This window comes from Rhinoraja longicauda, chromosome 25 (genome assembly GCF_053455715.1).
Source record: "Rhinoraja longicauda isolate Sanriku21f chromosome 25, sRhiLon1.1, whole genome shotgun sequence".
Lineage (NCBI taxonomy): Eukaryota > Metazoa > Chordata > Chondrichthyes > Rajiformes > Arhynchobatidae > Rhinoraja > Rhinoraja longicauda.
In genome coordinates, this window is record NC_135977.1 from 22805348 (window position 1) to 23093705 (window position 288358).

The following is a 288358-nucleotide window of genomic DNA, read 5'->3' on the forward strand; positions in this document are numbered from 1 at the left end:
TTGGATGACAAACATATCTTTATACACTTCCCTAAACTGTTTACACCATGGCCTGGTCACGTGCAGAATAATTCAGAACAATTCTATATCCCGGGTGTCCGAACAACACAATATAAAATTTAGGGATCAGAAACAAATTATAATAAAGATGTGGAATGGGAACACAAGGAAAGGTGCAAGCCATTTAACTCTCCATTGTGGCGGCGCCCGGGGGCTAGGCCACTCCCTTGGTCATTCCACTCGGCACTCAGTGGACGGGAGGGATTAGGTCACTTCCTGGGTCAGTTCCCTTGGGTCAGGTGGTCTGGGACTATAAAAGGTTTTGGGTGTGTCGACTCACGAGTTCTTGAGTGCGGTGTTTGTGTGCCTTGCGAAATAAAGTATAGCTATTACTCACCTGGCGTCTGGCCTGATTTCCGCGGTGACCGCACCCACTACACTGGTGACCCCGATTTTCCTTTGCAAGTCGCGATGGACCCGAACGCTCTACTACCCGACTCTTCCGCTCTACTGGCCCGCCCTTGTACGCCCGGGAGCGGCGTCTTCCACCGGACAAGCTCCGTCTCGCTCGGGAGGAGTTCCGCCTTATGGAGTCACTGGGGATCGTGCGCCGCTCAGACAGCCCGTGGGCGTCCCCGCTCCATATGGTCCCCAAGGCAGACGGTGGTTGGCGTCCTTGCGGGGATTACCGCCGGCTTAACGATGCCACAATCGCCGACAGGTATCCGGTCCCTCACGTTCAGGACTTTAATGCACACCTGGCTGGCGCCACGGTATTTTCCAAGGTCGACCTGGTGCGTGGCTATAACCAGATTCCAGTCCACCCCGACGACGTCCCCAAGACGGCAATCATGACGCCATTTGGCCTTTTCGAATTCCTCCACATGCCGTTTGGACTCAAGAACGCTGCGCAAGCCTTTCAGCGGCTTATGGACTGTGTGTGCCGTGGCCTGGAATTCGTGTTCGTGTACCTTGACGACATTTTGGTGGCGAGCCTCTCGAGACAGGAGCAACGCCTTAACGATCATGGGCTTGCCATCAACATCACCAAATGCCGTTTCGGGGTGTCATCCATCGAGTTCCTGGGCTACCACGTGACCCCGCACGGGGCGCTGCCGCTCCCTAACAAGGTGGACGCGGTGCGCCAGTTTCCACGCCCGACCACCGTGCGGGGCCTCCAGGAGTTCGTGGGGATGGTGGCCTTTTACCACCGATTTGTGCCGTCTGCAGCCCGGATCATGCGCCCGCTGTTCCACCTCATGGCGGGCAAGCGCAGGGAGGTCGAAATGGCCCGACGATGCGGTGGCGGCGTTCCAACACGCCAAGGAAGCCTTGGCTGCGGCCACGATGCTCGTGCATCCACGGGCTGATGCACCAACCAGCCTGACGGTCGACGCTTCAGAAGTAGCGGTTGGGGCGGTGCTCGAACAGCACACGGATGGGTGTTGGAAGCCTCTCGTTTTTTTCAGTAGGCACTTCAGCGGCGCACAGCGGCACTACAGTGCTTTTGACCGCGAGCTCCTTGCCCTTTACCTTGCGGTCCGCCACTTCCGCTATTTTCTCGAGGGGCGGACTTTCACCGCGTACACGGACCACAAGCCCCTCACCTTTGCGTTCGCCAAGGTGTCCGACCCGTGGTCAGCTCGCCAGCAGCGGCAGCTGGCTTTCGTCTCGGAATACACTACCTCCATCCGTTTCATCGGGGGTAAAGACAACCGGGTGGCCGACGCCTTGTCTCGACCCGCGGTCCACGGCGTCCGGCAAGTGGCCGATGGCATCGACTACTCAGCCCTGGCGGCGGCCCAGTTGTCCGATAATGAGATGTCCGCCTACCGTACTGCCGTTTCGGGCCTGAGGTTGGAGGACGTTCCCTGTGGCACTGGGGGCGCGACGCTGCTTTGCGATGTGTCCACGGGGCAGCCACCCCCAATCGTGCCTGTTGCCTGGCGGCGCCGGGTATTCGAGGTGCTCCACAGGCTGTCCCACCCTTCCATTCGGGCGATGACGACCCTCGTGGCTTCCCATTTCGTTTGGCACGGGTTACACAAGCAGGTTGGACATTGGGCGCGCACCTGCATCCCGTGCCAAACTGCAAAAGTACAGCGGCATGTGCGTGCGCCGCTCCAGGAGTTCCCCATCCCTCGCCACCGTTTTGACCACATCCATGTGGACATCGTGGGGCCGCTGCCGCCTTCTCGGGGTTTCACATACCTCCTGACAATGGTGGACCGTTTCACGCGGTGGCCGGAGGCAGTTCCACTGCCGGACACGTGTGCCTCTACTTGTGCCCGTGCCTTGGCGGCAAATTGGATTGCCAGGTTTGGGGTTCCGCTCGACATTACGTCCGACAGGGGGCCGCAATTCACCTCTGAGCTGTGGTCATCCATGGCCCAACTGCTGGGGGTTAACCTGCACCGCACCACACCACAGCGTACCATCCGCAGGCGAACGGCCTGGTGGAGCGTTTCCACCGCCAGCTCAAGGCCGCTCTGAAGGCCCGGCTCGTTGGCCCGGACTGGGTTGACGCGTTGCCGTGGGTTTTACTGGGTGTCCGCACCGCCCCCAAGGAGGACTTGGCCACCTCCTTGGCGGAATTGGTGTACGGGGCTCCGCTGACGTGCCCGGGGAGTTCGTTCCCTCCGCCCAGGGTCAGGCAGAACAGCCCTCGGCCGCCCTGCAACGCCTTCGGGAGACGATGGGCTCGCTGGCGCCAGTGCCGACGTCTCGCCACGGTTTGGTGCGGTCACATGTCCCTTCCGCCCTGCAGGATTGTCCTTTTGTTTTCCTGCGTCGGGATGCCCACCGGACACCCCTTCAGCGGCCTTATGAGGGACCGTTCAAAGTGCTTGAGCGGGGATCTACCACCTTCGTGTTGGACATGGGGGGGTCGTCCTGAGACGGTCTCTCTTTCGCGGCTGAAGCCGGCGCACGTGGACGTTAGCCAGCCGGTTCTATTGGTGCAGCCTCGCCCTCGGGGTCGTCCCGCGTCCCGGCCCTTACCCCTGGAGTTCCTGCGGGTGCCTTCCCCTGGCGGGGTGTTTCCGGTTCCTGCGCCCGCCGTGGCGCACACGCGGGCTGGCCGTTTCGTCCGTCCCCTTGTCCGTTTCGTGCCTTCGGTTCTTGGGGGGGGGGGGTCCTGTGGCGGCGCCCGGGGGCTAGGCCACTCCCTTGGTCATTCCACTCGGCACTCAGTGGACGGGAGGGATCAGGTCACTTCCTGGGTCAGTTCCCTTGGGTCAGGTGGTCTGGGACTATAAAAGGTTTTGGGTGTGTCGACTCACGAGTTCTTGAGTGCGGTGTTTGTGTGCCTTGCGAAATAAAGTATAGTTACTACTCACCTGGCGTCTGGCCTGATTTCCGCGGTGACCGCACCCACTACACCATAACCTATTTTGTCATTAAACAGCACTGTGCCTGGTCAGCATTCTAACTTCATTTGAACTCTTTGGCTCCATAAATCTTTTTTATAGTTTTGGAATTTAAGTATTGTTTTGTTGTCAGAGATAGTCTTCTTCCTACAACCTTTTGTACGAAGTATTCTTAACTTCATCATTGAAAAGCGAGCCTTTGACTTGATATATTTTCCAATATATAGAAAAGATTCTCTACTCATTTCCATTCAAGCTACTAAATATCACGTTCAACTAGAGCCTTAACTTTCAACGTTTCAGTGAATACAAAATTAATGTAATCTCAATCCATTGTTCAATATTTGAAGCACTGGCAACATTCTGGTAAACTTGCATTGTTTCTAAAATATTATTTTCCAAGTTACAGTAGCCAGAACCAAAGATGTGGTCTCACCAGGATTTTGCAGTTCTAGCAAAATCTATTCCCTTTTTCATTTCAACTGTTTACTATATGTCGTGTTGTTACTTGCGAGCAAAGCACCAAGGCAAATTCCTTGTCCATATACATAGTTGGCTAATAAAATGTGTTCAATTTGTTCAATTCAATAGTTACAAAGTGCAACATCCAATTTATACAGTTTTTATTATTTTTAGCCATGGCTCCTACATTTTAGTGATCTGTCTAGGCAGACATCAATTCTCTGCTCCTTTATTGTTTTGGGCATTATACCAGTTGGAAACTCACTTATCCACCTTTTTCATCCTGTGCAATATCTCACATTTACCTGCAGTTAACATGCTTGTGTCCACAATTAATATGCCACCTTTCTGTTTGTCATGAACAAGTCTGAATACAATGTCCTTCTCCTCCTCACCAGTGCTTCCGGGTTGAGGATGACTTGCTTTGATACCAACACATTGACGACAATGTAGGATCCGCAGTCGGGCCAGGATGGGAGAGGCATATGGGTAGTTTGGGAAATTGTGCGCTCCTTCCACCATCTTTGGTAGGTTTCCTCATACTCCTTACAGTGCAATAAAAGGTTAACAGCGCCATTCCAGATGCTCCATCTCCATTTTGAGTGAGCAGGGGCCATGTATGCAGACTAGATGGTGGGAACGTTATTCTTTTTTTCCAAGAGTGGCTTTGAAACTAACTTCTGTCCTCCTGGTATTCTCTTTTCAGAATGCGGAGTAAAGTGTCTGTTTTGGTGGCCTTGCTGACTGAGATGTTGGCCTGTGAGAGCTGACATTGGTTCAGTTATCTTGCTGGTGGATTTGGGAGATTTTGCAGAGACTGCACAAATCATACTTCTCCAGGCACCCGTGCTAGATAGTTTAGGTTTCTAATGTACACAGGTATGTGGGTGTTATTGCTTCCCAGTTGACCATGAACTTTGTGCCAGGCTTCAGGTCGTGACCTTCAAACATTTTTTCTTCAACGCCTAAGGAATGGCTGAAGGCATTGCTGAATTTCATCATTAATATTTGCTTTTTGCTGAGAAGTAACGTTGAAATCATTGTGCATGCACAGTATATAAACTGATTGGGAAATACACAAGGATTAAATTATGTATCACAAAATGTTGGAGTAATTCAGCGGGTCAGGCAGCATCTCAGGAGAGAAGGAATGGGTGACGTTTTGGGTCGAGACCCTTCTTCAGACGAAGGATCTGACTAATCTGTCTGATCTATCAGTCTGAAGAAGGGTCTCGATCTGAAACATCACCCATCCCTTCTCTCCAGAGATGCTGCCTGTCCCGCTGAGTTGCTCCAGCATTTTGTATCTACCTTCGATTTAGACCAGCATCTGTAGTTCTTTCCTACACAGAATAATAGAGTGCATGATTTCTCTAATCTTGCCAACTTGTGAAAGACAAGCTTTTACAAAATACCCTGAAATAAATTTAATCCGTATTGAGGACAGTTTCATGACCAAAGTCATTATATTTGAATTAAATGGAGGATAGTAAATATTCCATTGCCCCATCTTATCTTTTTTTCAGAAATACAAATGGAACAAATCAATCAGTACTTGGAAAAACAGGTTTAAATACCAATCACAGAAGTTTTCAACACAGGAGACCATCTAATCCATTCCATTAAACCATCTAATCCATTCCATTAAAGCATTCTTTTCAACCTTGAGTTAGACCTTATCCAGATTAACCATGATATTTTTTTAAACTTTACTCCAACCCCTGTGATTGCTGTCCATTTTTGATTTACAGCATAATGCTGCATAAAAGGAGTTCTAAACAAGGATAGGGCAGTTCTATAGGGCATAGTTCTATACATGGATAGGACAGGTTTGCTGGGATATGGGCGTGGGTGGGAATAGTGTAGCTGGGACATGTTGGTCGATGTAGGCAGGTTGGGCTGAAGGGCCTGTTTTCACACTTATTCTATGACTACCATAAGGAGCTCGACATAGTTTTTATTCCTCCCCAAAGCTGTAATCCCGAAGGTTATAATGGAGTCTCTCAACAAACTGTCTTTACCAAATTCAAGAGTGTATCCTGCAATGTGTATATATCACTTAGATGGAATCCAGGCTTATTTAACAGTTAAATATTAATGAAATAGATCATTTTTTGAAATAGTAGCCTGGGTTCCATTGCATTGCTATGTAGATTAGAGAAGCACTCAGAAATTTGATAAAGAAAATGTGTTGAGAAATTGCATTTTAAATTTTAAGATCACAGCTTATCAAAAGCAGCACAAACTACTCTGTGTATAACTCCTTTGATGCAACATCATGTTGTGAATTGAAAAGCAACAACCCTGGGTTTCAAGTGTGCATGAAAGCTTTGACTAAAGTCCATAAATAACTTCAACTGGCATGGACTGCATAACTTCTTCCTGTGCTGCAAATGTCAATGATTGGAATTTAAATACTCGTCACAATGTGGAGATTGAATTTGCTCCCATTCATATCGGCTGCCATTATCAGAAAATTAGACCATACGTTAGGCACCTCCATCCCGAAAAGAAATGGAAGTGGCCAGAATCAGGGAAATCACTTTTGTATATTTTTACTAACTATTGTGCTCTGGCAGTAAAATTGGAAAATGTCAGGGAGAATCAACCCACATCAACTGTGCAAGAAATTGTTACATTCTAATCACAGATCCAACAAGGAAGGAAGCAAAACAGAAATAAAATCATGGAAGTGAACGTTGGGGGTTGGGTGAGTGACAAGTGACATACAAAAATATGCATTAAAATATAGAATTTGCTCAAAGTAATCAAGTGAGCTACAAGAATAACATTTCCATATTAGGCAACCATATGATGGACTGACATGCAGAAAACAGAAACGCTGAAATCTGAAACAAAAAACAGAATGCTGTTTAGTCTTAGCAGATCGGGCAGCATCCGTGCAGATAGATGTCCTCTCAATAAAACAATAATTTTTAACTGATGACATGTTTAGAGCAGTACCCAAGTATTTACTTCCTTGAAGATGAAAAAAAAAATCATCAGAACCATATTTTAACCAGATGTCCAAAATCAGGCAAATTACACTATTTATTTAAACCTATATCACTTGAGTGGAGCAACAATTGTCTGGCCAAAATTGGATCTTACTTAATGAAACCATAGTCTATTGACTTAATCATACATTTATTTCAAATATCATAATTAAATTCAAACCAAAAGACGGCTTCAACAAAACCAAAATATTGCCAAAAATTTAAATCTAAATAAAAAGTTTAAAAAGTGAATACACAGCAATCGGAATGCACAGTCCATTACTGGAAGATGTGGTGGAATATGGTGCATAAATAAAATTAAATATCAGCAGCCCTCAAGTTATTTTATTTTACAAAACAAATGTCTAAATCTGCATTCAAGAAATAAAAATGTAAATATGCTCTTCTCAACTGAAAATGCACAGAAAACCTCATGACATTATTCAGAGTTATTTAATGAGCCGCTTCATTGTCCCAAAATAGTTGTGTTGCTCTTAGAGACTTTTATAAAACTACTCTTCAGATGCAAATGTTAATTGAAAGAGCAACTCTATGCAAGTCAGTCAATATAGAATCCATAATTGCCTCACATTTTAATGAAAACCAACCATAAACATTTTGTACATAAGGAGATACTCACTCAATCTCAATAGACTAAGTTTAATACAGTCATAGATTCAAAGAGTCATACAGCTCAGAAACAGGCCCTTCAGCACAACTTGCCCACCCTGCTCTCCCACACACCCAGGACCCTAACTGTTCAATATGAAGGTCCTGCTCTGGTTTAACTTTGCATGAAGCAAACATCTCATACTTAACTGAATTAAATTAATTTGCCATTCCTCAGCCCACTTGTCCAGCTGATCAAGCTCTCCCTATAAATCTTCATAACCATCTTCACTGTCTACAATATCTTCTCTTTTAGTGTCATCTGCAAACTTACTACTCATGCCTTGTATATTCTCATCCAAATTGTTGATATAGAAATAGCAATCGACCCAGCAACTATCCCCAAGGCACAGCACTGGTCACATGCATCCAGTGTGAAAAACAACCTTCCACCACCACCCTGTTTCCTACCATGAAGCCTAATCTCAGGCATGTGAGCGAGGTCAAAAAAAGAAGAAAAGATCCGAGCGCTTGCGCGAGGCATACAACGGGGGTCAAAAATTTACACGTAAAATTACTAGTTTCAAGCCTCTTTCAAAGTAAAAACAGACATTACAAAATAATGTGAATATGTCACTGTACACATTTTGAAGTAAATTCGCACATTAATTGATAATCAGCCCAAAAAGGTGGTAATTGGCTTTTCTGCAGTGTTTTATATTTTAACCCTGTAATTAATTTAGTTATATAATCATGGACTTAAATTTAAAATTTACTCATTACAGTTCCACCACTGATTTTCTTGCACACTTCGTTCCAGAGCTTTGCTGGTTTATCCAGCAGGCCAAGGAAGTCGTCTATGGGGATAGATTTGCTGGCTCCAGCTGGGCTGGAGTTCCAGAGCCCCAGCCGCAGGTTGCAAATTCAACCCACCGATCGGCCGTGGAAGTCCCGATGAGGTCGAGATTGGCTGCCTTGCCCAGCCTAGGTGCCACATTTTCAGGTAGATTTCCATGGTGCGGGGGATTTCTCACAGAACCCCTAGCGACGTCTAGCGGCAGAATTGACAAATTGGCCGTGGAAGACCCGATGAGGTCGAGATTGGCTGCCTTGCCCAGCCTTGGTGCCACATTTTCAGGGAGACTTCCAGGGTGCCGGGGATTTCTCGAGGAACACCTAGCTACCTCTAGCGGAACCTAGTGTTCATTACAAGTCTATACATCGGGTTTTTTTCTTTCTTTTTTTTTAATCCAATTTTTCCATTTATTTGGCAAATTGAAAAACGCAGAAACCGTGCAAAAAGTGCATAAAATGGATTTAAAAAACGCGGAATTTCACGGAAACACTGAAAATTCACATGCCTGCAATCTGTATCCAGGCAGTTGGGTCTCCCTGAATCCCATGCAAACCAATCTTCCAGGGCAGCCTACCATGCAGAACCTTAGTGGCCTCACTAAAGTCCATCTAGATTACATCTATGGCCCTGCCTTCATCAACATTCTTAGTTACTTTTAAAAAACTTGATCAAATTGATGAGACACGATATTCCATGCACAAAACCATGCTGATCTCCTTAATATTTCCAAATAAGGGATACCATATCCCTCAAAATCATCTCTTGTAACTTTCCTACCACAGTTGCTTATTGGTCTGTAATTCACAGGTTTTTCTTTGCAGCCCTTCTTAAATAAAAGCAATATTAGCCAGCCTCTAGTCTTCCGGCATCTCACAGTGTCCAACAATGATTCATATTGCTTCTCTCACTTCCCACAGTTGCTTTGTATGTATCTGATCAGGCCTGGGAGATTTATCTACCTTCAAATATATAAGGACGTCCAGCACCTCCTTGGCTGTATTATGGACTATCCTCAAGATATTCCATTAACTTTCCCAAGTTCCCTAGTTTTCATACCTTTCTGTGGTAAAAAACAGCAACAAAAATTCATTGAGGTCCTTGTCCATCACCTGCGGTTCCTCATATAGATAACCACTTGGGTTTCTTAGCGGCCCCAATCACTAATCTTTCCCCTTAATTTACATATAAAATCTCTTTAGACTCTCCTTAATCTTATCTGCCAGAGCAACCTCGCTTCCATTTTTTGCCCTCCATTTTTCCTCCTAAAATACGATCCTCAATTGCCTGCACTCCTCCAGGGATCACTTGATCTCAGTTGCCTATATCTGACCCATGCCTCCTTGTTCCTGAACCGTGCCTCAATTTTCCCGTTATCTCGGGTTCCTCACTCCTACCTGACTTGCCCTTCACTCTAGCAAGAACGTGCACATCTTAAACTCTTACTATTGCATTTTTTTAAAAAGCATTCTGCAATATGGATGGCCCCAAGCCCGTAAACAGCCTATTCTAATCAAGGTTTGTACACTCGTGTCAAATGCCATGAAGTTTGACCATGCCTCAATTTCGAACTTAAAGTTGTGGACCAGCCCTGTCCTTATCTATAACTATTTAAAAACTAATAGAACTGTGATCACTGATCCCAAACAGGCTCGCCCTGCCCAATTCTCTAAAAGTAGGTCTTAAGCCTCAACAGAAATAAAAATCAGTTAATATGAATTGCCAGTATATTTTAATTTTCAAAAGTATATTATAAACTGATAAAGATACAATAAAACTATTTTTCTACAATTACTATAAATTGTGCTTTGGATATATTTCTTATGCTTTGTAGATAACCACTGTAACAACAAAATTATTTAAAGTCCAAAAATAAAGTTCACTCCCAATTCTATAATGTTATTAATATTCATTGCAGGTTGCTCGATTCCAGATATTTAAAATAGTAAAAGAAAAAAAATTACAAGATGTTGGAAATATGAAATGAGAGAAAATGCCTGAAATATTTACTAAATTGGGGATCATCTGTAGAGAGAGAAATAGTTAACTTGGTGGTCCTTTCAATGGAACTAGAAAGAATTAGAAAGCAAACATGATTTAAATTGCAGAGAAGGGGGAAGAGAGAGAACAAAGTGATTGTCTGTGATTGGGCAAGACCAAGGAAGATTAAGTGGCATAAATGATGGCTGCAAGACAATGGTGAAAGCAAATTAATTGCAGCTGATCTGCTGGAAGAAGTTTTTAAAATGAGAAAATAAACAAGGAGAGAAGAAAAACATATGTAGAACTCAATGCTGCAACCATCCAGTATGCTAGGCAGTAACAATGGAAACAAAGTTAATTCATGTAACGGATTTAGAGTTAGATTTTAGCGCTCCATTTTGTAGAATGATCTTTACATGGCATTCAAACAGCAAAACATAAAAAAGATACAAAGTGCTGGGTGTCAGGCAGCATCTCTGGAGAACATGGATAGGTGACATTTTAGGTTGTGACTCTTCTCCCTTTGAGATCTTTTGTCTGTTCAGTTTGATACCAAGTATATCATTATAACAAAAGATAGACACAAAAAGCTGGAATAACTCGGCGGGACAGGCAGCATCTCTGGAGAGAAGGAATGAGTGACGTTTCGGGTCGAGACCCTTCTTCAAACGCGCTCACACCAATGCAATCCCATGCCTGGAGATCCATAACATCCTTTAACATTGAAGACAAAGGCAAAGATACACAAAGGCGTGGAACTCAAAAACAAAAAGACAGTCAGACTTTGATTAAAAAGTAGATGTTAGATGTGTAGGACAATTGTGAGCTTTTTCAACATGATCTGGTCAATGAAATGGTCTAGATTTGGTTTGTTTTCTATCGTGACAATAAACTAGTTTGTAACATGTAAAAGTGATCTGATGCTAACTTTTGTTCGATACACTTATATACTCTGAAAAAGAACAAATGGAAAATCTGTATCCTGCTTTGTCCCAAGTGAAAAATCAAAAAGGAAACCACAGGAACCAAAGGAAATAAGAAATAAAATAGAAAATACTGAAAACATTCAGGTCAGCATCAGTGGAAAAACTGAAAACTTTGAACTGAAATATTAACTGCCTTATCTGCTCAGTATTTCCAGCATCTTCTGTTTCTATTTGTCCTATTAAATGTTTTTTTAAATCAATGATTGCAGCTTGAAGTTTGAGCACCAAAGGAAGCCTGAGATCTGGGAAGGGCAATACTCTGGGATTCAGCAAGCTTAAGGAATGCTTTTTGTAACACGATAGCATATTGGACACTAATAAATTGTATTTTGTGTGAGCGTAACATAAATTAATCAAGTAGATTATAAAATAACATTAAATATCCAATACCTACCAGAACCCGGTCTCCAATCTTTAACTCACGTTCCCCTTTCTTAACTGAACCAGCTTCTGAGAGGTTTGACACCGATTCACTTCCTGTTTTTAAAAGGTTGGACATGGCTGCAGGTTCCTGAGGTCCACCTGGTGCAGCTTTTTGAACAGCTGGTGTAGATGGAGCAGTTGCAACACTGGTTGATGTAGATGTTGGTGATGTGGCTCTGGAAACAGACTCTGCATGAGTTTGTGAATCACCAGCTTCACCATCTATCACTGGGCTTCGAGACAACTTTGAAGGTCTTGTAAATATCCCACACAATGCTTCACATTGGAAATATCGAACACCAGCAACTGAACCATCATTTTTACCAATTGGTTCATCCAAAACAATTCCAGCCCACTGTCCTGGGGCAAACTGACTCTCGCCAAGGAACTGGATGTATCCAGGTTTACTGCCATTTACCCAGATACGCTCTCCAATTTTGAAGTCAGCCACATGTTCTTCCTGTTCCTCCGTGGTGGATCCACTTGAAGATTTCTCTCCAGGTGATGTTTTTTGTGTGGTAGCAACGGATGCTGTGTACAAGAAAAAAAAGATGGCAATTATTTGAAAAGTGTTATTTTCTTTGAAAAGTTGCTTTTCCTTTGATAATCGCTCATCTAGGCAAAGGTTTCTTGTCACGACGTGGTTCTAACCTCTGTACAGAATCACATATGTTTTCCTTTATGATTATTACACCATAATAATGGGTAATCCCAATCTCAAGTTGGATTGATGTATCAACATCTTTGCCCATTTTTCAATTTCTAAGCACAGGAACACAAATAAATAGTAGTCCACCTGGCCTCTCAAGACTAGTCTACATTCAATATCATAAACAAAGCGGCATTGGTTTAAGGTGAGAAAGGGATTGAGCCAATAGTTTTGTCTGTACTCAGTGTTAATATCTGGGACGTGCTGCCAGGGGAGGTGGCGTAGTCAGATATAATCATTATATTTAAGAGACAGTTGGACAAGAGAGCATAGAATTTGGAACCAGTGTGAGCAAATTTGATTAGTGTGGATGGGAAAATGGTCAGTATGGGTATGGTGAGTCAAAGGGGCTGTATCTGTGCTACACAGCTCTCTGACACCATTATCATGGTTGATATATACAAGACTCAAGTCCTGTGCCAGTTATTCAGACTTCAAAGCTCTGATCTTTCAGTTTAGTTTAGAGGTACAGCATGGAAATAGGCCCTTTGGCTACATTCTATCTTTGTCCCGCCCACTCCACTGACATCAGTCTGAAGGGTCTTGACCGGAAACGTCACCCATTCCTTCTCTCCAGACATGCTGCCTGTCCCGCTGAGTTACTGCAGCATTTTATGTCTACCTTTGATTTAAACCAGCATCCGCAGTTCCTTCCTACAAACATCCATGCAAACCATCGAACACCCATTCGCATTAGTTATGTTATTCAATCTTCTTATCCACACAATAGAGGCAAATTGCAGAAGCCAATTAACCTACAAATCCGCACGTCTTTGGATTGCAGGAGGAAACCGGAGCTCCTTCAGGAAACCAATACTGTCATGGGGGACATGCAACCTTAACACAGACAGCCCAAGGTCAGTATCGAACTCTGGCGCTGTGAGGCAGCAGCTCTGTGCCTCCCATTTATTTTTAAAAAATCTACCTTCATGCAAATACTTTAAATCGACTGGCCTGCACAACCCTGCAGGGTAGAGAAAGTCGCCATCCAATAGTTTCCACAGGGGAAAAAAAATCTCAATGGATTTTTGAAAAGCATATTCCCCCTCCCTAATGTACAACAACAATCTCATCAGCTGGGCTCAGCTAGTAAGACAACAGCCTTGCAGTCAGAAAGTTATGGCGTCAAGCTATGCACACACAATTTATCTATAATATCTAGATTCCATTGAGATCCTAGTTTCAACAAAAAAAAATGCATTTGTCTAGTACCTTTTAAAAAAAGCAAATTGCTGCACATGGACATCCAATCAAAACTGACCACGAGAGACAATGTAGTGTAGGAAAATAACTGCAGATGCTGGTACAAATCGAAGATATTTATTTTCACAAAATGCTGGAGTAACTCAGCAGGTCAGGCAGCATCTCAGGAGAGAAGGAATGGGCGACGTTTCAGGTCGAGACCCTTCTTCAGACTGATGTTTCTTCAGAGAGACAATGATGTTTGAAAAAGTGACTAAATGTCTGAGTAAAGAAGCAAGTTTTTTGAAGGACAGCGTGGAAATTAGGTTTCAAAGGTTTCCAGAGAATGGGACACAGACAGCTGAAATCTACATTGAGAAAATGCGGCATATTCAAAGATCTTTCAGATCTTAAACAGACCATTCATTCGCCTATTCAAATGCAAAATAATTCATGAGAAACCAGCAATTCTTCAGCACCATTTATCCCTCCACTAACACCACTAAAACTAATTATTAATCTCATCCGTTATTGTAGGACTTTGTTATGCATACATTTGGTGCCACTATACAAAACAATGTGACTATTTTTAAATCCTTCAGTTAAAATTAAAAGAATTGAAAGGTAATAAATAAACTCGTTTTGATCATTAATAAATTGTTTGATTTACTGTTTTTGAAAAGCATTTTACAATGTTATAATCAATTTGCCTACAATTATTCGTTGAAAATCAATTATCGGAATAGCCTCTCTACACAGATAATACCAGACCTCAGCCGTTTCAGTAATTATTTCAGATTTCCACTTGTGACATATTCAGGATCTCAATCTTTTCCCACAAATCCGACACAGACCATCCCTGGGTTATGAACACCCAACTTATAGACATCCTTCCACAATATTAAACTCTAATATTACACAATCTCTCAAAATATTACTAAATACAAAAGTCGCATGTACATACATACGTTTGTTCCTACGAGCGGCAGAACTTTCTCCCCACATTTAACAATTGTTCTTCCTAATCTATGTACTTTTGATGCCATACATTACAATACTATGGAGGAATGCAACCATATCAAGTGATTGTGCATTTCCAACTTATGGATAAAATAAACTGTAGAAACAGAATCCGTTCATTAAGCTAACAGCAATTTCTGCAGTTTAACATTTGCTGTTAAATCGAGATTATTAATCTCCACCATTGCCATTCCTGATGCTTTACTAAAATGGTATTGCTACTATGCATGGCCATAGAGTCACAGTACTTACAACATACATAGTAAGCATAACAGAAGTTAAAAATTTATCTACTCAAATGTAAATTCAATTACTAAAAACTAGTTTTAATTATTGCCAAATAACATCTCTGGCACCAAAATTTGACAAGAGCAGTCTCAGTCAGTCCTTCAAATTTTAATTATCTTTTTTTGAAACCTCTCATTCTTTCAATCCATTTTTCTTTCCCATGTTTTATTTTGCCTCTGTGCCTACGACGTAAATGTTTTAATTGATTTTTCTTCATTTTGATTCTGAACTTCTCATTAAGAATTTTCAAAATTATAGTCAAAGAGTTACAACTTTTACTTGCACATTTCCCACTGGCATCAGTTATCCTATGGAGGGCTCAAGCAAAAGCAGTCCTACAGATCTATCCTTTTCATCTTTATAATTTTCCATTATTGCCAAGAACCTGCAGTAATGTAACCAAATGATAAACATCTAGTTCTTTATTATATATCAATTAAGGAACTAATTAAATTCATCTTTGAAAACTTCTTCCCCATTCCAATAATTTAAAAATATAGTTCAAATTCCTCTTCATTATTTTTTAATCTAGACTTACTGGATCTGATAGCTTCCTTTATTTGTGTTTATCCAGTTTTCTGAACTCGTTGACCCTTATTCATGGTGGTTAACCCATTCTAATATTCTGAGGAATCCCATGGACCTCTCGTTCACGTGGACATTTTCTGTGTACATTTAAACTGCTAGCATCAGTAAACTTTTGAAAAGTTGGGATATCTAAATGTCCATCAAGCATGACCTCCAATTTTGAATAGGACACAAACCTTGGTCTTTTTTCCTATTCATCAACTGAAAGTTAGAATTTCTAGTTTCTCCATGCACAAATTAGTTCTGAACGGCTAAGCAGTTCTCAACACAAAGCAGAATCAACTATGCCTCAGTTCCATGTTAATATCACTGTCACCCCATGAAATACTATACTTTCCTGGTTATGAAATTCACTATGTTCTCTTTTTCTCTCAAATCTATTTTTTTAATGCATTTGTTATTTTTGCTTACTAGTAAATAAGTGTGGCTCTTTAACAATCTTTTAAAATAATTTTTGATAAGATGTTCAGCATCAAAAGAAGGAAATATCAGTTAAAACATGTAAAGCATAAATACCCAGAAGCAAAATAAAGCAGACGGAAAAAATGAGAGAAGTTACAAAAAAGAAAAAAATGTCAAACCTCAAATAATAAAGGAGACTATAAAAAAAAGTCCGATTTTGGTGCCACAAACATTATTTGGCAATAATTAAGACAAAGGAATGTCCGTGCATAAGACAATGTCAAGTAAAACTAAACTCCTCTGCCTGCCCATTATCCATATCCCTCTAATCCCTGTGCCTAACCAAAAGCCTTTATTGTAAATGCTACTATTGTATCTGCCTCCACCACCTCCACTCCTAGTAAGGAATTGCTTAAATTCCTGGCCATCAATACCCTGGAGTTCACCACTGACCAGGACATTAATTAAAATATTATGTTCCAAGAATGGCCAAAGGCATCTGCAGTGACCAACTTCCAAAAAACCCTTTTAAACATATGCAATACACAAGTCAAGCTTCTAATAGAATTCATATTCATGCCCGGATGAGAATAGTTTCAGTGGCATTAAAAAAAACTTGACAAACCCCTCAGACAAAGAACGCCATATAAATTCACTGATTCTAAAATCAACAGACAATGGTTGTAATATATACACAATCCATAAAGCACTCTGCCATAATTAGTAAGACAACTCCAACAGCTTCTCTCAAACTTCCGACTGATTGAGAATGAACAGCCATGATCACATTGAATGGCGGTGCTGGCTCGAACGGCCGAATGGCCTACTCCTGCACCTATTGTCTATTGTCTACCAGCAAGAAGCGTACTACACCAAAGGAACAGCAGACTCTTAAAGTTGTCTCCAAATCAAAAATTCAAAACATAATTTTTCCTCATTTCCATGTTAGAAAAATCCATGGAACGTAATGAATAATACTGGGCAAGAACCTTTATGCAATGGTTCAGATGATTGCTCACCAATAACGTTTCAAGTGAACGGGTATTAAGTACGGCCTTGACAGCAACACCCATGTTACATAAGAGGATAGAAAGTTCTAAAATCCAAAACCTTATGAGAGTCAAAAAGGCTTTTGGTACATTGGCCTTCATCAGTCAAAGTATTGAGTATAAGAAGTTGGGAGGTCATGTTGCAGTTGTTTAAGATGTTGATGAGACCGCATTTTGAGTATTGTGTTCAGTTCTGGGCACCATGTTATAGGAAAGATGTCAAGATGGAAAGGGCACAGAGAAGCTTTATGAGGATTTTGCCAGAACTAGAGGGTCTGAGCTATAGGGAGAGGTTGAGTAGGCTGCGACTCTATTCCCTGAAGCACAGGAGGATGAGGGGTGATCTTATAGAGGTGTATAAAATCACGAGAGGAATAGATCCGGTATATGTACAGAGTCTCTTGCCCAGAATAGGATTAATTGGGGACCAGAGGATATAGGTTTAAGGTGAAGGGGAAAGATTTAATAGGAATCTGGGGTAACTTTTTCACACAAAGGGTGGTGTGTGTATATGGAACAAGCTGCCAGAGGAGGTAGTTGAGGCTGGGACTATCGCAACTTTTAAGAAGCAGTTAGACTCAAAAAGCTGGATTAACTCAGCGGGGCAGGCAGCATCTCTGAAGAGAAGGAATGGGTGACATTTCGGACAGGTACATGGATAGGACAGGTTTGGAGGGATATGGACCAAATGCAGGCAGGTGGGACTAGTTTAGCTGGGACATGTTGGCCAGTGTGGGCAAGTTGGGCCTGTTTCCATACTGTATCACTCTATGACTCCATGATGGTCTGTTTTTGTCCTTTAATTTTCAGGAGTTGTAAAAATATAGGAAAGAGCAAGGAGACACGTAGATTGGCTCCGATATAAAAGGGATTATATACTTTACTTTTTATTCTTTCCCTGCGTTTACTTCAACTTTAGTAATTTATTTTGCATCCTGTCTATAGTTGCATTTTTTAACCAGCAATCATCGAGAAAAACAATTGAATGTAGACAAAAAAGTAATAAAAAATTTATTAAAACATAAAGGCAGATAAAAAAATGTCACATGGCCATTGAGTTTGTCCCATGATAAATTTTTGCTTCAATATAGAGATGACACAGCACTAAAAGTAGTATTATTTTTAGGCACCCGTTTTAGAAACAAGACCTGAAACAACAGGTACACAATTTAGTTACATTAAAAATGCTTTAGTATTTTTTTTAAATAATAATTACTGTTCAGAATTATTTAGAACAGAGAAACAGAAGCCATAAGAAAAACATGTTTAAGTGCTGTCTGACATTTTTCAGTTAATTATAATCAAATTTGGTTATACCTAGTTAATATTTGGTTAACGTTGCAGATCCAATCCGATCCTTTCCCTGTAATAGAATTGCTATTTCCCTTTCTCTCTCTCACCACACCCACTATCACATAGAAAGATTACATTGAAAATTGTAATTAATTAAATATATGTTCATTGTGCCAGCACAATGGGTAGCCTACACAAGGCCACATTAAGTATTAAAGTCTGCTCGACATGGAATCGTGCCAGTGTTTAAAAATGAATACTAAGATTTTTGCATATGTCAATGTTAAATACAAAGGGAATGCATAGAAAATATTCAATTTACTACTCACAATTCCCAACACCAAAAATATATTGTTGGTTTATAACTCAGAACTGGCTATTCCTCTATTCTCCATTGTGTGCAATAATAAGCACACGCAAGCATACTATAAAGCAATTCAATCAAAAGGCAACTAAAACGGTTGATGCATCTTTTTTTTTTTTTAATTGATTACCCAAGGTGTTCAAATTAGTGTTCATATCAATAGCAAAACCTAAAACAATACCTTTGTCTTTTATATAGCATTTAACTGGTTCAGTTGAAGATTACAATCAAACAGACCTTAAGAAGACGGCAGTAAGAACTGTGCAATGAATCTCATTACACATTTCCATCAAACACATTTAACAAAGCACAGTTCTGGGATGTGAAGCACTGCAGAATCTTCCACAAATAAATTAAAGAATGGTAAGCACAGCCTTCATTTACAAAATACATATAGTCTAGACAGGAGATTCTAATGACTTACTTGCTGATTGTGAAGAAGCTGCTTGCTTCACTGCAGTAGTTGCTGGCTTGGCAATCTTGCTGGGCGCTTTCAGCCCACTAGGTTTTAGCAGACTCATCCTTCTCTGCTTGCTTATTCCAGCCTTTGTTTCAATAAAAAGTATTTCCAAATCATCGAATCATCTGCACGGTTTTTAGATAATGTCATTTAAAACCTGCAGAGAGAACATTACTAGAGTGAAAAAATATTTTAGCTGCCATGAAATGGGTTTGAAGTGTTGCAGGAAGCAGTAGATAAAACAGCTTCCTCCTGACAAAGCACAATGCTCTTTTCCACATGCCTGAGCTCCTATGAATGACTTCAATTAGGTCCTTTCCTGTGCTTGTAGTTTTTATAAAAATGTTTGAAAAATAACATTTCCCATTTTTAATTTTATTAATCACTCAATATTTGAACATGCAGTTTAAAAAATTTCACTAATGTGTCAAAGATAATTTCAATATTTTGTAACAACTTCCAAGCTGGAATATTGTTAAATCACTAAAAATATTTTGTGCCTTTGTTTCTTACAAAGAACATATGAGTTTTGATTATATTCCCATTTACACATTACCTTGTCAAACTAAGGGTAACATGTTATATTAAAACAAAGCAGTAACCAAAATATAATTATACATTTTTAGAACATCAAATGCAATAACATATGATTAAACCATGAATCTCATGTATTATTAATGACCATACTCCACAGAAGCCAGTGATTAATTCTGTCTGAAAAGGAAAACAGTGTCCTGGTGTTGCATGCTCAGTGAATCAACACATCATTTGTTTAAGGTCTCTTGCAACTCTCACCATGGTATATTGTGTTCACTTTCAATATGGAATAAACTGCACGTTATCCAAACACAGGAGGGAGCTAACATCCTGCAGGTAGAGGAGTTCAGCACATTCCTGCGGTGCTTTAACAATTATTGCATCCACAATTATCCCTAGATTTCAGTTACATAGAAAATACAGGAGGTCGTCATTTGGCCCCAAGCCAGCACCACCATTCATTGTGATCATGGCTGATCATCCACAATCAGTAACCCGTGCCTGTCTTCTCCCCATATCCCTTGATTCCACTAGCCCCCTAGAGCTTTATCTAACTCTCTTTTAAATTAATCCAGTGAATTGGCCTCTACTGTGGCAGAGAATTCCACAAATTCACAACTCTCTGGGTGAATTTTTTTTTTCTCATCTCAGTTTTAAATGGCCTCCCCTTTATTCTTAGACTGTGGCTCCTGGTTCTGGACTTCCCCAACATTCGGAACATTTTTCCTGCATCCAGCTCGTCCAGTCCTTTTATAATTTTATATGTTTCTATAAGATCCCTTCTCATCCATCTAAATTCCAGTGAAGTCAAGCACAGTCTTTCCAATATTTCCTCATATGACAGCCCCGCCATCCTGGGGATTAAACTCGTGAACTTATGCTGCACTGCCTCAATAGCAACGTTGTCCTTCCTCAAATTAGGAGGCCAAAACTGCACACAATACTCCAGATGTGGTCTCACCAGGGCCCTGTACAATTGCAGAAGGACCTCTTTACTCCAATACTCTTACACTGGGTCAGGTCCCTTCTTTAGAGCAAAGAGCACTCAAACATCATCTATCCATGTTCTTCAGAGATGCTGCCTGACCCGCTGAGTTACTCCAGCATTTTGTGGTGCATTAATATATTGGATTTAAATGATGTCTGGAATTTCCTAAAGTTGAGACTTGCAATCTGTTACTCTGCTCATGTGACAATTGAACATAAGCTACCAATGAATCAAGGAGATAGGTCTTGGCTAGTTTTTAAAGGGATCATTTCCTCGTCGTCATAAGCCTTTCTCACCATGAAGAAATAGAAATCAGTTTGATTGATATATGCAATTGGATTGGCGAATGTTGTTCTTTTGCTTGGGTGCCAAGTCTCTGTTTCTCTCCCAATACTCTATCAACTTCAACAATAAGATAACACAAAATGCTGGAGTAACTCAGCAGGTTAGGCAGCATCTAGGAGAGAAGGAATGGGTGACGTTTCAGGTCAAGACCCTTCTTCCGTCTGATGTCAGGGGGGGGGCGGGACAAAGAAAGGATATAGGTGGAGACAGGAAGACAGTGGGAGAACTGGGAAGGGGAGGGGAAGAGAGGGACAGAGGAACTATCTAAAGTTAGAGAAGTCAATGTTCATACTACTGGGCTGTAAGCTGCCCAAGCGAAATATGAGGTGCTGTTCCTCCAATTTTCGGTGGGCCTCACTATGGCAGTGGAGGAGGCCGATGACAGAAAGGTCAGACTGGGAGTGGGAGTTGAAGTGCTCAGCCACTGGGAGATCAGGTTGGTTACTGAATAAATAAGATAATATCTTTACTACCTCATATCATATCATATCATATATATACAGCCGGAAACAGGCCTTTTCGGCCCTCCATGTCCGTGCCGCCCAGTGATCCCCGTACATTAACACTATCCTACACCCACTAGGGACAATTTTTACATTTACCCAGCCAATTAACCTACATACCTGTACCTGTACCTCATTAAATATTATTCTGCACTATTGCAGGAATGAATGAACACTCCAGCCTTTTTGCAATAAGGCCATCGTTTAACCTCAGTGTAGGAAGGAACGAGATGCTGGTTTACACTGAAGATCGGCACAATATGCTGGAGTAACTCAGCGGACAGGCAGCATCTCTGGGTAGAAGGAATGGGTGGCGTTTTGGGTCGAGACCCTTCTTCTGTCCGAGAGTCAGTGGAGAGGGAGACGCTGAGATATGGAAGGGCAAGGTGTGAAAACAAGAGATCAAAGGGCACAAAATTCAAGGAAAATGTAGAATGGATCATTGTTAGCTAGGGGAAGGTGACAATGAAGCATAGATAAAATTGAATAGAACTTAATATTTCCACTACTCGTCCACAATGATGACAAACAAATATATACTATAAATTAGAATATTAAACAAGCAGCGAGAGTAGTGATTGAATATGATGAGCTATCACAATCTGACATATAATCTTGCTTTAAGATCACAAAACTAATTCAACAGATTCACTTGTCAAAATAGTGAAGTTCACTGGAGATCTAATGTAAAGAGCCTTCTAGAATATTATCTTATTCATAACATTTTCAACTACATAACAAGGCGCATTCTTACTTCCTTGGTAACATTAGGATGATCATTTTCATGTTCATGAGACAAAGGAGCGGAATTAGGCCACTTAACGCAGTCGATTTTGCTATTCAATCATGACTGATCTATCATTACCTCTGAACCCCATTCTCCTGCCTTCTCCCCATAACCTTTGATGCTCTTCCTAATAAAGAACCTATCAATCTCCGCTTTAAAAATACCCAAAGGCGGCCTCCACAGCAATCTGTAACAATGAATTCCACAAATTCACCACCGAATGGCTAAAGAAATGTCTCCTCATGTCCTTTCTATAGGTATGTCCTTTTATTCTGATAGTGTGCCCTCTGGTCCTAGACTCTCCCACTAGTGAAAACATCCTCTCCTCATTCACTCTATCTAGGCCTTTTAATATTTGGTAAGTTTCAATAACATCCCTCCTCATACTTAAATTTCTTTCCCCCTTTACATTCAAGTCTTCGAACAGTCTGAATGCTTTAAAAAAAAGTTCCAGCCTATCTCTATAGAATGGCAGAAAGGGTTTAAACTGTAATAAAAAAGAATTCAGATGCTGGTTTATACTGAAGATAGACACAAAATGCTGGAGTAACTCAGCAAGTCAGGCAACATCTCTGGAGAAAATGGATAGGCGATGTTTTGGGTTGGGACCCTTCTTCAGTCTGAAGAGTCCTGACCCGGAACGTCATCTATCTATTTTCTCCAGGGTTTAAACTGTGTCTACTTCCTGAAGATAACTTGGAAAATGACTCGAGGCTTCTGCACTGTAAGTGCAAGATATGGGTCACATCCGCACTATTCAGCAAACCCAGTGGCACCTTCCACCCGATAGCCTGGTGGGGGTATTTTTTGTTTTACTAGTCTTTGACACAATCGCAGTTGCCACTTCATCTTAGCTACATCCTACACCCAGCTTTTGATGCATGCTGCAGCTCCTCCACACCATATTCCCAGTACCTTCCAATGCAAGGCAAGGTGCACCATGCTCTCTATGCTGATTGTCAAAACTCTCACCTCTGCTTTTTAGAACTTGGTGGTTCTTTCGCTATCTACAATACCTCTAATTTTCTCAATGTTAGATTAGGTTAATCTGCCTATTAGATTAGTTTGATTTATAATTGTTGAATAATTGGGATTGTAAACCAATATATTTTCCGTGATCTCTTATTTGTTTCTACGAAATTGGCAATTAAAATTCCAGTCAATTAGAAATGAACTGTGCTCCTGCTGACTAGTCCAAAGGCTAAGCATGAGTAATTGGAATTGGAGTTGGCAAAAAAAAAATCACAGCCAAGGTCTCATAAGCAAAATTACATTACACCATACATAACTATCACAAAAGTTTGTGAATTTAGGGCTTCCAATGTAATGTTATTTAAAAGAATAACTACAATATGCTTTGTGGTGACAAAAGCTTAAGATCACACACTGACATAACATTAGTCAAGAAGTATCATGGTATGAAGGAAAAGTGAGATTATTTCAACATCAGAAAAGCAAGTTCAAACAGGAACTCACGATTTTATTTACAATGGGTGTTAGTATCGAAAAGTCCAAAAGGATTTAAATGTGTCTAAAACGAAACTTTGACTCATTGGTTGCAATCCTAATGACAGCCATGTATTAAAATAACTCTTTCTTAGTCAAAATGACGTGATTTATTAAATTGCAATTTCATGCATTTAATAGAAACAGGGCAGGCCTAAAAGAATCCTACCAGGTTAGCGTGCACATAATGGAGGAGTAGGAACCTTGTACGGTGGGAGTGCCTTACACCCAGTCAATTTCAAGAAGGAAGCTTAAACCTTGATAGTTAATAAGCAAGGGGAAAGGTTACTGCAACTATTCGGGAATGTGGAAATGAAATTACAGAGCGGCCATCATTGTATTGTGTGGCAGATTAAACTTGAGATGCTAAGTGGCTTATTTCTGCTCCAGATTTGTATCTTCTTATGTATGAGAACAACTCATGACCATTTCCTTGTCTGGGGATGGTACTGAAGAATGGCACCTCTGAAGGTTTAGGATTTTCTTGAAATTAGTTGAGTGCAAGGCTGACTTAAGACTAACTAGGAGAACAAACCTTGTACGGTGTGTAAAATACATCTATAAAACACTTCCAGATGAAGCAGCTGCATTCCATCATCTCAAATAATTTAGCTGGATAAAGGATATGTTTCACGGCATTCTAAAAACAGCTGCTGCGGCAATTCTATAGGCCAGTCAGGCTGACTTTGGTGGTTGGCAAGATTTTAGTCAATTATGAAGGATGAGGTTACGCAGTACCTGGAAGCTCACGATAAAATAGGCCGAAGTCAGCATGGTTTTGTGAAGGGAAGATCTTGCCTGACAAATTTGCTGGAGTTCTTTGAGGAAGTTAGTAGCTGGACAGACAGAGGGGAGGCCGTAGATGTTGTTGACCTAGATTTTCAGAAGGCCGATAAGGTGCTGCACGTCAGGCTGTTAAGGAAGATGAGAGCCCATGGTGTTAAAGGGAAGATACTAGCATGGATAGTAGGTTGGCTGGATGGCAGAAAGCAAAGAGTTGCAATAAAAGGCGCTTTTTCAGGTTGGTTGCCAGTGACTAGTGGAGTTCCGCAAGGGTCCGTGCTGGGACCGCTTCTCTTCACATTGTATATTAATGATTTGGATAAAGGGATTGAAGGTTTGTGGTCAAGTTTGCAGATGATGCTAAGATAGGTGGAGGGGCAAGCAGCGTAGAGGAAGCAAGGACTCTGGAGAAGGACGGACAGGTTAGGAGAGTGGGCAGAGAAGTGGCAGATGAAATTCAGTGTAGCAAATTGCGGAGTCATGCATTTTGGTAATAAGAATAAAGACACAGATTATTTTCTAAATAGAGAGAGAATCCAGAAATCAGAGGTGCAAAGGGACTGGTGCAGGATTCCCAAAATGTTAACTTGCAAGTCGAAAATGGTAGTAAGGAAGGCAAATTCAATGCTAGCATTTATATCAAGTGGACTGGAATACGAAAACAGAGATGTAATGCCGAGGCTCTATAAGGCTCTGGTCAGGCCGCATTTGGAGTACTGTGACCAAATTTGGGCCCCATATCTGAGGAAGGACATGCTGGCTCTGGAGAGGTCCAGAGGAGGTTTACAAGAATGATTCCAGGAATGAGTGGGTTAGCATATGAGAACTGTTTGACAGCACTGGGTCTCGACTCACTGCGTTTTGAAGGTTGAGGGGGGACCTCATTGAAACTTACAGAATAATGAAAGGCACAGATATAGTGGATGTGGAAAGGGTGTTTCTACTGGTGGGAGAGACTAGTACTATCAGATTAAAGGGTGGTCTTTTTGAAAGGAGGTGAGGAGGAACTTCTTTAGACAGAGGGTAGTTAATCTGTGGAACTCATTGCCACAGGGGGCTGTGGAGGTCAAGTCAGTGGATATTTTTAAGGCAAGAGATAGACAAATTCTAGATTAGAACGGGTGCCAAGGGTTATGGGGAGAAGGCAGGAAAATGGGATTAGGAGGCAGAGATCAGCCATGATTGAATTGCCTAATTCTACTCTTATAACTTGAGAACACAAGAGTGTAAAAAAATGGTTCTTCAATTGAATTAATCAACAGACATACTGGAGTTAATGGCATTTGTGAAATTTATGTGATACCGAGGTTCAAGAGGAATTTAAGCAAGAGTACCAAATAGAGAGGACATTTTCACCGCAATGTGTTTGAACTTGAACAACCAGCTTTGGAATGGACAGACTGTGTAGGAATCGCTGTACGGGTAGTGCCAGGGATAATGTGTAGGAAAGAACTGCAGATGCTGGTTTACACCAAAGATAGACCAAAATGCTGGAGTAACTCAGCGGGACAGGCAGCATCTCTGGATAGAAGGCATTACTTCTCCAGCATTTTGTGCCTATTTTTAGTGCCAAGGATAAAATGGACTGCAAGGCAAGTGTTATTTTTCATGTCCAAAAACAATGTAAAAGCAATGCAATTTGCACAGCAAGGGCTGACATCCAAATATCTATATATCACTAACAAACGTGTGTGTGTGTGCGCGCGTGTGTGTGTATTTCTGAGATTTGGTTGTGGACATGTGGACCTACAGCCAAAACGGTAAACGATAACGCAACAATTTTAGCACCACCTTAATCACCATTGTCCTGGCAACTGTTAATGAAAAGTTTTATTTAAATTGGTCTTATATTTTTAAAGTTAGAGATTTTCAAGTTTAAAAATTACCTTTCTAACCAACTTCTTAAAGGTACTCAGCGTGTGGCGGTACAATGGGCCACGTACGACTTTAATTGCGCTTCCCTCCCCTCTCCCCAAACAAGATGGCCGCTGGCAGGAGGGGGGGTGGGGTGGGGGAGTAGGGGCGGGGAAAGGGGTGGGGGAGGAGGCAGTGGGGGTGGGGGGAGGGGAGGGCAGGGGGGAATAGGGGAGAGGGAATGGGGGGGGATGGAGTGGGTCAGTGGGGGGAGGAGGGGGGGATAAGGGGGATTGAGTGGGGTGGGGTGTGAGGGTGCTCGACCAATACAGGAGGCTACGGGTCCACGGCTCGCTCTGGCTGCAGCGCTGCCGCCACAGGGCCCACGTCAGTAACACCCTCTCCCCTTCCCTGTCCCCCCTCTACGAGGAATGGGCCCCAACGGGTCCACTTGGTCTAGTATATATATATATATATATAATATTTCTAAAACTCTCATCTTGTATATATGTAGGTTTGTGGATAGATTTGTTCCCGAAATATAGCCAAAACGGTACACAATAGCGCAACAATTTTAGGTCCACCTTACTCACCTATTTGAGCCTGCGGTTCAAATGATTGTTATATATTTAAAGCTTTTCACTTTTTAAACTTTAAAAGTCACCTCTTTAAACTTCAATAAGTCCTTTTTTTCACTTTTCCTGGCTGCCAGCCGCGTTCGACGTCACAATGGAACACGCCCAAGTGACGGGAGTGGCGGCCAAGGCCGGGGGGGTGCCCAGGATGCCGCTACAGGAGAGGTTTCCACCCAACGGGTCCACGGTTTGCTCTGGCCGACGCGATGGCCTCCCGGGGCTGAGGTCAGTGGCTCCCTCTCCCCTTTCCTCTCCCCCCTCGCCCACCCACAGCCCCGGGGGACACTCCCTGGCCGGCAACAGGTCCACAGATCGTCAGTTGGGGGACGGTTGCCAGGCCCACAGGAGAGGTTTGCAACCAACAGGGGTTGCCGCGCCCGCAGGAGAAATTTGGACCCAACAGGTCCACGCCCGTCTAGTTACAGTTTAAATGGTTGCAGAGATATATTCAGTGTGTTCTCTCTAAAGGGTCTCAAGGGCTTTTGCACCTATCCTCCTCAAGGCCCAGTGCAAGCAGAATTTTGTTATTATCTTTCAGGCAAGGTTGATTGATACTTGATAAGGGGATGAAAGGTTACAGCATCTATTTGGGAACATGGAGATAAAGTTACAAACAGATCAGCTGCCAACATTGCATTGTGTGGCGGATTAGACTTGATATGCTAAGTGGCCTACTCCTGTACCTTATTTGTTTACGTATGCATGGCAACAGCCCATGAGCATTCCCTTGTCTGGGGAAGGGTACTGCAGAATGGTACCTCCAACGATTTGGGCTTCTTTCTTGCAGCTGGCTAGGTGTCAAAGTTTGCTTGTTTGCTGGTCATATTCAACAAATTGAAGTATATAAACTGGCACTGGGGGAAGACAGCATGTTCCCTGTATTTTCCTGCCTTTGGTAATTGTCCCACAGAGAATCTAAAAAGTGACATACGAACCATATGGTTGGTCTGTAAGAAAATGTTTGGAATTACCTTTCTGAATACATGACAAAAGCCATTAATGGGAAAAGTTCCCCTTGCTGTCATCAACAAACTTAAGTTGCTGCAAATTGTTGAGAAGTCTAGCTGAGCTGGAACTATCACAGAGTCTATGACTCATTGAGGCCAATGCAAACGAATGGAAGCTTTGAAACAAACACAGTCATGGAGTTTTACATTTCCCATCTCCAGCAGGAACATTTTTCATGCTTGGCAAAAAAAAGTTGTTAATATCCCAGAGACATAAATCAAACAGGAGGCCATGGCCTCAGATTGGCCTTGTCAGAGACTGAGCAGAGAATAGAAAGCTGGTTTCATATTTTAAGAGCGTGTCTACTGTCACAGAGGCATTTTTATATACTTTTCATTAAGTATAATTATATTTCTTCTACTTTTTATTGTCATGGTCCAGTTTTTTAAAATCCTGGTCCTTGCCATAATCATGTTTTCATTCATCTCTCGAACTAATCTGAATTACTGTAAAAGGTCTTCAATATTGGGAAACCTTTTCAGAGTCAAACATAAGATAGGGTCTTGAGGTGGTAACGAGTTATTGCTTGGATCCAGACACATACAAAGGTTAAAAACACTAATACTACGATAAATCTATTTCTACTACCACCCTGATCTAAATGACAACTCTGATAGCCCATATATCAGCATTTACTTTTTGTTTTAAAAGATCTCATTGCTTAATAACTGTCCTATTAATAAATTAAGTGAAAATGAAAAGCATTTTCTTCAGCTGGTAAATCATTTAGCACAATAAAAGTGAAAAATAGCAATAGATCATTCAGAAACAGTTCAGTGATAGTGAAATTAACTGATTCTAATAAACTACAAAATTTGTTCAGACAACATTGTGTTATGTTCTTGGATACACAATTGCCTTTAGTAAATACCTGTGCATAACTTTACTTTCCAAAGAGGTTGTTAGTCCAAACCAATTGGAAGTTGCAGCATTTTGTATTGGATCATATCATATCATATCATATATATACAGCCGGAAACAGGCCTTTTCGGCCCTCCAAGTCTGTGCCGCCCAGTGATCCCCGTACATTAACACTATCCTACACCCACTAGGGACAATTTTTACATTTTACCCAGCCAATTAACCTACATACCTGTACGTCTTTGGATATTCGACTAGTTAAGACGACGTTTGTTCAAAATGTGGTGAATAAGACATAATGGATGCTTGCCATTATTAGCTGTGGGACAGAATACAAGAGATGGAATGACACATTACAGCTTTATAAAACAATGGTTAGGCACGCTTGGAGTATTGAGTGCAGTTTGGGTCACAACTACAGGAAGGACGATTGCACTGGAGAAAATGTAGAGCAGATTCATCAGGATGTTGCCAGGATTGGAGCATTTTGGTTCCTCAGAGAGACTGGATTGATTGGGAATATTTGCCTTGGGACAAAGGAGTCTGAGGGGTGACCCTACGGAGGAATATGAAATTATGGAGGGGGATAGATAGGGTAGAAAATAAAATCAATTTTGCCTTTTGCAGATCTGTCCCAGACAAGAGGGCATGGATTTAAGGTAAGGGATTGGAGATTTAGAGGGATTTTGAGGGGGAGATTTTTTTCCATATAAAGGGTGGCTGGAGTGTGGAATGCACTGCCTTAAATAGTGGTGGAGACAGATACTGTCATGACATTTAAGAAGCATCTAAGAAAGTATCTGAATCATCAATGCGCATGTCTAACATGGTTAAGTGGGATTACTATATAGGTACAATAGGCATGGACCCGCGATGGACACAAAATGCTGGAGTAACTCAGTGGGACAGGCAGCATCTCTGGATAGAAGGAATGGGTGACATTTCGGGTTGAGACCCTACTTCAAATGTCTCGACCAGAAATGACGCCCATTCCTATCCAGAGATGCTGCCTGTCCCACTGAGTTACACCAGTATTTTGTGTCCATCTTCGGTTTAAACCAGCATCTGCAGTTCCTTACTACAATGTAGGTCATGCTCTGACTCTTTAGGTTTCCTCCTGTGCTGTACATCAACTCTGAGTCACTAACATCGAAATTATTAAAATACATTGCATATTTAATTCAATTCAAATACACTAACTATGTTTCCAGTATTAATGATATTTCTTTCTTTTTTTTTATTGCATCTTGGCCTAGAACTAACAATCTAGAATAATTGACAAAATGCTTGCAAGTTATATCCTTCATTTACTTATACGGGAGTCAGAGGCATTTTACATGTTTATACTAAACACGTTCAGGCAAACACAATTTGCCTGCTACATACAATGGTCTACATAATGCGGTGATATAATTTATGTTCAGGATTACAAGTAAATAAAATAAATAAATCTCAGTGCAATGTGTGCAAGCTTTATTTAAACAGTAGCCAATGTTTAATGCAAACACTGTTCAGAAGGGATTAGAAAAGCATAGTATACAAAAGGTAATTGCACTTTAACAAGATGTTGTTAACTTAAAAAGACAAAGTGTTGTAGTAACTCAGCTGGTCAGGTAGCATCTCTAGAGAACACGGATAGGTGACATTTTGGTTCGGGACCCTACTGCAGACATAGCGGTGAGGGGAGAAAGCTGGAAGAAAGGTGGGGGCTGGACAAAGTCTGGCACGTGATAGTAGATACAGCTCAGGGTTTTGTTTTCTAATTGTGTTTTGCATTAATGCCTTATTTTGCTTAAACCTTTTTTTAAATTGAGTACTTTAAAATTAATTTATATTTAATTTGTATTCTGTCTGAGTCTATGTTACCGTGATGCTGCGGTAAGATCTTTCATTGTACCTGTACCTCACTGTACTTGTACATACATGGGCCAAGGTCAGTGACACCCTCTCCCCTTCCCTGTCCCCCCTCTACGAGGAATGGGCCCAACGGGTCCACTTGGTCTAGTACACCAATAAACGTGACTACTTTCAATTCCAGTCTGAGAGTTCCAAGGTGAATGACGAGGGACCTGCAGGCTCCATTACAGATTGACAAGTGTCATCTGATAGAGTAGCTGGGTGTGTAGGTTTTCGGGTAATGCACTTCTTCCACTGTTTGCCACAGGCTTCTGTCAGCTGCCAACACATGAACTTGAGGGTCTCAGAACCAAATGCTCCATCTCCACTTTGAACAGTGGGAACAAAAATGTTATAAATTTTCAAGTGACATTTCCCGCTGTCTGCATGGTATTCTTTTCTCATGACAAAGCTGGGAATGTTGCGTTGGTTTCAGGAGGTTGGTGTCTCATGCAAATTATAAAGCCTATTCAATAGAGATGACTCGATTCAGTTTGGACTGGAAATTTTGACTTGAGAGAGTTCAATTAAACTGATCTGCTTTCCTACCAGTGGATTGGGAGGATTTTGGTGCCAGCTGTAGGTAGTCAAGTGTCAGAAACAGAAAGGACGGTAGTGGTCATTGCAGAGCAGACCACTGGTTTTATAAAAGTTTGAGGTCATAATCTTCAAACTGCTTTTATTTCAGTTAGCCAGGGGCTGTGCACATGCATTGAAGGCAATGGCAAACCATTACCAGCATCTTTTCAACCACATCCTCTCAGTGGGCAAGGAACTGCTCTCTGAGTCAGTCTGGATTCTATCCATCTACAGATACATGGACATGACTTTTACTGCGAGACAATTCCATAAGAGATGTAGAGATATAATACTGTAATACTGGCTTTTTTCATCTCACAAAAGGTTATTAACTCCTACTGGGAGGGACATTGGAGCACCTTCCTCAAATTTGGCTGCTGACTGAAATGCATCACCAACTTATGTTCGCTTCATGTTGGCATGTGTGCCGTGATCCTATCCAAAACAGTCCAATCTCAGTGAAGACTACCGGTAAGCATGGCTGCCTCATTGCCCCAAATCTTCTCTCAATCTATTGGACTGTACCTGACCCCCAACAAAGCTCCTGCAAGAGTGGAACTGATTTATAGGACAAAATGGAAAATGTTCAATCTATTGGACCTAATCCCAAAATCAAGGTTACCCCTATCTCAGTAGTTAAGATGTTAAGATGCAATATGCAGATGATGCTTGATTGCCGACACATATAAATACAATAATACATTTGCACAAAGAAAATTGAGTCGTTCTGTACTGTCTTCCCCATCCCTGAAGGGATCTATAGGAAACTCTGCCTCAAGGAAGCAGCTAATATAAAAAACCCACATCACTCTGGTCATGCTCTCTTCTCACTGCTACCATCACGAAGATGATGCAGAAGCCCCAAAACAGTTATCTCCAGGTTCTAGAACAGCATCTTCCCATCAACCATTAGGTTCTTGAATCACCCTGCTCAACTCGAACCACAATTATACCTTTGCACTGAACCACTATGAAATTTGCACTACTAAAGTTGCTTTACGTATTTTGGTTTTTGCAATCTCATGGTCGTATTTACATGGGAGGTATGTTTGGATGACCCTAAAATTGGTGGTGCTGTGGACAGTGATGAGGGATATAATAAATGATTAATTACTCTATCTAGTTCATTATTATTGCATCTCATATGCCTGTACAAACTACAGTACGAATTTCATTGTTGTATTTCATTGTCATATGAGAAATAAACACTTTTGAATCTTGAAGACCTCTAAAATGTAAATTGGCCAACACCAATAGATCAGGTTGCCCAGGAAGTTGTCATCTGATACAAACATATCTGAAGAGCAACTGCTTAAAACTTGTACTATTCTGGGAGTCTAGTTGCTTGGGTTGATCAAACAAATTATTAGTATTAAAAATTCTTTAAGCTCTACCCTTATTTGAAAATATGCTGTTAAAAAGTTATATATTCATAATTTTACAACAGAAATTGTGGCCCAAATTTTGCAATGATAGTGATGTAAAAATTTTTGCTGCCCTCTATCATTACAACATAAGATTAATAGTAACATTTGAATTCCCACAAAAGCATAATTTAACACAGCAACCTTAAAATTGCTGACAATTATTCTGCCCTCCTGTAAAGTTGTCACCAAAGAGATTATGGAAAATTCACTTGAATTGATATGAAGTAATTAGAGAATAGTCTCACAGTTAAATATCCTGTATATATTGTATTTAAGCCTTAATTTTTTTCAATATTTAAGTTTTAAAAACATAAACAAATTTTGTTTTTCTCTTTATGGCTTGCTGCAAGGAAAATGTTTAGCGCAATTGTTTGCTCTACCAACTTGGTGACAGTTTAGTCGCTAGATGTCAGAGATCCTGTTGAAGAGATGTTTTATAGGAGCTGAAAAGGATGAAGTTATCAATGTCACTAAATTATTATGGGCATCTTTATTCAAGGTCAGAGAAGGGTACTATTATTTTGTGATTGGTGAGAGAGTAAATTCAAGACCTGTTAGTCCGATGTGTGAGAGAGTTATACAGCACTTAACAGGCCCTTTAGTCCAACTGGTCCGTGCCGACCAAGAAGTCTTTCTGAGCTAGTCCCATATGTGCATTTGGCCCATATCCCTCAAACCCATTCTAACCATTTACCTGTCCAAATGTCTTTTAAACAATGCAATTGTTCCACCTTAAAGTTTCCTCTTGCAGCATATTCTATCTCTGAGAAAAAAAGATCCCCCTTTGGTCCCTTTTAAATCTTTTCTCTCTCACCTTAAATCTATCCCCTCTAGTTTTATGTTCCCCTACCCGAGACATCAACTTCGTCTATGCCCCTAATGGTTTTATACATCTCTAAAAGGTCATTTCTCAATCTTCTATGCTCTAGGAACAGATGAAGGCAAGCATGCCAAATACCTTATACCCCATCCTGCTTCACCTGCTTCAGGGAATCATATACCTGTATTTCTTGGTCTGTTTTACAACATTCTCCACGTTCCTACCATTTACTGTGCAAGACCGGCAGTTATTTATCTTACCAAAATGTAACACCTTGCACTCGTCAGAGTTAAATTCCATCTGCCATTCCTCAGCCCAATTTCTCAATTTATCCAAATCCCTCATCACTGTCCACAGCACCACCAATTTTAGGGTCATCCAAACATACCTCCCATGTTAACAACAGTCATCTGTATTGTAGATTTAGATGAGAAACTCCAACACCAACCCCTACAGCACACCACCAGCAACAGGTCTTCAATCTGATAAACAACCCTTCACTACACTCTCCTACTTCTTTTAACAAGCCAATTTAGTATCCAATTGGGTAGATTACCCTGGTTGATATGTGATACAACCTTCCTGATTCATCGTTGATGTGGGACCTTTTCCAAATGCCTTCCTAAGGTATATGTAAATAGCATCCACTGTCCTGCCATCATCAATCCTCTTCGAAGATAGACACAAAAAGCTGGAGTAACTCAGCGCGTCAGGCAGCATCTCGAGAGAAAAGGAATGGGTGACGTTTCTGGTCGAGACCCTTATTCAGACTCTTTGGCAACTTTTCAAAAAGATTTAGTTACCCCATTGGTGCAAAATGATTTCCCATGAAGAAAGCCGTACTAACAATCCCTAATCAATCCTTGCCATTCCAAATAACGATTGATTCTGTCTCCCTGAATCCCCACCAGTAACTTTCCCACCACTGATGCTAGACTCACCAGCCTGTAGTTCACTGGCTTGAGCTTTCAGCTCTTCTTAAATAGAAGCACAAAATTAGTCACTCTTGGCACCTCACCGATGACTAACAAAGGTACAAATATCCCCACAATTTCTTCCCTAGATTCCCACAATGTCCAAGCATACATTTGATCAGGACCTGGTGATTTATCCACCTTAATATGCTTTATGACTATGGGGAAATGTTTCAATACATCACTCTTAATTCCTTAGCTTCCATTACATTATCCATGTAAATACAGATGAGGCCTTGCCTGATAACACCTTGCCCATTTCCAGTGGCTCTACGCATGGGCATCCACATCGATCCTTAAAAAAAAAGCTCTTCGCTCCCTAGTTTGTTCTTAATATACTTGTACAATCTCTTGGGATTCTCATACATCTTATCTGCCTAAATTATCTTGTCCGCTTTTTGACTTTGATGTCCCTCTTAAGGTAACACCAACATCTCTCATGCTCTTCAAGGGATTTTCTTGATCCCAGTTAATTATACTTGACATAGGCCACATGCTTTCTCCAAACCAGTGCCTCAATGTCCCTCGTCAACCATGATCCTCAAATCCTGCCAGCCTTGCCTTTCATTCTAACAGAAATATACTGTCCTTGAACTCTCTCCACTTCATTTTTTTTAAATCTCCCACTTGCCAGAAATCCCCCTGGCAGTCAGAGATATGAAAAAAAAACTCTAAATGTCTTCAAAATGTTCTCACCCAATTTAGGACTTTAATTTGTGGAACAGTCCAACCTTTAAAAATTAATGGAATTATAATCTCTGGTGGTGGCAAGTTATCAGAAATCATGATGAGGTCTAAGTGATTCAACAGTTAAAGAAATCCAAGCCCATTAGAAGAAGTCAATGTGGATTTTTGAAGGGAAAGTTATTGATTTTTTTACTTGAAGTAATCCAAATAGTAGACAACAGAATGTCAATAAGTGCAGATTTCATGGACTCAGAAAAGGCATTCAATTGTATTTTGTTTACAAAAACGACCATGATAATTAAAATTCATGGAATGGATGGCAAGATAGTCAGTTAATTAGGAGGTCTACTATATTGCATAGTGAGCATTAATTTGCTGTAGTCCTTGAAAGAAACCAAATCAATTTCTGGTTTCATAAAACAATAAAAATCTGAATGAATGGAATCTCCTGGATTAGTTTTAATCCACTAAAATTACAAACAAGATTTTCCAATAATTGTTTGCTCCTCACTAGTCTTGAGTTTAATCCAGTATTATCTGTCAACTACATGGAATGGGGTAGACAGACGAATAGGTCATTTCCTGTACATTCATAAGATTAGTTAAATTTATCCATTTTAAACTGCATTGTTAAGAACATGGCAATCATAATTGTTGGTAATAAATCCATTTTCTGAAACTGAACATAGCTTTTTCCCCAAACTCAAGAAATAATGCAAGCTATATACTGTGTAAATATTCTAAATATACATTTTAATACACCCATGCAACATGGTACCAGAACAATCACCTTGGCCTCAACGTCAGAAAGACCAAGGAACTGATTGTTAACTTTAGAAGAGAAAGGCCGAGGATCCATGAACCTGTCCTCATCAATGGGTCGGTGGTGGCGTGAGTCAACACTTCAAGTTCCTGGGCGTGCAATTCTCTGAAGGTCTATTCTGGATCAAGCACATTGATGCAATCATATAGAAAACACATTCACGCCTCCACTTCCTTAGAGGATTGAGAAGATTCTGTATGTCGCCGAATACTCTCCTGAACTTCCACAGATGTATGATGGAGAGCATTTTGACTGTTTGCATCATGGCCTAATTTGGCAACTTGAACAGCCAGGAACAAAGGAGATCACAAAAAATAGTGGACACTGCTTGGTCCATCACGGGTACTGAGCTCCCCACCATTGAAGGGATCTATAGAAGGCACTGTATTAAAAAGATCAGTCAGCATCATCAAGGACAAACACCACTCTGGCCACACTCTTTATTTCACACCTGCCATCAGGAAAATGGTATAGGAGTCTGACTACCAGGGTCAGGAACAGCTTCTTCCCAACAACCATCAGGCTTAGGAATACTACAAACTATCTTGGTTGGACTAGAAACTTCAGGCATTTGTTTGGCACCAATTGTTTTTTTTAAATTTATTGTACTTTTTATATATTTATTATGTTAAATACAAGTAGTGTTTACAGATCCGTTATGCTGCTGTAGGTAAGAATTTCATTTATTTTGTTTCGGTGCAAACACTCTTGGCTTCTAATTAATTATAGAATTTATTTTTTATTCAGTATCAGTTGCAACACATATCTCATAGGTAGAAACAGTGGTACATGGCATACACAATTTCTCAATGATACTGTGTAGAAAGGAACAGCATATGCTGGTTTAAACCGAAGATAGACCCTCTCAACCCAAAACGTCACCCATTTCTTCTCTCCAGAGATGCTGCATGTCCCGCTGTTATTCCAGCATTTTTGTGTTTCTCTTCTCAATGATACCTTCGGCTCAGGAGAAAAGTCTTAAAACTAAAAATGTTTTCCAAATCTTTATTGGAAACAACTTTCGTCTTGAATCACCTAACTGATGAAGTATTTTGACAGAACACAAGGCATTAACATGAATGCTAAATGCTTGAGAAGTAATAACATCTACATCAAGCAGTATCTGACTATGACAACAAATAGTCCTGACAAAAATAGCTAGTGGATCATGCAAGTCAAAAACGAAAATAAACTTGAGTGGGTGAGGTCATATTTGGCAGACCATTAGGTAGCTTGATTGTCAGTGGCAATCTTCATAATCTCAGCATATCAGAAAAATTCCTCATGATAGCACATTCAGTCAAACTATTTCCAGCTGCATTCCAATGACCTCAACTCAAATACTTGTTTGCTCGCAATGACTGCAGAAGGATCTAGACAACATTCAGGATTTAGATTAGAAATGGCACAATAACGGTAACATAAACACCCATGCAATGAACAGTTCCAATTACAGAAAAATACATGCATCCAATTAATGTCACATAATCACAATCACACTAACCAAACAATGTGTCCAGAAAAAACATACTGGGTACAAGTGATTTAGCTTTAGGAGATACGTGGCTCCTAATACTGATGCATGGCTCCTGAAAGCCTCTTCACCACCTATATTGCTTGTACAAAAATGTGAGCCAATATAACCAGCAGTGAACACAACTGTAATACTGAGATAGGTCCACATCAATCAGAATAATTCACCTGATGCATGTGCTTCCATTGCCAGCACATTTACTTTCAAATCATACACATGACATTTTGATAAATGCCAACTTTTGTTCATCATTCATCACCCAATCCGGCCTGAATGTTCACTTTAACAATTCAAGATGGCTCATCTTCATCATATTACGCCAACTAAAACTGAGTAATAATAGCCTTTTCACATCCTAAATATCCCAACTAAAAAAGTTTAAAACTTGGCAGCCCACTAACATCAAAACAGGCTGATGTTAATTTTTAACTGAAGGCAAAATTTAAATGTAAAAATTCATGCATTTGTTGGAAAAATTATAAAAGTCAATAAAAAAGCGGCAAAAGGCCACTTCCAATTCTTTTTACCAGGCCAAACAGCATGTTTAATAAAAAAGCTTATTTATTGTTTAAAATCACTCAATTCTTTATCATGTTGCAAAGCAATATATCTATATATTTCTAATGCAACATCTGAGAAAAATTACAAAGAATTAGAATATAGTCTTCTTCAGAATGATCTTCAACCATTGAGAAAGCACATCACTCCTACTTCATAACCCTTCTTCTAAAATTTACATATTCTGAGGTAAGAAATGTAGATTAATGTATATTTTACATGTTCCAATAATAAGAATAGCAGATTTAGCTTTTATAACCCTATATTGTAATATAAAACTTATCATGTGATCATATTATCATGCTATACTTTTGGACGTCATCAAACTACAATAACACTACTTTGAACCAATATGAGATAATCTCTTTCATTTCAGACACTGGCCCATTGTCATAAGCTTTTTTGAGTACGCAGATATTGCAATGCCCTGCATATAATCAAAAAGGAAAATAACCATTGGAAATTACGTGCGAAAATTTACATATTCTGACAAAGACTTTCCTAATTTCTGGTTGATCACCATCCCAAATTAAAATAGAATACTTATTTTTACAAGCAGCTAAGTATGTTTGCTGTTAAACTACAACACAACTTTGATAGTGTTTGGGAGTACTGGGTTTGCAAAGAGATTTTAACCCCTGAGATCCTCACATGTTGGATATTTTAAAGGTTAATACAATCACTATCTGTATTTGCTTCTATATATTTTGTTAGAGTTAATTGACAAAACATCACAGGGTAAAATTTGTTTTATTTTTAAATGCAACATATTAATTACCAAGGATTGGTGTCTAAATAAATCTAAAGATATATTAATATTTATCCATCCTTTCACCAGTTGCATCGCATACAAAATAAAATTAAAATAATGATTTTGAACCATTTGCCATACCTGTCCATTAGCTTTATAGACAATTAATGTGATATAGGATGGATACCCTTTCAAAACCTGCAGGTTTTGTTCTCCCTTCCTCCTCCACTTCACTTAAAGAATTTTCTAATACAAAATTGAAATTGGATTGTGCAGCATTTCAGTTATGATACAATAAATGTGACTGGGCAGTTGGATAGCTTCATGTTTCATGACAACTGGTAAGTTCTTTAAAATAAAGAGTTTTTATTCTATCATATAGCAAGTGATTAGAACTTGCCAGATAGAATCTTGGTTTATCTAGTTATAAAACATTCAACAGCGAACACATTCATTTTAATACCTTTGTAAAACGTTAAGCTGATGGATACTTACTTTTATGTTGTGATGGATTACTTATAATACATTGTCGTCAATGTGCTGGTAATGCGAGAGCTATAAATTATATCGGTGTTGTTTTCACGAAAGCACAATACCATGCAAAACATCCAGCTTTCAGATTAATGATTCAGAAGGCAAGTGAGGGACACAGATAGGGCATAGCTGTAGTTGAATGCCCTTTTGGGTACGATGATATGTTCATAAAATCTTGATGAAAGCATTCTAATTAAGTATGCAGTGATATTTGGTAGAATTGACATATCTTCAGTTCAGAGGACAAATAAAACATCTATATACTAAAACTCTCGTTTGTTTGTTTGTTCCTGAACTACAGTCAAATGGGAGGGGGGGGGGGGGGGGGAGGGGCTGCACCAATGCAGGTTTGAGCCCAGCGGGTCCACTTGGTCTAGTCTCCTTTAAAATTCCAATTTACTGACAAAATTTAGACAATGCTTAAAATTGACTGCATTTAATATTACAATCCCTTCAGCTTTTGGAGTATAAACTGGTGTTGAATGCGATACTCACATTAATATAAATTACTGGGTTAAACAAAAAGTGTTTTTGTTTATTAACTATCATTTATAAAATCAATTAAAACAGATTTTAATTTTGCACTGCACCAAATTTTGATGTGACTTCCTTTTGGAAATCAATTTTATGTTATTTGCGCATGAAATGTCCTTTGGTATAACTTTCAGTTAATTTACAATTTAACCACCTCAGCGACAGCCTTTTGGATGAGGTAATGCAGAACCACACCTAAATAATACATTAATACCAATAACATAAAGTATTAGAGTAAAATACATGCACACAAAACACACATTTGCTAAAAGGGGTTCTATAACTTTTCCCATTGAACAAGTCTTCATGTGGTTTAGTTAATAAATATTCTATTCACAATAAATTAATTTTTCTTCAGTGGGAGTGTAAAAGTATCAGTCAATAAACAATACGAAGTTGACGATTGGCAAGATACGTTAAGTCCCATTGTATTTGGATCATAAATTAAAAAAGGCAAATTGATGTAACTTTCTGCTGGTAATCAGATGTGGCAAAGGTATAGAAGCTATTATTTGTAAATGTAAATATAACCATAAAAGCAGATTATGGAAATAAAGAGAAATCAACAATTGCAAAAACAAGGATGGATTGTCTTATGAGGAAATGTTGGATTTGTTTACACTACAGTTTAGAGTAAGAAGGCACTCAATTGAAGCATTTACAATCTGAAGGCTCATGACATGGTGGATGTGGAGAGAATGTTTCTCCTTTGGTTGAATTTAGTAGGGGCCACTCTTTAAAGATTAAGGGGTCACCAAATTAAGAGATGAGGCAATCTGTCCCCCACCCTTCAGATAATCAGATCATCCGTGATTTTATTGAGTGGCAGAATAGGTTTGATAGGCTGAGTGGTCGACGTGCGCCTAATTCATGTGATCTTAGAATTATGAATGAAGACCTTTTACATCCACCAAACAAGTTCAAGTGGTCCGGATTAACATTTCATCCAAAAAGCAATATTTCCAACAATACATCAGTGAACTCAATAGAAATTGCATGCCAAATACTGTCATAGGACTTGAAATGATTTCAGTCCAGGACCCATATTATTCTATTTGTAGTAGCTCAACCTAGATTATGCTTCAATGGAGTTAATAATTTTCTTTTATTTATATTGGAATTAATATATTTAAAAAAAGATGTGCAAGTCAAGTTTATTGCACATGCACAAGTATAGGGAGGCATAGGTACCATGGAATTCCTGCTGCAGCAGCATCACAAGCACATAGACTCAGACAACATACTTAACATTAATTATACAAGACGGTTAAAAATATATGATTGTGCAAAGAGATGATGTTAGTGCAAAACATAATTAGAAAACAAGTCTTTCGCAGTGCAAGAAGTGGTCCATAATGGTCTGTTTCTGAGGTAGGATTAGGGTTGTGCATGTCTGTCAAGAACTTACATTGCTTGCAGGAAAGTAGCTGTCCATGAACCTGGTGATGAGAGACTGCTTAAAGTATTTGGTGACATGCCAAATCTCTTCCAGTTCTAAGTAAAGTGCTGGCTCATAAGATCATAAAACATAGGAGCAGAAGTAGGCCATTCAGCCCCATCGAGTCAGCCTCACCTTCTTTGTGATTACTTCTATTATGCTGGGCCCAAGAAATGTCATCCAAGATGTTAAAACCTGGGAATTTGAAGCTGTTTACACATTCCATGCTGACACACCAATAAAAAATTAGGAGATACGTGGCTCCTAATACTGATGCATGGCTCCTGAAAGCCTCTTCACCACCTATATAGGTGTTCTATCTCACTGTGAGTCACCCAACAGTTACTTCTTTTTCCAATTTTATTTCAAATTAAAAATGCATGGTAATATCATTCATTCTTCATCTCAGTTTTCTACCCATCCAACTTTCTTTACCCTCCATTAGAATCAGAACAACCATTTAGCCCACAGTAAACATGATAGTTCACTGATAAAGAACTTGTGCTTCATTCGACATCTCTGCTAATGTTTAGTTTAGAGATAAAGCACGGAAACAGGTCCTTAGGCCCACCAAATCCACAACGACCAGCAATCCCCGCACATTAACCCTACACACTAGAGACAATTATAGATTTATACCAAGCCAATTAACCTACGTCTTTGGAGTATGAAGATCTCGGAGAAAACCCATGCAGGTCACATATTAACTCCGTCAGCCAAGCCCCCTTAATCAGAATCGAACCCAGGTCTCTGGCACTGCAAAGCAGTGATTCTACTGCTACACCACTGTGTCACATGAATTGGTCCATAACCATCAAGCCCTTCAGATATTTGTTCAACTCTCTTTCTAGACTTTGGAATTAACACAGTTTTTCAGATACAGCTTTTGAAAGGCCAATAATCCTTCCATTTCTTTATCTCCTGGTAGATTTTTCATCCATGTGCATGACCTCTAGTTACCAATTACTCGCCAGATTAATACATTTTCTCTATCTATTGAAGGAAAATATCTTCACTTTGAAAACCTCCAGGTTCAACTATGCTTCAAGAAAAAAAAGTCCAACTTTCTTCAAGAGTATTTTTTTGTCGTATGTCCCAGATACAATAACATTTTTACTTGCAGCAGCACAACAGAATGTGTAAACAAAGTACTCTGTAAACAATATAATAAACAAGAAAAGAAATGTTCAGCGTATCACTTTGATGGCGGGGAGGTCAGAACCCGTGATGGACAGGGCAGTGTTCACCACATTTTGCAGTTCAAATTCCATTATATTAACTTTCTCTGTTCCCCCTTCTGAGATTTTTATATCTTTCCTGAAGAGTGGTATCCAGAAGGGATAATAATGCATCTGAAGTCAAACTTGAAACTTCACAAAGTTCAATATGATCTCTTTACTGCTATTTATAAAACATGGGTAGCTCATATGCTTTTTTCATCAACCTTACTGCAACCTTTTAAGGATTTGTATAAACGGGAATTGAAGTTTCTATGTTCATCTGCAATTTTTACTATGCAATTTGGTATTCTTTCATTCTTCATTGAACCTCCCAAAGTGCACTTGTCCACTATTCAGTCCACCTCATCCTGAAATCTTAATTATTTACATCAGAACAACAATGTTCCCAACCATCGTCATAAAGTGAAAACTTTACAATGCTACTCCTCTACACCCAAATTTAGGCTATTTATAAAGATATTTTTTATCTATCAGTGATAATTACTTTCAAATACTCTATTACTGTAGATCATCAGTATTGGTCCTCAAGTTTCATCCACATGCTCCCTTAATGCAGACATATTAACACTCAAACTTAATGGACATATTAACACTCAAACCAGAGAAAATAAATTCATACAGTATACTTCCTCTTCAGATAATAGGCCATAGCTATGAAACAATTACTATTTTCTCTAAATAAGCACAATCTATTTCCATCATTTCTATTTTCTTTACATGTATTACTCATTTCAATGCTTTCCTCCACTTTTAACCTTCTGAGAAGAACAGGTGGTATTTTATTCATTTTATTTTCATCATGTAGGAAGGCAGTTCAAATTAATGACCTATTTTACTGGTCTCTCTCAAAAGGAGCTCGAATTTCCAGTTTGGCAGCTTCTTTGCATACACCCACCAATTCAGGAATTCCATAAGAATCCAATTTGCTATTCTTATTCGAAGATATTTTCTTTTGTCCCATTTTTACAGTTTAAGATCGGCAGAAAAAAAATGTTTTAAAAGGTTATGTTGCTTCAGACAATAATTCTAAATGTATTGAATCCTATTAACTCCGTATATGTAATTTTACAAAAAAAGTTTAAAAGTTTTGCAAAAAAAAGACTTCTACAATTTATATATTTAAATAACTAACTGAAGAAAATCCAAAACTAGATACAAATAGACCAGTTGGTTAAAAGCCCAGCAGATCACATGAACCACATGCGTGATACTCTTAATCCTCATTATTTTCCATATTGTGTAATCTCAACTGTAATAATACTGATCTAAAATGTCAAAAGAATTCAACGGTTTCACGGCCACATGAAAAATTAAAGAACAGAAGGGGATCGTTGTTTCAAGAATGCTCGGATTGTTTTTTTCTCTGTGGATATGTTTCTGACACAGTCTGCAGTGGATTCGAATTGAAATAACTATGCTCTGAACTTCAAAAGCTCCACAGGGAAAGTGCGGGAGCAGAAGCTGCCAGAAACTGGTCAGAGTGTGGGTGTGTGAAGTGGCACAGCCGGGGTCATCTGACAGACATCTCAGTTCAGATATTAAAACATTGTAAACTTTGAAAAAAATAAACTCTCTCGAAGGAGTAACATATCTCGTAAGTAACTACAGGAAGTTCAAGTGACTGTGGGCGAGCACGGTAACGTTTGGTACTGGACGCCTGGGTCAGGGTGTGGAAGGAAGAGCGAGAGACAGTCAGAGAGACTCTTCCACGAACATTTTGCCCTGGCTTTTTGCTCAAATATTAAGACAATAACTGTGTTAGTCCGCACCCAGCATCAGGTGTCAGCGACACTTACTTTCCCAGTTACTATCCCTCTTGAAAGGCCTCAACAACGAACAGAGGCCCATCACCGTTCGTTCCCCTTCCCCCCCGCGGCCCTATTCCCGACCAGACGCCGGCTCGCCAGCCCGGGACCGGCGACGCTCGGCGCACCGAGCTCATGGACAGGGTCCAACTTACCTCAGACTCACGGCGACTTCTACGGGCCGCCGCCGCGCTCGCGAACCCGGCAGAACACAGCCCCCGCGCAGCAGGGAGGGAGGGCGGCCTGACGTCAGAGCCGGCCCGGCGCCAGGCGGCAGCGCGAGGGAGAGGCCGCTCTCAACCCGCGCCTCACGGGGCAACGGCGCCTCACGGGGTAACGGCGCCGGCCGCTCTCAGCCCCCCGCCTCACGGAGTAGCAGCTCCGGCCGCAGGCTGTGCTTTCAGTGCAAGGCAAAGAGGATAAATACTGGATGTGAGCGCCAGCTGAGAAGTAGAGGGCTGGAGGCGGTTCTTAATGCGTATTTTATAGAATCACACAGCAGGGAAACACGCCCTTCGGCCCAACTCGTTCGTGCCCCCAAAATATTGGAGTAACTCAGCGGGTCTGGCAGCATCTCTAGATAGAAAGAATGGGTGACGTTTCGAGTCGAGACCCTTCTTCAGACTCGACCCGAAACGTCATTCATTCCAATCCAGAGATGCTGCCTGACCAGCTGAGTTATTCCAGCATGTTGTGTCTATCTTCGGTGTAAACTAGCATCTGCAGTTCTTACCCACACACATCATTCATGCCCCATCCAAGCTAGTCCCGTTTACCCGCGTTTGGTCTCTGTCCCTCCAAACCTTTCCTCTCCATGTACCTGTACAAGTGTCTTCTAACTGTTATCAAGTGAACCGTCCTCTCACCAGCTAGAACGCGGTCCTGACCTCTCATCTACCACACTGGAGACCTTTGAACTATGTAGATCGGACTTCAACTTGCACTAAATGTTGTATCCTTTATCTGTACTTCGGACGGCTTGATTATAATCATGTATAGTATTTTCTTTGACTGGATAGTACACTAAAGAAGCTTTTCATTGTAACTCGGTACACGTGGCAATCATAAACTAAATACTCTTATAGTACCTGCCTCAACTACCTCCTCTGGGCTCTGGCAGTTATTCCATTTACTGACCAGCCTGGACAGCACAGTGGCGCAACTGGTAAAGCTATTGCCTCACAACACCAAAAATCCCGAATTCGATGCTGGCATGTTTTCCTTGACCACGTGGTTTTTGTGTGGGTGCTCCGGTTTCTCCCACATCGGAAAGACTTGTAAGTCAATTGGCCTCTGTAAATTGTCCTAGTATGTAAGAAGTGGATGAGAAAGTATGATAACATAGAACGAGTGTGAATGGGTGACATATCCTCGCAAGCTGCCTGAGAATTTGTGAACTTAAAAACCTGTTATGTGGTATTGCTCTGTGTAACAATTTCCACATTTGGTCCCTGAGACGTTGGCCCCAGAAATGTGTGACTCAGGGGAGCTTTACCTGTTTGTTTTACTTTTAACCTTTTGTTGCAATTTTCACACAAAATCCAACTCAGTTTGATATATCCAAACTGTGTCCAAGCCCTGGGACTGTGTGGCAATCTGTGAATGGCTACTTTGACTAGACTCAGCAATAGACTAGTGACGGACATTTACTATAAACCCACCGACTCGCACAGCTATCTGGACTACACTTCTTCCCACCCGGTCCCCTGCAAAAAGTCTATCCCATACTCCCAATTCCTCCATCTACGCCGCATCTGCGCCCGGGATGAGGTGTTTCACACTAGGGCTTCAGAGATGTCCTCGTTCTTCAGGAAACGGGGCTTCCCCTCCACCATTATAGATGAGGCTCTCACTAGGGTCTCTTCTACATCCCGCAGCTCCACTCTTGCTCCCCCTCCCCCCACTCGCAACAAGGACAGAATCCCCCTCGTTCTCACCTTCCACCCCACCAGCCAGCGGATCCAACGAATCATCCACCAACATTTCCGTCACCTACAACGGGACCCCACCACTGGTCATATCTTCCCATCCCTTCCCCTCTCTGCATTCCACAGAGACCGTTCCCTCTAACTCCCTGGTCCACTCGTTCCTTCCTACCCAAACCACCCCAACCCCGGGCACTTTCCCCTGCAACCGCACGAGATGCAACACCTGTCCCTTTACCTCCCCCCTCAACTCCATCCAAGAACCCAAACAGTCTTTCCAGGTGAGACAAAGATTCACCTGCACCTCCTCCAACCTCATCTATTGCATCCGCCGCTCGAGATGTCAACTTATTTACATTGGCGAAACCAAGCGCAGGCTCGACGATCGCTTCGCTGAACAGCTGCGCTCGGTCCGCATTAACCAAACTGATCTCCCGATGGCCGAGCACTTCAACTCCCCCTCCCATTCCCAGTCTGACCTTTCTGTCATGGGCCTCCTCCAGTGCTATAGTGAGGCCCACCGGAAATTGGAGGAACAGCACCTCATATTTCGCCTGGGCAGTTTGCTGCCCAGTGGTATGAACATCGACTTCTCCAACTTTAGATAGTTCCTCTGTCCCTCCCGTCCCCTCCTCCTTCCCAGATCTCCCTCTATCTTCCTGTCTCTACCTATATCCTTCCTTTGTCCCGCCCCCCTGACATCAGTCTGAAAAAGGGTCTCGACCCGAAACGTCACCCATTCCTTCTCTCCCGAGATGCTGCCTGACCTGCTGAGTTACTCCAGCATTTTGTGAATAAAAACCTTCGATTTGTACCAGCATCTGCAGTTATCTTCTTATATAACAGACTCACCCCTCCTGGTTGGCTAAAGATCAGGCGTGTGGGGCTGAAGTGCAATCAGATCTTGAGGATCAGTTCCATCAGATGAAAATGAATAACACCCATTTTCTCACAATTTAATACATAATTCTGTTTTCTGTTATGTGCACCAGTGGTTAACTTCCCACGTTTCTGCCTTGTTTTCCATGTCATTTTCTCTCTCACTCATTTACCACGGACTGTAAAAGCTGGGGCCCACACACTAGTCCCTATGGTCCCCACTGATCAGTTTGCAAACTTCAGTTCCATTTAACCCAACTCCTTGTTTTCTGTGCGATGACCAGTGGTAATCCACAATTCGCCCCAATTCCACATGCCCAAACCTTGCTGATCAACCTCATGCACAAACTCATCGAATCCCTTCCCAAAATCCAATTACAGCACCTTTTTAGGACTCTCCCCAAATTTTTCTAGCAGTCGTATTCTCAAAAAACTAAATTTCCATGTTCCTCCATAGACAGTGATCGAAATGTACTACTGAAGACACTCCTTTGGATTAAAACATGCACTTTCTGATTTTATTCTATTAAACTATTAATTTACATTGCTTAACGTTGATATTTACCTTGGATTTTAAATTAAAGACCCTTTAGATATTTCTAAAAGATGCATAAACATTGAAACTGTCTTTATAGGGCACTGAGTTATACTACCCTTAATATCAACCCAGCTTTTAAAAAATTAATTTCTGTATCCAAACCAGGATAATTTTCCACACCAGTCAGATCAATAATTGACTAAGCAGCTTCAACATCCATTTCAAGAGTTTATTTGTGGATACAATGATAACGCAACATCATGGATGATTAAAGGCGCCTTTTCAAAACTGGATACAATACTTAGATTGTTTACAAACCAGTATTGATTCAGGCCTGAAAAACAGGATGTATTAAAATAAATAAAATTGCTGTAGGTGGAATGACTGGGCATGTTTTTGGTGAGTGAGATTACAATATGTAAAGCATTCTCTTGCTACAGAAAGAGCCCAATATATTATATCTCAGATGACCATTTCCTAGAGTTAATGGAACTGTAGTAAATTGTAACTAACCATTAATTCCTTTCACTAGTCCTGAATAAATCATGTCCTCTTTTACATTGCAATCTTTCAATGATTCTTTTACATTAAATGAAAAACGCTTATATCATTACTGCTCTGAAGTCGTTAAATCACCTTAGTTTAATCTTAGCCAAAATAAGTTTTAAAACAGGAGTGTAGATCTGTTCTTGCACAAAAAAAAATCAATCGCATTGTTAAAGTTGTGACAGATTGTGATGCTGTCATAGAAATCTTTGTTGAACTAGATTTTCTGTCTCAATCTATAGGACTTTTTGGGCAGCGTTTGTTACAGAGTACAGTAAGGAGATTGAGTACCTTGTGTCCTGGTGTCAAGACAACAACCTTTCTCTCAACGTCAGCAAGGCAAAGGAGATAGTGATCGACGTCAGAAAGCGAAGCGGTACACATACCCCAGTTTGCATTGACGGTGCCGAAGTAGAGATGGTTGAAAACTTCAAATTCCTAGGAGTCAATATCACCAACAACCTCGACTAGATCCCCCATTTTGAAGCAACGACCAAGAAAGCACACCAACGCCTCTACCTCCTTAGAAGGCTTAGGAAGTTTGGCATTCCCCTACAACTCTCACCAACTTCTACAGATGCTCCATAGAAAGCATTTTATCTGGATGCATCACAGCTTGTTTTGGGAACAGCTCCATCCAAGACCGCAAGAAATTGCATTGAATTGTGGACGCAGCCCAGACCATCACACAAACCAACCTTCCTTCTATTGACTCCATTTATACCTCACCCTGCCTTAGCAAGGCCAGCAGCAATATCAAGGACAAGTCACAGCCTGGCCACTCCCTCTTCTCCCCTCTCCCATCAGGCAAAAGGTACAGAAGTGTAAAAATACACACCACCACATTCAGGGAGTTTCTTCCCAGCTGTTACGGGCAACTGAATCATCCTACCACAACTAGAGAGCAGTGCTGAACTACTATCTACCTCTTTGATGACCCTTGGACTATCCTTTATCGGACTTTGCTGGCTTTACCTTGCACTAAAAGTTATTCCCTTTTCATGTATCTGTACTCTGTAAATGGATCAATTGTAATTATGTACTGTCTTTCTGCTGACTGGTTAGCACGCAACAAAAGCCAACTGTACACGTGACAATAAATGAAAGTGAACCTTGTCCTTCCTTGGTTGTCCCTAATAGGCTGTTTGGTACATGTGAAGAGAGGCGAGAGTTAAGAATCATTCATAAAGGATAAAGGATATAGGTTTTACTTTCCAAAATGACAAGCAAATTGATCAATTTCTATCCTCACTTTTATTGATGCCAGGGATTTGACTTTAAAAAAAATCAAAATTAATACTGAAAATAAAAATACTGCAGAACCTCAAATAAAAACACAAAATTTTGGTCACGCTGATCCTTGAGCTTAAATTGAACTTCAATAGAAATGTAGGAAGCCAAAGATCGAGTGGGGACAAAAGTTACGTGACAATAATAAATACCAATTGGGATTTCATTGTGCCATCTTTTAAAATCTGCTGTATGATTTATAAAGTAAAATCACGTGAAACCTTCCACTTACTACACTGCCGATCCACAATGTTCTTTCCAGATTCTCCATGTCTAACATGTACCCCAGCGATACATGATCTAATAAAATGCATTTTGGTGCTATTTTGTTAATTTTGAATGGTACTCTCAAACAGAGGCAGGCTTTCAGAGCACTCAGGAGATGTGCCTCAACAGTTCCCGACTCATGAGGACTGGCATTGCAAACCCATGTTCGAAAAGTCTAGTTTAAGTTAAAAACAAAATCAAAGCGCCAGAAGAACTCAGTGTGTCAGGTGGCAGTAGTGGAAGGAAATGGACAGATGACATTGTGGGTCTGAGCAGATGAACATTAAGTTAAATATTTAAGCAACTTCATTATTTTTATTTTTTAATACTTTGTCTCCCTACCTCTTCCACCAATTCATAGTTTACCTGATTCCCAAATCACCACCATCTGCTGCACACCACTGCAGTGAGTACCACTTTGCTGCTGAACCGCCATTCCCAGTGATCTCCTACCCTGATTGATCGCCTCGTGTCTTCTGCTCACTCTTACCATAACCTAATTATTGATCCCACATAACTTTTGACTCAACTTACTACCAATCTCCCACCCTCGTACCTCCACCGATTCCTCGTGCTCAATTGTAAGTGGCCCCTGAAAAAATCAGTGCCCAGTTTGTACTTCCATTCACCCACAGTAGTCCCCACCCATCTCCTCAGAGTTGGACCAGTTTGATTTTCTTCATCCTTTCTGCAAATCACTGATGCACAATGTCTCAAGTATCAATAGCTACCAAATGTTGCTGGAGTGACCCCTCAAGGCAAACTTTCTTTACACTGCCTTCACTATTCCAAGGTAAATATGATAGAGAACAGGCAAGTCTTTATGACAAATAGCTATTGGAGCAATAACTTCAATGAAACCATTTGACCAGAGACAATGCATGGTTGATGGTCCAATACCTCTATTTCGGACAAAGATGAAACTCAAACACCTACACTTTTACAATATAATTCTATTGCCATAGATAGGGAATCTATAAGTTTAAATTAGAAGTCTCCTCTTCTCAATGTTTACGTAGTGATATTCAATGTTAATATTGATAATAGTCTTCATATTCTGACAATATGAAGTATTCAGACTGAAAATGTGCAAAGTTATTGGTATACTGGTCAATCTATTTAAATTATAGGGAAATGAAGCTGATAACAAATGTTAGGTGCAAGATTCAGTTAATAACTAAAGATAATGAATATTCAGAGAATTAAAAACCCTTAATTCAGGGGTGTTCTTTTGAATAATTTGTAAAATATTTTACTGAAAAATCTCAATGAGATTAGTGTAGGAAGGGACTGCAGATGTTGGTTTAAACCAAAGATAGACACAAAAAGTTGAACAGGTAGCTGTATCTATAGAGTAACTCAGCGGGACAGGCAGCATCTCAGGAGAGAAGGAATGGGTGACTTTTCAGGTCGAGACCCTTCGTCAGACTAGTCAGGAGAAAGGGAAACGAGAGATTATGGAGCAATAAAGAACAATGAGAACAATGAATGAAAGAATTGCAAAAAAGTAACAATGGTAAAGGAAACAGGCCATTGTTAGCAGTATGTTGGGTGAAGCTGGTGTGACTTGGATGGGGGAGGGATGGAGAGAGGGAATGCCAGGGTTACTTGAAGTTAGAGAAATCAATATTCATACCACTGGGCTGTAAGCTGTCGAAACCAAATATGAGATGCTGTTCCTCCAATTTGCATTTAGCCTTACTCTGACAATGGAGGAGGCCTAGGACAGAAAGGTCAGTGTGGGAATGGGCAGGAGAATTAAAGTGTTTGGCAACCTGGAAATCAGGTAGGTCAGGCAGACTGAGCGAAAATGTTCAGCGAATCGATCGCTCAGTCTATGCTTGATCTCGCCGATGTACGAGTCCACATCTTGAACAACGGATACAGTAGATGAGGTTGGAGGAGGTGAAAGTGAACTTCTGCCTAACCTGAAAGGACTGTCGGGGTCCCTGGACTGAGTCGAGGGAGGAGGTATAGGGACAGGTGTTGCATCCCCTGCGGTTGCAGGGGAAGGTACCTGGGGAGAGGGTGGTTTGGGTGGGAAGGGATGAGTTAACCTGGGAGTTGCAGAGGGAATGATCTCTGCGGAAGGCAGAAAGGGGTGGAGGTAGGAAGATGTGATTAGTGGTGGGATCCCATTGGAGGTAAGAAGATGTGACTAGTGGTGGGATTCCATTGGAGGTGACGAAAATCAGAGGATTGTGTGTTGTATTCGACGGCTGATGGGGTGAAAGCTAAGGACTAGGGGGACTCTGTCTCTGTTGCGACTCATGGAGGGGAAACAAGGGCGGAGCTGTGGGGTACAGAGGAGACAAGAGTATGAGATTACCGGCATTTCAAAAGTTAAATTGTCCTATCCACTGGAAACGCATCAATTACATTTTTCCTTGTTGCAGCTTTAAAAGGCACATTAAGGCAACACAACAAATAAATATACAATTATTAGTAATACTAGCTAAGCAGGCCATAATATTCCAAGGTGATGTGTATCGTGCAACCTGTACAGGCCATAGTAGTTTGAGGTGGCAATGTGGTTAGGTTTGTGCAGTGTGGTTCAAGATCCCGTTAGTTGACGAGAAGTAGTTCTTGAACTTGGACGTAATAGTTCTTAGGCTACTGTACCTTTTTCTCAATGGTAGCGTGATGAGAATGTGGCTAGGGCGAGGTGGGTGTTTGATGCTATTAGGTGCCTTCTTGAGGCAGCACTTTTGTAGATCTCGTCAATGGACTGAACAAAATCCACAACTTCCTCTGTTCGAGTTACCAAATCAGGCCTGGATGCAACCAATCAACACGCTCTCTACCGTACCCCTGTAGAAGTTCGATAGATTATTCAGCGACATGCTGAACCTTTTCAAACTTTTGAGGAAGGCGTTGATAACTTTTCTTTGCTGTTGCATCAAAGTGCTGGGCCCAGGGAAGATCTTAAGAGATGTGAACACCCAGAAACTTGAGGCGATTAACTCTCTCCACCGTTCTCCTGCTGATGAAGACAGGTTCATGGATGCTCGACTTTCTTTTCTTGAAGTTATCCATCAGCTTCTTTATCTTGCCAACATTAAGAGCAAGATTGTTCTAGCACCATTCAATCAGATTATCATTCTCCCTCCTGTACTCTGACTCTTCCCCATTATTCATCCAACAATGGTGGCAAGGTCAGCAAATTTAATGACGGATTTGCATCTGGCTAGTCATGGGAACAGAGAATTGAATCGAGCAGGGGACTAAGCACTGAGCCTTGAGGTGCCCCTGCGCCGAGCATCAGCAATGAGGAAGTGTTGCCAATTCAAATTGATAGATGTCTGCCGCTGAGGTTAAGGATTCAATTGCATAATGATGAGCAGAAATACAGATCTCTGAGTTTGACAATGTTTAGAGGGGATGAGTTTTGAACACTGAGCTAGTCAGTGAACTACAGCCACATGGTCATGTTGTCCTCATTGTTAAATCGTGTCCACCACAGAATAAAATGCAAGAAAGAGAAGATGGAATCTGGAACGACATAATCTGCTGGAGAAACTCAGTGGGTCAAGCAGCATCTGTGGGCGGAAAGGAATGGTTAACATTGCAGGTCAAAATCCTGCAGAACCCGATGTAGAGTTTCGATCCAAAACGTCAACCATTCCTTTCTGTCTACAGATGCTGCACGATTTGGTGAGTTCTTCCAGCACACTAAAATAGGCTGTCAATATTAGGTCCTCCCCAGGTTATGAATACCCAACTGAAGACAGCCTTGTTTACATATAAACAAGCATTTGGGAGTCCTGTGTGGGATATATTTGCTGGGTGCTGCAGGCTTCGGACATTGTCTGCCACATCTGAACTCAGTTCTTGGGCACCTTTCCGACTTGCAAACAGTTCACAGAAATTGTTGTAACCGAGGGGTGACTTGTAATTAAGGTGCACAAGGACAATAAAGACTTTGAGTTTGATAATTTGATTGTGGTGCTAATATTGCCACTTGCTGGGATGCCGTCTTCCTTGTTTCTTAAACAAGCCTCATCATGTTTAACTATAAATCACTTAATTTGCTTTTCTTGTGCAGTCAAAACCTTGTAAGGAAATGCCAATTAATGCTGATTAGGTGGAGGTTTGCTATTTGACTGAACAAAAATCCCAAGGATGCATAAGAGGCCTCAAAGGTTGTGGTCAATGTTTCACAATTTTCCAGTTGGGTAGCTCAATGATGGTTTTCACAAAAAAGGCTACCTTTTTTATATATGATAAATGATAGTGACCAAGATTACAACATTTCCTGCAAATTTCAATGCCATTTAATGCAGTCACAAAATACTAAAACATGTCATCGTGGAATTGTTCAACATATTCCCGTAATCCAAGGCTGTGTACTCCTTGCGAAGAATGGCATTACAAAGGTAGAAGCAGCTTTAAAAAACTAAAGCATATGTGGATATTCATAAAATACCTGAAAACAGCCCTGGTTATCCCTGACAATTTCAATATTCAATTATTAGGATTTAAAACTGTACACCAAAATCCTTGGCAATAATATATAAAATTACATTGGTAATATCAAAAACATGTATCGTTATATAAACAAAAATGATGTACAAGAAATTACCAAAAATCCACTGTACACTTAATTCCACATTAGAGAAATTCAGAGACCATGACGAAATAACTAATTTCAACAGTGCTTCTTTAAAATGAATATTACAGATATGTTTCTTTCTTTAATACCAGACATATTTTCAATCTTTACCAAACTTAAATATTAAAAGAGCACTGACGTCCACATTTTTGACATGTTCTTTAAAACATCTGCTCTGTTGCAAAATTAGAAGTCAGGTCTCAGTGAAAAAAGTTCATGGTAAATGGTGACATTGTGACAAGGAAGCCTTGGATCTAAAAATTTCAGTACTCTTTTTTAAATATTTATTTCTTTTTCATTTTGTTTCTCGGAGAGTTCTTCAACAAGTCCCTGAGTTTGAGGTATGTTCCGGTTGCCTCGGAAAGATTGTCATATTCAAAAGGTGTGATTCCAGTAGCAAATTTACTCATGTCGGGCACTGCAGAAACTCTATTTGCCTGCAGTGTTTCTGGAACAGCACTGGTGTTGGCCTCATCTGTTTCCTCTAAACATTCCCCGTTACCTCCAGTAGATTCTGCAGAAGTAGGGGTAGAATCTTGAATGGCTTTACTGCTTTCTGTCTCCATTCCGGAGTTCTCAGGCTGAGTGTTCTCTTCCCTGTGCCAACTACCTTTCAATGAATTGATTTGTTTTTCTCCAGAATCACTGGAAGATGCTTCAGCAATTGGACTCTCAATTTTACATTCAACTATTCCCATTTTATCATTAGACTCTATTTCCATACAGTTGTCTACTGGAGTTATTGCAGGTGAGGAATTGGTAGAACTCTTGGTTACAGGAGAATCACAAGGACATTCTGTCTCACTAACAGTGCCTTCAGTCTGTGCCAGTGCAGCCCAGATCAATCGCTGTTGTTCTTCCAACTCTTCCAATGACAGTACATCTTCATCCAGAGTTTTGTCCACAATAAGGGGAGTCACTGACTGAGTATTTCCATCTTGCAGAGAAAGTCTTGCTGGAGAACAGGTTGAAGGAGTCGAGGGAGGGGTGTCTTTTGGAAGCGGTGGACGTGTTGGGGTTGGTGGTGCAGGTGGAACAAATGTAGGCGGTGTAGAAGGGGGCGTTCCTCTGGGTAAAGGAGGGGGAGACGAAGTTATTGGGCAACCAGGAGGCATGGGTGGAATAGCATGGAATGGCTTTAGAGACTCAGAATCTGCAGGAGAAGTACATGTGATTAATAGAAAAACTGAATTCTCAATTCCAATCACAATATTTCAGAGTAACTTGAATTGACACTGGAAACATATGAACAAGGACCAAAATTGCTGCAACTGTACTGCTAAAGGCCACTTAAGATTATCTGGTAACCAAAACCAGGATATAAATAGGTACGATAAGGTCTTTCTAACTGAAAAGCAAAAAACTGAAGATGCTCGAAATCTGAAATAAGAACAGATGCTGGAAAAGCTCAGTAGATCAGACAGTATCAGTGGAAAGAGCAAGTTAACCTTTCAAGTTTAGATCAATTCTGACGAAAGACAACTGGCCTGAAATTTTATAGCTGTTTCTCCTTCCACAAGTAATGCCCAAACTAGTGAGCATTTCCCAGCTTACTTAATAATGCTTAGTGGGACGATAATACTTTGTTAGGTAATTAACTCCCTTTGGCTCATGAACCTGCAACATGGATTTGACAACAGAATTTGCCAGTATATCATATGCAGCAGTCTTAATGTAGAAACTGTTCTAGATATAACATCTTCCAACTCAATATATATTATTTCCAGAAAAAAAGACAAAGTGATGGAGTAACTCAGTGGGTCAGACAGCATCTCTGGAGCTGGTTGGGCCCACCTGGTTTACAAAGTGGACCAAAGCTTGCCTTTTTTTGTAGACCAGCATTTGCAGTTTCTTGTATCTCAATATTATTTCCCGATTTGCTTTCACCCAAAGTAACAAATTTGCTTGAGATAACATGAACTTAGAGAAGTAGGCGAGTTGCTTCAAATGTTTAGTTTTATAGGATCATGACCTGCTGCACAAACTAAATATCCTTGATTTGTGGACATGAATACTGCTTTCTAATTTGTAGCTTACAGCTGGGAAGTGCGCAATAGGAAAAAGACGTGCTTCTTTCCCCACTAAAAAGAATATGTATTCTGTATCTTTTACCTCCTTCCTAATTCCCACCCCACCTCCAACAAAAATACCATAATATCTTCACATGGTGAATTTGTATCTCTATTTTTTTTTTAAAAAGGAACAGGTATTTTGTCATCATCTTTTTGGTATGCAGTACAGTATAAATATGAACTATAAATGCTGTACCTGAATCTATATCCATGTCATAAGCATAGGCATTTGTCTCAACTTTTTCAGACTTGTGTTTCTTTACACCATCAAGGTTTGAGTCAGCATCTGAACCCCTTTTGTTTGAACTGTGTTTAGTCTGAGAAATAAAAATTGCAAGTTAGTTCATGTACAAAATGAGTGCTTCAACTTTATATTAATTCTTTAAAGTAACACTAGTATTAAGATTGCATTGCGCTACCACGTATTTTCCTTGTGCATGTCTCATCCTGAGGTACTTTTTCCACAGGGTTTCGCTACCCTGTTAACCATGTGGAAGATTACTATTTCTCAGGGGCATGCTTGGGTAGTTTTAGAGGGTGTTTGATTATAGGGTATTCTGATCCGAGCTCACACTTTTCACCTTCCTGACTTCCCCCCCTCCCCACTCCATCCCCACTTTTCACCCCCTCTTCCCCCCTCACCCACCACCCCCCCTCAAGTCTTAGGGGCACTCCGGCACCCCCCCCCCCCATCTCCTCTCACCCACTCCCTCCACCCTCCCTCCTTCACCCACACCATCCCCCCTCCCCCCACTCACCCATTCCATCCCCCCTCCCCACTCCATTCCCCCCTCATCCCTCTCCCACTCCATCCCCCGCCCCCCCCTGGCCATAGAATCTTGCACACACCATTAGCAAGTGTGCAACAAGCTGCTACTGGCCGGAGAGGTGGCTGCTGTCTAATCCATGTCTTTCAACAAAGATGTGAACTACACGATCTGGCACCTCACAAATTGCAATGAAAATTTGATTCAAAGTAAAAAGCTAGTGAAATAGAATGTAAAATTATAAAGCTTACTGTGAGATCATTAGCATTCAATTGATGTACAAAATGCTCCTTTAGATGATGAGATTGCATTGGAATTGAACCATATAGTCTCCATTCCTGTTAACAAAGATGTAATAATGTAAATAAGCAAATCAGAAAATACATTTTGGCATTCATAAAATCATGAATTGGAACAGATAAAATTCTTATTGCAGGTACAAACAAGGATTATAGTTTCACAATCCAAGGAGGAGAACAACCAAAGGACAAAAACTGTTGAATCAACCACCTTTCTTCTATGAACTGTTCTAAACATTTTGCCCTTCGAGTTAAAAAATGTTTAGAACTTTCACAGCTAATACCCTCATTCATGTAGTCAACCACCAAAGCATTTATTTCTGATTTTTTTTGTGGTCAAAGATTTGACTATATGCCACAGTTGAAAGTACCGAGAAATCTACACTGCAAATTGTTCGCATGGGGATCTGTCCTGAAAGTGTCAAAGACGTCAGATTCACAGAAACAATCACCTGGGTATTGTTCTGGGCTTAAAAGTTTACAATAATTAAAAGCAATAAGCAGGAAAAGGAGAATCAAAGAGATTAAAAAGAATTAAAAACTAAAAAAGGTATCCAATTCCACGCTGTTGGTGGGAGAGGTGTAGAAGGATGTTACCCAGTGGATTCTTGATTGAAGGGGGTTGCAATAACAGCCGATGGTTGATCATACAAGTTTGTTTTTTGCTATAGTGACCAAAAGGTTCGTAGTCGAAGTTGGGTTAGCTAATCTCAACAAGAAGCTAACAAATAAAACATATTGCAGACATATTGTTTTCAGTAAATCCCCATGACTCCCATTGGAAAAACGAGGCAACAATTAAACTGTGACTCTTACAGTCAAGATGCCTGTCAGGACTCATCATCTAGGTAAAGTTAACCAATGGTTGGTTAATTTCTAGAAAAATCTAAGTCTAGGTTAACTAGCTTCTCAGCACATATGGGTTAAGAAATAACATGCTACAAATATGTACAAGGAGGAACACAGATTGGACTATTTCAAGTGCAATACTTACATCCTGAATCCCTTTTGGAATGACAGCATTGAATCCTGCATAATCTATTAATTTACTAGTGTCATAGGATGGAAAGCGAGCTTTTGGATGTTGCTTGTCTTGCTCCATGTCACCATCGCTTGAATCTACATTGAAAAATAAGATGCCATTAAACAGGAGTTAAAAATGCCCAGACAATCCACCATCCTTAGCTTTAGAAAAAATACTGATTCTACCATTTTCAACTTTAAAAAAATAAGTGGGCGGCACGGTGGCGCAGCGGTAGAGTTGCTGCTTTACAGCGAATGCAGCGCCGGAGACTCAGGTTCGATCCTGACTACGGGTGCTGCACTGTAAGGAGTTTGTACGTTCTCCCCGTGACCTGCGTGGGTTTTCTCCGAGATCTTCGGTTTCCTCCCACACTCCAAAGACGTACAGGTATGTAGGTTAATTGGCTGGGTAAATGTAAAAATTGTCCCTAGTGGGTGTAGGATAGTGTTAATGTGCGGGGATCACTGGGCGGCACGGACTTGGAGGGCCGAAAAGGCCTGTTTCCGGCTGTATATATATGATGATATGATATGATATGATGAAGTTGGCTTTCCATGTCACATGGTATACTTTTAAGCCTCATTTCACCCTGACTTGGACAAAAAAAGTGTTTTCATTGTTGTTGTGCAGACAGCGAAATCCTTTAACTGACATCATGGTGTAATTCAACACAAGACTACCTCAGACAAAAAAGATACAAGAAACAGAAGTAGCAGTCAGGTACAAGCCCGAATGCCTGGTCCAGCATTCATTCAAGGTTGAACCCATTTTTGCAACAGCTCCATTTCCTGTCTGTACCCCATTATTCTGAAGTCTCATGCAGACCAAAAAGTTGTCCTTGACTTCACTTCCACAGCTCTCTTGGCTGGAGAATTTCAAATATTCCCAGTCCTCAGACATAAAAACTTTGCATCTCAATTTTAAATGGTGGCTCATTACTTTTGAACCAAAAAGTTCTGTAGTTCTAAATTCCTACAGGAGGGGAGGAACCTCTAGACAACTATCTTGACCAAATCCTCAGAATGTTGTTGTTTCATTAAGATCTTCTCTTAATCTTATGCACTCCAATAAGCTTTCCCCCAAATTCAACATTCAGAAATCAACAGAGTGAATCTTCTTTAAGTCAGAGGTATATACAGTGCACCAGTTTTTTTCAGCAAGACTTCACCACTTTCAAACTATTCCATTTGCAAAAAAAAGGGCAATATATATTTTTTTACATTCCTGACTAATCTGAATGTCAAATTAGTGGGATACCCAGAACCCTCTGTACAACAGTATTCTAGAGTTTCTCATTAAAACCATATTCTGCTTTTCCATTATTCCACATTATGCTCCATCTGCTAAATTTTTGTTCACTAGCCAGAAATGCTCACTGCATTTTCACATTGCATTAATTCACAACTTGATTTTCCCCTTTCCTTTAAATTTTCGAAAAATTTGCCTTCATAGAGAAGACATAACCATCTTCAAAGACAACCGAAATAATCAGCAAGTACAAAGCTTACTATTCCCTCAAAACCTCAAATAATCCCTCTGCCTCACTACCCTAGAAGTTGTGAAGTAAACTCGACAGCTCCGAGTCAAGCAACCATACAGATCCCAAATCCAATCCCAGTCTCCACTATGCCGACAACAAAAACTGTGGTTTGGTTTGAAAAGGAAAATAAACCACAGAAGTCAGATTTTTACTCCTGATTAATTTTGATTTCAACAATATTTACACATGTTGAGTGTACTGGATATCAACAGATCAATGTCAGTGACAACAATATGAACAGTTCACAGATGAATAACATCCTTTTGCTTTAAGTACTGGAACACAGCTGGCTATGGAGCTGCTCCAAAATAAAGCAGTTAAGGGTCTCTAGTGGAGGAAAGCTGTAACAGAAATTTCAAAATAACCTGATCAGTCATCTGCTATAAAAAAAATTCAAGATAAAAAAAAAAAGATTAACTTGTTCTGTTATTAACTCATTCCAATGGGTCGGCAGTAAGCAGATGGTCACTTTAAAATACAACAAACATTTGTCAGACCTACAAACATTTACCAGCTCATCAAGGAGACTTAACATGATATATTTAACAATGCTACTGTCTAATACATTTCTTTATTATCACGTGTACAGTAATTCTTTTCATGGGCAAGCTGTTTCCAAACTCCGTGCAAATGCAAGGGTAAATTATTCATTAATTCAAAGAGGCGAAAGACTAAGAGCTTCATGTTTGACAATGGGAACAGGAATACAAAGTCAAAGTAATTGTCCAGCTGGCACACTTCATGCGTGTTCCAAATTTTGTTCATGAAACAATGCATACTAGATTACGGTTGTGGTATCAAATAAATATTTAACTGCATAACAAAGAATTAAGCTTTGGTAATACCATTCAGCAAATTCCATTGAATGGCCTTGAACGATGAATGTGCAGAGTATTATAGTATTTTGAAGCATTCAATAACTGTTTGCTTAAAGTGTAAAATTACCATACGCAAATGAAAAAAGGAACTTGCAAAGGAAATGGAAAAAAGATTTATTTATTAGGATGTGCTCCAAAATCACCACAGTTTCAATATCTGCATATTTACAAAGCTCAGACTTGGAATGCTTTACCTCTTCCATCATATAAAGCAAGTCCAGAATTCTCTTGCAGGGTCTCTAGCAGCCATCCTGGAGGATAACCTAATTGGCGCATCCGATAAATAAATGGTGGAAGAGCTTCATCTGTCATCCCAAGAGCTTCTTTAAGTTCTGCACTGCAGAAATTAAGTTAAGCAACATTATTCAATGTTGAGTAGCTGTAACATAACAAAAAGTAAATCCGCAGTCAAAGGATCATTGTTGAGCTGCTATTTTTTCATGAATTCTATAATTGCAATAGAATGCAAAGGTTTGCAAGTCAAAAACATTAAAAAAAATTATAGATATAGGCAGCATATTTCACAAAACAAGTTATTTATTTTTGTGGAGAAAGGGAATGAAACCAATTTGAGATATAATTCATCACGCAATATCCACCACTATGATTCTATTATAATCTAATCTACATGTGTTTTTACCTGATTACACCTGGTTTAAACTTTTCAAATCTCTCTGCATGATACCGCTGTTGAGAACCTGAATGAGGTGAATCACTAGACATAGTCATAAACTCTTTTCGTTTCTCACTAATACGAGCAAGATCACGTGGCTGTGAAGTTAATAAAAAGACGTTAATTTATGCAGTTAAAAACCATGCACAAAATTTGAAAGTTTGAAAATCTGTGCTACTAGCCTGTTCAGCATGGAAACAATTTAATATGTTTGCTTATCGCAACTCAAAATTCATAACAAGCTTAGTTTCACTTTCCCTTCTCAAAGGATCAATTTTAAAATGAGCACCTCCGACTAGAATCCTTCCCCAACTATTTCAATGACCATCCCCTGACAAATGTTGGGACATGCCAATACGTCGCTGGTTACACACTGTAATTACCTGCTCGCATGCAAGTATGATCAATGAAAATAACCAAACAATTTTGAAACAAAACTTTTCTAATCCACCCCTTCACAATTGTATGTTTTTAAAAATTGATCAATTATCAACCTGGGGCAGAATATAATGCCCACATGTGGTCCAGCTAATATTGTCTTTACTAAAACCAGTGATAAAATCCATAATCTGCTGTTTCTTGCCACACAGTACATTTATCAAGAAAACTATTGAAGACGAGAGAATAATCAAGTTTCCGTTACTTTTAAAGTGATAACATTCAAACATGAACATGGAAAATAAAGCATCTTTCTTGTCAGAATGTCTCAAATCATTCCTAATCCAATTTACCCAAAGCACCTTAAATAGAATGGTTGATGTTGGTTGAGGGACGAGTGAAATTTAGAACATTAGGAAAAATTCCCTGCTCTGTCCCAAACACTGTCAAGACCCTTGAGGTTAACACGAGCTGGTAGATCGACTACAGTTTAACATCTTATCCAAAACCTCATATCTGTAACAAAGCATCTTCTCTTTACCAATTTGTCAACCCACATTATGCATTCAAGTTCTGGAAACTGGCTTGAAGCCTCAAGTTTCCAGCACAGCCTGAATTAATACCACATAGTCCAGATGATAGTTTCAAAGCAAGCTGGAATTGAGCTCAACTATTGAGCCAGAAAAAAAGGTTGATCATGAACCCAGAAACATTGTATCTTGAAATAAATTTAAAATCCTTGGAGGAATCACGATACAATTTTGACATCGATGTGACCCTGGTAATTGGCACCCACATTAAACAAGATCTAATTACAAAAAGTCTCAAGAATCTTACCCTTGGACAATCTTTTAACTGATGTTCTGTTGAACCACAGTTGAAACAACAAGGTTTTGGCCTATTTGATACATAAAAAGTTTTTGCCATGTTAATCTTGTGTTTTTATATCTAGTGCACCTCAAACAAATTCCTCACACCAGTACATACCTCTTAGCTTTCAGTTCCACTTCTTGTCCATTTAAGGATACAACTTGAGCGAAGACTTGCTGGTATCTTTGCAGTGCATTCAGGAATTACTAATTTTCCACAAAAATCACACTTTAAATAAGTTTAATGGTCTTTCGTAACTTGTTACAGGATGTTTTTATCCCGAACAGGAAGTCAATTACCGTTATATAAAAAGCATGGAAAGACCAAAACAACTGCACAACTCCTGGCTTCAAGATGTTCAGTTTCTATGAAAAACAATTCCATGCATCTGGATTGATAGTTACTCCAATTGCCTGCTCACAATTTCATTTCACAAGTTCTTAATTTTGCTCTAATAGTCTTAACACAGAATATTATGTTTCAGAACATACAAGAACCAGTTAAATGATCTGTTCAATAAACAAGTAATCTCAACTAGATATAGTTTTACATTTTGAAAAAAGTTTTGATTACATGCAATTGATTTAAATTGGTTTGTGCTCCTATTCAGTTCAGGAACATCGTTAAAGTTCTGAAATTTACATCTTGAAATTATAGCATTAGTTGCATAGCAAAACTGACTTCTGAGTTTGAGAATCAATTTACTCCAAAGTACAATAGTTTAGATAGTTTAGAGTTAGCATATGTCCAGTAAAAATCCATATATATTTCTTGGTTTAGTTTAAAATCAAGTTCAGAAAATATTGTTCAATAGGCAATGAACAAGTCAAACGAAGCAAATGTTTTCCATTCAATGTTTAGGATACTTGGGTATTTCCCACCCATTTGTCAGTTGTGGATTCTCATTTAACAATGGCTGTCCAAGTTTGTCAAGACAAAAGCTGGTGAAGTACTGAACACTTCCCACAACCTGCATGAAAACAAAATGATTTATAGAAGTTGCCTGATACTTATTAATTGATAGAATACAAATCAGTGATCAGAATACAAATCTTCTCTTGCAGGAAGTATTACATTATTGGTCACGGAATTTGCTGTGCTTGTCTATTATGTATTGAACATAAGTTGCCCTGTTGCACAAATATTATAATTAATATTTGCTTGTAATCTAACATCTGTAACATCTGTAAATGAATAGTCAAGCATATTTCAAATGGATGTGATTTTTTTTGTATAATAATAGGCATAGACATGTTGACTAAAGAGCATCCTTTTATATCGCAAATGTTCTGATTATTAAGACACATTATTTTAACCCACAATAATAACTGGTAGTTACAATATGAATATCAGTTTTGGTAAAAAAATATATACAATTCGTTTACTTAAAGATCAAAGAAATATAAGTCATGTCTGAAACTTCATTGTGAACATCCATTGTAGAAATGCAAATAGAGCATATTTCAAACAACAAGAAATAGAGATGCGAGCCTGAACACAGAACAAAGCAGAAGGAAAATTAACCAACAAAGAGTAGGAACAGTTTCTAAACTGAAAGGACCACAGAAAGCACCACATATAAAATAAAGTAGGTTGCAGGTGTAGATAATCCAGAATTCTGTTTGACTACGTTTTATAGTGTGAAAAATGCCAAATAATTTCCACTGGCTTTATCATGTTATGAATATTTATCACTGACACCTTCTCCAAGAGATGGTTGGCAATTACATTCATCTGATCAAACTTCACCTTATATTCATTTAATATCTATTTGTATTTGCTACTAATAAGCAGTAGGCAATGAAGCCTAAATCGATTTGTCCCAAAATAATTTAGAGGTACTGCTATCAATTATATTACTGATACAACTACTTCAGACAAAACCAGCTAACTCAGGCAGACCATGGATCAAACTTGAATTTCCCAATGTAAATGATTCAGAGAGAATAACTTCAGTTCTGAATAAAGCATTTTTTTTAATGATGCCAGTAATAATTGGATTAGTCACTTACATGAAACGCCTCTTTTATTTTCTTTCCTGTATTTAAACTTTTCACATTTGGTTGCTCTTCTAACAGCACACTTGATGGCTGCAAAGAAATTATGTATTCTTATGCACACATTTCAAACCAATAAAAGAAAACCTATACTCTATCAAATTATTTCAGTCTATTTAATTACCTGGGGTTTTATATTAAAAACAGTTTTTTCAGAGTCACTTTGCAATTCCTTTTCATACTTTTCGACTAAACCTGCGACGTAGTCTTCAATTTCTTGATGAAACTGCCTGAAATTAAATAGGTTTCAAAATGGAAATGCTGCACTAGGAAGCAGGAAGTGAAACTTAGTGTTGATAGTTAAGTTCAAACTTACTTTGAAATATTGTTATTCATAAACAAGATCTGTACCATTGGGCCATCTGTTTTGGAGTCGCTCACAACTATTTTACTGCCACAAATGAAAAAGGTTATAAATTAAATGGAAATTTTCAAAGCTTGGAGAAACTTGAATCTTTTCTGTTAACACTTATGATAGTCAAAAACAAATCACTAAACTTATTAATTTATTCTATGTAACATTATGTTGCACAAAAATGGCAAGCAAAAGGTTTAAGATATATTCATATTTAAAAAAATACCTATACCTTTGAATGGGGAGGATAAATTTAGAAACAGAGGTGGCCAAATATTTACATTAAATTATTTGATGTATTGAGAGAGTAATATACACAACTGAAAAAATGTCTTCAAGCATAATATGATTACAACATAATTATAGAAAACATTATACACATATTGTTTAGTATTACAGGCAAAATGTTAGGTTCACTCAATATACACTTTACCTTGGGTGGGTCAGCAAATTCAGCTTCCTCCTAAGTTCCTGATGTTAATTAACTTAAGGAAAAAGACTGTGTACATTGCCAATGCGCATGCCAGATAACATTTTGTCTAAACTTCGATATTACAGAATATCTGGTCAATACATTAAAATATATACACATCACAAAAGCAAATTGCTGTAATGTTACACTTAATAAATAATAGCTGGCAAATAATTTGTTGCCATTGCTCCTTTGAACTCCACTGGCATAACAGTTAATCGACAATTCATAAGATGGAATTAAAATATAAAATAATCAAGAACTGAGTTGTCATAAAACCTTATCTAGTTCACTCACACTCTTCAAAAAAATTGCTGCCCATTTGGCCTGTATGCGACTCTGGAGCCATGAGTATGGTTGGCTCATAATTACTTTTTCCTGACTGGGGAAAACATTATAACTCTGGGGCATTTGTTCCACATATCAGGCAGGTGTAAGGTTGCAAGCCATTTCAATTCGCCTCCCCATTCCCAGACCAAACTGTCTATTCTTGGCCTCCTCCCACACCTCACCACTTTATACTGACTCTCTCCCCTCCACTCTTTTAGTCCAGAAGGGTTCTAACACAAAACATCGTCTATTAATTTATCTCACAGATGCTGCCTGTCCCACTGAGTTCCTCCAGCAGTTTGATTTTTTTCTCCAGATTCCAGCATTGCGTCTTCATGTAGAATATGTAGAACACCTGTAAATAATTCTACTTTGCCACACTCTTCTAATCCCTCCAAATTGTCTGACTGCTGAATCATCGTACATCATTGGATGAAGATTCTATATTTATTCCCACATGTTATTTAGCAAATAACATCGCCTTTGACCCTCTAATGCTCCTGATAAAGAATCCCGATCTGAAATGTTACCTGTCCATTCCCTCCAGATACTACCAGACCTGCTGAGTTACTCCAGTACTTGTGCTTTGCTCAAGATTCCAGGTTCTGTAGTTTCTTGTGTCTCGATTCCCTACGTCTTCCTTCTATCTGGCAACTACCCAAAATATGCACAACTCTGAAGCTATATCTGACCAAGAATAATCTCCAAAACACATTCATTCCACTGTAGACTGCTAACCTACTTCTCCTTAATGTCAAGCAGCTCCACATCTGATTTGGTTCAGCTGCCTCTGTTGTGTCTAGACCCTTTCCTAGCACGTGCAGATGCAAGGTCATTTCAATTCTACTATGTTTCTTAATTCACCTCAAATTATTTTCATCCACTGTTCATAGTTGGCATCACTTCAATTTAAAAATTGTCATTTATTTTCAAATCCTTTACAGACTTGCCCCTTCACACCAGTCATCTCTACCCTTTGCGAAATTGGTGTTCCTTCAATTCTAGTTATGATTACCACATTTAAGGTAAGATTTCATGCTTTGGAATTCCCACGATAATTCTTCCACTCTGTTTCCCCCTTAGACAATACTTTAACTCTATCTCTTTGAACAAACTTAGGTCATCTGCATCCCAAATTTTCTTTGATAACTTTTCTGAGAAGTACCCTGGGCTTATTGAGGAATTTACACGCATTTAAATTAATTATAAATTAATCCTTTGCAGTGACACCACATTTGCAATGTAATTCCAAATATCACAGAATATTGCAACAACCGTACAATAAATTATCTTCACAATATCTGTGAAAAGGCTCAAAATATCTCCGTACAGTCAGGATTTTGCAGCATACATGTTATTTTTCTACGGGCATTTGCAGTTCTCCGTTTCTCCTTTGTTATTTTATGGATTAGCTATAAACGGGCAAAGCAAAAGCTATTTCTAAGAGGAAGTGTATAAACTGCATCTTTAATATGCAGCCTGAAAAAAATAAATTTCAGTGCTTCAAAAAGAATGTGTCATTGAATTTACAACGAAGGCATGGATTGCCACAAATGTACTTACAATAGATGGGACTAAGACTAGATGAGATTGTTTGCTTCAGACTAACTAAACCAAAACTACCACTCCGTTGGGAGTAATAACAAAAAAAGAAACTATATTCCACAAAACTGCAAAGCTGGACCTCGGGCCTCCGTACTGGGCCTATCCGGCGAGACCAAACTAAGAAACGAAACTAGAATTAAAAATGATACTCCTGGCAGAGCCATGGAGCAGGCCGGTGGCAGCAGTGTGTGGGCGGCGGGAGAAGGAGCGGCTGGGTCTGGGTTTGGGTCTGTTGCGGGCGGGGGAGGCTGGTACACGGCCGCCGTGCACCGCTAGTGCGGCCCGCGGTGCGCGGCTCCCCCAACGCGAGCCAATCGCTCCTCAGGCGCCCCGTTTGATTTGACCAACAGACATTAGCTTTCATCGGTAGGATATTCTCCGCCCTCAGGTAGGCCACGCTCTCCTCGCATGCCCGCAGCTTCTTCGGCGCGCACTCTGCCTCGTCGCCGCCGTCCTCCTGACTGTTGAAGCGGACGTGAGACTGCCTTGAATCCTCGAACTCCTCGAACAATCTGCGGTCCCCGAAATCCAGCTCCATCCTCTCGGCGGCCATCTTGTCACCAGGCAGCGTGACGTCGCCGTGTCGGGGGGGGGAAGGTGAGAGGGCACGATTGTGCCCGCACGGCCGGCGCTGAGCTGCTCGTCTTAATGTCGCCTTATCATCGTCTCGAAGAGCTTCAATGGCCGTAAAGCCGTGTTCATCAACTCTAAGACGAACATAATCAATCTGAAGAAGGGTGCCGACCCAAAACGCCGGCTGTCAATCCCCTCTACAAAAGCTGCCCGACGCGCTGCTTTACTGTGATCGTCGCACGGCACGGCATCGGGCCCAACGCGTCCAACCATCTCAGCTGGTCCCATCTGTCCGCGTTCGGCCTATGTCCCTCTAAACTTTTCTTATCCGCATACCTGTCCAAGTTCCTCCAGCAGTTTGTGTTTTGCTCAAGAGTCCAGCGTCTGCAGTTCCCTGTATCTCCATCCATTACGTGTTTTGTTGCCACCCGGAATAAAACGGGGTAGAAGCTACTCTACATTGTATTCAGGGGAGCAAATACCCGCAGTCATTTAATTCAACGCCAAAAATGAATGGAGATCCTGTTGTGCTAATGAAGACTCATCAACCATGGGAGGCGTTAAATGCTGATTAAGTTGTTTGCTCTTTTGGAGATTTACTTTCTTATTGAATCACGATCCGAGTAATTCTCTTTGGCCGGAAGGTCCGACAAGCTATGGCTTCTGTTGAACGATTGCCTGTCTGTTTACCCGAATGGAGCGTGGGCATCAGGAGATTCCGCTTTGTTTTCCTGAGCTCGTCCAATTCAGTCACGTTGTGCCAAGATTTTCAGATGAAGGTCGGTGTTTTAACTTACATTATTACTTTGATATAAAGTAGAACCTTTGGATGTCATAGTGATACAGTGGAACAGGCCCTTCGGCCCAACTTACCCACACCGGCCAAAAATGTTCCAGATACACTGGTCACACCTGCCCGCTAAAATGCAATTTTATAATTTGTGTAAAATATGATTTCCAAAGCAGGTGACAAATAGGAGTTCTTTAATCTATCACTAGGAATGTTTTATATAAATAAATTAAAACCAAGATTAAAATTTTAGACGTTGAATTGCAACGATCTAAAACGAATTAGTTAAACTAATCTCATCTGCCTGAACTGACCCATATCCCTTCAATCCTTGTGCCTTTATAAAAGCCCTTTAAATGCCATTATCATATTTGCCTCCATCAGCATCTCTGGCAGTGCCATCTCAGCCACCCACCTTTTGTAACTTTTAATCTTGGTACTAATGTGCAGACATGTCAGGATGATTCTCCAATATTTATGGACAGAATGTGTATTTATCAGATTCAAATTCTGTGCTGCGATTGATGCCGAGTGAATATTTTCTTTATTTTGTGGATCAATTATTTTAGTTTAATAGAACTGCAAGACTTGCAAGACTATTTTGAATGATGGTGAAGATCTAATTTATCACAATAGAATAAACTTATTTTCATATCTTTGGGTTGTCCCAGATTTCTTCACAATTAATTAATTTTGAACTGTTTTCATAACTATTTCATGGAAGCATACAGCATCCAATCTGTACATAGTAAAGTCTAAGCGTTTTGAGTTAAATAATAATAATAATAATAATGCATTACATTTATATAGTGCTTTTCAAACACTCAAAGACGCTTTACAGGGATTTCTAGAACATAGAGAATAGAATAAATAGATAAATAAGTAAACGTACAGAAAAAGGAGACAGAAGGTGAGGTGACCTTCAGTGGTTGAAGGCAGTGCTGAACAGGTGAGACTTCAGTGATGTTTTGAATGTGGTGAGTGACAAATGACAAATTAACTTGTTTGATTGACCAGGACATGCTGAGAGCAGGAAAAGGGTAGTGGTTTAACACCTTTCAAATATATTCATTGCTTCCAATGGATGAATCTACCTTACCAACCCTCATCTTGGAGTCAAACTGTCCTACTGATTAGAATATGATTAGAATCTATTTTGCTCAAGTATTAAATGTCAAGAGAATTCAACTCATTAAAATATGTGGTGGAAATACAATTAAAATTAAGGTTAATGCATCTTATATTGGCTGATACATTTCTTACAATGTTTATCTTTTCTTTTACACCTTTAGGATAATTTGATTCCCCTCTTTCTTGGTGCTGATGTGATTGCAAAAACGAGCATTCGCACTGAAAATCATCCAAGAATTCATGCAAAATTTGCAAAGAGAGGTTTGGCAACCAAGCTCACTTTTAGTTCAGGTAATACATTGGCTCTTGTTTGAAAGTACAAAATCTGTAAAACTGTACATAAATCTGTAGAGGGAAAACATATTTACATTTGATGACTCACTTAAAATGACAAAATTTACAATCTGATTATCTGATAGGTAACTTCCTATTCCCCAATCATGTATATCTCTTTTCTTCACTATCATTTCTCCTTTCTCTTTCACTGTGACTGCCTCATGCCTAATAACAGCCTCTGATATAATCTCATAGAACCATTGCATAATTTTACTTGTGTAATTTTTCAACAGTTAAAGTCAGTATATTTAAAAAACAATGATTTTTCCTTCCATGCTTTTCAAAGCAGTAATACAAACAAGGCTCAGACAAGCGTCCAGATTCCTCCTACTTTGTACAGCACACAAACTTGTCCTAGTTGTCCACTTCCTTGACATCCACAAGTTGATCATAAAAAAATTAACTATCTTCTCAATTTTCTTTCTCCATTTCACTTGTATTTATGATTTCTGTATATATTTCAGAATTTCGATTTGAAGGATTGAAAATACCAACCATGGTGAACAGTTTGTGGTTTTACAGCATTCAGGGGCTTTTTCGAATTGCTTTTGAGATGTACAATAAGGAACAACAGCTAGATGTTCTTGTTGTCCTACAGGTACAGTTAAATGAAAAATATCATTTATAATTGACTTCAGTGGTACATTATTTAGAACCAGCCTTCAGCATAATGCTTCATGAACTTTTTTTTAACTGATCTATAACCTGTTTGCAATGTTTATTTTTGACTTGATAGTTGTAAGTGTGTTAAGTTGCTGGGATATGTATAATAAGATGTGGAGAACCAGAGAAAAGATTGTAGGTTGAAACCAATGACACAAACTTTGCAAAATCGCAGAATCCCTGACTTTATAGACAATAGACAATAGGTGCAGTAGGCCATTCAGCCCTGCGAGCCAGCACCGCCATTCAATGCGACCATGGCTGATCACTCTCAATCAGTACCCCGTTCCTGCCTTCTCCCCATACCCCCTCACTCCGCTATCCTTAAGAGCTCTATCCAGCTCTCTCTTGAAAGCATCCAACGAACTGGCCTCCACTGCCTTCTGAGGCAGAGAATTCCACACCTTCACCACTCTCTGACTGAAAAAGTTCTTCCTCATCTCCGTTCTAAATGGCCTACCCCTTATTCTTAAACTGTGGCCCCTTGTTCTGGACTCCCCCAACATTGGGAACATGTTTCCTGCCTCTAATGTGTCCAATCCCCTAATTATCTTATATGTTTCAATAAGATCCCCCCTCATCCTTCTAAATTCCAGTGTATACAAGCCTAATTGCTCCAGCCTTTCAACATACGACAGTCCCGCCATTACGACTTTACCTGTAGAACGTATTAATGCCATATCCATGAAATGTTGTTTTTGAATCAAATGGAATGACAGATATATTGGTTATTTTATGACTTTTTCCCTTTGTGTTAGGAATTGTGGAAAGCAAGAATAAGTGACCCTGTTCTGAATGAAAAATATGATGTTAAAGTTCTGCAAAACTTCCTTGGTGGAGAACTGCATGAAAATTGCCTTCCTGATAAATGCAGCCAGAAAAGTTTCTCTGCATTGCACCCAAGCATTCGAAGAACTAATAAGATTTCTGATCATTTCTGTAGCAGAACTTCATTTTTAGATTATACTAACAACAGTATTGCAAATCAGGGAGATCATAACTACTGTGTACAAGAAAGAAATTTACAAGAAACCGAAGAATCTTGTATAGGTAACTCACTGTGTATAGAAACTTTGAGTGATGATCCTTTGTCCATCAAGTTTAGATCAATATATCAGACTTTTAAAATGTTACCATCAGAAAGACACAAGGAACACGAGAAAGCAATTATACTGTTATTTGATGTTGTGGAACTCATAATAAGTGAAACAATATCAGCACAGAAGTTGGCTGATATGATACTGCAACTTTTAACTCATGTTCAAGACTTCATTATCAAGGCTGAAATCACTGAAACGGGGATTAATTCTATTTATTCCAGTCACATGCTCTTCTCTGTAAGTAAGTGGTTAGGACGTCAGTTTTATGTTGCAAATGGCTCGATCAGCAAGCAAGTAGAGGAGTTTAAAACAGTCCACATCAACCGAATCACAGACTTGCCACCTGCTGAGGAGCTGGTGGATAAACTATTTCCTGAAGCCATGAAGGTTTTGCTGTTAAGCTGGATGGGCCTTGAAGACAATTCTGCCTTGTGGAAACGACAAAGTGAATACCCAATAGTGCTTCTTATATTAGAATTTGCCAACCATAATCTAATTACTGGTGTTGCTCATGTTTTATATTCTAGCTTAATCTGTAAATAAATTTAAGGTTTTGGGCTATTTAAACTGGATTTACTGGTTCAATGTCAATGCCTTTAGAAGTAAAATAATTTGAAAGTTTAAACCATAATTTGTGGAGTTTGTGCATTGAAAGATTTTGATTATGTTAGTTGTTGCATAAGAATATAGGTTGAGGCAGAAAGGACGCTATCCACCTTAAAGGTATTTTTGCATCCATTTCCTTGGCCGTTCTGAACTTTGAATTCAACAGGTAAGATTTTCATGTTAAAGTTGGTTATTATTTTTTTCTAATATTTAATTGGATTGTGCTTTTCAAGCATTTAATATGTTTTGCAAGACAATTTGAAACACATTTCATCCACCTTGTCTGCTCAATGCTCATGGTGAAGTATGCAGTTGTCGATCCATGTGCGGTGTAACAATCTCAACTATTTATTTCTTACCATAAACATGTCTGCTCTCCAGACGGCCTGCAATTTATTTAATTAGCCATGCTCAATCAGGCTGCTGACAGGTTAGAAGAGAACATGATTGCAATTTTTTTTGTGAAACATGCGCAACTGCTGTTGAAGTTGCTGGAGTGTTTAAAAGGCCCTTTCCCATCTTATCCATCCCTCTACCTGAAAGGTCAGATTGGGAATGGGAGGGGGAGTTAAAGTGCTGAGCAACCGGGCGCTCAGTCCGCCTTAACCTACCTGATCTCTTGGTTGCTCAGCACTTTAACTCCCCCTCCCATTCTGACCTTTCTGTCCTGGGCCTCCTCCATTGTCAGAGTGAGGCCCAGCGCAAATTTGAGGAACAGCACCCCCAAGCAAGAATGTTCATTTGGAGCAGTGCTTTCAAATTCTGTTGAGAACTTCGGTTTTAAAACATTATGGAGGTGATCTACAGCCCTTCAACCCACACAACGAAATAGGTGTCCCGACATTTAAATAATTCTCAATAATTTAATGTGGTTCAATTTATCTTGTTCCACCAAATGTACAGCCCAGATCACAGGTGCACAGATCACATTTCTATGAATGACTGCACTTTTTAATAGACCACCAACACCACACTCGCCATTCTGATTCAAGCCTCAAATGTCAACACTACATAAGGATAATAAAGAATGTCAACAGACGATATATAAATGCATTGATGTTGGTATTGCCTTCACCACTGTGCATCTTATTTTCTTTTTCTTTCTGCTTTTCCAATTGAGCTCTTAATCCAATTTTAAAATCACAAAGCGTGTAGTTCAGAATCTGAGGCTGAAAAAGCTTTATCGAAACATTGTCAACCCCATTTCAGCGTGTAGTTCAGAATCTGAGGCTGAAAAAGCTTTATCGAAACATTGTCAACCCCATTTCCTTCTGAACAAGTGTTGGAACTGCTGGTGGCATTTTGGATGTGATAAGGTTCCATCGAATCTCAATGGTGATGCAAAACAATTACATTATACAATTTCAAAGCTCAATGGCATCACAAGTGTGAGAACAATCCCGTACTTCTTTGGAGGTAAAGTGTTTTAAATGTAAGTTGTTAAAAGAGCTATCCAGTAAAACCGTGCTAATCCATCACCATCAGGACTTTGTGTAGGAAGGAACTGCAGATGCTGGTTTAAACCGAGGATAGACACAAAAAGCTGGAGTAACACAGCAGGACAGGCAGCATCTCTGGAGAGAAGGAATGGGTGACATTTTGGGTTGAGACCCTTCTTCAGACAGGACTTTGGTGGTGCAAGACTGGCACTATTCCAATAGTGGCTATTGGAATTTACTCTTTAATACCCCATCCTACTTTTAATTCACTTTGGTGTTTAGATCTTACACAGTGCCCTCCATAACTACTTTGGTTCTGTCTTCACTAGGGAAGACATAAACAATCTGCCGGAAATAGCAGGGGACCGGGGGTCTAACGAGATGGAGGAACTGAGGGTAATCCAGGTTAGTCGGGAAGTGGTGTTTGGTAAATTAAATGGATTAAAGGCTGATAAATCCCCAGGGCCAGATAAGCTGCATCCCAGAGTGCTTAAGGAAGTAGCCTCAGAAATAGTGGATGCATTAGTGATAATTTTTCAAAACTCTTTAGATTCTGGAGTAGTTCCTGAGGATTGGAAGGTAGCTAATGTAACCCCACTTTTTAAAAAGGGAGGGAAGAGAGAAAACGGGGAATTATAGACCAGTTAACCTAATATCGGTAGTGGGGAAAATGCTAGAGTCAGTTATTAAAGATGTGATAGCATCACATTTGGAGAGTGGTGAAATCATCGGACAGTCAGCATGGATTTATGAAAGGCAAATCATGCCTGACGAATCTTATAGAATTTTTCGAGGATGTAACTTGTAGAGTGGATAAGGGAGAACCAGTCGATGTGTTATATCTGGACTTTCAGAAGGCCTTCGACAAGGTCCCACATAGGAGATTGGGGTACAAACGTAAAGCACACGGTATTGGGAGTTCAGTGTTGAGGTGGATAGAGAATTGGTTGGCGGACAGGAAGCAAAGAGTAGGAATAAACGGGTCCTTTTCGGAATGGCAGGCAGTGACTAGTGGGGTACCGCAATGCTCAGTTCTGGGACCCCAGTTATTTACAATATATATTAATGATTTGGACGAGGGAATTGAATGCAATATCTCTAAGTTTGCGGTTGACACGAAGCTGGGTGGCAGTGTTAGCTGCAAGGAGGATGCTAGGAGGCTGCAGAGTGACTTGGATAGATTAGGAGAGTGGGCAAATGCATGGCAGATGCAATATAATGTGGATAAATGTGAGGTTATCCACTTTGGCAGCAAGAACAGGAAAGCAGAGTATTACCTGAATGGTGGCCAATTAGGAAAAAGGGAGATGCAACGTGACCTGGGTGTCATGGTGCACCAGTCATTGAAAGCAAGCGTGCAGGTGCAGCAGGCAGTGAAGAAAGCGAATGGTATGTTAGCATTCATAGCAAGAGGATTTGAGTATAGGAGCAGGGAGGTTCTGCTGCAGTTGTACAGGGCCTTGGTGAGACCGCACCTGGAGTATTGTGTACAGTTTTGGTCTCCTAATCTGAGGAAAGACATTCTAGCCTTAGAGGGAGTACAGAGAAGGTTCACCAAATTGATCCCTGGGATGGCAGGACTTTCATATGAAGAAAGACTGGATAGACTAGGCTTATACTCGCTGGAATTTAGAAGACTTTGGGGGGATCTTATTGAAACATATAAATTCTTAAGGGGTTGGAGAGGCTAGATGCAGGAAGATTGTTCCCGATGTTGGGGAAGTCCAGAACCAGGGGTCACAGCTTAAGGATAAGGGGGAAGTCTTTTAGGACCGAGATGAGAAAACATATCTTCACACAGAGAGTGGTGAGTCTGTGGAATTCTCTGCCACACAAGGTAGTTGAGGACAGTTCATTGGCTATATTTAAGAGGGAGTTAGATGTGGCCCTTGTGGCTAAAGGGATCAGGGGGTATGGAGAGAAGGCAGGTACAGGTTACTGAGCTGGATGATCAGCCATGATCATATTGAATGGCGGTGCAGGCTCGAAGGACCGAATGGCCTACTCCTGCACCTATTTTTTTATGTTTCTATAATGTTTGTGACAAAGATCCATCATTTATTTCTTTGCCTCTGTACCCCACAAATTGAGATTTGTAATAGAAAAAAAAAAATCACATGTGGTTAAAGTGCACATTGTCTGATTTTATTAAAGGTAATTTTTAGACATTTTGGTTTCATCATGTAGAAATTACAGCAGTGTTTATACATAGTCCCCCAATTTCAGGGCACCATAATGTTTGGGACACATGGCTTCACAGGCATTTGTAATTGCTCAAGTGTGTTTAATTGCCTCCTTAATGTAGGTCTAAGAGAGCTCTCAGCACCTAGTCTTTCCTCCAGTCTTTCTATCATTTTGGACACTTTTATTGCTGTTTATCAACATGAGGACCAAAGTTGTGGCAATACAAGTCAAAGAAGCCATTATGAGACTGAGAAACAAGAATAAAACTGTTAGGGACATCAGCCAAACCTTAGGCTTACCAAAATCAACTGTTTGGAATATCATTAAGAAGAGAGCATTGGTGAGCTTACTAATCACAAAGGGACTGGAAGGCCAAGGAAGACCTCCACAGCAGATTACAGAAGAATTCTCTCTATTATAAAGAAAAATCCCCAAACACCTGTCCTACAGATCAGAAACACTTTTCAGGAGTCGGGTGTTGATTTGTCAACGACCACTGTCCACAGAAGACTTCACGAACAGAAATACAGAGGCCTGGGTATGTATGGCTGCTGAAGGTACTGGCTCACTTATCTTCATTGATGATACAACTGCTGATGGTAGTAGCATAATGAATTCTGAAGTGTATAGACACATCCTATCTGCTGAAGTTCAAACAAATGCCTCAAAATTCATTGGCCGGTGGTTCATTCTACAGCAAGACAATGATCCCAAAAATACTGCTAAAGCAACAAAGGAGTTTTTCAAAGCTAAAAAATGGTCAATTCTTGAGTGCTTAAGTCAATCACCCAATCTGAACCCAATTGAGCACGTCTTTTATATGCTGAAGAGAAAACTGAAGGGAACTAACCCCCAAAACAAGCATAAGCTAAAGATGGCTACAATGCAGGCCTGGCAGAGCACTACCAGCGAAGACACCCAGCAACTGGTGATGTCCATGAATCGCAGACTTCAAGCAGTCATTGCATGCAAAGGATATGCAACAAAATACTAAACATGACTACTTTCATTTACATGACATTGCTGTGTCCCAAACATTATGGTGCCCTGAAATGAGGGGGGGGGGGGGGGGGGGGTCTATGTATAAACACTGCTGTAATTTCTACATGTTGAAACCAAAATATATAAAAATGGCCTTTATTAAAATCTGACAATGTGCACTTTAACCACATGTAATTTTTTTCTATTACAAATCTCAAATTTTTGAGTACAGAGGCAAATAAATAAAGGATGGGTCTTTGTCCCAAACATTATGGAGGGCACTATAAATACACCCGTCAGTGAACCATGCTGGTTTAAAGAGAATGCAAGAAACAAAATCCAGTAAATTTAAAAGGTAGCACTGGAAACAGAAGTAAACTGGTGAGTTTAATAAGAATGTGGGAATGGAACACCGGTGAGCCAGACGTCAAACAATTGGATGGCAGATTATGAAAAGTTTACTGTAGGAGCAATTCTACTTTCTCATTCTTTTTTAATGCTTGAAAGCTGGCAGAGGCATAAACACGTGCATAAAACTACATAATAACTCGCTTATTTTTTGATAGCCCCGTGTCCTACAGCTGACATCGAAAGAGCATTTTGGGTTTTCTGCGATGGAATAAAAAGCAAAAGTACTGATAGCACGAGTTATGACTAAAAGCTTGGTCAAAATGTTAAAGTTTGAGAAAGTCGAGAGAATTGAGGGCATTCTCCGTTAATGGCAGGATATCAAATGTAGGAAACAGAAGGACCGTGAAATGAATGTCCTAAGATTCCTGAAGTGGGAGGAGCATCTACAGCAAGAGTCTAACCACCTACCCCCAACATTCAATAGTGCTACTATTATCGAGTCCCTGATCTTCAACATCCTGTGGTGCAGATCACCAGTGACCATAAACTCACTTCGGCCACCCACATAAATACTGTGGCTAAAAGAGTGAGACAGAAACTGGGAATCATGCAGCAAGCCTCTTTCAGCATCTACAAGGTACAAGTAGGGAATATAATGGAATTCTCTTCACATGCATGGATCAATGCAGCTCCAGTAACATTAAAGTAGCTCAACATTATCTAGAACAAGGGAACAGTACTGGGGTAACTCAGTGGGTCAGGCAGCACCTCTGAGAACAGGTGATGTTTTGCATTGGGATCTAAAACACCCATCCATGTTCTCCAGAGCTGCTGCCTGACCCACTGAGCTACTCCGGCATTTTAACCGTTTTTGTAAACCAGCATCTGCAGTTTCTCGTTTCTAAAATTGCCTTTTGTTTTTGTTTATTCTGGAAAGGATATACTTCATAATTTGCCACAACATAAAAGTGTAGGGAAATTATGATCAAATGGCATTAACATTGGTTAACCCACAAATAGCCTGCATTTTTCAGAAAGGACATTATTGCACTGGATCGAGTACAAAGGAGACTGACAAGGATGCAGCCAGAAGTAGATAACTTTATGTTTGACGAAAGATTTTTTAAATTTGCAACAAAATAGGAAGATATATTTAAGTAAGATGGATACATTTGTAAGGGACTAGATTCTAAAGGGAAAGTGGTCAGAATGCTTGTGCTAAACCATTTGGTGGGGTTCTGAATTTATGGCTGCAGTGGTGTTGAAGGAAAAAATGCTCCATGCATTTCCAACTACTTGGGCATGCACTTGAAGGTTGTGAAGCAAGAACAATCTGTTAACCTCAACATGATGGGCTAATTGTTCCATTCCAGGGTTTTAAATTTCTAAGATACATAGTGGTTGTATTGAAAATCATCCATTTATTGTCCAGAAAGCTTGATAATGAACAGTGCACTATAAAGCGCTTTTTAGCACTGGAATAAGTACTTACAAACAAACTAAATCCAAATTTACAACTACACAATAATTTGCATTTCAAAAGATGAAAATAACTGTACAAGTTTTAGTACAAAAGCAATCACATAATACAGCAACAAAATATGAATGAGATTAAGCTGTTTGAATCCAGTCTGCATAAGTTACTCCAAATACATAAAAAGAAAAATATTGATAGAACTTCCCTTTCTCCGGTTGCAAAACAATGCCTTCAACTGTTTCTTCAATTAAGTCCCAATGTTTAGGAAGAAAACTATCACAGTATGACTGTTGAGACACCCAGTTATCTTTACAATCAAAACCCTTTTTAATAAATTATTTTGCACTGCAACAACCATGCAAGCTAGATTGCTAGCTTTTTCAGTAAACGGGAAAGTGAAAGTCAAAATGAAGCTTGAAATCTCCAACATGGACAAAGACAATATAAAAAATCATGTACTTAAGCACAAGTACAATGCTTGTTCTTAAATTGTGTCCATTCCTCTCATTGAAGAGGAGAAACCCAGGCCCATGCCTCTCTGCGTGTGAGTTTGTGATCGTGCCATTTCATATTGAGCATCCAAGTTTCTGAACACTTCTTCCTGTTTCTTTAAAGATTTGAAAGTTTCATCATGATGTGGGATTGGAGTTCCCACTTCTTCTTCATCCTTCAAAACAAAACCATTACCAAAGTTTACTTTGCAGTCAGCATCTCTTTACATTCTTTCATTTCCATGTATACACTTCAACTATTTTTTCCAGCTGAATAGTGGACTATTCCTTGGTTATCAACTGTTTCTTCAGTTCAAAATAGAAGAAACAAAAGCAGTTTGTTGCATAAGAAACAAATGCCTCCTCAATTCTGGCTCCATCATGCTACAAGATCCTGCTGAACTTGAACCTCAATTCCACATTCTACAGCTTTTGGCTCCCTAAAGTCTAATTCAATTTAAAATATAATCAAAGACTGAACATTCAAGAATCTTAGAGTCTGAAATGGCTCATCGCCAATTTTAGACCTCTTGGCCAGGAAAAATCAGCTGCAGCATTTGTAAGCTCTTTTGTAATTTTACATTGAAAACATCAAATGACATAGGCGGTTGACATTTGGCCCATTGTGTATCACATAAGGGAAGTTATTTTTGCCTGTACATCCATTCAGGCAAGTTCTTTTTTTCCAATTACCTATGATTTAATCCTATGCAAATTGAGTTTGGTAATGTGCCTCATAATTGCCCAACGAAGTTAAACTGGCCAGCAATGATTTAGTTTTCCCTTCCTTTAGTTTTAAGCAACAAAACATTAATGGATATCCCAATCCAGTAGTCCCACTCTTTTAGTAGGGGTGATTGAAAAATGAAGGCAAAAAGCCTCTACAAATTCTTTCTCTTGTTTCTTTTAACGGCCTGGGACAAATTTCATCCAGGCCTGGTAATTCACCCATTTTAAAAAAATGCTAATTCCCTTAATAATTCCTCTTCTACTACACTCACCTAATCCAGTATTTCATACACTTCCTCCTTACATATAAACTCAACTATTGTCAAGAATAGCTGCCAACTATTAAGAACTCAATCCAAATCCTCACCTCCAAATACAGGATTTTTTAATGATCTTTGATAGATTCTACTATTTGTTTAGTTATGCCCTTATTCTTTGTAGAGAGCATCCTGTCCGGCAACATTACAGTCTGGTTTGGGAACAGCTCGGCCCAGGACAGGATGGCCCTGCAGAGTGTAGTGCGCTCGGCAGAACGCACCATGGGAACTACACTCGTCCCCCTGCAGGACCTATACATCAGGAGGTGCAGATCCAGAGCAAGTAAGATTATGAGGGACCCCTGCCACCCCAGTAACGGACTTTTCCAGATGCTACGGTCAGGCAAGCGCCTCCGCTGTCACGCTGTGAAAACGGAGAGGATGAGACGGAGTTTCTTCCCACAGGCCATCAGGACTGTCAACTTTTATAACACCAGACTAAATTTTGTCTACACTATAGTAACTTTATTTATATGTAACTGTAATTCTTTTTTGTGCACAATCCGCAGGCATTGCCACTTTCATTTCACTGCACATCGCGTATGTGTATGTGACAAATAAACTTGACTTGACTACCCTACTTTTCACTCTTTGTCCTGTGATCCAGGGTCTTTAGAGGTGACTGTCCCACCTTTTCTTTGTGGAAACATTTACCTTGAACTTGTTGAATTAACATCGAAAATAGGTGCAGGAGGAGGCCATTTGGCCCTTCGAGTCAGCACCGCCATTCATGGCTGATCATCCACAATCAATAACCCGTGCCTGCCTTCTCCCTATATCCCTTGATTCCACTAGCCCCTAGAGCTCCATCTAACTCTCTTAAATCCATCCAGTGATTTGGCTTCCACTGCCCTCTGAGGCAGAGAATTCCACAAATTAACAACTCTCTGGGTGAAAAAGTTTCTTCTCACCTCAGTTTTAAATGGCCTCCCCTTTATTCGAAGACTGTGGCCCCTGGTTCTGGATTCGCCCAACATTGGGAACATTTTTCCTGCATCTAGCTTGTCCAGTCCTTTTATAATTTTATATGTTTTCTAATAATATGTTTTATATATTTAGAATGAAGCAAAAAGTGCTGTTGAGCCAAAACCAAAGAGGCCGACGTCAGGCAATGCCGTGGTAGTAGGAGACTCCATTGTTAGAGGTACGGACAGGGGTTTCTGCGACAACAGGATGGTGTGCTGCCTCTCTGGTGCCAGGATCAAGGATGTCACGGACAGAGTGCAGAAAATCCGCAAGGGCGAAGGTGAACAGCCCGAAGTGGCAGTGCATGTCGGCACAAACGACGTCGGTAAGAAGGGGATGAATATTCTGCAGCGTGACTAGAGAGCTCGGAAAAATGCTGAAAAGCAGGACCTCCAGGGTCTCCAGTTTGCTTCCAGTTCCTCGTGCTGGTGAAAGCAGGAACAGGGAGATACAGGACCTGAATGTGTGGCTGAGGAACTGGTGCAGGGGCAGCGATTTAGCTTCTTAGATCACTGGGATCTGTTTTGGGCTAAGGGGGAATTGTACAAAAGGGACGGATTGCACCTGAACAGGTGGGGGACCAGCATTCTGGCAGGCAGGTATGCCACTGCTACACGGTTGGTTTTAAACTAAATGGGGGGGGGTGTCAAATGGGACAGTCAAGGATGGAGTTAAAGGGAAAGAGAGGGGCGACATAGGGACTGACGAGGTAGAGTCACTGTGGATTGAGTTGAGTAATTGTAAAAGCAAGAAAATACAAATTGGTGTTATCTACAGACCCCCAAATAGTAGCCCGGATGTAGGGTGTAAGTTGCAGCAGGAGTTAAAACTGGCATGTAAGAAAAATGCCACTGTGGTGATGGAGGATTTCAATATTCAGGTAGACTGGGAAAATCAGGTTGGTTCTGGACCCCAAGAAAGACTGTTTGTAGAGTGCCTCCGAGATGGATTCTTAGAGCAGCTTGTAATGGAGCCAACCAGAGAAAAGGCAATTCTGGATTTAGTGTTGTCCAATGAACCAGATTTGATGAGAACTCGAGGTAAATGAACCACTTGGAGGTAGTGATCATTAATATGATTAGTTTTAATCTGCAATTTGAGAAGGAGAAGGTTAAATCGGAAGTGTCAGTGTTGCAGTTGAACAAAGGGGACTATGAAGGCATGAAAGAGGAGCTGGACAAGGTAGGCTGGAAAGGGATCCTAGCGGGAATGACGGTGGAACAGCAATGGCAGACATTTCTGGGCATAATCCGGAAGACGCAGGATCATTTCATTCCAAAAAGGAAGAAAGATTCTAAGGGGAGTAGGAGGCAACCGTGGCTGACAAGGGAAGTTAGGGATGGAATAAAACTATAAGAAAAGATGTATAACACAGTAGAGTGGGTTGGGAAACTTTCATAAGACAGCAGAAGGTTAACAAAACGGGCAATACGGGCTGAAAAGATGAAGTACGAGGGAAAGCTGGCCAAGAATATAAAGAAGGACAGCAAAAGCTTCTTTAGATATGTTAAAGTCAAATGTGGGTCCCTTGAAGGCAGACACGGGTGAAATTATTATGGGTAACAAGGAAATCGCAGAAGAGTTGAATAGGTACTTCGGATCTGTCTTCACTAAGGAAGACACAAACAATCTCCCAGATGTACTAGAGGACAGAGGATCTAGGTGGGTAGAGGAACTGAAAGAAATCTTCATTAGGTGAGAAATAGTATTGGGTAGACTAATGGGACTGAAGGATGGTAAATCCCCTGGGCCTGATGGTCTGCATCCCAGGGTCCTCGGGGAGGTGGCTCTAGAAATAGTGGACGCATTGGTGATCATTTTCCAATGTTCATTTTCCAATGTTCAATAGATTCAGGATCAGTTCCTGTGGATTGGAGGATAGCTAATGTTATTCCACTTTTCAAGAAAGGAGCGAGAGAGAAAACGGGGAATTACAGACCAGTTAGCCTGACTTCGGTGGTGGGAAAGATGCTGGAGTCAATTATTAAAGAAGTAATAATGGCGCATTTAGATAGCAATAAAAGGATAAGTCCAAGTCAGCATGGATTTATGAAGGGAAATCATGCTTGACTAATCTTCTGGAATTTTTTGAAGATGTGACGAGTAAAATGGATGAAGGGGAGCCAGTGGATGTAGCCTTTGATAAGGTCCCGCACGGGAGATTGGTGACTAAAATTAGAGTACATGGTATTGGGGGTAGGGTGTTGACATGGATAGAAAATTGGTTGGCAGACAGGAAGCAAAGAGTAGGAGTAAACGGGTCCTTTTCAGAATGGCAGGCAGTAGCGGGTGGAGTGCCGCAATGCTCGGTGTTGGGGCCGCAACTGTTTACCATATATATTAATGATTTGGACGAGGGAATTAGAAGCAAGTTTGCGGATGACACAAAGCTGGGTGGCAGTGTAAACTGTGGAGGATGTTAGGAGGTTGCAGGGTGACCTGGACAGGTTGAGTGAGTGGGCAGATGCAGTATAATATAGATAAATGTGAGGTTATCCACTTTGGCGGCAAAAACAAGGAGGCAGATTATTATCTCAATGGTGTTAGGTTAGGTAAGGGGAAAATGCAGCGAGACCTGGGTGTCCTTGTACACCAGTCACTGAAAGTTGGCGTGCAGGTACAGCAGGCAGTGAAGAAAGCTAATGGCATGTTGGCCTTCATATCAAGAGGATTTCAGTATAGGAGTAAAGAGGTTCCTCTGCAGTTGTATAGGGCCCTGGTAAGACCACATCTGGAGTATTGTGTACAGTTTTGGTATCCTAATTTGAGGAAGGACATCCTTATAATTGAGGCAGTGCAGCGTAGGTTCACGAGATTGATCCCTGGGGACTGTCATATGAGGAATGATTGAAAAGACTAGGCTTGTATTCACTGGAGTTTAGAAGGATGAGCGAAGATATCTGATATGTTTTAGGATGATTAAGTCATCTCTTCATTCATAAAGGCACAATCAAATCTATCTCTCCTTCAACAATACAGACCATACCATAGTCCATTGTTGCTTACTGTTTGCCCTCCAATATCATTAGGTTGACTAGTTGAATAAAAATCACATGAGATAGCGCTATAAAATTCACGGTTAAGATTTTCACAGAGGGTTTGGATTAAACAGATTAAAGTGGAGTATTCAAGGGGATTTAAAATTGTATTGATACTGAGTTGACATCCAATTGAAGACAGTTAGATGCAAAACATGCATTCCAAATCCTCGGTACACTTTTTTGCAGAAAATGGGTTTGAGCTGACTTCATTCCCCATTGACAATTAAAAAAAAAAAAACTTTGGATAAGTGCTGAGTGACTCTAATCAACTGCTCTGTTTCAGCATACAAATTTGTAAGTTAAATCTGGCCATTTTCCTCACACCAATGTGTTACAAAGTTCCACACAGTGACTAATGACATCTATCAAAAGAGGGTAGAAGCGTTCAAATGACCTTTAGTCTAAAAAACATCCACGATCATTTTGTTACATCAGAATTCATGTATGCTTACTATTTTGTCCTACACTTCCTACAATAGATGTAGCGGCCAGCTACAGTACAAGTATCAGCTTCCAGTAGCAAACATATCTTGGTTATCGGTCTTTCCAAGCACCAATAGAGAATAGGTGCAGGAGGAGGCCATTCGGCCCATCGAGCCAGCACCGCCATTCAATGTGATCATGGCTGATCATTCTCAATCAGTACCCCGTTCCTGCCTTCTCCCCATACCCCCTGACTCCACTATCCTTAAGAGCTCTATCCAGCTCTCTCTTGAAAGCATCCAACGAACTGGCCTCCACTGCCTTCTGAGGCAGAGAATTCCACACCTTCACCACTCTCTGACTGAAAAAGTTCTTCCTCATCTCCGTTCTAAATGGCCTACCCCTTATTCTTAAACTGTGGCCCCTTGTTCTGGACTCCCCCAACATTGGGAACATGTTTCCTGCCTCTAACGTGTCCAACCCCTTAATAATCTTATACGTTTCGATAAGATCTCCTCTCATCCTTCTAAATTCCAGTGTATACAAGCCTAGTCGCTCCAGTCTTTCAACATATGAAAGTCCCGCCATTCCGGGAATTAACCTAGTAAACCTACTCTGCACGCCCACCAGAAATGTAAAATATTATAACACTGGTAGTAAACATTTCTTAAACATTTACAGAAAAAGCATTACATTTCCTGCACTCACCTTGATGCCCATTAACTTTCGAAATTTTACATTTTGGTCTTTATTACCAAAACTTAGCTTCTCCCATAATTCTGCAGTCTGTGATTTGTCCTTGAACAGAATGAAAAAGACATGAAAAGCCACTATATCATACAATAGAAAAAAAAAGTTTGGGAAAGATAAGTAGATAAATAGTATTTATGTTTGCAAATAATAGTTCATTAAGTTTACTGTGAGATAATGCAGACATTAAAGAATTGCAAAAATGTGGATGTAGCCCAGTCCAATACATAAATTCACTACACTGCAATATCGATGATTCTTATCTGTTCTTTGAAACTGCCGAGTAAGAAGCAATTAGGATGGACATTGAACACTGCGCTGCGATAAATGTCCACATCGCACAGTACAATTACATTTTTTTTTAAATTGAGCAGTAACAGTGAACACCAATTTGCAGTGAATGATTAAGAACCAGAAGAATCATAAAACACGAGTGCCCAAAATCTAAAATAAAAGAAAATGGTCGAAACACTCGACAAGACAGGCATCAACTGTAGAAAACAAAACAAGAGTCAATATGTCGACCTAACCTATTAAGTATTTCCAGAAGAATAATGAGATTTTCGTTTAAAAAAACTTAATACCTACTACCTTAGGTCAAATAGGAAAGTGGTTACATATTTTTAAGGCTATGATAAAAAGGGATGGCTATCAAGACCAATTAGATAGATTCAACCTGCACCAAAGTCGAAAGCCTCCTTTTGTTTTTGTCCACTGCATGAATGAATTTTTAACTTCCAAACAAAAACAAAAACAAAACGGTGGAGTTGCTGCCTCACAGCATCAGTGACCCAGGTTCAATCCTGACTACGGGTGCTGTCTGTATGAAGTTTGTATGTTTGCCCTGTAACTGCGTAGGTTTTCTCTGGGTGCTCCCAAAGACGTACAGGTTTGTCAATTAATTGGCTTTGGTAAAATTATACTCTGTTCCTAGTGTGTAGGATAGTGCAAGTTTCCGGGGTGATCACTGGTCGGTGTGGACTTGGTGGGCCAAAGGGCCTGTTTCCGCACTGTATCTCTAAAGTCCACTCTGTTAAAATTCTATACAATCTAAAGAGTCAGTATTAAAACTTCTGGCATTTGCTTCAGTAAAAATTGTTTTAAGTATTTCAAGACATTCGTCATAAATAGTTTATCATTACTGGCATCAACCTATAACATCTGGGGGTTTAATTAATTTCTTGATATTTGGCATCCAAAACAGCAACCGTACAAGGACTTAATAAATATATTACTATACATGATTAAAAAGGTGCCTGATTGTTTTTGTTTTGACCCTGGCAATTGCCTTTATTGATCTATACTAAACCTGATGTGCTTCATCTAACATTTAGACAATTGGACTATACAGTGCCCTCCATAATGTTTGGGACAAAGACCCATCATTTATTTATTTGCCTCGAGATTTGTAATTTTAAAAAAAAATCACATGTTGCACATTGTCAGATTTTAATAAAGGCCATTTTTATACATTTTGGTTTCACCATGTAGAAATTACAGCAGTGTCATGTAAATGAAAGTAGTCATGTTTAGTATTTTGTTCCATATCCTTTGCATGCAATGACTGCTTGAAGTCTGCAATTCATGGACATCACCAGTTGCTGGGTGTCTTCTCTGGTGATGCTCTGCCAGGCCTGCATTGTAGCCATCTTTAGCTTATGCTTGTTTTAGGGGCTAGTCCCCTTCAGTTTTCTCTTCAGCATTTAAAAGTCATGCTCAATTGGGTTCAGATCGGGTGATTGACTTGGCCACTAGAGCTTGTAAGGATAGCGGAGTCAGGGGGTATGGAGAAGGCAGGAACGGGGTACTGATTGGGAATGATCAGCCATGATCACATTGAATGGCGGAGCTGGCTCATAGGGCCGAATGGCCTCCTCCTGCACCTATTGTCAAGAATTGGCCATTTTTTAGTTTTGAAAAGCTCCTTTGTTGTGTTAGCAGTATGTTTGGGATCATTGCCTTGCTGTAGAATAACTGCCGGCCAATGAGCTTTGAGGCATTTGTTTAAACTTCAGCAGATAGGATGTGTCTATACATTTCAGAATTCATTATGCTACTACCATCAGCAGTTGCATCATCAATGAAGGTAAGTGAGCCAGTACCTTCCTTCAGCAGCCATACTTGCCCAGGCCATAACACCCCCACCACCGTGTTTCACAGATGAGGTGGTATGCTTTGGATCTTGGGCAGTTACTTCTCTCCTCCATACTTTGCTCTTTCCATCACTCTGATATAAGTTAATCTTCATCTCATCTGTCCACATGACCTTTTTCCAGTACTGTGGTTGCTCTTTTATGTACTTCTTGGCAAACTGTAACCTGGCCATCCAATTTTTGCAGCTAACCAGTGGTTTGCACCTTGCAGTGTAGCCTCTGTATTTCTGTTCATGAAGTCGTCTGCAGACAGTGGTCATTGACAAATCAACACCTGACTGCTGAAGAGTGTTTCTGATCTGTCAGACATGTGTTTGGGGATTTTTCTTTATTACAGGGAATTCTTCTCTCACCAGCTGTGGAGGTCTTTCTTGGCCTGCCAGTCCTTTTGCGATTAGTAAACTCACCAGTGCTCTCTTTCTTCTTAATGATGTTCCAACCAGTTGACTTTGGTAAGTCTAAAGTTTCTAACAATGTCTCTAACAGTTTTATTCTTGTTTCTCAGAGTCTCATAATGGCTTCTTTGACTTTCAATGGTACAACTTGGGTCCTCATGTTGATAAACAGCAATAAAAGTTTCCAAACGTGATGGAAAGACCGGGTGCTGAGAGCTCTCTTATACCTGCATTAACGAGGCAATTAAACACAGCTGAGCAATTACAAAAACTTGTCAAGCCATGTGTCCCAAACATTATGGTGCCCTGAAATGGGGGGACTATGTATGAACACAGCTGTAATTTCTACATGGTGAAACCAAAATGTATAAAAATGACCTTTAATAAAATCAGACAATGTGCACTTTAACCACATGTGATTTCTTTCTATTACAAATCTCAAATTGTGGAGTTCAGAGGTAAATAAATAAATGATGGGTCTTTGTCCCAAACATTATGGAGGGCACTGTATGCATCATTGACAGTAATAAATTATACCATTTGTTTGGCAACTTGATGCCCGCCAGCCAAAAATAACCATATTAGACAAATAAGATTTTTTTCAATTGAACAAGCCCCTTGCTTTTTCTAACAAATAATACAAATCTCACAGGAAAGATCTGGAACTAGAACTCAATACTGCAGTCACACTCTGCATGTGGAATCCTCCTCAATTGGCAAAAGTTGCTCGAAGTGCCCTCAATCTAAAGTATCTAGCTGACCATCACTCTTCTTCAATCCATATTCTATAACATGCTCCACCCATGTCTGATCGGCCAATTATCAACTCGCCCTCCAGCTCTTCTTACCTTGAGCACTGCCCTTAGTTTTGACACTTTTCTTGCAAAGCAAAGAAAGTCAACTACTTAATTCATAATTTATTCTTAGATTTGGGTGGTTATTTTAAATTTGGAATGTAAACTAGGTGACTTCAAGCCTTCCACATTGGACACGTTCATTGGCATAAAAACATTTAATATTATTACACAACATGCAACCATGCATGCAAAGTCATCTAACAACGCAGAACGAAACGCTGAATGAGGCCTCAAATGGACAGCAAAAAATAACTAGCTTTAGGGAAAGTCTTTGCCAAAGCCACTGCCAATGGGTCTGAGGAATCCATTTGTTTAGTACCCTTGTTTAAATTTTCACCCTTAGAAACTGCCACCCATTCAGCACCCCCCATCTTATGGCTTAGTTTGCCTCATCCCCCAAATGTATGTCACATGGCCAGACCTCACTCAGAATCCACTTTTTTGACTAATTTTCCCTGCCCATGATCTTCTGATACCTCCAGTCTCCAGTACCTCTTTCTGCCACTCACAACTACCACCTGTCTTAGTTGGTGTACAGTGAATGAAAATAATAGAAAAACAGCGTTAATGTTAGTGTCAAAGTCCACCCAAACACAGGCAAAGCCAAATATACAGCACTGATTTGTACTCAATAGGACTCACCCCTTCTTTCTTGTTCTGCCAGAGCAGTTTGCGTTTCTTCTCCTGTTCTGCAAACTTCATTGGATTGACAGCAGTTGGGTTGTAGTAACTAGGTACGGCTATGCCTGTTTCAGCCAATGCCTTGGCTTGGAGGGCTGCCATCTGTGCAGCCATCGCAATCTGAGGGGTAACTTGAGTGCCAGATGCCAAGAGTGCAGCAACATTGAGAACGGATCCACTACTAACTGTTGGAAACACGAGAAATTTAAATCATCCAAATCTTTTAATAAACGTTCAACTCTTAATTGATAATAGCCACATACTATTGCACAGCAGGTTGGATGCTTGGCTCCATGAAGGATGTAATAAAATAGCTTGCTTGCTACCTCATTAACAAGTTTAGAACTTGACCTCAATTTTGGATTCAGTGGGCATTATCTGCAGAATGCACTCCAATAGGCCACAGTATCATCCGAGGCACCATGAAAACATTGCTTCAAATCACTTAGCAGGATAAGCAGGGCGAGGATGTGGAACACTTCAAGTCATACAACAATTTGTTCATTGGAGTGAAGTCACATCCTTGTCAGATGGGTACTATGACATGAGAAGATAAATCTGATCTTGCTCATGATATTGACCCCTTAAAAACAAATTCAAAATATGTTCACAATTACAATCCACTCAATTCTCTTCCTGCATTTATTTCCACAAGTGTTCAAGCAAACAATCAAATGACTTCTACGATGCAACCATCTCTAAACAGAGACATTTGTACTTTCTTAATGGTGGATGACCCAATTGATATGGAGAAACTGAAGATATTTTGATGTTGATTAAAAATTTGGACAGAATGGTGACTTTTAACTAGAGAACTGGAATGCAAAACCAAGGAAGAAGTTGTACCAAACTGCAGGAAAGCAATCTTGGACGGAACATGATGTAGATAAATAGCATTACACTGCGGTTCGAAGGTTACATTATGAGTTAGGCTGTCTTGATTGGATTTATCTCTGCTTGAGTTTTGAAATTTAAAGAGCGATCTAATCAGTGTTATTAAAATGATGCAAAGATTTATTAAGTTACATAAAGGAATTATTTTCTCCAATGTAGAAATTTGGATAATCGCTAAATTAATGCTAGTCCATTCAATCATGAAATTAGACAGTACATCTTTACCTACAAAAACTGGAGTAGATACCTGGAACTAATTTCTCAAACTGAGTGTCTCGGAGTCAAATGAAATTGAAGAACAAGAGAATTAAAATTTTGGTAGGTTACACCACCGAGGAATGAGATGTTGGCGTGGGTAAATAAAATGAAGGTACAGATATAACGGAATAATGAAACAGGCTTACTTAATCATAGAAACATAGAAAATAGGTGCAGGAGTAGGCCATTCGGCCCTTCGAGCCTGCACCGCCATTCAATATGATCATGGCTGATCATCCAACTCAGTATCCTGTACCTGTCTTCTCTCCATACCCCCTGATCCCTTTAGCCACAAGAGCCACATCTAACTCCCTCTTAAATATAGCCAATGAACTAGCCTCAACTACCTTCTGTGGCAGAGAATTCCACAGATTCACCACTCTCTGTGTGAAAAAAAAAATTCTCATCTCGGTCCTAAAAGACTTCCCCCTTATCCTTAAACTGTGACCCTTGTTCTGGACTTCCCCAACATCAGGAACAATCTTCCTACATCTAGCCTGTCCAACCCTTTAAGAATTTTGTACGTTTCTATAAGATCCCCCCTCAATCTTCTAAATTCCAGCGAGTACAAGCCGAGTCTATCCAGTCTTTCTTCATATGAAAGTCCTGCCATCCCAGGAATCAATCTGGTGAACCTTCTCTGAACTCCCTCTATGGCAAGAATGTCTTTCCTCAGATTAGGAGACCAAAACTGTACGCAATACTCTAGGTGTGGTCTCACCAATGCCCTGTACAACTGCAGCAGAACCTCCCTGCACCTATTCTCCAATCCCCTCGCTATGAATGCCAACATACCATTCACTTTCTTCACTGCCTGCTGCACCTGCATGCTTACTTTCAATGACTGGTGTACCACGACACCCAGGTCTCGTTGCAGCTCCCCTTTTCCTAATCAGCCACCATTCAGATAATAGTCTGCTTTCCTGTTCTTGCCATCAAAGTGGATAACCTCACATTTATCCACATTATACTGCATCTGCCATGCATTTGCCCACTCACCTAACCAAGTCACCTTGCAGCCTCCTAGCATCCTTCTCACAGCTAACACTGCCCCCCAGCTTCGTGTCATCCGCAAACTTGGAGATGTTGCATTCAATTCCCTCGTCCAAATCATTAATATATATTGTAAATAGCTGGGGTCCCAGCACTGAGCCTTGCGGTACCCCACTAGTCACTGCCTGCCATTCTGAAAAGGACCCGTTTATTCCTACTCTTTGCTTCCTGTCTGCCAGCCAGTTCTCTATCCACATCAATACTGAACCCACAATACCGTGTGCTTTGTTTGCATACTAATCTCTTATGTGGGACCTTGTCGAAAGCCTTCTGGAAGTCCAGATATAACACATCCACTGGTTCTCCCTTATCCACTCTACTAGTTACATCCTCGAAAAATTCTATAAGATTCGTCAGACATGATTTACCTTTCATAAATCCATGCTGACTTTGTCCAATGATTTCACCACTTTCCAAATGTGCTGCTATCCCATCTTTAATAACTGACTAGCATTTTCCCCACTACCAATGTTAGACTAACTAGTCTGTAATTCCCCGTTTTCTCTCTCCCTCCCTTTTTGAAAAGTGGGGTTACATTAGCTACCCTCCAATCCTCAGGAACTACTCCAGAATTTAGAACCTTTTCCTAACAAACCACTCAATACTCTTCTCTTTGAAAATATTATTTGTCACATTCTCCCTTCATGGTGCAGTCCTTACAAACTGTTTTGCCTCTAACCACTGAATAAACTGTTGCTTTGGTTTGGGCATAAACTGTGCCACATGTTATATATGGAAATTCATCAACCACAGACACCAGTGAATAGATGAACAGTAACAAGCAGTTTTATCCAACAGGTTAAAAACTATTTCGAGTGGAGTCTTTTACAAAAATATAAATTGCAACTAATTTAAAGTCCTACATTCAATCAAGCACTCCATTACATGAAGACTAATTAAAAATAAAGTGCTGACATCTGGAGTGCTTTGAAATGAAATAACAAATGTTATTGTGAAGGAACTTAGCTTGCTAAAAATAGATATTAAGTTTTCATACTTGTTGGCTGGTTGACAATTCCAAGTGATCCATTAGTTGTATCTGTTGAAAACAAATAACGCTTATTTTTCAGTATTGCAAATCAAATTTTAAACATTTTGTCAGTTTCTATTTTCCGTGCACATTAAAGTTCCTGACTTCTGCATTTGTGCAACAATTATCAGAGGTCACACTAGGATGATATTCTCATGGGCGAATATTAAACGGCCATTGCTCCAAGACTTGGGATTCCTCTCAGTCACAAAAACGGTGATGCCTCTAGCTTCGTGACAGTGTTCTCAATCCTTAAATTCTACAACTCCAGAAAACTCTAGTTATGGAAAAATAAACTAGGATATAGATGTTTTGACAGGGCAAGGACATACGTTTTCTAATACGGTAAAAGGATTTCCAATATAACTGGATATAACATCCAGTAACAAGCGCATAATTTCACTTCACTTCTGTTTCTTTTAAACTGGGTGACCTAATACTGGATCTTTTCCAGTTGTCAAAATATGAGAAACATAAATTAAAAGGGAAGAATGGATTATATACTGGGGCATCCAGAGTAATACATGGAAACCAAAATTTCAAACATATATCATCCATGAGCAAGCTGTACATGTAAAATAGAAACTTCACAATTTCAGTAGAAATAACCTTTGTACTTTCAGGACAGATACAGCTCAAAACCCATGTCAACATATACATTGAGGGTTAAATCAGCAAGTGTGTGTGAACAGGAAACTGAAAAATCAGACATTAAAAATGATATTGTTTTTACCTCCTTAGTAAATTCCTTCGTTTTACAATTGAGGAAAAAAGGATGATGTTTTTTTAAAATAAAGCAAATAGGAATTCTGCATGCAAATTCTAAAGTACTGCCGCATAATCAACTCCAAATTATTGCTGACATAATATTACTTGAGAAAAACTAGTAAAATATAAATTACCACAAAATCTGATTTTATTTTTACACCCACCTACTAGTTTTAGAATGGCCAATGGTTGGGAATTAATCAGCAACCTGCATAAAAACCGATCCATTTTTTAAAAAAAGGGACTAAATGTTATTAATAAATTGACTGGAAGAACTAGGTGGAAACAATCCACAAACGTGATTTGAAAATCACTTCAGATTGGAAAACCATTGATCTTGTCAAATTTTTCCCAGAAAAGCAGACATTATTTTGACGTCCTGAGTGTCTCTCTGTGTCTCTATCTCTCTCTCTCTGTCTGTGTGTCTCTGTCTCTCTCTGATACTATATATATAGATATATATATATATATATATATATATACATATATACATACTACTAAAACTCAGATCTTGTATATACATATATTTTTGTATGTAAATATATGTATTTCTGTGCTTTTGCCAAAACGGCAAACCATAGCGCTACAATTTTTGCGCCACCTTAATCACCACTCTCGCGGCGACTCTTTATAACAGGTTTTATTTAAATCGGTCTTATATCTTTTAAGTAACAGGCATTTTAAAGTTCAAAAATCTCATTTCTAAACACCTTTTTCCAAGGGCTGCTGTGCGTATGATGTCACCATACGGCACGCACGGACTCTCTCTTCACTCGCACAAACAAGATGGACGCCGTTAGCGGACCCGCCCACCGTCAGGGGCTCCCCTCGCTTTTCTCTCCCCTCTCCCCCACAACCGCCACGAGTAATCCCAGCTCGGCTAGGCCACAGCCGCCGCCGCGCTGCCCGTCTCCAGTAGTCCGCCGCTCCGGGAGAGTAAGAGTGGGGGGAGGAAGGGGAGTGGGACTGGGGCGGGTGGGAGGAGGAGAGAGTGGGGGTGGGACGGAGAGTGGGACTGGGGAGGGTTTGTGCTGCAGGATGCACTGCTTCTGACTTGTCATTATAGTTCAAGTTCAAGTACAAGTTCAATTTCTGGCAAATAGTGACTCTCAGGCTGGTGATGGTTCGAATGGACAACAATAATGTAATCGAATGTTATGGGAGGTGGTCGGACTTTTGTGCCACTTTTCAGCCTGTGCCCAAATGTTGAGGCCACGCTGTGTTCCTTTAATGAGAAGCAGCAAATGAAATTGAACATTTTGCAGTCAATGAACATCTCCACTTCTGACCTTATGGTGAAAGATCATTGTGCTAACTGAATACGGTTGGTCATAGAAATACCTCTGAGGAATTCTTGCGCAACTAAATGTCTAGGACTCCAGATCTTTGGTATGATCCGTGGCCTTCGAGAAGTGTAAAGCACATGATTAATCTTAGCTTCTCAATGTCCCGATCATTATTGAAGGCAGCCTTCAGTCAACTTGATTTATTTACTCCACATAGCTACAAGGCATTCGGCAAAGGCTTTGAAAACATTCCAGCCATAGTGTTGAAGACAGGCTCCACAATAAACTTAAATTCTAATCAAGCTGTTTCAATACTGTGCCAACATATGCACCCAGAAACATCCTGCCCATTGGTAAAAAAAGACATCTAATTTAGCTAATTACTATGTGGACCATTCAATCATTAACTAAGTAATTGAAGATATTAACAGTGCTATAAAGCAGCACTAAATAATCTGATCACTGATCTTCTCTATGATTTATGATATAAACACTGGCTCCAGACTCTGGCTGAGAATCACAGACTTGCCCAGATGGACACACGAGATGAATTCCAGAGGCAAGGCTCGGGGCGATTCCTTTGGCTTCCAAGCACAGAGTATTCGATCACATGTGCCATCAAGGAACCCAAGTGAAAACAAGTCTAATACAATATTTGTAAACCAGCATCTGCAGTTCCTTGTGTCACCAATGGCTGCTGGAAGCCAATCATCTCATTCCAAAAAAATGACACAGTAGTCCTGCAGGGCAGTACTAAAGATTCAACAGTCACCAAACACTTCACTGATGACTTTTCATTTATCATGTGGTCAGAAGCACTTAAACTGAAAATGGACAAAAACACTTGAACCATTAATGCTAGGCAATGATATCTCCAACAAAGGAGTGCAACAATTTCCCCCATACCAGTAGCTTTGCCATGACAACATTATAACAGCTGATTCCTCCATCACAAACTTCTTTGAGATCAAGTGGTTTATGCGACACAGTATGTACAAGCAGAGCTTAAATCTAGATTATGTGGTTAACTGGCTCAACCTTTGCCACCAGCATTCACCAATACTCTCTGCTTGCAATGGCTTTGCAAGTTTTCTGGGTGTTGTCTCCGTTCCTGCTGCGGCCTACCATCGGCCCAACTCCTGGAGCTGGCGGCCTCCAGGGCTCTGGTTCGCAGAGCCCGCGGATCGGACTTACCATCACCGGAGCCGGCCGTCCTCGGAGGCTGCGGGAGTGGCTGCGACTCGCCTTAGGCTCGGGCCGCGTGGATGCCGACATCGGGAGCTCCGGCAGCGGTAGCGTGTTCGCCTGCGCCGGATCGCGGGGCTTGGGTCGCGGACAATTCACCGTCCGGCGCGGCCTAAAATATGCCGCGGGATTTTTCTCTGCTGGGCAGGGGCTTCAATGTCGGGAGCCACGACCGCCCCGACGTGCAGCAACAGCAGCAGCGTGTTCGCCCGCCCGGACCGGACTTATCATCGGCGGAGTCGGCCGTCTTCGGAGGCTGCGGGAGCGGCTGCGACTCGCCTTGGGCCGGCCCGCTGCGGACCGTCCGGCGCGGCCTGCAACCACAACAACCTGACCGCGGGAGAAGACGGCAGGAGAAGAGAAAGACATTGTGGCCTTCCATCACAGTGAGGAGAGGACTGGAGGAGACTCACTGTGATGGATGTTTCTTTGATGGATGTTTCTTTTTTTGTGTGTTTTTGGGGTTGTGTAATTTTAATGCCTATTTAATGCTTTTATTGTTGGACAGTGGGTGACTGAATTTCGTCCAATATTGGATGACAAATAAAGCTATCTTGAATCTTGAAGTTGTGTCATACACATATTACAAAATACCTGCAACATCGGTTTGTTCCACTTTTTGTTTTTCCAGCAGCTCTTTTTCTTTTTGTTCCTGAAGCTTCTTTGCTCTTTCAAGCCTGTGATTCAAAGCAATATATTAGGACTGTATAGTTTCAAACACTTACTTATTCAAGTTATTTTGGGACTTTAACTTTCAGTTAAATATTAATATGCCATGCAAGGCCAGTTGAAGATTGGCCAACTTCGAGTGCACATTTTCCACAAATATAAAATACTATCAGGAAAACCTTTGAAGCAACAGATCAGAAACCTATTATTGAGCAACTATTTAATTAACATGCTTTTGTTCACGTTTGGAAGTTTGGGCAAGTTAAACAATGCTGAAATGATATCAGAAATTGTTAAATCATGGAAATTCAACGTGTTTTTCCATTTACCACTCAACTTAGACATTTTATCATGAAACTGGACTGTTACGTATAATCTAATGAAATTTGTTGTATATTCTTAGTTCCCCTAGTTTCACTTTTAATTAAATACAGATCAATTGATAGTAATATATATGGACTGTAGATAATTGAGACTAGGAATATGCAATGGTAATCAGTATTTAGAATCATCACCCTTCCGTATTAATCCCATCACTCAGCGTTTGATCCACAGCTCCCTATGCCTAAATCAAGTGCACTTTTTAAATGCTGTCTATGACCCAGCTGAAGTGGGAATATACTGAAGATGCGGCAGACTGCGAGTGTGGATGGGGCCTCCAGATTATGGAACATCTCCTGAGCTGTGACACGCTGCATGACATGCACTGTAAAGGATCTTGCAGAGGCTAACGCCGTGGCACTAAAATTTGCTCGCTATTGGCAAACAGTTGTGTGATGACACGAATTAAAAAGAACCCAGCTTCAATCGCTTTCTCAGGCAGTGCATTCCAGGTACTTATCAATCTCCGGGTAACATTGGTCAGTCATATCTGAACGGTTTCATCCTGGGTAACATCCTGGAAAATCTCCTCTATATCTTCTCCAAGCACAATCCCATCCTTCTAATCCTTTACAGATCAGAAAAGCATACAGTACCCCAGCAGAAGTCTGGGCAAGTTTTCATAAAATTATAGCATAACTTACTTCTCTATTCTTGTCCTGACCAATAGAGGCCAGTATCCCATTTGCATTGCTAACCATGTTATCTACCAGTTATCACTAAGGATCTGTCGACTTGTAAACCAAGATCCCTTCTGTTCCTCCATACCCCATCTGAACCCGACCATTCATGATGTATCCATGCCTCATTAGTACTCACCAAATGCACCTGGGCTAAATGCCACCTACCATTTTTCAGCCCATTGTGCCAACACATCAAAATCGCCTTATCGCCTATGACAACCCTCCATTCTGTCAACAACTCTGCCAATCTTACCGTCACCTCAAATGGTAATATATACAATTTTTAAATTTTGTAATTATATGCAGACACTAAATAAAAACACGAGTTGTTACTGGGCTGGCAGTCTTTCATCCGGTCAGTTGCCTACAGGATTTTAATGCAGGTTTTTTTTTAAACGTATAAGACCATCTCAGTCAAATGTTCAGTTTGCAGGCAACACACACTGAAGACAAAATTAGTCCGTCAATAAATTTTAATGATTGGGATCAAAATCTAAAATACATACTGAAAGCCAACAACCTAAAAATCAACCTTTGTTAAGATGTGTAATTCAGGTGATCAGCTACTCACCCCCCCCCCCCCCCCCACTCAGGCCAGAAAGTAACCAAAAACAGATTTTGGAATAACAGTGCTACGCGATTAAGATCTGATGAAAAACTAAGGGAAGTAGAAAGGAGACGGAGATTGATAGAAGGATGATCTGCCCCACTGCAAAAAGAAACTCAAGTGAAACAATAGCAAGTGATACAAGTGACAGAGAGTTGAATCGAATTAAAATAGGAACTTAATCCTACTATTAACTGCTTAAATATTACACCAAAAGCAGAATTCACCTGCGAGCCAATGCTTCTTGAGCATCCATGGCAGCATTGCGGCCTCTGAACGCTGGGGGAGTGCGGCTACGACTTCTACTTCTGCTAAATTTGCGTTTTCTTTTTTCCCTGCAGTACAAATTTCAATTTATGAATAAAATCATTCAAGAAAATAAGTGAAAATTATTTTTTTTCCACTTCAACTGCTCAATACACCATAAAAATCTAAAATATTATAAGTCAAATATACTTTAAAATAAAACCTCATACCAATCCCTAAACCACTAACTTATATCAAAAAAGAAACAATGGTTTCCAATGCAAACCTCTGGGCGAACACCAAAGCAATCTTCCTTCAATCTGAAAAATTAGGTATTCAGTACTAGGTTTTGTTTTCTGCATCACAGCTATTTATCCACACAGACACTGCCTTTTTTGGCAATGTGTGCAGAGAACAGAGCAATATGGCTGTTTCCATTGTGAAAGTGGAAATGCAAATTTAACTTAAAAAGCACCAGGAAACTATAAAGGTGTCCAAATCTTTGATACATTACAATATTTTCAATACATTTTCTAGACTTTGTGAGGTTAGGTAATCACAGCTGGCACAAACGTTGGAACAATTATTCATCATATCAATCTGGCTTAAGACAGTAAAAACAACCATACTTCTCTCCTCTGATCAACTACAAGACTTATAGTGTGTACTTTCTTGTAGGGTAAAATAGGTGGTTTGATCGCGATTTAACACACTGTTGGACTCTGCTACCCACTCTATCACGTATTTACCTGTCCCTCTTGCCCATATTCAGTATTATAACTTGTCAAGTATTGTTTTAAATTTAAGGACTCCACCCCCACCCCATCCAAAATTTACTACTCTTTTCCACTTCGACAACTTCATCTTTCGTGTTCTAAAAAAACCCCAACTTAGCTGCACTCTTGTAAATTCTGGCCTTTTCAGCATCCTCAGTTTTAATTTCCTCGTCACTCATGCTGTGTCTTTTTACCCGACAAGGGGCCAACTTTTGAAATTCCTTTTCTGAATCTCTCTAACTGTACTTTATCCCTTTATGCAGTTTTTTAAAATCTGACCAAACCCTTGGTTGTCTGAGAATTTACTTGGATGACTCAGTGCTAACTTTTACTCAATAATGTTCCCACAAAAAACATTGCTGAAGTGATTACAAGTGATCAATTGTATCAGTAAAAAGCACAATTTGAGAGGATTCTTTCATTTAAAATAACATCCAACTTGCTTTATTTAATCATAGATCAATGAACTTACTTGCTTCTACTCCTGCTCCTGCGTGGCCTGAGCCTCGATCGTGATCTCGAACGGGATTTTGGTCGTCGTTTTTTCTCTTTGGTTTTTGAGTGCCCGTCTCCACTCGAACGCCTGTCCCGACTCCTCGAGTGCCTGCCTCGACTCTTTGAACGCTTGTCCCGGCTGCGAGATCTCTTATCCTTGCTCCTTGAGCGCCTGTCACGGCTGCGAGATCTCTTATCCTTGCTCCTTGAACACCCATCCCGACTGCGAGATCGCTTATCCTTACTTCTTGACCGTTTGTCCCTGCTCTGAGATCGCTTATCTTTACTCCTGGAGGACCTGTCCCGGCTCCTTGACCGCTTATCCTGACTCTGGGATCGCTTATCCTTGCTTCTTGACCGCTTGTCCCAGCTCCGGGATCGCCTATCCTTGCTCCTTGAATGCCTGCCCCGGCTTCGGGATCGCCTATCCTTGCTCCTTGACCGCTTGTCCTGGCTCCTTGACCGCTTATCCTTGCTCCTCGAGTGCCTGACCTGACTCCTCGACCTCTTATCCTTGCTCCTTGAGCGCCTGTCCCGACTCCGAGACCGCTTATCCTTGCTCCTCGACCGTTTGTTCCTACTTCGTGATCGCCTATCTTTGCTTAAGCGCCTGTCCCGACTCTTTGACCGTTTGTCCTTACTCCTTGAATGCCTGTCCCAGCTCCTTGAGCGTTTGTTTCTGCTTCTTGACCGCCTATCTCTGCTCCGAGATCTCTTTTCTTTGCTCCTTGAACGCGATCTCTTCCTTGAACGTGATCTCTTCCTTGAACGTGATCTCTTCCTTTCACGGCTGCGACGTCGTCTAGATCATGACACAAATATAAATTCACGTACTTTGGTTTACACAGAACATTGATGATTGTATTAATGGAAAACCTTCAGATCAACTGTTCAACTACAACACGCAAAAGAAAAACAAATCCCCTTTAAAATTAATACGTTTTAGAAATTAACAAAAAATGCCTGGCTTTCAATCAGATACAGAATTATTACGTTTAAGTTGGCAGAAGTGTTTCAATCAGGATGCCAAACAGCAGACAAACAAACCTTAACACAAGTTAAACTAAAGACATTAACAATACTTGCCTCTCTCTTGATCTGGACCGGGAATAACTTTGAGCCTTTGAAGCTTTCTTTTCTTTTCGTTTTGGTCGGTCTTCTCCATTTTCTGTTGAACTTAATCGCTCTCTCCATTTGTTTTGCTCCTTGTCATTTTGTTGCTCAGATGACTTTACCCTTTTGGCTGTAGACTTTTCTTTTAAATCCCGTCTTCGTTCCTGTTTTAAGAAGAAGTTGGTTCTTTCAGGAAAATAGTGCAACAAAAAGAGTTAGTATGGATACTAAAGTACAAAGATTTAATAGTGGGTTGTAAAAGCAACAATTCTTTGAATGTCTTAGAGGGAGTGAAGCTAAGTGCTCTCAACATTCAATGCTTTTCACAACACACTAAACCCTGACACAGAAACCAGAAAACTAATTATGCCAATACATGTTTGAGGACTTATAACCTGCTCCTATTCTTACAATATTAATAATGCACATTAAATCAGTACACATGGCATTCTAACAGTAACAGTACATCATTGTAAAAACACTCCAACCATATTTGAAATAAAACAAACTTAATCCAATTTTATATTTTTCTGTCACATTCATGAAATTTATAACTACTAGCACTTCGTAGATTTATTAAGCACAACACACTCAAGGAAAAAACTGATCAATTAATTTTAAATATAGTTCAGTTTTAGCTTACTCATTAGATCTTTTATCATCACCCAACACCACCACTTTCAAAAATATTGGCTACACTGACAATCACTTTTTTTCCAAACAGCAAAAAGCCTATTGCAAATTGGTTATGCAATAAGATCTGACTCAAACTTATTAACCTTAAAAAATTCTTGTCTCTAGGAATTCACTGTTTCTTTACATCCAGTTACCAACTTTTTCCAAATTATGAAATCTGTGGAACTGCACAAACTATTTCTCATCAAACAGCTTTTAAAGCTGTGAGGATACATGAATGCACATTTAGATCAAAAACCAAAACAAGCTTCCAAACAGTATCGAAGATGCACACAAAATACTGGATTAACTCAGCGGGAAAGGCAGCATCTCTGCAGAGAAGGAATGGGCGACGTTTCGGGTCGAAACCCTTCTTACAAACAGTATCACCTAACAGGTAGGCAAGACTACCAAAAATGTAACAATGCACAAGTTCACTTGAAAACAATGTTGTATCTACACTAATCTATATCAATTAAAGAAAATTCAAAGATTTGAAGTAGCACTGTAAAAATAATCTAAGAGATACTTCAATCAAGCCCGTTATGTGCTGATTTAAATAATCAAATGATAAAATGAAACCATTGACCTCGTTAAAAGAATTACGAATTTTGTTGTCACCAATAATGCAAAATACCCAGATGTACAATGGATTAATACTTCACTAATATCACGTTTCACCCTACGAAATTCAAGGAATCTGAAGCCTCAGCATGCGTAAAAAATATATAAACTTAACTTTATACATTTACAAAAGTTTATTGAAGTACTGGAAATGTGAAATAAAAACAAAAAATATAGGATCTAGTCCGTAGGCCAGGTCATGCTCCACCACTCCATGGTTTTATGATACCAACACTACACAATAGCCATCAAATGCCTATGCAAAATATAAACACCTTAAATTTTGTTAGATATTCGTGGGCAACACCATGGTGCCTTACCAATTAATTTATTTTTATGAAATGATCCTATCTGGCATTAATTGCCTCTCTCCTTTCTTAAGCCCCATAAAATAAAGCATTTGGCCATTCTACTAAAAAAGGCATTATAATCTACACGCACACACATACCTACCATAAGATGATCACCAGACTGCATATATGACTGAGTGGTATCCTGCCGTGCAATTACCGACTAAGCCTTCGGTTGTGGGATAGGGGAGAAGAGCAAATGTACTTCTGAAAATTTTATCTACTGAGATAGCAATTCCTTTACTGACTACATTTGTTGTAACTTAAGACCTGCAATAACATTATAATAAACAAACCTCTGAATAAAACCTGTTAGCAGCAATGATGTCCAGAAAATATATTTTGGCATGTAAGGTAAGAATGCTTGCAACAATTTCATTCAGCAACAATGAAACAAAGCTAGTTCTTTGATAAACTCCAGCAAAATACATAAACAACAATAAGAAAATAAACTAGAAAACATGTATTACTGGCTAGCTACTTCTTTGTAGTTAATAAAAATACTAAACGGAAAAATGTAGATAATTCCTTATTCAATGTAGTTTGTGGGGAAGCAACCCTCCCCTCAAAACCAAATTGAACCGACAATTGAGTAACACAAATAAAGCAGATTTTCTGGGTGATTCTTTCAAGTTACAAAGCAAAATACGAGTGCAAATGGCTGATATTTACCTTTTCAGGAGGTAGGCTTATATTTTTTGCTATTTGACTCTGCAGCGTCTTCCACTCGCTGTGTCTCTTCGTGCATAAACACGCTGAGTACGATTCATTATAGAAAAGTTATCATTTGATCTAAGTATACAAAGTAAACTTTCCAAATACACAAAAATGCTAAAAATCTGCATTGATAGCCTCCTAAATTGTCAAACCACTAAATATTAAAACAGATATGTCAATATCTGGTCAATTTTAACCTATTTACGATAGTTTTAATTAGAACAGGGAAGAAAAATATTTATACCAGTCACATGCTTAGGTAGAATACTGTGCACTGTCATGGCAGTTAAACAATTTTACAAATATATTCCATTTCTTTTGGTACTTACCATCCAACTGTCAGTAATAAATTAATATCATTCTCAGCAGAACTACATTATGTTCTTAAAATTACCAATATGCTACAGAAATTGTTAATTACCTCTTTGCTTCTGCTGCGACTTCGTCTGCGTTTCCGGTTTTCACTTTCTGAAAAATTAAAAACTGGCAACTCAGAGGAGTAAAACAAAATCTGAGTATTACTATAAAAGGTAACAGTCAAATCGAGTTACTTGGGGGAATGCGTTCCCAAAACATAGTTCAACTTAATATCCTGTAGTTAGAGGTGTTCCCTGGGATACGACTATGGACATCCCATACATACTAACAAGCATTTGGGAGACTGGTGGGACAGATTTGCCTGTTGCTTTGGGCTGCAGACATATTCTGCGAGGTAGAAAATGGGCATTTGCATGTGCCTTGCATTCCCCATCCACCCTCAGCCCCAAGCCACAACAATCAGAGACTGTGTCAAGCTGAGCAGAGCTCGAAGTGCTGCGCAGTCATTCTCACTCAGAGTGAGTAAGGGTGTTCTTCCTGCTTCTGTTCACCCTCCCCGCGCCTGCTTGCTTTCTCCGCACCTGCTCATTCTCCTGTCACACGTTTCTGTAATCCTCTCCCACGCATTGTTTTTGTTCATTTTCGACTTACGAACAGTACTCAGGAGCAGAATCTTGTTGTAACCTGGGGACTTCCTGTATTTAATATCTATTTCAACATTTTTAGAAATACATTATTTTCCATATTTGTGAAGACTAAGGACTATGAAAAGCAGACTATAAGGAATAAACCAATTCATCCCACCTTTTAAATACAAAGTTTTTAAGGCGAAAAAATGCACACAAGAACATGATGGAAAGCTTTTTAATAATCCTCGTAAATTAAGTTTCTCTAAGCAGGCATGCAGAAAAGGACAAATTGATCAATGCTACTTAATTAATTTTCGCAACTCAGGTGTCAAATTATGCACTTTATTTGTAGACAAGGAATTGATTGTCCTTTCAATAAATGCAATAGAACTGCCAACCAAGGAAAAATCACTTAAATTAAAAGAAAATTGTAAATTCACAAACTAGATTGATTAATTTTCCACATACATGAATCACCAATAAAAGACTAAAGATACTTATAAATAAGAAAGTACGCACCAGACTTTTGTTTCTTTTCCCTAGATTTTGATCTCGACCTTGACCTAGACTGGGATCGTGAAGAATGATGCTTGCAACTTTTGGGAGATTTAGATGATGTTGATCTCTCACTTTGCTTTCCTGTGTCAGATGGGGAATTTTTCAAAACTAAATCATCCTGTTCAGTTTCACTTCCCTGTTGATAAGGTTTGTAAATGTAGAATCAGTTTGAGTGAATCTAAGAAACAGCAAGAGGCAAAAAACACTGTATATACTATTTCTACAGATTAGCAATGTAGACAAAAATATGAAGCCGTAAATCATGAATAAAACGATAATGATTGGGAACTTCAATCGACTTAGAGATGAGGCAAACCAAATTAGCAATGGAATATGTAAGAACAGTTCTCTCAACCAATATTGTGAAGAACCAAAATAACCAAATCTGTTTCATGGAATGAAGCAAGAGGATGGTGGTAGAATGGTATTTTTCAGACTGGAGGCCTGTGACGAGTAGGATTGGTGCTGGGCCTATTGCTGTTTCTAGTTTATATCAACAATTTAGATGAGAATGTATACGCATGATTGGCAAGTTTGCAGATGACATTAAGGGTCTGAAGGGTCTCAATCCAAAAGGTCACCATTCCTTCTCTCCAAATATGCTGTGTGAGTTACTCCAGCATCTTGTGTCTATCTTCAGTTTAAACCAGCATCTGCAGTTCCTTCCTGCACACTAAAGTGAAGATGAACATCAAAAATTACAGTGGGCTCTTGATCAGCTGGGCAAGTGGGCTGACGATTGGCTAATGGAGTATAATGTAGATAAGTGCGGTGTTGCATTTTGGGAAGTCAAACCAGTGAATGGTTAGGGATCTGAGAAGCATCGTAGAGCAAAGGGATCATGGAGTACAGGTATATAGTTTGCTGAAAGTGGTGAAGGTGTGGAATTCTCTGCCTCAGAAGGCAGTGGAGGCCAGTTCGTTGGATGCTTTCAAGAGAGAGCTGGATAGAGCTCTTAAGGATAGCGGAGTGAGGGGGTATGGGGAGAAGGCAGGAACGGGGTACTGATTGAGAGTGATCAGCCATGATCGCATTGAATGGCGGTGCTGGCTCGAAGGGCTGAATGGCCTACTCCTGCACCTATTGTCTATCACAGGTAGGTAGGTAGAAAAGAAGGCTTTTGTTACATTCACCTTCATGAGTCAGGGTACAGAGTATAGAAGTTGGGAGTTATAATACAGTTGTACAAGACGTTGGTGAGGCCACATAAAGAATCTGGAAAGAGCGCAGAGAAGATTTATGATGATGTTGCCAAGACTGAGAAGTTGAGCTATATTATAGGGAGTGTTTGGGCAGGTTAGGATTTTATTCCTTGGAGCACAGGAAGCTGAGGGGTGATCTTATAGAGGTATATAAAATCCCAAGGGGAGCAGATAGAGTGAATGCACGGTCTCTCACACAGGGTAGGGGAATCAAAAACCAGACATAGATGCAAGGTGAGGGGAGAGCAAGATTTAATACAAACATTAGAGGCAACATTTTATCTGAGTGGTGGGTATATGGAACGAGTACCAGAAAAGGTGGTTGAGACAGGTACTATAACAGCATTTGGAGAGATACATGGATAGGAAAGGTTTAGAGAAAAATGGGTGAAACAGGGCAAATAGGGCATTTTGATCGGCATGGACGGGTTGGCCTAAAGGGCCTATTTGCATTCTATATCAGTCTATAAACAAGCTACTTAGGAACTACCACTGGTAGTTTAGAGACCTATAGGGGATGATGAACGTGATATGATGGAATATTATGGCGGCACAGTGGCGCAGCGGTAGAGTTGCTGACTTACAGCGAATGCAGCGCCGGAGACTCAGGTTCGATCCTGACTACGGGCGCCGTCTGTACGGAGTTTGTACGTTCCCCCCGTGGGTTTTCTCCGAGATGTTCGGTTTCCTCCCACACTCCAAAGACGTACAGGTATGTAGGTTAATTGGCTGGGTTAATTAAATGTAAAAATTGTCCCTAGTGTGTGTGGGATAGTGTTAATGTGCGGGGATCGCTGGGCGGCGCGGACCCGGTGGGCCGAAGGGCCTGTTTCCGCGCTGTATCTCTAAAATCTATTTTTAAAAATCTTTTAAAACTGCCATTGTCACTGAAAGCCATTGAATTAAATCTGGAAAAAAAAAAAAATCACCGAAGATAAGAGGCGTGACTTGGTTGTAGCTATCGTTTAAATAATAGACTTCATTTACAACATATTCATATTCCTTTAAGACAAAAACCACCAGGAAAAGTGGGTAAGAGGTTAAAACAAAAAGCTAACAATATTGCCAAAAGAAGTGCAGCAAGTCTAAAGATCGCAAAATTTTCAGCTCACTGCAAAGACCAAGAAATTGATAGGAAATGGGGAGGTAGAATGCAAGAGCATTGCAGCAATGAAACAGTTTCTAGATATTTAAAAAAGGAAAAGATGAACTAAGTTAAGATCCCCATATCGATATTGGAACATACGAAAATAGCAATGATAATAAAAATATATCTTAAGTCCATTGTCACAGATACAGGAAATATCCCAAAAAGAAATATCCCCCAAAACACGCAAAACTTTATTCTAGAATTGTTCCCACAAATAGGGACAATAGTAAATGTTGTATCACTACTTAGGAAATAATGGAAGGAAAAACAGGGAAATGCAGACTAGTTAGCCTGATATCAATAGGAGGGAAAATGCCAGAATATGGTATAGGAAAGAACTGCAGATGCTGGTTTAAATCAAAGGTAGACACAAAATGCTGGAGTAACTCAGCAGGAGAGAAGGAATGGGTGACCTTTCAGGTCGAGACCCTTCTTCAGACCATTCTGCCAGAATATGGTAGCAGGGAAGTTCGAAACTACGAATAGTTTGTGGGTAAAGTCAACTTTAAATTATGAAAAGAAATTGATGTTTGACAAATTATGTTTTTGATGTTCTCACTAGCAGAGTAGTAAAAGGAGGAATCTGAAAGATATTGGCTATTTACTGAAGATTAATATGTGGGCATTGTATGCAATTACGATACCAAAGGGCATGTTGTTCTTTTCTGAAATAGGATTAGAGTACAAGGGCAATAACGTCTTACTGTAATTACCTTGGCACGGTAGCACCTGGAATATGGTATGTATTTCTGTTTTCCATACACAAAGATGTATGTATGTACAATGAAGGTTCACTGTGTTGTTTCTTGTGGTTGAGGTTCATCATATGAAGAAATATTAAGTAGACTGGGCCTTCACTCTTAACTTCAAGAGAATTAAAAATGATGTCAATGTTCTCAAAATTCTTATTGGGCTTGAAGGAGCACATACAAGACTGGTGAGATTTCTCAAACCAGGGCACTCAGTCTCAAACTAAAGGGTCGACCGTTCACAATTGAGATTCACAGAATTTATTGGAATTTCCCACCATAACGGAAAATGGAGGCTGGACCGTTGAGTAAATTCAAGACAGATATTTTGGAATTTTTGTTTTAAATCAAAGATATAGAATTACCACATGAAGATCAGCTATTAATATGGCTGAATGACCCAGCTGGTGCAATGGGTCGAATGGCCTGCTCTTAACCTTTATTTATTAAAAGTTACATGCAGATTGATATTATTTTAAGAGAATCAAATTTCCTTTGGCCTTTACTAATCTCCACCCCCCAAAAAGCATTCAAGCAAAGTCTTGACACCATTTATGAACTGATTAAAATTCTTCAACCCTGCTTCATCTTGTTTTAATGTAGGCACACAATCAAACAGGTGATAAGAAAAGAGGCTCCACGAATAACCCGATCCTGAATGACAGCTGAGCACTGGATGTAAATGCTGAAGAAAAGATTGAAGTATTTCAAACACATTTACGCAGAATAGCTAAGCTGACAAGTCAATTTTGGCATCTTCCACATTTATCGTCAGTCAGCCAATTTGTTTGAGCCAGATGAGATTCTTTTAAATGGATAAAAGCATTAGATAAAACAAAAGTTACGGGATCAAACAATGTTGTGACAGTACCACTGAAGATTTACGCTCCTTTCTTATCATTGGGACATAACCCTGTAATTCACTACCAACGTGAGAGTACCACTAAACATCTGCAGCAATTTAATAAGATGGCTCACCACCTTCTTCTCAAGGAAAATAATGCATGGACAATATATGTTTGCCTTGCCGAGGATGTCCAAAATGAATAATCATTGAACTGTCGCACAATTCAGCTTCTTGAGTTGTGGTTAAGTCATAACATCAACAACGCAGCATATAGTAGGCAAATGTTCAGAAGGGCACAAGCTAATAGTCACTGGTTTTGTATTGTAGGAAAATAATTGCAGATGCTGGTACAAATCGAGGGTATCACAAAATGCTGGAGTAACTCAGCAGGTCAGGCAGCATCTCAGGAGAGAAGGAATGGGTGACTTTTCAGGTCGAGACCCTTCTTCAGACTGATGTCAGGGGGGCGGGACAAAGGAAGGCTATAGGTGGAGACAGGAAGACAGTGGGAGATCTGGGAAGGGGGAGGGGAAGAGAGGGACAGAGGAACTATCTAAAGTTGGAGAAGTCAATGTTCATACCGCTGGGCTGCAAGCTGCCCAAGCGAGATATGAGGTGCTGTTCCTCCAATTTCCGATGGGCCTCACTATGGCACTGGAGGAGGCCCATGACAGAAAGGTCAGACTGGGAGTGGGAGGGGGAGTTGAAGTGCTCAGCCACCGGGAGATCAGGTTGGTTAAGGCGGACTGAGCGAAGGTGTTGAGCGAAACGATCGCCGAGGCTGCGTTTGGTTTCGCCGATGTAAAGAAGTTGACATCTAGAGCAGCGGATACAATAGATGAGGTTGGAGGAGGTGCAGGTGAACCTCTGTCTCACCTGGAAAGACTGTTTGGGTCCTTGGATGGAGTTGAGGGGGGAGGTAAAAGGACAGGTGTTGCACCTCCTGCGGATGCAGGGGAAAATGCCCGGGCACGAGGTGGTTTGGGTAGGACGGGACGAGTGGACCAGGGAGTTACGGAGGGAACGGTCTCTGCGGAACTTAGAAAGGGGAGGGGATGGGAAGATGTGGCCAGTAGTGGGGTCCCGTTGGAGGTGACGGAAATGTTGGAGGATGATTTGTTGGATACGCTGGCTGATGGGGTGGAAGGTGAGAACGAGGGGGATTCTGTCCTTGTTACGAATGGGGGGAAGGAGAAGCAAGAGTGGAGCTGCGGGATATAGAAGAGGCCCTAGTGAGAGCCTCATCTATAATGGAAGAGGGGAAGCCCCGTTTCCTGAAGAATGAGGACATCTCTGATGCCCTGGTGTGAAACACCTCATCCCGGGCGCAGATGTGGTGTAGACGGAGGAATTGGGAGTAGGGGATAGACTTTTTGCAGGGAACAGGGTGGGAAGAAGTGTAGTCCAGATAGCTGTGCGAGTCAGTGGGTTTATAGTAGATGTCAGTCACTAGTCTGTCTCCTGTGATGGAGATGGTGAGGTCCAGAAATGGTAGGGGGATGTCGGAGATAGTCCAAGTATATTTAAGAGCAGGATGGAAATTGGTAGTGAAGTGTATGAAGTCAGTGAGTTCTGCATGGGTACAAGAGGTAGCACCAATGCAGTCGTCTATGTAGCAGAGGTTGAGTTTGGGGATGGGGCTAGTGTACGTCCGGAACAGGGATTGTTCGACGTACCTGACAAAGAGGCAAGCATAGCTAGGGCCCATGCAAGTACCCATAGCTACACCTCTGGTTTGGAGGACATGGGAAGAGTCAAAGGAGAAGTTGTTACGGGTAAGAACCAGCTCTGCTAGGCAGAGGAGAGTGTTAGTAGATGGGGATTGGCTGGTTCTACGGTCAAGGAAGAAACGGAGGGCTTCAAGACCATCCATGCGGGGGATGGAAGTGTAGAGTGACTGGACATCCATAGTAAAGATGAGGGGGTGGGGGCCTGGAAACTGGAAGTTATCGAGGAGACGGAGAGCATGTGAGGTGTCTTGGACGTAGGTGGGGAGGGATTTCACCAGGGGGGAGAGGATGGAGTTGAGGTTGGAAAACGATAAAGGAAATTAACTGTTTACTACCTGAAAACGGGAACCTGGTGCGACTTGGGTGGGGGAGGGATAGGAAGAGAGAGAGATGGAATGCAAGGGTTACGTGAAGTTAGAGAAGTCAAGGTGCATACCGCTGTATTAATTGGTATAGTTACAAACTTGTTTGTTTGAGGGGGAAAAAAAGATGAGACGGGAAGATTCTGCCCTAGTTTCACATAAAATAGAACTAGTCAGCATCAAGCAGAAAATGCCGTTTCATAAATTTAAAAAGTGAAAGCTTAATGCCATTTGAAAAGATGGGATTTCAGTCACGGTGTGTTCTGGTAATCTGAAAGGTATATCAGGCACAAGGAAATGCACATCATGTGTATTGAATTGGTGGCATCATGTATCTTCGAGGCCTTATTTCCAGCTCAAATTCCTGCCAGGAATGGAGACTGTGTAACATTCACTCATTCTTCAAAATAATGTGAAGAATCTTCCTATACAGGGTTACCAGTTTACAAAAGACATCGAAAAGATCTTCATAAACAATATTACAATAAAGAGATTTGATTATAGCTGCATCTTTCCTTTTCTACTGAACTCTCCAAACAGGGGTAAAAGGGAGAATTGACATCTCTATGGTTTCAAGCTTTGAATGTATCACCATGCAGCCCTAAAGATGTTAATAAGACTCTTCAGATTTAACTGAAGAATTCTTATGTTGAGAGATTATTAGTTATTTGACCAAATTCCAAGATGAGGGAATGGATCAGTGTCTGTTGTGGATCAATGATTACAAGCTGGAATGAAGAATTCCATTTAAACTCAAGGAATCAACATGCCTCACAGAGGTTATCAAGAATTTATGCAGAAAAGATAAAGAAATATTCCTGATTTAAACTATAAAATAATTACATGGCCTATTCTCAATCCAATAATGACTCATGTTTTACTCCCACTGAACCTGCTGAGATTTCCATCATTTTGCTTTCCAGCACCAATGGCACATTATCTTTGAAGCAAACTATTTCCACTGATGAATTCAAAGTATCTGCCTTTTGGTCACCTGAAAGCAATGAATTGGAATATCTCACAACTGTCATCTACACGCAACAGCAAAATAACTATTTAAAGGGCAAATTCATGTGATTAAATGGAGAGTATATCAGTAACAGGGTAAATACAATTAATTGACATGTCAATTTACTACATGTTTCCCTTGAGTTTTACTGGTACTTCAAAACACATTTCACTTTTCTTGACTTCAAGTACCCTCCCACCCCTTGATTTCCTTTTGCAATTTGATGGAAAAAATAACTTACAAATTAGGTTTTTTAAATGATTTACCTTGTTGGTAATAAGGAATCATGATATCAAATTAATGCATGAAAGAAACACCCGGGTTCCCCAAAAAAATAAACAGAATTCCCAACTCTGAATTATCAACATTCCAAGATCATAAAGTATCCAAGTGATCGGAACGCATAAAGTGTGGGCACTACCTTTAAAAGAGGATAAACTCTCAACTTACTTACCCATCATCAATACCTCACAACGGCGAGGAAAGTTTTTGAGGCAAAACAAACCCAGGTCTGAATAACTGAATAATTTTCATTAGTAATTCACATTTGATTAGAGTGGCAGTGATATTATTTACTAGTTTTTCTGCATGTCACAGACCATGTGAATCAGTTTGAAATGTGATAGAACGGAGAAAATAAAACGGGATTATATATGGATGATAGATAACAGGGTTATAATGATTGAGCATTGTGGCTCAGATTAAAAAAATAATTTAAGTATATTTTGCAAGATGGTCATTCACAAATAATGCCAGTGAGATGCCATGATCAACTAAGCTAATCATCATACAGGAAAACACTAAAAGGCTGTGGAGGGATTGGGGATGGGAGGAGAGGGGAAGAAATATGACAAATAATATTCCAATGGCAAAGAGCTTTAATCACAAAATCAGCCATGATCTAATTAAATGGCAGAGCAGACACAAGGGTCTGTATCGCCTCCTCCTTATGTTCTTAAAAACCTAGATGTAAGAAAAATAAACACCTTGCTTTGGGATGGACTGTATGTGAAGATTGTTTATCCTACAATTTGTCTCTAGACAGAAAAAGATTCAGTATTTGGTTTTAAGGTATTCAGATATGAAAAGTTTGTACCCGAAGAATGTTCTTCCACTGGTCACAGGATTCAATTACAGTTTAGAGGACTTCAATTTTCTATTTATTCTGGTACAGGTTCTTTGCATTTCTAGGTGTCACCTTAGTACTCTTCCATTAATTTGGGTTCATTTTCATTTTCCTGGTGTATGTGTCTTGAGTAAGCTATGAACCCACAACCATCTAACATATGCAAGATGATTGTTGCAGGTCAACCACAACTAAAAGCTTCACTTTAAAGGATTTTGAAATGATGCAACCAAAGTCTGGTTGGTAATTCATTTACCAAGGATTTGTTTTCCCTCTCCAAGTTTAAGAGTGAATAATAATGGTAGGTTTAAAAAAACTAGGCAGTTCTCCACGAAAAAAAGAGTATACTAGATTCAGAGGAAAGAAATCCACAATGAAATATGAGTGTAGGCCAGACAATTCTGCCATCATGGAAGATGAATTCAGCAGTATAAATGTGAGTGGAAAGATGGCAATGCTAAGAAATCAACAACGAAATGAAGCAGGTCTTAAGATAGGCTAGATTGGTAATATTGAAAGAAGCAATATCCAAAGATCGAGGTAAATTTAATCTAATTTCATATTTGCACAAAATTTTAATTTGTCACAATGTAATAGCAATATTCCCAACAGAAACACTGCACTGACAACTAACTACTGGGACATTTTAACTTGTGTGATTTAGGAAATGACGACAAAAATATGGATTCACGTCTTTAAACTGTAATATTTTAATTATATTACAAATCAACGAGTTTTTAAACCTTTTTCTGCATCAGAAAACAATTAGTTGTATAGTATATTTTCACAAATTTTAAATTGCTAGTTGCTTCAACGCTTTTTTAAAATCACAAAACGTCAATTTACCAATAACACCATCCACTGAAATCGTTCTCATTTCCAGAAGATGCAATCTCTGTAAATTCTGATAAGACTACTGGAATATCAATTCTACCAGAAAATTATTTAGAAAAATCAGATCACTTCAGAATGACAACAGCACAGCACAGCACAGGAGGCAGCTCTGCAAGTCTGTGCCAGATTGTTATTCCCCTGGCCCAGTGTTTTGTCTTTTTCAGATAATGAACAATTCCTTTTTGAAAGCCACAATTCAGATGTCAACCATACACTACAAACAAATTTTCCCCATGAAGAGGAATATTTCCCATTGTTCTCTTTTTGCCAATTATCGTTAATTTGTGCGGTCTTCAACACTTCCATCAGCAAGAAGCTTTAATTATACTAGAATCAAAAGTAGGCTGGATAGGGATCTAGTCAAGGCAAAGAAGGATTTCTACTAATTTATAAATAGAATCCAAATTTAAGTGATTAACTATGTAGCCGTTTCACCAGATATTTCCCGTCACAAATTTTAACCAAATGCACTGAAGATTTGATTTAGGCCGCCAAGACTAAAGCTGCGACAAACCAGTATTCCTTTTCAAGCAGAAGAGCGTTGCTGCGAAAATTATGGGTGAACTGTGCGAATGTGTCGTGTGGAGGAGTGGGGTAAATATGTATTATATTCATAAACAGTGCGGGATCGTCGAGGAACGAAGGCGAGTGTACGGCTCTGGCCATCCTCGCTGGCAGCACCACCCCCACAATGCGGCCACTCACAAGGCTCAGCACATCAGCCCCAGCCCGACCCCCACCCATCAAACCTGAAGGAGGGCAAAAATCAATCTGCTAATACACGAAGAGCTCTACTGTGCGATCTAATTCATCAAATGTAATCTTTTTTTGAAGGAGGAATGTTCCAGAAAACAAATATTTCCAACATGGCGCCCGCCGCCATTTTCTCTGGAGCAACCCTCATCGTTTCCAACACGGACTCTGCGGCTTTTTTGAAGCAATCCCGAGTTATTCGAATTGCCCTAGCTGAACTTTAAACAAAAGCTTTAAACGATTATGTCTTCACCAATACTTACCGCCATACTCTCGGGGGCTTCTGAGGGGGAAAAATAGCCGTCTCCCTCAAGCGCCGACCAGCTCGCCCGGCAGCGCCTCGCCGACAAAATGCTCAGTGACGAACGATAGCCTCCTTGCGTGGATCATTGTGCGCACGCACCAGCCCACTACCTGGCCTATCAACATATCAGGACGTTTCCTCAACAAAAAAACACATACTGCTTAGATGCACAATTCTACAACCCGTCTGATGTTAGATCCTTCCTTCTAAATGCCTATTGAGGATACTAGTATAATCCCAAAATTGCTGTAAATCAGATGGACACAAATCACTGGAATAACTTAGAGGGCCGGGCTGCATCTCTGGAGAACGTCTTCCATGTTACTCCAGCACTTTATGTCCTTTTGTGTGAACGAACATCTGTAGTTCCTTGTTTCTACAGCTGTAAATCAGAAATTGGAAGGGAGAGCGGAACTGATGAAAATTACAACCAGACTCAGGAACAGCTTCTTCCCCTCTATTTTCAGGCTTCTGAATGGTCCTTTCATTAGCTACTGTTTGATTCACCGCAAGCCTATTGTGGATATTGGACTTTGTTTATAGATCAAATGTGCTACAAAGCTAAGAACTATATTCTGCAAAAAAAGACACAAAGTGCAGTGGTAACTCAGGCAGCATCTCTGGAGAACAGGGATAGGTGATGTTTCATGTCTGGACCCTTCTTCAAACTGCTACTTTTCAGGTCGGGTCCCTTCAGGCAGCAACTTTTCAGGTCCGGACCTTTCTTCAGACTGAAGGATCCTGACCCAAAACATTACTGATCCATGTTTTCCAGAGATGCTGCTGACCCTCTGAGTTACTCCAGCACTTTGTGTTTTTTTTTGTTGTTCTAAACCAGCATCTGCAGTTCTTAGTGTCTCAACTATATTCTGGACTCTGTATCTTCCCCTTTGCTCTACCTATTGTACTTGAGTTTGGCTTGATTATATTTATGTATACCATTATCTGATCTGATGGGATTGCGTGCAAACCAAAGCTTTTCTCTGCACCTCAGTAATCCTGGCAATAACAAACCTAAACCAGTGAAATGGTCCTGAGCAAAATGTTGGAGCTTTGGATTGACAAACCTCCATTTCAGGGTGGACTTCAATATACACAATATCTTTCACTTATAATATTCTAGCTCAAAAGCACAGAGTTTCCTCCAGGGACTTTGCAGTTGGTTTGGTCATAACAAAATAAGACACATTTTTGAGAAGATTAGACATATTTTGAGGAGGATTTCAAGGATGTGATTTAGAGAGACTTCTAAATATCACAATGAGTGACCAAAGCTTCCGCCACTGAACAAAAGAACATACCTTTACTGTGGTTTGGAATCATTACAACCTATCAAGATATTGAATTGAAAAGAGAATTTATTGATTCGATAAAAGATTTTTAATTTGATAGATGGAAAATAATGTATGTTGGCACAGTCGTGACTTGGTGAATGAAGAGGATTTAATGCAGCACAGATCTATGCAAAAGAGCTTTGACTATTAAGGATACAAGCATAGTCCAAATTTACTGTAATTCAGAAATTAGAATGGAACGAGAAACTTAGGAAAATTACAATCAGAGTAAAATGATACTTATCAAATTATTGGAGTTTTAAATTGACAAGTATCCAGGTCCTGATGGACTTCAACCTGGGTCTTCAGAAAGTGGCTATGGGTTTTCTGGAATTCTCTAGATTCAGGGAAGGCTCCATTTAACCAGAAACCAGCAGATATTGGAGATATCAATTTATTCAATATTGGAGAGACAAAAAGTAGCATAATGCAGACCAAGTAATTTAACATATCTTAGGCAAAATATTTGTAGTTACGATTAAAAACATTTATTTAAAATAATAAATAGCATTTCCAATGATAAAGATTCTGACTGAATTATTTGTTATTTCTACTATGGCCTCTTCCAGATTATGTTTCCTTCCAGTAGATTTGATTTTTAAATTATTCAAGGGTAATATAGTAAATTTATTACATGAAGGAGTAGATGTTGAGTAACCAGATGATGGCCACATCTGTATTTGTATGTATGAGAAAGTACTAAACATCAGATAGCAAGTGGACTAAACATCTCCATTTAACTTTTCCAACAGACGTGCGATGAAAAGATTTCCCCCGTGTCCAAAAGTAGTTGCAATGAATAAAACAAGAACTTTGACAAAGAAATGTAAAAGAAAAACTGAAAATGCTGGAAATCTAGCATAAAATGTGGGAAGAGAATCAGAGTGCGGGGGAGTTGTGGTGTTTCCGCTAGGGTAAAATCAAGGATAAGTTATAAACAAAGTTATGTCGTCAATGAGTAAGCAAGAACATACGCAAAAGAACTGTTGGAAAGAAAACTGCAGATGCTGGTTTAAATCAAAGGTAGACACAAAATGCTGTAGTAACTCAGCAGGTCAGGCAGTATCTCTGGAGAGAAGGAATGGGTGACATTTCGGGTCGAGACCCTCCTTTAGTCTGAAGACTTTAGTCCTTGAGCTACAGTCAGGAGGCTTTATGAAGATGTGTTTTCCTGCTGGTTTCAATTCTGGAAAAACTGGAAAGTAAAATAACCATTAATTAATTCTTTACTGAGTTACAAAACAAAATCACTGTGTCAGCACATTTAAAGATAATTACAAAAACGACGTGCATACTTCAGTCCATGATTGGTAAACAACACTGGTTACTTATGGCAACATAGTCCACTGTACAAAACTGCAGCTGTGAAAATACAAACGCTTCTAATGTTACTTTTTTTAACCCCGTGTTTTTATCTTAATTCAGAGGGAAAAATCAACATTGAGTATAAAATATTAAAAGCGTTACACGCATGACTCTTGAAACAGCTTCATACTCTGAATTGTAGAAATAAGGAACTGCAGATGATGGTTAATATACAAAAGGACACAAAGTGCTCAAGTAATTTAGCAGGTCAAGCAGCATCTCCGGAAACATGGATTGGTGCCGTTTTTGTTTATCCTGTCACACAGCACCGAGTGATTTTATTTTAGTCTCCGACATCACCTATCCATATTCTCCGTACATGCAGCCTGACCTGCTGAGTCCTTTTGTGTATTAACCAACATCTGCAGTTCTTCCCTTCCACAATCCTGCCATCCTTTCTGTTACATCTCTCCAGAGGTATTTTTCTGCCTCTTCTGTTGACAATACCGGTTTCCACTCTGTAAATCAAGATGTGTTCTATATCTCTAACATACATTGTGGAACCGACCGACATGAGTTTGGATGCATCACCGTGGTCCGAGAGGAGCACACCCCCTCCTTCCCGCCGGCGGCAGCAGCGGCGGCGGGCGGGGTTTATGACATCGCCGGCCCCGAACGCGAGGCGTGTTGGGAGGTTGCCGGATCCCGCCAATTTGAAATCAATGTTGTGAGGAGAGATTAATTTCCGACAAGACATCTTTTAACATTTTCCGGTGGATTGGGATGATATTTTAATTCCCTTTTCATAATTCGGCGTCCGCCCTGCTGTTGACGGTAGGTTCTCCTGTTTGATGATGCCGGTATTATTCCATCTTCCAACAACTGCCGCCCCCTGGCTGGGCCTTTCTTTAGTTGGGCTACCTTGGGCCAAGGAGAATATTTCTCTGTCTCTGCTTTTAAAATGCTTTCAAAAATTGTTGGACCACTGCGTAACTATTGGAATATTTAGAAAAAAGTATTCTTTCACCCCAATCGTTGCACCGTTGTACTTATTTATGACTGTACGTATTAATGGATAGTGTGATTTCACTGCATTGTATACAAAACAAGAATTTCACTGTATCTATGTACAAGTGACAAGAAGTTTCTTTTCGTTTGGAGACACGGCATGGAAACATGCCCTTTGGCATACCTAGTCCGTGCCAACCAACGATTACCTGTACACTTGTTCTACCCTACACACCAGGGACAATTCACAGAAGCCAGTTAACCTACAAACCTGCACGTCTTTGTATGTGGGAGGAAACTAAAGCACCCGGAAAACACACGCGGTCACATGGAGAACGTATAAACTCCACAGACAACATCTGTAGTCAGGATGAACCTGGGTCTCTGGCGCTGCGCCACTGTGCTGCCCAAATTATGTACCATTGAACCATGTGCTGGATGAACTTACAGTCTTGTGTGTCTTGTTTCCGCTTCATTTCTGTGGGTTCTGAAGTGGATAAGTTTGCTCTACGGTCTGTCGCTGGTGACACTGTTTGGAATGCCCTGCAGTTCTGGTTGCATTTGGCCACAGGGCTTGCAGTGTTATATGGTTTCTTTAATTTTCTCCTTTACCGTGAAGATGAGTTGGTTTTAATAGAGCTTGTGTGAAAACAATCGCAGCATGTTTTTTTATGCTTTCCTGCAAATATCTTGTGATGGAACCAATTGGTTCACGATTTGGATGTTGGGCAAGTAAAACATTTGTCTACTAATCGGAACCGGTTGAGTTTGTTCAAGCTTCAATACTGGAAATGTTGCCTGGGAATAGAAACATTGATTTGCGTTTCGTGCCAGTGGACGTGAAGATTTTTTTGGCAACCGTATTGGTGGTGTTTCAGCAGTTTTAATGCCACATCTTTGAAGGATACAGGAATCACTGCTGCTCAATTATACGTGACGAACGTGATAGCAAACTATGATCTGCAAATAGATTTTTTTTCTCAATTGGCCATAAGCAATGCTGTAGTGAGTTTGGTACAAACAAGCTGAAATATACAAGTACTCTGAATCCCGCACTAGCTATGCACTTGGTTCATAACCTGGATTCTGATGTTCCCGATCCATGCTCCAGCTGCATACCCAGACCACTCTTCAGACCCTGACTCTGGCTGTGCACCTGGCTGCTATCTAGAATTTGGCTCCAGTGACGTACCTACCCACAGTTCTGCCCCCTGATGGACACAAAATACTGGAATAACTCAATGGGACAGGCAGCATCTCTGGAGAGAAGCAATGGTTCAGCTACAGAGGGGTATAAAATGAGGGTCCAAACAATAGGCAACAAGGTGAAAAGTAAAAGTGGCAGGCAGACAAATCCAGGGCAAAAATCAAAAAGGACCACTTTGCAACATAATTATATAAGGGGCAAGAGTGTTATAAAAACAAGCCTGAAGGCTTTGTGTCTCAATGCAAGGAGTATACGTGATAAGGTGGATGAATTAAATGTGGAGATAGTTATTAATGATTACGATATAGTTGGGATTATGGCGACATGGCTCCAGGGTGACCAAGGCTGGGAGCTCAACATCCAGGGATATTCTATATTCAGGCGGGATAGACAGAAAGGAAAAGGAGGTGGGGTAGCGTTGCTGGTTAGAGAGGAGATTAACGCAGTGGAAAGGAAGGACATTAGCTCGGAGGATGTGGAATCGATATGGGTAGAGCTGCGAAACACTAAGGGGCAGAAAACGCTAGTGGGAGTTGTGTACAGGCCACCTAACAGCAGTAGTGAGGTTGGGGATGGCATCAAACAGGAAATTAGAAATGCGTGCACTAAAGGTGCAGCAGTTATAATGGGTGACTTCAATCTACATATAGATTGGGTGAACCAAATTGGCAGGGGTGCTGAGGAAGAGGATTTCTTGGAATGTTTGCGAGATGGTATTCTAAACCAACATGGCGAAGAACCAACGAGAGAGAAGGCCATTCTAGACTGGGTATTGAGTAATGAGGAAGGGTTAGTTAGCAGTCTTGTTGTGCGAGGCCCCTTGGGCAAAAGTGACCATAATATGGTGGAGTTCTTCATTAGGATGGAGAATTCAGAAGCAAGTGTTCTGAACTTAAAGAAATGTAACTTTGAGGGTATGAGACGTGAATTGTCCAAGATAGACTGGCAATTTATACTTAAAGGGTTGACGGTGGACATGCAATGGAAGGCATTTAAAGATTGCATGGATGAACTACAACAATTGTTCATCCCAGTTTGGCAAAAGAACAAACCAGGAAAGGTAGTGCATCCGTGGCTAACAAGGGAAATCAAGGATAGTATTAAAACAAAAGATGAAGCATATAAATTGGCCAGAAAAAGTATCGTACCAGAGGACTGGGAGAAATTCAGAGTTCAGCAGAGGAGGACAAAGGGCTTAATTAGAAAAGGGAAAATAGATTATGAGAGAAAACTGGCAGGGAACATAAAAACTGACTGCAAAAGCTTTTATAGATATGTGAAGAGAAAAAGACTAGTTAAGACAAATGTAGGTCCCTTGCAGTCGGAAACAGGTGAATTGATCATAGGGAACAAGGATTTATTCACAAAATGCTGGAGTAACTCAGCAGGTCAGGCAGCATCTCGGGAGAGAAGGAATGGGTGACGTTTCGGGTCGAGACCCTTCTTCAGACTGATGTCGGGGTCACAAAATGCTGGAGGGAACAAGGAGATGGCAGACCAATTGAACAACTACTTTGGTTCTGTCTTCACTAGGGAAGACATAAAAAATCTGCCGGAAATAGCAGGGGACCGGGGGTCTAACAAGATGGAGGAACTGAGGGTAATCCAGGTTAGTTGGGAAGTGGTGTTAGGTAAATTAAATGGATTAAAGGCCGATAAATCCCCAGGGCCAGATAGGCTGCATCCCAGAGTGCTTAAGGAAGTAGCCTCAGAAATAGTGGATGCATTAGTGATAATTTTTCAAAACTCTTTAGATTCTGGAGTAGTTCCTGAGGATTGGAGGGTAGCTAATGTAACCCCACTTTTTAAAAAGGGAGGGAGAGAGAAAACGGGGAATTATAGACCAGTTAGCCTAACATCGGTAGTGGGGAAAATGCTAGAGTCAGTTATTAAAGATGTGATGGCATCACATTTGGAAAGTGGTGAAATCATCAGACAAAGTCATCATGGATTTATGAAAGGCAAATCATGCCTGACGAATCTTATAGAATTTTTCGAGGATGTAACTAGTAAAGTGGATAAGGGAGAACCAGTCGATGTGTTATATCTGGACTTTCAGAAGGCCTTCGACAAGGTCCCACATAGGAGATTGGGGTACAAACTTAAAGCACACGGTATTGGGGGTTCAGTGTTGAGGTGGATAGAGAATTGGTTGGCGGACAGGAAGCAAAGAGTAGGAATAAACGGGTCCTTTTTGGAATGGCAGGCAATGATTAGTGGGGTACCGCAAGGCTCAGTGCTGGGACCCCAGTTGTTTACGATATATATTAATGATTTGGACGAGGGAATTGAATGCAACATCTCTAAGTTTGCGGATGACACGATGCTGGGTGGCAGTGTTAGCTGCTAGGAGGATGCTAGGAGGCTGCAGAGTGACTTGGATAGATAGGAGAGTGGGCAAATGCATGGCAGATGCAATATAATGTGGATAAATGTGAGGTTATCCACTTTGGCGGCAAGAACAGGAAAGCAGAGTATTACCAATTAGTGGCCAATTAGGAAAAGGGGAGATGCAACGTGACCTGGGTGTCATGGTGCACCAGTCATTGAAAGCAAGCGTGCAGGTGCAGCAGGCAGTGAAGAAAGCGAATGGCATTCATAGCAAGAGGATTTGAGTATAGGAGCAGGGAGGTTCTGCTGCAGTTGTACAGGGCCTTGGTGAGGCCGCACCTGGAGTATTGTGTACAGTTTTGGTCTCCAAATCTGAGGAAAGACATTCTAGCCTTAGAGGGAGTACAGAGAAGGTTCACCAGATTGATTTCTGGGATGGCAGGACTTTCATATGAAGAAAGACTGGATAGACTAGGCTTATACTCGCTGGAATTTAGAAGACTGAGGGGGATCTTATTGAAACATATAAAATTCTTAAGGGGTTGGAGAGGCTAGTTGCGGGAAGATTGTTCCCGATGTTGGGGAAGTCCAGAACCAGGGGTCACAGCTTAAGGATAAGGGGGAAGTCTTTTAGGACCGAGATGAGAAAACATTTCTTCACACAGAGAGTGTTGAGTCTGTGGAATTCTCTGCCACAGAAGGTAGTTGAGGTCAGTTCATTGGCTATATTTAAGAGGGAGTTAGATGTGGCCCTTGTGGCTAAAGGGATCAGGGGGTATGGAGAGAAGGCAGGTACAGGTTACTGAGCTGAATGATCAGCCATGATCATATTGAATGGCGGTGCAGGCTCGAAGGGCCGAATGGCCTACTCCTGCACCTATTTTCTATGTTTCTACATATCCAGTACCAATGTGAAGGATATCGTCTTAAACCTAGATCGGATTTATCAGAGACTTGGAAGCTGCAAGATAGTGCTGGAACATGGCGAGTATGCTGTTTGAGAAGGGGATCCACTGTATTCATCTATGGTATGATTTGATCAACAGCACACAGAACAAGCATTTCACTTGTGCCTCTACATGTGACTATAACAAAACCATTGAGCCAAAATGTAGTACACGGTCGACCTCACAAGTACGTGGACCCTCAATAATAAATCAGTAAATAATAAGAATGTATTTTAATGACTTTTGAAGGACAGCTAGATATTAGAAGGATTATCTATAATCTTTCTCTGTTGACAGAGATGAAGGCTTTTGTGAGGCTTGTGACGGTCAATATATTGGTTAATGTGGCTCTCTTTTTTTGCTATTTGTAAATAATCCTGTACAGTTTCAGGTTTGCTTGGTTCCTGCCAGAAACAAAGAAGGGGCGCCTTGCGGCCGCGGCTCACCGGCAGTCTCTCTGTCTTTTTTTGTCTTTGTCTATTGTTACCATTTAAATGTATGTTTTGATTAATTTTTAGCTCTGTATATATGCAGGGTGGGGGAAACCTTTTTTTCTAATCTCCTCCTCAACGGAGATGCGACCTTTTTCCGTGTCGTATCTCCGTTCACGCTACGGCCTAACACTGTGGAGTCGGCGGCCTCCAGCTGGGATCGACCTTGAAGATTCCGGTCGCAGGGCCTGGACTTACCATCTCGGAGGCTTCGTCCGTGGGCCCTGCAGACCGCAACATCGGGAGCTCGCAGGTCCCTGGCTGGCGACCGGCTTTTGGGAGCTCCAGCCATAGCAGCTTCGACCGCCCCGAATCGCGAGGTTCGATCGACCCGCTCGCAAGACCTTCATCGCCCTGCTTGGCTCGGCCGTGGCACTTTCCATCGCCCGGTGGGGGCTTAGGACCTTCATCGGCCTGCTCGGCTCGGCCTGGGACCTTCCATCGCCCGGCGGGGGTTTCAAAAGTCGGGAGCCTCGATCGCCTCGAGGCAGCAGTTTGACCGCCTGACCACGGGAGAAGAATGAGGAGGAGATAAGACTTTTCTTTGCCTTCCATCACAGTGAGGGTGTGCCTGTAGCAATCACTGTGATGGTTGTTTGTGTTAAATTGTAATTGTGTGTCTTGTGTTCTTTATTGTTTACTGTCGGACCCTGACGTGAGAGGACGCTGGCGCTGTTTGTTCGCCGCTTCTCTGGACAAATCTTTTGTTTGTTTGTTTGTTTTTATGTCTTGTTTGCTCTGTAAAGCGTCTTTGAGTTTCCTGAAAAGCGCTATATAAATTAAATGTATTATTATTATTATTATTATTATTAATATTCGCCCATCACCAATTTTATCTCTCTTCTCAACACAGTGTGAGGGTTAATTGTAAATTTGATATTTAAAAGATTTATAGAAGACCATGGTGGTTTCTGAAAGTGAAACATCTTGGGGACACAACCAAGTGGGAGGAGTATTTAATTGTCTTATGTACTGACAACAGAACAGTTATATTTTTGTTGCTGTTTAACTGCCCTGTAATTACAGATAATATATAATAATCAAAAATACGAGGTGCCCTAATAGTGAAAAAGACAAAGTCCATAGTGCAAAGTCTACACAGTCTAAAGAAGATCTTTAGTTGCTGAGGTTAGTGTTCTTTGGTGTTCAAGAGCCGGATGGTTGCTTGAAAGAAATGATGGGTAGCAAGGTGACGCTGGGATAGAGCTGCTGCCTTACAGTGCTTGCAGCGTTGGAGACCCAGGTTCGATCCTAACAATGGGTGCTGTCTATATGGAATTTGTACGTTCTCCCTGTGACCTACGATTTTCTCCAAGATCTTCCCACACTTCAAAGATGTACAGGTTTGTAGGCTAATTGGCTTGGTAAATGTAAAAAAAAAGATGACCCTAGTGTGGGTAGGATATTGTTAATGTGCGGGGATTGCTGGTCGGCGCGGAATCCGGTGAGCCGAAGGGCCTGTTTCTGCGCGGTATCTGTGAACTAAACTAAACTAAAATGTTCTTGAACCTGGTGGACACTGTTTTCAGGCTCAGACTTTTCAGTCTGAAGGAAGATCCCTGGCTAGAGATTGAGAGGTGGTGCAGGTGGCATCAATATACAAGTGATGCCCAAAGCAGCATGAATGATTTTAACTGTTCTAGGCAAGTTGTATGAATGGAACAAATTAATTGAATGTCTAATGCAGATCTGAACATTTATTTTTCACTACCATGTGCTCACGGCAATTCTCGAAGCTTTCTTAAATCACAAATATCAACTTGCTCAATTGACTCTTGCCTATTTTATTTATTATCTCCATTATTGGGATTTGTCGCTGGCAAGACCAACATTATCCATCTACGGTTACTTTTGAGAAGATGTTGGAGAGAGCTGCCTTCAGTGGGCCGACGGGTCTGTTTTCACCTTGTATCTCTAAACTAAACTAAACATAATTTCTGGGTCACTTCAAGTCACAGATGCAACCTTAACTTTGTACACTTCAAAGCACTTTTCTACATATATTTTTTTACATTCTAACAGTTTCTGCTATGGTTGATTTTTGCTGTTGATCATTAAAGTTTTTAAATTCTTCAATGGAAGATCTTTCTGCAAACATCTCAGAGAACCAGTTTTCTCCATGCTCCAAAAATTTCTAACAATAGTCAATCAATCAATAGTCATTTATTTGTCACATAAACATAAATGTGCAGTGAAATGAAAAATTACCCGCAGTTCAACAATAAGACCAATAAGAATAATCAATAAAAATGCAATAACACATACAATAATAAACCAACCAAACAAAAGAAACATCCATCACAGTGAGTCTCCTCCAGTCACTTCCTCACTGTGATGGAAGGCCAGAATGTCTTTTTCTCTTCCCTGCTGTCTTCTCCCGCGGTCAGGCTGTTGGAGTTGCCACGTCGGGGGGGTCATGGCTCCCGACATTGAAACGGAGAAAATCCCACGGCCTATTTCAGGCTGCGCCGGACGGTGAAAGGTCCGCGGCGGGCCGACCCAAGCCCCGCGATTCGGGGCGGGCGAAGACGCCGCTGCCGGAACTCCCGATGTCGGCCCCCACCCAGGGGCCTGCGGGCTTCCGACGTCCACGCGCCCCGCGCCGGAGCCTCCGGAGACGAGTTGCAGCCGCTCCCGCAGCCTCCGAAGGCATCCAGCACCGCAGGTGGTGAGTCCGGGCCGCGGGCTCTGCAAGCCAGAGCCCAGGTGGTCCCAGCCGGAGGCCGCCAGCTCCAGGTGCATGGCCGGCGGTAGGCCGCAGCGGGAACGGAGACACGACACAGAAACAAAGGTCGCGTCTCCGTTCGGGAGAGACAATGTTACAGTTCCCACCCCCCCCCAACATAACACACAACCGCAAACTACATCATATTAAACTACAATTAAGACATAAACAACAAAAATCCCATGCACCAGTAACATTTATAAATTGCATTTTAAACGCTGTAAAGAGGCAGAAAATCTGAAAAGGTGATTAATCAGCTAAATTAGTTTTTTTCCCCTGTAAAAAATATTCATTGTTTTGAATAATACTTTAATCTATAAGTTGTATCAAATATTAGGAGTCAAAAATGATAACCACAGTTATTCAGCAAAACAATATGTTTTCTATCTTATTAATTTATTAAAAATATAGTCTGACAGACACAAACAAGATAGAACCAATAATGCAAAATTCCTTTTGTCCATCCTTGCCTTGCTTTGGACATTGTATTCAGCTGGCAAATGCTTCACTCCTCTGAAAGCTCCAGGGTATTGATCCTCAATAGTTTTCAATTACAACGGCCATAATAGCAACAAAAAGATCAGTGTGAGAACGAAATCAACTTAATAATTTGTTACTGCACCTTATCACACAGAGCTTCTTCCCCTTTCTTCTGAGGTGGAATTGTTTTTTTGTAGATTGTTGATATCTAAATTCAAGAGAGCCTGGAATGCTGAGTTATTAATTCTATCCGAGGCTGAGAGAAATAAATCTCTTGAACTTCAAGGTTCATGAATTGGTAGCGTGGATCAGATCAACAGTTAAATTAGCATTGATCTTGTTGAATTGCAGCATTAGCCTTATTTTGCTCTGCTATTCTAATTGTTATGCTCTTTAAATGAAAAAACATATCTGTTGTCCAAACCAATAAAAAAGCAAGACTCTCATGTAAAATCTTGCAGTATAATATGTTATGTTCTTAGAAAGAACTATCAAATTAGTCCTAATCCTTTGCTCCTGTCCTGGGTTCCTGCAAATCATGACTTTTCAAGCATATGCCTGTGTCGTGGTTGACTCTGGGATCTATTTCAAGAGATTGCCAGTCTGATATTCTACCTCCCATAAACTCGGTAAACCAAAAATTTGAGTTCTTTATCTAAACTTATTGTGTCTGATTTACATTGTCTTTTGGTAGAATAATATTTCAATTCTCATCCTTGTTTGCAGATTTCCTCTTGACTTCTCTCCTGCAATTTCTGTAACCTCCTTCAGCCCCACATCAATCACACATTCGCACTCCTCCTTTGTTTCTTGAGTCCCTGGTTTTCTTTTGTCCACTTTCACCTGCTGAAACCCAATGTTCTGACTTGTCTCTATAAACTCCTGTACTAGTTCTTTTTTTAAAAGCTCCTTAAAATTAACTTCTTTGACAACCTTTTGGTTATCTAACAATCTTCCTGTAATAGTGCTCCTTTTGAAGCATCTTATGACTATTGGTATGTTAAAAGTGCCTTACAAATAGAAGTTAGTGATTGGCTGTCAGCACCTGTGCATTTTTTATTATAGCAATCGTTCAAGATGTGGAATGACGTTGAACTTCTCACAAACGATGACACCGGCAATGTCCGTTTGAACATTGAGACCAGGAAAGAGAGTGGAGCAGCCCTTTATCAAGTTGATACTATAGTTAAGATATCTGCTTCAATAACGGTAAGTGTATTTTGTGGGAGCACAGGGAAGAAATGCAATCACTTCAAACACACAGTAAAATTGTGGTTCTAATATGATATAAGCAGCTTATAAACCATCATTGTAATTGAATTGTAATTGACTACGTAACGTGGCATCTCGGCCATTTCAACCATCTGTATTACGTGTATCAAAACAGAAAACCACTTCAATAATTATTGGAAGCCCATTTATAAGCCTTTAGTTTGTTACAAGTTTTCAATTCACACTGAAACTGTTTGTGTTTTAATATTAATACAACTTGGAAATTGATGTGCAATACAAAGAGGGTGAGGGGTGGGTGAGGAGGGGGGATGGAGGGGGTGGGGATGGAGTGGGTGCGGGGGGTATGGGGGAGGAGGAGGGGGGTATGGGGGAGGCGGAGGGGGGGATGGAGTGGGTGAGGGGGTGGGGGGGACGAGGAGGGGGGTATGGGGGAGGAGGAGCAGGGGGGATCGAGTGGGGGAGGGGGGTGAGGGGGAGGGGGGTGGGGGGAGGAGGAGGGAGGAGGAGGGGGGTCGAGTAGGTGTGGGGGGAGGAGGGGGGTGGGGGGAGGAGGAGGAGGGGGTTCGAGTGGGTGATGGGGTGGGGGGGAGGAGGGAGGTGGGGGGAGGAGGAGGGGGGTCGAGTGGGTGATGGGGTGGGGGGGAGGAGGAGGATGGGGGTGGGAGGAGGAGGGGGGTCGAGTGGCTGCAGGTGGATGGGGGTGGGAGGAGGAGGAGGAGGGGGGTTGAGTGGGTGGAGGGGAGGGTTGGGGTAGTGGGGGAGGAGGGGGGGATAAGGGGGATTGAGTGGGGGTGGTTGAGGGTGCTACACCAATACAGAGAAGCTTTGGGTCCAGGGCTCACTCACTCACACCCTCTTCCCTTCCCTGTCCCCTCTCTACGAGGAATGGACCCAACGGGTCCACTTGATCTAGTATTTTATATATTACTAAAACTCTCATCTTGTGTGTTTGTGTATGTATGTATGTGTATATATATATATATATATATATATATATATATATATATATATATAGCAGCCACAGGGGTACACGGTAGCGCAACAATTTTAGGCCCACCTTACTCACCATTGTCCTGCGGTTCAAATGGTTGTTATATTTTTTAAGTTTTTCACTTTTTTAACTTTAAAAATCACCTTTTTAAACTTTAATAAATCCCTTTTCCTCTTTTCCTGGCCGTCAGCCGCGTTCAATATCACAATGGGACCTGCCCGTGTGACGGGAGCGGCGGCCATTGAGGGGAGGTGCCTATCTTCCTGCTCAAAGCGACGGCCATCGCCATCGAACTGCCGCTGCTGCTGAGCCGTCGAATGGAGAGCCCCTAAGAGTGGAGGGGGGGGGGGGTGAGGGTAGGAGGGGGGTTGAGGGGGGATGGAGTGGGTGAAGGGAGGGGAGGAGGAGGGGGGAGAAAGGGGGGATGAAGTGGGGGAGGGGAGGGTCCTACACCAATGCAAGAGAGCTTTAGTCCCAACGGGTCCACCTTGTTCTAGTAACATTTAAAATTCACTTATTATTCAGGTATCAGTCTGTCCTGAACTTCATGCCTACAGTAGCTCTGATGGCTGTGTGGTCGTTGTGGACCGGTCAGTACTTATTATGGACCAGATTTGTCAGTCTGTGCTGCTGCAGCTTCAGTTTGGTGAGTAATGTTGGCTAATTCATTATCTTGATTCTAGTTCAAAATATTCCAGAGAATTGGAGGAAAAAGACCCTCACAACAGATTCCAGTTGTGTAAGTGTTGCAGCAGTTAGCAGAAAAAATGATAAACATGCAGTGATAAAAGACATTTGGACAGGTACATGGATGAGAAAGGTCTAGCAATACAGGGATGTGGGCCCAACGTCGGCAGGTGTGACTAGTGTAGAAGGGACATTCTTGTTCAGCATGGGCCGAAAGGCCTGATTCCATGCTGTATGATTATAATCATGTTATTTTTTAACTATCATTGTGATGAGGAAGGATTTGTTGAATTGTATTGAAGCTGCAAATGTGCCAAAACTCTAAGTAGGTATCTGTTACTTTTAAATGCAGTCTTTATCGCTTGGTATGAGAGAGTAATCTGTCTTTGATCCAGTTAAATTTCAAATTCTTCAATTTCCTTTCCAGCCAGTGAGTAAGGATTGATATCTTGATTGTTTTATGCTGGGGGAAGTGTGGTTTTTGTAAAACTGTCCTAAGCTGTTTCCACAAAGAGCTATGTACGTGGGATTTTAAGATAACTTGCGATTTGAAAGATGCACACACAAGTGATTCCATTAGTGCATGGTTCTACCACGACTAGTTTCTCTTTCCTCCTGAGAGCTCTGATAAATTGGGGGCATTGGGCACTGGTTCAATTTTTCCTCTTCATGTTTATAGAAAGTTGCTGGGGTACAGTCCGATAGGACTGGTTATTCTGTTTCAGTTGCTGCCTTTCTTGTGTGGAACTGTATGATTGTGTTTTGATAGATTATTTAATTGCGATTTAAAATCATTTGGAAATTAATGTAATTGGACAATATAATTTCTGCATCCCAATTATAACTCCATTCTGGAGCATTTTCAGATCGTGATTTCCTGGAGAATCTGCATCTCTCTGCTTTAAGGTGGTCTTAATTTAATATACTGTATTTGATTTTTCTGCTGTGTCAATTGTAGATACTGAAGTGGATGTAGTGGCACTTTGTCAGGAAGGACAGTTTCTGATGATTGGAGAAAGAAATGGAAATTTCCATCTATTGCATGTGAAATCCAGACAAACGCTATTAACCAATGTAAGTTGTCATTTACTCTTATAGTTCTTGGCCCCCTCCTCTTCATCCTGTACCAGTTCCCCCTTGGTCAATTAATCCGCCGTCATGGTCTCAAGTTCCACTGCTATGCCGATGATATCCAGCTCCTCATCTCCACCAAGTCAATCTCCACCACTACGCACTCTACCCTGACAAACTGCATCACTGAAATAAAATCTTGGCTTCAATTCAATTTTCTCAAACTCAATTGCGACAAATCTGAAATCATCATCATTGGACCAAAAACCCGCACCAAATCCACCCACAACTTCACCCTCAATATTGATGGTTTCCCAGTATCCACCTCCCCTCACATCCGGAATCTTGGAATCATCCTTGATCAAACCCTCTCCTTCAACAAACACATCAAGCACATCATCAAGACAGCCTTCTTCCACCTCAAAAACATCGTCCGTCTCCGTCCATCCCTCTCCTCCACAGCTGCTGAAACCCTCATCCACGCCTTCATCACCTCCCGTCTGGACTACTGCAACAGCCTATGGTTCACCCTCAAAAATCATCAACAAACTCCAACACATCCAGAACTCCGCTGCCCGTCTACTCACCCACTCCCCGATCCGTGACCATATCACCCCCGTCCTTTACAAGCTCCACTGGCTCCCCATCCCCCAGAGAATCCAGTACAAAATCCTCCTCATGACATACAAAGCCCTCCATAACCTGGCCCCATCCTACCTGACTGACCTCCTCCACAGACACACTCCCACCTGTACCCTCCGCTCTGGTGCTGCTAACCTCCTGTCCCCCCCCATCCGGACCAAACTCAGATCCTGGGGGGACAGGGCTTTCTCCATCGCTGCTCCCACCCTCTGGAACTCACTACCCCAAACCGTCAGAGACTCCTCCTCACTCACCACATTCAAAACATCACTGAAGTCTCATCTGTTCAGCACTGCCTTCAATCACTGACCGTTACCTCTCCTTCTTTTTCCTTTTCTCTTCGTTAACTTATTTATCTACTTATTTTCTTTTATGTCTTAGTAAACCTTGTAAAGCGTCTTTGAGTGTTAGAAAAGTGTTATATAAATGTAATGTATTATTATTATTATTATTATTATTATTATAGTTGGAAGTAATTGAGAAGTCTTTTGTTAACATTCCAAAAAGCATCTCATTAACCTTCTGATTCAACTTCCTTGATCTTGAGAGTTCAGATTAATTTAGTTTGCAAATAGTTGCTCTGACAAATTGACTTCAAGTGCAAATTCATCCCATGATAAGTGTTTGATTACTCTTTTAGGAGTAAGGTATGAACCATTTACTATATTATAGCATCATACAAAATTATTAATTTGCATTGTTGTTACTTGTAGAAATGTTTAATCAATTATTTTAGAAGCTAGCATTGAATTATGCTATAACCAAGACCATTTACAGATTTTTTTGTCTCTTGGCAGTCATTGATAAAGAACTCTTCGAAAGGGAAGACTTACCTATGTCTTACTTTAAAGGAAGAAGTCCCTCATTCAGGTGCCATTCAATTCTTTCAATTTTGTGGAACAATTGTTTTTGTTTAACAAGAAATAGGTTCAAGAATATTTTTCTTTCTCTTATATTTACTTTATTTTAATAACCAAATATTGTCAGAGAAATCAGAGATGACTGTTTTCTCAAATGTCTGGTCTAGCCAGGTGTCTACTGTACATTCAATGAATTTTTAAAAGACTGACTAATTTTACAAAAAAACTACAGGAACTTTTCCTGACTGGAATAGAACTTTCTACATTAAACTCTGTTTGGTTTTGGCGATGCTGTTCATGTGGAGATCAGCCAGATCTGCCTTAATCGCTGCAATGAATGAAAGATAATTAACAGCCAAACCATCCTGGTATCATAAGCTACACATTTCAGATTCAGTGTCTTTAGTCTCTTGCTTGTGAATCCTACAAGAGTTCACCATTATTGCCCGATACATTATTTGTTTGTGTTTTGGGTTGGACAACGTCTGTGGAAGGAAATGGACAAACAATGTTTCTGGACACAAAGTGCTGGAGTAACTTAGTGAGTCGGGCAGCATCTCTGGAGAACATAGTTGATGTTTCGGGTCAGGGCCCTTTAGACTGAATCGTCATCTATCCATGTTCTCCAGAGATGCTGCCTGACCCTCTGTGTTACTCCTGCACTTTGTGTCCTTTTGTGTAAACCAGCATCTCCATTTCCTTGTTTGTACTGAACAATGTTTTTGCTTAGGTCACTTCGTCAGACGGAGTCCCTCCAGCAGTTCGTTTTTTGCTCAGGATTCCAGCGTCTGCTTTATCTTGTGAATTGGTTCTGAATTATTACTTTGTACCTTTTGTATAGTTTGTGCTCATAACTGGACACAGTACTCCACCTGCAGACAAATTGAAGTAATGTACAAGTTTAGCTTTCTATTTTATATCATTAGTTATTAATCAAGAGATAACAAATATCTGCCTATGTGCAGGTCAAGAGTCCATTATTTTTCTTGCATTTAAAATGTAAACATTAAAAATATTTTTTACTTCCCATTCTTGCTTAAATATCTTATTTTACATGTTTTCTATATTGCACATTGTGCTGCTCTTTCTGTACATAATGTTCAATTTAGAATAATCTTCCGCTCATCTGTATGAATTATTCAACTTTGTTTAGTTTACAACTGTAACTGACAGTAAACGCCTGGGATAAGCTGAACCTCGAGCATCATTTGTTATAAGAAAATAACCAGATGCTGGTACAATTCGAAGGTATTTATTCACAAAATGCTGGAGTAACTCAGCAGGTCAGGCAGCGTCTCAGGAGAGAAGGAAAGGAGGAATCTTGTTATAAGAATTTCATTGAAGTGAAGTTTCACTGCTGGTATACCTTTTCTTTCCTTTTTTTAGGCACCTACTACGTGGCCCTACTAAGCAACAATGGTTTCTTTTGGGTTTCATGTCTTCAGCTTGCCAAACTTCAGGAAGGTAAAATACTAGCATTGCAATTAAAGGCAAAGTACAAGGTAGTACGGGTAAAGTAGAGTTTAGTCAAGCTGGTGAAGAAGGCATTTGGTGAGCTTGCCTTCATTCAATGGGGCACTGAATACAAGAGTTGGAATGTCATGTTACGGCTGTACATGATGTTGATGAGACTATCCCTGGAATATTGTGAGCCCTGCTATAAGGTTGTGCTTAAACTGGAGAGGGTGCAGAAATGTTTCACAAGGATGTTGCTTGACTGAAGCCCTTGATTGATTGATGAAAACAGACCCTTCAGCTCACTGAGACCATACTTCTGTTGATCACTCGTTCACGTTAGTTCTATGTTATCCCACCTTTGCAGCCACTCCCAGCATAGTGCGGGCGATTTACAGAGGCTCATTAACCTACAAACCCGCATGTCTTTGGGAGGTAGTCACAGAGAACGAGCAAATTCCACACAGATAACATTCACTGTCAAGGCTGCACCCAGGTCACTGGCGCTACGAAGCAGCAACTCTACCAACTGCACCATCATGTCACTTTACTTTAGCGATAGTGAGAATGGATATGCTTAGACTGTTTTGCTTCTAACGTGAAGGAGGCTGAGGGGTAAGCGTAATGTCATGAGGGGCATAAATAAGGTGGATGGTTAGTCTTTTTCTATCTGAAGGGAAGTCTAAAGCTACAGAACATGCATTTGAAGTGAGAGAGAAAAAGTTTAAAGATTTAACCTGAGGGATACAGAGGCTGGTGGGGGTCTGGAACAAGCTGCCAGAGGAAGTGGTAGAGGAGGGTACAATTACAAAGTTTAAAAGATATTTGGACAGGTACATGGATAGGAAAGGTTTGGAGGTACATTGGCGAAATAGGACTAGCTCAGGAAAGATCGGCAATATTGCCAGGCCAGGACAACCCCTGCAACTCCGACCCCAGTGCTCCTGCCAGAACAATAGGCATTTCTGTCCATGTTAAGACTCAACATTTTTAACAACTTTGGACTTTAATCATACAAAGTGGCACCAGAAATGCGACAACTCTTGTGTACTGCTTTAGTGTAATCTACTATTCCTACACTATTGTACTTAAGTATGATTGTGCCTATTATACATTTGTACTGAAATGTATGCAAAAAATGTCAATGTACCCAGGTACTTGAGACAATAAAACACTATTGAATTGAATCATTGAACCCCTTGGTGAGCATGGATAAAGGGCCTTTGTGCATGCTGCATCACAAGTCTCGATGAGTACACAGATACTGTGACATCCTATGTCAGTTTTTGCGAGGACAGTTGCATTCCCACGGATCTGGTTCAACAACAACAAGCCCTGGTTCACAGCAGAACTCGGACAGCTCCACCAGTCAAAAGATGAGGCCTACAGGAGCGGGGAATCATTGAACCCCCTTGGTGAGCATGGATAACGGGCCTTTGTGCATGCTGCATCAAATCCATGACTCTAAATGATAATGGAAAGCATAAAAATGAAGTGTGATTGTTTGGAGATGTGCATGAACATCCAAGTTCCACAACCTGTTTGCAACCTCCTGTATACTTGTGCATCATCCTTTCCACTCGCATAAAATACTTCTCACTTTCCATTAATCCTAGTTATTCTGATACCTGCATTATTCTGATTCTGTAATACCTGCCTAATTTAAGTGTGTTGCTGGGGATAACAGTGACAGTGCCTTTTGTTTAATCTGTGCTTGGATGACTTTGGAGAGGGGTTAATTTGGAAGTCCAGTTGGGGGATAAGATTAACTTGCAAGTTCCACATGCCTATGGTCCCAGGATTCACTCTCAAGACCTCGTCCCAGAATTCTACGTATTCTTAAGAATAAGAGGTTTCCCACAGCCCATGTCCAATGACTACAGTACTTGTAATGTCTTGAGACATATGGAACTCTCATTTCGCTGCTCTAGATATTGCTTTCTCATTTACATTACAACCGCTTTCTCTTAACTGTTGGTGCCTGAGTCCTACCTTTGAATTCCAAGCTTCCTCCTGAATGTTTCTACTGAATGGCATCTGTCTTCTCCAACTCAGTTTTAGTTTTATATTGCTTCATCTGGGGGTCGGCGATGGACCGGGTGCGACGAGCCACAATGCACAAGTTGGCAGATAACGGGGGTAAAAGCGTGCCCAACGTCGCCCTCTTCCTGATGGCCACCTTCGTGTGTGGCTGCATCAGGCGGAGCGTAGAGCCAAGGCACGTGGGCACCAAGTGCCACTACCTGCTGAGGTTCTACCTGTCCCTGGTGTTGCGAAGGATGGGTCTGGCGCAGATGCCATGCAATGTGCCAGTCAGCTGGACATTGCCGCACCATCTGTCGCTCGTGGAAAGGTTCTTCCGGACCAACACCTTTGACCGCAAGTCCATCGGGCAGTGGTCAGCACGGAACGTCCTGCAGGCACTGGAGGGGAATGACTCCATGGATCTTGTGGCGTGGTTCCCAGAGCAGACTGCCCAGCTTGTCTGGCAAAATGCCTCATCGCCAGAACTCACCAACAAGCACCAAGACCTGGCTTGGCTGGCGGTGAGAGGAGCCCTCCCAGTCAGATCCTTCCTGCACCGCCGGAACCTCACTACCAGCGCACGCTGCCCTCAGGACGGCTGCTATGGAGAGGAGACGGTGGCCCACCTCTTCACAGAGAGTCTGGAGAGGTTTGCAGGGGTCCCTGTCACGATTCATTCCGAGCAGCTCCGTCACAGAGGACTCTGTGATCTACGGACTGTTCCCAGGGACGCATTCGGAGACTGACATCGAGTGCTGCTGGAAGGTCATCAACTCGGTAAAAGACGCTCTTTGGTCTGCCCGATCCTTGTTGACCTCCCAGCGGAGCGATCTGTCCGTCAAGGAATGTTGCCGACTGGCCCGCTGCAGACTGCAGGAGTACGTGCTGAGGGACGCACTGAAGCTCGGTGCAGCCAACGCCAAGGCCCTGTGGGGGAGGACCACAGTCTAGGGTCCTTCCGCTGCTGGACATGGGGGGCAGGGTGTGGTGGAGACGCCCCTCCAAATAAGGCATACTGGGTAAATGTCTGTAAATTTGGAAGTGAATGCCCGTATCGAATGTGTAACCTCCGGAAATGTCGGATGGGTTTGTTTATAAAAGATGTTTTGTAAGCAAATATTTATTACTTGAATAAAGTATTTTTTGATATATATATATTAAAAAAAAAGTTTTAGTTTTATATTTATATATATATACTAGACCAAGTTGGGCCCAAACCTCTCCTGCGTTGGTGCAGCTCCCCCTCCACCCTTCGCTCCCCTTCCCCTCTCCCCACACTCCATCCCCCTCAACCCCCCTTATCCTCCCCATCCATTCCTCCCGAGGAGATAGATTTAAACTTTAAAATGTGAATAACTTTAAAAATATAACACCGATTTCAACGAAACTTCTTCCATTAGCACCAAAGGGACGACGGTAAGGTGGGCCTAAAATAGTCGCGCTATCGTGTACCATTTTGGCTGTAGTTCAGAAACATACGAGAGTTTTAGTATATAGATGTATATATAGTAATTCTAAAATTTCAGTACTATTTATTTATGATGCTTTGCATTTTTTTTTTTACAGCAATTGAGATGAAGGATTTCAATGCTATAAAAACTGTAAGATCTCTAGATTTTCTAAAGATTATCTTTTAATACTACTATATTGAAGGTATATTGCAGTTAATTTCAAAATGTATTTTCTCTTCATATTAGTTGAAGGAACAAATGAAGATTAGGTTTGTGCAGACTGAAGATAAGCACACAGTTGGCTGTACCTTTGCAGCGATCACTAGTTTGAAACGCAATATTAAACTGCTTGTTGGGGTAAGTGGGATCTTCTTTTAGATTTGGCATTAGTTATTTGTCACCTTTAACTGTTTTCAGGGTCCTCAATAAAGTATTCTATGTAACAGTGATCTGAATTGGAAGTTTCTGATTTAAACTCTACAGTGCATGGGCAAATTACTTAAACGCTTATAAATTCAAATCTGTACCCACAGAGTGAAATCATTGAGCATTTGATGTGTTGCAAGGGTTCTTGCAGTTATCTATTGTAATTAGTGAAAGATCTGCACCGATTGATTCCAGTTGCTTCTCAGCATTTTGTTCTGGTTACAGCTGGGAAAACTTTCACTAAAAAAGGTGGCTTCTTTGGGTGTAGATTGCCTTGTTTCGTATTTATTCACAAAATGCTGGAGTAACTCAGCAGGTCAGGCAGCATCTCGGGAGAGAAGGAATGGGCGACGTTTCGGGTCGAGACCCTTAGACTGATGTCAGGGGGGCGGCACAAAGGAAGGATATAGGTGGAGACAGGAAGATAGAGGGAGATCTGGGAAGGGGGAGGGGAAGAGAGGGACAGAGGAACTATCTAAAGTTGGAGAAATCGATGTTTCATACCACTGGGCTGCAAGCTGCCCAGGCGAAATATGAGGTGCTGTTCCTCCAATTTCCGGTGGGCCATATTTACCTCATATTTCGCCCGGAAACGTCGCCCATTCCTTCTCTCCCGAGATGCTGCCTGACCTGCTGAGTTACTCCAGCATTTTGTGAATAAATACCTTCGATTTGAACCAGCATCTGCAGTTATTTTCTTATACGCCTTGTTTCGTATGATGTGTTTTTGTTATTATAAATCAGAACTAGAAGATAATCTCTGGAAAAAGTTGAGCACATTAGATCAGAAGTGTCAATATACAACTCCGTGAGAGAATAGGCGATCTGCAGTTGTAAATCAGTTTAGTTCCAGAGGAGCCCTTTTCTGGGTGATTTCAATAATTTTTCTAGGATTTAACAATTTGCTTGTTCAGTATTCCATGCATGTGCTAAACATTTGAGGCCTCCACTACTGGCACATCAGCTACAGTTACTTGCCCAGGTTAAATTTCCCACACCTATCATCACTTCACCCAAGAAGTACAGGAGCATGGAAACTTCACTTAAATATGCATAGTGCAAAAAGCAATTGCAGTAATATGTTTAAATAACCTTTGTAGTTTCATTACCTTCTTATAAATAGATCTATTTTGTATGGTTTTATTTTCCCTGCTGAAATTTTGTATATCTGCAGCAGAGAAATTATTATATTGATATGTAATGTGTTTCAGGGTACAGGTGATAGTGTATTGTCAACATGGAACATGAATGATGTCAAGGAATTGGAGGCCAGTCATGTTGTTGATTCATCCATAATGAAAGGTAAATAAAATTTAAATATATTGAAGCATCACTTTGGAAACCATTTACCATTCTAACCGATTTTTTAAAGTAATAACTTGCTGACCGTTTTATTTCTTTGTTTTGTGCAATGAGTATTATTCACACTGTCCCTTTAATGATATTTTCCTTGATGAGAAACGAGTCTGTTGCAATCTCCACATCTAACATAATTATCAATTCTTCAGGGGGACCTTGGTGCATATTTAGAGACTCTTTTTTGGATAATGTTTCCTTATGCCTCCTTGTGCTTTAAATAATAATAGCTGATCTATCAGCTAACACTGGGATTTGTTCTGCTTTCTCAAATTCATGTCGCTTAATTAACGAGCCTCTTTATTTTGGCAAAATAATTTGTGGTCTTCAAAACGGTCGCACTGGGAAGTGGGTGCCAATATTGCAAATAATCAATTGCTATACATATGAATGAAATCATTCATTACATTTTCCCTTCTCTGAAGAGGAAATAGCCTCAGGCATATCATCATGCTGCAAAAGCAAAGCATGATAGGACTGTTCAGATTAAAAATCTACCTCTTCAAGTTGATGCAGCACGAACATGTCAATGAGGATATGCGTTGACTAAGATCTCAGTGTGGATATTGTCATCAGAATGAAACATTGGACCACATAGCTGACATCCTACTGACTTCCAGTTATCTGCAGCACTGGCTCCTCCCCACCATTATGCTTTTTTGCTATGTTAACATCCCCATCTCATTCAGTGCATGATGCCTCCCTCCTATTCTTATTGGATTTGCCTAAATGGTGAAGATTAAGGACATCAGTAAATATCATATGTTGCCTCTTGAATGCCTGACCTCTATGTGAGTTAGCCATGTTGGTGTGTGTGTGTTTTCCTTTAAATGAAGGTATCTGACCGTGACATGTCTGCTAAGATCAGAAAACATTTTGCAGTGTTGCTCTCTGGTGTGGGTAATGTTGCTTTGGCAGAATATCACCATGATTATCTCCCCCTAACCTCTTAACTGGATCATCTGTCACCACTCAACATCCTCCCTTCTCAAGACCTCGTACAAGATCTCATTCCATGCATCTTTGGCATTAATGTACAGCTCCAAGTCCTGTGAGGTGAATTGGGAGTGTTCCCTCTGCCCAGCAGCCTCCCAGTACATTTGCTTTTATTGTATCTATCTGCACTTGCTGCTGGGTGTGTCTTTTACAATCCATCACCCCTGTGCAGCAAAATGTGTGCAGATATGTGGTTGTATGCTTGGTAAAACAGTGAAGGTCCTGTTTTATCATGTAATTCTAGATGGAAAAACACTGCAATGCATTTAGTATTTCAAAAATGTTGATGGCTCATGTAGGGATTTATTTGCAGGAAAAGTTTATGGGTGTTCGAACTATATTTAGCCTGCTCAATGTGCTTCTAAAATGTCTCAGTATCTTACAACTTGCTGTTCTGTTGAGTCTTCTGATGATCTCATTCAGTCTATAGTTGAAATGAAAGTGTAAGAATGTAATGTTTGCAAGAATTAAAATTAAACAAGTTGAAGGTTAAAAATGTACTAAACAACCATGAGGTTTGTATTAAAATTACTCGTCTTTTTTGTGTAGCTTTTATGGTTGGAGCAAGGAAGGAAGGAACATTAATTTTTCAAAACAAAGTTTTTAATTATCTTTCGTACTTTTTCAATCAAGATATTCAAACTGATTTTTTTCTAAATATAGGTGTTAAGAACTGTCAAATTCTTGGGGATACAATATTTATCCTGGACGACACTGTAAGTTTAATTGACTACTAAACAAAATTAAATATTTACTGATTTACCTTATTTTAAATCCTGTCTGTTAAATAAATTCTAATGGCCTAATTCTTTGTTTCAGTATGTCCTCAGTATGTGGGATGCCCATGCCCTTGTCATGATCTGGTCATGGCCCTCGGTTCAAATACAAGATTTTTTTGTGACTACAGAGGGCCATTCTGCTGTTATTACCAAGTACGATATTAAAACAATGTGCTGATGTTGTAATGTTGGCTTGTATTAGTGATTTTAGACTTTTCAATTCAGTTAATCAATTTTGTCACATGAAATAATGTTTCTTTTCCTCCAGAATGTAGCAGATGATTTGGATTATTTGAAGAAACCTTAACAATCTTTGGTTACTGCTGATGATATAATTCTCGCTCTGCTTTGCTATCAAATTGAAGCAGTTCGGAAGAATATATTTACTGCAGTTACTGAGTTTCCAGGAAATAAAGATTTAATTTAGCATGTTTCACTGGAAGTTTTGAGTGAGAGTTGAAAAGGACAAGCAGACTATGCACACTATTGCGGACATGCAATCTTCATGAAATGCTACCCATGGATTTTTAAAAGTATAGAAAATAGACGGTTTAGATTGTCAATACTACCAAATCATACATGTTGCTTACATTACTGTGAACATCATTCTTGTCCATTTCCATCGAACTTTGTCAGCAAAACCTCTTGCTATTAAGCAGTATATCTGCTGATTCACTTTGTGCAATTTTATAGGGTGTGTGTGTGTGATATTCTTTGTATTCAAACTCTAGTCTCTTGTAAAATTCTATTCCTTTTTCATCTATTATTAGATGTATCATCATTTATGTAGACCCCAAGGTCTGCAATTCCTTACCTACATCTTTCCATCCTCTGCCTTTAAAAAGTACACTTTGTCCAAGCAAATAGTTATTTCTCCTGGTGCCTCCATGTACCTCAGCATTTTTTCTGCATGCCTCTGATGTGCATTGGGATATTTCTTCAGCATTAAAGGTGGTGTTAATAAATGTAAGTAGTTATTGATACAGAATTATATCTAATTTAATATTATCTCTTCATAGGCAAGGGATAGCTAACTTGAAACTTGTGGCTTTGACAGTCCCAGTGAACAACGAGGTAAAATTTTATGTAGTTTCCCAATGTTTTCAACTGATGCTTGGTTGTTGCCCTGTGAAATGTATTCTTATTGAACATCAATCCAAATTTAAGTGCTTTGAAAGACATAATAATTAAATCAGAGGTAACTTCAGCAAAGTTCTAGTGTTTTGTTCCCAAAATTTAAGTGAAATATGATTGTGTGATTATTTACAGATGAGAAACCTCGTGGTTTACTCATTGCCCACAATGAAACTACTGTACTCTTTGGAAGTGGCAAATGTTTCGGCTCTGGTTCAAACAGATGTTGGTCAGGTAAGGGAAGCTCAGGAATATATCCTCAGTAATTTGAAACTACCTTTTCACTTTGAAGTAAGTCACTAAGAATTATTGTAACTTTACATTTCCAAGTAAGAACAATTTGTTTTCTGTTTACGAATGAATTTGTTTGCAATCAATTTATCATGCATTTAATTTTACATTGTTGACTGCAAAACAATAAACAATGCCCATTTTATAATTTGTTTATTCAGGAATTTATTCATAATTTTATAACCATTTTCTCATTCCTATAATTGCATATTCAATTCAGGGAAGCAACCACAAGTCTCGATGAGTACACAGATACTGTGACATCCTATGTCACCTTTTGCGAGGACAGTTGCATTCCCACGGATCTGGTTCAACAACAACAAGCCCTGGTTCACAGCAGAACTCAGACAGCTCCACCAGTCAAAAGATGAGGCCAACAGGAGCGGGGACCTCTACAGGCAGGCCAAGTACAAGCTGAGAAGAGGAATCAGAGCTGCCAAGGAAAGGTACTCTGAGAAGCTGAGGAGCAAGTTCTCAGCTAATGACCCTTCTTCAGTTTGGAAGGGCTTGTAAGAAATCACCAGCTCCAAGAGGAAAACCCCATGCTCCTTGGACAATCGTCAGCTGACCAACGACCTGAATGCGTTCTACCGCAGGTTCGAGAAACAGAAACAGAACCCTGGGACCCCCACCCCCAATCACCACTTCACACGTACTCAAAGACTGACTCCAGTTTGCAAAGACTGGATCCGTCCAACCCACTCCTCCCCAAGCAGCAATTCACACCTACTCAGAGACTGGCTGGAGTTTGCAAAGACTGGCCCTTCCCCCCCCCCCCACACCCCTCTGCAATCACCAATTTGCACATCCTCACAGAATAACTCCAGTTTAACAATAGAAATTGCGGAGGTGGAGAGGCTATTCAGAAAACAGAAAACCCGGAAATCTCCAGGAAGCGGGCAATGTTTCCCCTTCTACCCTCAAGCTCTGTGCCGAACAACTGGCACTGATCTACACAGACATTTTCAACCAGTCCCTGCAAACCTGCACTGTCCCTATCTGCTTCAAGGTCTCCACTATTGTCCCTGTACCCAAAAAGACAAGGATCTCTGGTCTTAATGACTACAGACCTGTCGCACTGACCTCTGTAGTCATGAAGACCCCTGAAGGACTTGTGCTGGCCCAGCTGAAAAACATTACATACCCCCCTGCTGGACCCCCTGCAGTTTGCATACAGGGCCAATAGATCGGTGGACGACACAGTCAATCTAGGCCTGCACTTCATCCTCCAGCACCTAGACCGCAAGGGGACCTATGCCAGGATTCTGTTTGTGGACTTTAGCTCTGCTTTGAACACCATTGTGCCAGAGCTACTACACTACAAACTCTCGCAGCTGACTGTGCCTGAACCCCTCTGTAAGTGGATCATCAACTTCCTGACAGACAGAAAGCAGCATGTGAGGCTGGGAAAGCACATCTCGGACCCGCAGACCCTCAGCATAGGAGCTCCGCAAAGCTGCGTACTCTCCCCTCTCCTTTACTCTCTCTACACCAACGACTGCACCTCCACAGACTCCTCTGTCAAGCTCCTCAAGTTTGCGGATGACACTACCCTGATTGGACTGATCCAGGATGGGAGTAATCTGCCTACAGATGGGAAGTGACACAACTGGCGTCCTGGTGCCATCGCAACAACCTGGAGCTCAATGCTCTCAAGGCAGTGGAACTAATTGTAGACTTTCGACGAGATCCCCCTCCCCTCCCCCCACTCACCATCAACAACACCATAGTCAGATCTGTGGAGTCATTTAAGTTCCTTTGAACCATCATCTCCAGGGACCTTAAATGGGGGGCCACCATCGACTCCACAGTCAAAAAGGCCCAACAGAGGATGTACTTCCTGCGGCAACTGAGGAAACACAATCTGCCACAGGCAATGATGGTCCAATTCTATACTGCTATCATTGAGTCCGTCCTCACCTTCTCCATCATGGTGTGGTTTGACTCAGCCATCGAGCACGACATCCGGAGGCGGCAACGGATCATTCGCACAGCTGAGAAGGTTGTTGGCTGCAACCTTCCCTCCATTGACGAACTGTACACTGCAAGGGCCAGGAAACGAGTGGGCAAGATCATCTCTCACCCCTCTCACCCTGGCCACAATCCCTTTGAAGCACTTCCCTCTGGAAGGCAACTCCGGACTGTCAACGCAGCCACAGCCAGGCATAAAAACAGCTTTTTTACACCAGTGATAGTTCTACTCAATAACCAAAGTCTGTAGTCTCTTTTTTGCTCTGGTTTATTTTCACCTACATGTTTAGACCGTAATGGTGTATCCTTATTGTTTTGATAGTGTTTATGCTTTATTCTTAATTGTTAACTGTACGTTTGTGTTGTCATTTGTGAGCGGAGCACCAAGGCCATTCCTTGTATATGCATACTTGGCCAATAAACTTATTCATTCATAATTACAAAATAATATGCAATAAATCTTGCTAACGTGTTTGATATTTTATTTTCTCACAATTGTCTCTATGCCCTCCTATTGCTTGTGCGATGCAGGTGAGATCTGCTCGAGGGACTTTAGAGAAAAGTTTGTAATTTGCCACTTCATGACTACATTGCAGTTGACTTGATTGTTAGATTAAACCGGTCAAGTTTAAGCTTTCGTACTTGATTTGTATTGTACTGTTTTTCATACAGGACTCTATATACATTTTGGAAGGACTTTATGAAAATCAGAAACGGTAGGAAAATATTTACCAGTAGAAATATTCAAAGTCTTTTATATTGCATTTCAATTGTACATTATAAATTGACTAAGTGTACATGTGTTACAATTTTTGTTTTGTGTTTGTCATTCTTTTAAAGTATTGTCAAAATCAATGAAATACAACTAAGTTTAGTTTGGAGATACAGCCCTTCGGCCCACCGCCGTCCAGCGATCCCTGCACATTAACACTATCCTACACATACTGGGGATAATTTGCACTTATACCAAGTGTACAAACCCAAGCCAATTAACCTACAAACCTGTACGTCTTTGAAGTGTAGGAGGAAACCGAAGATCTCGGAGAATACCCACGTGGTCATGGGGAGAATGTACAAACTCCGTACAGACAGCCCTAGTTTGGATTGAACCCGCGTCTCTGCCGTGTCTTTACATGTAGTAATTTTCTACTTTCAGAAATATTAGTTCATCTGAAGGAGTCACTTCAGCAGTTGCAATGAGATGTTTAACTGAAGCATTGCCAGAAAATAGGTAAGAAATAAACTGATAAAGATAGAAAATGACTGTCATAAAACTACATTGAACATCAATAATAAAAAACAGTTAATAGGAAATTAAAAAAACCTTAATGCCTGTCTTTTTCTTTGCATCTGTTGAGCACTCATTTATCCTTGTCCTACTTGATCCTTCTCTTTTGAGCTTCTTCATTACTTTGTGACTGACCCGAATCTGCTGTTGGGTCCTGCTCTCCTATCCACTCCTTGCACTAGCCACTCTCCCTCCACTCCAGCATCTTTCGCTGTTCCCTTTCCTCAACCCCTCCTCTCTTCCCACCTCCCCCCACCACATCTTATTCTACAACGACCTGAGAGCAGGCTGACTCGACCTGGTATTGTACAATGTCTATTTAATGTCATTGTGAAAACACTCCAAGATATCCATGACCACTGAATAGTTGAATTTTACATTGACGATTTTGAACACTTCAGCAGCTTTTTCTCCTGGGTGTTTCTGTATGACACACATGAGATACAGGATATATCTGCTTTACTACAAATGCTGAATTAATTTGTGAGGATGGTGAGATTTGCTGTTTAGTTTGGCATTTAATTGTCTGGGAGAGGAAATATGATTTGGCATTTTGTGCAGTAATTTAGAGGGTGCAGTTACTGTGGTAAAACAGTTTGTACCATTGGGCTCGCGGGCGAGAATTTAAAAATGTTTTCAATTGTTGATGTGATCTTGCTGTCGAATCGCATGTTTTAGTGTACTGCTACTCCTGTTTCTTGTGGTCATTGGTGGATTCAAGGGAACTGTATATTGGTGTTGCAGATGCCAATGTTCTTTGTCACTTATTAAATATTACATCAGCACATAATTTGGTTGATAAGTGTCCAACAACAAGCTTTTTCTTTCTCTTGTTTTTGTTAATTAGATTGGTTATGCTATTAACACATTTCATGACCTGTGTCTTTAGACTCAGTCGCCTGCTCTACAAGCATAAATTCGAGGAAGCAGAGAAATTTGCTCTACAGTTTGGTTTGGATGTGGAAGTAAGTTTGTTTGTAGAGATGTACATTAAAATTTAAAATAACAAATTGGTGAGGAACGGGTGGAAGGGCTACGGAGAGGTGTGCATTTGAGAAAGTTGAGTGCAGACCTAGCAGTGATGGTTATGCGAGAATACAGGGGTAAGGTTAGTATGTAATGATTCTAACATTGTTGTTCATGAGAAATGGCTGTTTGATCATGTACACTTGACTATCCTGACAAGTATTTGACAATCTCTGGAGAATCCAAGCTTGTATTGAAGAACTGCAAAAGACATTTAACCCTTATTGTTTATACCAAATTTCAAGAACCATTCACAGCCTTAAAAATTAAGCATGGTGTCATGAAAAAAAAAGGTACATAGCATCTATAGAACTAGGAGTGTTTCTATCTTTGAAATGCCGGGTACATTATTGAGAAATTGTCCCCCTTTTTGTATTATTTTAATTCCTGAGAAAACTTGTTTCCAAGCAGCTGATGAGTAAATCTTTAACTAAAGTAATGGCCTTCATTTATTCCTTTGCCCTTTCCAGGCAGTTTTGTGTTGTGAGTAAGCAAAGTATAGCAACCATGTAAGAAATGTAATCACTAATACATTTGAGCAGTCAGCTCTGCTTTAATGAACTTTGAATTCTGCTGTAGTGAAAAAATGAAAGTCAATATTTTAATAAGTGCAGAAACTTTCTTTTTCCAGTTGGTATACAAAGTCAGGCTGAATATAGCTTTGGAGAATCTAGCCTCGCTTTCTTTAGGAGATTCTGATCTATCATTATGGGAGAACATAGTTGAAGAAGCAAAAGCAGACTTGCGCAAAGTCCAGGTAATTACCTACAATATAAAAGTAAAGTTGGTTATATTTTGTATTTTTTCTGATTGGCTGTGTTTAATTTCCCTTTGCATCCAGGACGATCAATTTGTAGTTAAATACTGTCTGGATGTTCCTTGGCCAACTTTCGAAACAACTTTGGAAATGTTAAATTATGCCAAAAAACGGGTGAGTTTTGCACACTGCTTTATTTAATTTAGCTTCTTGTGTAAAAGTTATTAACTGGCAGTCTACTGTTTACAGAGTCAAAAGAAAGAAGATAAAAAGTCTCTGTATTTGACTGATGAGCAAGCTATGTGGCTGGTAGAGGTAATAAAAAGAAACTTTTTCATAATTATTTTTTGGTCAAGGAAAATATGAATTGCTCATTTTATCCATTTCATCAAAAATTCCAGATTTTACGAGCAGAAGCAAGGCTTACTACTTTTCATGAGGCATTTGGACCCAAGAAGTTCAGGTTAGATTTTCTTTTTTTTGTGTGTTGCTAAAAGACACTTAACAGAGAAAGGTTTAAAAAAAAAAAAGAGTAAGCAGATAAATACTCGGAGTTAGAAGAAAAGACCAAATTCTTGTATGAAGAAGTAGATTTTGAGATGTATTTTAAAAAAGTTATTTAGGTGGGAGATAAGGGAGCCCGGGGAACATTGAGTTGGGCTGTGAGGAACTAAAATGTGTGGAAGTTGCGTTCCAGAAATTCTTCATTTATCTCACAACTCTCTCCATGTGGACAAATAATCCTAATTAGAATGATCCATCCTCTTCCCATACCTTTTATCATTATGCAGTTTTACAATCAAAAATTGTTGAGCAGCTTGCAAGTGAGATGGTAAAACATACCAGCGGCAGTCTCAGGAAATAGCTGGTGGGTGAAATTGATATGGAGAAGTGTAATTGAAATTGACCTTGACCTTGAGAAGGACGAGCTAGGACTGACATCATTGGATGGAAGGATAGGTTGCTTGATTAGTACATCTCCTACCATCCTATATGGTCAGTTTTTCCATTTCTTTGTACTCCATCGCTCTGTCGTTATACAAAATGCGCTTCAACAAATCGCCAAACCACTTTTGGCATATCTTTCCACATCCATGCCATCTGTTGCTGAGATCAGAGTATCTAGTACACAAACAACTGCAGGCTATAAGCTCCCCTCCATGTCACACCATCCTGACTTGGAAATATATCATCATTTCTTCGGTCAATCCAATGTCATCCTTGTTGTGGGAGGTTCCTCATAACACCTGTAATTTATAGACAATAGGTGCAGAAGTAGGACATTCGGCCCTTTGAGCCAGCACCACCATTCACCATGATCATGGCTGATCATCCACAATCATCCTACCTTCTCCCCATATCCCTTGACTCCGCTATCATTAAGAGCTCTATCCAACTCTTTCTTGAAAGCATCCAGGGAATTGGCGTCCACTGCCTTCTGAGGCAGAGTTCCACAGCTTCACAGCTCTGAGTGAAAATGTTTTTCCTCATCTCCGTTCTAAATGGCCTACCCCTCATTCTTAAACTGTGGCCCCTGGTTTGGGACTCCCCCAAACATCAGGAACATATTTCCTGCCTCTAGCGTGTCCAATCCCTTAATAATCTTATATGTTTCAATAAGATCCCCTCTCATCCTTCTAAATTCCAGAGTATACAAGCCCAGTTGCTCCAGTCTTTCAACATACGACAGTCCCGCCATTCCGGGAATTAACCTAGTGAACCTACGCTGCACTCCCTCAATAGTGGGAATGTCTTTCCTCAAATTTGGGGACCAAAACTGCACACAATACTCCAGGTGTGGTCTCACTAGGGCCCTGTACAACTGCAGAAGGACCTCTTTGCTCCTTTACTCAACCTTTCATGAAGATGGTTCATCACCATCACTGCCTGAAGGGTAGTGAAAGAAAGGCATTGAATTCTGGTCTTTCCAGCAAAGCCCAAATATTTTTAATTACTTTTTAAAATAAAAAGTTCTCCTCTTTTGTCTCCTACTGTCTGGTAAAAGTGAAGCAAGTTCTGAAATAAACCTGCATATGAATTTATACCGAGGACACTTTCCAAGTTATGGCTGTATCAAGCATTAAACATGGGTTCAATGAATCTTGAGTTTTTTCAGACTTTGTGCTGTCCCTGCTTTAAGTTTTTTAGCTATGTGTAACATGACTAATATTTAATTTCTTTTGCAGTGGTATTGTTTGGATCAAGTTTGTAAACAATGAAGACCTTTTTAATGATGTACTGTTGCAGCTGCAAGAGGGAAATCAGAAATGTGCAGAGTATATTTGGTTGAGACACCAGGTGATAGATTTGTTCGGCATCATGAATTGTTTTCCCATCATTTCATTCTAATACTAAATAGATAAGTGTTAATGCCAGTCTTGGGGAATCAGCATTCCTCAGCATTCCACAGCTTAATGCCTCACAACATTTAATTTTGATATGCAGCCACACAAATGTCCTGACTTTCTCTTTCGCTTCCTGCAAGGTGGTTTGAAGTGCTTATTGATTAGAAACATTATCTGTATCTCATTGGAAATTTTGAGTGCAGGATGGTACCAAGCCTGGCTCCATGCTGCTGATCCAGTTATGGGAAATGAAATGGTTATTTTACTGCATCAGTAACCCAGAGTATACGAGTTCAAACTCTGAATTGAACTTGTTTTCCTGCCTTAATAAAATCTGGAAGTGGAAAACTGGTACCTTGAAATCTGACCATGAAGCTTTTGACCTGTTGATAAAAATTCATCTGGTATCATTGTCCTTCAGGGTGGTGTTCAGTTTTAGTACAGGTATGGCTACAGACACTCCATCTTATTGTTGTGCCATAACTTTAGCGGAAAACAAAATACACTCAAAGCAGATATGTGTTTAATATATATTTAAGTATAATATATGATTCTGCAGCAAGATTTGGAAACATAGCCTGACTATATCAGACATTGCACATTTAATTGGTAGCATGTTAGTTTTATTCTCCAGTTATGTGTTATGCTTTGACTGCATGATTATTTACAGTGGCAAATTTCAGATCTTGCCTTGCTCACTGTTGCTGCTTTTAGCACGAAATGCCACGTTGGTGTGATGTCTTGCTGATTATTGACCATTCTAATTGATTGAACTAACCGCAGTGCCTGCTTTATTTTCTATACAATGTTGCTGGCATTTTAATGTAGCCAGGTTTCTCACTGATGTTTCACATCTATTTTACAGACCACTAATAAGCAGTAAGCAAGTAAGCGGAAAATATGCAGTTAGTTTCAAATAGTACTTGATTAATCGAGCAGTTTGGAGGTTATGTGGAGCTTCGTAGTTGTTGAATGAATAGTAAGTTTTTTGTTCTTGTGATCAATTTTCACTCTCAGGTGGAGTTTGAAAGCAAATTTGATTTGAAAAGACTTCAGAGTTTGCTTGATTCTATTCCGGCAACCATGCCTTCAGGGGAATTGTGCCTCTGGCTTGGAAACGTCATCATACCCTTTGTTTTAAAGATTGTTCCTGAAGGCAAGGTAATAACCTTTGATAATGGAGTTGTTAAAGAATTTTAGTTTTCTTTTCCTTTTGGACGTTGCAAAATCCTTTTTTGTTTTGAATTTTTGTAGAAACTTCTAGTAAAATGGTTGGAGCACAAAGCCCGCAGTCTTGAGCTGACTGAGAAGGTAATAAGTCCAAAAGATTAGATTATTATATTTCTGAGAATGAGATGGATTTGTTGTGATGTTAATGGGCTGTCATTGATTTCTCCAAACTGCTGAATATAAAAGTTATCAAATTCTTTTCCCAAGCTGCTGAAAGTGATTTGTTAAAAAAGCAAATGCTAAGGCTGCTATCTTATACAAAAAATATGAAGCAATAAAAGCTATTTGTTCTATTTTATACAAAAGTAAAAAGGCCGAAATTATCCGGCCAGCTAATAACACCTTTCTTTTGCATATAACTACGATGTCCAATCTCCTCATCGATTTGTCATATTTGTCCAATGTGCAGATAAAGAAGGGGTGGAATTTGTTCTAACTTAAATTAGCGAGACCTGTTCCCTACAGATTCCATATCATGAGGATTCTACTTAAACTTAAACTGAGTTTTTCATCCCAAATCCTCTTCATCACCACAATGGTCTTTTCCCAATGCTATCTCGTTTCCCATTCCTTGCGTGGGCACTCTGCTGCTGAAACTTGAAACATACCTTTATTACCAGGGTCAACTACTTCAATACTCCCTGCCACCATTTGCCTACACCAGTTCTTGGCTTCAGTTGAGATTTTTCTCCATCAATCTCCCATTGTCTCACTAACATTTTCAACCTTTTAACAGTTTGTTACAGGCCCCTACACATTATATTTCTAATTTTTCATCTCCTTTTCATTGTTCTTCATTTTAAAGCAAAACTGTTGTTGCGAATATTGAAATGCATGTTTACTAAATTTATTCCTATTGCATACATTTGCAGGCGAACTGGCCAGAAAATGGATTGCAGATGGCAGAACTGTACTTTGTAGCGAAGAAACCAAATGAACTTGGACTTGTTACGGCTGGACTTTGGATTGCTTTAGTATGACTTAGTCATTTCTTTGACTTGGATGAATTTGCAATTGTGAAGACATTTGAGGGCAATTGAAAAGGAGAAGAAGAAAGAATAGGAATTGAGTTCAAGATATTGATGAGCTTAGTGAAAATACAATGGAAGTAGTGTAAAAGAAGGATTTAAAAATGTAAAAGAAAAGTTAGAAGGATTGGTTAGATTTCTGTTAAGGTGAGATATGGCTGTGAGGAAATTTGCAGTTGAGGATGACATTAATGTGAATGGGGAATTAAGAACTGCCCTCTATTGGTGCCTTTAAATTTGGTATAAAAAATTAGAATAAAATAGGCCATGGAATAGTTCCAAAGATTTATCAGTTGAGCATGGAAAAACTGAGTACAGTAGAGAGAAAGTATCCTTCGTTAATTCTGTAAACTGACTGGAAAAGGTCAGAACAGTCTGTTTAAAAATGCCTAATTAGATAACTCCTCATACTAGTCATAAAGGCTAGGAAGTTTCCAGACTCATTCAATCACTGTGCTTAGAATTGGGCACATATTGCAAGGCAATGGTAAACATATTGCAGATAGTCTGTCTCTACTACACAATGAACTTCAGGACTAAGTCTGAACATAGAACAGTACAGCACGGAAACAGGCCTTTCGGCCGCAATGTCTATACCGAATATGCTGCCAGGGCAAACTCTTATCAGCCTTCACGTGATCCATATATCTCCATTCCCAGGTCCAAAAGCCTCTTAAACACGACTATCATTTGTGTTTTCACCACCACTCCTGTCAGTACATTCCAGGCACCCACCACCCTCTGTGTAAAACAAAACTTGCCCCGTACATTATCGAACTAGATATTGCAATGGAGCAACTTCTTTGGTGGGCGGCGATGGTAAAGCTAGCTTTTAAATATTTTTAAAGCTAAAAAATGCTGGATTTATATGTTGCAAAAGAATTATTTACATTTTTTAAACATTTTTGTTGAATTTAGAAGGAAAATATTGATTGTGAGGAGGTGTGTCAATTGAAGACATTGGTCAATAATCTGCAAGAGCTAGTTGATCTCCACAGAAAGTACAACTGCAGACTGGCACTCTCGGAGCTTGAAAAGGTAGGCTAGGAAATGAGTATGAGTTTTGTATGTACGGTATTTGGTAATTACATAAATAGTAAAACCAGGGCCCAAGCCTTAATTTTATGCCGTAGATCAGAGTAGACGCTGATTATTTTAAACTTGTGGATTAATAGTGTAACTGGACACAAGAAGCTGGAGTAACTCAGTGGGACAGGCAGCATCTCTGGAGAGAAGGAATGGGTGAGGTTTCGGTCGAGACCCTTTTGAAGAACTGAGTTACTCCAGCTTTTTGTGTCTATTTTTGGGTTTAAACCAGCATCTGCAGTTCCTTCCTACACAACAGTGTACCTGGATGTGTCGTATTGAATCAAATACTCTAATCCAATCAGCATGTGTCTATTCGCAGTTGATGAATCATCTAGCACTGAACCGGAACTATTTCTCGTGCATAATTTGAGTAAATCTTTCACTTTAATTTGATTATACAATTAGACCCATTAACCATCTGGTTTAAAGTATAAGATATTTAATCATGTTTTCTAAAAAGTACATTTTAAAATCTGATTTCAGTAATCTGAATTAGTAATGGGAAATTATGTATTTGGAGGATTTGTATCTTGTTGTATATTACATACTAATTCTGATTTATATATTAGGAAACAACATCAACAATTGTATTCCGGATGTTGGATAGAGTTCTGGCTCCAGAGCTTATTCCAAGGACTCTTGAAAAGATTATACAGCCTTACATAATGAAGCATGATTTACAGAGGGAAGAACTGCTACTGCGTTATATAAAAGTAAATGTCTTTCTACTTTAAGTTGTTTAAACATATGTAGGCACAGTAGTAAATGCAAGAGCTGAATGGTGAGGCATCATGTAAACTGTTGACTAGAAAGATATATTTAGATAATCAGTAGAGTTGCTCAGAATTAGGCTATCATACAAAGATACTGTAGGTGCAGTAAGTTTAAATTTTATATACGGTCATAACCTAACTTGTCCATGCTGGCCAAAATGCCCCATCTAACCTAGTCCTATTTGCCCATGTTTGACCCATATCCCTCTAACCTTTTTCTATCCATGTACCTATCTTTTAAACTCTGTTATAGTTCTTGCCTCTTCTGGCAGCTCGTTTCATATATTTACCACCCTCTGAGTCTTTTACGGGATGACAATTCCATAATTGTGTTTTATTTGACAATATTCTTAAAATTGCAGATAAAAAACAAAATTGGGAAAAATTTCGGGAAGGAAAAAAAAAAATTTCCAAACCCTAATTTTATATTTTCATGTTTGTTGTATAGGAGGCAATTTTCCCTGTTATGTCTATGCTGCTTCTTGGAACCGTCACACCAATCTAATTTTGCACTTGTTCCTCCATAACATTTTTGCTCTCAGATGCCCGCTAACACCTTTTTGATTCTCCTGCCATGTTCCAAAAGTAGCCAGTTAACCTGCACAAAGTGGGACGTTGGAGGAAACAAGCACCAATGCAAACATGCACGGCCATGGAGTCTTAACAGAGATTGCACTGCAAGTCAGGATAAAACCCAGATCATTGGAGTGATGAGACAACCACATAGTTGTTAAATCACTATTCCCATGAGGGATAAATGTTCGGATGTTAAAAATACTTTTTTTGCAATTGTAACTAACATCCTGCATTCTCAGCATGTCAATAAAATGAACTAACTGACTAAATGCTTATAATTGTTTCACTCTCTTGCTTTGAATAGGATTTACTGGAACAATGTAGCTCACGTTCGGCCTCGCTGTTTGAAACTGCATGGGAGGCCAAGGCTATGGCTGTGCTGGGATGCATGACTGATATTGACGTAAGTATCTATCTATATATATATATTACTAAAACTCTCATCTTGTCTGTTTGTTTGTGCGTACCCGAAATACAGCCAAAACGGTACACGATAGCGCAACAATTTTAGGTCCACCCTACTCACCATTCGGCTGCGGTCCCGATTGATCAAGTTTTCTTACATTTTAAAAGCAATTAACTTGATAAACTTTAATAAATGCGCTCCCTCCCCCCGGCCGGGAGGATCGCCCCGCGCCTGACCTTCCTCCCGTGGTGCAGCGTGGCGGCAGAGGGTCAAAGAAGATGGCCTCCAGCAGGTCAAAGATGCCGCAGCGCCTTGCAGCCGCTCTCCTGCTGCTAGCCGCCGCAATGGCCGGTCGGGGCCGGGGTGGCTCCCTCTCCCCTTTCTTCTCCCCCCCCCCTCCCTCACCCGCCCATGGCCCCGGGGGAGACTCCACGGCTGGCAACGGGTCCACCGGTCGTCAGTTGGGGAGGGTCGCCGGGCTGCAGGAGAGGTTCGGATCCAATGGGTCCACGCTGCACTAGTTACAAATACAATCTCATGGTAGGTCCAGTAATTATTTTCATTGAGAAACTTTATTGACCAACTTTAAGCTTCTCTCCTGAAGATTTACTTATTGTGAACCAATGATTCTGATGGCCATACAACAAGGTACTACAATCCACAAGCAGCAAATTGGCTTAGGGCATCTGAACTGAATGCCTCTCAATCAAGACTGCTTGTTGATTTGTTTGAAAGATCATTGCTGTCAGTTTAAGTTCTCTTTAAGTCAATTTAATTGTTAAGATCATTTTTAAATATTTAGAAAGGACTTGAGTAATAAAAAAAACTCAGAAACAGACATAAATGATTTTAAATTAATTAACATTACAATTAAATTAAATTAAATATCGCCATTTGCTAAACTGAAGAAGGGTCTCGACCCGATACGTCATCCATTCCTTCTCTCTTGCTGCCTGACCCGCTGAGTTACTCCAACATTTTATGATACCTGCCTTTTGCTAAACTGTACCTTTCAATCCAGGTCAGTGGCCCATTCATATGAATGGGGCTGCACCACACACGTCAACTGTAGTAAAGCTGTGGGACTTTATAAGAAGTGAATCTGACCCTTCAATTTACGTTTGATATGCACCCTTGTATTCAGAGCATAAGTGCTGAAATCTGACTTGCGAAGGGTTGCTTGCCAGATGTTCACAAAGAAGGAGGCGGACGTGGAGGCCAGGTCATTGGGTATTTTTAAGACGGAGACTGACAGATTCTTAATTAGTAAGGGTGTCATGGGTTATGGGGAAAAGGCAGGAGGATGGGGAGAAGAGGGATGGATAGATCAGCGATGATTGAATGGCAGAGTAGACTCGATGGGTCGAATGGCCTACTTCTGCTCCTATGACTTATAAACATGAATTTATGAACAAAGTGGTGAAACACTGTATTAGATCAATAAGAAAGATTGATCTCAGAATAGATGTATTTCCGGATGTATATCATTGCTGCTGCTTTGAATTATGTCAGTAAATGCTTTGGGAATGATTTGCCTTTCTATCTTCTCAGTGGCATTTATGTTATGGGGCTGGGCAAAAAGTTTTGGAATTGGTTGATGTTGGTACAAAGCTTAAACAAGGAACTGCAGATGCTGGTTAGAAAAACTTGGGAGTTTTAGTTGTTAAAATATGTAAAATATAAAATATTTGTTATTCTTTGAGGTAACAGTGATATTCCTTCACAGCTGATTTTTGATGCAGTACTGCAGATAATGTATGGAGCTGTCGTGCCCTGGAGTGATGCAGTGGAACAGCTTGTTAGACAGCATTTGGAAAAGAGTCATCCTAAGTATGTGCTCCTTTAATAATACAACATGTTTAAAGTAATTGCATCACTTGTAAAATTCCCATGTAACTGGAGACTTGTGCTTTCACCTCTTCTCTTCCCTTCTCACCATCTAGGCGTGCAGTCTTTCCAGGTGAAGCAGTGATTCATTTGTGCTTGTTCTAATCTTGTCTAGTGCTTTATATCTGATGTTCACAACGTGGTCTCTAAATTGGAGAGACCAAATGTGGGTACTTTGTGAGGTACTTTGTTTCAGTTTGCTGACATGGCCATGGCCTGGCACTTTAATTCCCCCCCCCCCCCACTAAATGCCGGTGGAGTCCTGCACCAGATCCAATGCAAACTGAACGAATAACAACTCCTCTTCAATATGCGCACTTTGCAACCTTCTAGAGTCAATATCTCCAACCTTTAAGTGACTTTTCTGTCTGGAGCAGAACCAACCTTTTATGTCTGACTCTAATTTGACTCGGTTTTTCTGTTTGTATAAGCTTATCCACTGGTAAAGCGCTACATTCTTGTTTTTAACAACTAGACCAAGTGGACCTGTTGGGCCCAAACCTCTCCTGCATTGGTGCAGCATCCTCTCCTCCACCACTCCCCTTTCCCCCCTTCCTCCTCCCCTCCCCCTCTCCCCCTACCTCCTCCTTCCCCCCACCCCTCCCCCCCCACTCCATCCCCCTCAACCCCCCTTATCCTCCCTCCTCCCCCCTCCCTCCCACCCACCTCCTCCCCCCACTCCATCCCCCTCAACCCCACTTATCCTCCCTCCCCCCCCCTCCCTCCCACCCTCCCCCTCCCTCCCTAGGAGATAGATTTAAACTTTAAAATGTGAATTACTAAAAATATAACACCGATTTCAATGAAACTTCTTCCATTAGCACCAAAGGGACGATGGTGAGTAAGGTGGCCCGTAAAATTGTCGCGCTATCGTGTCTCTGCAGAAAAATGATGGGTGACATTTTGGGTCGGGACCCTTCTCAGACTTCTTCAGTCTTTGGTATAAACATGCATCTGCAGTTCTCTGTTTCTACAACGGACTTCTAATTGGCACAGAGTCATTTGGTCAAACCATATCGGAGATATTCCCTTTATTCTAACAACTCACCCCCTCCCCCTCCCATCTTTGATACTGAAAACAAACTTATTTTCTCTCTCCCTGTTTTTACAAGGGGTCAAGGTCCTCAAACTTTATCGGTTTCTCTTTCTGCAGAATCTGTCTTACTTGCTGAGTGTCTGTGGTCTTTTTAGTTTTTATTTCTAAGGTTTTGCATCAATGATGCGATGGTATTCAAAGGTTTCAAAGGTCTTTTATTGTAAACATGTACCAATTAAGGTACAGTGATATGTGAATTACCATACAGCCATACGAACAAAACCCAACAAGACACAACTACATAAAAGTTAACATAAACATCCACCACAGCGGATTCCCCACATTCCTCACTGTGATGAAAGGCAAAAAAAAGTCCAAACTTCTTCCTCTTTATTCTCCTGCAGTCGGGGCAGTCGAACCATCCGTCGGGGCTTTTGAAGCTCCCGCAGCCGGTGGTCGAAGCTTCCGCGTCGGGGCGGTCGAAGCTCCTGCGGCTTGGAGTTTCCGAAGTCGGTCTCTGACCAGGGACCGTGAGCTCCGTGATGTTAAGTCTGCAAGCACGCACGGTTCCGAGGTTGATCCCTCGCAAAGGGATCGCAGGCTCCGTGATGTTAAAGTCCCGTAGGCTCCCCGCGGAGGAGCTCTCAAATGTCAATCTCCAGCAAAGGCTGCTAACTCCTTGACGTTAGGTCGTGCGGACGGAGATACGATACAGAATAAAATCGCATCTCCGTCAAGGTAAGAGATTAGAAAAAGTTTCCCCCACACCCCCCACATAAAACAAGCCAAAGAACACTAAAAACATACATTTAACACATACTATTAAAACACAAAGAAGGAAAGGACGAAGGACGGACAGACTGTTGGCGAGGCAGCCATTGCTGGCTCCACCTGGTGGTCAATCTTGGTAGTTTGTTGACAAAATGCTGGAGTAACTCAGCAGGTCAGGCAGCATCTCGGGAGAGAAGGAATGGGTGACGTTTCGGGTCGAGACCCTTCTTCAGACTAGTTTGTTGGGTTTGTTACTGGACAAGGAGATGGTAGGAATATGATATTCCGGATAGGTTCTTTAGTTAAACCTGATTTTCTTCATATCCAGTTTGTAAATATTTTAAGTCTAAAGAATCACAAATAAGTTACTCTTAAATAACTTGAGGCATCTAAAGTGTCTCGGTGCACTCCTCATTGAATTCGGCTACTTCCATATAGGACCAAACAATTGGCATGTTTGAGGAGATGCTAGCTGAGCTAATAAGGATATGTTGCTAACCCGGAGATAATTATTTGTGGCAAACTGATTACACAAATTAAATAAGGCAATAGCAATCTGAACATGTTTTAACAGTGGGATCTTGTGCACATTCTGAAATGTCTCAAAACATCTCATTCAATCAGAGGCTATATGCATTAAGACTTAACCGATAATGTTTTTGAGTTTCAGCATTTCAATCCCTCATTATTGGTAATTACAATTAAATCCACATTGATGTGGTATGAAATAGGTGGATTCAAGTCAAGAAATTTGAAAGCTAATAAATGCCCATGATACTGTTACTAGGGTGAAGCTGTTGCAGGAAAGCTACAGGCTTATGGAGATGAAGAAATTATTAAGAGGATATGGAATACGGAACTTTGACATGTTCAATGACCACGAGATAATGGTAGGATTAAACGTTTAATACATTATTCACACACAATTGATTACTAGCACACAGGGTAAGACTGAATAAGTTGTATTGTGTTTGAATTTCAAGATCAAAAATCGTTAGGACTTGAATTATTCCACTCAACACATTTTTCTTGTATGTAAAGTTCATCATGGAAGCTTGGCATTAATTCAATGGCCTGCGTTTGCTGTACGACTGGGTGATTTTTGTGAATATATAAACTTTTAAAAATTGTTATTTTGTGGTCCTAGTTTTGTGATCTTGAAGGAACAACTAATTGCTACCTCACACCAACACCTTATGAATCTATTTTTAATTAAATGAAATATAAACTCAAATACATATTTTTCATTCATTACCGTGTCCTTTTCTTCTGATCAGTGGTTGATAAAGTTCATCTTGAAGCAAGACCTGTCGTCCTCGTTGGATGATGCTTTGAAAGTAGTTCATGCATACACACTAACACCAGTTGATGTTTACTTTCTGCATACAAAACGTCTGATTTCTAACAACAAGGTAGGCACTACTTAACATCAGTGTGAAGTGAAAGTTGGAGGTAATAGTGTGTTCTGTGGATGTCTACTGATCGTGTCTTCCTAAATCTTAACAAGATTAATTAAAACAGCAGTCAAAAGAAATGTAGCTCACAATAGAGGAACATTTTACTCTTAAAATGTCCTTTTGTCATGTTTGAGCCATACTTATTTTATGGAAAATTAGCTTGTCTCAGAAATCTAATGTTTCATAAGATTTGGATCTGGTGTGTAAAGATTTGCCGCAGTCATTCCCTCTGAGAAAACAACATAAAACTCAAGGAATTTGCCATACTATCCATTTTGATTTGCATCAGATTGGTTGAGGCTCATCAGATAATGGCAGTGCAATAAAACTCCCACACCATGCTGTGCATGTATTCATAAATCTCAATAGTTCAGTATGTCGCGCATCAGGTGATGATTGGTATCCTTCACTCCACATGACCTGGGTTTCAATGCTCCCTTTAAATGTACCAGCCTCACTTGGAAATATACCATTCTACTATGTAACACCCAAGAAAAAAGTATTCGAAAGTAAGTGAAATAACGTCGCTTTTTCTTTAAAGTCCCAAGTTTGTTGTATTAATGGACTTTATTTGCATTGCTCGTTTTTGAGATAGAAAAAGAGAACATATCTCGGATATTGAAATTTAGTTCTTTTTGAAATCAGAAATATTTATCTTATCAGTATCAAAGTGAGCAGTAATGTGGAAACAAGATCTTATCCTAAACATTAATGCAACATTTATTATGAGTTTGAAAGACCTGTTGGAAAAGGTGGTTAAGGAATAATGTTGGTTGGCAGGAACAGTAGTAAACATTACATTGAAAGTTATGTTGGTTATTTTAGGATACATTAAGATCTTGAAATAGTTTTAAAATATTTAATATTTTGTAAATGTTCTGAGAAAATATTAAATCTTCAAATGCATTTTTGCACATTCTAAATGAGGAATTCTCTTTATCTCACTTGGCTAAACACACTCAAAGTTTCAAATATTAGCAGGATTTTAAATCCAGCCCTAATCAATTCCTGTTTACCTTGCCATTCCTGTTTTGTCTATCACGGCCTGTTGCAAACCACCACTAATCTGTGACTTCACCCTTTCCCCACACTTGCTTCAGACGCATATAATAAACGTTGATATTTAGGATAAGATGTTATGTCCACATGATTAGCTTTTTTGAATTTTGCAATTTTAATGTGAATATACATAATAAAAAAATTGAAGTCTTTTTTCCATCTAGAGAGATGAATGCCTCTCTTTGCTGAAATCTATCGCATTGAAGGAAGTAGAAACCACTGTAATGCGTTTGTGCACTTGGGCGCAGTTGACAATTGAAAACCATCCTGATGATCCTGAGGTAAGATGAATGCAATTGTTTCAGAAATATCACCTTCTGTTTCTATTGAAGAAATTAATATTCTATAAATGAAAGTGTGTTGAAAAAAGTCCAAATCCAAATGGCTATCTTTTCTCTTCTCTCACAATCTCACTCTCTCCCTCCCCAGGATGTTGCCTCCCTGTTAGGAATATAGTTCTACAAGAATAACCATCACCTGAAACCATGAAAGTTGGAAAGACTTTTGACCTTGAAGCAACATTGAAATTTGAACTTTATGAGTTGTTACTTTCATGTACTTATCAAAAGGAATGCTATTGCTAGCTTGCAACTGATATTCTTACTCACCCTTGCCACACATCAATGTTATTTACAAAATCCCTTGTAGAACCTTTGATGGCCCTTGGCCGTAGTTTTAGTTCTTACAAAACAATTGTGAAATAGAAATGATAATTCTTCTGACAATGCACTTTGCACAATTTTTCTCAAATTAAGCACTGAATAAAAATGTCTTAATTGAAGGTGAGAGAGCTATCATGATAACTACCAGATTTTTATTTAATTGCAGGAAATGTTATATCATTTTAACTAAGAGCAGGCAAGCAGCAATTTGACTTTTTTTCCTCTCGGCATGTTTTTGTGGAAAAAAATTGCATGAACTCTGTTGATTGGCTTGATGTTATTTATATTTCAGAGGGAAAAACATTTGATGCCAGTGGCAAAAACAATGCTGGAGATTATTAAATCTTTACAGAGGAATCAAAAGGGTGGGTTTTCTGAATTATTTCTAGGTTTTTGCCAATATTTGTTTTTTTGCTTGCATTTAACATGATGGCAACACTTTTTGTTTTGACAGACAAAACTTTACAAAAAGAAGAAATTGAAAGTATTTTAAATAAATTTGAAACAATTGCAAACTTTCAGGTAATTGTTAAATGAGATCATTGAATACACACTTCATATTTATATCACTTCAAATATTGAAGAAATAATAGCATACTTACCAAATTCAAAATTAGCTTTTCAAACAAAACTGTTCTGTGCTGTATAGCTCGATGACTAGAATTAAGCAAATCTTACTTAGCAAACACAAGTTAACTTCCACTGGAAGAAATTTAAAAATACCGCTAAAGTTTGAGCTGCTTTGAGTGAATTTGAGACTAATCCAAAATTGAAATTAACTATAATATGGGCCAAATGGAAAGATGTTTATTTTTACTGTCCATGACTATCGTGCAGAGTCTTTTGGTTGGGTTCTCAAAGTGAACGTTTTCATATCATATCATATCATATATATACAGCCGGAAACAGGCCTTTTCGGCCCTCCAAGTCCGTGCTGCCCAGCGATCCCCGCACACTAACACTATCCTACACCCACTAGGGACAATTTTTACATTTACCCAGCCAATTAACCTACATACCTGTACGTCTTTGGAGTGTGGGAGGAAACCGAAGATCTCGGAGAAAACCCACGCAGGTCACGGGGAGAACGTACAAACTCCTTACAGTGCAGCACCCGTAGTCAGGATCGAACCTGAGTCTCCGGCGCTGCATTCGCTGTAAAGCAGCAACTCTACCGCTGCGCTACCGTACCGTACCGTTTTGCAACACAGTAATGCTGGATCAGCACACCTAAAACACGGGTACATACGTTACCAAGTTTCCCTTTAGTTCTCTGTTTTACAAAATCAGAGACCTGTATTTTGCACAGTTTTCTTTGTCTTTCTTGTAGTTCATTAAATTACTGTGTGTAAACAAAGAAGATGGAAAATGCAGTTCTCAGGTAGATCTTTGATATCTACAGGATATTCTGAAGTGCATCAGATTCAAGACATTTTGGGAGGGTAATTGTAATGTCGGGAATAGAGAAAGGGCTTTGTGCACAAGTTCCATCAACATGGAGGATAGTCGGTTGGTTGATGGATGGGAAATCACTAAAAAGTGTGATAGGCACTCTTATATCCACTCAAATAAACAGTTCTATTGGAATCACTACAGCTTTGACAATGCAGCATTCCCTTAGTACTGCATTGGATTTCAAATTATACAGAGTCATAAAGTTGTATAGCACAGAAGCAGACCCTTTAGCCCACCTTGTCCACACCGAACATGTTAGCATGTTGGGCTTGTCCCATTTGCTTCCATTTGGCCATACCCTTAAACCTTTTCTATTCAAATGTCTTTTACAAGTCATAATTGTATCCACTCCTATAGCGTCTTTTGGCAGCTCATTACAGAAAGGGACTGCCCTCTGAGTGAAAATGTTGCTCAAGATCACTCTCGGATCTCCCGTCTCGCCATAAGCCCTCCTGTTTTAGAATCCCATTCCCTGAGGAAAACATCTGATAAAGTATTTGAAACAAGATATCATGGGTTGTAACCCACTGTACAAACGCATACTTATTATACGAAAGTATAATTTATGCATTTTATTATATAAAAAATAAAATATTATTGTTGCCTTGCAGAAGTATTTTGAGAGATTCATTTCGCTGAAGGATTACGAGAATCCTAAGATGCTTTTACAATTGTATGATGAACAAGTTCAAGTTTATGCAAGTACTTGGACTAATTCAAACACGAGGAAAGATGGGGGTCATAATGGTGATTCATCCACCAGTGTGTGGATTCCTGGAGAAACGAAGCTTTATAAACTGTCCCACCTGTTTCAAAATTCAGAACAAGATGTGGTATCTAAATTGGCACTGAGGTTACTTGAAGATGGAAGTATAGAAAAGACTGTAATGATTTGCAGGTAGGAATGTGAAAACTTTACCATATTTATTGCTTGGTCTCTGTTGAATTCCTGAAGGACATAGGAAATAGTAGCAGGCATGGGACATTCAGTTCAATGTATCCATAAGCTGGACCTTTAGATGCATTCACTCACTTGGATATAGAAACAAAACACAAGCTGTAGCTTCATTGAAATATATAGCAGAGAAATTGACCCTTTTGGCTCACCTCAGCCATACTGAACATGTGCCTAGCAACACTAATCCAAATTACTGCAGTAGGCTCATATCCCCCTGCGCCTTTCCCATCTAAGTACCAGTCAAAATCCCGTTTAGACATTGTAATTGTATCTGCCTAAAGTCCTACCACTTCTAGCAATTTGTTCAGATAATCGCCAATCTCCCATTCCATTTCGCTCCTTTCAGCTTAAACCACTAGCTCTAGACTCACTGGCTCTAGACTCCCCTGCGATGGGAAAAAGACTGACTTTTTATTGTATCTGTGCCCTCAAAATTTCATCTACCTCAATAAAGTCACTACTCAGTCTCCTACATTCCAGAGAAAAAACCCAACTAATCCAATATCCTCTTTAACGACAGCTCTCCACTCCTGGTATTATCCCAATGAACTTCTGTACATGATACTCCAAGTGCAGTCTAGCCAATGCTTTACATAAATAACTACAACATAACAACTCAATCCTTGTACTGAGTGCCTTGGCCTATGAAGGCAAACATGCCAAATGCTGACTTCACAACATTCCTACCTATGTCGCCACTTTCGGTAAGTTACGGATTTGCACCCCACAATCTCTCTTTATGCAATGCTCCTCCCACATCCTATCAGAATTTGACTTGCCCCATACTGAAATGCCACCACTGTGCCCAACTTTTCAGTTGATGTATATCCTTGGACAACCACCTTCCACCAATTTGCATGTTATCTATAGGTTGACCTATCAGAGTACATTCTCATTCGAGTCGTACATATGTATATAGAAAACATTAGAAATAATAAAGGCCCAATCCCTGCAGTACACTTGTTACCGACGCCCATTCATCCACTCATACCCAATCCCATGTATCATGCCAATTTTGGATCAGTTGGCCAGCATGCCTCTGATCTCTTGTCTTAACTTTCTGAGCCAGACTATCAAGCGGGACCTTGTCTAAAGCCTTATTGAAATCCATGTAACCCATGGTCAAATTTTAAATCTTCCAGCCAAGGGAAATATCATCCCAGCATCCATTTTCTCATTCCTTTTGAGGATGGTGTGTTCATCCCTCAATCTCCTGAAGTTTATGGAATATAGAACATGAAGCATATGTCACGAAGAAAACAATAAATTTTCAGGCCTAGTATCTTTCATTAGGATTTTTTTTAGTTTAGTGCAGAGATACAGCGTGGAAGCAGGCCCTTCAACTCACCAAGTCCAACTGACCAGCGATCACCCGTACACTAGTTCTATCCTACACACAGAGACAATTTTTTACAGAAGCCAATTAACTTACAAATCGGCACAACTTTGGAATGGGGGAGGTACCCGGAACACCAGGAAAAAACCCATGCGGGGAGAACGTACAAACTCTATTCAACCAGCATCCGTAGTCATGATCGAGCCCGGTTCTCGGGTGCTGTAAGAGAGCAACTCTACGGCTGTGCCACTGTGTTGCCTTCTTGTTGTGCACATTTCCTGTATCCATAGTATTTTGTCTACATAGGGAATGTGGGCCTGGTTTACTCATTCTCTCCTCATTCAGACATTCCTGTGGTCATTTTTTGAATGTACGATTCTTTCCTTTAAGGCAAATGCATTCTTCCCTGGAGAAGGATACCAATACAGTAGGTGTTATTCCAGATGTGGAATGAAAATGACCCTCTTTAATGGAAGTGAAACTTTTATTTTGCTGTTTTACAATACTTTTTGTTTAGTTTGGAGACGCAGTGTGGAATCAGGTTCCCCGCCTCCTCCCCAAGTCAGCGCCGACCAGCAAGTGTACAATAGTTCTATCCTACACCCTAGGGACAATTTACAGAACCCAATTAACCTCTAAACCTGCACATCTTTGCAATGTAGGGGGGAACTAGAACACCCGGAGAAAACCCGCATGGTCACAGGGAGAACTTGCAAACTCCGTACAAACAGTAGTCGGGATTGAACTTGGATCTCTGGCACTGTAAGGCAGCAACTGAGCCACTGTGCGCCCTTAAGGCTGTGTCCACATTTAACTTTGTGATTTATGTGCAAGGGTGTGCAAATCCCTTTCACTATCAATGCTTCTCAGTCCTTCAAAATGTCTTGCACAATCTGTTGATTATTGCTGAAAATATTATTTACAACCTTTTTAGTCGGGTTTAGTTACATGATGAATTGGTTAAAAAGTTAGATTTTGTTAGAAAAGTGTTAACTAACTAAGTGTACAAATATTTCCATTTTCTCACTATTTTGTTTTTATTTTAGTGAGCTTTATGAACATCACAAAAATAATCAGACTGGCCAAGTCTTGTTTCGTGTGGCACAGAAAATGTGCCAGATGTTGGAAGCTAATGTTCCTATGATAGTTCCAACTGGAATGAACTTGCCTGCTGTTATTTATGAATTGGCCTGCCAAGCTGTCACCATCTGCAGCACAGGTAATTTCTTACCAATAAGATGAATTTGACCCGAACTATAATCTAATTTTTCATGTTTAAACTGTAATTGTCTGTTGTGTTTCCTGAGCTTGATTTTCATAATGTAAACTCGCACTCGTGTGTGAAGGTTAAAAATATTGTTTTCATTTTGAATTTAGAGTAAACTTGATTCTGCCCAAATTATGTATCTTTTTGGTGCTTGTTTAAAATTATTTCAGGAATGGAAACTTATTGTATTATTACTCTAACCGGGCAAATAATAATAGATATTCTGGATTGAAAAGCTAGTTTATTTCATTTTTGGAATGTGTAAGGTCAATGTCCCTATATTTTGAGACTAATGTGAAAAACAGTTTGATGACAGTGACATGACGCGATTTAGTTTGTAGTAACATTTCTTACCATTTGTGGTGGTAATGAATATGTATTTAATAGTAACAATTCCTTATTTAAAGGTTTTTTTATATTAAAAAAAAAATTAACATGTTGATCTCGTAGAGGACATTTTCCTAGAAATCTCCTCCACATCTTAATATAAATTCTTGGGATTCAGCAAAATATTTTCAGAATTTGTACATGCAAATACATTAAGAAATTTGGGGAATCTCACCCAGAGAAGAAACAAAATCTCCTTTTCTACTCTGAAGTTGTAAACATTGCATGGAAAAGTCAAATGCAGAGTCTTCATTTGGCTCGAGGTCAATATAAACTGATGTAGGATTAGTGTCATTCCAGTGTTACTCCAGGAGTATTATTTCCAGAGATTATATCAGAGGAATGAATGGAAATACATTTTCTTCAGCTGAACTAGAAGTTGGGAAGCAAGTTTTTTAAAAACAAAATGAAATTTGACACAAATTATTTTCAAAGATGTGGGAGAGGATTGCCTTTAACTTTCGCACAAGATATTGGTGAGGTCGGACTTGAAGTTGTGGCTGCCTCCTGTTTTGTAACCATTCTATGACCCTAGGCGAATGCATACGTGGGCTTCCTAGGCCTGATTTTCCTTTTCTCCTTGTGATGGAACAGCTTGCCTGACATTTTAGATTCCAATCACTTCTGAAGACATAATATTCATGAAAATTGATCAATCTTTGATCAAAAAAGTTGCACCATAACAAAACACTCAACTTCTATTTACTTTTCTTTACTTAACTGTTATAGAAGCACTGTAATTAAAATTTTAACATTTGGTTTTACAGACCTTTTACTTGATTGTGAAGAATTGTGTAAAAGCACTTGTGCTGCGCTGGATGTGTACAGACAATGCCTACTTGATGATTATGGATTTAAACCTAAAGTAAGGTTTGACCACTGCTGTTTAAATACTATTTTTTAATCAATTTCCTATGAAGGGGTTATTTACAATAACAAAATTGTATCTAATGCATATTTTCAATCTTTATACAAATATCCTCGCTTTTCTCCTCAATGAAAATTAAATGGCAGTACCAAAAGCACAAAGACTCTCAGCTTTTCTTGTTGAAATGCTTAGTTAAGATACAAGCTATAATGTCTGTAACATTAACTAACATTCATACATTTTATGAAATGTAAAGGGTTTTAATCCGTAGAATTCGCAACAATTAATACACCTGGTGTGGTGGTGGTGGAGGCAGATACGATAGGCGCATGGATATGCAGATAATTGAGGGATTTGGATCATGTGCGGACAGAGATTAGTTCATCTTGGCATCTTGTTGGCACAGACATACCCAGTGGGCCAAAGGGCCTTTTGCTGTGCTGTGCTGTTCTTTGTTCCATGATATCAACCGTTGCTGACATGCAGCATATTGTTCCCTGACATGACATGGCTTCACCTCGTCAGACAAAAAATCTTTCAGGTTTCATGCTCTAATACACTTGTCCTAATGAAGTGCTTTAGAAGCATCATGCCATAAAGATGAACAATGACTAACCACAAATTTAAAATAATTGGTACAGATGGCCAACGTGATGTATGATCTAATGTAAATATCAGCTAGAAATAGTTATGCTTGCGTTAATATGAAGAAAAATTTATTCATTTATGCACAACACAATTCTAAAACATATTTCCTGTACACAATTCTGTTGAGGATCTGTTAGACATTTCCTACATAATTGCTAAGTATCATGAGCATTTTTCATTACAACATACTTCCTGTTGGAGTAGGTGCCTATTAATTCTTGTAAATATCTTTCTATTTGTATGTCGAATTGCTACGGTTGGGCCTAAGTATTGGATTTCTTACACTCTTTCGTTTTGGAACACAGGTTGGCCTCTCGGAACTGTGGCACCTTTCCTATTAAAGTTTTAGAGACTATTTTTTTTCATATTACCTGATAAGGATCTTTCAATAGATTATAACTTATCCCTAAAAGAGAAATCATGCATGGTACAATATTTGAAAATCATTGGAAACTTCACATTGCTCATGACTTAAAAGAAGAGTTCATTAGTTCTGACAAAGACAAAGATTCATCGACATTGCATAGTTGCAGCCAAATCTGCCGAATTCTTCCAAGAATTGTTTTATTTATTTGAAATTTCAAGAATGTACTTCTATTTTATTTATTTTGTTGTAATTAATGAGCCTTCTTATGTTCTGGTCTGTTAAATTGAAATTTAAGCCACTGATCATACAATTTTCTCTCGATAAATTACCACAAACTTCCAACATGCTTTTTGGGGATATGGTTGGAATCATAAATTGTATCAATATATTCTTAAGATTTTTAAGAGACATTGCTGAATAATTGGGTATCTTTTTTAATTTGATTTAATTTGTTAAGTTAATAACCAGGATATTTCTAATTTTCAAGGTGTCATCTTTGGAAACTGACAAAGATCCGTACAATACTTGGACCTTTGAAGATTTCTTCACAGAGGATGGCATTGTGCTTGATCACGTATCAATAATGCCTGTAATGTATGAAATCACAAATGCCTTTGTGCCATTTTCTTCAGGTATATCAGTTGTCGCAGATTACCATTTATGCTTGATGCTTTTATTTAACAAATTTGTTTTTACTGGAAATTTTGTTGCGCCATTACTTCATTTCAAATATGATAGCAACTTCCAGTGAGGAGCATAAGGACTTAAGTAATACCAGCATGAGTAGACTGTATGGATCCTTTACTCCATTTTTCTTAAGTCTTTTGTCACGGCTCCACTTTCCCATTTTCCTTTATTCTTTTAATACCTGAAACTATATTAATTTCAGTTCCTGATCTCTTATAAATCCCTAATTTCTCCCAATCTACCTTGTTGCAGCACTTGAACTTTTTCATTTATCTGCACCTTCTCCCTGGATGTGCACTGTATTCTGCATGGTTTAATTGTATTCATGTATGGATGATTTACCAGGAATGCGCGCATAATATTTTTTTCACTGTTTCTCGACACACGTGATAATAATAAACCATTACCACTAACAATACCACAATGTATCCACAGCCCTCTTGTGTGAAGAATTCCTAGTTTTCACCACTCTCAGTGAAGAAATGTCTTCTCTCAGTCTTTGACTGCCAAGTCTTAATTTTGAGACTATGATTCTCTGGTTCTCAGCACCATCATTAGCAGGGACATCAATATCCTTGTCAAACCCAAACAGATTATGGATAAAATCTAAAAACAAGTGTCCAGTTGTACCATTCTGCTGTTGCAGGAATACAGTCTTTCAAATTCTGCCTTATAAGTGACAGACATTAAATCTGAAGAAGGGTCTTGACCCAAAACATACCCATTCCTCGCCAGAGATGCTGCCTGTCCCGCTGAGTTCCTCCAGCATTTTGTGTCTATCTTCGACATTAAATATCACTTGGTATGGTAGATGAGGAATAAATTTGCCACAGAATTGAGTCTTGGTTTAAGCACTAGTCCTCTGTTAGGAAATAATAATTGTGAATTAGAGACAATTGACCTTTCTGGTACTGACTCTTGGCAAATTACAGATGCAAATTACATTTAAGTGATTTTTTAAATACATTTGTTATTTATCTGGCTTTTTCCCTTGTTCCTGCCTCGATATTTGCTAAGTATATAATCTAATTTGATGAATTTAGCTGTATTAATATACTGTTCCTTCTGCAATTCATCAAAACCTCAGTCTCATTCATTGAGGGATTCCACAGTTGATTCCTTGGGTTGCAGAAGCTATATTGTTCTTGGCTTGTCACTGTTATCTCTTACTTTCAGCAACAGCAGACATAACTATTTTCAGCTGAATTCTGGAGGGACAAGGTTAATTATCAGCGAGCATTGTGATTTGCCCAGCTACCACAGAATCAAATTCGATGTATTATGTGAGGATTTGTGTTGTAAGACAGAAAATGGAAATTTGCATTATTTCATTCCACAATGCACCATTTATGTAAGGCTTGCTGAGAACAACAGGGATATTTAACATCAGTTTGCTTCCTAACGATATTAATACTGTAGTAACAGATCAGATTTTAGGACAGAAAGGTGACAGGACAATCAGGTGTGTGGGACTTGTATTAAACTTGCACAGGCTATGTGGTTTGCAAATTTTCCCTTGGATTTGAATGAATCAATGAATAAGTTTATTGGCCAAGTATGTGCATATACAAGGAATGTGCCTTGGTGCTCCGCTCACAGAATGACAACACAAACATACAGTTAACAATTAAGAATAAAGCATAACCACATCAAAACAATAAGGATACACATTACAGTCTAAACATGTGGGTGAAAATAAACCAGAGCAAAAAAGAGACTACAGACTTTGGTTATTGAGTAGAACTACTACTCGTGGGAAAAAAAGCTGTTTTTATGTCTGGCTGTGGCTGCTTTGACAGTCCGGAGATGCCTTCCAGAGGGAAATGCTTCAAAGATTTTGTGGCCAGGGTGAGAGGGGTGATCTTGCCTGCTCGCTTCCTGGCCCTTGCAGTGTACAGTTCATCAATGGGGGGAGAAGGTTGCAGCCAACAACCTTCTCAGCTGATCGAACGATCCGTTGCAGCCTTCGGATGTCGTGCTTGGTGGCTGAGCCAAACCAGACTATGGTGGAGAAGGTGAGGACTGACTCAATGATAGAATTGGACCATCATTGCCTGTGGCAAATTATTTGAAATATTATGAAAATTTATAAACCAATTCCATTACAATACATGAAGAACTTTTCCTATATACTGATTTCTAACAAAAACTGATATGGTACCCAGGTAAGTTTTAAATTATCAGCGAAACATCCTGTTTTCATGATCAAAACTGCTTGAGGGGTACATTTAGTTTCGGGTGGAGAAGTGCTTGTGGATGAAATTCAATTAATAACCGCATTAGGCCTGAGAATCTACTCATTGATAATCTCTGCAGTAATCTGAATAACTGCAAACTACTATTTAGTATTCAATTAAAATTGGACCAACAAATGATATGTTATCTGCATTAAACATTCTGCAAATGTAAGCTTTATTTGGACCTGGAGGTACTGTTGTGTGGGTTTAGATCTTACTCATTTAAACCCTCCCTATCTTTATATGTATTTAAAGATCAATGGTGCTTGCAATAGCATCTAGATTGCTATTGGGCATAAATTAAATACATTGGCAAGAAGAATGATGTACTGTTATGCACCATATGTCAAGCGAATTTGCAACACTGTTGGTGCCTAGCAACTCTTGCATTAGGTTTTATTCAATCAAAGTGGAACAATAAATGGTTGATTACCTGTTTAAACACAAAAAGCTGGAGAACCGCAGCATCTCTGAAGAAAAGGAATAGGTGATGTTTCGGGTCAAGACCCTTCTTCAGACCTGTACTTTACCTGTGCTTTAGCAGTCAAGAAAATGAATTGAAGGCAATTTAATTTACAGTCCGGATAATTAACTTGTTTGACACAATTTTTAAAACACATTTTTGTTTTATCTAGATGTAAAGCTGCATCCATTGGATTGCTTGTGCTTGCCGATGAGCCCGGATATGGAAGGTATTTGCATAGATGACATTTACGTACGCTTATCAAATATTCAAAATTGTTAATTGCGCAAAATGCAACTAAAGGAACAGTGTGGGTGGTTTCGGCATGAGTTCAGATCCAATGCAGATTGTTGAGGTGAAATTTCCCCTCTTGACAAAAAAATTATTATAACCTTATCTTATCATTAGTATTAATTTGCCATGCAAGAGTAATTTACAAAATAAGTAAATCTCAATCTTCTGAGGGATTTTAGAATGTATTATTCTTTCCTCTGTTGTACTTTTAAAGTCGTGTTCCATGAGAGCTTTTCTCCTGTAGATATTTTACCTAAATTGCTATCGATCGGGTTCAAACAGACACTAAATGGGTAAGTGGGTCTTCATGCAGCTTATTAGTTCTTTGTTTCAACCAGACCCCAATGTGGGACCTGTAGACTCTTCTACAGATGGGCAGTGAGGTGCCTCACTGGTGGAAATCCTGCTGTTATTTATGCATGGTTACCAATGGAGAGACTTGTGTCCAAATACCATCCTGAACATCCCTTTTACACTTTGAGTGGTTATGGGCTAGGTCTTCCTAAGATGAAGATGAGGATATTGCATTCTAAGTGGATATGTTTTTTTTTCTTCAAGGAGTCTTTGAGTATTACTTTGAATGTTTTTTGCTGTCCACCTTGTGAAACTCTTCCTCTGCCCACCTGAGGAATCTTTTTCTGTGACAGAGCTTGGGGAAGAGTGTCACTTTTGGAAATTTAGTGTCATGACTACGAATGTTGTGTCCTGCCCAACCTAGCCAACTGAGTATGATTAGGACTTCACTGCTTAAGATGTTTGCTGGGTGAGGGTACTAATCTTGGTTTGCAGAAACAGCGTTGATATCTTAGAAACACAAGGAACTGCAGATGCTGGTTTACTAAAAAAAACACCAAAGTAATGGAGTAACTCAGTGGTTCAGGCCGCATCTCTGGAGAACATGGACAGGTGACGATTCGGGTCGGGATCCTTCTCGTGATATCTCGTGCGAAGAATCGATAGTTCGGGTCTTGGAGGTTTCGAGGAAGACAAATTATTGTTACCCAGTAAACCATGATTTTTGTGCTGTGTCTGAAGTATTGATCTTCAAGCAGACGTCCTCAATTAAATGAAGACAGTGATGATTCAATGAGGGTGATGTCACTGAGAAATAGCACCCAAATATGAGAAAAGGTCTGTGTTTTGTGCTGTGAGCTATGAGGGTGGTGAATCTGTGCAATTCATTGCCACAGAAGGCTGTGGAGACCAAGTCATTGGATATTTTTAAAGCAGAGATTGACAGATTCTGGATTTGTAAAGGTGTCAGGGATTATGGGGAGAAGGCAGGAGAATGGGATTGAGAGGAAATGATAGATACATAGATGGACAATAGATGCAGGAGTAGGCCGTTCGAGCCAGCACCGCCATTCAATGTAATAGGGCTGATCATCCACAATCAGTACCCCGTTCCTGCCTTCTCTGCATATCCCTTGATTACACTAGCCCTAAGAGCCCTATCCAACACTCTTTTGAATGCAGCCAGTGAATCGGCCTCCACTGCCTTCTGAGGCAGAGAATTCCACAAATTCACAACTCTCTGGGTTAAAATGTTTTTCCTCATCTCAGTTCTAAATGGCCTACCCCTTATTCTTAAACTGTGGCCCCTAGTCCTGGACTCCCCCAACATCGGGAACATTTTTCCTGCATCTTGCGTGTCCAATCCCTTAATAATTTTATATGTTTCTAAATTCCAGTGACATCATTCCAGTGACATTCCAGTCGCTCCATTCTTTCATCATACGACAGTCCCATCATCCCGGGAATTAACCTTGTGAACCTATGCTGCACTCCCTCAATTACAAGAACGTCCTTCCTCAAATTAGGAGACCAAAACTGCACACAATACTCCAGGTGTGGTCTCACCAAGGCCCTGTAGAACTGCAGAAGGACCTCTTCGCTCCTATACTCGACTCCTCTCGTTATGAAGGCCAACATGCCATTAGCTTTCTTCACTGCTGCTGTACCTGTATGCTTACTTTCAGTGACTAATGTACAAGGACACCCAGGTCTCATTGTACTTCCCCTTTTCCTAACCTGACACCATTCAATAATATCTGCCTTTCTGTTTTTTGCCACCATTGTGGGTAACCTCACATTATACTGCATCTGCCATGCATCTACCCACTCACCCAACCTGTCCAAATCACCCTGCATCCTCATAGCATCCTCTTCACAGTTTACACTGCCACCCAGCTTTGTGTCATCTGCAAATTCGCTAATGTTACTTTTATTTCCTTCATCTAAATCTTTTTTGTTTTGTAAATAGCTGTGGTCCCAGCACTGAGCCTTGTGGCACCCCACTAGTCACTGCCTGCCATTCTGAAAGGGACCCGTTAATCCCTACTCTTTGTTTCCTGTCTGCCAACCAATTTTCTATCCATGCCAATACCCTACCCCCAATAATTTGCTCTAATTTTGCCCAATAATATCCTGTAGTGGGACCTTATCAAAAGCTTTCTGAAAGTCCAGGTACATTCACTGGCTCTCCCTTGTCCATTTCATATGTTATATCCTCAAAAAATCCCAGAAGATTAGTCAGGCCCTTTGTCTTACAAGTAATGTAATGACTGTAAGGTCCCTCCTCTATATGCTTCAGTGAATGCATTGATATTGAAGAGGTCTGATTGAAACTGCAAGTGCAAGCATCGTCAGCCTACTACAGCTTGACGACTGATGTTTGGTTAGCGTTGTTTCTGGCATGTAGTCACTGTAAGTTGAACTATTTTCCATTAGTTCTGCAGTCGACTCCCTTGAGACAAGAAACTGCAGGTGCTGAAATCTTGAGCAAAACACAAAGTATTAGAAAATCTGAGCAGGTCAGGCGCCATCCATGGAGGGAATGGACAGTGACCATTCTGGTTGGAACCCTTCTTCAAATTCCCTTGAGAAGTTTGTCGGAGGTACGGTGCAGTATAGTGGTGAGAAAAATTCAAGAATGTGTCAGAGTAATGATGCAAGGTTGTTTAACACCAGACTTCATTGCGATAATCTCTGTTATGGCCCCATTGGTTAGAATCATGGTTTGCACGCTGTCGTGAAACAAGTATAAGATGGATGTAAATTTCTTTGGGCAACTGAATAAATGAGAATTTTCGACTGCCCCTCTCTATTTATGGAGTTGAGGTTTTGTGAGATTTATCAAGCTCATGTACAATGCTTGTTACTTCCTGTGGTTTTCTTAGAATTTACAGATATTTAGACAGATAGATGGAAAAGAATGATTTAGAGGTGTATGAACCAAACTGGGCAGCTGGGCTTAATTAACATGGATGTGACACTGTAGTCAGCCTGGGCAAGTTGGGCTGAAGGGCCTGTTTCTGTGCTGTATGACTCTACAGTGTGTAGGGAAGATCATGTCCACTGTACCTTTTCAGATGGGCAGAATCCACACTATGATTCAGAGAGCAGTTTTTTAGCATCTGGGACATTCAAGAAGTACCTTGGTGATAACTTCCCTATGACTTCCTAGGGTGAAACTACTCTGCCCCATTTATTTATCATGGATGGATTCTTCCTTTTGTGAAACTGGCTACAATTATGGCCTGTGTAGGAAGGAACTGCAGATGATGGTTTAAACTGAAGATAGACATAAAAAGCTGGAGTAACTCAGCGGGACAGGCAGCATCTCTGGAGAGAAGGAATGGGTGACTTTTTGGGGTCAAGACCCTTCTTCAGAAACTGAGTTACTCCAGTTTTTTGTGTCTATCTACAATTATGGCCTGATAGCTTGGTCTAAACATGATTCTCTGATCATTTATCTATTCCTGGGCTCCTGGAATATGATTCGGCATTCAGCCAGCAATGCATTTATACTTAATGTTTGAGTTTGAATGAATTAAGCTCATGTCTATTTTTAGGTCAGCTTGCCATATAGAAAAAACTTGATGTGATGGTGTATCACTGATAGAGAAAATAGCAAATTTACCAGCTATACAGTTTTTTAAGTCAGTATTGAAAATGTGAACTCCATAACAAGGCACAAGCAAATAATCCTGGGTTTTTTCCCCAAACTATTTTACTATATGGTTTATACACGTACAGATCTTTAAAAAAAAATCATTGATTTTTAAATGCAGGTCAGAACCCTTTGAAGCCGATTTATACACCCATGACCAACCTATTACAGAATTTGCAAGAATACAGCCAATTACAACTATCTCTACAGCTGACCATCAACTCTTTTGGAATCTGTCATCAACATTTAATTTCAAACACTATGAATTCTGAGCTGAGTAAAAAGGTAGGTTTAGAGCATTGGCGGTTTGTTCTATTTGTTCTGTGGGGAGGCACAGTGGCGCAGCAATAGTTGCTGCCTTGCAGCGCCAGAGACCCAGGTTCGATATTGAATATGAGTGCTGTCTATGTGGAGTTTGTGCGTTCTCCCTGTGACTGCATGGGTTTTCTCCGGGTGCCCCGGTTTCTTCCCACACTCAAAAGATGTATAGGTTTGTAGCTTAATTGGCTTCGGTAAGTTGTAAAATTATCCCTAGTGTGTAGGATTATCCCTAGTGTTGCTGCAACTACGGCACAAAATTCATTTGTGATCGTATCAACTCATATTTTCCAAGTCTGATGTAATTTTATGTCTATTAATTAATAGTTTCTATACTCCGCTTCACAAAATATTCTACTTTCACTGCTTTTCACAATACACAATTCCAGCAAAAAGAAGAAAATTGCTCCCAACTGCAGAATTATTTGAAGGGGAAAAGTAGTTATGAGAGTGATCGCTGCCTGATAATTCTATTGGAGAGGTAAACTTGGACTCTATTCTATTAAAATCATTGTAGAGTGAAAGGAAAATTTTGTTTCAGGTCAAACTATTTGTCAGAAAATGGGCTACCTGATCGATAAACATATTTAATACCTGACTTCACAATTGTAATATTCAGGTCTGGAAATCTATGATTGTTGGCAAGAGCTCGGTATAATCATGGTTACTCATGGGGAACAGTTGCCAAGGGAAACTACCTAATATTTTTTATGATAGCTTTCTGAGAATTGTTTACTAGTTTTTGAAATTGTATTTTATCCAACTTCACACCGTGCTCTGAAATTATGGGACAAAATTAGTCGGGTAATCTTTTGAATTGTGTGGTGCAGTGGTGTAGCTGTGATTATTGCTGCCTCAAAACTCTACGACCTGATTTTGGATATGACCGGAGTGCTGCATGTCCTACCCGCGGCTGTTTTCTCCTGCATCCCAGTGATACGCTGATGTGTTAAATGTGCACTCTAAATAAATATTAGTGGAAGTTATTGGCAAATGAATCAAAGGGAAGTTGATGGGCATGTTTGTACGAGGGAGAATATTGCAAGGAAATAAGGAAAAAGGATTGGAACTAATGGCATTTGCCCCTCTGGGAACAAGCCATGGATCCTTTGAGCTGAACTCCCTCCCCCCTCCCTATTATCTTTTTTGGAATACTAAGCTGGTAACTCATTATGTAAGAGATTCATTACTTTTTTTTCTCTTGTAGCTTTTTGAGGGACAAGGCTTAAAGGAAGTAAAGGATCATGTCATTGATATTGGAAACATAGCCCTTTCCATTGTCCAGAAGAATTCTCAAGCATTGCTGCACAAGGTAAAGTTGAACCAGGCATTCCACAATAATTTCAAAAATCAGTGGAGAATGCTGGCAAGTATTTAATTTGTTTTCTATGGAGACCGACCGGTCAGTGCATTTCCAGCTGTATGTGGGGCCATATGTGTAACAACTCTTTGTTGTTCCTCTCCCTTTTTGCTCCTTTGTGCTTTCACATCATCATCATATCATATCATATCATATATATACAGCCGGATCAAGTTCCCCTTTCCACAAACAGTTGAAAATACTAATGTTAAGAGTTTTTCTATACAAAGTAAGTTATCCCAACATAGATAGGACATTGGATTTTGGAAGTCCTGGTCTGAATGTTGGGTAAGTGCTATCAGCAGTCAGTATCTTGGAAAATTCTTCCCAAATGAGACCACTGTCAGGAGCAGGGCAGGATTATCATAGTAGTAAAAGTAGCATTTGCTACGGGCCCCGCGCTTTCGAGGGCCCCGTGCTAATGGCTTGAAATCGGCATTCGATGTCATTGGTCAGCTTGTCTATTTGGTGGGTGGTGCAGCGTCCACGCCGAAATCCGGCTTGTTCAGCGGGTGGTTGAGGGTCAACGATTGGAACGAGCCGGGCCAGGAGAAGCCATTCGAGGAGCTTGTACGGGACACAGAGGAGTGAGATGGGCCGATAGTTCCTTGGGTCTTCCGCAGGCTCGTTTGGTTTTGGTAGCGCAATGACGGTGGCTTTCCGCCAGATCTTCGGAATGGACTGACCAATGAGGCAAGAGGAGTAAAACTCAAGGAGCCAGACCAGGCATTTAGGACCGCAGTGTTTCAGGAATTCTGGGGGGATGTTATCAGGTCCCTGAGCTTTTCCACATTTCAGTTAAGAGATGACAGAAGAAAGTTCTGCAGAGGAAAAGGGTGCTGTACGCAGTATGTTAATTGATATAAGTTAATCATTGAAATTGGAAACTTTCCTTTTGCGGCTTGCCCAAAAGCTATTTGTACAAATCAATCTGAGCTAAAATGTCAATAAATAAAAGGGTGTTCCTCGCCCTGATTATTATTGGAAGTCTTTTTAGATGCTGAGATATCAGCCTTGTACAAAAATTGGAAGGGTGCTGGCTGCCACTGAGGATAATTTGTGGCTCTCCATTAGTATAGCTCAGATGAATGTCTCGTCTCTGACATTTCTTGTCTCTCGTTCAGTTCTTTCATGTTAATTGAAGGAATGCAGAAGAATTGTCTGTGAAAGAAGAATGTTATTATACTCGAAAGAACAAGCTGGTCTTGTTTGAATTATCCCTCTTAAAAACAAATATAGGCTTGGATTGTTAATCACATGCATTCATTTCTGATGCAAGTTATTAATTATTTTGATTTTAAAGAATCATAGCTTGTCATTTTTCAGAACCCAGTTTACTGATTCTTTTTACGTCTTTAGCCAGTTGGATAATTTTGTGCCTTTGTCATTTTTCTTCAGGTTGTGTTTTTGCATTAAAGCTTGTGATTTTTATTTTTCAGCTGTTCAACTGTCGTGTGGTTGACACTGATTTAGCCTTGGGTTATTGCATATTATTGTCAAAGCAGATTGTGTTTGAGAAGCTTTGGAATATTATCAACGATGCATGGCAAAATTATAAGAAAATTCTGGTACGTGTGACAGCTTGTGATAAATTCTTAAATCATGTTTTATTGCTATCCAAGCATTTATCAACTTCCAGATGTAGAACAAAACAGCATAAGGTATAGGAAGCAGGAGTAAGCCGTTTGCCTTCTCTGCTGTTCAATAAGATCATGTCTAATCTTTTGTTTTGGCACCACTATCTCGTATTCCTTGATTCCCTTAATTTCTAAATGTCTGTTGATAGCCACCTTGAGTATACTGAATCATCATATCAACTGTGAGTAGGGATTTCCAAAGCTTTACTACCCTCGAAGAGATTTTTCATCTCTGTGCTGAATAACTCTGATCCCTGGTTGTACACGCCTCAGCCACGGGAAACATTAATTCTGAATATATCCTGTCAGGCTCTGAAAAAATTATATTTGTCTCATTGGATCCCAAAGTGAAAATGCCATTTATTCTAACTGCTTTCCATTCATTAACCAATGATTCTCGAACGTATAACAGTACAGCACAAGAATAGGCCCTTCGGCCCACAATTTCCATGCTGAACATGATGCTATCTACCTGCGAGTAATCCATATCCCTCCATTTACAGTATTGCCTATCCACATGCCCATTCAAAAACTTCTCAAATGCCACTATCGTATCTGCCTCAACCACCAACCCTGACAGAGCGTTTCAGGCACTCACCACCTTCTGTGTTTAAAAAAAAAAAATTCCCTTCACCTTTACTTTAAGCTTTGTCCCTCTGACCTTAAAACTATGCCCTTGAGTATTTGACTTTTTAAAGAACCCGCTGATCCCTCAAAGCAAGAGTATTACCCCAACTACCATTTGTTCTAATTCTGTTTAATAATCTCTAATGTGGCAACTTACTAAAGGCTTAGTAAAGGCTGCTACTGATAACATGCTCTACTTCAAATAAAAATTATACAGACCATTTATTTTTTCTGTAAAGCAGAATCTGATTTTTGTGTGATTTTGCTCCGGTTTAGTCAGAATGCAGATTTATTGCCAGTGATGCAAACTTGTCAGGTCCTTGGATCAGTCAGGGTTCAGATTGAGAAACACTGAGATGCATTTTCAGGGAGCTCCAGGAATACTTGGTAGCCGGAGGAGCAGCTGTTAGGACATGGGAGCTGATCCTGAACATCCTAATTGAAGTAGGTAATACACCGAATAACTGCTATGCAGTTTGTTTTTTATTTCATCAATTGAGATTTTACTATTTCAGGCGGTTGCTATTGTTGGTGCTCAACTGGCTGATTTACTTCAGGAAGAGGAGCAAAAACAGACGTTCGGTGCCTTGATTGTTGATACAGAGTGGAGTCTGAAGCTCAGTAAACTTGGTGTAAGTATCTCAGTAAAATATCAAATGTTTGATCGAAATGATGAACGTTTAAGTGACAATAACATTTACTGGGACGTTTTACCATGTTCAAATTATGAAAGTTGCTATAAATAATTGAAGTGACTCAAAGTGACATTTTTAGTGTAATCACCTCATGATAGTAGTGTTAATAATATAAATTTAAAGCAATTTCACCGTTAGCTTCCAGCTCTCCACATGATCATTTTGCTGAGCGCTACAATCATGTTCAACTCAATTCAAATACATGAAGCTGGCCAATTACTCATTTTTTAATGTTATATATATATAACATATATATAGAGAGAGAGTTATTGAATCAGCTAACATCTAAGGTTATGAAGGTAGACACAAAATGCTGGAGTAACTCAGCGGGTCAGGCAGCATGTCTGGAGAGAAGAAATGGGTGACGTTTCGGGTCGAGACCCTACTTCAGACTGATTTAAGGTTATGATGTTGCTATAAGATGTCATTAGCCAAGTAAATATGACAGATCAAGGCTCAATCTTTTTCCTTGGCAACAAAAAAACAAGCTTGGCACACTGCACTGAAACTGGATTTTTCTAATTCTTCATGTAGCCGTGGCAACATAACTGACTGAAATTCTCTTCAATAAATGTTATTGTACCTTTTGCCCTTCAAACCTCTTGCTGTACTTACTTGCTAATTTTCAGTAATTTTTGTGCAAGAATATTCTCCGATTTGAAGAATATTACAAATGGTATTCCCCATGAATTTGCACTGGATTCTCAGTTTTTCACTGAATGAATGATTTGGATAAAGGAATTCATTTGTTGGCAGATGTTTGGAGGGCAGCACAATGGTGCACAGGTTAAAGTTGCAGCTGTATGGATGCAATGGGACCTCGGATATTAATCTTCTGTGTAGTGAAATGAAAATAATACTTGAATATTAACCTTTTAAACGAGTTAGCACATTGTTTCTGTGCCTGCATGATTTTCCCTGGGTGCTCTAGTTTAATCCCACGAACCCTCGGAATTCTGCATGGTAGATTAATTGGCTGCTATAAAGTACCTCTAATGGAGGTAGATGGCAAAAGAATCAGAAATTGATGGGCACATGAGAGTGAATAGATTACAGGAAAATAGGTTGGAGAAAGAGACAGATTGAATTGTCTGAGAACCGGCTTGGACACAGTGGGCCAAGTGGCCTCCTATGTCGTCCACTTCTGGTCCAAGAAAGATTTAGATTCGTTTCAGTTTTGAGATGCAGTGCAGAAACAAGCCTTTCGGCCCACCGGGTACACACTGACCAATGATCCCTGTACACTAGCACTACCCTACACACTAGGGACAATTTTTACCGAAGCCAATTAACCTACAAACCTGTATGTTTTTGGTGTGTGGGAGGAAACTGGGGCACCCAGGGAAAACCCATGCAGTCACGGGAAGAACGTACAAACTCCGTATAGACAGCACCCATAGTCGGGATCGAACCCGGGTCTCTGGTGCTGTCAGGCAGCAACTGTACTGCTGCGCCGCCATGCTGCTCCTAATAACCTAGAATAATTTGTTAATTTTTTGTAGCGGTTCATATACAGAGGCAGAAAGATATTAAAAACGTCTACTAAAATATTAACGTTTAAGAAAATTAGAATAACCATGTGACTTTTGACTGAATTGTTTATACACTACTAATCCATTTTGGAATGTTTTCATTTTGGGCAATAAATCTCATGAAGTATTATTTGAGATACTGAGTACCAGAGTTTGGTGTGTTATCAATAGTTTATTTCTGAATCAATGCATCTGTTTCCATTGATTGAAAATCAAAAATAAACAGTAGATTCTGGGAATCTGAAATAAAAATCAAATGTTCGAACACACATCTGTGGAGAGATGTTAATACTTCAGATTGAAGGCGCTTCATCAAAACTTGGAGGGTCTTGGACCCGAAGCCGTAGCCCTATTTCCTCTAATTGAGGAATCTAAAACCAGTAGCAGAATCTTGAAATTAGAACATGGACGTTCGAGAGTGAAATTAGGTATCCATTTTTAGGAAAGGAAAACAACTTTTTCAGTTGTTATTATTATCATTATCATCTTTCGTTTAATCAGATCGTTATTCAAACTCGCAACTTGTATTCAAATCCTAGAACTGCAGACCTACCAACAAATTGCCTAGCAACACCCCCTCAGGGAAGTGAAGAATGGGGTACAACACAATTGTCAGTGTTGTCCATAGTTTAAGGAACAAAGTAAAACATTTTCAAAATAACAAAACATTAGGAATAAGGGATTCCACTGCTGAATGTCCATATACACCTGATAATGGTAGTCTCATTGTCTCTGACTGCCCTTGAGCTGTAAGTCAAGATTTAGACTATTACATTTTTCCGTGTTGGTGGTATAAATATCCCTTTGAAATTGAATTACATGCTGCAGTTTCAGACATTTTTTTCATCACTCTTTAGTGACAATGCAAATGCCACCTCAATTACATAATTTCTGTTCTTTCTAGATCTTGGTCCATTCAACATTTCGGGACAATCTCGCACAGAAAAAAGAATGTGTCCTTATTTTGGTGCAGAATCCAAATGTGGACTCCAAGCTAATAATGCAGTACTGCAGGTAATAATGATTTCATGAAGCTCAAAATACAAATTTAAACAATCAAGACGTTCGGCTAATGTGGAAATTAGAGTTTACTAGACAGGGGTGGGCCTGTTGGGTCCAAACCTCTCCTGTGGGCCCGGCAACCCCCTTTGGGTCCAAACCTCTAGTGCGGGCCCGGCAAACCTCCATCCAAACCTCTCCTGCGGGTCCGGAAACCCTCCCCCAACTGACGACCCGTGGATCCGTTGCCGGCCGGGGATTCTCCCCGGGGCCGGGGGCGGGCAAGGGGGGAGAGGGAGCCACTCACCCCAGCCACGAGCGACCATCGTGACGTCCAGAGCGACCCGTGGACCCATTGGGTGCAAACCTCTCCTGCAGCTCGACGGCGATGGCCGTCGCTTTGAGCGGGAAGAAGCCCCTGCGGACAACCAGCGCGCTTTGACCGCACTCGCGGATCCGGCGGCCATCTTATGTAAGTATTAGATCAGCAGGCCCCAACTGCGCAGGTGGGAACACGTTGGGTTCCCATTGTGACGTCGAACACGGAGGTATTACTGCGCGGGTGCGGCTGACAGGCAGGGCAAGTGGAAAAGGGATTTAATAAAGTTTAAAGAGTGATTTTTAAAGTTTAAAAAGTGAATAACCTTTCGAAACGTATAAGATTATTAAGATTATTAAGGGGTTGGACATGTTAGAGGCAGGAAACATGTTCCCAATGTTGGGGGAGTCCAGAACCAGGGGCCACAGTTTAAGAATAAGGGGTAGGCCATTTAGAACAGAGATGAGGAAAAACTTTTTTAGTCAGAGAGTTGTGAATCTGTGGAATTCTCTGCCTCAGAGGGCAGTGGAGGCCAATTCTCTGAATACATTCAAGAGAGAGCTAGATAGCGCTCTTAAGGATAGCGGAGTCAGGGGGTATGGGGAGAAAGCAGGAACGGGGTACTGATTGAGAATGATCAGCCATGATCACATTGAATGGCGGTGCTGGCTCGATGGGCCGAATGGCCTACTCCTGCACCTATTGTCTATTGTCTATTGTCTAAAATATAACAATGATTTGAACCCCAGGCCAATGGTGAGTAGGGTGAGCCTAAAATTGTTGCGCTATTGTGTACCGTTTTGGCTGTATTTCGGGTACACACAAACAGACAAGATGAGAGTTTGAGTAATATAGATAGATAGTGCTACTAGTTTGAGTATACGGGAATCAAATGGTGTTTTCGAAACATTCAATAAACGTTTTGCTGACATGTGTATTTGGTCTTGGCACTGGGTTAATATCTTGAGTATTGAAAACAATTAGCAGAATTAATTGGTTACTTAAATTGAAATCTAATTAATTGCTGATTGTCTAATGTTTTTCTTTCAGAGCTTTTGGGCTGAACAGCGATGTTGCACTGCAGTTGTATATAGAGACATTACTTCTACGTGGTACAAATGGTCATCTTGGTGAAGGGGAGCCATGTGATGTCAAACAGTCTCAAGCTAAACTTTTGGAAAAAGCTATAGAAGTCCTGCCTTTACTGAACAATAATACTGACCTGGTTATTAGTTTGAGTGGAGCTTTGCACAAGGTAATCCTTTGTTAAATCGGGAATTCACGATGCAGCTCTACAGGACTTCGGTTAGGCTGTATTTGGAGTATTGCGTGCAGTTTTGGTTGCCCCATTGCAGAGAAGATGTGGAGGCATTGCAGAGGAGGTGTGACAGAATGCTGCGTGAAATTGACGGTTTCAGCTACAGGGAGAGGTTGGATAGATTTGGAGTGTTTTCTCTGGAACATCAGAGGTTGAGGAGAGACTTGATGGAAGTATAAATGATTATGAGAGGCACAGGTAAGATGGACGGTCGAAACCCTTTTCCCAGGATGGAAATCTCCTACACTAGAGAGCATAGCTATAAGGTGAGCGGGGGAAAGTATAATGGAGATGTACAAGGCAAGTTTTTTTTTTTTTACACAGAGACCAGTAGTGGCCGGGAACGCATTGCCTGGGGTGTTGGTGGAGGCAGATACGAAAGTGTTATTTAGGAGGTTTTTCGATAGGCACACGGAAGTTCAGGGAATAGAGGGATATTAATAATGAACAGGGAGATGAGATCAGTTTAACTTGGCAACGTGTTCGGCACGAAGATGGGCCTTGGGTCCCATTCCAGTGCTGCACTGGTCTACAATTTGTGTAAATCAGTCTGGTTTACCAGAGTAGGAATATAATAAGAAACCTGAGTCACTGGGACCTTTACACTCCATCGGTATAGTGGTCCAAAATAAATGTGCAAGAGGTCAGAGGCCTCTGATAGATACTGCTTTTCAAAGAAGTATGGTTATGAGTTTGGGTCCCACTACTCACTGTGTGAAAGGTTCTTGGATGATAAGCCCCACTTTGTCTGTACCTTCATGGTCCTCATGGCAGCCTTTGTCTCTGCCACGTCCTGACCATTTTCATGCTAGGTTGTAAGGGTTGAGAGTGAATAAATAACCATCGGAAATCAGTTTTGGGTGTAGGTTGGCCTTAGTCCGAAGTGTGGGTGGCATGTAGAGTAAGCAGTGAGACCCCTGGCAAAGAGTGAATTTTGAGTTTTGGCTCTGTAAATCACTGGTTGTTCTGTAAGGAAACAAGGACAGCTATTTTTCAGACTAAAGCGATTAAAATCACATTGATAACAAAATCTGAGCATTTCATACTAATGAGTGCTTATGGCTCGGAGGAGGCCATTCAGCCAATCAGGTGCATGCTAGCTTTCTTCCACAGTTAACATTATTTTGGGGGATTTTACACGGAATTAGATTTCTAGTCCGATTGGAACGTAACATTGAATTCCCTACCGTGACTGAAAGACATAGAAATATTATAGATGAAGTTTTGCTTTATTCTGAGGCCATTCTTAACTGATTCTTAACTTAACACTTGTTTTTCAAGTGTTGTTTCTCAGTCAATTGTGTTTTGCTGAGCCTGCTTTCCTTCCGGTTCCTTTTCCTCCATTTGGAACAACTTGCTAACGGTTAAAACAAATGAAGTCAAATCAAGACAGAGTGCTTTAGTAATTCTGTGAGTCAGGCAGCATCTCTGGAGAACATGGATAGGTGACGTTTCAGGTCAGCGTCCATCAGACCATTATCAGTATGAAGAAGAATCCTGATCTGAAATGTCACCTATCCATGTTTTCCTGAGATGCTGCCTGACCCACTGAGTTACTAAAGCACTTTGAGTCTTTTTTTATAAACCAGCATATGCAATTTCTTGTGTCTAAAGTCAAATCATTATGTTTGTAAACCTGTGGTGATGGTGTATTTCATAACTCTTATCCTGCAGTATGAAATGTTTATTACATAATTTGTGGAATATTAAAGTGTGATTTTTTTTTCCCCTTTAATTTTAAGATGGATCCATATAACTATGAAGTCATTGAAAGTGCCTTAAAAGTTATAAAATTGTCTAAAGAAACAACCATAAATTATAACTTGGATCAGGTAGGAACAAATAGGTCTCATGGGGGGAAAAGTAGGTGGTGGTTTCATTGATAATGGATAAATAACAGTAGCTGCTCAATGCTCAGAGAATATGACATTTTGGGGGGAAAAGAATGAAGGTATTTTGAAAACTTTTAATGAGAGGACAAAATTTTTGGGAAAGTGAAATGAATGTAGGTAGTTGCTGATAATTTGAGCAAAATAAATTGCTTTTTACTTTTACAATATTCTTTTGTTAATTGTGAGGAGAATTTGGAAAAATAAAGTCATTTCTGGGGTTTTGAGTAACTATTATTTTGAAAAATATCTTCGGCTCAGGAAGACTGAATTGTTCTAGATAATGTGACAACAAAGTGCAAACTGATCATAAGTTTCATTTATTAAATAACATCTTGTTTTAATAGGCCTTGAGTCTCTTGCAACATCTGTACTCGTACAAACGGATTTCCCCACCTGGGGATTTTGAACATAATTTTCTCCAAAAGCACGCAATTGATCTTTCACCAATGGCTCAGAGTAGACTTCCCTTCCACCTGCTCTTCTTTGAAAACACCCACGGGTTTTGGAATGTGATATGTAAGTACTTGTACCCAGGTTAAGCATAATAAATGGGATGCAGAAGTAACACGTTTTAATCAAAATATGTAATGTTATCTTAAGGATTGCCAATGCAAATTTGCAGGTAAAGAAAGAATTTGTTTTTTTCCAAAGAACAAAATCGGGTGAATAAATGAGCTGAGTGAGGTGATTGAAAGTTTGCTATTGGCTGTCAATAAGAGTTTTATTTTAAGTAAACAAAGGATTTTCCAATGTAGATATGTAAGTATTAAGGGTTTCTTAAACAAAATATTTTGCACTTTAGATGTGTATGGCAGGTCCCATTTTGGATTAGTTTAATTAGAAGGTCAAAAAAAGGGTAATTGTCTAATTCACTACATTCAGAAGGATCCTGGCTGCCTTCTCAGAGAATGGCTGCAGTTTGGTGGTGCCATGAAATTTTGCCAATTTATTGCAGCATTCCTCTTCAATAAACTAAGCCAAATGTTGGTTGGTTAAAATAATATGAGAGGTTGAGTGAAGTGTTAATCACGCCGAAACTAGATATGATAAACATGTCTAATTAAGCAGATGGGCAAGTGTACAGGGTGATGTTTATGTAGCACTTTTTAAGTTTAATAGATTATCGTGCCATCACACAACTGTTTGCCAAAAGTGAGTAAATTTTAGTGCCACGTCATTGGTCTCTGCAAGATCCTTTAAAGTGCATATGTCATGCAGCATGTCACAGCTCAGGACATGTTCCATAGTCTGGAGGCCCCGTCTGCATTCGCAGTCTGCCGCATCTTCAGTTCATCCCTACTTCAGCTTGTTCGATTTGTTTAATATATTAATTTAACATAAGCATACTTTAGTTACATATTACACTACTTTTAAATTAAAAGTGCCCATATATATAGTGAAATACAAATAGGAAATACTTGACTGGATTTCCATTGTTATCTATTTAGAGGCAGCATGTAACTGAGGGTTATGGAAAAACTGCCTCAGAAGAGATGTCTGGTAGATCAGTCGCGATCATATTGAATGACAGAACAAACTTGATGGGCCGAGTGGCATATTCTCTTTTGGCTCCTATTTTCTTTTGGTTGGTGATCACAGTTTAAATTAATGTGTTGTGCAAAGTGCACCAACAATGCCTGCTGTAAAACCTGGTGGATGTGAAGTGTATTTGAAACCTTCCTGCAGATTCTGGAGTTACCAGTGGACTTGTTGCTTGTCATTACACACTACAGTGCACAAGCAGCAAGGCTAATTCCACTATGGAGTGTGGATGTGTGGAAGTTCCCTTTTGGAACCACTGCCCACAATGGTCTAGCTCAGCATAACTTCCTTACCCCTCCGTTCTTGCCTCTGTTTACAAACCAAGGATTCAGAAACCCTTTTGTCTCACCTTCCTAAAATGCATTTGTTTATCCTGCCACTTTCAAACATTAAACTGTTTGTACACAAGGGCAGAGTGGTAGAGTTGTTGCCTTGCAGCGCCGGAGACCCGGGTTTGATCCTGACTACAGGTGCTGTCTATACGGAGTTTGTACATTCTCCTTGTAACCGCATTGGTTTTCTCCAAGAACTTCGGTTTCCTCCCACACTCCAAAGACCTACAGGTATGTAGGTAAATTGGCTTGGTATAAATGTAATTTGCCCCTAGTGTGTATAGGATAGTGCTAATGTGCGGTGTGTGTGGACTCAGTGGGCCAAAGGGCCTTTTTCTATACTCTATGTGTAATCTAAACTAAACTAAACTAAACTAAACATTAGATATCTGAAACCTTTGGGACCCTGTGAAAATGTAACTTACTTCTTCATTCCAAATTTGGAAATTGATGGTTTGATCCTATTCCCGAGACTAAGTGAGACTTATGTTTTATGTGCACTACATGTACACATTCTGTTTTGTCGATCAATATCAGGTATTTTTAGGTAGTTTTGTTAAGTTTAAATATTCATAATTCTTTGAACTTGTGAGATTGAAAACCAGAGTTTTGATCTACTTGCAGCTGCGGAGCTAAGTGAGGAGAATTTTGCCACATTGCTGTTAATATCTAAGTTGATGAAGGTAAGTTGCATACATACAGATGTACACCAGTTGTTTCAGAAATGATTACTAAGTAAGATTATAACAGATAGAACTGATAGTCGATCATATTGCTATTCCATCCTGCTTTGTTGTTCAATAACATCTAGACTGATCTTAGACCTCGACTATTGAGCTATTACCTGTCTGCACCCTTGTATCTTGATTTCCTCTATCGTAAAGCGCTTCAACGCTCAATAAACCCAACAGCTGAATAAGCATAGCCCTCTGGGATAGAATTTAAAAGTTTTATAGCCCTCTAAATGAAGAAATGTCTCCTCATTCCTTCCTGAGACCATGTCAGTGCCTCTCAGGCCAAGTATTTCTCAATCTTCTAAACTCTATGGAGTATAGATCCACTGTACGTCATCTTGTGTCATTAAAAAAAACCTCTCTCATCTTAGAAATCAGTGTAGTGAAGTTTTAACTAAACATCAGCCTCTAATTAAAACGCCATTGATTTATCCGAGACGCAAGAGACTGCAGATGCAGGAATCTAGAGCAAAAAGCAAATGGCTGTAAGCTTTCAGCAGGTCAGGGTTTGACACAATGAGTTCCCCCAGCAATGTGTTTTTTGCCCATGGAATAGTCCAGGTATGCAGAGTTGGTCAGCAACTGCATGATATCCCTACCCTTAAATGTCATTGCAGGTATTAATAGAAAATGGCAGGAATTTCTCATGTGATGCTTCCAGCAAATAATGACTTGTAAATTTATTATTTCCCTTATTGTCTCAATTTATAAAGACTGATGTGCAGGTTTTGCAACACTGTCAGTCAGCTTTTCATGGGATGCTATAATGAAGTGTATTATTGAGCCCAGATACAATCAAATATTTAATGATCTAGCTTTCTATTCGCTCGCAGACGTTGCCTCTGTTCTCTCCAGATGGTGGAAATATAAAATAAAAACAGGAAATTCTGGAAACTAAATCAAACAGATTAGGCAGCATCTTTGGAATAAAACATTTCTGGTTGTTCCAGCCTTTTTTTTTTGTTCAATTCAGATTAAATTATAATGCGTGCCTTAAATTAGTGTACTTTATATAACGCACACTGCATGTGAAAAATGTACTAAATTCATTCCAGGCAGAAATTCAACTGATGGGTGCAATGTGGTTTGGTCACTGAGGTGAGAGCTTGCCCCATTGTGGATTGACTGCATTAATTGCTATCTTTTAACAGTGACAATATTTCAAAGGTACTCCATGGGTTGAAAAATGTTTGATATACCCTGAAGGTGTAAAAAACTCCACAAATCAAGTATTTTCTGTGTTAGCCTTCCTAGCTTGCTGCACTCCACCCCTTTGGCTTTGTCCCCTTGCAATATCCCTCCTTTTCCCTTGTTCTCCAGTCCTCCTTTTTCCTGTTCTCCCTCTCCCCAAGCAGATTGCGGGTCTCTGGCTGATATGTATTCTGTTTTTCTTCATCCCAGATTAGCAAATTCTAATGTAATCGAATGTTTAATCATTCTAATCTGTATTAACCATTCCTACTCTCAGCTACTCGGTGACAATCCATTCTGAATTTGTCTTTTAAATCTGTCTATAACATGAAGATTTCTTGCTCTTTTGCTATTTCTATTCAGCAGATAGAAAATAGTTGAATGTTGTGAACATTTAGATGTACGCTTTTGTCTAAAGGATCCAAAGTGCTGGAGTACTCAGTGGGTTGGGCAGTATCTGTGGAGGGGATGGACAGGCAGCCTTTCCAATCGGTACCCTTCTTCAGACTCTTAACCCTGACCTGAGACATTGTCTGTCCATTCCTTCCACAGATGTTGCCGGACACGCTAAGTTTCTCCAGCCATGTTTTGTTTTGTAAACCATTATCTGCAGTTCTTTGTGTCTCCAATTAATACAACTTATTTTTTCTTCAGGTTTCTTTGGATACACTCTATATGAAGGCTGTCGACCATGTGCTTGCAAAAGCTCTGAAACCTAAACTACTTAAGCTGGCAAAAGAGGGAAATGTTTCATCGATTACAAAGGAAATATCTGAGACAGTAAACAATATACAATCATACCTCTTGGCAATTACAAATCCAGAATGGGCTACTGCCAGTTCCCATGGTGTTGCCCAGGAACTTCCAACCGGTAAATTGTAAAACCTGTCTCGTGCAATAGATATGCAGTATGAAATTAACTTTGCACATTTATACTTTTGGTTTCATTCCATCGCAACTAACAAGACTGGCTGGGATCTATTCTCAAGCACTATGCTTTTTCTTTTGTATCAGAAGGTTGTTTTGGCAAAAAACTATTTAAAATACTGCCTTTGGCAGAGAGGTAAAGGGCACTCCAGAAGCTGCCTCTCATTCCTGTTCTTTCCATTTTATCCTCTTCCCCAAGGCAGCGTGTCATTTGGGGGTCGGGGGGTGTGAAGGGGAGAATGTGCTTCGTGTTTTATTTTTAAGGAAAGACTGGACAACTGGTTAAGATGTTTATTTAGAATTTGATTGCTCGCCAAACTTGCTTGATTTAACGACCTCAAACAGTTTCCAGCTCAGAATTGTATCTTGGTTAAAATCTGCATGCACTGTTCTTCCAGGACCTCATAAAATCCAAGCCTTAAAATTTTGTCTACAAATGTCTGAAAACTGGTTAAAAGCTACAGCACCAACGGTATGTATAAATAAAATGTCTAATTCTAATCTGTCACATATATAACTCATAAATGAATACTCCTGTACAGGAAGTAGCCATTTGACCCACTGAGTTGATTTGCAAGATGTCCCAAGGTGTATCATGGGTGGAAACCTTTGAACGACAGAGTAATTGTGGTTGTGGGAATTGAGCAATTAAATGGAATTGTGATGTGTTGAATGGCACAGTGGGCTTGAGGTTGTGTGCAGCTTATAACAGCTGATATTTCTTTGGTCTCTTACTCATGATCCTTTGACATATTTTTAGTTGTAAAAGTTAAGGTATGTGGTATGTCCCATAATTTGAAGTGTTTTAGATTTAACCAAATTTCATTGTTTTTTTTTTCTAATGGTTCAGCAGTTCTGTACACATTCCACGCAACTCTCATAGGTTTGCATTGTTATTTCTGCCAAACAGTCACTTGGCAAGATTAACTATGATTAGAAAGGTGCCATTCTAAAATAAATATTGGCCTTGGACCACACTTCTGTGTCAATAATGAAGTGAAACGAAATTAAAATTCTGTTTTAATTTAGATTTTTGTTTGCTATTAACATTTTAAGCATTTTTTTCCAATATTCTAATCTTGCATGGATGTTCATTCCATGTATATTCTACAATGTACTCCCCACAATGCTTTTATGGTTGACCTCTGCAAATGCATGTTCCTGAAGAGCACAATCATGACTTATTCTGAATGCATTTGTTTTTGTGTATTTCTAACCAAATTCAATTTTCTGAATCTTAGTTTGGAGAGATAACAATGCAGATTAGAAATAACATTATTCACATTTTTTTATTGCAAACCAGAATGTTGCCTGGTTTAGGGGGCATTAGCTACAGGGAGAGGTTGGACAGACTTGAATTGTTTTCTCTGGAACTCCAGAGGCTGTGAGGAGACCTGATCGAAATATATAAAAATATGAGAGGCGTAGATAGGGTAGACAGTCAGAATCTATTCCCCAGGATGGAAAAATCAAATACTAGAGGGCATAGCGCACTTAGGTGATTTTTTTGGCGACTGCCGGCGACTGTCAAAGTCTTAGCAGATTGCCGAAATTTTCTTTTACCCGCGGCAATGACCACGACAATGACGAGTCAGGTCGAGATTACACCGTCTTCGGAAACATCATGAAAATTCCCACGCTATCAATGCTTCTCCGATATCCTGATTTTCGCAGAAATTACGGACAAGTTGGTAACTACTTGAGAGTTTTGAACTATAACACCTTGTATGGGTTACTTAAAAATCAAGCTTCCCTGTAACAAGGCGTAAACTGGATTTACTTCCAGTTTACTAATAGCTGTATTAAAAAAATAATTTTAAAAAGTGGTTAAGTGGATTTTTGTGAAAAGTGTGTGGGCATTGTTTGAAAATGTAAGGGAGATGCATATCTGGTTTCTGGGTTGCATATCTGGGTTTGGGGTCCACTTTAAATGTAATGGCTGATGGCCATAAACATCGCGAAAATTCCCACGCTGTCAATGCTTCTCCGGCGTCCTAATTTTCGCTAAAATCACTGACAAGTCGGTAAGTACTTGAGAGTTTTTAAATAAAACATCTTGCCCAGGTTACTTGAAAACCAAGCTTCACTGTAACAAGGAATAAAATGGATTTGCTTCCAGTTTACTAATAGCTATATTAAAAAAAAGTGGTTAAGTGGATTTTTGAGAAAAGTGTGTAGGCATTCTTTGAAAATGTAAGGGAGATGCATATCTGGTTTCTGGGTTTCATATCTGGATTTGGAGCCCACTTTAAATGTAAGGCTGATGGCCATAAACATCGCGAAAATTCCCACGCTTACCTGACCGTCAAACTGTCGCCTCCAATCTACCTGTCAAATGTCCTAACGGTAAATAAATTGGTTAAACACAAGCATTTTATGGTATTTTGAAATGAATTTACTTATTTTAATTTTATGTGCTTCTAAATGCATCTAAGAGAACCTATCAAACCTGGGGACAGCAGGCGACAGCGCCCGCAATAAGCAACGATACCTGCCGACAAGCCAGCTGTCGCTGAGAAATTTCAAACCGGATGATTTCTGAGCGATGCGCTGAGATCCCCTACGATTTTTGGAAGACTCCTCACGATCATGCCCGCGGCACCCCGGCGAACTGTCGGCGACAGCCTAGTCCCCGGCAGTCGCCTTAAAATCGCCTAGGTGGGACAGGCCCTTTAAGGTGTGAGGGACAAAGTTTAAAGGAGATGTACAGGACAACCTTTTTTTAATACAGAGGGTTGTGAGTACCTGGAATGCATTGTCAGGGTTGGTGATTGGGACAATAATTGCATTTAAGAGGCTTTTGGATAGACACATTGATATGCAGGGAATGGAGGGGTTATGCTCAGATAGATAAGAGATAGTCTCTTCTATCATGTTTGGCACAGATATTGTGGGCAAAAGGGCTGTAGTGTTCTATGTGCAAACACCCTATCTACAGCTGTGTGGAGCTTTCTTTTGCCTGTTAATATACTTAAAAACTAGAAATGGAGTTTGGAACATTGTGAATTCACAATTTCCCTCTATTAATAACTGATTGCAGACCTGTTCTATGTTAACTCTAAGGTGCTCAACTCACCAGCACGATACAAGGTTGAGTTGAAAGCACGTCATAAATAAAGTTATTATATGGAGATCATTTAGTGTTCCCCCAAGGTTATATCCACATTTGGAATGCTGGCTGGATAGGTCGTGTTACATTGTGAAAGCCTTAAATCCAATCTAGGTTTTCTGTGGAAACAACTTTCTGGTGACTATGGAAAATTGTCTTATCAAATATATCACCTTAAAATTGCCTTATCAAGTATATTATTATTTATATGTTTTTAAGATTAAGATTGTGGTTAGTAAATGGAACATTTTGTTTTGCTGCCTGACCCGCTGAGTTACTCCAGCATTTTGTGTCTACACATGATATTTTGGTTTGGTCATTTTAGTAACAGATTTTAAATGCATTTCTCAGGATAAAGCTCATCAGAAAGCAGAGAACACACGAAATCAATTACGAATAGTGTATGAGAATTCAGCCACAGAAAATCTTCTGAGAATCCACAACTTAAACTGCCCTGAGTACTTGAGATTGATTAAACTGCCAGCTAAACTGTTCTGCTTGTTGTATGAGCACAGCAGCATTGAAGATCGATTAAAGCACCCAACTGCCAGAGATTATCCAGGTTGGTTGTGTTCCTTGCAGTTCAGAAAACTATTTGTTTAGTAATGGATAAATAAGTTAAGCTTGTGCCATAAAGCATCCTGTTTAAGCTTTACAATACAAACTGCATTTCATTTTTTATTTAAAGCATATTACAGATCTGTTATAAAGTTACCCTGTATCCTGTCAGTATTTAGAAGTTTCAGCCCCAACAATGTTATTGGGAATGGTCCTGACCCGAAATGTCACCTATCCATGTTCTCCAGGGATGTTGCCTGACCCTCTGAGTTACTCCAGCGCTTTGTATCTTTTTTTTTTGTAAACGCATCTGCAGTTCCTTGTTTCTAAATGTTATTGAAACAACACTTGGCAGACTGCATACGTTTAAGGAAATGGTCTACCACAATCTGCATGCAATAAATATGATGTTGATAACTCAGTGTATATTTTAAGAACAATTTAAAACAGCAATATGCAGTCTATTCTTAACCACATCACTGAGACTGTGCGGATCTGATCCCACTTATCAACTTCTATATTATAGAAAAATAAACATAGAAAATAGGTGCAGGAGTAGGCCATTTGGCCCTTCGAGCCAGCACCGCCATTCCATATGATCATGGCTGATCATCCAAAATCAGTACCCCGTTTCGGCTTTTTCCACATATCCCTAGATTCCCTTAGTCCTAAGAGCTAAATCTAACTCTCTATTAAATACATCCAGTGAATTAGCCTCCACTGCCTTCTGTGGCAGAGAATTCCACAGAGTCACAGCACTCTGGGCCAAAATGTTTTTCCTCATCTCAGTCCTAAATGGCCTATCCCTTATTCTTAAACTGTGACACTTGGTTCTGGACCCCCAACATCGGGAACATTTTTCCTGCATCTAGCCTGTCCAATCCTCTAAGAATGTTTTGTTTCTATAAGATCCCCTCTCATCCTTCTAAATTCCAATGAATACAAGCCCAGTCGACCCATTCTTTCATCCTATGTCAGTCCTGCCATCCCGGGAATTAACCTGGTGAACCAACGCTGCACTCCCTCAATAACAATAATGCTCTTCATCAAATTACAGGCATGTGAAGTTTCCACAGACTTCCGCGTTTTTAAAATCAATTTTCCGCGCTTTTTGCATGGTCTCCGCGTTTTTCACTTTGCCAAATAAATGGAGAAATCGGATTGGAAAAAAGAAAGGATAAAAAACGATTTATAGACTTGTAATGAACACTAGGTTCCACTAGAGGTCGCTAGGGGTTCTGCGAGAAATCCTACCCGCATGCCCTGGAAGTCTCCCCGGAAATGTGGCACCTAGGCTGGGCAAGGCAGCCAAACTCAACCTCATCGGAACGTCCACGGCCGATCGATGGGTTGAATGGGCAACCTGCGGCAGGGGCTCTGGAACTCCAGCCCAGCTGGAGCCAGCAAATCCATCCCCATAGCCGACTTCCTTGGCCTGCTGGATAAACCAGCAAAGCTCTGGAACCAAGAGTGGTGGAACTGTAATGAGTAAATATTAAATTTAAATGCAAGTTTATATAACTAAATTAATTAAGACGGGGTTAAAATATAAAACACAGCAGAAAAGCCAATTACCGCCTTTTTGGGCTGATTATCAATTAATGTGCAAATTTACTTCAATGTTATTAGTGTACAGTGACATATTCACATTATTTTGTAAGGTCTTTTTACTTTGAAATGCACCAAAAGAGGCTTGAAACTGGTAATTTTGTGTGTATATTATTGACCCCCGGTGTACGCCTCGCCCAAGCGCTCGGCTCTTTTCCCCTTATTTTTTTACCTCACTCACATGCCTGAAATTAGGAGACCAAAATTGCCATATTATTCCAGGTGTCCTGTAGAACTGCAGTAGGACCTCCTTGCTCCTAAACTCAAATCCTCTCGCAATGAAGGCCAACATGCCATTGGCTTTCTTCACTGCCTGCTGTACCTGCATGCTTACTTTCAAACTGATGTACAAGCACACCCAGGTCTCGTTGCACCTCTCCTCATAATCTGATACCATTCAGATAATAATCTGCCTTCCTGTTCTTGCCACCAAAGTGGATAACCTCACATTTATCCACATTATACTGCATCTGCCATGCTTCTGCCCATTCACCCAACCTATCCAAGTGTCCCTGCTGCCTCTTAGCATCCTCCTCACAGCTCACACTGCCACCCAGCTTGTGTCATCCGCAAACTTAGAGATGTTACATTTAATTCCCTTGTCTAAATCGTTAATACATATAAACAACTGGGATCCCAGCACCAAGCCTTGCTGCACTAGTCACTGCCTGCCATTCTGAAAAGGACACGTTAATTCCTATTCTTTGCTTCCTGTCTGCCAACCAGTTCTCTATCCATGCCAATACCCTATCCCCAATACCATGTGGTCTAATTTTGCACGCTAATCTCTTGTGTGGGACTTTGTCAAAGGCTTTTGGAAAGCCAGATACACCACATCCACTGGCTCTCCCTTGTCCATTCTACTTGTTCCATCCTCAAAAAATTCCAAAAGATTAGTCAAGCTCTCTGCTTTCACTACTTTAAAAAAAAAAGATGGTTTATCATTTTCTGTTCAGGAGTAACGCTGTCGCTTGGGTGTTGATCTCCCAGAAAATACTCCAACCACTGTCCAAGTTTAGATATTCAAAGCTCTTCTCCCTACCCCAGGTTAAACCCAAACCACCCTTTCTTAATGGCCTGAATACCATGGAGTTGCTTTTGCTCACCTCCGAGACTTGTCTTCTTTCTACCCAATCAGACTCTATCCAGACTCTATCACAAAACATAATTTCTAACGGTGACTAAATTAAAATGATCTGAATCACTTTGGTTGCAGAGGTCAAAAACATGCACACATTTCTTAAGGTAACATCATTTGTCTTATCCTCATTGCCAGTTTATTTCCTTTATCTGTACCAGAGAGCTTTTGGGATTTTCCTTACATTTTTCTAATTTGTTAATGTGGCACTTTTTTACCCACTCTGCGGAAATACTACAATATTCTCCAATGTTAAGTTCCCTCTACAGCGCACACATTTCTCCCACCATCTCACATTACCCTCATCAACTTGCCCTTTCTCCCTCTATCACATGCTCATCTCCCATACTTGAGTACCCTATTCCACTCTTCCCGCTCCCTCTGTTCCCTTCCATCCATATCCCTCCCTCTGCCTTTACATTATGCTCCGCCTCTTCTCTCCTTATCCAAAACCCCTTTGTCTCCTTTGACCAGCAGTTTCTCCACCACTTTGTATTTTGTCCAAGATTCCGGCATTTGCAATTCTCGTGTCTGTCAAAATCCGACATTTAATTCTAACTGGGCACAATCCAAAGGCCCTTTAATGCTTAACACAGGGTCAACACTGTGTTGACAGAAAAAGAAATTGAGGATATGAAAATGCTCCTGAATGTAAATATTTTCAAGGTTTCAAGGTCAGTTTATTGTCACATGTACCAGTTAAGAAACAGTGAAATTTGAGTTACCATACAGCCATACTAAGTAAAAAGCAACAAGACACACAACCACATAAAATAAAAGTTAACATAAACATCCATCACAGTGGATTCCACATTCCTCACTGTGATGGAAGGCAATAAAGTTCCAACTTCTTCCTCTTGTTCTCCCGCGGTCGGGGACGGAGATACGATATGGAAAAAAATCGCTTCTCTGTCGAGGTAAGAGAATGAAAAAATAACAAAAACAGAAGAAAGGACAGATAGGCTTGGCAAGGCAGCCACTGCCGGCGGCGCCACCCAGTTTACTTCATGCTCTTTGATGTCAGAATCCATACACTAATGACCTAATCGCATCAATTCTATTTACACTTGGCATGTTTACTGTGGGATGTGTTTATTTTCCAGATATACATCGAGCCGCAAGTGAACTAGCAGAAATAAACAACAGGGATATAAATAACATTAGATTTGCATTGCTGGAGAAATACTTATGCCCTCCCACGCATCTAGATTTGGTGAGTGTATCAGTGCAAGGATGTCAAAAATCTGTGTACGTTGTGACTCTTTGCACTTTTTTCAGTAAATGAGTGCAAGTAATGTACTTTGTTGTGCTATAAAACCGCAGTTACGGGAGAAAGGTCATGAGCCGGTAACATTAATTCTATTTTTCTTTGCTCAGTATTTGAATGAATGAATGAATAAGTTTATTGGCCATGTATGCATATACAAGGAATGTGCCTTGGTGCTCCGCTCACAAATGACAACACAAACATACAGTTAACAATTAAGAATAAAGAATAAACACATCAAAACAATAAGGATATACCATTACGGTCTAAACATGTGGGTGAAAATAAACCAGAGCAAAAAAGAGACTACAGACTTTGGTTAATGAGTAGAACTATCACTCGTGGAAAAAAGCTGTTTTTTATGTCTGGCTGTGGCTGCTTTGACAGTCCGGAGTCGCCTTCCAGAGGGAAGTGCTTCAAAGAGTTTGTGGCCAGGATGGGAGGGGTCAGAGATGATCTTGCCCGCTCGCTTCCTGGCCCTTGCAGTGTACAGTTTGTCAATGGGGGGAAGGTTGCAGCCAACAACCTTCTCAGCTGTCCGATCATATCATATCATATCATATATATACAGCCGGAAACAGGCCTTTTCGGCCCTCCAAGTCCGTGCCGCCCAGCGATCCCCGTACATTAACCCTATCCTACACCCACTAGGGACAATTTTTACATTTACCCAGCCAATTAACCTACATACCTGTACGTCCATTGCTGCCTCCAGATGTCATGCTTGATGGCTGAGCCAAACCAGACCATGATGGAGAAGGTGAGAACGGACTCAATGATAGCAGTATAGAATTGGACCATCATTGCCTGTGGCAGATTGTGTTTCCTCAGTTGGCGCAGGAAGTACATCCTCTGTTGGGCCTTTTTTACTGTGGAGTCGATGGTGGTCCCCCATTTAAGGTCCCTGGAGATGATGGTTCCAAGGAACTTAAATGACTCCACAGATGTGACTATGGTGTTGTTGATGGTGAGTGGGGGGAGGGGAGGGGGATCTCTTCGAAAGTCTACAATTGGTTCCACTGTCTTGAGAGCATTGAGCTCCAGGTTGCTGCAATGGCACCAGGATGCCAGCTGTGTCACTTCCTATCTGTAGGCAGTTTCCTCCCCATCCTAGATCAGTCCAATCAGGGTTGTGTCATCCGCAAACTTGAGGAGCTTGACAGAGGAGTCTGTGGAGGTGCAGTTGTTGGTATATAGAGAGAGTAAAGGAGAGGGGAGAGTACGAAGCCTTGCGGTTCTCCAATGCTGAGGGTATGCGGGTCCGAGATGTGCTTTCCCAGCCTCACATGCTGCTTCTTGTCTGTCAGGAAGTTGATGATCCACTGACAGAGGGGTTCAGGCACAGTCAGCTGGGAGAGTTTGTAGTGTAGTAGCTCTGGCACAAAATTTTAAGCATTTTCTGTTTTATTTCCAGCATTTTTCTTACTTTTCAAAGGATAATAGATGTAATTAACAAGAATAGTAAAAACTTTTGATTTGCCATATTATAACTTATTATGCTTCACATCTCTGTAAGGTTTGATTAAAAAGAGACTGAATACTAAAAATGGGGAAACCATGATTAAACATGCAATTAGCAATCACGGTCGGAAAAGAAGATAATGATTTGCGTTGAGTTTGCGACACTTGGATTATGACAAATTGTTTTGACCTGAAATCTTGCCATTTGTTCTTGCATTATTGTACATGCTGTGTATTTTTAACTCTCCTGTTCATTCCGTGCCGGGTTTAACATAAGAGCATCTTGCCGTTTTTTAAAGATTTCTTTTTCTGAAATTGAGACTATTTACCATTGATGTTATATTGTGCAGGAGGACTATTGATAATTGGAATTATCAATTCTGTTCTTTATGACAAGCAATGATAACAATCTTATGTATTCAAGAACCATTCAAAGTTTGCTTGATTGGTCCCACTCAAGTCAATTTAATATCATTCCCTTTCGGTTGATTATATTTTACAATATTTCCATTTCTGTTTAAATGTGCCTATGTTTAAGTTCTAACTTATGCTGGATTTGTGTTTTGAAAATTGCTCCCATAGTTTTACAAGACCAACTAATTAGATTGTTTGATTCTTGGCCAACAGTATGAATGCATATGCTTTCTTAAAAAACACACCTTAAAGTATTCTGAGCCCACTTTGTTGGTGCAGACAGGAGGCAGAATTGTCAAATAAATTATGAGCCTTATGTGCAACTTTTAATGCAAGTGAATTTATGCAACATTTCATTAGTTGTGGAAGAGAGGGCTGGTGTTCTCGTGTAGTTATTGATAAGGCTTGATATTTTTAAATTTAATGTTAGCTCCATTTGAAGTGTTTTTATTACTTTTGGGCAAAATTTAGTATTTTTAGTAACGATGAAAAGCACATCGTGTCCCTATAAAATGCAACCAAATTGAAATAAATAGTAATAAGAATAAAAATGACAGACTGGTTCAGACTTTTACTAAATAATTTATTCGAAAATATTTTCCTTTTGTGTAAATCATTTCCATTTGTGTAATTGAGAGCGCCTTTAGCTTTCCACCCCTGTACATAACAACTGCGTCATTGATCAAAGCATCCGACAAACAATGGGATTAGTTCATATGAGCATTATAAAAGCCAGGTGCACCATTCTCAAAGCAGTGAATGGAAATGCAAGTTTGGAATGGTTGATACTTATCGTAAACACATTTTAATACTGTAGCTTGAACAAAACAAAATATCAGGTCGGCCTTTCGGGATTATTTTTGTTTATTCTTTAATGTTCAATTTGAAAAGCAAAATCCTTAGTCACTTGCCCTTTTCTCTTGTTTTGTTGGGATATGGAAATTAATCAGGCTTATTGCTTCAAAATAATTGAGAAATAAGCTTCAAATTATAGCCTTTCTCCAATATAAAATATATTCTCAGTAAGGCAGGAATAAAATTACTTAACTTTGCAAGATGATAGAGGGGTAGCTTCATTCCCCTTCTTCCCCAAAAAATCAGATTTACAAATGGAACATGGTCTGATAAGTGTCTTGAAGACACATTGGAATTGCTCTCTCATTTATACCAATACTTTCTGTTAAAAATATTACATTTGCATGAGTAATGTGGTTGTAATAACTGATATAAATCTAGGTAGTGTAATACATATTTTAAGTTTATGTTAACTAGATTTTTTTAAATTTCAGGATAAAAAGTCACAAGATATATTTAACAATGTGCAAGAAGATGTGGCACTGATGAGGCAAGTTCCTTCTGTTAAAGTTCCTGTAGAGGGAGAGCAATTTACATCCTTTGGCTATCTTTGTTTAAAGCAGAAGGACAAAGAAATACAGAGTTTGGATATAATGCTTCCGTTTTGTTTTCACTTGTTTTCTGTGGTGTTTTTAGAAGAGGGGCTGACTGAATAGCATGCAACAAAATAGCTTTTCACTGTGCCTTGGTGTATGTGACAATAATAAACTAAGCCAAACTTAGCTCTTTTCAAATTACCTTGTGCATAGTTCCTTCTTTACAGGAAGGCTCTTGTGAAGGGTCTGTGCCTGGTAACGTTACTGGGGCTAGCTTTATTTTGTTAGTAATTGACTTTTCCTTTGAAATAGCAAAACACAAAGTGCTGGAGTAACTAAACGGGTCAGGCAGCATCTGTGGAGGGAATGGATTGATGATGCTTAGAGTTAGGACACTTCCTCAGACTTCAGTGGGTTAAGCGCATAAGAGATGCCAGTGTCTCTTGTAATGCTGTACATGGTTGTCATTTGTTTAATAGTTGTAAACTATTTAAAGTTTTGTGCACTGACATTCCTGTCATCATGAGTCGTGCACACAAAATATTAAAATGGATTTTCTTCTAAATTCAAACATGAATGAAAAGAAAAAAGAATAATGCATATGTATAGACTCTATTACAAATGCTCAAAATGTTTACCACATAAATAAACTGACTATATTGAGATTATATGATAATCGATATTGCCGTGTTATTCATTTATTAACTATGCAAAAATGTATTTGGATACATCCAAATTCCTTATCAACAACACTTGATCAATGGCTAACGTAATGAACAACGGTGCAAATATATTTCAAGCCCCATTCGACTGCAATATCTTGCATTTGCATTACCTTTTCAACTAAATTCAATGATTTATTTTCCGCAATTAGACATGTATTTGAAAATCTTTCATAACTTTTTGTTTTACTACCATTAAGGTTCTAATAGTGGTTTTTTTAAATTTTCGATTTGACAGAGCCATCTACCTACTTCAAGTGTACCCAGTTGACCACAGTGCTAAGTTACTTTTTGCCATTGCAACAAATCCATCTTCGGTATGTATCTTTAAAATTTAGACTGTTCATCAGAAGCACATTTGCTCTTTGGAAAATACTTGATTTGAATAAGTTTGATCAGAGTAACAAACATTGCAACTTGTTTTTATTTTATGTATTTTGTATGTGGAAATACTGTTTTTCTGTTTTGTGGAAGTCAAAATATTTTTCTATGGACAAATTATATTGAGTGACTAAAATAACTTAATGAAATGAATAGTTATGTTTAGTGGGTAAAGCGTACAAGAAATGTTAGGTACGTAGTGATAATTAATGACAATTTAAAATTTTGTGCACTGACTTTCCTGTCGTCGTGCTATCAAGAGTTTTGCACAAAGTATTAAAATGCTTTTTCTTCTAAAGTCAAGATGAATGAAAGGAACAAACATTAAAACTTTATAAATACATGATATTTTTTCATTACTAAAAGGTCATTGTCATATATTTAAATTTTATATTTTTACCCCTTTATTTTCTTTTACTGGGCAAGCTAGTTGTACTGTTATGTAGTTGATAAGGAATTAACAGGCTGCTGACTGTTGATGGTATTAGTCTAGCTCAGTTTAGTTTATTGGCACATGTACCAAGGTACAATTAAAAGCTTTTGTTGCATGCTAACCAGTCAGCGGAAAGACAATACATGATTGTAATAGAGCCGTTTACAGTGTATAGGAGTGGAGATTTAAGTGTGGAGTGATTGTAATATGTGATTGTAGATCTGCTTATCTGGCTTGCACGCAAATAGTTGCCTGGATTGGACACTACCTGGATAGTCCATTAAAATGCAAAGACCGAAGCTAACTTTTAACCACTAATTTTAAATATAAATATTGCTCTCAAAGTCATATTTATGTTTGATAAATACTTATTTCTGGTGTTTTCTAGCCTTTTGGTGGAGCCCAGATGACATTTGCCCACAGAAGCCGTGCTTTGTGGTGTCTTCTTCACATTGCAGACAGCGAGACGATAGCAAGCATCAGTCAGAAGTCAATTCCACAAATCAAGTAAGTACTGTTGAGCTATTTGATAAAATAATTTGTGACTGTATCTTGCAAATCAAGCCAGCATTCCTTTGCATAGAATGTGGTAAAAATGTCTTCCCAAGTTTTTTACTTCACAATACAGTGCCCTCCATAATGTTTGGGACAAAGACCCATCATTTATTTATTTGCCTCTGTACTCCACAATTTGAGATTTGTAATACAAAAAAATCACATGTGGTTTAAGTACACATTGTCAGATTTTATTAAAGGCCATTTTTATACATTTTGGTTTCACCATGTAGAAATTACAGCAGTGTTTATACATAGTCTCTCCATTTCAGGGCACCATAATGTTTGGGACACATAGCTTCACAGGTATTTGTAATTGCTCAGGTGTGTTTAATTGCCTCCTTAATGCAGGTATAAGAGAGCTCTCAGGACTCAGTCTTTCCTCCAGTCTTTCCATCACCTTTGGAAACCTTTATTGCTGTTTATCAACATGAGGACCAAAGTTGTGCCAATGAAAGTCAAAGAAGCCATTATGAGACCGAGAAACAAGAATAAAACTGTTAGAGACATCAGCCAAACCTTAGGCTTACAAAATCAACTGTTTGGAACATCATTAAGAAGAAAGAGAGCACTGGTGAGCTTACTAATCGCAAAGGGACTGGCAGGCCAAGGAAGACCTCCACAGCTGATGACAGAAGAATTCTCTCTATAATAAAGAAAAATCCCCAAACACCGGTCCAATGGATCAGAAACACTCATCAGGAGTCAGGTGTGGATTTGTCAATGACCACTGTCCGCAGAAGACTTCATGAACTGAAATACAGAGGCTATTAAAAGATGCAAACCACTGGTTAGCCACAAAAATAGGATGGCCAGTTACAGTTTGCCAAGAAGTACTTAAAAGAGCAACCACACTTCTGGAAAAAGGTCTAGTAGACAGATGAGACGAAGATTAACTTATATCAGAGTGATGGCATGAGCAAAGTATGGAGGAGAGAAGGCACTGCCCAAGATCCAAAGTATACCATCTCATCTGTGAAACACGGTGGTGGGGGTGTTATGGCCTGGGCATTTATGGCTGCTGAAGGTACTGGTGCACTTATCGTCATTGATGATACAACTGCTGATGGTGGTAGCATAATGAATTCTGAAATGTATAGACACTCAAGTTCAAACAAATGCCTCTAAACTCATTGGCCGGCGGATCATTCTACAGCAAGACAATGATCCCAAACATACTGCTAAAGCAACAAAGGAGTTTTTCAAAACGAAAAAATGGTTAATTCTTGAATGGCCAAATCAATTACCCGATCTGAACCCAATTGAGCACGTCTTTTATATGCTGAAGAGAAAACTGAAGGGGACTAGCCACTAAAACAAGCATAAGCTAAAGATGGTTGCAATACAGGCCTGGCAGAACATCACCAGAGAAGACAGCAACTGGTGTTGTCCATGAATTGCAGACTTCAAGCAGTCATTGCATGCAAAGGATATGCAACAAAATACTAAACAAGACTACTTTCATTTACATGGCATTGTTGTGTCCCAAACATTATGATGCCCTGAAATAGGGGGACTATGTATAAACACTGCTGCAAATTGTACTTGGTGAAACCAAAATGTATTAAAATGGCCTTTATTAAAATCTGACAATGTGCACTTTAGACAATAGGTGCAGGAGTAGGCCATTCGGCCCTTCGAGCCAGCACCATCATTCAATGTGATCATGGCTGATCATTCTCAATCAGTACCCCCACATGTAATTTATTTCTATTGCAAATCTCAAATTATGGAGTACAGTGGCAAATAAATAAATGATGGGTCTTTGTCCCAAACATTATGGAGGGCACTGTATTTGTTTTTCTTTCTACCTTTTGTGTGCATCAGAGCTTGCTGTCGTGAAGCTTAATGTTAAGCTATTAAGTTTGTGAAGTTTTTTTAATAGATATTTTCATATTTGTAGTAAATATAATTTGGAATTGTTCTTACAGGCATTACCTGAAGTATTGCATTTATTTGGCTGAATTTGAAATCTTGAACATACCATACACCATTGAATCATTCCAAAGCAGTCCAAAAGAAGGCCTGATCAAAGGTTTATGGAAGCACCACAACCATGAGCCTCGAGTTAGTACAAATATTAATGCATGTTTAATGAAAAAAATAGATTTCTTAATCATGTTTAGATTGAAGAAAGTGTGTGTGCATATGTATATTTATCTATGACATGATGTACTTTCTCTTTCCTCGTCTTTATAAAATCATCATTCCTGCACTTACCCACATGATGGAAAGACCTGAAGATTCATCAAACCTTTTCTACATTTGCAACCTTTTTAGGCAGTGAATTATAATCCCATATTACTCTTTGTGAGAAAATATTTTTCTCCTGCCTGCTCTGATCCATTTTTTTAAAGCAATTAACAGTTTCATGTTCCTAGTTATTGAGTTCTCTGGTCAGAAGAATAGATCTTTCCTTTTCAGCCTGTATAGACCTTATGATTTTGTACACTTTAATATATCTCTCATTGTTCCAAAGAGATGCTGTCTGACCCGCTGAGTTACTCCAGCTTTTTGTGTCTACCCCAATATATTCAATCCCTATGCATGATTCTCCAGTCCAAACAACCACACTGCTGATTTTGGTATGGTTGACGAGCTCTTTCAAATTCAAGTCCAAGTCTTGTATATGTATCATGAAAAAGGGAGAACTTAATATTGCACGCTGCAGAACCCAACTAGATGTAGCTTTACTGTAACTAAAACTCCTGATTACCTTTGCTGTTTCCCATTGAACCAACTTGAAATTGAACCTGCCACTTTTCCTTGGATCTTAATGAGCATTTACATCACTGCCTTGTGGGACTTTGTCAAATGCCTTAGTAGAGTAATGTAGAGTTCATCCAAAGCACAATTCTCATCAGTCTCCTCAAAATGGTGATCTGTGGTTGTCCCCAGAGACTTTTCCAATAATGTTATTCTCAACAGGATTATTTGCGAGGATGTTGCCAGGACCAGAGGCTCTGAGCTATAGGCAGAGGTTGAGTAGGCTGAGACTATTCCTTGGAGTGCAGGAGGCTGAGGGATGATCTTATAGAGGTGTAGAAGATCATGAGAGGAATAGATCGGGTAGATGCACAGTCTCTTGCCCAGAGCAGGTGAATGGAGGACCAGAGGTCATAGGTTTATGGTGAAGGGGAAAAGATTTAATAGGAATACGAGGGGTAGCTTTATCACACAAAGGGTGGTGGATGTATGGCATAAGCTGCCAGAGGAAGTAGTTGAGGCAGGGACTATCCCAACATTTAAGAAGCAGTGAGACAGGTACATGGATCAGACAGGTTTGGAGGGATATGGACCAAATACTGGCAGGTGGGACTCATGTAGCTGGGAAACATTGGCCGGTGTGGGCTAGTTGGGCCGAAGGGCCAGTTTCCACACTGTATCACTGTATGACTCTATAACAGCCAGTAGTTATTTAGTGCAAACATTTCGACATTTTTCTTTCCAAACCATATTAGCAGATTAACTACTTTTAAAGGGCGGTACGGTAGCGCAGCGGTAGAGTTGCTGCTTTACAGCGAATGCAGCGCCGGAGACTCAGGTTCGATCCTGACTACAGGTGCTGCACTGTAAGGAGTTTGTACGTTCTCCCCATGACCTGCGTGGGTTTTCTCCGAGATCTTCGGTTTCCTCCCACACTCCAAAGACGTACAGGTATGTAGGTTAATTGGCTGGGTAAATGTAAAAATTGTCCCTAGTGGGTGTAGGATAGTGTTAATGTACGGGGATCGCTGGGCGGCACGGACTTGGTGGGCCGAAAAGGCCTGTTTCCGGCTGTATATATATGATATGATATGATATGATAAAGATACCACGTCCTCCTTATGCACTCTGTGCATTATGTGAAGCAATTTATTCTTCCGCCTTCAGATTAATGAATCATTTCCACTCTTTTATGAAGACTGATGTAACGTATTGATACAGAATAATACAAACCTTCTGCCTCCACTGCCATTTTGTTATCTCTTTGATCTCTTGGTTATCTTTTCCTCTTTTGCATTTTTCATAAATTGTTGTTTCTCTTGATCATTCCAGTCAACATATTTTCCACTCACCATCTTTGGCTTCCTACATGCCTCTTGTTCAATTGCTTTTTGTTTGCACTTTATGGTGCCTTTTATAGTCAAAGCTGATCCACTTTTGTGAGTAAATCCTTTTATTCATGATTCCCTGAATTCAAAAAGCCTTTATTGACCTTGGATATACCTAATAATGATTAAGGACATATGATTTAAGGTATAACACTGAGCTTTGTAATGGCAAATTTCAAAGATTCTCAACCCTTTGAGAGAAGAATTTCATCCCCAGTTTTAAATGGGCATTGGTTTGGAAGTTAACTGTACATATTATGTATCTGGTCCAATTTGTTTGTTTGTATGTTAGTTTATTTACATTTATCCAAGTATTCTAAGAGTATCATAGGTTTAGGTATTTTTTTTAAAGAAACTCAATTATAAATGGTATTTCTTTTATTCAAAGGCTGTTAGGTTGATTACTGAGTTGAGCTTGGACTACAGGGTGTATGATGCACAGCTATGGAATGGAATATTACAGAAATTACTGGCTTTTAATATGGTGAGTGAATTAACTGAACTGTTTGGAAGACTTTAAGCTGGCAGAGTGGTGCATGAGGTGGAGCTGCTGCTTCATACCATCAGGATTCAGACCTAACCTTGGGTGCTGTCTGTGTGGAGTTTGGACATTCTCTCTGTGATTGCGTGGGATTCCTTCGGTTGCTGTGGTTTTCTCCAACTTCACAAAGACATGTGGGTTTGTAGATTAATTGGCTTATGTAAAATGCCCTTAATGCGTAGGGAGTGGATGAAAAAGTGGTATAGAGCCCTTGCACGGCAGGTGAGGTCACGACCCGTGACCCCTACTGTTGCCACGCAATGTCTTCTGGGGGGCAAGCGGTGTACTGCAGGCAAGCCACTGCAGTACAGCGGGACCGTCTTCGGTCCCAGCAGCTGTTGAATTGTTGCAGTTTTTTGCCTGAATTTTGCTAGAATTCTGCCAAAGACTCTGCAGCCAAAATCGCCACTAAACTTGCAATACCTTAGTCCCAACCAAAAATCTAACAGTGCATTCTCCTCTCTCGTTGGAATGTTATTCAAAGTAGACGTACCTTGAGGATATTTTGCAGTGGAAAGGACAAAATGTGTTGGAAAGAAGTGCAGATGCTGGTTTAATTCGAATGTAGACAAAATGCTAGAGTAACTCAGTGGCGAGTGTATCCCGGAAGCTTGCCTGCCCCCCAGAATGCTTGAGCAACTCCGTGCATCTCACCCTTTGACCTTATGACCTTACGTGGAAGGGCTTTATAACAGAACTAATGTGAGCGGGTGATCATTGATCAGCATGGACCAGGTAGGCCGAAGGATGTGTTTCCATGCTTTATCTTTCAATTACTCAAATCAGAAGTAAACAGAAACAGAGAAAGCACACGGAAATGCCCCGTTTTCGCTCGACTTTGGAAGCCCACAGCCCTGCACAGCCGACAAATTCATCCCACAATGCCATCATCTTCCAAATGCCTGTTCATATGTAGGGGATATCCATCATTTGGTCGTTCCTAACCAGGAAACAACCAATGTATGAAATCCTTAAATGGCAGGGCATATTGTGAGAAAGATTGTATCGGACTTCTTGTGCTTGACCAAAAAGGGCAAAGTTTAGAAAGCTATATTGAATCTATGTAAAACACTGAACCTTGCATTCAATTCCAGTTGCTATTGTCCAGGAAGGATGTTAAAATCCCAAGGAAGTGCAAAAGGGATTTGTTGGAAAGGTTTAGGGATGAGGAATTTTGGCTTTGTGATTAGATTGGAGAAGGCTGGATTTTTCTCCACAAGCAAAGACGACTGGTGGGTGAGGGTTGATGGGAATGTTCAAGATTATGATATATTTCGATACGTTAAAAAAAAAGCTGCTCTGTAAAGGATGGTTCAAGATCCAGAGGACACGGTTTCAAAGTGATAGATAATGAACATGTGGAAATGCTCTTTTAAAAAATAACATTAATTGGAGTGCTTATGATCTGGAAGTCACGGCCTGTAAGAGGGATGGAAAAGAGCAAATCAGGGCTTTCAAAGGGAATTTGGATGGGCATTTGAAATACTAGTGGAAATGCTTAATTGTTCAACAAGACACAGGCATGGTCCTGGTAGACTGTGCCTTTACAATTTGATAAGCTTAAGACAACAGCCTGTCCCGCTGAGTTACTTCAGCATTTTGTGTCTGTCTTCATTTTAAACCAGCATCTGCAGTTCCTTCCTACACATAAAGATAACTGAAGGTATGCAACAGCATTGTGGAGAAAGTAGACCACTGAGATGAAAAGATAAAAATAGAATCTTATTTCAAGTTTAAACAGTACATCGTGGCTACAAGTAACCAGACTGAGCCTATGACAGTGGTAGGGAGAGTGATAATTGGTGGTGATAGAATAAAGATAATTTGTAATGTTCTTTGTACAGCTGGTGGAACATTACTCGTGCAGGACTGGTGGTTAGACACACGTTTTGATGGTGAGGTTAACGAAGAGTAGAGGAGATGATCAAGATGTAGAGACAGATAACATAACATAACATAACAAAACTTTATTGTCACTCGGCACAAATACCGAACGAAATTTCAGCAGTCACAAGACACAGCAAAAACAGAAAAGAACACAGGACACACGACCCCAACACAAACATCCATCACAGTGACTCCAAACACCCCCTCACTGTGATGGAGGCAACAAAACTTCCCCTCTCTTCCCCCCGCACCCACGGACAGACAGCTCGACCCCTACCGAGGCAACCGACACGCACAGCCCCCGCAAGGGGATGGAAGGCCCCGCGGCCGAGCCGCACCGGGCACTGAAACGTCCCGCGGCCGCACCGGGCGATGTTAAGTCCAGCGGCCGAGCCGCACCGGGCACCGAAACGTCCCGCGGCCGAGCCGCACCGGGCACTGAAACGTCCCGCGGCCGAGCCGCACCGGGCACTGAAACGTCCCGCGGCCGAGCCGCGCCGGCGATGTTAAGTCCCGCAGCCGAGCCGCACCGGGCATTGAAACGTCCCGCAGCCGAGCTGCACCGGGCACTGAAACGTCCCGCAGCCGAGCCGCGCCGGGCACTGAAACATCCCGCAGCCGAGCCGCACCGGGCACTGAAACGTCCCGCGGCCGAGCCGCACCGGCGATGTTAAGTCCAGCGGCCGAGCCGCGCCGGGCGATGGAAGGCCCCGCGGGCGAGCTGCGCCCCGGGGAAGAGACCTAACAAAAGAAAGGTTTCCCCCGCCCCACCCCCCCCCCCCTCCACACCCACCCCCCCACACATACACAGCCAAAAACAGAAACAAAAACCATCCCAACACCGACACAACACAAAAAAAGAAAAAAAGACAAACAGACTGCCAGAGAGCCGCAGCCGTTAGGCGCAGCCAACTCCTCCCATCCTTAACCATTGTGTGAGAGAGGGGTAAAAAGGGATAATTGATTTAGACTAAGGATCCTGAGAAATAGCTGACTCGACCATGCTCGACTAAAAAAAAGGGACCCTGAGAAATAACTGACCAGACCGTGCTCGGCTAGAGAAAAAAACCCGCAAGAACAAATGGTGACAGTCCAAGGACAAGTGTTAGAAGATAATCAGAGAACTGGGAGGAAGGCCAAAATAATCAGAGAACTAGGGGAGAGGGAGGGCATGAACTACTCTGTACTGTGCTTGCCTAATGAAATAAATGAATATTACTGTATGATGTGGAAGGCAACAGGGGCGGTGACGGTAGATTGTGCACCTCAGTGCTCCGATTGGAAGGTGCCCGAAGGGGAGGAATTAAAGGTGTAACAATTGTAAAATGAAGTGAATAAAAAGAAGGGATTTTTCCGACCTCGGTGTGTCTCGACAGGGGAGACACCCAACTCTGCAGACTTGCAAATAAACTACACTTGTTTCTCTAGATTGTCTCGAGCATCGTGATTGTGAGCACTCACATTTGCATCTCACAATTGCATATTCTGTGTTTGAAATGATACTGGGTCACTGCTTTGAGACCAGCTGTTTTTCCTCTTTCCCCTCCCTACTCATGGCCACTTGCATGGTCGTAGTTTCCATATGTTAACCTATGTCAATTCACTTTGCTGTGATGTCACGATATAACAGTTGGGGTGTAAAAGATCAGAAACATTCTCCCGTGTTTACAGACGGAGCATTTATGAATTTCCATATTCAAAATAGTTCAATTTTTATTGCTGTTTTTATAAAGTATTGAAACAACTTGTGTAATATTTCAACATGTCGTGTTCAGAGGCTCGGCCTTTATATTGCTTTCATACTCTTTTAATTATATTTCGAATTTTGAAATAGTATGTATACTTTTGTTCATTCGGTTTTGAACTAAAATGCAATATTTGTTTTTGTACAGACTGATTACTTGAGTAAAGTTTTAGAAGCAGTCACTGCAGTTCTGTCTTTGTGGCAGGTATGTACTATTTTACTTTGTTAGTATGGTGGTAGACTTATTGCTGATCTTTTGCGATGTTAAGATTTAAGATTTTAAAATGATGAGATGATTGTCCATTCCTTGATGTAAAAGTGCAAAATAGGTTCTCGGCTCCACAGTTGCAAATCTTCGCAAATGTAACATTGTCCATTGATCAATTTCTCAATTAATCCTTTGTCCTGTTGAGCTATGTTAAATCTCTTAGAACTAAAGTTGAGAAATTAGAAAGGTCATTAAAGAAATGGCCATGGCATTAAAGAATTTTTGATTAGTCTATTGTGCAGAAGGCTGAGATTAAGTAGGAACTTCAATTACCATTAAAGAGCAATTGGTGGATAACTTGGGGATACTAAAATGAATGATTTGGACGGAATGATATTGATTAGGTGCTTCTATGGCTGTTACATTATATGAGATTGGCAGCAACATATTAGCATGAATAGAATAATGGTTAAATAGGCTGGTGAAGTATATGAGTAAGAAATAGGAGCAGGAAGGAGTGTGCCATTTGGCCCCATATGTTGGCATCACCATTAAATAGGATCATGTTAATCTTTCACTTTAAAGCCAGTTTCCTGCATTATTATTCACTGATTCCTTTAATATCAAAAATTTGTCAGTTTCTATCTTGATTGTGCTGAGCTATTCATCTTCTCTAGATGTCTTCAGTGGAGAGTTCTAAAAATGTGCAACCCTCTGAATAAAGAAGTTTTTTTTCATCTCTGTTCTGAAAGGACAACACTTTAATTTGAGATGACAACCTCTGATTGTCACCAACCATGGGAACTGTCAGCTCTGCAGCTACGCGGTGAAACCACAAAAGAATTTTGTACATTTTATTAAGGTCACTTTTTTTTTCTAAACTCAAGGGTTTGGCTGAGTCCGTTAAGTCTTTCCTTATACAACAGATTTGCCATCCGAGGATTCGGTGTGTTGAACCCTCAGTGCGTGCATTTCTTTTTGTCCTTTGGTGGGAAGACCAAACCTGTACATAATATTTCAGCTGCAGCCTCACTATGGCCCTGTAGAATCTGAATGTATCAATGATTGAACTGCGAAACTCTTGCAGTAAAGGCCAATACACCACTTACCTCCTGAATTGTACAATACAATATACCCCTGTACCGCTGAACAGCAACATCATTCAATCTTTCAGCACTCCACCAAAGGTGATATCCCCAATTTTCCATATGATATTCCGCGCCCCCTCCCCCCTCCCAAAGTTCTGTATCATCAAAAAATGTGGATGCATTACGCCTGATCACTCATCTCAATTATTCATGCAGATCATGAACAACAGAAGGCCCGATTTTTTCCAGAATTTTGTGGACTGACAACAGCCTCACACCATTGACGTTATTTTTGGTTGCTTGTGTGTAACGAGCAACATTTTTTCTGCCCATCTGTTTTCTTAGCTCCACAAACTGATTCTACTAATTGATTTAATGAGCTCAGTTCCTTATTCTGGACTATCTTTATCCCACCTTTTTATTATTGTGGCCACCCTGCCTCCTTATCAATTTTGCTTATCTCCTAAAAGTTGAGTATCCTGGCATATTAATTTCAAAGTCTTTGTCACTTTACAATTATATGCCAATACATCTATTAATATGTTTATTTATAAATTTATCGAGAAGTTTATTTAATCATTTATCACGCCAATAATATTTAAAATGGCAGGGCATAGAAACTGGTGCTATGGCCCACAGTGTCCGCACAGAAAAAATTATGAGAGGTTAAGCTAATGTCCTTCACCTAAATCATGCACATTTATTTCTATTTGTGCCATTCATTCACCAACTAATGCAAACTCAGGCCTTTCTCATTAGCCATTACTTGCCTGCGTTGGTTACCCTCTCTGACCATTTTCACTCAGAACTGCCTCTGTTTTCTCTTGCACACACTGTTCTTTTCCCCCTTTTATTTACCCTTGTCCTATTTTTTTTCTCTCAACTCAAAATGGAAGGAAGTATCAATAATATATTCATGAAAATCTGTCAAGCAATCATGTTGGCAAATATTGATTCTTCAGGTCCAGAGTTCAACTTAGGTATTTCAATACGACACATTTTCAGCTTCAAAAGTAAATTTGTTTCTTCGAATTACAAATTCTTAAATTTCTGCTCATTTATGGAGGTAATGCTTTTTCGCCCATTGTTGAAAAGTAAATTTATTTTGCACAGATTCCCAATTTTACCAGAGCATGGCGCAGTGTAATACTTGCACCTTTCCTTTCAGGTAAGAAATCTTTCTTTTGAAATAGATTTCCATCTCATAAAACCATTTGTAGTTGCAATAGTTAGTCGGTCTTTTTGAGTTGTTTTACACATGCTGGGATGTAGACTAATAATAGATAATGATACAATCATTTTTATAAAAGTGTATTAGATTTCAAAATCTAATAAAGTGAAGGTGAAGTTTTGCTTGGTAAGTGGTGTAAAACCCCCCCCAATAATTGAAGAATTTAGACTACCAAATACTGTTAGAGTGGACATCAGCTATGTGGTGGGTGAAAAGATAATGGTCACAAATTGCTTTTAAGGTACAGAGGTATGAGCTACATGCTTTCAAGATATTGACAGTAAAATAATTAATATTAAATAATACTACAACCCTTGGATAAAGGGTTCAAAAAAGATCAAAAATCCCATTCCTGTCCAGTTCCTTCCCTTATACCTCTGTGTGCCCACTGTTGTTCCTTCCATGCCCTTCAATTTGGATAGGATGGATGAACTTGTTCTTCAGGGTAAACAATATGGTTGACTTGGTGGGTGATGGTGGAAGTAAGTCTGCTCGAAGGTCTATTAGAATATGATAGAGCAAGAGAAACAGGCTGAGACATGTAATACAATTCAGCAAAGTTTCTGGTGCCACAAAAGATGTTTCACACAATGAAATGATAAGCAGATTGTTGAATTACTTTTATCCAGCACTGCCAGTGGCTGATTAGTTCCTCGGATTCCCTCAAGGAGAGATGAAAAGGACTGTCTATAAGTTCCTGTTCAAATAAACAAGAATTGAAACATGAACCATGTGCTATTCTTCCCGGATTTAGTCTACCCTATTTTTCTTGGCGAGGGCTTTTCCTAGGCCAAGGGCCCGGAACCAAGTCTAAACTTAAAATGTAAGCTATTCATCCAGAGGGTGGTAAATCTTTTGAATTCTCTACTTCAGAGGACAATAATAATAATATATTCCTTTATTCGTCCCAAACCGGGGAAATTTACAATGTTACAGCAGCAAAGTGGATAGCAAGAGATCATTCATTATAAATAAAAGATACATAAATTATCATCAGTTTTCTGTGTGTTCTTAGCTGTTATTGTTGACTGGTCTGCTGGGAGCAGTGCTGTTTGTGCAGTCTCACAGCAGCGGGAAGGAAGGACCTCCTATATCGCTCCTTCATGCACTTGGGGTGAAGGAGTCTGTCACTGAAGGAGTTACTCAGTGCAGTGACAGTGTCCTGCATGGGGTGGGAGTCGTTGTCCAGCAGCGATGTTAACTTTGCTATCATCCTCCTCTCTCCCACCACCTGTACTGTCGAGGGGGCAACCAGGACGGAACTGGCCTTCCTGACCAGCTTGTCGAGTCTCTTCCCTTCCGCCGCTGAGATGTTGCTGCTCCAGCAGACCACTCCATAGAAGATGGCTGATGCAACCACCGTGTTGTAGTGCCCCCTGCACTCCAAAGGACCTGAGTCTCGTATGGAGCCTTAGTCAATGAGTAAATTTGGGATGGGCATTGAAACAACTTTGGATAATAAGGAAAATGCAACACTCCCCCCCCCCCCACTACCTTCCCCGGTCCTGCTTGGGGCAGGAGTGAAGGTCAAGTGATATTTATCTGCAATTGGAGGGAAGACTGTTCGTAGACCCTTAGATTAATGTAGACGGATGAAGCATTGAGAGGTTGGGGTTGGTGCTGCAACACGTCTACAGCCAGATGTGATTTATTTTAAAGTTCTGTGCCACAGCATCCAATTCTGAAGGCAAACTATTACCATGAAATGCTGGAGCATATACGGCCCAAAGTACGCAAGAGAATGCAGCAAAGCACGTACATCTTTCATGAGTGGACCCATACTTGATTTGGCTTAATGTTTTACTTAAGATGATGACTACTTGGTTCTTAAATAAAGTATCTTTAGAAATGTTCCCATCAATGTACTCTACTTTCAAATCTTTACCCAGTCCCATTTAAAATTGGGACCACTGTTCTAAAAGAAAATGTGTAATTTTGAAGTAACTTTTTTTTGTATATTCTTTATTCAGCCTCGTGTCCACCAAGTCCAAAACAACTGAAAGATTGCTATGAATCATTTCTGCTCTTGATCAAGTAAGTGCTACCAAATATAAATCAGATATGCCTGAGTGCAAATGAACTGTTTCGATCCTCTTTTCAATGTTAAGTCCAAAAAATTAATGTGAAGATTTGGACTCAATCTGGGAATTCCATTTGGAATTTATGGAGCATAAATGCTTACTTCTTGCTTGCTCTTCCACATTGGGAAAATCTGTTGGAAATTGCTTTAGAATTGATGGATACAAGGAGTATTGAGGCCTGCATTAACGATGCAGTGACTCATAGAGAAGCTGGCTACTGAGTTTCTTTATCTACAGGCATTTTATGATCACAGTCTGAAAAACAGTTTCAATAATTTATTTTGTCTTTAAAATTCAAATGTCAAATTTATTTTATTGCGAACTGTCTAAAATTTACGACTATTTTCTCATGCCATTTTAGGGAATTTCAGTCATGATGCACATTCACTTTCTCTTGGCCATTACTTTTACTGAACACTAAAACATAAAAGGTTTCTGATCAACATGTGAACCTCCGGTATTGTCTGTGCAGAATTTGCACATTCTCCCCATGACCTTTGTGAGTTTTCCTGGCACTCCAGTCTCCTTCCTCAGCCCACTGAGATATCAGTGAAAGTCAAGATACTCTACAACCTTCTCAGTAAATAGGCTGTTCATGAGCGATGGATTCTAAAGCTCTGAAGACTTTAGCTTTTCCACTTTTATACCTAGGAGAGAACACTATCCATCAGTTCAAAACTCTTAAACATCCAGCTTAATTCATCAATGTACTTCCCATATTTTCATATTCCCTGCAGAAAACACAGAAGAATAGTTGAGGCTTGGGCTAGATCACCCCTGGTCATATTACATTGCGGGGCACGCATTTGAGGGGCCAACTAGTCTCCTCCTGTTCCTATTTTATTGTGTTGTTGAACTGGTGTTACAATAACATGGTTGTCATTGTTATACATTGTGCTGGTTCCTGCCACCTGCACCTGCACGAACCGGAGTCAGATGCAGAGAATCAATCGCCCTGGACTTCCATTCCCACAGCAATAGCTTACACCTTGAGTGTCAAATGGCAGAGTTTATACTGCTTGCAAGAACTCTTCATAAAGCCCTCGTTATACGCATCCCTTTTTTGTGCCCCAGTATTCCACCTTGCAATAAGAGAGACAATGCAGCAAGCAGTCTGATCAAGAAGGTACATGCCAAGTCATGGGTGTCTCAGTTTAGCAACCTTTGTTTTCCAACCCATCAGCTTTATGTCTTCAACCCTTAACGGGACTGTCAAGAATTTTAATTATTTGAACTAAACTTTTTTTTTACAAAGTTTCTTACGATAATTGTCACTGCTCTAAAATTAACTTATTGACCGGGCTATCCTGAAATTGTGAACAATATAAAACATTACATTTACTCTTTATAAAAAGAAGATAAGGATGATTATTTTTAACTGTTTAATTATCTTTGGTTCTCCATATGGTTCATGCCATTCATTTTATCTTCAAACTAACTCATTTTCCAAAGTTGGCTAATTTTTGTCTCCCTAATAATATTTAGTCACCATCTGAATATTTTGCATCCAATATATTTATGACCATCTACGCAAAATGTGTCAACAAAAAAAATGTTTCAAATACTAAACAGATCAGACAGTATTTGGAGTGTGAAAAGCAGAATTTCATCAAAACTAACATGTTGGAAAACACGCATGTTTTAAGTTGCAATGAAGGTGGGAGGCTTCGCAAAACAAAGAATGTCTGCGAAAGAGATCACAAGAGATTGAATGACAAACACATTGGTACCAACTTAGACAGGGTGGTGAAATGTTGTTCCTTGCAGGTAATCTGGCTGAAGTAGGTATAATGATGTTATCTTGTTTGGTGGTAAAATGCTTTTTATCCCATTTATTTTCTGATCCTGAAGATGTCCTGTTGTACCTGATCTCGATTTGATTGGCATTGCAAAACAATACGTCCAGCTGGAGTTGTCAGCGTTTGCTCTAGGTTGTTTGCTGCTTATCCCTTCAGCAGAAAAAAAGAAACAACAAATACAGGTATGTAGTTTTTGAAGCAATAAACATCAGCTATTTGCAGGAGTATTTGTTTTCTGGCAGAAATACTGGAAGTCAGGTAGAAAGCAACTTAATACGATTGTGTTGTGTAATTTAATTTAGACTGGAGATGATGACTTTAGTTATTTATAATCAATTAAGGTAATAGAAATGAATGTCATGTTACTCCCACCAAGCAGATAAACCAGTGTAAAAACATAACACAAAGTGCTGGAGTAACTCAGCAAGTCAGGCAGCTTCTGTGGTGGACATGGTATAGGTGATGTTTCGGATCAGGATCCCAAACAAACTAACAATGATCTATTCTACATTTTCCTTCAACCGCATCTCTTTTGATGTCTTGTTTTCACACACTTTACCCTTCCTTATCTCTGTGGCTCCCTCTCCCGTGACTCAGTCTGAAGAAGGGTCTCGACACGAAACGTCACCCATTCCTTCTCTCCAGAGATGCTGCCTGTCCCGCTGAGTTACTCCAGCATTTTGTGTCTGTCTTCAGTGTAAACCAGCACCTGCAGTTCCTTCCTGCACATTCGGCCTATTCATGTCCTCCACAAATGCTGCCTGACCTGCTGAGTTCCTCCAGCACTTTGTGTTTCAACTCAAGATTCCAGCATCTGCTGTTCCTTGCATCTCCAGTGCATGAACATAACTCCCCCTTTGGAAATATTAATGAATATACAAACTTTAAATATTTGTCTATGACATACAGAACATATGTTTAAATAATTTTGTGTAATATTTATCTCTTTTTGGTTAAAGGGGTTTCTCTTGTCTGTTGATTCTGTGACCCTTTTGCAGCAAGTTGTTGATCACATGACAACGGGAGAGGTTGCAGGATATGCATCCAAGGTAAAATATCATATCGTACAAAAACTAGGCATGCCAATACTGAAAGTGTTGCCTCTAAAGGTTTATAAAATATTATTGTTTTGGACATTATCCCAAGGATCTGAATAATTAAATGAGCAAACATTAAAATTATGAGAGGCATCGACAGGGTAGAGAGTCAAAACCTTTTTCCCAGGATGGAAAAATTAAATACTAGAGGGCGTTGCTTTAAGGTGAGAGGAGCAAATTTTAAAGGAGATGTTCGGGGCCATTTTTTTTTTAAACAGTGGGTGGTGAGTGCCTGGGTCGCGCTGCAGGGAATGGTGGTTGAGGCAGATACGATAGTGGCATTTAATATACTTTTAAATAGGCAAATGGATATGCAGGGAGCTGAGGGATATGGATTATGTGCAGGTAGGTATAAGATGGTCATGGGCATCATGTTTGACATAGATATTATGCACCGAAGGGTCTGTTCTTCTGCGATACTGTTTTATGTATTACAGTCAATATTCAATTTTTGTGAGAAGTATGTTGTCAGATTAATGTTAAACTAGTTGATATATAAAACTTTATTAAATTGATTAGGATTCATGGTGAGGACATAACTCCAATGATTTTTTGTGCTGTTTCAAACTGCATTAATGGGAAAAAGTTGATGGGGAAAGATTTGGAAGATTTGGGTAAACGTTGAATTTTGGACCAAGTTAGTGGTTGCAAATAGCAAGGTGGGACTGAAAGCCAATAGCAGGTTGGGCTTTGATGTTGCTGGCAGGCATGGGTCAGGAGCAGGCAGAGACTGGCTTGAGTCAGGAACCAGAAACCAAGACTAAAAATGAATAATTGTACATGTGTAGCAGGGGAAGAATTTTGGTTTTAATGTTTGCAAGAACTCAAAAGACATGAATAAATGATCCACTAGTTAAAATGAAATGTAAAAGACCCTTGCAATTAATCATTGATGGGTGAAAAATAAATTAGCAGTAGGGTGCTTTTTAGCCTTGCTAGTATCTGGCCAATGCAGAATCCCAACGTGCAAAATGTGTCATTTGCATTGGTGGATTTGGTCCAGAGTTCTGTCTTTTCTTGCCTCCATCATCCCTCCCATTTTGTGATACTTGAAACTCAAAAATTGCAGTGGATTCATGTTCTCACTATGACCTTATCCCTCATCAACAATTGCCTTCCATCTTTCATTTGTCCCTTGTCTTGGTTCAATTATCACGCCAGCTACCTGAGTGGAACTCTGTACTTACTTGGTCATGTCAGTAACACAGGGAATCGACTATTTTACTTTGTGATCGTCCATGTGATACTGCTTGTCTAACCACTGAATTTAACACTGATCCTGTTTGAAAGTTGGTATATCAGAGGTTCTATTGCCATACTCATCTGCTACTGTGGTTTAAGCTTATTATCTGTGCCAGCTGGAAATCTAAAATAAAAACTAAAATGACTGACAACGTTTAAAGAGATAGAAACAGTTTTGTGGCTCTCAGTTGATCTTTCATCAGAATTGCCATATTAATTGACTATTATATGTATTGGGTTATAAGTTGCAAGTTTGAGTTACTTTAACAAACCAATTTAAACTGGTGTCACTTCTCGTTTTAAAAGCTCTAAAAAGTCCTCTACTTTGTTTTAATCTTCAAAGATTAAGGAGTTGGCGTTGGGTAGCATTGCAGATAAGAAACACTACGAGAGGCTTATTGGATCAAAATATTTTCCTTTTCTAACACAATACATGATTGATAACAATCGTGTGCAAGAACTGGTGAAGTACCTTGTAAATAGGAGCTGGTAAGTATAAAATGAGTCGGAGTATATGAATAAATGGAAATTGTTTGACAATTAATGATCCAGATTCTTTACTGACATTTAGTTTTGTTTGTTCTTTATGATTCTTAGCAAAAAACAAGCTGCTGAGGCTCAGCGGATGAGGCAGCATCTGTGGAGGGAATTGAACAGACAATGTTTCGGGTCAAGATCGTCCTTCAGACGAAGAGTCTCAATCCGAAATGTTGTCCATCCATTTTCATCCACAGATGCTGCCTGGCCTGCTGAGTTCCTCCAAAAGTATATATTTTGCTCAAGATTCCAGCATCTGCAGTCTCTTGTGTCTCTCTGTTACATTCGGAGTTCGGGGAGATGCATGTAACTTCTGTTCTGGATATGCCCTTGAGTCTTTCTGAAGCTCAAATCAAAGGAGGAGAGTGAAATTTATGTTTAGTCACCCCAGCTACTAAGCAAAGTATTATAGAATCCTACACACATAAAGAAAACATATGGCCCATTGTGTTTCGACCTACATCTCTGAACAACTGCCTGTAAAGCCACTCGTCAGCATTTTCCTCATGCATAAAAATAGAAATATTTCCTTTAAAAAAAAAAAAAACTATTGTGGATTTTGGAATTGATAATTGTGTTGCATGTATTTAAAAGAAAGGGAAATTAATATTCTTAACCACAGTTTGTTCTTTGTTGATATTCTTGACTTTACATCTGCATGAATCTCAATGATTGGCACGAATAATTGAACTATATCAAAGCTTTAAGTAATTTTGAGTCTTTCTGATTGATTGCCTCCTAATCTTCACTGTTGAAATAAAGAATCACAGCTTCTTCAAATCATTTCTTATAACAAAAACGTATTAGTATGACAGAAAATTATTTCTGTGCCTTTTGTTTTCGCACCTTTCATAAAGCATGGCACTTAAAGCTGAAGAAAGCATTCTAACAGTTAACATCAGTGCCCATGTAAGGCATTAGAATGGCTTTGCTTTCATCACGGATTATTTTCTTTATAATGCTCACTAGAGTACACTGGAGAGAATGGGTTGCAGAGGAGATTCTCCAGTGTGTAGATGGATTGAAGAATTTCTATTATAAGGAGATAAGCTGAGTGAAGACCTGAGGATGAGACCCAATAAAGGTATATAATATCTATCAGGGGGATTTATCGGATAGAAATCTCTTCCCAAAGGTAGTTTAGTTTATTGTCATGTGTCCCCAGGTACCGTGAAAAGCTTTTTAAGGTTGTGTGAGGCAAGATGGCACGAGTTTAAGAGGAGTGGTAGGGTGTTTAGATACAATTTGAGGGGCTGTAGGAATCTGGCATGCACTGCCTGAGGGAAATGTTTGAGGCATGTACTCAGGACTTTCTAAAATCACCTAGAACCGAATGTGAGTAAATGGGATTAGTCTTGATGGTGCAAAGATCAATATGAATATGATGATCAGAAGGCTCTATTCCTATGCTGTGCTATAACTACAAAACCACTGTGGTTGTTTTTGACTTGTTTTCTTTTTGAAAAATAGAAAATAAATTACTTATATTTTTCACCTCTGACCATTTTGTACTTATATAATGCTTTTGAATTGACTAATTTGTGTATGAATACCCTAAAACCGTTCTTGGTTCTTTTGTCGTTTGACAAAACGTTTGGCTAACGGAATAGACAATAGACAATAGGTGCAGGAGAAGGCCATTCGGCCCTTCAATGTGATCATGGCTGATCATCCACAATCAGTACCACGTTCCTGCCCTCTCCCCATACCCCCTGACTCTGCTATCATTAAGAGCTCTATCCTCTCTCTTGAAAGCATCCAGGGAATTGGCCTCCACTGCCTTCTGAGGCAGAGAATTCCACAGATTTACAACTCTCTGAGTGAAAAGGTTTTCTTCATCTTCGTTCTAAATGGCCTACCCCTTATTCTTAAACTGTGGCCCCTGGTTCTGGACTCTCCAAACATTGGGAACATGTTTCCTGCCTCTAGCGTGTCCAATCCCTTAATAATCTTATATGTTTCAATAAGATCCCCTCTCCTTCTAAATTCCAGTGTATACAAGCCCAGTCGCTCCAGTCTTTCAACGTACGACAGGGAATTAACCTAGTAAACCTACGCTGTACTCCCTCAATAGCAAGAATGTCCTTCCTCAAATTTGGAGACCAAAACTGCACACAGTACTCCAGGTGTGGTCTCACTAGGGCCCTGCACAACTGCAGAAGGACCTCTTTGCTTCTATACTCAACTCCTCAAGGGATATGGGGAAAAAGCAGGAATGGGGTACTAATTTTCCATGATCATCTTGAATGGCAGTGCTGGCTCATAGGCAATCACTTATTTTTAAACACTGGTACCCAGGTGTAGATTCTCCAACAAGAGAACATCCTTGCCACTTCCACCATGACCAGATCCCTCATGTCCTTGTATGTTTTAACAAAATCCACTTTCACACTTCTAAATTTAAATAATAATGTTGATAGGACATGGATAATATCTTCGCAAGAAACTGCAGGTGCTAGAATCTTGAGCAAAGGACAAAATGATGCAGAAATGCAGTGGGTGATGCAGCATTTGTGGAGGGAATGGTCAGGTAACGTTTCGGGTTGGGACCCTTCTTCAGACAGAGCAAAATATGGGGGGAAATTTTGAAAAGAGGGATGGGGATGGGGCAAAGCCTGTCAAGAGATAGGTGGATACAGGTGAGAGGAGGGTGGTTAGCAGATGGGTGGAATAAGTGACAAAGACTGGAAGTGAAAAGGAGACAAAGGGGTGTCAGATAAGAAAAGAAAAAGGAGATGTAAAGCCAGAGGGAGCGATAAGAGGGGGGGATGAAAGGGAAATATTGGACGGGGATTGGGAGATGAGCATACAGGGAAGGGGAAAGGAGCAAGAGCAAGTGGGAGAAATGTGTGCACACTGCGGTGGGAAGGGGTCAGAGGAAAGGGGGGAGTGGTTTGGGTATTAAGTGAAGTTGAAGAATTCAAAGTTCATGTGGTCGGATTTAAACTACATTATTCAAATAGGTTGGATCCTGTTGCAATCAAGATATATGTTTTGAGTATTGTATCACGTACTGTACATGTACTCTAAAGGATGTCCTTTTTTTTCATTTCTCCTTGATGCTTTGAATTCATTTGCCTTTACACCTACAGCCTCAATGAAGCTCTCTCTGTGGTAACTGACTACTTAAAGCATGAAGGAAAACCCATCAAATCAAATATTTCTCTTGATTATTTAAAGGTACAATATATTTTTTAATGTCTATTTCGTTCATTTTCTTTCGAGGATTACAATAAATGCCACCTTCAATAAGGCCATTCTCATGTTTAGCAAAAAGTACTATTATAACAAGTTATAAAATAGTTCTTTCTCACAAAAAACTTGTAATGTACATATTACTCAGATTAACAACATTTGTATTATTTACTAATGACATCATAAATTTAGATGACTCGGGGAATAATAATTCAGCGTGAGGGAGCTAATATAGTGGCAAGGTTCGGCAAAGATTTTTATGGAAGTAGCTGATTGCAGATTGATGAGTTATGGGAAGCCGCTGACCCCTGGTCTGGTGAGACTGTGGAAAGATGATTCAAGATCCCTGGCTTCAGTTCAATGAAATAACTTCTTTAGCAGACACGTGTAGATAAGTAAATGCACGACTGACATGTCAGTATGGGATCAGATACACCCGTGCTGTCTCCTTTAGCCCAGTTCGCACTGATAAAGGGATGCACAGGTGAAGACAAGGCACTGCCTATCAGCCACTGTATATCAGCAATTCTCTTTAAAACACAATTCTGCCTTTAAAAAAAAAAAGAATATAGAAACAGAAAATAGGTGCAGGAGTAGGCCATTTGGCCCTTCGAGTCAGCACCACCATTCAATATGATCATGGCTGATCATCCAAAATCAGTACCCCATATCCCTTGAATCCCTTATCCCCAGGAGCTAAATCTAACTCTCTTGAAAAGATCCAGTGAATTGGCCTCCACTGCCTTCTGTGGCAGAGAATTCCACAGATTCACAACTCTCTGAGTGAAAAACTCATCTCATCTCAGAACTCATCTCAGTCCTAAATGGACTCCCCCAACATCAGGAAAAGTTGTCCTGCATCTACCCTGTCCAATCCATATTTTATATGTTTCTAGAAGATCCCATCTCATCCTAAATTCCAGCTAATACAGGCCCAGTTGACCCATTCTTTCATCATATGTCAGTCCCGCCATCCCGGAAATTAACCTGGTGAAACTACGCTGCATTCCCTCAATAGCAATAATGTCCTTCCTCAAATTAGGAGACCAAAATTGCACGCAATACTCCAGGGCCCTGTGCAACTGCAGTAGGACCTTCTTGCTCCAAAACTCAAATCCTTTCGCAATGAAGGCCAACATGCCATTAGCTTTATTCATTGCCTGCTGTACCTGCATTCTTACTTTCAGTGACTGATGTACAAGCACACCCAGGTCTCGTTGCACCTCCCCTTCTCCTAATCCGACACCATTCAGATAATCATTTGCATTCCTGTTCTTGCCACCAAAGTGGATAACCTCACATTTACCCACATTATACTGCATCTGCCATGCTTCTGCCCACTCACCCAACCTATCCAAGTTACCCTGCAGCCTCATAGCATCCTCGCAGCTCACACTGCCACCCAGCTTTGTGTCGTCTGCAAACTTCGAGATGTTACCTTTAATTCCCTCGTCTAAATCATTAATATATTTTGTGAACAACGAGTCCCATGACCGAGCTTGTGGCACCCCACTCGTCACTGCCTGCCATTCTGAAAAGGACCCGTTAATTCCTACTCTTTGCTTCCTGTCTGCCAACCATTTCTCTATCCATGTCAATAGCTGACCCCTAATACCATGTGCTTTAATTTTGTACACTAATCTCTTGTGTGGGACCTTATCAAAGACTTTTTGAAAGTCCAGATACACCACGTCCACTGGCTCTCCCTTATCCATTCTACTTGTTACATCCTCAAAAAATTCCAAAAGATTAGTCAAACATGATTTCCCCTTCATAAATCCATGCTGTCTGACCGATCCCATCACTGCTTTCCAAATGCGCTGCTATAACATCTTTCATAATCGACTCCAGCATCTTCCCCACTACCGATGCAAGGCTAACTGATCTATAATTCCCTGTTTTCTCTCCCTCCTTTCTTAAAAAGTGGAGTTACATTGGCTACCCTTCAGTCCACAGGAACTGATCCAGAGTCGAGAGAACAAGGAAAATGATCACCAATGCATCCACGATTTCTAGGGCCACCTCCTTGAGTACTCTGGGATGCAGACCATCAGGCCCTGGGGATTTATCTGCCTTCAGTCCCAACAGTTTACCTAACACCATTTCCTGACTAATGTGGATTCCCTTCAGCTCCTCCCTCCCACTAGATCCTCGGTCCCCTCGTATTTCTGGGAGATTGTTTGTGTCTTAGCGAAGACAGAACCAAAGTACTCGTTTAACTGTTCTGTCATTTCCTTGTTTTTCATTTTAAATTCAATATATTTTTAAAGAATGAATAACTTTTTTTAAATGAATTTTTAATGATTTTTATAAAACTTATTTTATTCCACAGGAGTTTCTGGATGATCAGACGGAATAGCTTCCTTGACATTCCTGTGGAAAAATATGTTGCTCGAAATTTTTATTTATCATTTTGTCACGTTATGTACATGTTATACTTAGCATTAGAATATTTGCGAAGTAGTCAGGATAGAAAATATTGAAATCTATATGAAGGGGGCTACTAACAAATGATATCCGAGGAGGTTTCCGACAGCAGGTGAGTAAATGCACTGGCTAGTATTCGGTGGGCTATTCAGAACATACAAGTCCGATTTGCACTTATTCTCTGGTTAATATTCCTAGATGGGTGTTTGTGTCAGGAATGTGTAACCTTATTGTTATCTTGTGATCTTCAATTTGTTCCATTAGTGTTTGAGTTTTTTTTTGTTTCTAAGCAACCTCATTCCCAGAATAAGGAAGGGATAATCGTTCTTGTTTCTGACTAAAATCAAGAGACCTTTGGAAAAATGGGCAATGTTTGCCTACTGTATGTGGTTACAAAGTCTGGATTCATTTACTGAATTTGGATTTCCAGCATCTGTAGTATTTTGCGTTGGGATTACTGGTAGTCGTTGACTGCCAACCCTGAAGAGAGATGAGAAAGTGGATTCATGTGCTTGTATTCCATTAACGCAGATGTTGTTTATGTAAATTCTATTTATGGAGCGAATATTTTCACATCCACCAATGTTTTCCGAAAGCAGTGTGTAATGTCAACTTCTGCGACATCCAGAGATGGTTGGAACTGCTGTTAATTTTAAGAAATTATATTTGCAATAATTGCAATATTTGCTATATATATGCAAAATTGCAACATGTGCAATATTTGCCAAATACATTACAGTATATGGAAAAGAATGCATGTCACAACAGTTATTTTACAGTCTCCGCACAATATTAAAAAGTCCTCGTATATCATTTTTAGCAGCCTCCTCATGTATTAATGACATAAAATAGAAGTAACATGAGACCTTTATTCAACCAAACTGTATTTATTGCTCAAGTGCCATCAAACTACATGCATTGTTAAAACTAACATAAGTAATATAGAAAAAAATGGATATTATTGTTTTGTGGTAAACAAAGTTTTTGTAAATAAGCTCTGTGATTTTAAGCTTCACAAAATCTTTAATATGCTTGAATTAAAATCCACATTTACTGCTTGCACTGTTTAAAATTTACATTGGCAATAAGAAAGCAATTATCTATTGATATTGACTACTTAAATGCTGCAGTAGGATCTTGAAAAATTAAGCTTGGTTACGAAACATTTAAGATTGTTACTTTCACTGACATTTATTTTGTTCAGATGTTGGTTAATGGGATGTTCATTTTATTTCTATTTTGAAAACCAAATGTGCACACTTTTTTCAAATCAAAGCATATTACAATGAACAATTAATATTGCAAACACTACTTATTTGTAAATGCAAGCACTTGAGGATCTTGTATGATCCAGAGAAGGCAAGGGGAGATATATTACCATGAACAGTAGCTTAAGATACTGCGACTTCTCTGACCACTTGTTGGTTATGAGACGGGTGGAAATTGACAATGGTACAGCATAGTAAGACAACTCCCAAGTTCAGTTACATCCTATTCACTCCCATCGTCCAATGTTCAGCAGATCTTCTTGCATTTTCAGTGGGCATATGCACTCTGTTGCCTTCCTGCTTGACCAGCCTCCCAGAAGTTTGCATATGTTTTCTTTTAAATCGGTTTAAATGCCAGTTGTCATACACACTGAATAATATGATGTAATTCTGATCTTTTCTCCTTGTCTGAACTGGTTGCTGTTAGTGGGAGAAATGCCAGGTGAGTTTTGAAATTTTTTAATTTCCAGCTTATTTGGAACGCTTTCGGTGTAAAATGTTTTTAAATTTTGAACTTGAGAAATAATAGACAATTGGATCAAGCATGCTATTGACGTAGGTTAGGCAGAGTGTAACGTAGAACCCCTCAACTGCTGCCCAGTATTCCTTGCTAGCTTTTGTCTTGTTTGGTTGCATCGACAGTACAACAATTCTTCCAACGTTGCTGGGCAGAAAACTGAGTATGAACACCACAGCCACCGTGATCACGACACGTTTAGCCTTCAAGCATTTTCTTCTGATTTCATTTTTTGTGGGCTGAAGTCTTGAAACGATTGAGTAAGTACAATAGAGGATTACACCCAGTGGTGCTACAAACTCAACAACAAACAAAACATCATGCCATGTTGCACCAACATTTGAAGGATTGTACAAGTTGAAACTTTCACAGAATGTAAGGTTATTCTGCTTAAACACATGACTTTCAAAGAGAAGGTACGAGGTCATTCCTATCATCATAGCCCAGGTAAGAGTCACTCCAAGTATTGCATGTACTTGAGATAGAGAGTTCAGTTTATGATGCGGATGAACTACTTTGAAATAGCGATCTAATGCGACAAGGGTGAGAAAAGAAATGCTTCCTGCTCGGTTCAAAGACACCATAAATAGTAGCACACGGCAAGCACCGTCCCCAAAAATCCAGTTCTTTTTGTTCACATAGTAAGCCAGTCGAAATGGCAAGCAGCACATCAAAAGAAAATCAGCTACAGTCAGATTAAACAAATAAACGATACTTGGTTTTGAAGGTTTCATCCGAAAGCAGAAGATCCACAAAGCAATGGCATTCCCAATTGAGCCAAGAACAAATTCCACCAACAGCAATGGCACTACGATCTTCAATAGTTTGCTTTCATCAAATTCAGTTGTGGCATTCATCGTTGCACTCTCTTGACTGCAAGCATCAGTCTCTTGTATTTTATGTGAGAGTGGCTTATATATAATCGTGCGAGTCAAACAGTTCCCTTTTAACATTTTGGTTGGTGCAAGTAAATTGACTCAGTTCTTGTGCTGATGCAGTGGTTATTAGTTCACATTTATATTGGTGAAGAAATTTCTGTCATTATACATGTAATTCTGGCATTAATTGTAGATTATTTTTACATATTTAACCCATTTGCTGATGTGGAAACAATCCTTTACTATTTGTATTTTTCAAAGAGTTTTATAATTTTTAAATGGACACAGACTATTTCAGCAAATTTAATTGATATCTTGTTTTTTTTTAAAGTATTAATTTTTCAAAGATCTAATTTGGAATAGTTCTCATGTTCTTCCTGCATCCCCTAAATTACACCTCATACTCAAATCATGACATTGGTTGAGAAAATTATTTGGAAAGAAGAATTACATTTGGAACAGTAAACTAATTAATGGGTAAGAATAAAGCAAAAGAAAACATGTGAGGGGCAAGATAACTGAGGATTGAAACTGCCTGCGGGATAATGTAAATAGCATTTTAGGATAGTTTAGATTTATGCATTTGAACCCATAACTCGGTATGGCTGTTTCCCATCTGAAATATTGGGTAAAGTTCTAATTTACTGTTTTAGAACATGTGGCACTACAAAATATGCAGCAATTGGAAAGCCAGATGATTGCCGCAAGGAAACACATCCTGAAATTGTCAACAAGTGTTTATTGATACATTTGAGAGATTCTCGGGGTTAAACGTCAACAGTTAACCGACCATTCCTAAGCAGATTACAGAATTTGATGTCTCAAGGTATCAGCTTTTACGAGAAAAGTGATTTAAAAAGAAAAGTTGACATTAATTAGAAGATGAAAATATTTTTGGCAGCTGAGAGGTCTAATGCAATTATATAATCTTAGCAATAAAGGAAATATGCAATAATCAGCTTGTGGTTGGCCAGGTTGGAGATGGATGCCACTATCCTCTTGAACAAATATCATGACTTGCTTCTCTTCACCACTAAAATGCAGCAGAACCAACATTTTTTCGAGATGTGTTAAACATGGCATGGTGTTAAATAGCTGACAGCTAAAAATTATGAATAATCTTATTCACATGGGCATTAAAAAGAGAATAACAGAAGGGTGAAGAGGATGCAGCTGTGATGGGGAAAGGGAAGTCTGCCTAAGGGAGCGGAGGTCGGTAACTTATTTGTTTATGTTCTTAGGAAGATTGCAATTTTTTTTTTAGTATTAGGTTCATGGTATCTTTATGTTGAATTAGGACGGATGGTAATGGCTGATTTTGCCATACAAAGATTTAGGTCGTGAAATTGGGAAAAAATACCAAAAAATGGCAGTAACAATATTTATTATTTTACAGTAAAACATTCAACAAAAAAAGTCCCGTTTGGCTGTCAAGAGGTGTTAAAGATAATATTTGATCAAAGGGAAAGGCTCATGAAGGATTTATTATGGTAAAAGGAGCTAGAGGCTTGAAGATTATGAAAATTCTGGAATTCAGAAAAGGTGGACCAAAGCATTGATAAGAAAAAGGAAATGTGAATAAGAACAGGTTAAAAGATCTTCCGTGCACCTGTGAAAATGAAATTAGTTGAAACAAGATGAATTACTTTGAGGAAATAACAAAATAATTCTGATATTTCAAAATACATGCTGACTGCAAGTGCTGTCAGTGTGAAGTTCGCACATTTTCCCTGTAACCGTGTGAGTTTCTTCAGGGTACTCCAGTTTTCTCCCACAACCCAAAGATGTGCAGGTTTGTAGGTTAATTGACCTCTGTAAATGTGCTCCTAAGGTGTAGGGAGTGGGTGAGAAAGTGGGATAACATAGAAATGTGAATGGCTGATCGATGGCAGCCTGGACACGGTGGGCCGAAGGGTTTGTTTCCATGGTGTGTCTCTAAACTAAACAAAATCCTAGAAGTAGTGGAGGACTATGAGTCAAGTGTACGGCTTGTTGGGGATAACATTAGTAAAAAACCTAGATTTGGAAATATAATGGTAATGTTAGGAAATCAATCCCCAGAAACTAATGATCAGCATCCTTAACTGCATAGATTCTAAAATGGTTCTCACAGGTTAAAGATTGGAAATGTGACCTCACTATTTAGGAATAGGAAAGATTTTTAAAAAAGCAGGTAATCATAGGTCAGTTGGCTTGATATCAGTAGTAGGAAATCTATTGTTAAGGAGTTGTTATTGGGAATTGGTGCGGACAATTGCATGACAAACAGAAAACATTCAGGAACCATGAATGGGTGATTTTTCAGGTTGTGAGGCAGTGTGTTGTGTTGTGTTGTGCTGCTTGGTTACATGCTGGGGCTGTGGCTGTTCCCAATCCACATTAACGTTTTGTATGGGGAGGGGGAATCAAGGATAGCATATCCGAGTTTACAGATGATGGAAAGTTGGGCGGCAATGTTACCTGTGAGGAAAATAGAGAGAGAATTCTTGAGGAAATTGACAAGTTAGATGAAATCCAATATGGAAAAATACAGGGAAGAAAATTTAGAACAGTAAAGTACTTTTAAACAGTGAGATTGAAAGGTGTTGATTTTTCAGAGAGACCTGTGAGTTCGAATACATCGAATCAGTGACTGCTGATATGCAGGGTGAGCTAGAAGTTAGGAAAGCAAATGTAAATCGGCATCTGCAGTTATTTTGTGCACAAGTAAATGTTATATTGGCCTTCAGGCAAGATGATTTCAGTAGACGGGTATTCCAACTGTAAAGAGCCCTGCTGAGACGGCACCTGAAGTGCTATGGATTGGTCTGGTCTCAATCTAAGAAATTATCTCATTCAAAGATTCTAGTCTCATTCATTTTGACCAATGAAGAACACAGGCACTGCACTGCATGTAAATGAGAACTCTTTTCATTCATTTATTCAGATCAATGAAGCAAAGATACACAAGCATTTCACTACGTTGAAAGGCAAATGCTTGTCATTTAAAACTAACACAAAGACAAACACTACTAACACAAAGACAAACGTGAGTTACTGCGATGCTGTTAAAGGGGGTATGGACACCTGACCATATCGACAGCAAGGTCCGGCCAGACCACTACCACGTTACTTTAGCCTCTGTAATGTTTGCGAACTTCTCCCGTTTTAAGTTGCAAGGGTGAAAGCAAAGCTCTATTGAGTGCAGCAGATGGCCCTTGACGTCAGCAGCTTTTCGGGAATCCCAAAATTGTGAACATGCTGAAGGGGTTTCCACTTAGTGATTTTCATTAAAACAGTCCTCTCATGGACTCATGCTCTTGGTGAACAGTGTCTACACTTTTGGGTTCTATTCGAAGTCCACTGTTTCCCGTTTTACGGGCACCTCTGTAACGGCGCTCTCTGATAATTATCACCGCAACCACGACCAACAACATCAGAGCGAGGGCCCCAATAATAACAGGAGTAGGCCAGCACCGCCATTCAATGTGATCATGGCTGATCATTCTCAATCAGTACCCCGTTCCTGCTTTCTCCCCATACCCCCTGACTCCGCTATCCTTAAGAGCTCTATCTAGCTCTCTCTTGAATGTATTCAGAGAATCGGCCTCCACTGCCCTCTGAGGCAGAGAATTCCACAGATTCACAACTCTCTGACTGAAAACGTTTTTCCTCATCTCTGTTCTAAATGGCCTACCCCTTATTCTTAAACTGTGGCCCCTGGTTGTGGACTCCCCCAACATTGGGAACATGTTTCCTGCCTCTAATGTGTCCAACCCCTTAACAATCTTATACGTTTCGATAAGATCCCCTCTCATCCTTCTAAATTCCAGTGTATACAAGCCTAGTCGCTCCAGTCTTTCAACATATGACAGTCCCGCCATTCCGGGAATTAACCTAGTAAACCTACGCTGCACACCCTCAATAGCAAGAATATCCTTCCTCAAATTTGGAGACCAAAACTGTACACAATACTCCAGGTGCAGTCTCACTAGGGCTCTGTACAACTGCAGAAGGACCTCTTTGCTCCTATACTCAACTCCTCTTGTTATGAAGGCCAACATTCCATTGGCTTTCTTCACTGCCTGCTGTACCTGCATGCTTCCTTTCAGTGACTGATGCACTAGGACACCCAGATCACGTTGTACGTCCCCTTTTTCTAATTTGACACCATTCAGATAATACTCTGCCTTCCTATTCTTACCACCAAAGTGGATAACCTCACACTTATCCACATTAAACTGCATCTGCCAAGCATCCGCCCACTCACACAACCTGTCCAAGTCACCCTGCAACCTCATAGCATTTTCCTCACAGTTCACATTGCCACCCAGCTTGGTATCATCTGCAAATTTGCTAATGGTACTTTTAATCCCTTCATCCAAGTCATTGATGTATATTGTAAATAGCTGCGGTCCCAACACCGAGCCTTGCGGTACCCCACTAGTCACTGCCTGCCATTCTGAAAGGGACCCATTTATCCCCACTCTTTGCTTTCTATCTGTCAACCAACTTTCTATCCATGTCAGTACCCTACCTCCAATACCATGTGCTCTAATTTTGCCCACCAATCTCCTATGTGGGACCTTGTCGAAGGCTTTCTGAAAGTCGAGGTACACCGCAACCACCGGCTCTCCCCTGTCAATTTTCCTAGTTACACCCTCAAGAAATTCCAGTCGATTAGTCAAGCATGATTTCCCCTTCATAAATCCATGCTGACTCGGAACGATCCTGTTACTGCTATCCAAATGCTCCGCAATTTCGTCTTTTATAATTGACTCCAGCATCTTCCCCACCACTGATGTCAGACTAACTGGTCCATAATTTCCTGTTTTCTCTCTCCCTCCTTTCTTGAAAAGTGGGATAACATTAGCAACCCTCCAATCCACAGGAACTGACGCGGAATCTATAGAACATTGGAAAATAATCACTAATGCGTCCACAATTTCTAGAGCCACCTCCTTAAGCACCCTGGGATGCAGACCATCAGGCCCTGGGGATTTATCAGCCTTGATTCCCATCAGTCTACCCAAAACTTTTTCCTGCCTAATGTGGATTTCCTCCAGTTCCTCTGTCACCCTAGGATCTCTGGCCACTAGAACATCTGGGAGATTATTTGTATCCTCCTTAGTGAAGACAGATCCAAAGTACCGGTTCAACTCGTCTGCCATTTCCTTGTTCCCCATAATAAATTCCCCTGCTTCTGTCTTCAAGGGACCCACATTTGCCTTGACTATTTTTTTCCTCTTTACATACCTAAAAAAGATTTTGCTATCCTCCTTTATATTATTGGCTAGTTTACCCTCGTACCTCATCTTTTCTCCCCGTATTGCCTTTTTAGTTATCTTCTGTTGCTCTTTAAAAGAGTCCCAATCCTCTGGCTTCCCACTCTGCTTTGCTATGCTATACTTCTTCCCTTTTATTTTTATGCTGTTCTTGACTTCCCTTGTCAGCCACGGGTTCCTCTTACTCCCCTTAGAATCTTTCCTCCTCTTTGGGATAAATTGATCCGGCAACTTCTGCATTATTCCCAGGAATACCTGCCATTGCTGTTCCACAGTCTTCCCTGCTAGGGCCTCCCAGTCAATTTTGGCCAGCTCCTGCCTCATGCCTCTGTAATCCCCTTTGCTATACTGTAATACTGACACCTCCGATTTCCCCTTCTCCCTCTCAATTTTTTTTTTGTGTCAGGAATTGTTGGAATGTGCCTCCCACTTTTCAGGTTCGTGCCCTGGTCAATGCTGGATGATCTGGCTAGTTTTATTATCATCAAAATCAAAAAACTGCACAAATGGGAAATCTGTAATAAAACCACAAAATGCTGCAACTGCTCAGCAGTCAATGGAAAGGGTAACTCAGTATTTAGGGTGAAAGATCATTTAGACAGGTACATGAACAGGATAGGTTTAGAGGGATATGGGCCAAGCAAAGGCTGGTGGGACTAGTGTCAATGGGGAACGTTCTTCGGCGTGGGAAAATTGGGCTGAAGGGCTTGTTTCCACACTATGACTATCTTTGTCAGAATAAAGAAATAAATATGCATGTTACAGAGTTGCTCTTTAGTAGGGGAGAAGGTAAGGAAGTGATGTGTAATACAAAAGGAATATCTGACAGAGTAAGTTGAAATGACTTAATGAGGATGCTTCCCAACACATTAAGCTTCTTGGTCTGTGCAATGTGTTGATAAGCTTTCTGCATGATTCTCAGTACGCTCTTCTGTCACTGCCTACCAATCCCCATCATTTGGTGCTTTCCAGTGCAATCCCAAGAATTGCAATGCTTGTCCTTTTACCTCCCCTCTTCCCACCATACAACGACCCAAACAATCCTTCCAGGCGAAACAGTGATTTACTTGCACTCTTTCCAATCTAAGGTACTGCATTCAATGTTCCTGATGTGGCCTCCTGTACAATGGGAAAACCAAACAGATTGGGCGATCGCTTTGTGGACCTGGAGTCTGCAGTAGTGATCCTGAGTTTCCAGTAATGTACAGGATAATTATCCATCCCTTTCCCATTCTGTTGGCCTGATACACTCTTACAACAAGACCAGGTGCAAGCTCAAGGAACAACATGTCAACTTCTGTCTATGGTCATTTACATCCTTCCAGACATTGGGTGGATTCATTAAGATATTAAAAGCAAGGAAAATTGAAATTTGTGATACATAATTGTAAGTAGGATTGCTGCCAAACATAATATCATTGACTTTCTTGACCACTGTCCGCAGTATAAATAAAACAGCATTACTTATTTATGCCGAGAACCCACAGTTAGCAGGAAGCTCTAAAACGTTTTGCATGAATTTTGTGCTGATATGGTCTGCACTGAACTCTAATCACCAAGTAACAACACAGGTTATGGGTGGAGGTATTTAGGAAAAGAACCAACTAGCATTTTGGGAGATTCGGGTTTTCATGCGCAATCTTACTGTGAGATTGTCCAAAGATCCAGCAGTTTCTGGTGGATTGGTCCTTGTTATGTGATTAGCTAACGATAAGGATGGAAATTTTGTCCAGGTGGAAAAGTGCGGGATTATGGCAAATTGATATTAATAGGGATATTTAAAAAGACTTTCTTTAAAAAGGAAGAGTCTTGGGATGTCCCAAGGTACTTTGCAGCAAATAAAGTATTTTTTGAAATATAATTACTGTTTTAATGTAAGAAATACATGTCAATTGGCACACAATCTTACAAATATATCAAAATATATGCTGAAATGTCCCTCCTGAAAGAAAGAGAGGCATGATAAGGCCATGTGGTACCTTCAATTAAGATCATGACTGATCTAATCTTGCCCTCGGTACCACTTCCCCACTCTCTTCACATTCCCCATGACTCCCATGTAGTTTAAATATTTGTCGGTCTCTTCCTTGAATATACTGTATTCATTAAATCTGCCTCCCCAGCTCTCCTTTAGTATTTTTGGAGATACAGCACAGAAACTAGCCCTTTGGCCCAGAGAGTCTAAGCTGGCCATTGATCTCCCTTTCAAACTAGTATTACGTAATCCAACTCTGGCAGCTGCAGGCTTCCACTGTCGGATAGGAACAGGGCATTTCCACGTGCCTTCTACTTTTCTGTTCACTTCTGATTTGATTCAGTAAAAGATCCAGCATGGAAACAGACCCATCAGTCCACCAGGTCCTCGCTGATCATCCACTCACATTAGTTCTATGTTATCCCACTTTCTCATCCTCTCCCTGCACATTACGGATTCTACAGAGCCAATTAATCTGCAAACCTGCATATCTTTGGGATGTGCGAGGAAACCAGAGCACCCTGATGAAAACCAAGCAATCACAGGGAACGTATAAACTCCACACAGACAGCACCTGAGGTCAGGATCGAACCCTGGTCTCCCTCACTGAGGAAGCAGCTCTACCAGCTGCACCACCTCTTTCTCTTCGAGTCGTTTAATTCCAGAGGGTCACATCCTCGGATAAGAAAATCCCTCTCGTGTCCATCTACATTGGCCAACCTCTATTCTTATGTTATGAACCTAGTTCTAGCTGCCCTCATGGGGGAAAGTCATCTTTCGTCTTTCATCATCTTCCCTGTCAACCTCCCTGAGAATCTTGAGGTAAAAGCACAAAGTGCTGGAGGAACTTTGTGGGTCAGGCACATCTCTTGAGGAGATAGCCAGGTGATGTTTCAGGTCAGGGCTCTTCAGCCGAATAGTAGTAGGGGGCAGAAAGCTGGAAGAGAGGTGCAGTTTCAGGACAAAGCCTGGGAAGTCATAGGTGGGTACAGGTGAGGAGGGTGTTGATTGGTAGATAGGTGGATAAAGGCCAGAGATGAAAAGGAGATAAAAGACAGAGAAACTGTTCCTGAACCTGGAGGTTTCATCCTTCTATGCCTAGATTGTGGGAGGGTCGTTCAGTAGTCTGATGACAGTGGGAAAGTGGGTGTTCCTGAATCTGGTGGTACGTGCTTTCAAGATTTTATATCTTCAGCCCGACGAGAGAGGAGAGAATGATTGGGGTGAAAAAGGTCCCTGATTATGTTAGCTGCTTTGCCAAGGCAGTGTGAAGTGCAGATGTAGTCGATGGTGAGGAGGCTGGTTTGTGTGATGAACATCCGCAACTCGCTGCAATTTCTTGCAATCTTGGGCAGAGCTGTTGCCAAACCAACCTGTGATGCATCTCAATAGTATGCTTTCTACAGTGCAGAAGTTGGGAAGGGTCACGAGATTTGCTTGAACTTCCTTTGCCTTCTGAGGAAGTAGAGGCCTTGATATACTTCCTTGGCCACGGCTTTAATATGTTTGGTCTAGAACAAGTTGTTGGTGTGCTGTTGCTGTGGCAAGAATTTGTAATTCTGCCGTGTCCTTTTGTGGAATAAACTGAGCAAGGCCCTTTACACTCCAGTGAGAAATTAAAATGTGATACCAAGCCATGAATTAGGATTGATGATCAAAAGGATGTTTCAGAATCCTAAAGGGAGTAATTTCCTGTTTGTTACTAGACAATATGCCAGAGGGTTTGGAGAAGAGTTCACATCTTGTCACTACTCTGAGGGAATGCCAATTCACTTAGTCAGATAACTTGGAATTAAAAGTAAAATCCTGGATCATTGACATTCAACGTACCACATTATTGCAGAATCTCATCTGGTTTTCTGAGGGAGTGAATCTCACATCTGTTCTGACGGAGCTATTTGTGATTCCAACCCTGCGTTACTGGGTGTTTAGAGTGGCACAGTGGCACAGCGATAGAGTTGTTGCCTTACAGCACCAGAGACCCGGGTTCAATCCTGACTGTGGAGTTTGTACATTCTCATGGTGACTGCTTGAGTTTTCTCCCGGCGCTCCTGTTTCCTCCATGTTATAAAGAAGTGCAGGTTTGTAGGTTAATTGGTTTCAGTGAAATGACCCTATTATGTGAGCTAGAACTAGTGTACAGTGTACAATGATCAATGGATGGCCTGGACTTGGTGGGCCAATGGGCCTGGTTCCACACTGTGTCTTGAAACTAAACTTCTCTTTGAAATAGATCAGCAAGCAACTTAGTTCCACCAAATGGCTACGACAAAGCATGACAACAATAAAATTGGCCAGAACATCTAGCATCAGAGTTTAGGAACAGCAAACTTCAGACCTGCACATTGTGCCTGCAAGTTTGGCACAGGGAAATAATGGATGGTTTTGTTCCTCAGAGAGGATATATGCAACTGATGATGATGATACTGGATAGGAATTCTAAAACTAAACACGTAGCTTAAACAAGAAACTTTCATCTATCTCCTTTCTTGGGTTGCCACAGTCCTCGTATTGCTAGGTTTCAGCCTTGCACCTCAAAGCCATTGAGGCAGATGTAATCTTCAAGAAATCAGTCAAAGGAGATATTAAGTCAGAGAAATGTTCACCAAGTTAAGGATTAAAAGCAGACTTGTTGAGCTGCTCATGAATTTGATGACCGAACAAAGAGCTGATATGAATGCTCATAAATTTTAAAAGCTAACCATTAAATTGAGACTGTCTTCAATCCAGTGTTTAAAGATGGATTATAAAGATATGATTCACTGCCAGCTGGAGATGCAGTTTATTGAAATGTTAAAATGCCGATTGCTGCTTTAAAGAGTTGCCAGAAGGTTATAAGAAATTGACATTTGCAGAACTTTCCCAAGCTTTTTGCTGCACTGTTCTGAGATGTGAGATAGTGCTCTCTTTAATGAAGGAGATGGAGCTTTCCAATCAAAGCAAACCCTGGACAAACCCCATAATTTCTGTTTGGTTGGAAAGCTCCACAGAGATTTTTGAAGGGTGGATAGAAAATCCCTTCCAATGCTTCTCGAAGTGTACAGCTAGGCACGGTTTAGCTGGAAAGACTAACTCTGTTTTTCGTTCTTCCAGATACTGATGGTCTTGCTGCGTTTTCTGTTTTCATTTAAGATCCAACAAATTGGATCAGTGGCACAGTAGTGCAGCTGGTAGAGCTGCTGCCACAGCACCGGAGACCTGGGTTCGATCCTGACCGTGAGTGCTGTCTGCGTGGAGTTTGTATGTTCTCCATGTGACCGAGTTGATTTCCATGTGGGCCGTATTAAATCACTGAACATTTTCTGAAGAGCATTGAGAGGAACCACTTTTTAAACTCTCCTTTCTGCTTGTTCATTGGGCTAATTCCCACAAACTTGACTCTGACTGATTCCATTGTGTAACCCAATCGTGCAAATTAAATAGAACCTGAAAAACATAATTGCAGCACCACTTGTATTATTTATGGTCTTGGGTAACATTTATTTAGTAACTCACATGTCTGATCCATTTCAATCTTTTATATTTTGCTCCTTATCTTGAGAAAACAATCTGATTGAACAAACCAGAAAAAATGAGTCAGAATGTAATGTTTAGTTTGGTTTAGAGATACAGCATGGAAATAGGCCCTTCGGTCCACTTAGTCCACGCCAACCATCAATCACCCGTTCACACTAGTTCTATCTCACTTTTGTGTCCACACTCTGCCCACTCGGGGGCAATTTACAGGTGCCAATTAACCTACAAGCCTGTACGTCTTTTTAATGAAGGAGGAAACCCCCTCGGTCACAGGGAGATCGTGCAAGCTCCACACAGACAACACCCGAGGTCAGGATCAAACCCAGGTTTCTGCGCTGTGAGGCAGCTACTCGACCAGCAGCACCACTGTGCCGCCCTATTAATCTGCTATTTTGTTCACTGATTACCTCATTTAACAATCTCCCAAAATGTTTTGTCTACATTGTTAGTGAGAGGTGGCATCTCACAATCGCTAATTAGAATACAATTTTTTTTAAATGTTGTGATAGACTTGATGTATTCTTTCATGGGATGTAGATATTGTTTATAACACCACCCTACTTTTCATATCATATCATATATATACAGCCGGAAACAGGCCTTTTCGGCCCTCCAAGTCCGTGCCGCCCAGCGATCCCCGTACATTAACACTATCCTACACCCACTAGGGACAATTTTAAAAAAAATATATTTATTTATTTTTTATTTTATTTTATTAAAAAAAAAAATGTTTTAAACATTTACCCAGCCAATTAACCTACATACCTGTACGTCTTTGGAGTGTGGGAGGAAACCGAAGATCTCGGAGAAAACCCACGCAGGTCACGGGGAGAACGTACAAACTCCTTACAGTGCAGCACCCGTAGTCAGGATCGAACCTGAGTCTCCGGCGCTGCATTCGCTGTAAAGCAGCAACTCTACCGCTGCGCTATCGTGCCGCCTCAACTCTGAACTTTTCTCTAAACTCGGGAGACAGTTAAGAATCACAATGCTGGGTCAGGAAGTACGTTGACCAGACCAAGTAAGGATGCCAGATTTCCTTCTCTCAAGAAATCAGCTTCAATGATAATCCAGTTGGTTGCAGGTTTCCCATGATCAAGACTCAAAGACCTGATGGTATGCCCCCTAGTGTTAGTCTCCTCAGCCAGTGCAATCTGTCCAACTCGATTAAAACAATCAGTCAAGGGTGTTTTATTGTCATATGTCCCGAAATGGAACAATGAAATTCTTCTATTAATATCTTAAATTTCTGTCAAATCACCTTTTAACTGCAGAAATTTCAGAGAATATAATGCTAGTTTGCCACTTGATGAATTTCATTTCAATATTTGAAGTAGGTTACCAAGGTGAACAATGGGTGGAAGGGAATAAGAGACATTTAATTTCTGTTAAATATCAGAACTTCCAGTATTCCCCTTTATTTTGGATTTCCAGCATCTGCAGTACTTTGTATCTCCCTGGGTTCAGCATTGCTTTTGCTATCTCTCCTCATTTGTCCTTATTCATCTCCTGAGAAATCATAAGCAATTAATGAGCTTCAACATTTTCCCTCAGCCAATACACACCCACTTTTTGTGTCAAGAGAGAGTCATAAGTGTTTTATTGTCACATGTCCCAAAACGGAGCAATTACATTTTTACAGCAGCACAGCAGAATGTAAACATGATGTCATTCAGTCTGCGCCTCTCTCAGATCAATGTCACCCGTAAAAGGGCCCTACAATTTACTGCCCTGATTTGAATCACCTACATATAACAGCTTACATTTATCTGAATTAAACCCCATCTGCTATTCCTCGCTCGGCCCATTGTCCCAGTTGATTAAGATTCCATTGTAATCTTAGATAACCTTCTTCACTGCCCACTATGTCACCAATTTTAATATTATCCAAAAATTTACTAACCATGCCACTTACATTCTCACCAAACTTGTTAATGTAAATAATGAATAATACTGGACCAGCGCCCATCCCTGTGGCACACCACCTGTTACACGCCTCCATTCCAATAAATACCCCTCTTCAATCAAACTGTCTCCAACCTTCAAGCCAATTTGGCATTGAATTGGCTATCTTGCCCTGGATCCCATGTGATCTAACCTTCCAAACCAGCCTACCGTGCTATGCCTTGTCAAAGAGAGACTGAAATGCCACAAGTGGTGGTGATGCTGGTTGAGAGAAACTGTTATGAATAGGTATAAATAGAGGAAGATAGAAGAGAGATAGAAAATAAACAATGCTGACATGGTTAGATACAAAACACTGCAGTTACTGGTAACTGAAATAATAGAGAGTGCTGGGAATCCTGACTAATTCTGCTGCACTGTGGAATGTAATATCTGAATTTATTGAATTCAACGTTGCGTCTAGATGACTATAACATGCCTTGTCAAAGCTGAGAGCCTACTTCTCCTGGGGCTGATGTTAAGCCTTATTGGAATCATACAAGGGACGAGTGGCAAAGACAAAGATGTCAGAGTGGAAGGGCGGCGCAGTGCAAGAAATACATTTCTTAAAAGATTATAGTTTGCCTGAGGAGATCAGATCATCTGCACATTCAGTTTCTAGTTTCCACAGCTATATCTGGAGGCGACACATAAAAATGTTCCTGGCTGGCAATTACTTTGTGTCATTGAGATTCTAGATCAATGTGTGGGAGGCACAGTGGTGCGGCTGATAGAGCTGTTGCCTCAGCGCCAGAGACCCTGATTCGATCCTGATCTCAGGTGCTGTCTGTGTGGAGTTTGCGTGGAGTTTGCATGGTCTCCCTGTGACTGCATGGGTTTCCACAGGGTGGTCGGTTTCCTCCCACATCCCAAAGATGTCCAGGTCTGTAAGGTGTTTAGAGTAACCTCTGTAAGTTCCCCCTAATGTGTAGGGAGTGGATGAGAAAGTGAGATAACACAAAACTGGTGTGAATGGGTAATCACTGGTCGGCGAGGACATGGTGGGCCAAGCAGCCTGTTTCCATGCTGTATCTCGAAATTAAGATCTGCAGAGAAATTAGATTCCACTTGCATGCATTGTGTTATCTGGATAAATTTGCATGGGAGATGGGCAGTGAGCACAATTGTTTATACTCGTGTATAACATGTCGTAATTTAATTTATAAGTTTGATTGGAATGTTTATTTTATGTGGGTGTATAATTTAGTGATGACCACAGAGAGCTTGTATATTTGGAAGATGAGAGAGGCTGCAGAGGCAAAAAAATACCAAAGTGCAGATTATAGTTCTTAGAATTGTAGTATAGCTGCTCCAGAGAAAAAGTCCGATGTCTGCAATAGGGTAGGTTGGAGAATCGGAACTGGACCCCAGCTTATGGAAGGACTGTTCAAAAGCCTGCTAACAGAGCAGAAGAAGCTGTTCCTGTATCTGCTGGTGCATGCTTGCATGATCCTGGATCTGCTGCCCAATGGGAGAAGGGAGAAAGAGGAATGAGTGGGGTGGGAAAGGTGCTTGATTATATAATGTAGGAAAGAACTGCAGATGCTGGTTTACACCAAAGATAGACACAAAATGCTGAAGTAACACAACGGGTCAGGCAGCATCTCTGGTGAAAAAGAATAGATGACGATTTGGGGTCAAAGGTTCAAAGGTCTGTTTATTGTCACATGTGCCAAGTAAGGTATAGTGAAACTTGAATTACCATACAGCCACACTAAAAAAAAGCAACAAGACACACAACTACATAAAAGTTAACAAAGTCCACCATAGCAGATTCATCACATTCCTCACTGTGATGGAAGGCAATAAAGTCTAAGCTTCTTCTCTTTAGTCTCCTGCAGTCGGGGCAGTTGAACCATCCGCAGTCGGGGCGGTCGAAGCTCCAGCATCACGATGTTAAGTCCGCAGACTCCCGCGGTCGGACCTCCCGAAGTTGGTCCCCAGCAGAGGCCGCCAACTGCACGATGTTAGGCCGCAGTGCAGACGGAGATATGATATGGAAAAAATTGCATCTCCTTCGAGGAAAGAGCTTTAAAAAAAGGATCCCTCACCCCCACCCCCCAGATAAAACAAGCCAAAGAACACTAAAACATACACATCTATCTATCTATCTATCTATCTATCTATCTATATACTACTAAAACTCAGATCTTGTGTTATATATATATATATGCGCGTAACAGCGGTTTCTCTGATTTCGTCAAAACGGTGAACCGTAGCGCCACGGGGAGGGAGGGGGACCACCCGTTTTCCCAGTACCCCTCTTTCCCCGTTGGGCCCGTCCTCGTAGGGTTTAGTCTTCAGCGTGTGACGTCACAATGGACAAGCAGCTGCTATTGGGTGTCTGCTCTTTACAAATTTACATCTTTTTATTTTTAACCTTTTTTTTCAAGGTCTTCAGCTTGTGACGTCACAATGCTTGTGTGAGATGGTTGCAACATTGTTGCGAAAGGCAACTGATTGTTTTTTAAAGTTGTGTTTTTTATTGCAAGTCATTTAACATACACAGATCAGCATGGGGCCCCTATGCTCGTGGGCCACCGGGGCAAGTGTTTCGAAAAAAGAAAGGGGAGGTCCCCCTTCCCCCCTCAACCCCTTCCTCCACACTCCTTCCCACCTCCATCCCCACTCCCTCCCCCCCTCCTCCCCAACACCCTCCCCATCCCTCCCCACCTCCCTCACCCCTCGGGGACGAGCCCAACGGGGAAAGAGGGGTACTGGGAAAAGGGGAGGTACCCTCCCTCCCCCCTTCCCCCCTCCCTCCCTCCACCTCCCCCCATTCCCCCCTACCCCCCTTCCCCCCTCCCCTCCTCCCTCCCTCCCCCTCCCTCCCAGCCTCCCGGTTACAATGGAAACCCTACGAGGACGGGCCCAACGGGAAAAGAGGGGTACTGGGAAAAGGGGAGGTCCCCCTCCCTCCCCCCTTCCCCCCTCCCTCCCCCTCCCTCCTTCCACCTACCCCCTTTCCCCTGTCCCCCACCTTCCCTCCCACCCCTTCCCACCTCCCATCCCCCTCCCCTCCTCCCTCCCTCCCCCCTCCCTCCCCGCCTCCCGGTTACAATGGAAACCCTATGAGGACGGGCCCAATGGGGAAAGAGGAGTACTGGGAAAACGGGTGGTCCCCTCCCCATTCCCCCTACCCCCTCCCTCCCCTCTCACTCCCCCCTTCCCCCACTTCCCCCCTCCCCCCCTCACTCCCCCTCCCCTACCCCCTCCACACCTCCCTCCTCCCTCCTCCCTTCCCTCCCCCCCACTCCCGTCCCGGTTACAATGGAAACCTTACGAGGACGGGCCCAACGGGGAAAGAGGGGTACTGGGAAAAGGGGAGGTCCCCCTCCCTCCCCCTTCCCCCCTCCTTCCCCCTTCCTCCCTCCCTCCCCCTTCCCCCCTCCCTCCCCCCCTACCCCTCTCCCCCCCCTTCCCCCCTCCCCTCCCCCTCCACACCTCCCTCCTCCTTCCCTCCCCCTTCCCTCCCTCCCCTCCTCCCGGTTACAATGGAAACCCTACGAGGACGGGCCCAACGGGGAAAGAGGGGTACTGGGAAAAGGGGAGGTCCCCCTTCCCCCCTCCCCTCCCCCATTCCCTCCCCCTCCCCTCCCCCTTCCCTCCCCCCTCCCCTCCCCCCTCCCCTCCTCCCTCCACACCTCCCTCCCCCTTCCCTCCCTCCCCTCCTCCCGGTTACAATGGAAACCCTACGAGGATGGGCCCAACGGGCACACTCGTGCTAGTCTATCTATATACTACTAAAACTCAGATCTTGTGTTATATATATATATATATGCGCGTAACAGCGGTTTCTCTGATTTCGTCAAAACGGTGAACCGTAGCGCCACGATTTTTGCACCGCCTTAATCACCACGCGGTTATCTGCTGCAAAATTGTTTTTTATTTAATTCGGTCGCATGTTTTTTAAGTTACAGAGGTTTTAAAGCGCTCCCCCCCCCCTAAATTATAGGGGGCGCTGTGGTGCGGATTTATTGAAGGTCTTCAGAATATGATGTCACAATGCCCCTGTGAGATGGCTGCTACATTGTTGCGAAAAGCGTGTGACGTCACAATGGACAAGCAGCTGCTATTGGGTGTCTACTCTTTACAAATTTACATTTTTTTATGAGAAGCACTTGGTCAAGTCAAGTCAATTTTATTTGTATAGCACATTTAAAAACAACCCACGTTGACCAAAGTGCTGTACATCTGATTAGGTACTAAGGAAAAAAATGAAACTGGCCTTTAACTGATGCTAAGAGTGGGGGAGGGGGGGGGGTCTGAGAATGGGGAATGGGACAACAGGGGTAGTGCGGAGGGGACTTGGTGGTGGGGGAAAGAGGGGTCCTGGGAAAAGGGGAGGTCCATATCCCTCCCCTCTCCCCCATCCCTCCCTCCCCCCTCTCTCCCCCCCCTCCCTCCCTCCCTCCACAAACACAACCCCATCTCTCATCACCCTCCCCCCTCCCTCCCCCCTCCATCCTCAACACATCCCTCCCTCCACTACTCCCTCCCCCTCGATCCCTCCACACCTCCCTCCCCCAAACCTCACTCTCCCTCCCTCCCCCCTTCACTCCCTCCACCCCTCCCGGATACAATGGAAACCCTAAGAGGACGGGCCAAAGGGGAGAGTGTGGGGAGAGTAAGAGTGGGGATGGGGGAGGAGAGAAAGGGGGAGTGGGGAATGGGCCCAACGGGCCCACTTTGTCTAGTATACTATTAAAACTCAGATCTTGTGTAAATTTTTGGGAATGACCTGAACCGTCCGTAACATCGATTGCGGAAAAAAGGCGAACCGTAGCGCCACGGTTTTCACACCGCCTCAATCGCCAATCTCGCGCTCGCTCGGCCGTGATATTTTCACTTAATTTGGTCGCGTATTTTTTAAGTTACAGAGGTTTTAAAGCGCTGCCCCCCCCCTTTTGAGGGGGGCGCTGCGGTTCGGATTTAGTCTTCAGCGTGTGATGTCACAATGGCCCTGTGAGATGAGCTCGAGCTGACCCCCCTTCCCCCCCCCTTCCCCCCCCCTTCCCCCCCCCTTCAGCGTGTGATGTCACAATGGACAAGCAGCTGCTATTGGGTGTCTACTCTTTACAAATTTACATCTTTTTATTTTTAACCTTTTTTTTCAAGGTCTTCAGCTTGTGACGTCACAATGCTTGTGTGAGATGGGTTCAACATTGTTGCGAAAAGCAGCTGATTGTTTTTTAAAGTTGTGTTTTTTATTGCAAGTCACTTAACATACACAGATCAGCATGGGGCCCCTATGCTCGTAGGCCACCGGGGCAAGTGTTTCGAAAAAAGAAAGGGGAGGTCCCCCTTCCCCCCTCAACCCCTCCCTCCCCCCTTCCCCCCTCAACCCCTCCCTCCCCCCTTCCCCCCTTCCCTCCCCCCACCCTCCAACTCCCCCCTTCCCCCCTCCCCTCCCACCCCTTCCCCCCTCCCCTCCCACCTCTTCCCCCCTCCCCTCCCCCCCTCCATCTCCCTCCCTCCCCCCTCCCTCCCCGCCTCCCAGTTACAATGGAAACCCTACGGGGACGGGCCCAACGGGGAAAGAGGGGTACTGGGAAAAGGGGAGGTCCCACTCACTCCCCCCTTCCCCCTTCCCCCCTCCCCCCCCCTCCCCCCTCCCCCCCCCTCCCCCCCTACCCCCCTCCATCCCCTCTCCCTCCCCCCTCCCCTCCCCCTCCCCCTCCCCTCCTCCCTCCACACCTCCCTCCTCCCTCCCTCCCCTCCTCCCGTTACAATGGAAACCTTACGAGGACGGGCCCAACGGGGAAAGAGGGGTACTGGGAAAAGTGGAGGTCCCCCTCCCTCCCCCCTTCCCCCATCCCCTCCCTCCCCCTCCCCCCTACCCCTCTCACTCCCCCTTACCCCCTCCCCTCCCCTCCCCCTCCCCCCTACCCCCACCTCCCCTCTCCCTCCCCTTCCCCACCCCTCCCCTCCCTCCCCCTCCCCTCCTCCCTCCACACCTCCCTCCTACCTCCCTTCCCTCCCTCCCCTCCTCCCGGTTACAATGGAAACCCTACGAGGACGGGCCCAACGGGGAAAGAGGGGAGGTCCCCCTCCCTCACCCTTCCCCCCTCCCCTCCCCCCTTCCACCTTCCCTCCCCCTCCCCCACCAACCCCCTCCCTCCCCTCTCCCTCCCCCCTTCCCCCTCCACTCCCCCTCCTCTCCCCCCCCCTCCCCCTCCCTCCTCCTCCCACACCTCCCTCCTCCCTCCCTCCCCCTTCCCTCCCTCCCCTCCTCCCGGTTACAATGGAAACCCTACGAGGACGGGCCAACGGGGAAAGAGGGGTACTGGGAAAAGGGGAGGTCCCCTCCCTCCCCCCTCCCTCCCCCTCCCCTCCCCCTCCCTCCCCTCCCTCCCTCCCCTCCCCCTCCCTCCCCCCTCCCCCTCCCTCCCCCCTCCACCCGCCTCCCTCCCCCCTTCTCCCCCTCCCCTCCTCCCTCCACACTTCCCTCCTCCCTCCCTCACCCTTCCCTCCCTCCCTCCCCTTCCCTCCCTCCCCTCCTCCCGGTTACAATGGAAACCCTACGAGGACGGGCCCAACGGGGAAAGAGTGGTACTGGGAAAAGGGGAGGTCCCCATCCCTCCCCCCTTCCCCCCTCCCTCCCCCCCCTCCCCCCGCTACCCGCCTCCCTCCCCTCTCCCTCCCCTCTCCCTCCCCTCCCCCCCACCCTTCCCCCCCTCCCTTCCCTCCTCCCTCCACACCTCCCTCCTCCCTCCCTCCCCCTTCCCTCCCTCCCCTCCTCCTGGTTACAATGGAAACCCTACGAGGACGGGCCCAACGGGGAAAGAGGGGTACTGGGAAAAGGGGAGGTCCACCTCCCTCCTCCTTCCCCCTCCCCTCCCCCCTCCCTTCCCCTCCCCCTCCCCTCCCCCCTCCCTCCCCCTCCCCTCCTCCCCTCCCTCCCCCACCCCTCCTCCCTCCCCCTTCCCTCCCCCGAACCCTCCCCCTTTCCTCCCCCCCACTCCCCTCCCGGTTACAATGGAAACCCTACGAGGACGGGCCCAACGGGCACACTTGTGCTAGTCTATCTATATACTATTAAAATTCACTTCTTGTGTATATTTTTTTTGGGGGTTTGACCTGGTATGCGCGTATTTCGTCAAAACGGTGAACCGTAGCGCCACGATTTTTGCACCACGTTAATCACCACGCGGTTATCTGCTGGAAAATTATTTTTTATTTAATTCGGTCGCATGTTTTTTGCCCCTATGCTCGTGGGCCACCGGGGCAAGTGTTTCGAAAAAAGAAAGGGGTGGTCCCCCTTCCCCCCTCAACCCCTTCCTCCCCACTCCTTCCCACCTCCATCCCCACTCCCTCCCCCCCTCCTCCCCAACTAACTCCCCATCCCTCCCCACCTCCCTCACCCCTCGGGGACGGGCCCAACGGGGAAAGAGGGGTATTGGGAAAAGGGGAGGTCCCCCTCCCTCCCCCCTTCCCCCTCCCTCCCCCATACCCCCTCCCTCCCCTCCCCCCTCCCCTCCCCCTCTCTCCCCCTCCCCTCCCCTCCCCCCTCCACACCTCCACACCTCCCTCCTCCCTTCCCTCCCCCCCACTCCCCTCCCGGTTACAATGGAAACCCTACGAGGACGGGCCCAACGGGGAAAGAGCGGTACTGGGAAAAGGGGAGGTCCCCCTACCTCCCCCTTCCCCCCTCCCCCTTCCCCTCCCCCTCCCTCCCCCCCTACCCTGCTCCCTCACCTCTCCCCCCCTTCCCCTCCCCCTCCCCCCCTTCCCCTCCCCCTCCCCCTCCCCTCCTCCCTCCAGATCAGCATGGGGCCTCTATGCTCGTGGGCCACCGGAGCAAGTGTTGCGAAACAGCACTTGGAGTGTGTCTGGGGGAGAGAGAGAATGGGGGGGGGTCTGAGAATGGGGACTGGGGAGGGGGACAACAGGGGTCGTTGCGGAGGTGGCTTGGTGGTGGGGGAAAGGGGGGTACTGGGAAAAGGGTAGGTCCCCCTTCACCCCTCAACCCCTTCCTCCCCCCTCCTTCCCACCTCCATCCCCACTCCCTCCCTCCCTCCCCAACTCCCTCCCCACCTCCCTCAACCCTCCCCACCTAACTCCCCCCCTCCCTCCTTCCCTCCATTCCTCCCTCCCTCCCCCAATCCCTCCCCCCTCCCTCCACACTTCCATCCCTCTCCCCCTCCCCCCTCCTTCCACCCTCCCTCCCCCCCTCCCTCCTTCCCTCCATCCCTCCCTCCCCCAATCCCTCCCCCCTCCCTCCACCCTTCCATCCCTCTCCCCCTCCCCCTCCCCACTCCTTCCACCCTCCCTCCCCCCTCCCGGTTACAATGGAAACCCTACGGGGACGGGCCCAACTGGGAAAGAGGGGTACTGGGAAAAGGGGAGGTCCTCCTCCCTCCCCCTTCCACCCTCCCTCCCTCCCCCTCCCCCCCCCCTACCCTCCTCCCTCCCCTCTCCCTCCCCTCTCCCTCCCCCCTCCCCCCCTTCACTCCCCCCTCCCCTCCCCCCCTCCCTCCCCCCTCCCCCTCCCCTCCTCCCTCCACACCTCCCTCCTCCCTCCCTCCCCCTTCCCTCCCTCCCCTCCTCCCGGTTAAAATGGAAACCCTACGAGGACGGGCCCAACGGGGAAAGAGGGTACTGGGAAAAGGGGAGGTCCCCCTCCCTCACCCTTCCCCCCTCCCCTCCCCCCTCCCTACCCCCCTCCCTCCCTCCCCCCCCTTCCCCCCTCCCTCCCCCTCCCCTCCTCCCTCCACACCTCCCTCCTCCCTCCCTCCCCCTTCCCTCCTCCCCCCCTCCCCCTTCCCTCCCTCCCCTCCCCTCCCTCCCCTCCCTCCCCTCCCCTCCTCCCGGTTACAATGGAAACCCTACGAGGACGGGCCCAACGGGGAAAGAGGGGTACTGGGAAAAGGGGAGGTCCCCCTCCCTCCCCCCTTCCCCCTTCCCTCCCCCCTTCCCCCTCCCCTCCCCCCTCCCCTCTCCCTCCCCCCTCCCCTCCCCTACCCCTCAATCCCCCCACCCCCCTCCCTCCCCCCTTCCCCCTCCCCTCCCCCCTCCCCCCCCTCCCTTCCCCCCCTTCCCCCCTTCCCCCCTCCCCTCCCCCCCATCCCTCCCCTCCTCCCTCCCTCCCCCTTCCCTACCCCCCACTCCCCTCCCGGTTACAATGGATCCCTACGAGGACGGGCCCAACGGGCACACTTGTGCTAGTATACTATTAAAACTCACTTCTTGTTTATAAATATGTTTGTATCCTGGGTTTGTGTATATATCAGTGATTGCGGCAAAACTGTAAACCGTCGCGTCACGGTTTTTGCACCGCCTTGATCACCAACCTCCCGTCTGACCGGCCGCGATATTTTCATTTAATTTGGTCATATATTTTTTAAGTTACAGAGGTTTTAAAGCGCTGCCCCCCCCCTGATTTATCGAAGTTTTGACAGAAGGGGAGCGGTGCGGATTAATCTTCATTGTGATGTCACAATGCCCCTGTGCCAAGCAGCTGCTATTGGGTGTCTGCTCTTTACAAATTTACATTTTTTAATTTTTAACCTTTTTTTTCCAAGGTCTTCAGCTTGTGACGTCACAATGCTTGTGCTACATTGTTGCGAAAAGCAAATGGTTGTTTTTTAAAGTTGTGTTTTTAATTGCAAGTCACTTAACATACACAGATCAGCATGGGGCCCCTATGTTCGTGGGCCACCGGGGCAAGTGTTACGAAAAAAGAAAGGGGAGGTCCCCCTTCCCCCCTCAACCCCTTCCTCCCCACTCCTTCCCACCTCCATCCCCACTCCCTCCCCCCCTCCTCCCCAACTCCCTCCCCGTCCCTCCCCACCTCCCTCACCCCTCGGGGACGGGCCCAACGGGGAAAGAGGGGTACTGGGAAAAGGAGAGGTCCCCCTCCCTCCCCCCTTCCCCCTCCCTCCCCCCTCCCTCCCCCTCCCTCCACCTCCCCCCTCCCTCCCCCTCCCTCCACCTCCCCCCTTCCCCCCTCCCCCCCTTCCCCTCCCACCCCTTCCCCCCCTTCCCCTCCCACCCCTTCCCCCCTCCCCTCCCCCCTCCATCCCCCTCCCCTCCTCCATCCCTCCCCCCTCCCACCCCACCTCCCGGTTACAATGGAAACCCTACGAGGACGGGCCCAACGGGGAAAGAGGGGTACTGGGAAAAGGGGAGGTCCCCCTCCCTCCTCCCTTCCCCCCTCCCTCCCCTCTCCCTCCACCTCCCCCTCTTCCCCCTCCCCTTCCCCCTCCCCTCCCCCTTCCCTCCCCTCCTCCCTCCACACCTCCCTCCTTCCCCCCTCCCTCCCCGCCTCCCGGTTACAATGGAAACCCTACGAGGACGGGCCCAACGGGGAAAGAGGGGTACTGGGAAAACGGGTGGTCCCCCTCCCTCCTCCCTTCCCCCCTCCCTCCTCCTCCCCATAACCCCTCCCTCCACTCTCCCTCCCCCCTCCCCCCTCCCCTCCCCCACTCCCTCCCCCTCCCCTCCCCCCTCCCTCCTCCCTTCCCTCCCCCCCACTCCCCTCCCGGTTACAATGGAAACCCTACGAGGACGGGCCCAACGGGGAAAGAGGGGTACTGGGAAAAGGGGAGGTCCCCCTCCCTCCCCCTTCTCCCCTCCCCTCCCCCTCCCTCCCCCCCTACCCCCCTCCCTCCCCTCTCCCTCCCCCCCTTCCCCTCTCCAACCCTCCCCTCCCCCTCCCCTCCTCCCTCCACACCTCCCTCCTCCCTCCCTCCCCCTTCCCTCCCTCCCCTCCTCCCGGTAACAATGGAAACCCTACGAGGACGGGCCCAACGGGGAAAGCGGGGTAATGGGAAAAGGGGAGGTCCCCCTCCCTCCCCCTTTCCCCCTCCCTACCCCCCTCCATCCTCTCTCCCTCCCCCCTCCCCTCCCCTCCTCCCTCACCCCTCCCTCCCCCTCCCCCTCCCCTCCCCCCTCCCCTCCCCTCCTCCCTCCCCCTCCCTCCCCCTCCCCCTCCCCCCCTCCCTCCCCCTCCCTTCCTCCCTCCCTCCCCCTTCCCTCCCCCCCACTCCCCTCCCGGTTACAATGGAAACCCTACGAGGACGGGCCCAACGGGCACACTTGTGCTAGTCTATATACTATTAAAACTCAGATCTTGTGTAAATTTTTGGGAATGACCTGAACCGTACGTAACATCGATTGCGGAAAAAAGGCGAACCGTAGCGCCACGGTTTTCACACCGCCTCAATCGCCAATCTCGCGCTCGCTCGGCCGTGATATTTTCACTTAATTTGGTCGCGTATTTTTTAAGTTACAGAGGTTTTAAAGCGCTGCCCCCCCCCTTTTCAGGGGGGCGCTGCGGTGCGGATTTAGTCTTCAGCGTGTGATGTCACAATGCCCCTGTGAGATGAGCTCGAGCTGACCCCCCTTCCCCCCCCCTTCAGCGTGTGATGTCACAATGGACAAGCAGCTGCTATTGGGTGTCTACTCTTTACAAATTTACATCTTTTTATTTTTAACCTTTTTTTTCCCAAGGTCTTCAGCTTGTGACGTCACAATGCTTGTGTGAGATGGGTTCAACATTGTTGCGAAAAGCAGCTGATTGTTTTTTAAAGTTGTGTTTTTTATTGCAAGTCACTTAACATGGGGCCCCTATGCTCGTGGGCCACCGGGGCACGTGTTTCGAAAAAAGAAAGGGGAGGTCCCCCTTCCCCCCTCAACCCCTTCCTCCCCACTCCATCCCCACTCCCTCCCCCCCTCCTCCCCAACTCCCTCCCCATCCCTCCCCACCTCCCTCACCCCTCGGGGACGGGCCCAACGGGGAAAGAGGGGTACTGGGGAAAGGGGAGGTCCCCCTCCCTCCCCCCTTCCCCCTTCCTCCCCCCTCCATCCCCGCCTCCCGGTTACAATGGAAACCCTACGAGGACGGGCCCAACGGGGAAAGAGGGGTACTGGGAAAATGGGAGGTCCCCCTCCCTCCCCCTCCCCCCCTCTCCCTTCCCCCCTCCCCCCCTCCCCCCCTCTCCCTTCCCCCCTCCCCCTCCCCCCCCTCCCCTCCCCCCTCCCCCCTCCCCCCTCCCCTCCCCCCTCCCCTCCCTCCCTCCCCCTCCGCTCCTCCCTCCACACCTCCCTCCTCCCTCCCTCCCCCTTCCCTCCCTCCCCTCCCGGTTACAATGGAAACCCTACGAGGACGTGCCCAACGGGGAAAGAGGGGTACTGGGAAAAGGGGAGGTCCCCGTCCCTCCCCCTTCCACCCTCCGTCCCTCCCCCCTTCCCCCCACCCCTCCCCCTCTCCCTCCCCCCTCCCTCCACCTCCCCCTCCCCCCCTTCCCCCCTCCCCCCCTCCCTCCCCCTCCCCTCCTCCCTCCACACCTCCCTCCCTCCCCCCTCCCTCCCTGCCTCACGGTTACAATGGAAACCCTACGAGGACGGGCCCAACGGGGAAAGGGGTGTGCTGGGGAAAGGGGGGGGGGGTAGAGTAAGCGTGTATCTGGGGGAGAGAGAATGGGGGGGTCTGAGAATGGGGACTGGGGAGGGGGACAACAGGGGGCTTGGTGGTTTGGGAAAGAAGAGTACTGGGAAAAGGGGAGGTCCCCCTCCCTCCCCACTCTCCTCCCTCCCTCATCCCTCCCTCCCTCCCGTCCCAGCAGCGCTGACTGCCGGGAGGTGTAGTCGCCGTCGCCTCTCCCGCTGTTTGATTTCATTTATAACAAAGACATTTATTTAAAATGAGGAATGTGATTTTATTTATTTAAAAAAAGCTGATGCTCTATAGATAAGTTTATTTCCTTTTCAACAAAGAACGCTGTTTATTTTAAAGTAAAATAGACCCTCCCCCCCACCCCCCTCCCTCCCCTCTCCCTCCCCATCCCCCTCCCCCCCTTCCCCCTCCCCTCCCCCCTCCACTCCACCCTCCCCTCCCCCCCTCCCTCCCCCTTCCCTCCCTCCCATCCTCCCGGTTACAATGGAAACCCTACGAGGACGGGCCCAACGGGCACACTTGTGCTAGTATACTATTAAAACTCAGATCTTATGTTATGTATGTATATATTTTTGAGAATGACCTGAACCGTACGTAACATCGATTGCGGAAAAAAGGCGAACCGTAGCGCGACGATTTTCGCACCGCCTCAATCGCCAATCTCGCGCTCGCTCGGCCGTGATATTTTCACTTAATTTGGTCGCGTATTTTTTAAGTTACAGAGGTTTTAAAGCGCTGCCCCCCCCCCTTTTCAGGGGGCGCTGCGGTGCGGATTTAGTCTTCAGCGTGTGATGTCACAATGCCCCTGTGAGATGAGCTCAAGCTGACCCCCCTTCCCCCCCCCTTCAGCGTGTGATGTCACAATGGACAAGCAGCTGCTATTCGGTGTCTACTCTTTACAAATTTACATCTTTTTATTTTTAACCTTTTTTTTCAAGGTCTTCAGCTTGTGACGTCACAATGCTTGTGTGAGATGGGTTCAACATTGTTGCGAAAAGCAGCTGATTGTTTTTTAAAGTTGTGTTTTTTATTGCAAGTCACTTAACATACACAGATCAGCATGGGGCCCCTATGCTCGTGGGCCACCGGGGCAAGTGTTTCTAAAAAAGAAAGGGGAGGTCCCCCTTCCCCCCTCCACCCCTTCCTCCCCACTCCATCCCCACTCCCTCCCCCCCTCCTCCCCAACTCCCTCCCCATCCCTCCCCACCTCCCTCACCGCTCGGGGACGGGCCCAACGGGGAAAGAGGGGTACTGGGAAAAGGGGAGGTCCCCCTCCCTCCCCCCTTCCCCCTCCCCCCTCCCTTCCCCCTCCCCCTCCCCTCCTCCCTCCACACCTCCCTCCTCCATCCCTCCCCCTTCCCTCCCTCCCCACCTCCCGTTACAATGGAAACCTTACGAGGACGGGCCCAACGGGGAAAGAGGGGTACTGGGAAAAGTGGAGGTCCCCCTCCCTCCCCCCTTCCCCCATCCCCTCCCTCCCCCTCCCCCCCTACCCCTCTCACTCCCCCTTACCCCCTCCCCTCCCCTCCCCCTCCCCCCCTACCCCCACCCTCCCCTCTCCCTCCCCTTCCCCACCCCTCCCCTCCCTCCCCCTCCCCTCCTCCCTCCACACCTCCCTCCTACCTCCCTCCCCCTTCCCTCCCTCCCCTCCTCCCGGTTACAATGGAAACCCTACGAGGACGGGCCCAACGGGGAAAGAGGGGAGGTCCCCCTCCCTCACCCTTCCCCCCTCCCCTCCCCCCCTTCCACCTTCCCTCCCCCTCCCCCACCAACCCCCTCCCTCCCCTCTCCCTCCCCCCCTTCCCCCCTCCACTCCCCCTCCTCTCCCCCCCTCCCCCTCCCCTCCTCCCTCCACACCTCCCTCCTCCCTCCCTCCCCCTTCCCTCCCTCCCCTCCTCCCGGTTACAATGGAAACCCTACGAGGACGGGCCAACGGGGAAAGAGGGGTACTGGGAAAAGGGGAGGTCACCCTCCCTCCCCCCTCCCCTCCCCCTCCCCTCCTCCCTCCACACTTCCCTTCTCCCTCCCTCACCCTTCCCTCCCTCCCTCCCCTTCCCTCCCTCCCCTCCTCCCGGTTACAATGGAAACCCTACGAGGACGGGCCCAACGGGGAAAGAGGGGTACTGGGAAAAGGGGAGGTCCCCATCACTCCCCCCTTCCCCCCTCCCCCCTCCCTCCCCCCCCCTCCCCCCGCTACCCGCCTCCCTCCCCTCTCCCTCCCCTCTCCCTCCCCTCTCCCCCCCTTCCCCCCCTCCCTTCCCTCCTCCCTCCACACCTCCCTCCTCCCTCCCTCCCCCTTCCCTCCCTCCCCTCCTCCTGGTTACAATGGAAACCCTACGAGGACGGGCCCAACGGGGAAAGAGGGGTACTGGGAAAAGGGGAGGTCCACCTCCCTCCCCCTTCCCCCTCCCCTCCCCCCTCCCTTCCCCTCCCCCTCCCCTCCCCCCTCCCTCTCCCTCCCCTCTCCCTCCCCTTCACCCCTCCCCTCCTCCCCTCCCTCCCCCACCCCTCCTCCCTCCCCCTTCCCTCCCCCGAACCCTCCCCCTTTCCTCCCCCCCACTCCCCTCCCGGTTACAATGGAAACCCTACGAGGACGGGCCCACCGTCACACTTGTGCTAGTCTAAAAACTCAGATCTTGTGTAAATTTTTGGGAATGACCTGAACCGTACGTAACATCGATTGCGGAAAAAAGGCGAACCGTAGCGCCACGGTTTTCGCACCGCCTCAATCGCCAATCTCGCACTCGCTCGGCCGTGATATTTTCACTTAATTTGGTCGCATATTTTTTAAGTTACAGAGGTTTTAAAGCGCTGCCCCCCCCCCTTTTCAGGGGGGCGCTGCGGTGCGGATTTAGTCTTCAGCGTGTGATGTCACAATGCCCCTGTGAGATGAGCTCGAGCTGATCCCCCTTCCCCCCCCCTTCAGCGTGTGATGTCACAATGGACAAGCAGCTGCTATTGGGTGTCTACTCTTTACAAATTTACATCTTTTTATTTTTAACCTTTTTTTTCAAGGTCTTCAGCTTGTGACGTCACAATGCTTGTGTGAGATGGGTTCAACATTGTTGCGAAATGCAGCTGATTGTTTTTTAAAGTTGTGTTTTTTATTGCAAGTCACTTAACATACACAGATCAGCATGGGGCCCCTATGCTCGTGGGCCACCGGGGCAAGTGGGGAGGGGGACAACAGGGGTCGTTGCAGAGGGGGCTTGGTGGTTTGGGACCCCGTCCCCCTTCCCCCTCAACCCCTTCCTCCCCCTTCCTTCATCCCCACTCCCTCCCCCCCTCCCCAACTCCCTCCCCACCCCCCCCCCTCCCTCCACCCTTCCACCCTCCCTCCCCCCCTTCCGGTTACAATGGAAACCCTACGGGGACGGACCCAAAGGTGAAAGAGGGGTACTGGGAAAAGGGGTGGTCCCCCTCCCTCCACCTTCCCCCCTCCCCTCCCCCCCTCCCTCCCTCCTCCCTCCCTTCCCTCCCCCCCACTCCCCTCCCGGTTACAATGGAAACCCTACGAGGACGGGCCCAACGGGGAAAGAGGGGTACTGGGAAAAGGAGAGGTCCCCCTCCCTCCCCCCTTCCCCCTCCCTCCCCCCTTCCCCCTCCCTCCCCCCTCCCTCCCCTTCCCTCCACCTCCCCCCTTCCCCCCTCCCCCCCTTCCCCTCCCACCCCCTCCCCTCCCCCCCTCCACCCCCCCCTCCTCCATCCCTCCCCCCTCCCTCCCCACCTCCCGGTTACAATGGAAACCCTACGAGGACGGGCCCAACGGGGAAAGAGGGGTACTGGGAAAAGGGGAGGTCCCCCTCCCTCCTCCCCTTCCCCCTCCCCTCCCCCCTTCCCTCCCCTCCTCCCTCCACACCTCCCTCCTCCCTCCCTCCCCCCTCCCTCCCCGCCTCCCGGTTACAATGGAAACCCTACGAGGACGGGCCCAACGGGGAAAGAGGGGTACTGGGAAAACGGGTGGTCCCCCTCCCTCCCCCCTTCCCCCTCCCTCCCCCTCCCCATAACCCCTCCCTCCACTCTCCCTCCCCCCTCCCCCCTCCCCTCCCCCACTCCCTCCCCCTCCCCTCCCCCCTCCCTCCTCCCTTCCCTCCCCCCCACTCCCCTCCCGGTTACAATGGAAACCCTACGAGGACGGGCCCAACGGGGAAAGAGGGGTACTGGGAAAAGGGGAGGTCCCCCTCCCCCCTCCCTCCCCCCTCCCTCCCCCCTACCCCCCTCCCTCCCCTCTCCCTCCCCCCCTTCCCCTCTCCAACCCTCCCCTCCCCCTCCCCTCCTCCCTCCACACCTCCCTCCTCCCTCCCTCCCCTCCTCCCGGTAACAATGGAAACCCTACGAGGACGGGCCCAACGGGGAAAGCGGGGTACTGGGAAAAGGGGAGGTCCCCCTCCCTCCCCTTTTCCCCCCTCCCTACCCCCCTCCATCCTCTCTCCCACCCCCCTCCCCTCCTCCCTCCCCCCTCCCTCCCCCTCCCCTCCCCCTCCCCTCCCCTCCTCCCTCCCTCCCCTCCCCCCCCCTCCCCTTCCCTTCCTCCCTCCCTCCCCCTTCCCTCCCCCCCACTCCCCTCCCGGTTACAATGGAAACCCTACGAGGACGGGCCCAACGGGCACACTCGTGCTAGTATACTATTAAAACTCAGATCTTATGTTATGTATGTATATATTTTTGAGAATGACCTGAACCGTACGTAACATCGATTGCGGAAAAAAGGCGAACCGTAGCACGACGATTTTCGCACCGCCTCAATCGCCAATCTCGCGCTCGCTCGGCCGTGATATTTTCACTTAATTTGGTCGCGTATTTTTTAAGTTACAGAGGTTTTAAAGCGCTGCCCCCCCCCCCCTTTTCAGGGGGGCGCTGCGGTGCGGATTTAGTCTTCAGCGTGTGATGTCACAATGCCCCTGCGAGATGAGCTCGAGCTGACCCCCCTTCCCCCCCCCTTCAGCGTGTGATGTCACAATGGACAAGCAGCTGCTATTCGGTGTCTACTCTTTACAAATTTACATCTTTTTATTTTTCACCTTTTTTTTCAAGGTCTTCAGCTTGTGACGTCACAATGCTTGTGTGAGATGGGTTCAACATTGTTGCGAAAAGCAGCTGATTGTTTTTTAAAGTTGTGTTTTTTATTGCAAGTCACTTAACATACACAGATCAGCATGGGGCCCCTATGCTCGTGGGCCACCGGGGCAAGTGTTTCTAAAAAAGAAAGGGGAGGTCCCCCTTCCCCCCTCCACCCCTTCCTCCCCACTCCATCCCCACTCCCTCCCCCCCTCCTCCCCAACTCCCTCCCCATCCCTCCCCACCTCCCTCACCCCTCGGGGACGGGCCCAACGGGGAAAGAGGGGTACTGGGAAAAGGGGAAGTCCCCCTCCCTCCCCCCTTCCCCCTCCCTCCCCCCTCCATCCCCGCTTCCCGGTTACAATGGAAACCCTACGAGGACGGGCCCAACGGGGAAAGAGGGGTACTGGGAAAATGGGAGGTCCCCCTCCCTCCCCCTTCCCCCCTCCCTCCACCTCCCCCCCTTCCCCCCTCCCCTCCCCCCTTCCCTCCCCTCCTCCCTCCACACCTCCCTCCCTCCCCCACCCTCCCCGCCTCCCGGTTACAATGGAAACCCTACGAGGACGGGCCCAACGGGGAAAGAGGGGTACTGGGAAAACGGGTGGTCCCCCTCCCTCCCCCCTTCCCCCTCCCTACACCCTCCCTCCCCTCTCCCTCCCCCTCCCTCCCCCCCTTCCCCCTCCCCCCTCCCCCTCCCCTCCCCCCTCCACACCTCCCTCCTCCCTTCCCTCCCCCCCACTCCCCTCCCGGTTACAATGGAAACCCTGCGAGGACGGGCACAACGGGGAAAGAGGGGTACTGGGAAAAGGGGAGGTCCCCCTCCCTCCCCCTTCCCCCATCCCCTCCCTCCCCCACCCTACCACCCTCCCTCCCCTCTCCCTCCCCCCTTCCCCCCTCCCCCCCTCCCCTCCCCCTCCCCCTCCCCTCCTCCCTCCACACCTCCCTCCTCCCTCCCTCCCCCTTCCCTCCCTCCCCTCCTCCCGGTTACAATGTAAACCCTACGAGGACGGGCCCAACGGAGAAAGAGGGGTACTGGGAAAAGGGGAGGTCCCCCTCCCTCCGCCCTTCCCCTCCCTCCCCCTCCCCCCCTCTCCCTCCCCCCCTTCCCCGCCCCCTCCACTCCCCCCTCCCCTCCCTCCCTCCCCCTCCGCTCCTCCCTCCACACCTCCCTCCTCCCTCCCTCCCCCTTCCCTCCCTCCCCTCCTCCCGGTTACAATGGAAACCCTACGAGGACGTGCCCAACGGGGAAAGAGGGGTACTGGGAAAAGGGGAGGTCCCCCTCCCTCCCCCTTCCACCCTCCCTCCCTCCCCCATTCCCCCCACCCCTCCCCCTCTCCCTCCCCCCTCCCTCCACCTCTCCCCCTTCTCCCCTTCCCCCCTCCCCTCCCCCCTCCCTCCCCCTCCCCTCCTCCCTCCACACCTCCCTCCTCCCTCCCTCCCCCTCCCTCCCTGCCTCACGGTTACAATGGAAACCCTACGAGGACGGGCCCAACGGGGAAAGGGGTGTGCTGGGGAAAGGGGGGGGGAGAGTAAGAGAGTATCTGGGGGAGAGAGAATGGGGGGGTCTGAGAATGGGGACTGGGGAGGGGGACAACAGGGGGCTTGGTGGTTTGGGAAAGAAGAGTACTGGGAAAAGGGGAGGTCCCCCTCCCTCCCCACTCTCCTCCCTCCCTCATCCCTCCCTCCCTCCCGTCCCAGCAGCGCTGATCGCCGGGAGGTGTAATCGCCGTCGCCTCTCCCGCTGTTTGATTTCATTTATAACAAAGACATTTATTTAAAATGAGGAATGTGATTTTCATTAAGTTTGATTTTATTTATTTAAAAAAAGCTGATGATGTTTCGGCCGGTGGCGACATGCTGTGTTAGCAGTCGCAATTTTTAGCTCCTCTGAAAAAATCGCGACTTTTCGCGTTAAAATCGGGTCTGGAGGTCGGTATCGTTTTTAAAACTTACCGGAGTCCCATGTCGCGGTGCTGAGTAAGCGACGTGAATTTAACGGAGGGAAAGTCATTTTAAATGAAAAGTACGTCTCCAGGTCAGAGCCCACATAGGAAAGTTATAAAACAACTGCTGAAGACTCAGGAACATCAAGAAACTGCAAAACAGACCTCTGGAGTGGACTCTGGAATGGCTACACGATCTAAGACTGAGATGACCACAAGAGAGAAAACCGAAATGGAGGAGTTAAAGAACTCGGTAAGAGAATTGAAAAATGAATTGAAAAATGATTTGAAAGCTGGAAACTTAAATTTGATTGCTGGTAATGAAAAAATACTTGCGGGCATTGGTGCTCTGCAAAAAAAAGTTGATGATGTGCAAGAAGAATTAACGGGGAAAATTAATAAGGTGGCAGAAGAGACCATAAAGATGTTTGAGGCCGTGCATGAAACTGTCTCCGCAAATGGAACTGCAGTGAAAGATATGGAAGCTGTTGTGGAAGAGATGACAGGAGACATGCAGGCAATGAAGTTAGAAATAGACAGCCTCAAGAGCCAATTTACAAAAGTCTCTGATAAATGTGTTGACCTAGAAGCCCGCGCAAGACGTCAAAATATACGAATACGTGGGGTGAAAGAGGGGGCTGAGGGAGACAATGCTTGTGAGTTCACTGCCAACCTAATTAAACATGTACTCAATCTACCTGAGGCACCTGTAATTGAAGTAGCACATCGACTACCCAGATTTAAACCAAGATCTCAAGGAGAACATGCATACCCACGACAGATCATAGTCAAATTTCGGGATATCCTAACAGTGGAAGCGCTGATGAAAAAAATTAAATACGGAGAGAAGATGATGTACAGAAATGATTCTATTAAACTCCTACGGGACTACCCTTACGAGATTGTGCAAAAGAGAAGAAAGTTCGCACAGACCAGAGAAGTTCTTTACGGTGTCAAGGGTGTCAGAGTTGGAGTGTATTATCCGGCCAGAATGCGTATCACTTTCTTGGGAATGTCAAAAACATTCACTAATTCGGTAGAATCTCTTAAATACGCTCAAGAAATCGTGGCCAAGGCAGCGACAATTGAAGATTGATCACCAAGACGTCAAGAACAAATTAATTTGCTTATTTCCCCAACAAGAATATCACAAGCAAAGTGAAATAAGCGAACAACTCCATTCTTTAAAAATTAATACACGCAACAGATTTTTCATGAGACGTGTCTAGACATTATTATCTCCCCTGGAACATTGTGGAATCTAATTCAAGGACTCTCTGTGCTCAAACGAGGAAAGACTGATAACATGGGAAGGTCGTTTTGCTGAGCTGAGCTGAGAGTGAAAAACATTATATGGTTTATATAGTTTTACAAAATATAGAGAATTAATAACAATTAATAATTAACAATATTAATATAGAAATAGCAATCGGAACTGATAAAAATGTGTTGCCTGCCTCATAACGCAGACAACAGTAATCAACAGTAATCACAAAAGTTCCGCAGCTCGAGAGGGGAGGAGACTCAGGCACCTGGCACAATTCCAGGAGCCTGAATCCGGTTAACCCTTTCAGCGTACAGCTCACTTTTAACAATACTAAAATCAATTATAAATAGTTAAGAGATAAAGAGTGAGGAATATATGTAACTGAATACATGATTAGATTTGATAAGTCGGAATGAAACATATATATATACTGCAATTGGGTGAAATAGAACTGATTTGGAAACGGTACCGACCCCCTAGGTTTTAGGTAATAAAGGCAGAGGGGCTAATCTCACAACAACTACGCCGGAAGCTATATTGATGTCGTACACCACAGACGAGTGGTCCACCCACTACGGTGTCCTAAACTTAGACACCGTAAATTTATTTGATATACTTTTTTTTTTTATCACACTATGTCACATCTATGTGTTTTTCTTTCAAGGACAATCGCGGAGGGGAACTACCAAGGAAGTCTATAATATAAATGCCCCCAAAACTATAAATGTCCTGAGATATGGATGCACCATAATAAATAAGGTCATTAAAATTGGTAAAAATGTATGACGACAATCAAAAGAAAATGGGAGGAATCAGACTATGTAGTTGGAATATAAGGGGTATTAATGAACCTATTAAAAGGGGCAAGATACTAGCTCAGTTGAAATCATACAACACGGACATTTCGTTTTTACAGGAAACGCATCTTAGACATCAAGATCAGTCGAGACTGAGGGCGAATTGGATAGGCCAAACATTTCACTCTTCATTTACTTCCAAATCTAGAGGCACTGCAATCATTATTCGTAAAGGAATTCCATTTAAATCAAAGAATACTATATCAGATAAGGAAGGGAGATACCTTATAGTAGCAGGAGAGATCAATAATACGCCAATTACGCTGGTAAACATATATGCGCCTAATTTTGATAACCCTCAGTTCTTTAATAAAATTCTGAATATAATTGCAGAATTTAATTATCAAAATGTTATAATTGGAGGAGATTTTAACTGTGTTTTAGACCCTTATCTAGATAAATCGATGCAAAAAAAAAAAGGTAATCTGAAATCTAAAACCAGTGAACTCTTACACACATATATGGAAAACACAAATATAGCAGATGTGTGGAGGATTGCAAATCCGACGGGAAGGGATTATTCGTTTTATTCAACGGTGCATAAAACATACTCACGGATAGACTATTTTCTTGTGGATACAAAATTAATTCCGCATTCTATGAACCCTAAATACCACATAAATGCGATCTCAGACCACTCTCCGTTAACTTTTGTTTTAAAACTAGAAGGAATGTCTATGAATAAATCATTTTGGAGGTTTAACTCGCAAATTTTAAAAGACCCACAAGGGAGTATATATCTAAAAAAACAGATGGACCTATTTTTTGAGATAAATGATACACCAGATATATCCCCCACGTTATTATGGGAATCCTTCAAAGCATTTATTAGAGGAGTCATTATTTCATTTCAAGCTTATCAAAATAAAAAGAATAAGAATGATCAAAGACATTTAGAAGAACAAATAAAACAATTAGATACAGATAATGCTAAAGATCCAACTATGGATAAACATAATAAAATCCTATTATTGAAATTCAAGCTAAATAAATTATTGTCAGAGAAAGTTATAACACTATTTCAAATTACAAAACAAGAACACTTCGAATTTGGGGACAAACCCCACAAACTTCTAGCACGCCAATTGAAAAAACGGGAAAAAGAAAATGCAATATTAAAGATTAAATCAGATAGAGGGGAATTATTAACATTACCCAAGGATATTAATAAAAGATTTGCTCAATTTTACCAGAATTTATACACATCTAAAACGTTAATAGACAATAATAATAAAATTTCAGAATTCCTAGATAATTGTAACCTACCACAATTAGCACTGAGGGAACAAGAGGAACTGGGAGCACAAATTACTTCGAAGGAGATAGAAGACACAATAAAAACACTAAAGAATGGAAAAACACCAGGACCAGACGGATTCAGCAATGAATTTTATAAAGCATTTTACGACATAGTTATTCCACGATTACAGAAAATGTATACATATGCTTTTAAAGAGCAAAGCTTACCTGAAACACTAGCAGAATCAACGATTATATTAATACTTAAAAAAGATAAAAATATAGAAGAACCAGGATCATATAGAGCTATTGCTTTGTTAAATACGGATCAAAAAATAATAGCGAAAACACTAGCCATTAGACTAAGCAGGTACGTTAGTAGACTAATAAATGAGGATCAAACAGGATTTATATCTAAGAGACACTCATTCAATAATTTGAGACGTTTGCTTAACATAATGCACTCACATAAACCTCATGACCAAGAGTTATCTATCATCTCACTGGATGCAGAAAAAGCGTTTGATCAAGTAGAATGGGATTATATGATTAAAGTATTGCAAAAATTTCAATTGGGAGAGAACTTTATCGCATGGATAAAATTATTATATAACAAACCTACGGCTAGAATATTAACTAACAATATATTATCCTCGAAATTTGAACTATCAAGGGGCAATAGACAAGGATGTTCACTATCACCGTTGTTATTCGCTTTGGTAATTGAACCCCTTGCTGAAAAAATAAGAACACACCCGGATATTTATGGTTATAACACAAAATATTCGAATAACAAAATATCCCTATATGCCGATGATGTACTACTGTACATCACAAAACCACAAATTAGTATACCAAACATATTAAATTTAATTGAGGACTTTGGATCCTTTTCAGGATATAGAATAAATTGGAACAAAAGTGAAATTATGTCGATAAATCCAAAAGACTCAACACACCTCCGGAAATTCCCTTTTAAAATAGCTACAGAAAAATTCAAATATTTGGGAATTGAAATTACTAGAAATTACCAGGATATGTTTAAAGCCAATTATAATCCCCTACTTAAGAAATTAAATAATTTGATTAAATTCTGGAAAACACTTCCGATGTCCTTAATAGGCAGAATAAATGCTATAAAAATGATTTTCTTACCACAAATCCTATACCTATTTCAATCAATACCTATATATCTTCCTAAAAGGTTTTTCAAAAAATTGGACTCAGATATTACAAATTTTATATGGGATTATAAATCCCATAGAATACAAATAGCACACCTTAATAAACGAAAAGAGTTGGGGGGTCTAGCGCTCCCTAACTTTATGTATTATAATTGGGCAGTAAATATTAAAAATATGATTCACCTGCTGGACAATTCTGCCCATCAGGCGGCCTGGATCTTAATGGAAAAAGGGGACTGCTCCCCGAGTAATATAGGAGCGACTATCCTCTCACCAATAAATCTGAATAATAAAAATTATAATAAAAATCCAATTATACATAGCACAATTAGAACATGGAAACAAATAAAACAGAATCTAAAATTAAGAAACTTATCTCTTTTAATACCAATAGTCAATAATCCATCGTTTAAACCTTCAATTATAGACAAATCATTTATACAATGGGAAAGAATGGGAATCAAATCGCTCGAAGATTTGTATGAATTGGGAAAATTACTATCATTTCAACAAATACAACTGAAATATAATTTGAAAAATAACCAATATTTTAAATATCTTCAAATTCGTGATTATCTGAAAAAATATACAAAAGATTATTATAATATGCCTTCCGACTTACTGGATGAAGCAATGAAGACAAAGGCGGAATCAGCTAATCTAATATCGTATTTATATAATATCATTTTAAACATAGCAATACCCACAACAGATGGAATTAGAAGAGACTGGGAACAAGAATTAGCTATAAAAATTTCAAAAGAGAGTTGGGATAATCATTTACTACAGGTGCATAAATGTTCGATCAACGTACGACATACGCTCATCCAATTCAAAACATTACATAGATTATATTATTCAAAAACTAAATTAAATAAAATCTTCCCGAATGTTTCACCAATTTGTGATAAATGTCTGTGTCAAGAAGCTACTATAGCGCATTCTTTTGTTTTTTGTACAAAAATCCAAAAATTCTGGTATGAAATATTTGATATTTTTTCAAAATTAATCAAAATAAAACTGGTACCAAAACCAGAATGGATCATTTTTGGAATATCGGAAGGTAACCCTGAATTAAACGTGTTTCAGAAGAATTTATTTAATTACGGGCTAATAATGGGAAAAAAGCTCATACTGAAATTCTGGAAAAATGCGCCCACACCAACAATAAAAATGTGGATATCAAATATGTTTGAAACACTACATTTGGAAGAGATGAGATTCCTCTTAGCAGGTAAAGCAGACCAATTCCAAAAGACGTGGTCTACGTTTCTGGACCTATTACAAGCATGAGGTGCAATAGTAATTTTACAAAGAAATAAATAAATAAATGGTATCAGGACCTGGTAACGGGAGGTAAAACAACAAAACAGACTTGGTTGGTAGTCCCCTTCCTGCGGAGTTTAATGTTATAATAGAGCGATTGTTTCTACTTTTTTTTTTTTTTTTTCTTTCTTTTCTAGGGTCTACTTTCTTACTTTACTTCCTTCTCTAACTTCTTTTCCAAGGGGCTTTCTTTTCCCAACACTCTCTTGCACTTCACGACTCTTGCGCACTTTCTTTCTTTACTTCTTTACTTCTATCTTTTTCTTAAAGCTCAAAAAAAGGAAGCGGTATAAAAAATGTATTAAGATATACCTGCTGTATTATTGTAATTTACCGTACTTTTAATAAAAAAAAATTAAAAAAAAAAAAAAATTAAAAAAAAAAAAGCTGATGATCTATGGATAAGTTTATTTCCTTTTCAACAAAGAACGCTGTTTATTTTAAAGTAAAATAGACCCTCCCCCCCACCCCCCTCCCTCCCCTCTCCCTCCCCATCCCCCTACCCCCCTTCCCCCTCCCCTCCCCCCTCCACTCCACCCTCCCCTCCCCTCCTCCCTCCCCCTTCCCTCCCTCCCATCCTCCCGGTTACAATGGAAACCCTACGAGGACGGGCCCAACCGGCACACTTGTGCTAGTCTATCTATCTATATACTACTAAAACTCTGCGGTCCAACATTCCGTATGTATGTATGTATATGTGTATGTACGGAAGATTCCGAAGAATTTCTGTCCATAACTTACAAACCCTACTCCTCCCTGAAGGTACACCAAAGCGCTACGATTTTTGTACCGCCATATTCACCATTAACGTGGGCAACTATTGTAAGTACTTTCGTTCAAATTGAAGTTACCTTTTTAAAGCTAGAGAGATATTAAAGTTTAAATTTTCATTTCTAACCCTTTTCTTGAAGGGGCTTCAGCGCGTGATGTCACAATGGCACCCGTGCACCAATCAGAGATCAGCTCGGTTTTAAATTTACATCTTCAGCTTGTGACGTCACAATGCTTGTGTGAGATTGTTGCAACATTGTTGCGAAAGGCAACTGCCAGTTTTTTAAAGTTGTGCAAGTCACTTAACATACACAGATCAGCATGGGGCCCCTATTCCCTCCCTCCCCCCCCCTTCTCCCCTCAACCCCTTCCTCCCCACTCCTTCCCACCTCCATCCCCACTCCCTCCCCCCCTCCCTCCCCCCTCAATCCCAACCTCCATCACCACTCAGCCCCTAACTCCCCCCCTCCCTCCTTCCCTCCATCCCACCCTCCCCCACTCCCTCCCCCCTCCCTCCACCATTCCATCCCTCTCCCCCTCCCCCCTCCTTCCACCCTCCCTCCCCCCCTCCCGGTTACAATGGAAACTATACGGGGACGGGCCCAACGGGGAAAGAGGGGTACTGGGAAAAGGGGAGGTCCCACTTCCCCCCTCAACCCCTTCCTCCCCCCTCCTTCCCACCTCAATCCCCACTCCCTCCCCCCTCCCTCCCCCCTCAATCCCAACCTCCATCACCACTCAGCCCCTAACTCCCCCGCTCCCTCCTTCCCTCCATCCCACCCTCCCCCACTCCCTCCCCCCTCCCTCCACCATTCCATCCCTCTCCCCCTCCCCCCTCCTTCCACCCTCCCTCCCCCCTCCCGGTTACAATGGAAACCCTACGGGGACGGGCCCAACGGGGAAAGAGGGGTACTGGGAAAAGGGGAGGTCCCCCTTCCCCCCTCAACCCCTTCATCCCCCCTCCTTCCCACCTCCATCCCCACTCCCTCCCCCCCTCCTCCCCAACTCCCTCCCCCCTAACTCCCCCCTCCCTCCTTCCCTCCATCCCTCCCTCCCCCAATCCCTCCCCCTCCCTCCACCCTTCCATCCCTCTCCCCCTCCCCCCTCCTTCCACCCTCTCTCCCCCCTCCCGGTTACAATTGAAACCCTACGAGGACGGGCCCAACGGGGAAAGAGGGGTACTGGGAAAAGGGGAGGTCCCCCTCACTACCCCCTTCCCCCTCCCCTCCCCCCTTCCCCTCCCTCCCCCTCCCCCCTCCCTCCCCTCCCCCTCCCTCCCCTCCCCTCCTCCCTCCACCCCTCCCTCCTCCCTCCCTCCCCCTTCCCTCCCTCCCCTCCTCACGGTTACAATGGAAACCCTACGAGGACGGGCCCAACGGGGAAAGAGGGGTACTGGGAAAAGGGGAGATCCCCCTCCCTCCCCCTTCCCCCCTCTCCCCCTTACCTCCCCCCCTCCCTCCCCTCTCCCTCCCTCCTCCCCCTTCCCCCCTCCCCCCCTCCCCTCCCCCTCCCCTCCTCCCTCCACACCTCCCTCCTCCCTCCCTCCCTCCCCCTTCCCTCCCTCCCCTCCTCCCGGTTACAATGGAAACCCTACGAGGACGGGCCCAATGGTGAAAGAGGGGTACTGGGAAAATGGGAGGTTCCCCTCCCTCCCCCCTCCCTCCCTTCTCCCTCCCCCCCTCCCTCCCCCTCCCCTTCCCCCCTCCCTCCCCTTCCCCCCTCCCCCCTCCCTACCCCTCCCCCCTACCCCCTTCCCTCCCCTCTCCCTCCTCCCTTCCCCCCTCCCCTCCCCCTCCCCTCCCCCTCCCCTCCCCCCTCCACACCTCCCTACTCCCTCCCTCGAAAAGCAACTGACAGAAGCACTAAGTAGCCGCGAATGTTTCAAAACCAGCACTTAACCGCGAATGTTTTTTTAAAAAGCACTTAACCGCGAATGTTTCAAAACAAGCAATTAAAAAGCACTTTTTTAAAAAAAGTATTTTTTTTTATTCCAAGAGAATGGGGGGGGGGTCTGAGAATGGGGACTGGGTAGGGGGACAACAGGGGTCGTTGCGGTGGGGGCTTGGTGGTGGGGGAAAGAGGGGTACTGGGAAAAGGGGAGGTCCCACTTCCCCCTCAACCTCTTCCTCCCCCCTCCTTCCCACCTCCATCCCGACTCTCTCCCCCCTCAATCCCAACCTCCATCACCACTCAGCCCCTAACTCACCCCTCCCTCCTTCCCTCCATCCGACCCTCCCCCACTCCCTCCCCCCCTCCCTCCACCCTTCCACCCCTCTCCCCCTCCTTCCACCCTCCCTCCCCCCCTCCCGGTTACAATGGAAACCCTACGGGGACGGGCCCAACGGTGAAAGAGGGGTACTGGGAAAAGGGGAGTTCCCCCTCCCTCCCCTCCTCCCTCCCCTCCCCCCTACCCCTCTTCCCCCCTCCCCCTCCCCTCCCTCACCCTCCCCTCCTCCCTCCACACCTCCCTCCTCCCTCCCTCCCCCCTCCCGGTTACAATGGAAACCCTACGAGGACGGGCCCAACGGGGAAAGAGGAGTACTGGGAAAAGGGGAGGTCCCCCTCCCTCCCCCCTTCCCGCTCCCCTCCCCCCTCCCCTCTCCCTCCCCCTCCCCCCTACCCCCCTCCCTCCCCTCCCCCCTCCCTCCCCTCCCCTCCTCCCTCCACACCTCCCTCCTCCCTCCCTCCCCCTTCCCGCCCTCCCCTCCTCCCGGTTACAATGGAAACCCTACGAGGACGGGCCCAACGGGGAAAGAGGGGTACTGGGAAAAGGGGAGGTCCCCCTCCCTCCCTCCCCCCTACCCACCTCCCTCCCCTCTCCCTCCCCCCTTCCCTCCTCCCTTCCCCCCTCCCCCCTCCCATCCCCCCCTCTCCCCCCTCCCTCCCCCCTACCCCCCTCCCTCCCCTCTCCCTCCCCCCTTCCCCCCTCCCCTCCCTCCCCTCCTCCCTCCCCCTTCCCTCCCCTAACCCTCCCCCTTTCCTCCCCTCCCGGTTACAATGGAAACCCTACGAGGACGGGCCCAACGGGCCCACTCGGTCTAGTATACTACTAAAACTCTGCGGTCCAACATTCCGGATGTATATGTGTATGTACGGAAGATTCCGAAGAGTTTCTGTCCATAACTTACAAACCCTACTCCTCCCTGAAGTTACACCAAAGCGCTACGATTTTTGTACCGCCATATTCACCATTAACCTGGGCAACTATTGTAAGTACTTTCGTTCAAATTGAAGCTACCTTTTTAAAGCTAGAGAGATATTAAAGTTTAAATTTTCATTTCTAACCCTTTTCTTGAAGGGGCTTCAGCGCGTGATGTCACAATGGCACCCGTGCACCAATGAGAGATCAGCTCGCGATGGACAAGCAGCTGCTATTGGGTGTTTACTACTTTAAATTTACATGATTTTTTTTCTGACCTTTTTTTTCAAGGTCTTCAGCTTGTGACGTCACAATGCTTGTGTGAGATGTTGCAACATTGTTGCGAAAAGCAACTGCCAGTTTTTTAAAGTTGTGCGAGTCACTTAACATACACAGATCAGCATGGGGCCCCTATTCCCTCCCTCCCCCCCCTTCCCCCCTCAACCCCTTCCTCCCCACTCCTTCCCACCTCCACCCCCCCTCCCTCCCCCCCTTCCCCCCTCCCCTCCCCCCTCCCTCCCCCTCCACACCTCCTTCCCTCCCCCTTCCCTCCCTCCCCTCCTCCCGGTTACAATGGAAACCCTACGAGGACGGGCCCAACGGGGAAAGAGGGGTACTGGGAAAAGGGGAGGTCCCCCTCCCTCCCCTTCCCCCTCCCCTCCCCCTTCCCCCTCTCCCTCCCCCCTCCCCCCCTCCCTCCCCCTCTCCCTCCCCCCTCCCCCCCTTCCCCCCTCCCCTCCCCCCTCCCTCCCCCTCCCCTCCCTCCACACCTCCCTCCTCCCTCCCTCCCCCTTCCCTCCATCCCCTCCTCCCGGTTACAATGGAAACCCTACGAGGACGGGCCCAACGGGGAAAGAGGGGTACTGGGAAAAGGGGAGGTCCCCCTCACTCCCCCCTTCCCCATCCCATCCCCCCTCCCTTCCCTCTCCCGCCCCCTTCCCCCCCTCCCCTTCCCCCCTCCCTCCCCTCCTCCCTCCACACCTCCCTCCTCCCTCCCTCCCCTTCCCTCCCTCCCATCCTCCCAATGCTTGTGTGAGATGGTTGCAACATTGTTTCGAAAAGCAGCTGACAGAAGCACTAAGTAGCCGCGAATGTTTCAAAACCAGCACTTAACTGCGAATGTTTTTTAAAAAAGCACTTAACCGCGAATGTTTCAAAACAAGCAATTAAAAAGCACTTTTTTTAAAAAAAGTATTTTTTGTTATTCCAAGAGAATGGGGGGGGGGTCTGAGAATGGGGACTGGGGAGGGGGACAACAGGGGTCGTTGCGGTGGGGGCTTGGTGGTGGGGGAAAGAGGGGTACTGGGAAAAGGGGAGGTCCCACTTCCCCCCTCAACCTCTTCCTCCCCCCTCCTTCCCACCTCCATCCCCACTCTCTCCCCCCTCAATCCCAACCTCCATCACCACTCAGCCCCTAACTCACCCGTCCCTCCTTCCCTCCATCCGACCCTCCCCCACTCCCTCCCCCCCTCCCTCCACCCTTCCACCCCTCTCCCCCTCCCCCCTCCTTCCACCCCCCCTCCCCCCCCTCCCGGTTACAATGGAAACCCTACGGGGACGGGCCCAACGGGGAAAGAGGGGTACTGGGAAAAGGGGAGGTCCCCCTCCCTCCCCCCTCCCTCCCCCCTTCCCCCTCCCTCCCCCCTCCCTCCCCCCTTCCCCCTCCCCTCTCCCTCCCCCTCCCTCCCCCTCCCCCCTACCCCCCTCCCTCCCCTCCCCTCCTCCCTCCACACCTCCCTCCTCCCTCCCTCCCCCTTCCCGCCCTCCCCTCCTCCCGGTTACAATGGAAACCCTACGAGGACGGGCCCAACGGGGAAAGAGGGGTACTGGGAAAAGGGGAGGTCCCCCTTCCCCCCTCAACCCCTTCATCCCCCCTCCTTCCCACCTCCATCCCCACTCCCTCCCCCCTCCTCCCCCTCCCTCCCCAACTCCCTCCCCCCTCCCTCCCCTCTAACTCCCCCCTCCCTCCTTCCCTCCATCCCTCCCTCCCCCAATCCCTCCCCCCTCCCTCCACCCTTCCATCCCTCTCCCCCTCCCCCCTCCTTCCACCCTCCCTCCCCCCTCCCGGTTACAATGGAAACCCTACGGGGACGGGCCCAACGGGGAAAGAGGGGTACTGGGAAAAGGGGAGGTCCCCCTCCCTCCCCCATCCCATCACCCATCCCTCCCCTCTCCCTCCCCCCTCCCCCCCTTTCCCCCTCCCCTTCCCCCCTCCCTCCCCTCCTCCCTCCACACCTCCCTCCTCCCTCCCTCCCCTTCCCTCCCTCCCATCCTCCCAATGCTTGTGTGAGATGGGTGCTACATTGTTTCGAAAAGCACCACTAACAGATCGCAGTGAGAAGCACTATGTGACCGCGAATGTTTCAAAACGAGCACTTAAAAAGCACTTATCTTTTTTTTACGTCTTTTTTTTTATTGCAAGTCACTTAACATACACAGATCAGCATTGGGCCCCTATGCTCGTGGGCCACCGGGGCAAGTGTTTCGAAAAAAGCACTGAGAGTGTGTCTGGGGGAGAGAGAGAATGGGGGGGGGTCTGAGAATGGGGACTGGGGATGGGGACAACAGGGGTCGTTGCGGAGGGGGCTTGGTGGTGGAGGAAAGAGGGGTACTGGGAAAAGGGGAGGTCCCCTTCACCCCTCAACCCCTTCCTCCCCCTCCTTCCCATCTCCATCCCCACTCCCTTCCTCCCCCTCCTTCCCATCTCCATCCCCACTCCCTCCCCCCTCCTCCCCCTCCCTCCCCATCCCTCTCCACCTCCCTCAACCCTCCCCCCTAACTCCCCCCCTCCCTCCTTCCCTCCATCCCTCCCTCCCCCACTCCCACCCCCATCCCTCCACCCTTCCATCCCTCTCCCCCTCCCCCTCCCCCCTCCTTCCACCCTTCCTCCCCCCCTCCCGGTTACAATGGAAACCCTACGGGGACGGGCCCAACGGGGAAAGAGGGGTACTGGGAAAAGGGGAGGTCCCCCTCCCTCCCCCCCTTCCCCCCTCCACTCCACCCTCCCCTCCCCCCCTCCCTCCCCCTCCCCTGCTCCCTCCACACCTCCCTCCTCCCTCCCTCCCTCTTCCCTCCCTCCCATCCTCCCAGTTACAATGGAAACCCTACGGGGACGGGCCCAACGGGCCCACTCGGTCTAGTATACTATTAAAACTCAGATCTTGTATGTATGTATATATATTTCACTGATGTCGGCTGAATACGGCAATTTCGGCAAAACGGTGAACCGTAGCGCCACGATTTTTGTACCGCCTTAATCACCATGCGGTTCGCTGCTGGAAAATGATATTTTTATTTAATTCGGTCGCATATCTTTTAAGTTACAGAGGTTTTAAAGCGCTGCCCCCCCTGATTTATCGAAGTTTTGACAGAAGGGGGGCGCTGCGGTGCGGATTAATCTTCATTGTGATGTCACAATGCCCCTGTGAGATGAACTCGAGCTGACCCCCCTTCCCCCCCCCGCGGTATTCAGCGTGTGACGTCACAATGCCCCTGTGCTACATTGTTGCGAAAAGCTGTCAAGTCAAGTCAATTTTATTTGTATAGTACATTTAAAAACAACCCACATTGACCAAAGTGCTGTACATCTGATTAGGTACTAAGGAAAAAAATGAAACATACAGTAGCACACAAACAGTTCACAGCGCCTCCTCAATGAGCCTCAAACGCTAGGGAGTAGAAATAGGTTTTGAGCCTGGACTTAAAGGAGTCGATGGAGGGGGCAGTTCTGATGGGGAGAGGGATGCTCTTTCCAACCTCCCTCCCCCCTCCCAGTTACAATGGAAACCCTACGGAGACGGGCCCCCTCCCTCCCCCTCCCTCCCCCTCCCTCCCCCTCCCTCCCCTCTCCCTCCCCTCTCCCTCCCCCCTTCCCCCTCCCCTCCCCCTCACCTCCTCCCTCCACGCCTCCCTCCTCCCTCCCTCCCTCTTCCCTCCCTCCCCTCCTCCCGGTTACAAAGGAAAACCTACGAGGACGGGCCCAACGGGGAAAGAGGGGTACTGGGAAAAGGGGAGGTCCCCCTCCTCCCCCCTTCCCCCTCCCCTCCCCCCTCACCCTACCCCTCTCCCTCCCCCCTCCCTCCCCCTCCCTCCCCCTCCCTCCCCTCTCCCTCCCCTCTCCCTCCCCCCTTCCCCCTCCCCTCCCCCTCACCTCCTCCCTCCACGCCTCCCTCCTCCCTCCCTCCCTCTTCCCTCCCTCCCCTCCTCCCGGTTACAAAGGAAAACCTACGAGGACGGGCCCAACGGGGAAAGAGGGGTACTGGGAAAAGGGGAGGTCCCCCTCCTCCCCCCTTCCCCCCTCCCCTCCCCCCTCACCCTACCCCTCTCCCTCCCCTCTCCCTCCCCCTCCCCCTCCCCCCTCCCTCGCCCTCCCCTCCTCCCTCCACACCTCCCTCCTCCCTCCACACCTCCCTCGTCCCTCCCTCCCCCTTCCCTCCCTCCCGTCCTCCCGGTTACAATGGAAACCCTACGAGGACAGGCCCAACGGGGAAAGAGGGGAACTGGGAAAAGGGGAGGTCCCCCTCCCTCCCCCTTCCCCCCTCCCCTCCCTCTCCCTCCCTCCACCTCCCCCTACCCCCTCCCTCCACTCTCCCTCCCCCCTCCCCCCCTTCCCCCTCCCCTCACCCCTCCCTCCCCCTCCCCTCCTCCCTCCACACCTCCCTCCTCCCTTCCTCCCCCTTCCCTCCCACCCCTCCTCCCGGTTACAATGGAAACCCTACGAGGACGGGCCCAACGGGGAAAGGGGTACTGGGAAAGGGGGAGGTCCCCCTCCCTCCCCCCTACCCCCTCCCTCCCCTCTCTCTCCCCCTCCCCCCTTCCCCCCTCCCCTCCCCCCCTCCCTCCCCACCTCCCTCCTCCCTCCCTCCCCCTTCCCTCCCTCCCCTCCTCCCGGTTACAATGGAAACCCTACGAGGACGGGCCCAACGGGGAAAGAGGGGTACTGGGAAAAGGGGAGGTCCCCCTCCCTCCCCCTCCCCCTCCCCCCTCCCTCCCCCCCTCCCTCCCCCTCCCCCTACCCCTCTCCCTCCCCTCTCCCTCCCTTCCCCCCTCCCCTCCCCCTCCACACCTCCCTCCTCCCTCCCTCCCCCTCCCCTTCCCCTCTCCCCCCTCCCTCCCCCTCCCCCCCTCCCCCTCCCTCCCCCTCCCCTCCCCCCTCCACACCTCCCTCCCCCTTCCCTCCCCCCACTCCCCTCACGGTTACAATGGAAACCCTACGAGGACGGGCCCAACGGGGAAAAAGGGGTACTGGGAAAAGGGGAGGTCCCCCTCCCTCCCCCTTCCCTCCCCCTTCCCCCTCCCTACCTCCCCCCTCCCTCCCCCTCCTCCCCCTTCCCCTCTCCCTCCCCCCTCCCCCCCTTCCCCCCCTCCCCCACTTTCCCCCTCCCCCCCTTTCCGCCCTCCCCTTCCCCCCCTCCCTCCCCTCCTCCCTCCACACCTCCCTCCTCCCTCCCTCCCCCTTCCCTCCCTCCCCTCCTCCCGGTTACAATGGAAACCCTACGAGGACGGGCCCAACGGGGAAAGAGGGGTACTGGGAAAAGGGGAGGGCCCCCTCCCTCCCCCCTTCCCCCTCCCTTCCCCCTCCCATCCCCCCTCCCTCCCCCCTCCCTCCCACTCCCTCCCCCTCCCCTCTCCCCTCCCTCCCCCTCCCTCCCCCTCCCCCTACCCCCTCACTCCCCCCTCCCCCCCCTTCCCCCCTCCCCTCCCCCCTCCCTCCCCCTCACCCCCTCTCTCCTCCCACCCTCCCCCTTCCCTCCCCCCCACTCCCCTCCCGGTTGCAATGGAAACCCTACGAGGACGGGCCCAACGGGGAAAGAGGGGTACTGAGAAAAGGGTATGTCCCCCTCTCTCCCCCCTTCCCCCTCCCTCCCCCTCCCTCCACCTCCCCCCCTTCCCCCCTCCCCCCTCCCTCCCCCTCCCCACTACCCCCCTCCCTCCCCTCTCCCTCCCCCCTCCCCCCCCTCCCCTCCTCCCTCCCTCCCCCTTCCCTCCCCTCCCACTCCCCTCCCGGTTACAATGGAAACCCTACGAGGACGGGCCCAACGGGCACACTTGTGCTAGTAACACACTAAAAATCAACAAAGAAGGGAAAGGATGAGACAGACTGTTGGCCTTTGCAGGCACCACCCGGTGGTTGAGACCTTTCTTCACACTGAGATTCAGGGGAGAGGGAAACTAGACGTATGAAAAGGTACAGAACAAATCAGAGCCAGAACCCATGACCAAGGAAAGGTGGAGCTCACAACGATCCATTGTTGGCTGTGGAATAGGGGAAGAAGGTGTGTTATTATTTCTGATTTAGTTCTGATAGTTTCCCTCTTCCCCTGACTCTCAGTCTGTACAAGGGTCTTGACCCGAAATTTCACCTATTACTTTTCTCCAGAAATGCTGCCTGACTGGCTGAGTTATTCCAGCATTTTGTGTCTATCTTGATTATATTTGTTGCTTTCCCGAGGCAGCGTGAGCTGTAGAGGGAGTCATTGGTGAGGAATTTGGTCTGTGAATATAATTATGCATTTTGTTTCTCTCACCTCAGGCTACCTTCACTGATGTCTAATTCCTCCTTAGATCGTGTGAAGGTTGGATTAGGCGAGTGTAAGTGTCTTGGCTGATCCATGAGTTTGTTCCAAGGCTAGACGTCGTGGTGTATCTTCTCCAAGCTTGCTGCCTGCCACCGTCCATGTGAAGTGGAGCAGTAAGAGAGAACAAACGACCAATCTCTAGTTTTACCCACATGGTGTCACATACCCCTAAGTGCCCTTTACATGAGGCCAGGGGCACGCTCTTGTTCAATGAGGAATGCAGAGGGTATGCTGGCATATGCACCAGGCACATCTAAAAGTGAGGCCCCAAGCTGTAAACTGGGAACACGTGCCTGCTAAACAACATGTAATAGATCAAGAGAAGATACAAGAAACTGCAGATTCTGGAATCTGGAACAGAACATAATGCTGGAGGAGCTCAGTGGCTCAGGCATCATCTGTGGAGGGAATGGACAGGCAATGGTTTATGTCGTCTAAAAGTCTAAATCTAATTTGCCTAATTACTGCCCCAAAAAGTATTTTCTACAACATGACGGAAGGTTTGATTTGGTTTGGATGACATTGATAATGTTATCATGCTGAATTGCCTCGCCAATAACTTGCTCATTTATGCCCAGCTGTGTTTCATTCAAACTATTTGGCTCCAGACCTATTCATCGCCCCAGACCAAACATGTGCCAAAGAACGAAATCCTAGAGAGCAAGGGTTTCTGTCTTGACATCGACAGCATTTTACCAGGCCATGGTAAGACTGAAGTCAACGGGAAGCAAGGGAAAAACTCCAAAACTGGTCTCATACCTTCATAAAGGAGGAATGGAGGTCAATCACCACAGCCCCAGGATGTCACTGCAGGAACCCAGCCATGCATCCTCAGCTCTTTCAACAAATATATTCCTTCCATCATCAAGTTAAAATTTGCAGTCCATGCATTCATTCAGCAAGATTCAGCAACCATTCAGTTGCTGGCTGCTAGCTTTTGCAAGTGACAGATAATGAACATCAGTTACAAATGGAGAGTCTTGCACCATCAATGTTTCATGGTACATCTATCAGTGAGCCCCTCGTCATTGACACCCTGGGAATATTTCAGGAGGTGACCAAGTGGAAGAAACTCGCCAGACTCAAATACGCTGAGATTTTATATTCTTTAAGAAGAAAGGTAACAACAGGTGATTGAACTGTTTGCTTCCATACTTTGTTTGTGTAGACAAATGGTTCTGTAGAAATGCAATGGGAGCACGTCTCAACTGACTGAATATTTAATACTTTTGTTTGATCTCCAAATTGCAGATTAAAACTAATCATATTATGGTCACTACCTCCAAGCGGTTCCTTTACCCTAAGTTCCCTTACTCAATCTGGTTCATTGGACAACACTAAATCCAGAATTGCCTTCTCTCTGGTAAGCTCCAGTACAGGCTGCTCTAAGAATCCATCTCGGAGGCACTCTACAAACTCCCTTTCTCGGGGTCCAGAACCAACCTGATTTTTCCAGTCTACCTGCAGATTGAAATCCCCCATAACTACAGTGGGATTACCTTTGTTACATGCTGATTTTAACCCCTGCTGCAACTTACACCCTATATCCAGGCTACTGTTTGAGGGTCTGTAGATAACTCCATTAGTGTCTTCTTACCTTTACAATTCCTCAACTCTATCCACAGTAACTCCACATCATCAGTCCCAATGTCACCCCTCGCAAGGGACTGAATTTCATCCCTCACCAACAGAGCGACCTCACGTCCTCTCCACACCTGCCTGTCCTTTCTATAGGACGTATAACCCTGAATATTCAATTCCCAGTCCTGATCCTTCTGCAGCCACGTCTTTGTAATCCCCACAATGTCATACATACCAATCTCTAACTGAGCCTCAAGCTCATCCACTTTACTTCTTGTACTTCGCGCATTCATATATAGTACTTTTAATCCTTTACTCATCTCAGCTTCCACATCGATTCCTATTACACTTGGCCATTCTTTCCTATTGCTTCGTGCGCTTTCTGTCCCGTTAAATCTGGGGTGTTTCTTAATTATTCCTTTACTCTCTTTCCCTTTAACTTCATCCAGGAATAGATTGGTAGACGCACAGTCTCTAGCCCAGAGTAGGGAAATCAAGAAACAAAGGACAAAGGTTTAAGATGAGGGGGGAAAGATTTAATAGGAACCTGAGGGGTAACGTTTTTACAAAGATGATGGTGGACGTATGGAACGAGCCGCTGGAGGAGGTAGTTTAGGCAAGTACTACTACAACATTTAAAGAACATTTGGACAGGAACATGGATAGAACAGGTTTAGAGGGATATGGGCCAAACGCAAGCAGGTGGGACTAGTGTAGATGGGGCATATTGGTCGGTGTGGGCAAGTTGAGCCAAAGGGCCTGTTTGCACACTGTATGAGTCTATGACTCTATTAGACATAGTCAAGAGAAGGAGCAACGATATATTTCCAAAATAGGCCACTCAGTCCCTCCATCTCATTCTTGCATTCAACAAGTTTATTGCTTGGCCTTAGAACTACTTTCTTATTTTCGCCCTATACTCCCTTTTGGTTTGGAGGTCTGCCAATTTCTACCTTGAATATATTCAATGACTGTTTCCATAGCTCTCTGGCGTTAAGAATCCCAAAGATTGACACACTATCTGAGAGAAAATTTATTTTCTGTTCAGTAGCTTTACATAATGTTTACAAACTGAAACGAGATCCAATGCTTTGATATGCTGCTGCCCTCTCAAGATGTAAAAAGACTCCTTTGAAGAGGCAAGAGAGATCTTCTAGATTAATCAATTTGAAGACAAATCATGTGCTGACATCAGTAATGTACATAATTTCAAGGTTTTGCTGTATTTAAACCAAGGATTCATCTGGAATTCATCTGTGTCCTTTCTGTGGTGGTCCATTTCAGTTTAGAGATACAGCATGAAAACAGGCCCTTCCGCCCACCGAGTCTACGTGGACCATCAATCACCCATTCACACTAGTTCTATGTTATCCCACTTTCTTATCCACATGAAGGGCTTTACGATGTGGGAGGAAATCAGAGCAGCCGGAGGAAATCCATGTGGTCACTGGGAGAATGTGTAAAATCCACACAGACAGCACCTGAGGTCATGATCGAACCTGGGTCTCTGGTGCTGTGAGGCAACAGCACTACCAGCTGCTCTACTGTGCTGCCCCAGTTGGGGTCCTTTATCAAAGGTCCAAACAAGGTAATCACAGCTTGGCTTGCTCTCTTCTTTAGTGGTATATCGGAGCAAGGAGTGTATTCACTGGGTAAAGCTGTGTGGCCTTGGAAACATGTACAGAGAAAATATTTCCTTTTAAAGGATATTTTAAGCCCCCAATTGCGCCATCATGTTGACTCAACAAATGGACAACCTTTGATTTCGGTGTCATCACTACTGGTAACTTGAAAGCTGGAGATTAATTAAGCTCTTTGGAAAAGATGGATGGTGCATATTTGGAATCGGACATGGTTTACTTCTGCCTAGACTGCAGCTGTAAACAAATGTCATGAGTTGTTTGAGGAAGATGAGGGGCCAAGTTTAAAGGAGATGTGTGGAGCAAGTTTTGTTATACATGGAGGCTGGTGAGTTCTTGGAACTTGGAGTGGTAGTTGAGGCAGATACCAAAGTGGCATTTTGTACTTTACCCTGAAGGAGATCTTGGATTTTAACCTTAAATTGATAGCAGAGAATTTTGAAAAGATGCAAAACTGTTTTGATTTGAATCTCTTTGCGTTAGCAGCAGAGGCACTGTGAAATTATCACGTCTTTTTTGACATTTTGCGTATCCTGCTCACAGAGTTTCAGTGGGTTTATCTCATTATGATAGTTACAATAAGTCACATAACTAATATCTGCCAGTATCCTGACCTGATCTTGGCAGTGATAGTCGAAATTTCAGCTAAAGATATGTAGTTACAAATGTTTTAATTACCCTGCCGTTACTGCCAACACAGGCAGCACCTGTGAAACATAACTAGTTAACGTTTCAGTTCTGGAACCTTTAACTTCTTTTCACAGATTCTTCATGACCTGTTGAGTGTTTCCACCATTTTCTGCTTTATTTTGTTCATACTTTTAGTATCTGCCACTGTATAATTTTCAACCTGTAACTTCTCACAGGTTAGGATAGTTTTACCAGTTTAGTTTTTTAGTTTTAGAGATACAGCCTGGAAGTAGGCCTTTTGGCCCACCGAGTCCGCTTCGACCAACGACTGGTTCTATGGTATCCCATCTTGCATCCTACACCGGGGGCAATTTTTTACAGAAGCCAATTAACCTACATTTGAATGTAGGTTATTTACGTCATTTGAATGTGGGTGAACACTGGAGCACCTGCAGAAAACTCAGGTCACAGAGAGAACGTGTAAACTCTGTACAGACAGCACCTGTAGTCAGGATTGAACCCGGGTCTCGGGTGATATAAGGCAGTGGCTCTATTGCTGTGCCACTGTGCTGCCTTTATATATGGAAATTTCCACAGGCTTCATAAGAAGGGAGCAGAGAAAACTATTAGAGAAAAATTACTTAGAGTAAAGTGAATGAGGATTTTGTATAATGAGCGGGCTGATTAGACTTAGAGATACAGCACGGAAACAGACCCTTTGGCCCACTGAGTCTGCGCTGACCAATGATCACCCCGTATACTAGCACTATCTTACACTCTGCCCATAAAGTCTTACAGTATAGAAACAGGAGCTTTGACCCATCATGTCTATGGCAATGATTGAACACCCATCTATCGTAACCCTACTTGACAAGACTTAGTAATTCAAGTGTCAGTTCAGATGCTTCTTAAATGTTAACCACACACGACAGGGCTTTCCACATTAACCAACTATTACCACTTAACCAACAAACCTGCACGTTTTTGGAGTGTGGGAGGAAATCGGAGCACCCGGAGTAAACCCACGTGGTCACAGGGACAACATACAAACTCCGCCTAGACAGCATCCCGTAGTTAGGATTGAACCCGGGTCCGTGGTGCTGTAAGGCAGCAACTCTACCGCTGCATCACTGTGCCGCCTAAGGCTGACCTTGCCGAACATCAGATAGTGTCTTTCATCAACAATCCAACAGCTGCGAATTCTGCATAAAACTTCAGCATCAAAGCAGTGATAGCAATCTCTTGACAACGTGACATCTGACATGTACGCTTGGTGGCAAAAGGAAACTTCTTAAATACGTTAAGGATGGAGACCAAAATCGCACCTTGTCAGTGATATCGGGTGAGAAATAGAGTTGACTCCTCCATATCCTGGAGAATGCCGAGGCCTCTGAGTGATCTGAGAAAGTGATGGAAAGTCTGGCAAAATCAATCTCCAATGAAGGAACTTGGTTATGAAAATCTGCCAAAATATAACCTTAACGGTCTCTGTCAACTGCCTATCAAAAAGTAGCTAGCTTTAGGATTCCCCGAAAAACCCGTACGTTTCACTCTGCAGTTATCTACCCACCCTTCTGACATTGATTGCCCAAACAAAATCCATCCATCCATCGGTCACTGAGGCAGCTTAAAGTGCTTCTGAACTTCTGATATTACACCTACCAGACTTGTTTCACCAAATTGATTACAGCAAAACCTTAAGTGTAGTTCCCAGGTTGAATATTTTTGTTTTATTTTTGCACAGGTAGATGAGATCAGTTTAACTATTCATCATGTTCATAGAAACATAGAACAATTCGGCCCTTTGAGCCAGCACCGCCATTCAATATGATCATGGCTGATCATCTAAAATCAGTACCCCATTCCTGCTTTTTCCCCATATCCCTTGATTCCTTTAGACCTAAGAGCATTTTCCTGTGCTGGTCCTGTTCTATGTTCTCACCCCTTTGGTGAGCTGCAGTACTTTTCAATGTGTGAATATAGGGTAGTCTTGCTGATCCTTTCATGCACCAACTGGTACAAGGTGTGATGAAGAATCTGGCGATGATTGTAATGGCTATAAGAGGTTGCAGGTTGACAGGGCACAAATCCATAGCAGCAACATGCCATCTTTGGCCAGTGGAAGCTTTTCACATTGTACATGTAACACTTCACTGACTTGCATTGTGCTTGCCATCGTTATTCAGTGACACTAACAGCAACTTAGAGAATGTAGACGCAAGAAACTGCGGTTTCTGGTTTATAAAATAAAGGTACAAAGTGCTGGAGTAACTCAGCAGGTCAAGGAAAATCTCTGGGATGCATGGATAGGTGATGATCTGGGTCGGGACCCAGCCCGAAACATCACCGATTCATGTTCTACAAGGATGCTGGCTGACCTGCTGAGTTACTCCAACACTTAGCAACATGGAGATTTCTGTGTATGTGTGGTTTTGCACGTACTTTCTGAAGTAGTTGAATATTCGACGTGCCTCATCCGCTTGTGTTGATAATCTGATTGAAAATTTAGAAACAGGACGTGATAAAATAATTTTCACCAAATCTGCATTTAAATCTTCCACTGTGGGGTGGGGAGGGGGGGTGGAGTGGGAAGGGGGGTGGAGTGGGATGGGGGTGGAGTAGAGTGGGGGGATGGAGTGGGGTGGGGGGTGGAGTGGGGTGGGGGGATGGGGGGGTGGAGTGGGGTGGGGAGGGGGGTGGAGTGGCGTGGGGGGATGTGGGGTGGAGTGGGGTGGGGGGATGGAGGGGTGGAATGGGGGTGGTGGGGTGGAAAGGGGGTGGAGTGGGGTGGGGAGGGGGGTGGAGTGGGGTGGGGAGGGGGTGGAGTGGGGTGGGGAGGGGGGGTGTGGGGGTGGAGTGGGGTGGGGAAGGGGGGTGGAGTGGGGTGGGGAGGGAGGGTGGAGTGATGGAGTGGGGTGGGTTGGGGGGGGGGTGGGGGGGCGAAGGATTTAGTGATAGAGTGTGGATATGAAAGGTCAATTTAGAGGGATTAAATAGATTCCTAATTTAGAAAGACTTTAAAAAAAAAATCATCACTAACCTGCTAACCTAATTATTTTCAACCTCAGATTTTGCGAAATGATAATAAAAGACTTATCTATGGGACATGGTCAGCACAGGCAAGGCCAGCATTTAGAACGATATCTTGGTCCAAATGCAGAAAGCAGAGGGGACCACAATAAAAGAACCTCCGAAACCAGCTGATAATACGAGTTCTCAGAACAAGCAGCTCAGCACGAGTGAGGTGCATTTCCTTCTTACCTCAGGCACCAGTGGTGCTGGGACAGATTCCTACTCGGGCTCCAGTAAGGCTAAGAGATTAGTTTAAAGATACAGCATGGAAATAGGCCCTTTGGCCCGCCATGTCCATGTTGACCATCCATCACCCGCACACATTAGTTCTATGTTATCGCACTTGCGCGTCCACATGGGGCAATTTACAATTTACAGAGACCAACAAACCTACATCCCAGCGCACCTCTGGGACGTGGGAGGAAACTGAAGCGCCCCGAGGAAGCCCAAACAGTAACGGGGAGAACATGCAAACTGCACACAGACAGCACCCAAGGTTAGGATCGGACCCGGGTCTCTGGTGCTATAAGGCAGCAGCTCTACCAGCCCATTGAACAATCTATTTCCACAATTACTGGATAGATGAAAACAGTCATTGAAAGCTGGTTGACATCTTTAATGTGATATAGATTGATATCTTTTGAGAATTATGGGAAGCAAGAGAAGAAATTGCTGGGAGATATTTATATCATTGACACCCACAGGTGAGGTATCAGAAGTCGGCAGAGAGAGGCTGGGGCTTTCATAGGAGGCTAAGGGGTAACCTTCTAGAGGTGCGATGGGCAATGATAGGTGAATGGCCTCGGTTCTTTTCCCAATGTAAGGGAGTATAAAACTAGAGGGATAGCATCTGTGGAAAAAAAGTGAATATGTGACGTTTCAGGTCGGGACCTTGTTTCAGACGGGCGGAAACTGGAAGCAAGAAAAGACCAGGACAAACCAGGAACGGCAACGGGTGACCTCCTAAATTTAGGAGGGGAGAGAAGGGAATGATGTAAATGGTACCTGAGAGGCAGGGGTTTTTTTACACAGAGAGTGGTGGGTACGGCATTTAAAAGATGTTTGGACAGGGACATGAATAGGAAAGGTTAAGCGGGGTGTGGGCCAAATGCAAGCAAATGCGTAGGCAACTTGGTTACCATGGAAACATTGGGCCGAAGTGACCGCGTCCGTGGAGTATAATTCTAATTCTATAGATAGACATAAAATACTGGAGTAACTCAGCGAGTCACGTAGCATCTCTGGAGAAAAGAAATAGGTGACGTTTCGGGTGTAAACCCTTCTTCTCTTGCACAACACGGGGCCAAGACCCGGGATGCCAATGCTACCACGAGAAGCACCACTAACATCCACAGTCTCACCAACCTTCCTTCCGACACATCGTCTCTGATTCTATAACTGAATTGAGATTTAAGGATAC

At 42.3% G+C, this 288358-nt stretch overlaps 6 protein-coding genes across 11 annotated transcripts in view; 2 read left to right on the plus strand and 4 right to left on the minus strand.

Moving 5' to 3' along the window:
• Window positions 1–44681, minus strand: part of clip1a (CAP-GLY domain containing linker protein 1a) — a 139281-nt gene extending 94600 nt beyond the window's left edge. Inside the window, 3 exon segments of the mRNA XM_078421673.1 lie at window positions 11652–12211; window positions 19000–19192; window positions 44599–44681. Of these exon segments, the coding sequence (XP_078277799.1) occupies window positions 11652–12211; window positions 19000–19096 (657 nt within the window). The 5' untranslated portion in view covers window positions 19097–19192; window positions 44599–44681.
• Window positions 44682–54139: 9458 nt separating this feature from the next.
• zcchc8 (zinc finger, CCHC domain containing 8) lies at window positions 54140–68563 on the minus strand. The gene is made up of 14 exons (XM_078421678.1): window positions 68194–68563; window positions 65847–65887; window positions 65375–65449; window positions 65183–65288; window positions 65014–65091; window positions 63868–63971; window positions 63119–63184; window positions 62969–63029; window positions 61721–61851; window positions 61275–61417; window positions 58633–58757; window positions 57591–57677; window positions 56769–56889; window positions 54140–55653 (listed from the first exon to the last, which is right to left on the minus strand). The coding sequence occupies exons 1-14, from the start codon at window positions 68371–68373 to the stop codon at window positions 54785–54787; spliced, it is 2187 nt and encodes a 728-aa protein (XP_078277804.1). The 5' UTR covers window positions 68374–68563; the 3' UTR covers window positions 54140–54784.
• Window positions 68285–82071, plus strand: LOC144605965 (uncharacterized). 2 transcript variants are annotated; one of them, XR_013548901.1, is made up of 5 exons: window positions 68285–69172; window positions 70476–70605; window positions 71115–71248; window positions 72072–73185; window positions 82048–82071. XR_013548901.1 is itself a non-coding variant. In XM_078421682.1 (4 exons), exons 1-4 carry the CDS (start codon window positions 69050–69052, stop codon window positions 72954–72956), a joined length of 1272 nt encoding a protein of 423 aa, XP_078277808.1. In that variant the 5' UTR covers window positions 68285–69049; the 3' UTR covers window positions 72957–73204. The 2 variants fall into 2 exon arrangements, 1 of the variants encoding a protein (XP_078277808.1); XM_078421682.1 differs by lacking the exon at window positions 82048–82071 and having other exon boundaries at window positions 72072–73204.
• rsrc2 (arginine/serine-rich coiled-coil 2) lies at window positions 78787–115828 on the minus strand. 2 transcript variants are annotated; one of them, XM_078421681.1, is made up of 11 exons: window positions 115715–115828; window positions 105591–105765; window positions 104546–104592; window positions 101732–101922; window positions 100623–101447; window positions 99356–99463; window positions 97383–97465; window positions 93457–93498; window positions 90216–90439; window positions 86127–86204; window positions 78787–80118 (listed from the first exon to the last, which is right to left on the minus strand). In XM_078421681.1, the coding sequence occupies exons 1-11, from the start codon at window positions 115718–115720 to the stop codon at window positions 79936–79938; spliced, it is 1962 nt and encodes a 653-aa protein (XP_078277807.1). In that variant the 5' UTR covers window positions 115721–115828; the 3' UTR covers window positions 78787–79935. The 2 variants fall into 2 exon arrangements, with proteins under 2 accessions (XP_078277807.1, XP_078277806.1); XM_078421680.1 differs by having other exon boundaries at window positions 86127–86216; window positions 115715–115827.
• A 3343-nt stretch (window positions 115829–119171) lies between these two features.
• kntc1 (kinetochore associated 1) lies at window positions 119172–229934 on the plus strand. 4 transcript variants are annotated; one of them, XM_078421676.1, is made up of 64 exons: window positions 119172–119228; window positions 128649–128792; window positions 130333–130453; window positions 131453–131568; window positions 133005–133077; window positions 134454–134531; window positions 138114–138148; window positions 138245–138355; window positions 139636–139726; window positions 141440–141492; window positions 141596–141708; window positions 142575–142629; window positions 142825–142923; window positions 145624–145667; window positions 146108–146182; window positions 147129–147204; window positions 147897–148022; window positions 148107–148196; window positions 148272–148337; window positions 148424–148485; window positions 150209–150320; window positions 151385–151528; window positions 151622–151678; window positions 152470–152571; window positions 153544–153663; window positions 154284–154427; window positions 155368–155466; window positions 157196–157299; window positions 159951–160053; window positions 160441–160575; window positions 161844–161960; window positions 162634–162706; window positions 162796–162863; window positions 164408–164694; window positions 167137–167309; window positions 168512–168609; window positions 170115–170259; window positions 173187–173243; window positions 177382–177545; window positions 178786–178890; window positions 180378–180506; window positions 181718–181834; window positions 184334–184443; window positions 185798–186002; window positions 187808–187897; window positions 188302–188473; window positions 190456–190514; window positions 192411–192627; window positions 193082–193155; window positions 196144–196354; window positions 200200–200309; window positions 203528–203583; window positions 204590–204668; window positions 205554–205672; window positions 207652–207787; window positions 210203–210298; window positions 214135–214191; window positions 216396–216450; window positions 218484–218547; window positions 220446–220575; window positions 221353–221442; window positions 223076–223221; window positions 226362–226449; window positions 228797–229934. In XM_078421676.1, the coding sequence occupies exons 2-64, from the start codon at window positions 128661–128663 to the stop codon at window positions 228821–228823; spliced, it is 6660 nt and encodes a 2219-aa protein (XP_078277802.1). In that variant the 5' UTR covers window positions 119172–119228; window positions 128649–128660; the 3' UTR covers window positions 228824–229934. The 4 variants fall into 4 exon arrangements, with proteins under 4 accessions (XP_078277802.1, XP_078277801.1, XP_078277803.1 ...); XM_078421675.1 differs by lacking the exon at window positions 119172–119228 and adding an exon at window positions 126695–127046; XM_078421677.1 differs by lacking the exon at window positions 119172–119228 and adding an exon at window positions 127298–127348.
• A 696-nt stretch (window positions 229935–230630) lies between these two features.
• On the minus strand, window positions 230631–231533 carry LOC144605810 (hydroxycarboxylic acid receptor 1-like). Its single transcript, XM_078421375.1, has one exon. It carries the CDS (start codon window positions 231531–231533, stop codon window positions 230631–230633), a length of 903 nt encoding a protein of 300 aa, XP_078277501.1.
• Between the last annotated feature and the right edge of the window lie 56825 nt (window positions 231534–288358).

Excerpts from the sequence above, each read along its gene's own strand:
- rsrc2 (XM_078421680.1), bottom strand. Across the intron at positions 101,448-101,731 it reads CGGTCCAGATCAAGAGAGAG|ACGACGTCGCAGCCGTGAAA; the intron begins GCAAGTATTGTT and ends GTCATGATCTAG. Across the intron at positions 90,440-93,456 it reads AATTGTCAACCAGCCAACAA|TTAGTAGTGGATCCGTTCTC; the intron begins GTATGAAAACTT and ends TGTTTCCAACAG.
- zcchc8 (XM_078421678.1), bottom strand. The coding sequence starts at position 68,373 with ATGGCCGCCGAGAGGATGGAGCTGGATTTCGGGGACCGCAGATTGTTC. Across the intron at positions 65,888-68,193 it reads CCTACCTGAGGGCGGAGAAT|CAGGAACTTAGGAGGAAGCT; the intron begins ATCCTACCGATG and ends GTTAATTAACAT. Across the intron at positions 58,758-61,274 it reads TGCTTTATATGATGGAAGAG|ATTCAAGCGATGGTGACATG; the intron begins GTAAAGCATTCC and ends TTTTCAATGTAG.
- LOC144605965 (XM_078421682.1), top strand. The coding sequence starts at position 69,050 with ATGGCTTCTGTTGAACGATTGCCTGTCTGTTTACCCGAATGGAGCGTG. Across the intron at positions 69,173-70,475 it reads GCCAAGATTTTCAGATGAAG|GATAATTTGATTCCCCTCTT; the intron begins GTCGGTGTTTTA and ends TTACACCTTTAG. Across the intron at positions 71,249-72,071 it reads ATGTTCTTGTTGTCCTACAG|GAATTGTGGAAAGCAAGAAT; the intron begins GTACAGTTAAAT and ends CCTTTGTGTTAG.
- LOC144605810 (XM_078421375.1), bottom strand. The coding sequence starts at position 231,533 with ATGAATGCCACAACTGAATTTGATGAAAGCAAACTATTGAAGATCGTA.
- kntc1 (XM_078421674.1), top strand. The coding sequence starts at position 128,138 with ATGCCTGTGTCGTGGTTGACTCTGGGATCTATTTCAAGAGATTGCCAG. Across the intron at positions 142,924-145,623 it reads TTCAAACAGATGTTGGTCAG|GACTCTATATACATTTTGGA; the intron begins GTAAGGGAAGCT and ends TTTTTCATACAG. Across the intron at positions 205,673-207,651 it reads AAGTCAATTCCACAAATCAA|GCATTACCTGAAGTATTGCA; the intron begins GTAAGTACTGTT and ends TTGTTCTTACAG.